The following is a 220,932-nucleotide window of genomic DNA, read 5'->3' as shown; positions in this document are numbered from 1 at the left end:
GCCACGCCATCAATTCAATCAATTTTTTTATATAGCGCCAAATCACAACAAACAGTTGCCCCAAGGCGCCTTATATTGTAAGGCAAGGCCATACAACAATTATGTAAAACCCCAACGGTCAAAACGACCCCCTGTGAGCAAGCACTTGGCTACAGTGGGAAGGAAAAACTCCCTTTTAACAGGAAGAAACCTCCAGCAGAACCAGGCTCAGGGAGGGGCAGTCTTCTGCTGGGACTGGTTGGGGCTGAGGGAGAGAACCAAGGAAAAAGACATGCTGTGGAGGGGAGCAGAGATCGATCACTAATGATTAAATGCAGAGTGGTGCATACAGAGCAAAAAGAGAAAGAAACAGTGCATCATGGGAACCCCCCAGCAGTCTACGTCTATAGCAGCATAACTAAGGATGGTTCAGGGTCACCTGATCCAGCCCTAACTATAAGCTTTAGCAAAAAGGAAAGTTTTAAGCCTAATCTTAAAAGTAGAGAGGGTGTCTGTCTCCCTGATCTGAATTGGGAGCTGGTTCCACAGGAGAGGAGCCTGAAAGCTGAAGGCTCTGCCTCCCATTCTACTCTTACAAACCCTAGGAACTACAAGTAAGCCTGCAGTCTGAGAGCGAAGCGCTCTATTGGGGTGATATGGTACTACGAGGTCCCTAAGATAAGATGGGACCTGATTATTCAAAACCTTATAAGTAAGAAGAAGAATTTTAAATTCTATTCTAGAATTAACAGGAAGCCAATGAAGAGAGGCCAATATGGGTGAGATATGCTCTCTCCTTCTAGTCCCCGTCAGTACTCTAGCTGCAGCATTTTGAATTAACTGAAGGCTTTTTATGGAACTTTTAGGACAACCTGATAATAATGAATTACAATAGTCCAGCCTAGAGGAAATAAATGCATGAATTAGTTTTTCAGCATCACTCTGAGACAAGACCTTTCTGATTTTAGAGATATTGCGTAAATGCAAAAAAGCAGTCCTACATATTTGTTTAATATGCGCTTTGAATGACATATCCTGATCAAAAATGACTCCAAGATTTCTCACAGTATTACTAGAGGTCAGGGTAATGCCATCCAGAGTAAGGATCTGGTTAGACACCATGTTTCTAAGATTTGTGGGGCCAAGTACAATAACTTCAGTTTTATCTGAGTTTAAAAGCAGGAAATTAGAGGTCATCCATGTCTTTATGTCTGTAAGACAATCCTGCAGTTTAGCTCATTGGTGTGTGTCCTCTGGCTTCATGGATAGATAAAGCTGGGTATCATCTGCGTAACAATGAAAATTTAAGCAATACCGTCTAATAATACTGCCTAAGGGAAGCATGTATAAAGTAAATAAAATTGGTCCTAGCACAGAACCTTGTGGAACTCCATAATTAACTTTAGTCTGTGAAGAAGATTCCCCATTTACATGAACAAATTGTAATCTATTAGACAAATATGATTCAAACCACCGCAGCGCAGTGCCTTTAATACCTATGGCATGCTCTAATCTCTGTAATAAAATTTTATGGTCAACAGTATCAAAAGCAGCACTGAGGTCTAACAGAACAAGCACAGAGATGAGTCCACTGTCCGAGGCCATAAGAAGATCATTTGTAACCTTCACTAATGCTGTTTCTGTACTATGATGAATTCTAAAACCTGACTGAAACTCTTCAAATAGACCATTCCTCTGCAGATGATCAGTTAGCTGTTTTACAACTACCCTTTCAAGAATTTTTGAGAGAAAAGGAAGGTTGGAGATTGGCCTATAATTAGCTAAGATAGCTGGGTCAAGTGATGGCTTTTTAAGTAATGGTTTAATTACTGCCACCTTAAAAGCCTGTGGTACATAGCCAACTAACAAAGATAGATTGATCATATTTAAGATCGAAGCATTAAATAATGGTAGGGCTTCCTTGAGCAGCCTGGTAGGAATGGGGTCTAATAAACATGTTGATGGTTTGGATGAAGTAACTAATGAGAATAACTCAGACAGAACAATCGGAGAGAAAGAGTCTAACCAAATACCGGCATCACTGAAAGCAGCCAAAGATATCGATACGTCTTTGGGATGGTTATGAGTAATTTTTTCTCTAATAGTTAAAATTTTGTTAGCAAAGAAAGTCATGAAGTCATTACTAGTTAAAGTTAATGGAATACTCAGCTCAATAGAGCTCTGACTCTTTGTCAGCCTGGCTACAGTGCTGAAAAGAAACCTGGGGTTGTTCTTATTTTCTTCAATTAGTGATGAGTAGAAAGATGTCCTAGCTTTACGGAGGGCTTTTTTATAGAGCAAAAGACTCTTTTTCCAGGCTAAGTGAAGATCTTCTAAATTAGTGAGACGCCATTTCCTCTCCAACTTACGGGTTATCTGCTTTAAGCTACGAGTTTGTGAGTTATACCACGGAGTCAGACACTTCTGATTTAAAGCTCTCTTTTTCAGAGGAGCTACAGCATCCAAAGTTGTCTTCAATGAGGATGTAAAACTATTGACGAGATACTCTATCTCCCTTACAGAGTTTAGGTAGCTACTCTGCACTGTGTTGGTATATGGCATTAGAGAACATAAAGAAGGAATCATATCCTTAAACCTAGTTACAGCGCTTTCTGAAAGACTTCTAGTGTAATGAAACTTATTCCCCACTGCTGGGTAGTCCATCAGAGTAAATGTAAATGTTATTAAGAAATGATCAGACAGAAGGGAGTTTTCAGGGAATACTGTTAAGTCTTCTATTTCCATACCATAAGTCAGAACAAGATCTAAGATATGATTAAAGTGGTGGGTGGACTCATTTACTTTTTGAGCAAAGCCAATAGAGTCTAATAATAGATTAAATGCAGTGTTGAGGCTGTCATTCTCAGCATCTGTGTGGATGTTAAAATCGCCCACTATAATTATCTTATCTGAGCTAAGCACTAAGTCAGACAAAAGGTCTGAAAATTCACAGAGAAACTCACAGTAACGACCAGGTGGACGATAGATAATAACAAATAAAACTGGTTTTTTGGGACTTCCAATTTGGATGGACAAGACTAAGAGACAAGCCTTCAAATGAATTAAAGCTCTGTCTGGGTTTTGGATTAATTAATAAGCTGGAATGGAAGATTGCTGCTAATCCTCCGCCCCGGCCCGTGCTACGAGCATTCTGACAGTTAGTGTGACTCGGGGGTGTTGACTCATTTAAACTAACATATTCATCCTGCTGTAACCAGGTTTCTGTTAGGCAGAATAAATCAATATGTTGATCAATTATTATATCATTTACCAACAGGGACTTAGAAGAGAGAGACCTAATGTTTAATAGACCACATTTAACTGTTTTAGTCTGTGGTGCAGTTGAAGGTGCTATATTATTTTTTCTTTTTGAATTTTTATGCTTAAATAGATTTTTGCTGGTTATTGGTAGTCTGGGAGCAGGCACCGTCTCTACGGGGATGGGGTAATGAGGGGATGGCAGGGGGAGAGAAGCTGCAGAGAGGTGTGTAAGACTACAACTCTGCTTCCTGGTCCCAACCCTGGATAGTCACGGTTTGGAGCATTTAAGAAAATTGGCCAGATTTCTAGAAATGAGAGCTGCTCCATCCAAAGTGGGATGGATGCCGTCTCTCCTAACAAGACCAGGTTTTCCCCAGAAGCTTTGCCAATTATCTATGAAGCCCACCTCATTTTTTGGACACCACTCAGACAGCCAGCAATTCAAGGAGAACATGCGGCTAAACATGTCACTCCCGGTCCGATTGGGGAGGGGCCCAGAGAAAACTACAGAGTCCGACATTGTTTTTGCAAAGTTACACACCGATTTAATGTTAATTTTAGTGACCTCCGATTGGCGTAACCGGGTGTCATTACTGCCGACGTGAATTACAATCTTACCAAATTTACGCTTAGCCTTAGCCAGCAGTTTCAAATTTCCTTCAATGTCGCCTGCTCTGGCCCCCGGAAGACAATTGACTATGGTTGCTGGTGTCGCTAACTTCACATTTCTCAAAACAGAGTCGCAATAACCAGAGTTTGATCCTCGGCGGGTGTGTCGTCGAGTGGGAAAAAACGGTTAGAGATGTGAACGGGTTGGCGGTGTACACGGGGCTTCTGTTTAGGGCTACGCTTCCTCCTCACAGTCACCCAGTCAGCCTGCTTTCCCGGCTGCTCGGGATCTGCCAGGGGGGAACTAACGGCGGCTAAGCTACCTTGGTCCGCACCGACTACAGGGGCCTTGCTAGCTGTAGAATTTTCCACGGTGCGGAGCCGAGTCTCCAATTCGCCCAGCCTGGCCTCCAAAGCTACGAATAAGCTACACTTATTACAAGTACCATTACTGCTAAAGGAGGCCGAGGAATAACTAAACATTTCACACCCAGAGCAGAAAAGTGCGGGAGAGACAGGAGAAGCCGCCATGCTAAATCGGCTAAGAGCTAGTAGCTACGCTAAGCTAGCGGATTCCTAAAAACACGCAAAGTGAATAATGTGTAAATAATTTAGAGGTGATTCAGCAGAAGGAGTGCTTTAGTTAAGGCACGTAAAGATTACACTGGGAAACAAATCGTAATCTAGATAACTAGATCAATCTAACTGCGCAGATTAAACAGCTAACAGATACAGAAAAACACCGCTGTGCTCCGGAACAGGAAGTGATACAATACCGCAGTGAGAGCCAACCACCAGTAGAGGCAAGCCAAGAATACACATACATTAGATCCAACCGAGCCGTAAAGGCGGTGAGGATTCGCTGCAACTCACCGATCATTCCTCCTGCAGACGCCTGTGCGCCCTGCTCTTCCATTGGCCGTTCAACAGCCGGTTGACGCCCCTCGGGGTCCATGACGTTGGCCGAGATATCCTGTTGTGAAAGTGTAGGAACACGGACCCACAACAGGGGGCGCAAATGAACGGACAATGGAGGAAGTCAAATAACAACACTTTACTGTTGTGAATAAGCACAACAAACACAACGGATCACAACAATAGACAGAGAAGTCAATTCATAAGAATGTGTCACGTGGGCAGGCTCGAAGATAAGAGACGTCTGTCCAAAGTAGAACCGGAACCACACGATTTCCTCCGCCACCGAACCCCGGGAATACTGGAGCCGCCAAGTCCCGAACTCCCAGGTGGCCACTGCCTCCGCGTGTCGGATCTGGTACTGCTGGCGAGGAACAAAAACAGTTAAATGTGGGTGCGTTTGCACCCAGTAATCCGTAAGGCGGGAAAACCACCTCCACCTCTCGTTGGAAGAATGTCTGCTAGTTAATGCACAAAAGTAGTAAAGGGTTACTGTCAAAAAACACAGTCAGCTGAGTACGGTACCTTCTAGGTAGAGCGATATCTCGGCAAAGAGGTGGAGATGTCGTCCTGCTGATATACCACTGTTGATCAGATGATTGGTGACAGCTGTTGTAGGTGATAAGTGACAGCTGTCACCCCGGCTGCTCCTGTGAGGCGGCAGCGCCCTCTGGTGCCTGGAGCCCGCACTCCAGACAGGGCGCCCTCTGGTGGTGGTGGGCCAGCAGTACCTCCTCTTCAGCAGCCCACACAACAGTAACCTTGGAAACAGTGGTGCCAGCTCTCTTCAGGTCATTGACCAGCTCCTCCCGTGCAGGTCTGGGCTGATTCCTCACCTTTCTTAAGATCATTGATACCCCACGAGGTGGGATCTTGTATGGAGCCCCAGTCCGAGGGAGATTGACAGTCATGTTTAGCTTCTTCCATTTTCTAATAATAGCTCCAACAGTTGATCTTTTTTCACCAAGCTGCTTGGTAATTGCCCCGTAGCCCTTTCCAGCCTTGTGGAGGTCTACAATTTTGTCTCTGGTGTCTTTGGACAGCTCTGTGGTCTTAGCCATGTTAGTAGTTGGAGTCTTACTGATTGTGTGGGGTGAACAGGTGTCTTTATGCAGCTAACGACCTCAAACAGGTGCTTCTAATTTGGAATAATAAGTGGAGTGGAGGTGGACTTTTTACAGGCGGACTAACAGGTCTTTGAGGGCCAGAATTTTTGTTGATTGGCAGGTGTTGAAATACTTATTTGCACCAGTAACATGCAAATAAATTATTAAAATAATCATACATTGTGATTTCCGTTTTTTTTGTGGTTTTTTTTTGCATTATGTCTCTCACAGTGGACATGCACCTAAGATGAAAATTTCAGACCCCTCCATGATTTCTAAGTGGGAGAACTTGCAAATCGCAGGGTGTTCAAATACTTATTTTCCTCACTGTAAGAAGAGCAGATAAAATCCCCCCATTGACCCTTTATGGGAGTAAGTGGGTATAGAAAATTAATGCATGAATGAATGAATTTCAACTGCCCCTAGTTGCCTGTGGGTTAAGAGTTTGTCTTGAATAAGTTCATGTAATTCAAACAACTCACTCTCTTATCAGGTATGAGCAGGAGCTCAGGGAAAAGCAGGAGATCAATGCCAAGATCCAGGAGCTGACTGCCAAAATAACAACCATAAAAAGGTAAAAAGACGTCTCCATCTTAGTCTCCTTTATCCACCCTCACTCAGGTATGAAGGGCAACCAGCTTGAGGCTGATTTACCTCTTAGTTTCTTGTTTTTGATTGTATCCTTTTCTAAATTTTTATTTAATTACTGTGTAATGGTGCAGCACGGTGGCTTAGTGGGTAGCACTGTTGCCTCACAGTAAGAAGGTCATGGGATCGATTCTCGCCTGTGGCTTTCTATGTGGAGTTTGCATGTTCTCCCCATGTTCGCGTGGGTTTCCTCCGGGGGTTCCGGCAAAATCATGCAGGTTAGGTGGACTGGAAAACTTTAAATTGTCTGTAAGTGTGTGTGCAGGTGTGAATGTGTTTGTTTGTCTGTATGTGGCCCTGCGACAGACTGGCGTTGTGTCCAGGGTGTATCCCGCCTCACACCCCATGACTGCTGGGATAGGCTCCAGTCCCCCATGACCTGATCTTGGATAAGCAGTTTTAAGATGAGTGCATAATGTCATAAAAGAATTTTAACATGTAAAACATGAGTATTTTTTATATTTATATATTTAGAAGCCAAAGGACATTACACATTTTCATTGGTCCTGTAGTCTATCTTTATGTTGTCCAAGACTTACTGTTGTGAAAGTGTAGGTACACGGACCCACAACAGGGGGCGCAATGAACGGACAATAGAGAAAGGTGAATAACAAGTTTTACTGTTGTGAACAGGGCACAACCAATACAACAATTAATACTTTAGAGTTGTAAGTCGAAATCTGCTGGTGTTGTGTGGGCAGGCTCGAAGGTAGGAGACGTCCGTCCCAGTCGAACCGGAACCACCCAGATTTCCTCTGCCACCGAAAACCAGGAGTACTGGAACCGCCAAGTCCCGAATTCCCAGGTGGCCACTGCCTTCGCTCGTCGGATCCGGTACTGCTGGCGGGAAAGAGCACAAACACACAGGTATGGATGCGACAGCACCCAGTAGACGGAGAGGGGAGAAGCCGCCTCCACCTCTTGTAATAATGAAGCAGGAAGGTGAGTACTTATCCAAGCAAGGTGCTTTCTGTAATCAGCTGTCCTGAAATGGTTTAGCAAGGTTTATCAGAGTCCTCAATATATACTAGCAAAGAAGGTTACCTTAATCTCAAGGCGATATCTCGGCACTGAGGTGGAGACGCTGTCCTGCTGATATACTCCGTCCTGAGTGCAGTCAGCTGTGTCTAGTAATGGGTGACAGCTGTCACCCTGACAGCCTTCGTCGGCGGCAGCGCCCTCTGGTGCCTGGAGCCCGCACTCCAGGCAGGGCGCCCTCTGGTGGTGGTGGGCCAGCAGTACCTCCTCTTCAGCGGCCCACACAACAGGACCCCCCCCTCAACGGGCGCCTCCTGGCGCACGGCCGGGCTTGTCCGGATGGCGTCGGTAGAAGTCGGCCAGGAGGGCCGGGTCCAGGATGAAGCCCTTCTTCACCCAGGAGCGCTCCTCGGGGCCGTACCCCTCCCAGTCCACCAGGTACTGAAAACCCCGGCCCATTCGACGGACATCGAGGAGCCGGCGCACGGTCCAAGCCGGTTCCCCGTCGATGATCCGGGCAGGAGGTGGTGCCGGACCCGGGGTGCAGAGGGGTGAGGTGTGATGGGGCTTTATCCGGGAGACGTGGAATACTGGGTGTATCCGCAGTGAGGCCGGAAGCTGAAGCCTCACTGCGGCGGGATTGATGACTTTGACAACCTTGAAGGGACCGATGTACCGTTCTTGGAGCTTGGGGGAGTCCACTTGAAGGGGAATGTCCTTGGTGGACAACCACACTGCCTGCCCAGGACGGTACGTGGGGGCCGGGGCCCGCCGCCGGTCTGCATGTTTCTTCGCCCTCGTCCGGGCCTTCAACAAAGCAGAGCGGGCAGCACGCCACACCCGACGGCACTTCCGTAGGTGGGCCTGGACCGAGGGCACACCGACCTCTCCCTCGACCACCGGAAACAAGGGGGCTGATACCCCAAGCACACCTCAAACGGGGAGAGGCCGGTGGCTGACGACACTTGGCTGTTGTGGGCGTACTCGATCCAGGCCAGGTGGGTACTCCAGGCCGTCGGGTGCGCGGCTGTCACACAGCGTAGTGTCTGCTCCAGTTCTTGGTTGGCCCGCTCTGCTTGCCCGTTGGTCTGGGGGTGGTACCACGGACGAAAGGCTGACCGAGGCCCCCAGTTCCCGGCAGAAGCTCCTCCAGACATGTGAGGTGAACTGGGGACCGCGATCGGAGACGATGTCTGATGGTATGCCATGCAGACGGACGACGTGGTGGACCAGGAGGTCCGCTGTCTCCTGGGCCGTAGGGAGCTTCGGGAGGGCCACGAAGTGGGCCGCCTTGGAGAAACGGTCCACTATCGTGAAGACGACGGTGTTTCCCTGGGACGGCGGGAGACCCGTGACGAAGTCCAGGCCGATATGGGACCAGGGGCGATGAGGCACGGGCAGTGGCTGTAGCTGCCCTGAGGTCTTCTGATGATTGGCCTTGCCCCTGGCACAGGTGGTACAAGCCTGGACGTAGTCCCGGACGTCGGTCTCCAGGGATGCCCACCAGAAGCGTTGCCGGACGACTGCCACGGTCCTTCGCACCCTGGGTGACAGGAGAGCTTAGAACCGTGACAGAAGTCTAGGACTGCGGCCCTGGCCTCTGGTGGGACGTATAGTTTGTTCTTTGGTCCGTCTCCGGGGTCCGGGACACGGGTCAGGGCCTCCCGGACGGTCTTCTCCACGTCCCAGGTGAGGGCGGCCACGATAGCGGACTCCGGGATGATGGGATCCGGGGGATCCGACGGTTCCGTTCTGACCTCCTCTTCGTGCACCCGGGACAATGCATCCGATCGCTGGTTCTTGGTCCCGGGGCGGTAGGTAATCCGGAAGTCAAAACGGCCAAAGAACAATGACCAGCGGGCTTGCCTGGGGTTCAGACGCTTAGCGGTCCTGATGTACTCCAGGTTCCGATGGTCAGTGAAAACCGTGAATGGCACGGCTGTTCCCTCCAACAGATGTCTCCACTCTTCGAGGGCCTCTTTCACAGCAAGGAGTTCCCGATTGCCGACGTCATAATTCCGTTCAGCGGGGGTCAACCTGCGAGAAAAATAGGCACACGGGTGAAGGACCTTATCGGTCTTCCCGCTCTGGGAGAGCACCGCTCCTATCCCTGAGTCCGAGGCATCCACTTCAACCACTAACTGGCGGCTAGGATCGGGCTGCACCAGAACTGGTGCAGACGAGAAGCGCCGTTTCAACTCCTTGAACGCGGCCTCGCACCGGTCCGACCAGGTGAAGGGAACTTTTGGAGAGGTCAGGGCTGTCAGGGGGCTAACTACCTGACTGTAGCCCTTGATGAACCTCCTGTAGAAATTAGCGAAGCCGAGGAACTGTTGCAGCTTCCTACGGCTAGTGGGTTGGGGCCAATCTCTCACCGCCGCAACCTTGGCCGGATCCGGGGCGACGGAGTTAGAGGAGATGATAAACCCCAGGAAGGACAAAGAAGTGCGGTGGAACTCACACTTCTCGCCCTTCACAAACAGACGGTTCTCCAACAACCGCTGCAGGACCTGACGGACATGCCGGACATGAGTCTCAGGATCCGGGGAAAAGATGAGTATATCGTCTAGATATACGAAGACAAACCGGTGCAGGAAGTCCCGCAAGACATCGTTTACCAACGCTTGGAAGGTCGCGGGAGCATTAGTGAGACCGAACGGCATGACCAGGTACTCAAAATGACCTAAGGGGGTGTTGAATGCCGTCTTCCACTCGTCTCCCTTCCGAATCCGAACCAAATGATACGCATTCCTAAGATCCAGCTTGGTGAACATCTTGGCTCCATGCAGGGGGGTGAACACCGAATCTAACAAGGGCAACGGGTATCGATTGCGAACCGTGATCTCGTTCAACCCCCTATAATCAATGCATGGACGAAGCCCGCCATCCTTTTTACCCACAAAAAAGAAACCTGCGCCCATCGGTGAGGTGGAATTCCGGATCAACCCGGCAGCTAAAGAGTCCCGGATGTAGGTCTCCATGGATTCGCGTTCCGGCCGTGAGAGGTTGTACAGCCTACTGGACGGAAACTCACTGCCTGGAACCAAATCAATGGCACAATCATACGGGCGGTGGGGAGGTAGCGTGAGGGCCAGATCCTTGCTGAACACGTCAGCGAGGTCATGGTACTCCGCTGGCACCGCCTTCAGATTGGGCGGGACTCGGACCTCCTCCTTAGCTTGGGAGCCAGGAGGAACCGAGGAACCGAGACACTCCCGATGGCAGGTTTCGCTCCACTGTACCACTACCCCGGACGGCCAATCAATCCGGGGATTGTGCTTCAGCATCCATGGAAACCCTAAAACCACACGGGAGGTGGCCTGAGTCACGAAGAACTCGATCACCTCCCGGTGGTTACCTGACACCACCAGAGTTACTGGAGGTGTCTTGTGCGTGATTGGTGGGAGTAGGGAGCCATCTAGTGCCCGAACCTGCACAGGCGAGGTAAGAGCCACCAGAGGGAGCCCTATCTCCCTGGCCCATCTGCTGTCAAGCAGATTCCCCTCAGAGCCCGTGTCCACCAGTGCTGGGGCTTTCAGGGTTGAATCCTCATATAGGATCGTGACTGGGAGTCGTGTAGCAATGTGGGTGTGTCCCACGTGCATGATTTGGCCCACCCCTGGCCCAGTCTCTAGGGGCGGGCGTCGGTGTTTAACCGCTCGGGGCAATCGTTTGCCATATGCTCACTCGAGCCACAAACATAACAAGCTCCGTGGGCCCGCCTCCTTTGTGCTTCAGGTGCCCTAAATGTTGCCCTGCTCGTGTCCATAGCTTCGTCAGCAGGGGGAGCCGTAAGCGCACGGAGCGCCGGAACAGAGGAGCGTGGGGACGGCGGAACTCGATCGGACCCGGAAGGGAGAGGGACGACCCGTGCCTGGCCACGCCCTTCGCCTCGCTCCCGGCGACGTTCCTCTAACCGGTTGTCAAGCCGTATGACCAGATCAATGAGCCCGTCTAAATCCCGCGGTTCGTCTTTAGCCACCAGGTGCTCTTTTAGGACCAGAGACAATCCATTTACAAAGGCAGCGCGGAGGGCAGTGCTATTCCAGCCGGATCTCGCTGCCGCGATGCGGAAGGCGACTGCATAGGCAGCTGCGCTCCGACGTCCCTGTCGTATGGACAGTAATGCGGTTGAAGCGGACTCTCCTCTGTTGGGATGATCGAACACCGTTCTGAGCTCCCGTACAAACCCGTCGTATGACTGAAGGAGCCGTGAGCTCTGTTCCCAGAGCGCTGTAGCCCAAGCGCGTGCCTCCCCGCGAAGCAGGTTGATTACATAAGCTACCCTGCTAGCATCAGCTGCGTACATCACGGGACGCTGAGCGAAGACGAGCGAACATTGCATAAGGAAGTCCGCGCACGTCTCCACACAGCCGTCGTACGGTTCTGGAGGGCTTATGTATGCTTCAGGGGACGGAGGAAGGGGCCGTTGAACAACCAGTGGAACGTCATTCTCACACGCAGGGTCCTCGGGAGGGAGAGCCGCAGCGGCGCCCGGAGGGCGCGCTTCCATTTGTGCGGCGAGAGCCTCCACCCTGCGGTTTAGGAGAACGTGCTGCTCGGTCATAAAATCGATCCGAGTGGTGAAAGCGGTGAGGATCCGCTGCAACTCACCGATTACCCCTCCCGAAGCCGCCGCTGCGCCCTGTTCTTCCATTGGCCGTTCAACAGCCGGTTGACGCCCCTCGGGATCCATGACGCTGGCCGAGATATCCTGTTGTGAAAGTGTAGGTACACGGACCCACAACAGGGGGCGCAATGAACGGACAATAGAGAAAGGTGAATAACAAGTTTTACTGTTGTGAACAGGGCACAACCAATACAACAATTAATACTTTAGAGTTGTAAGTCGAAATCTGCTGGTGTTGTGTGGGCAGGCTCGAAGGTAGGAGACGTCCGTCCCAGTCGAACCGGAACCACCCAGATTTCCTCTGCCACCGAAAACCAGGAGTACTGGAACCGCCAAGTCCCGAATTCCCAGGTGGCCACTGCCTTCGCTCGTCGGATCCGGTACTGCTGGCGGGAAAGAGCACAAACACACAGGTATGGATGCGACAGCACCCAGTAGACGGAGAGGGGAGAAGCCGCCTCCACCTCTTGTAATAATGAAGCAGGAAGGTGAGTACTTATCCAAGCAAGGTGCTTTCTGTAATCAGCTGTCCTGAAATGGTTTAGCAAGGTTTATCAGAGTCCTCAATATATATACTAGCAAAGAAGGTTACCTTAATCTCAAGGCGATATCTCGGCACTGAGGTGGAGACGCTGTCCTGCTGATATACTCCGTCCTGAGTGCAGTCAGCTGTGTCTAGTAATGGGTGACAGCTGTCACCCTGACAGCCTTCGTCGGCGGCAGCGCCCTCTGGTGCCTGGAGCCCGCACTCCAGGCAGGGCGCCCTCTGGTGGTGGTGGGCCAGCAGTACCTCCTCTTCAGCGGCCCACACAACACTTACAGCTGCTTAAAGTGTTACACAATATGCACACAGATACTGTCATTTTGCACTTATATACTGTATCTCCAACTGTTTTGCAGTGAAATGCAGCAGCAATTTATGTGACTGTCAGTTTCATTTTTCTCATTTTATAGCCAAAACGTCAAAAACGAGGAAAGAATCATTCAAAGTCAGGCTTGCTATGAGTTTCTGTTCAAGCTGGCTCCTGTGGAGTGGCAGGAGGCTCAGAAGGCCAAAGCTCTGAAAACAAAAGTCATGTCTGAAGGACACACTCAAGAGGAGCAGAACGAGGAGCCTGAGGGGTCAGACGCTCGAGAGAGTGAGTGAAGCATTTTTTTTTCTTTGTACAATTTAATACTGGGTGTCAGATCGATGAAAGATGCTTCCAGATGAGTTACTACTTTCACGTTTTTGTTTGTAACATTAAAATAACTCAATTTGAATGGCATCCATACAAAGCGCATTTCTGCACACCACAGCCACATGAATCATTCAGTCCAAATAATTTTTTATGAATAACTGCGATATAGTTATTTTCCAGTTTTCCATGCACTGATCCCCAGTATTCAGATAATGGATTCCACATTACAAACAAACAAAAGCTGTTTGTGCTGTTTGTGCAGCACTTTGTCATTTTTGTCTTGAAAGTGCTTTATGAATAAAATAATAATAATTATTATTATTCAAGATATTCAATTTAGCCTCTGTTTTGGTCCTTCTGGCACCCATTTAAACAGGAGTGTTTTGGAACACTGAGGGCCCTATCTTGCTAATCTACAGCACACAGTCTAAAGTGCTATTGGACCATATCCAAGCCCACATTGCTTATTACACATGAAAAATGGTGAAAAGTGCAGCACAGGATGCAAAGAGGTTGAATTTAGTCACCAAATTAGTCAACGATGTGTTTTGTGCGTAACTTGAAATAAATCAGATAAACCATTTGTATCGTTAACCCTCAGCACTCAACTTCAGACCAGGAGCCTCATTCACAACCAATGTGCATGCACAAAATGGGACCTAAATAATGTGGTTGAGAATTTTAATGCTTATGCTGCGATTTATAAAAATAAACAAATTCAAATGGTGACCCATGCGTAGGAACATTTTGGAGAGTGTTAAAATGTGAGTGGCGGCTTCACACATATAATGATGCTGTGCATGAGTCAATCATAACTTATTTAATTCCACTTAATAAGACACATCACATAAACATATACACAATATTTACTTGATCGTATATATTTTTTAAAATAGTGTTGATCAATGTGAGAGTAAAGCATAATTCTAATCCATTTACATTTGTTCCGCAAATCTGATTGGTTAATCATGTGAGATTTCCAACCATAAAATATCCCGTAACAGTGACAAAATATTCGACCGTTTCACATTTGATGTATCTACCACTTTGCTATGCAGATGTCAATAATGGCGCTGTCAGCTGAGAGTGAGAGAAACTGGTGTTTTGCATGAAGACACTGTTGCTACAGTAAGCTTACTTACTTACTTATGGAAAAATAAACCGTGCAAACAATGGAATTGGATTAGAAAGGGAATAACCCCCTTGTGTCTGATGATTTGCAGACATTAATGCTGGATTATGGTCGCAAATATCTGTTTTACCGGTTCTGCTAATGCATTGCCGGTAACACTTAATTTGCGACCATAAAATCCAGCATTAACGTCCACAAATCATAAGACACAACAGGGTTTTTCCTAATTATTCCAGAGCAGCTGTTCAATGATTGTATTTAAAAATGATAGAAGCCAACTCAAACAAATAATTCCCATCTTGCAATTTTCTCTTAAAAATGTGCCTACATTATTTTTGATGCTTAAATTTTATTAGAACAGATTTTATTTTAATAAAAACAGCAGGTTGATTAGGTCATAGCAGTGCAAAGGTTTCTGAGACAACTGTAATCATAAATAATTGTTTAGTTATTCTGTAATTTGTAAAGTTTCATGCTGGTTGTTGTGGTGAGCTTTTTATGCTAATTAAAGCTTCTCAATGCTTGCTAAAATTATGTCTATCTGTGACTGACATGTCAAAATGAAGACAAAACATGAAGCACCATAAATAAAGCGCTCGTTTCATATGACTGAGTTCAAAATGACTTGTGAGCTCGTATGGAGGCCAAAAGTTTTGTATTCTGAAAATAAAAAAAGACTGAAAAAATAAATTTTGAAACTGAAAATTCAATAGTTGTTCTTGAATTTTATATCATTTAAAAAGTATTATCAAAATAAAAATAAGTGTAAGATATATATTTTTCCATTTAAATAAATTTTTGATTCAGCTCTGTAATTATTTTGATCAAATAATTTATTTTCATTCATATTTCTTTTTTCACCTATCTTACTTTTTCAATTTCAAACTTTTGGCCCCGTTCTGGCGTGGGAGGGCATGGCTTCAATTGAGAGGGGCATGGAATTGTGAGTGACACGAGACAAATCAGTCCTCACATGATGTTGCTTTCAGGAAACGTGGGTACTTGATAGATAATGACTTACACTTTTTCTCCATTGTATTGTCTTGATACCTGGAAATAAAGTGATGCTAAAGATGTCTCTTACAAATAATTCTAGACCACTCTTGGTCAGTTTTGATGTTTAAAAATTGGAAAATATGCAAGATTGTAAAGTTTAACACCTATACCTAAAAAACCGATGTGTCCCAAATCCACCCAAGACCATGAAAGCAGTGCAGCATCGCAGCATGGAAATGAGGCAGGTCGCTCATTTTACAGGCCGCAGTGGAGTGTTACGAGCTTTCTAAGTAACACACAGAGAGACCTGGCTCAGCTGATCTGAAGGAAGCTTTAATATGGCCAGAACCAAGCAAACCACCCATAAATCCAAATCCAAAGCCGCCCAGAAGAGCGCTCCAGCTACCGGCGGTGTGAAGAAGCCTCACTGTTACAGGCCCACTGTGGCACTCCGCCGCTACCAGAAATCGCTCAGGACTTCAAGACCGACCTCCGCTTTCAGAGCTCCGCTGTGATGCTCTGCAGGAGGCCGGCGAGGCTGACCTAGTTGGCAGCTTGTGGATCAGCAGCTCGGTGGATTTCTGGTAGCGGTGGATCTCTCTCAGTGCCTCTGTGACGGGCCTGTAATGGTGAGGCTTCTTCACACCACGGTAGCCGGAGCGCTCTTCCGGCTTTGGCTTTGGATTTACGGGCGGTCTGCTTGGTTCTGGTCACATTAAGTTTACGCTGTGAAACATACAACATACGGATCCACTGAACCAATTGCTACGCATCGATCACAATAAACAGCTTTCTCTCGAGGGTTTAAACCTCGTAATAAACTTTCATTCTATTTTCCTTCACACACCAGCCACGTAGTAATCCACGATGGAGACGGGAACAGAGTCATTATCTATCAAAGTACCCACGTTTCCTGAAAGCAACATCATGTGAGGACTGATTGCTCTCCTGTCACTCACAATTCCACGCCCTCTCAATCGAAGCCACGCCCTCCCACACCAGAACAAGGCCAAAAGTTTGAAACTGAAAAAATAAGATCTGAAAGTGAACAAAAGATCTGAAGGTGAAAAAAGAAATATGAATGAAAATAAATTATTTGATCAAAATAATTATGGAGCTGAATCAAAAATATATTTAAACTGAAAAATATATATCTTACACTTGTTTTTATTTTAATAATACTTTTTAAATGATTAGAAAATAAATTTTTTCAATTTTTTTTATTTTCAGATTACAAAACTTTTGGCCTGGATTTATGAGGTCTGTCCATAAAGTATCGTACCTTTTTATTTTTTTTTAAACTATATGGATTTGATTCATATGTTTTCACGTCAGCCAAGCTTGAACCCTTGTGCGCATGCGTGAGTTTTTCCACGCCTGTCGGTGACGTCATTCGCCTGTGAGCACGCCTTGTGGAAGGAGTGGTCCCGCCCCGTCGTCGGATTTTCATTGTCTGGAAATGGCGGAATGATTTGGGGTTTTTTTCCATCAGAATTTTTTCAGAAGCTGTTAGAGACTGGCACCTGGAAACCATTCGAAAAATTTATGTGGCTTTCGGGGAAAATTTTAAGGGCTTCACAGAGAATAAGGTCTGTTAGTACAGCTTTAAGGACCCCTTTAAGGACGCTCGGCGCGCTGCGCTCCGAACTGCGACGATGCGGCACAAGCCACCGGACCATTTCTAAGCTGATGGCTCTGTGGATACGAGACCGTCGTGTGCTCTTTCTCTAGTTATCACAAGAGCTGGACATCAGCCATTTTCTGGCAAATTTCACTTTTAACAAGAGATTTTGTCATGGAAAGCCGTGCGGATGCTTCGCGCGTCACGACCGATTCGCTTTGGAAGCAAGACAAAGGAACACCTCCTTTTCGGTGTGTCAGAGGACAAGTTTGGACATGTCTATCTCGGCTTTCAATGCTTACCAGTCCAGTAAGTATCAGTGAAATTGTGGAGAGCTGGACATGTCCAAACTTGTCCTCTGACACGCGGAAACGGAGGTGTTCCTTTGTCTCGCTTCCAAAGCGAATCGGTCGTGACGCGCGAAGCCTCCGTGCGGCTTTCCATGACAAAATCTCTTGTTAAAAGTGAAATCTGCCGGAAAATAGCTGATGTCCAGCTCTTGTGATAACCAGAGAAAGAGCACATGACGGTCTCGTATCCACAGAGCCATCAGCTTAGAAATGGTCCGGTGGCTTGTGCCGCGTCGTCGCAGTTCGGAGCGTGGCGCGCCGAGCGTCCTTAAAGGGGTCCTTAAAGCTGTACTAACAGACCTTATTCTCTGTGAAGCCTGTAAAATTTTCACCGAAAGCCAAATAAATTTTTCGAATGGTTTCCAGGTGCCAGTCTCTAACAGCTTTTGAAAAAATTCTGATGGAAAAAAACGCAAATCATTCCGCCATTTCCAGACAATGAAAATCCGACGACCGGGCGGGACCACTCCTTCCACAAGGCGTGCTCACAGGCGAATGACGTCACCGACAGGCGTGAAAAACTCACGCATGCGCACAGGGGTTCAAGCTTGTCTGACGTGAAAACATATGAATCAAATCCATATAGTTTAAAAAAAAATAAAAAGGTACGATACTTTATGGACAGACCTCATAGCTCCATAAGCTCGCTGTTGTCACCTGTTGCATTTACTATTTTTTATCATCCTGCTGCTGTGACCACACAAACGCCTCATTTTCTGTTCCAGATTTTTAATTTGTCATATCTGTTTATTTTTTCGTGCCCTTCCTCTGGGTTGCTGTGATAAATACACATTTCAGGCTTCATTCTTGAATATTCGTGGTCTGTTTCGCATTGACCATTTGTGGTTGAATTTGGCCATGTAGAGGACTTAGGCAAATCAACGTGCGCACACTTCAAATTAGCGTGTGATTTATAAAGAGATTTTGCTTCCAGGTGAGTGTATTAAATATTTTATATTTCTTTGTTTTCGTACATATACTTTTAGTATGAATTTTTCACAAATCATAAATGAGGCCACTGTTTTTTTCTGTTCTATGCCACAGTTGCTTTCTGCTGCCTCATTACAGCACTACGTCTGGCAACACATCATTTTTAGATCCACACACACTGCTTACACAACATGACTGCATCGGTTATGCACTAACAACAACACTTGCACTGTCTTGTGCACAGTTTTGCACTGGACAGAACATAGAGCCCTGAGTGTCGATTGTACCAGCGGTGTAACGGTGTGACGACATGTACACAGGTTTGGAGAACAAAGAATCCAGTCCAGATGGAGAGTTGCCTTCAGTCTCAGAGCTCTGGCTGTCATCCTCACCCAGCAGGGACACGCTGTAAGGAAACACAGATGTGTGTGTGTGTGTGTGTGTGTGTGTGTGTGTGTGTGTGTGTGTGTGTGTGTGTGAGATCTCTGACTCTCATTTGTGTTCTGTGTAAAGCACAGGGAGAAACATTAAAAAAATATTTTATTTATAGATTTATCTTGCACACTTTGCTCTGAGTGTGAGTATACGAGGTCTGTGATAAAAGTAACGGACATTATTTTTTTCAAAAACCATATGGATTTGAATCACGTGTGATTACATCAGACATTCTTGAACCCTCGTGGGCATGCAAGAGTTTTTTCACGCCTGTCGGTTACGTCATTCGCCTGTGGGCAGTCTTTGAGTGAGGAGTCGCCCACCCTCTCGTCGTTTTTTCATTGTTTAGGAATGGCTCAGAGACTGCTGCTTTGTTTGATAAAAATTTTTTCAAAAACTGTAAGGCACAACTGAGTGGACACCATTCGATAAATTCAGCTGGTTTTCGGTAAAAATTTTAACGGCTGATTAGAGATTTTGGTCTGGTAGTGTCGCTTTAAGGACGGCCCACGGTGCCTGACGGCGATCTGCGCTTCGAGGCGGCAGCGTCTCGCCGTTTTAAGTTGAAAACTTCCACATTTCAGGCTCTGTTGACCCAGTAAGTCGTCAGAGAACAGAGAACTTTCAGAAGAAGTTGGCATGAGGAGTTTATTCGGACATTCCATTGTTAACGGACATTTTGTAATGAAAGAACGTGCGGGCAGAGTCGCATGTCAGGCCGGACCCGACCGCGGGGGGTCGCGACAGGAAAAACACCTCCGTTGGAAACCTTAACGGGCAAGTTGGAACATGCCCAAGCTGTTAAACAATTTCTCAGTTACTCACTTGTTGAAAGCCATCAAAAGCCACCTGAATTTTACAATTGGTTTTCAACACGGAGGTGTTTTTCCTGTCGCGGCGCACACAGATTCGCCGAGTCGTCACGGAAATGACTCGGCAAATTTGCGCGCACGTCTTTCATTACAAAATGTCCTTAAACAGGAGGCGCTGTTTGACACCATGGAGTGAAGACATGCCTCATGAGGCTCCGCAATAGTAGGAACAAAACATTAACTTTAAAGCACACTTTTACTTTTAAACCAGCCTCCAACATGTTTTTTTAGTGGTACGCTGTTAATTTTTGGGCCGCTTGATTCATTTGCGGGCGACAAACTTCTTTGGCGACTTCTGGAACAGGCCACGGCCGCCACCTCGAGCCTTGCTAGCTAGCATCAGTAGCAGCTGTAGCCACAACCACGTTCAACCCCGGGCCAGGAAGGGTATTCGTCCTACACCTTTGGGCTGGTTCACTGACACCCGCACTGTGGCACCGGGACTAATTATTGTTGCAGACACGGGTGAGCATAAAGTGACTTTTCCATACTTCTGAAGTGTTAAGGCTAACCATTAGCCCTGTTCGGCTGGCTACAACAGTGACGTCACCGTGTGCACCAGCTTTCTCCTGGTCGGTTCTGTTTTGTTATGGACTACTTTACTCGCTAAAAGCTCCTTTTCGTGGAAAATGGATAAGAGGGAAACGAAGGGTCGATCTAAACGTGTTACTACCGAGCCAGGTGTAGGAGGTGGTGTTCCATGTCAGGATGAGGCTCTGGTAGAGAGGGACGAACAGCGCTCGGATGCACCGCTCAGTGTGGTAACATTTACCAAGGCGCTAGAGGGTTTGAAGCAGGATATTTGTATGACGTTTGACTCCAAGATTAATTCCCTTACCCTCACACTAAGGTCGGAAATATCATCTGTGAAAACTGAGCTTAAGGCCAATGTAAACGCCATCCAGGCCCTTGTTGATGCTCAAGGGACCACCATCAAGGAGTTGGAAATTTCCGCCACCTCTTGCAGTGATGATCTGACCTCTCTTCAGGCCTCTGTGTCCGGTTTGGCAGAGAAGGTCAAATATCTACAGGTCAAATGTGAGGATCTTGAGGGAAGATCGAGACGCAACAACCTTTGCCTTATTGGGCTGGCTGAGGGGGTCGAGCTGCCCAATTCCAGAGAGTTTGTCTCACAACTTCTGCGGGACCTCTTGAGATTGGAGGATGCGCCACTGTTGGATCGAGCTCACAGATCTAACAGGGAAAAGCCTAAAGCAGGGGCTCCACCACGACCGATTATCATCAGAGTGCACTATTTTCATGTAAGGGAGCAAATACTGCGTCGTGCGGGAGCTGCTGCACCTCTTCTCTAACAAGGCAAGGAGATCTCCATTTTTCCTGACTTCACGTCATCAGTAGCCAAAAAACGCTCACAGTTTGCTAATGCTAAACGTCTCTTACACTCATGTCCTGGCGTTAAGTTTGGCTTATTCTACCCTGCGGAGCTAAGGATCACACTGCCGGATGGAGGGGTTCGCAAGTTTTCTGACCCCAAGCCTGCTACAGATTTCATTAGTAAGACACTGGGGACCACGACTTCTTCAGATTTGTAGCTTTAACTTGATTGGAGGCTGATGGGACTCTTGTTCATTATTTTTTAACCCATATTGGTGAAAATTTATTTTATTGAAAATCCTGTGTTAAGTTCCATATCAATGTAGGGGTTTTGTTTTACCCCCCAATTTTTTTTTATTATTTTTATCTTTATTTTAAATTTTATATTATTATTATTATTCTTTTTTAGTGCTACCTAGCTATTTTTAATGCTATATATACTTGGCAAAAAAAAAAAAAATAAATTTGGAGTTTAGTTCAGTTAGTTTTTATTAGGGGGAATGTTGTGTGGGCCGCCAGAAGAGGAGGTACTGCTGGCCCACCACCAGAGGGCGCCCTGCCTGAAGTGCGGGCTTAAGGCACGAGAGGGCGCTGCCGCCACGGACACAGCCGGGAGTGACAGCTGTCACTCATTAATTCCTGACAGCTGTCACTCATTCTTCATCATCTCACTCCATAAAACCCAGACGTCATCTCCACCTCATCGCCGAGATATCGTACTTCTTTGGAGGTAACTTTCTCTGCCTGTATTAATTGATTCTAAGAGCTATTGTTTTGCAGCTGTCAACCAGAGGACCGGCGTGGGTAGCGACTGTTTCGTCCTACGTCCGTCAGATAAGTGGTTAAACAGACGCTGCACGAGTGTGTGTTAGAGGTGGAGGTGGCATTCCCACCGTTGTTGTTACGGGGTGTACACACACCCACACTTGACTGTCTTTGTTCTTCGCCAGCAGTACCAGATCCGACAGTCGGGGACGGTGATCACCTGGGAATTCGGGACTTGGCGGCTCCAGTATTCACCAGGTTCAGTGGCGGCGGAAATCGTGTGGTTCCGGCTCTTCTCAGGACAGATGTCTTCTATCCTCGAGCCTGCCCACACGTCACCTTTGTGGATTGACTGTTATCATATTCTGAGATTGTCTGTGTATTCGTTGTGCACCTTCACAACATTAAATTGTTACTTTTTGGCTCATCTATTGACCGTTCATTTGCGCCCCCTGTTGTGGGTCCGTGTCACTACACTTTCACAACAGGGAAGAGGAGACAAATTTGCATATTTATTGTTTTTTTTCCCCCTTTTTTATTTATCTATTTATCTATCTTTAAAATAATTTTATTTTGTTATTATTAATTATTATTACTATTTTCTAATTTTATTTTACTTTTTTTCCCCCTCTCCCTGTCTGTCTTCAGATTCCCTTTTCTGCCTTGTTTCATTTGTTTTTGGTTATTATTATTCTTTGGTAAATTTCCATATGCTTAACTGTGGAAAAAAAAATGTATATATATTTTGTTCCTGCTGGACAGAAGCCTGAGTTCTGCTGGGTCACTGGATGAGTGGACGGAGGTGCCTAGTGGATAGCAAAAGGGGGTGTGCGCGCATCTTGTTTGGGAAGATGCTTCAGCCGTTAGGGGTATGTTTGATTGTTCTTCTTTTGTTCATTGCACTGTTTTGGCACAGGTTTTTTGGTCTTCACGTGCTTGCAATGGGTCATCCCTCTTTTTTTTTTAATTTACTTTATTTTATTTATTATTATTATTATTTTTTTTTTTTTTTTTTTTGGTGTTTGTTAAATAATGTCACAATCCAATAAGGGTAATGAACTGAAGGGTCAAATTCTCAAGTTTTGTAGCTGGAATTGTAAAGGATTAAATCAACCTATTAAAAGGAGTAAAGTGCTCCATCATTTACAGTATTTAGGCATTCAAATAGCTTTCTTACAGGAAACTCACTTGAAAATTTCAGATCATTCTAGACTTCGGAAGGGCTGGGTGGGTCAGTTGTATCATTCAAATTTTCAAAGTAAGGCTCGGGGCGCTGCCATTCTGATTCACAAATCTGTGCCATTTGTTTGTTCTAACGTCATTGCTGATCCTAATGGTAGATACATTATTGTTAGTGGAAGTATCTTTGTTACTAAATTAATTTTGGCTAATGTGTATGCTCCCAATTGGGACGATTGTAATTTTTTTAGTTCCTTTTTCACAAAAATTCCAGATTTATCCTCGCATTTTTTGGTTTTGGGTGGTGATCTCAACTGTTGGTTGAGTCAGCTGGATCGATCATCAAATAATTCTATCAGAAAATCACACTTTTCCAAAGTTGTAAATAATTTTCTCAAGGAATTCTCAGTTGTTGATGCCTGGCGTTCTCTTAATCCTACTCTGAGAGAATACACTTTTTTCTCCCCAGTTCATCATACATACACACGTATTGATTACTTTCTCCTGGACAGTCGGCTCATACCTCATATCCGTGCCTGTGCTCATAATGCTATTGTCATTTCAGATCATGCCCCAGTGACATTGGACTTGGTAGTGGGCGGTGGCACTTTCTCTTTTGTCCCGTGGCGCATGAATACGCGCCTGTTGTCTAATGATAAGATTGCTGACTTTGTGGTGTCAAAAATTGATCTATTTGTTGCCACAAATGATACACCCGGTGTATCGCCTTCCCTTCGGTGGGAGGCATTTAAGGCTTTTATATGGGGACATATTATTTCCTACAGTAGTTTTGATGTGAAGCAAAGAAAGGCAAAGTTATTAGAACTTACAACTCGAATTCATCAGTTGGATGAATTGTATGCTACCTCTCCTTTACCCGAAGTATATAATGATAGATTGTCTTTGCAGGCAGAATTTGATTGCTTATCGTCAGTCCAGGCTGAGGAGATGTTGTTGAATGCACAACACGCCCAATACGAGCACGGTGACAAGGCCAGTAAACTCCTCTCTCATCAGCTCCGTAGCATGTCGACAGCACATCTTATTCCACAGATCCAAACCCCTGGTGGTGTTTCATCTGACCCTCAAATAATTAACGATCAGTTTCAGAACTTCTATTCATCACTTTATATCTCTGAATGTCCTTTTAGTGTTCCGTCTTTGGACTCATTCATTGACAACCTTGTCTGTCCTGTATTGGATAGAGCACAGAGTCTTAAGTTGGAGGAGCCTATTGGTGTCGGGGAGGTTCTTCGGGCTATTAATAGTATGCAGGGTTCTAAATGTCCTGGGCAGGATGGATTTCCTGTTGAATTTTATAGAAAGTTTATTCTTAAATTGGCCCCTCTCCTTTTGAAGATGTTTAATCAATCATTTGAATCTGGATCTCTTCCTGCTTCTTTATTACAGGCCTCCATATCCCTAATCCTGAAGAAGGATAAGGACCCGCTGTCCTGTGGCTCCTATCACCCGATTTCACTTCTAAACGTAGACTATAAAATTCTTGCAAAAATTTTGGCCCTTCGTCTGGAAACCATATTACCATCAGTAATCAGTCCTGACCAGACTGGATTTATTAAAGGTAGATATGCCTTTTCTAACCTTAGACGCTTGTTTAATATACTTTACAACCCTACAGACTCTGCTGAAGCCGAATTTGCACTTAGTTTGGACGCTGAGAAGGCGTTTGACAGGGTCGAGTGGGGTTACCTCTTCTATGTGCTTGAACGATTCAGATTTGGTCATAAGTTTGTCTCATGGATAAAGCTTTTATACACTACCCCACTTGCCTGTGTCAAAACAAATTCTATTTACTCAAAATTTTTTCCTCTTTTTAGAGGCACTAGACAGGGCTGCCCTATGTCTCCATTACTTTTTGCGATCGCCATAGAACCATTGGCCATCTCACTTAGATCTAATCCACATATCATTGGAGTCACGAGACTTGGCCATGAACAAAAGGTTTCCCTGTACGCTGACGATTTGCTTCTCTACATTTCAAAACCAGCTTCCTCAATTCCCATTGTTCTCTCAATTCTTGACCAGTTTAGACGTATTTCTGGCTATAAATTAAACCTAGGCAAAAGTGAAATTTTTCCCTTGAATTCTGCGGCTCGAAGTTATCCATTGGCTTCCCTTCCGTTTCGGGTTGCACTTGAAGGTTTTACATATTTAGGGGTGAAAGTTAAAAGTAAATTTTGTGACCTGTTCAAGTTTAATTTTGACCCTCTTGTGGATAGGGTTAGGCAGGATCTAGACAGATGGTCCTTACTTCATCTATCTGTTGCTGGAAGAATTAATACAATTAAAATGAATGTGCTTCCAAAGTTTTCTTTTCTCTTCCAATGTGTCCCTGTTTATATCCCTGTCTCTTTCTTTAGTAAACTGGACCAAATTATTACCAGCTTTATTTGGGATCATAAACCATCTAGGATCCGTAAATCATATCTACAGAGACCAAAAAATGTTGGTGGAATGGCGTTACCAAATTTTATGTTTTATTACTGGGCCTCTAATATCCGCATTCTTACATACTGGCTTAAGTCAGATGACTTGGACAACACCCCAGCTTGGCTCAGCTTGGAAACCTCATCGTGTGTGCGATCATCCTTATCAGCTCTGGTTTACGCTCCAAAATCGTTACCAGCCACTGAAATCTCTAATAATAAAATCGTAGGCACAACATTGAAGGTTTGGTTTCAGTTTCGGCGCTACTTTAAATTTAACTTCTTTTCTTTGCAATCCCCTATTGTTAAAAACTCTTTATTTCGGCCCTCCCTGATTGATTCTGCATTCTCCCTCTGGTCTTCTCTTGGTATTAAATCATTCAGTGATCTCTACTTTGAGGGTACTTTTGCATCTTTTGATTAGCTTTCTTTGAAATTTGATCTCCCAAAAAGCCACTTTTTCTGCTATTTACAAGTTCGAAGCTATGTTAAAGAGAAAACTACTTTGTTTCCATCTAAACCTCCTGCCCAGGATTTTGAGAATCTTCTGCTGCCTCCCCCACCACGAAAGGGTCTTATATCATGCCTATATGAGAGATTGTGTTCTTTACGTGAATCTCATATTTTAACTATCAATGTTGTGAAAGTGTAGGAACACGGACCCACAACAGGGGGCGCAATGAACGGACAATGGAGAGAGTAAATAACAAGATTTACTACTGAAACAAGCACGAGTAATACAACAAACACAATTTGGGGTCGAATCCGCTGGTGTCGTGTGGGCAGGCTCGAAGGTAGGAGACGTCTGTCTCAGTCGAACCGGAACCACCCAGATCTCCTCTGCCACCGAACCCTGGAAATACTGGAACCGCCAAGTCCCGAATTCCCAGGTGGCCACTGCCTCCGCTCGTCGGATCCGGTACTGCTGGCAGGAGAGAGCAACAACACACAGGAGTGGATGAACGCACCCAGTAACAGAGAGGGGAGAAGCCGCCTCCACCTCTTGGCAAAGTATAGCAGGAAGGTGAGTACTTATCCAAAGAATGAGGTTTTCAGTAGTCACCAGTCCTGAAAAAGGTTTTAACAGTCTTAGCTGATGATGCAATGTATAACTGCAGAGAATACTACCTTGGTCTTAGGCGATATCTCGGCACTGAGGTGGAGACGCCGTCCTCCTGATATACCTCGGTGCTGAGTAGAACAGCTGTGTCTGGTGATGGGTGACAGCTGTCACCCAGGCTACTCCCATGATGCGGCAGCGCCCTCTGGTGCCTGGAGCCCGCACTCCAGGCAGGGCGCCCTCTGGTGGTGGTGGGCCAGCAGTACCTCCTCTTCAGCGGCCCACACAACAATCAAAGCGGCATGGGAGGAAGACTTGGGCTTTGTTATCCAGGATGATTTATGGGAAACAATCCTCCATCGGGTACATGGTTCTTCTCTGTGTGCCAGGCATGGTTTAATTCAATGTAAGATAGTGCATCGCACTCACTGGACTAAGGCTAGACTCTCTAGGGTATATCCTAATGTTAGTCCAGATTGTGACCGTTGCCACCAAACACCTGCATCACTAATCCATATGTTCTGGTCATGTTCATCACTTCAACAATATTGGACCATAATTTTTGCAACATTGTCAGAAGTTGTCCAGCTGACCATTCAGCCTGATCCGTTAATAGCACTGTTTGGGGTTTTTCCTGACAGTCGCCATACCAAAACTTAAAGCTGATCTTGTCGCATTCCTCACTTTGTTGGCAAGACGTAGGATATTGTTGTGTTGGAAATCAGCCTCTCCTCCATCATTTGGAATTTGGATTAATGACTCTTTATATTTCAGCAAACTCGAAAAAATTAAATTTACCTTATGTGGATCCACCTCAAAATTTATTAAGATCTTGCAACCTTTTTTTGATCATATTCGGACACTGCAGACCCAGAAGGTACCCACGTAACCGTAAAAGAATTTCAGCTATATTCACATATTTTATGCTTGACCCTTGTATTATTGTATGATTGCCCTTTATATTATCTGGATTAACTCAACTTTAATTATTTGGTCATATTTACTTACTGGCCCTTTCATCTCAGTACTTTATCTTTTTGTCTTTGCACAATGAAGACCCCCTCTTTTTATTTATTTATTTTTTCTTTTGTCTCTTTATGTGTATATATATATATATATATATATATATATATATATATATATATATATTATTGCTATTATTTTTTTACGCTGCCTACATTACACATCTTAATACTTTTGTTAAGATTGGTCTTCTTTCTTCAGATTGTACCTTTTGGTAGCTTTTTTTTTTTTTTTCCCTCAATATTTTATTACTCAGGTATGATTGTGCTGTGCACTGTAGAAGGTTGGTTCTGTTCTTCTGTTCTTAAAAAAAAAAATGCATATATATTTTGTATACCCGTATTGTTGTGTGGGCCGCTGAAGAGGAGGTACTGCTGGCCCACCATCACCAGAGGGCGCCCTGCCTGGAGTGCGGGCTCCAGGCACCAGAGGGCGCCGCCGCCTCACGGGAGCAGCCTCGGTGACAGCTGTCACCCATCACCTGAGACAGCTGACGGCAATCATCAGTGGGGTATATCAGCAGGACGGCATCTCCACCTCATTGCCGAGATATCGTTTCTACCAGAGAGGTAACATATCAAAGCCTACTGAGTACACAGTTTTTACTGAGCTAGTTATTGGTTTACTGTTCCAACGAGAGGTGGAGGTACCTTTCCTGCCGTTCGGAGTTCTGGGTGCAAACGCGCCCCCATCTAACTGTTCTTTTTCCCTCGCCAGCAGTACCAGGTCCGACACGCGGAGGCAGTGGCCACCTGGGAGTTCGGGACTTGGCGGCTCCAGTATTCCCGGGGTCCTGTGGCGGAGGAAGCCGTGTGGTTCCGGTCTTACCTTGGAGAGGCGTCTCCTATCTTCCAGCCTGCCCACACGACACCTTTGTGTATTGACTTTTGTCCATTTCTGTAATTGGTTGTATTCGTTGTGCACATTCACAACAGTAAAGCGTTGTTATTTTGACTTACTCCATTGTCCGTTCATTTGCGCCCCCTGTTGTGGGTCCGTGTTCCTACACTTTCCCAACACGTATTCTGTATTATTGGTGTAAAATCCAATAAACATATAAAAAAAACCATCAAAAAAACAAAATGTCCTTAAACAGTGGAATGTCCGCATAAAGTCCTCATGCCGGCCTGTTCTGAATCTTCTCTGTTCTCTCACGACGCCCTGGGTGAATTAAGCCTTAAATTAGAATGCTTTCAGCTCGAAACAGGCCGACGACGGTGCCTGGAAGCGCTGCCTGACGTCCCGCTCTGTGGGAAGTCCTTACAGCGACACCCCATAAACACCCCATAATCTCTCATCAGCCGTTAAACTTTTCACCGAAAACCATCTTAATTTCTCGAATAGTGTCCACTCGGATATCCCTCACAGGTCCAGAAAAAATGTTGATAAAGCAACGCGCGCCGTCCGCAGCGGCTATTCAGACAAAGAGATTCCGACGGGCGGGGTGGAGCACTCCTCACTCAAGGCCTGCCCACAGGCGAATGACGTCACCGACACGCATGAAAAAACTCACGCATGCGCACGAGGGTTCAAGCTTGTCTGACGTAAAAACATATGAATCAAATCCATTTATTTTTTGAAAAAATAAAAAGGACCGCTTTTTTCATCACAGACCTCGTATATGTATATATCTATATATGCACAGCCCCAATTCTTTTTTAATCCTGTTACAGTTTTCTGACATAGATTTACTTCTTTGGAATTTCAGAAATGCAAGATCTAAAGCTGATTTCAGCAGTTCTGAATACAAGGTTAGGTTCTTCTCCTATCTTTTTGCCTTGGCTGTCATTTTTACAGCACTCACATTTTGTGTCACCTTTCTCCACGCCGCTGTCACCTCCATTGTAGGATCCAACAGAAATGTATTTCACAGAGCCACAGCAGATTGTAGATGCAATGATGAACATGAGAGAGCAGATCTTTTCTCTGTTTGAGTACAACCAGCGGAAGGAGGAGGAGATGAAGAAGCGCCACAGTGTCATCAAGGCCACCAAGAACCAGATGTGAGCATCATGTGTTGAGGTTCTGTGAAGAAGCGGGTTCATCAAACAGATTACTTCAAGACGATTTCAGCTTCTTGGGGTTTTATGTGTTTTATTGTTTAATGGCAGTAAATTAAAGAATAAAATCAACTTTGTATTCTTTATGCAAAAAGTAAAAAAAAAAAAAATCTTTAATTTCAAAACTCAACCACATGGGGTGTGCAGCTGGTACATTCTGCGGGGACACCGGTCCCAAGCCCAGAAAAATGAGGAGAATTATCAGGAAGGGCTTCCAGTGTAAACATTTGTCAAATCAAACATAGAGGTCACAAATCCAATTTCTATAACAGACTACCAGAGTCACCAGTGCTGTTGTCCAACTGTTATATGTTTGTGTGTGTATATATATATATATATGTGTGTGTGTGTATGTATATATACATACCATGCATCACTCCATCCTCTGTTCTGTGCCTCAATCATGTGTATTCTTCTCTGCCTGAAGGGAACAGGATGAAGGGCAAGATAACTTGCTGATAAGAGACGTGAACAAGAAAATTAAAAATGAGAAGGCCAAAGCAGCAAAACTTGACAGGATGGTTAAGATTCAGGAGTTACTGAAGTCAGTGGATCAGGTGAGGAAGCAAAATGTAAAATACACTTCATTTTGCCCCAAATGTCAAAGTTAAATTAACCTGTTAACCCAAAAACAGGTTAACATAGACATAGGCCAAATGCCAATCATTTTAATCAAAACAATTGCCCAACATTTGTTTTTGTAATGCTGATGTCTTACAAATGTAATATTTAATGGGCTAAAGTTTGTCCAGCATAAGAGCTGGACTCCCCAAACTACGTGGAAATACTTGCTTAAAAGACAAAACACATTTGAAGTCCTTCATGCAGACTTTGTTTTGCAAGCAAATTTATAACAAAATTCCACACAAAAGGTAGGTAACAGTAAATGTAAATATCAATGAATCAAAATTGAGGTAGTGGTGTATTTCACTGCAATTGCAATTTTACAAACATAAAATGAATGTATTCAGACAGGAAGGCAAACTGGGTTGAACAGGACAGGTTCTTAACAGTTGAGAACATAAAGTAGCTGAAGAAAGGGATTAAATAAACAGAGATGGCCAACACATATACAGGGCTGGAAATTTGAATCTGCCTGGTCATACCCACAGTCGGCTGTTTGGGGGGTAAATTTCAGTTCAACTTTTTAAAAAATGGTACCGGGTTGTTCCCCATGTCATGAGGATTCAGAATATATATAGTTTGGGAGTTTATCCCAGACACACACACATATATATATATATATATATATATATATATAAATCCTGAAATCACAATGTATGATTTTTTACATTTGCAGCAGTAACATACAAATAAATTATTAAAAAAATCATACATTGTGATTTCCGGATTTTTTTTTAGATTATGTCTCTCACAGTGGACATGCACCTAAGATGAAAATTTCAGACCCCTCCATGATCCATGTCCATCTGTCCCATTTGTGTACAGGATGCTATGCTGGACTCTGTGACTAAAAAGCTGCGTGAGGTGTATCACTGCTTTGTGGTTGGCCACCTCAGTATGCCCGACCCTGATAATTTCAAGATGGTGGCTGCTACTGAGCGCTATGTGTCCTTCCTGCTGAAGAAACTCGAGGAGAGCTCTGCAGAAATTGTGGCCCATCATCAAGAGATGAAGGACAGAGAGAGACGCTTTAGGTCTGTTTGAGCTGTTTCCACTGAGCCTGCTGAGTCTCAGCTGGAATTTCAAACTAACGAAGAATGAGGCTTGAAACAGATTTGCAGAAAACAACAGATCTCATGTGTCTTTTGCTGTTCAGACTTGCAGCATGGCACCAGATTCAAGTTGGATATGCACATAAATCAGATTTTTACTGGCAGTCTGAACGATGCCATCATAGAGAGGAGCAGAGAAGAATTTTCATAGAATAAACCAGTTAAATCTAAGATGGCATCTCCCATGTGCCTTCTGGCAAAATGTAGCTAAACTCTGAAGTCTTTTCAAGAAAATCCTGCTCTCGCCCACTTCATCATGGAGCTGAATAATTGCTGATGCAAAATGAAAAACTTGTAGTCTGCACAATTTCTCCAGTAGTTTCTCCTATAGATAGCATGCAGTGACATCACACGTAACCCGCGGTTTAGTGTCTGCAGCCATACTGGACGGCAAGCTCCGTGTACACCACCACAGCACAGCCGATGCTGGATTGTCAGTGGACAGCCAAGCTAATTTTTTCAATATAGCTAAAGCGCTTTATCCTGAACATCAGAACAGGTATTTAGAGAAAATACAGAGAATTAACATGGATTCCAACAATGTTTCTCCCTTAGAAGTTTTATTGATTTTGAGCGGAAGCCACATGTGCAGCATCCAGACATTTTCAACTACTTTATCAACACTCCATCACCTCATCAATCTGACATGCACCTGCTAAATCAGACACCGCAAAAGGCAGTGATGTACTTTTACGGTTTCACTCCTTCCTCTCGTCATGTTTTATTAGTTTTTGCAGTGCCCACGTTGATTACATTTCCATCATGGATCAAATACGTTTGGCAGAAAAGTTCGCAAATATCAACTTCACAACAGAGTCAAAAAACTACAGACACTCACATGACCCGCAGTTCCTGGAGGAAATTATCCACCTTACCTTTCAATCAATCAATTTTTTTATATAGCGCCAAATCACAACAAACAGTTGCCCCAAGGCGCTTTATATTGTAAGGCAAGGCCTTTGGTTTGGAGGTCGACTGATTGTACAAAGAAGAGCTCATTAAGGAACAAATTAATCCCAAAAAGCATAATCCAGAAAAACTGCAAAAGACACAACAGAGAACTTTAAAACTGTCACTTTTCACACTGCTCTTCATCAGCGGGAAAATGATAAAAATGTACTCCGGAGCTCTTCTTTTGATGGCTCGTGCAGTCGTACGCACAGCAATGAAACACAGCGTTGGTATAATTTGTGCAGACAGTTTTGATTAAAGCAAAAGAGCACATTTGCCGTTCGCGCAATGCGAACGTTGCCGTCCAGTATGGCTGCATGACCACATATCACGTGATCCGTAGCGTCACCTGCACACCATCTATAGAAGCCTATAACTTCTTCAGGGTTCTGTGTGTCTTGGTGGCTTTCCACATTAGTCTCCTTCTTGCAAGGTTGCTTAGTTTTTGAGAACTGCCGCCTCCAGATTCACCATCCAGCTTGTATTTCTTGTTAATTGTTGTAAATGATTCATGTATCCGTCCCCTAACTTTTCTGAAGAAAACTGGCTGAAAAAGTGATGATTTATTTGTTACACTACAGGGTGCACTTACTAATGCAACCCATCATTTTGGGTTTTATATTTTTACTTATTTTATGTTATGTTGAAGAGCTTAGTTTTCTGTGTCAGTTCAAAGGGCAATTTTTGGAAATTTTTATGGACAAAAGCCTGAAATTTATTTTTAAATTTGATGTCATTCCAACATTCAGATATATAACACTTCAAGGGCTGACATACTTTTTCGTGCCACTGTGTGTAGGAGGGGTCAGGAACTGCCCAGGTGAGGTCAAATTTGCCAGTCATTGGAGTCAAATTCAGGTCGGTTTGCTGATTTCAAACCTGGATGGCCCTGAAATTGCCATTTAAAGACAAAAAATGATCATTTTGGCAATGGTGAAAGAATTGGACTTTTAATCCAATGTGGACCAATTGTGGAACACACTTAGGTTGAAGGTCAAGATCATTTGGGTCAAATGTCAGAATGTTGTAACCGTTACTGTTATCATGCCCACAAGTACATTTACCTCATAGTCCCTAAAACAGGAATGAGTCAGGTAGAGTTGACGTAGACGTTCCTGTCACTGATGGAACATTTGGGAAGCCACAGGTCTGGGGGCTAACAGGGTCTAATGTGCACTTAAGGTCCTGTAAGGGGTTTTGAACATATTTGCCTAAACATCAGCCCATTTTAAAACCTCTGTTCCTCCATCCTTTGTCATGTGACAGACAACGTGAGGAGCTGCTGAGAGAGCAGGAAGCAAAGCGTCAAGAGAAGATGAAGCAGCACTTGGAGAGCTCTTTGTCTCACATACAGAAAAAAGTGAGTTTTTCCTCTTTGATCATAATTTTAACATTTGTGCTGTTAAACATTAGACCACATTAAAACATGCAATGAGAGTAATCCATAATCCCTTTGGCGTCTGTCTGTGTTTGTTACAAAACTTCAGAATTATTGCATTATTCAACATTAAAAGATATATGTTATATTTTAACTTTGTACAAATGACAGAATTGACATTAATGGAGTTATTGTATTAATTTTATTTATAAACCAAACCATAAGTCAGCACTGCTTTATTTTCCAAGACCTCCACCTCACGGCAACACTGTTATTTAGTAGACAGTTGAGCTTCGCTGCTTCTCTCAACTGCTTTGCTGGTGGAAGCTATGTAATAAACAGGAGCTTCCAGCAGTGGACAGGGCGCACAAAGACAGAAGTGCTGACTCATTGTTTGGGTCTGTAGTCGCCTATAAGATCTTGGGAGAGCTCTTTGCATTTACCCAGGGGTGGCCAAGTTCGGTCCTCGAGAGCCACCTTCCTGACACTCTAGTTGTCTCCCTGCTCCAACACACCTAAATCCAATGAAAGGCTCATTAAAAGTCTGCTAACGAGTCTTTCATTGGATTCAGGTGTGTTGGAGCAGGGAGACAACTAAGAGTGTCAGGATGGTGGCTCTCGAGGACCAAACTTGGCCACCCCTGCATTTACCCATCATGAGATGTTTCTTGTGTGACACCTTGGTAATGAGACACCTTTGTATAGGCCTTCAGTTGGGATGGAACCAGCTGATATTTATTTGCACTGACAAGGGGCAGGATTGCTTTCCATTTACTGATAGATTTCAGCTGGTGTCTTGGCTTTCCATGCCTTTTTGCACCTTCCTTTCTTCAGGTGTTCAGTGCTTTTCCGACTGACAAAGTATCTGGATTTGATCCAGATTACACATTTTGTGACCATTTAAATTTAACATTGAAAACCCCATTTAATGTATATTTTACATTATATCTTAATTAAATGTGCCCCAATCACTCATATTTTAATGTGAGGTGTAGACTGACACTATCACCTGACAAAGTTTGATCTGGATCTGATCCAGATTGCGGATTTTGTGGACATTTGAATTTAATATTGAAAAGCCAATTTGGTGTACATTTTGCGTTATATCTCAATCAAAAGTGCCTCAATTTATGGATTTACCTACATCACCAAAACTGGATGGAGAATTTGATACCTGTTTGTTTGTGTTCCAGTTATCAGTTGGAAACCAAGTGCCAAAAAGCAATGACAAATTGTGCATAGCAGAGATAACCAATGTTCTGTGAAAATTATCAGAAAAAGAATTCAGCAACCAAAAAACTTGGAAAAAAGAAAAAAACCTGACAATGCCACACACACACAAAAAAAACCCTTTGATTCAAGTGCATGAACCAAACACATACTCTTGACATTTGATCACATCTGATTTAGATTATGAAAAGCCACTTCTAACAGGACTTTGAATTTTTTTCCAAGGTAAAACTTTGTGGAATTGTAAACTAGTGTTGGTTGAGGTTTGCGCTCTATGAGAGTGGTGCTCTAGTTTAGTTAATGTCATCCTCCTTCAGTTATTGAGTGTATGGTTAGAAACAATACTCAAGATGAGAGGTTGGTTTTTTTTTGTCTTTCAGAGTGGACGGAAGCTCATGCCCAGAAGCCTTCCTCCTGCCCCAAAGGCCAAATCCACACCTTTGGACAACAAGGAAGATGAGGATGAAATTAATGCCTACCTCTTCGGCCCTGATGATGAGGACTAAAACATTTTATAGTTGCACTTTAGTTGTTTACTCTTGGCTTGTTCTGCAAGAGTGTTCTGCAATACTCCACATTAATGTGTTTTTTTCTTTTATTTATAAAAGAAAATAAAATTATATGTGTTATTCTGGCTGTCGTAACACTCACTAGTGCATGATGTCTCCTTTACCTGCTGATTCCACGTGCACGCTCTAATCCCTTTCCTCGCCGGCGCATCCTGTCCATAGCAATGTGCACATACTTAGCATGTGTTCCTTAGAGGAAGTGACAGGTGCCACTCTCATGAGGGGAATTCATGGTTTTGTCCACAACATACCCATGAATAATGCAGATTTTACCCAGCCCCTTTGTGCCCTGCTTTGCACTGACATTTAAAGCTATGCATGTACCACATCACCCAAAAGCATCTGCACCACACATTATGTGCCCACTGTCGAGAACAACCCCAAGATCAAACATGAAACAGATGTGAGAACATGAAAAGGAATGAAAGGAAGCTGCAGACTGTGATCGATAAGCAGGTCGAGTGAGTTTCACTGACTTACACTGAAGAGGTTTTGGAAAAAATCAGTTGAAAAACTTTGTTAAATGAATAAATAAATGTTGCAAATTCCAGACAAGAAACTCTGCAGCTCAAACACGAGATTTCAATGTGAACCAAAAAAAGACAAGCTGCTGGTGATCGTCATGTTCATCCGCTCATGCGGGAATCAAACATCTGGTCACAACTCCGCTTATCTCATGTTCAGTGTTTAATTCCCATTTCAAAGTGATGAATAGGTGTGAGGTGTCTGAGGAGAGCAGCAGCCAAGCAGTGTGATGCAGGTATGAGTCAACAATCACGGGTGTTGGACATATCTGTTAGTCTTGCTACTTCCCATCATTATGTCTTTGTTGGTTTGTTTTTATTTGCCGCTGAGAAGAGCGTCTGCAGGTCGTTATTTCCAACAAGGACCCTGATAACATTCTCCACAAGCTAACAAGCTTCCTATGAGGCAGCATTTCTCTGCATGATCACCTTCAGGCTCGCTCCACTCAGGCATGACAACACAGATGAGGAAGTTGTTTTAGTCCTGCATGTCCATCGCTCTGCATGTGTGTGTGTGTGTGTCCAAGGCAGCATCTCTACATCTGGAGTTGGTCCAGGGTGCTGGACTGTGGCTGTCCACTGCTCCTAGTGCTTGGATTGTGTCCAACTGTAATTAGGACGGGTTAAATGCTGAGAACACGTACAATGACAATAAAGGCCCTTCTTCTAAGTGCTTTGATACTTTGCATGCAGAACCCTTTAATCACCATAAATCCTCTAACTTCTGAGTTTGTCATCTGAATACCAACAGTGAGCCACTCTGTGAGAGCCAATGACAGATAGCAGTGGTAAATAACTGACTGTATTTCTGCAGCACTTTTCCATCTGAAGCAAATGAACAAAGCATGTATCATGATGCCCCCCACCACACCCACACACACACACACCAAGACACTCAACTTGCACAGTGGGGGCAACTGTGGGACTAATGACCTGGCTCAAAGGATTTACCTGTCTGACAGGGAGTTGATCTGAGGGTCATCTCTTCACAATCCACTTGTCTAATCCCCAGGTCACCACCTGGCAATCTCATCATCTTCATGTTACGGCCAAAACATGCCCAGGATGAACAAGTTGACTAAATACAATCCTGTCTGCGCTGTGTGTCTTAGTTTGCACTCAGATAATGCTAACTGCAAATAGCAAAGTGGTGCCAGACACACTCAAAATACACTAACATTATGCGCTTTAGACCATATTCCACACATTGTCAAGATAGGGCCCATGTAGTTTTAATCTCATGGAAATTTTGGCAAAAACTGGATAAAAGTCACAGGCTCAGGTTAAAACAGAGAGAAGGTTGTGGGTTCGCTTCTGACCCGGTCCTTTCTGTGTGGAGTTTGCGTGTCCTCCTCATAGACACTCTCATGTCCTTGCAAAGACATACAGGTTACTGTGCCCAGGCTGCACCCTGCCTCTCACCCCATCACTGCTGGGACGGTCTCCAGCCCCTGTCATCCTGAACTGGAATAAAGACAAGAATCTGAACGTGTATCAGATTTAAGCATTCACAGTTCATATGCATTTGTGTAATAGGGGTGAAGTCTAAAGTTATTATTTGGCAGCTTCTTCAACTCAGGCAAAATTGGCCAAAGAAAAAACAAACAAATATACAACAACAAAAAACAAACAGATTTAACAGAAATTGTAAAATGCCTTTCAGAGAGATGTAACACTTTTGAAATATCAAACCTGTTGAGGTCTGATCGCTGAGGAACATCCATACATTTGGTTATAAATAGTCAACAGGATCACAACAAATGTGGAGCAGAGAATACCAAATGTACTGCAAAAGACTTGAGAAGATTTAAATGCAATGCAACACTACCAGGTACCTGTTATCCTCCAGAGTAATTGTATTCCAGAACTGACACTCACCAGGAGAGTCCAGAAGTCCAAGATATTCAGTGGTCAGAGACACGTCCAAGGTAAGGAACATGACCACCACTGAACAAGACTCACAGGTAGAAACATCAAGACTGGGCCAAGAACTATCTGAAGACAGATTTGTCAAAGGTTTTATGGACAAAATGATGATGAAATGAGAGTGACTCTTAATGGACCAGATGGACAGACCTCTGAGTGGCTCACTAACAGACACACAGATGCCAAGAAGGTGCCGGAGGGTTACTGCTGTGGGCTGCTGCTATCCAGGAAGACACTGCTGGGCCTTTCTTTGCAGATGGACTCAAAATCAATTCTCAAACCTAATTTCCATGTTTAAAAGACACTTTCTTCAAGCTGTGTTATGGGAAAAAGTCTGCATCATTCAAGAAGGTCATAATTTTTAACCAGCACAAAGTTCCATCACATGCATCTGACTAGACTACTTGGTGAGTCAGCAAAGGCCTCAAATCAATCAATCAATCAATTTTTTTTATATAGCGCCAAATCACAACAAACAGTTGCCCCAAGGCGCTTTATACTGTAAGGCAAGGCCATACAATAATTATGTAAAACCCCAACGGTCAAAACGACCCCCTGTGAGCAAGCACTTGGCTACAGTGGGAAGGAAAAACTCCCTTTTAACAGGAAGAAACCTCCAGCAGAACCAGGCTCAGGGAGGGGCTTCTGCTGGGACTGGTTGGGGCTGAGGGAGAGAACCAGGAAAAAGACATGCTGTGGAGGGGAGCAGAGATCGATCACTAATGATTAAATGCAGAGTGGTGCATACAGAGCAAAAAGAGAAAGAAACACTCAGTGCATCATGGGAACCCCCCAGCAGTCTAAGTCTATAGCAGCATAACTAAGGGATGGTTCAGGGTCACCTGATCCAGCCCTAACTATAAGCTTTAGCAAAAAGGAAAGTTTTAAGCCTAATCTTAAAAGTAGAGAGGGTGTCTGTCCTCCCTGATCTGAATTGGGAGCTGGTTCCACAGGAGAGGAGCCTGAAAGCTGAAGGCTCTGCCTCCCATTCTACTCTTACAAACCCTAGGAACTACAAGTAAGCCTGCAGTCTGAGAGCAAAGCGCTCTATTGGGGTGATATGGTACTATGAGGTCCCTAAGATAAGATGGGACCTGATTATTCAAAACCTTATAAGTAAGAAGAAGAATTTTAAATTCTATTCTAGAATTAACAGGAAGCCAATGAAGAGAGGCCAATATGGGTGAGATATGCTCTCTCCTTCTAGTCCCCGTCAGTACTCTAGCTGCAGCATTTTGAATTAACTGAAGGCTTTTCAGGGAACTTTTAGGACAACCTGATAATAATGAATTACATTAGTCCAGCCTAGAGGAAATAAATGCATGAATTAGTTTTTCAGCATCACTCTGAGACAAGACCTTTCTAATTTTAGAGATATTGCGCAAATGCAAAAAAGCAGTCCTACATATTTGTTTAATATGCGCATTGAATGACATATCCTGATCAAAAATGACTCCAAGATTTCTCACAGTATTATTAGAGGTCAGGGTAATGGATCAGAGTAAGGATCTGGTTAGACACCATGTTTCTAAGATTTGTGGGGCCAAGTACAATAACTTCAGTTTTATCTGAGTTTAAAAGCAGGAAATTAGTGGTCATCCATGTCTTTATGTCTGTAAGACAATCCTGCAGTTTAGCTAATTGGTGTGTGTCCTCTGGCTTCATGGATAGATAAAGCTGGGTATCATCTGCGTAACAATGAAAATTTAAGTAATGCCGTCTAATAATACTGCCTAAGGGAAGCATGTATAAAGTGAATAAAATTGGTCCTAGCACAGAACCGTGTGGAACTCCATAATTAACCTTAGTCTGTGAAGAAGATTCCCCATTTACATGAACAAATTGTAATCTATTAGATAAATATGATTCAAACCACCGCAGCGCAGTGCCTTTAATACCTATGGCATGCTCTAATCTCTGTAATAAAATTTTATGGTCAACAGTATCAAAAGCAGCACTGAGGTCTAACAGAACAAGCACAGAGATGAGTCCACTGTCTGAGGCCGTAAGAAGATCATTTGTAACCTTCACTAATGCTGTTTCTGTACTATGATGAATTCTAAAACCTGACTGAAACTCTTCAAATAGACCATTCCTCTGCAGATGATCAGTTAGCTGTTTTACAACTACCCTTTCAAGAATTTTTGAGAGAAAAGGAAGGTTGGAGATTGGCCTATAATTAGCTAAGATAGCTGGGTCAAGTGATGGCTTTTTAAGTAATGGTTTAATTACTGCCACCTTAAAAGCCTGTGGTACATAGCCAACTAATAAAGATAGATTGATCATATTTAAGATCGAAGCATTAATTAATGGTAGGGCTTCCTTGAGCAGCCTGATAGGAATGGGGTCTAATAGACATGTTGAGGGTTTGGAGGAAGTAACTAATGAAAATAACTCAGACAGAACAATCGGAGAGAAAGAGTCTAACCAAATACCGGCATCACTGAAAGCAGCCAAAGATAACGATACGTCTTTGGGATGGTTATGAGTAATTTTTTCTCTAATAGTTAAAATTTTATTAGCAAAGAAAGTCATGAAGTCATTACTAGTTAAAGTTAAAGGACTACTCAGCTCAATAGAGCTCTGACTCTTTGTCAGCCTGGCTACAGTGCTGAAAAGAAACCTGGGGTTGTTCTTATTTTCTTCAATTAGTGATGAGTAGTAAGATGTCCTAGCTTTACGGAGGGCTTTTTTATAGAGCAACAGACTCTTTTTCCAGGCTAAGTGAAGATCTTCTAAATTAGTGAGATGCCATTTCCTCTCCAACTTACGGGTTATCTGCTTTAAGCTGCGAGTTTGTGAGTTATACCACAGAGTCAGGCACTTCTGATTTAAAGCTCTCTTTTCAGAGGAGCTACAGCATCCAAAGTTGTCTTCAATGAGGACATGTAATACTATTGACGAGATACTCTATCTCACTTACAGAGTTTAGGTACCTACTCTGCACTGTGTTGGTATATGGCATTGGAGAACATAAAGAAGGAATCATATCTTAAACCTAGTTACAGTGCTTTCTGAAAGACTTCTAGTGTAATGAAACTTATTCCCCACTGCTGGGTAGTCCATCAGAGTAAATGTAAATGTTATTAAGAAAGGATCAGACAGAAGGGAGTTTTCAGGGAATACTGTTAAGTCTTCAATTTCCATACCATAAGTCAGAACAAGATCTAAGATATGATTAAAGTGGTGGGTGGACTCATTTACATTTTGAGCAAAGCCAATTGAGTCTAATAATAGATTAAATGCAGTGTTGAGGCTGTCATTCTCAGCATCTGTGTGGATGTTAAAATTGCCCACTATAATTATCTTATCTGAGCTAAGCACTAAGTCAGACAAAAGGTCTGAAAATTCACAGAGAAACTCACAGTAATGACCAGGTGGACGATAGATAATAACAAATAAAACTGGTTTTTGGGACTTCCAATTTGGATGGACAAGACCAAGAGTCAAGCTTTCAAATGAAAAGCTCTGTCTGGGTTTTTGATTAATTAATAAGCTGGAATGGAAGATTGCTGCTAATCCTCCGCCTCAGCCCGTGCTACGAGCATTCTGGCAGTTAGTGTGACTCGGGGGTGTTGACTCATTTAAACTAACATATTCATCCTGCTGTAACCAGGTTTCTGTAAGGCAGAATAAATCAATATGTTGATCAATTATTATATCATTTACTAACAGGGACTTAGTGTTGTGTGGGCCACCAGAAGAGGAGGTACTGCTGGCCCACCACCAGAGGGCGCCCTGCCTGAAGTGCGGGCTTCAGGCACGAGAGGGCTCTGCCGCCTCCAGGAACTGCCGAGGTGACAGCTGTCACCCATCAACCATGACAGCTGTCACTGATCATCTACATCACATCTGGAATAAAAGCAGGAAGACACCTCCACCACATCGCCGAGATATCATCTTCATCGAGAGGTAATATCCTCAGCCTTTGTGGTAATCTACTAATCTATCTATTGTGAGTGTTTGCAGGAGTACTGGTCCTTAGTTTGTGGAGGCTGAGTGAGTGCAGACGGCACTTTTTTCCTCTGAGGGATCACTGCTTACACGTATTGAGTGAGAGGTGGAGGTGGAATTCCCACCATAATTGTTACTGGGTGTACACACACCCACACACTTGACTGTTTTTGTTTTCCGCCAGCAGTACCAGATCCGACACGCCGAGACGGTGGCCACCTGGGGACTTCGGGACTTGACAGCTCCAGTATCCCTCGGGTTCGGTGGCGGTGGAAATCGTGTGGTTCCAGATCGTCTCCAGACGGGTGTCTCCTATCGTCGAGCCTGCCCACACGACACCTTTATTGATTGACTTGTATACATTCTGTAATCTGCTGTGTATGGTTGTGGCATTCACAACAATTCCCGGCTGCTCGGGATCTGCTGGAAGGGAACTAACGGCGGCTAAGCTACCTTGGTCCGCACTGACTACAGGGGCCTGGCTAGCTGTAGAATTTTCCACGGTGCGGAGCCGAGTCTCCAATTCGCCCAACCTGGCCTCCAAAGCTACGAATAAGCTACACTTATTACAAGTACCATTACTGCTAAAGGAGGCCGAGGAATAACTAAACATTTCACACCCAGCGCAGAAAAGTGCAGGAGAGACAGGAGAAGCCACCATGCTAAATCGGCTAAGAGCTAGTAGCTGCGCTAAGCTAGCGGATTCCTAAAAACACACAAAGTGAATAATGTGTAAATAATTTAGAGGTGATTCAGCAGAGGGAGTGCTTTAGTTAAGGCACGTGAAGATTACGCTGTGAAACAAATTGTTATCTAGGTAACTAGATCAATCTAACTGTGCAGATTTAACAGATACAGCAAAACACCGCTGTGCTCCGGAACAGGAAGTGATACAATACCGCAGTGAGAGCCAACCACCAGTAGAGGCAAGCCAAGGTCCACATTTATTCCATAGACGGGAGGCTGCATTAGTCACTGAATATTTTAGAAATATAAAAGTATTTATCTGTTCCTTTGTGTTATTTGTTATACTGTAATAAATGAAAATAAGTGAGGTGTGAAAATTTTGTTTTTTCATTTAGTTGCATAATAACCGAGTGTCAGTCCGTGTGGACATTTGCTCCACGTCCACTGCCTGTAAGCCCCCCCCCCCCGCAGGTTTTGAGCCCACGTGGAGGTAACTCTGTGTTGTGTTTTCAGGCTGAGCCTGACCAAGTCCCACAGTTGTAGACCCAACCACCAGCCAATCCCCCGAGTCCTGGCACTAGCAGGCCCTGGTTTCCTTAATCCAGGTGAGATGACTATGTCCCAATGTGTACCCATCATAAAGTGTCTATAGTATCGCTCTTTGTCTGTCACCTCACCTGGGACCAGTGTGCCAAGGGTGGCCCTGTCAGGAACTGTCCAGACAACACAGCTCCCAGGATCACTGGAGCTCACAAACGCCTCCACCACCAGGAGGAGGTGATCCAGGAAGGGGAAGACCCAAGACACACTGGAGGGAACGCATTGGGATCCTCTGGGAAGAGTTACAAGACAGGGCAGAGGATAGGAAAGTGTGGGATGAGCTGCTTGGTGTGCTGCCACTGCGACCTGGACCTGAATGAGCAACTGATAATAAATGAATGAGTGAATGACATTAGTTGCATAATAACTGTGCAACGGGCAGCATGGTGGCTTAGTGGTCAACACTGTTGCCTCACAGGGACAAAGTACGAGGTTCACGTCCAAGCTGGTCCTCCCCGTGTTTGGGTGGGGTCCCTCTGGGCGCGTGCTCCTGTTTCCTCCCACTTCCAAAGACATGTGAATTCTAATCGACTGAGTGTGTGTGTGTGTCTGTCTATTCCGGCCCCATGACAGACTGAAGTCCTGTCCGGGGTGAACCCCGCCTCTTGCCCACTGATCACTGGGAGAGCCCCCCCCCGCCGTGAGAATAAGTAGATATACAATGAATGAATACATTTGCATGACTTGGTGTAAAACATAAAGGTGCCACACCTGCTCTTTGATGCAGGTGACTCATGCAGTCACAAAAAAGTCTTCTGTTTGCTTTTCTAATGAAAGGAGTTTGATTTTGTTGGTCTGTTTCTGCAGTGTTGGGTGACTATAATGATTTTCATCTTGGCAGAGTCCTCGACCGAGTGTCTGAACAGCAGCGCTAACAATGTAACGGCACGTCCGCTGCACCTTAAACTCAAAGAGGCTTTGATCCAAATGGGGATGGGTGTGCACGTCAGTCAGCCCTGGGGGGGTGTAAGTTTATAAGGTGAGGAGCTGCTGTGATCCAGCCACAATAAATCTCCAAACACACACCGTCTCAACAAAAAGCGCAGGCTAAAAAATGACTGAAAATATTCCTTTTGATATACTTATCAAAGTATAAATATACTTTTTGTTCTGAGAAAAGTAGCTTACGTGAGAAGATTCATTACACTTAATTTCTCACTTTACTAATTTGTGACTGTTGACCTTTTAACCTCTGAGTGCCTGTTCCATCCCGAAACAGGGGAAGACATCCAGCTGATGAACAGGTAAGAAACTGGACAAAAGAGAGTAATTTAGTGACTATAAAATGTTGTATGCAGTCATTTTGTATTTAACTAATTCCCTAAAATGTAACGTGCACACAAACTATTTTTATTATATATATCACTAAAATATTAAGTTTTATGAAGCAGTTAATATTTTTAAGGATTAATTATTGCCTAAAATGTTGGAATGTAAAATTAAAAACGTGTTACTTTTATGTTTATTAATGTTGTATGTACATTTCTCTGAAAGACAAAAAAATCTTTGTTTTTTAAAATTTACATAAACCCACTGGATTACGTTTTAACATATTAATTAAATAGTAAGTCTTCAGTGGCTCCCTTGTTTTTCACTGAGGGGTCACCACAGCAGATCCAAAGTGGATCTGCATGATGATTTGCCACAAGTTTTACACCAGATATCCTTCCTTGATGCAACTCCACATTACATAGAGAAATGAGGCAGGGGTGGAGTTTGAACCTGGAACTGAAAACCAAGTGCACTAACCACTTGGCCACCTCCGCTGCTTAACATCTTAAATAAATAATTACATATTAACTTTAAAGTTTAATCCAGTCATCTGCTTCATATCAGGACTGACATTCTTTAGTGTATGATTGTAACATTATTTAAATATTAGAAAGAATAGTTATTTAGCTTTGAGACACCAGCATAAAAGTTAAATATTAAAATAATAATATTTATAAATAGAGAAAAAATCTGCTTTAACAAAAAAAAAAAAAAAAAAAAAAAAAAACCCCACCATCATGCTTTTGTTCAGTGTTGTTAGCTGATATCTGTAGCTTCTCCAAAAATACTTGTCCTATCAACTTTCTGTGTTGGTGGCGTTCATCCTTGACCCAAAATACATAAACTTACCAAACGGCAAATGTCAGCTCTCCCCTGTTTCTCCGTGATTGAAGCCAAACACTGAAACAAACATTCTGTGGTCCGGCATGAGTGTGTGTTGTTCAAAATTTGTTCAGTGCTTGTTTATGTCTCCAAGTTTGTTGTAAAAACATACAAATATTTAGTTCAATTAATATTAGTTCCTGCTTTATGAACCCAGCATTAAGAAATTACAAAACGCACCAACTTAAATAAGCAAAGAAAGGAAATGATTGTTTCTAAACCTGGTGGACTTTAATCATGATGGAGGTCTCTGTTCACAGAATGTCTGAGCTGAATGCGTCTCCTCGGAACTGTCTCCTGTTGCTTTGCCTGCTGGGTATCAGCAGGGGGACATCTGGTTTCCCGCAGCTACGTCTCAGGTGATTATAAAAAAACAAAGAAAAGATAAAGCTGTGCAGGTGCTCAACAGCAAAATAACTCTGATCCACAGGTTACGGTACCGAACTGACAAACTGACCAGTTATCAAGCCAACGGCACATAAAGACAGAACTCAAAGATCACGACAAGACTCTGGTCTTCTTAAGTTTATTAAATATTAATACAAATGCAAACAAAACAACAATTAGACTAATTGCTGGTGTAGATTGTGTTACAAGGAGGGCCGCCTTCACCAAGAGCCAAACATCAACAGCCGACACACAACATACAAACCAACCACAATCAAATCAAATAGTCTCAGGTGTGCAAGAAGAATGGGGTCATGACCACGTGACCTCTGCATGGAAGAGCCCAACAGATCTGTTCACGCAACACGTCAGAAAACGGGATGGTACGGTGAATGCAAACAAATAAACAAACAGCAATCTTTAAATAAATACCTAATCAAATAAATGGAACAGTTTTGACTGTGTTGAATGTCTCCAACAGTCTCCAAAGTAAAGGTCAAATAAGGTCAATGTCCACTGGATTCTATGACATGCGACATAGTTACATGACAACTAAGCATGGCACATGATGCAAACTATTCCTTTTTAAAACCCCATTTACAACACTTTTTTTTACCAAAATTGGAGAAACTTTAACTTCTGACCCCTGTACAAACTGAAATTGATGTTATGTGCAGACGCGAGTTGAGGAGCGGACCAGCGTCTGACTGAACCCAGCGCTAAATAACCAGAAAGCGGTTCCAAAAACAAAACAAATTTATTTCCCTTCTGTGCAATAATTTGTGTACAACATAAATGTGCGGTTGTCTGGCGAGGTGAAGGACGGCGCGCTCTCCAGCGCCCAAATGGATCGAAGCCCGACGCTTCTGGACCCAGACTCACCGCCGAACACCCCCCAGGTGGATATGAGCATCATCCACAGGTGCTGCAAGTCATCAGGCCTGCACGTGAACATCCTCCACAAGTGCAGCCAATAATGCTGATGAGGGTGAAGGACTCTTCTGCCAGCACCTTCTCCACAGACAAAAACCAGTTTGCATACCACCTGGAGAGCACCTGGAGAGCAAAGAAAAGAAAAACAACAGAAAACAACACCAAAATATCCAGCCAAACCCCCCAACACACAACAGTACCCCCCCCATCAACGGGAAGCCTCCCGGCGACCGAACAGACCAGGCCCGAGAACAGCACCTCCCTCCGGGGACGGTGTAACGTTCCCATGGTCCACAGCAGACAGCAGGACAGGGCACCGCGGCTGGAAGGCCGGCTGGCATCAACAAAAACCCCAAAAGAGTCCCATAAACAACCCAACATACAAGAAAAACACAAAACCCACCCAAACCCTCCCCAGGGGACCGTCCCATCCAACCCCGGGGAGAAAAGAAAAACACCCAAATCCAACAACCCAACATAGCCCCAACAACACAATACAAACATAAATTCACAAAGAAAAATAACAAACAACCCCCCCAGAACGACTTGCAGAGCCCAACACCCCCCAGAAGACCTTTACCGCCAGTTCCAGGAGAAACAGCCAAAGCCGGAATCCCACAGAGGTCCCCAGGTACACATGGAGCAACAGCGCCCCCCAGAGGACCGTACCATCAACCCCAGGAAGCGCCCTCCCCACAACCCAGGAACCCCAGACCCGGCCACACTTGGCTAGTCGGCCCCACAATCAATTCCCCCCCCAGAGGACCATCCCATCAACCCTGGAGGTGGAACCTGGAAGGAAACATAAAAAACACAAAAAGCCAACCCCCGGCGGACTTCATTAAACCACCCCGGGGGCAAATAAAACAACCGACAAACCCTGTTACCCCCCCCCAGCACCCCGAAAGACCCCAGATTACTCCCAGAGCCTATCGTCAGCTCAATTGTGGCGAACGGCACAAAACTACCAAGCTGGGGAAGGAAACAGGAAAAACTAACCCAGTCCCATCCCCTAAGCGCAGCGGAAAACCGGAAATACGTCCGGTGCCCCAAACCGACCATACCACCAGCCCATCGGGAGGGGTGGAACTACCGAAATGGTGAATGGCACAGATTGGCCCACCACTCCGACTGAGGTACGTTCCCGCTGCACCGCACCACACCCCGGTAACACTAATGACAAACGGTCAAAGGCCCACCGGGGCTGGAGTGGAACCGGGCATCAACCAAACCCAAAAAAACACCCCTGACAATCCCCCCCCCCCCTAGGTGCAGAGGTTTTCTGAGAAACGCTCAGCGTAACCAACCTGCACCACTCCACAACCCAAAAGACAAACGGTCTTAGAGCATGTGAGGTTGGGGTTAGGGAAACAGGGAAATAAAAGCAACAAAACAAAACGACCCAATCCTCAAACAGAAATTACCTAAGTCCAAAAAATGAAAACCTATGATTACCTGAGTCCAGCCGAGCTCCGAACTGCCAGTCGTTCACTCCACCAGAACCGCCTCTAAGTCCCCAAACAATTTATAACCCCTTACATGAAAACAAAAACAGCCCAAATAACTAAACAACCAAAGATCTGCCCCTTTTTTTTTTTGTGTCCATTATTATGCCTGTCTAAGAACACCTGGAGATACGTCATCGTTATCTTTCTTGACGCTTATGTGACCGGGGCAATATGGTGGCTTCAGCTTGTCCGAGCTGCATGGGCTCATCCGCAAGAGGAGCCAGAGGTCCCGTCGGAGGAGTCTCAGTGGGGCGAAGAAGAGGCAGCCCTGATCTGTGTCGGGGAAAACCCCGAGATGAAAAGACCCGCTCTGATGTCCGCCCTCTCTCGCGTCCACGCTCCTTTATCCGATCATCTAGACGAATAGCCAAAGATATTAGCTCATCTAAATTTTTTGGCTCGTCACGGACTGCTAGCTCATCTTTTAATGAATCGTTCAAACCATCCACAAACACTCCTCTCAAAGCTGCGGCATTCCAACCGGACTGAGCAGAAAAAATTCGGAAATCCACGGAATAATCCGCCGCACTCCGCCTCCCCTTGGGTGACGGAGTTATCTGCACCGGAATCGATAGTGCCGCAGCTGGAGCAGCAGGAAGCAGAACGGCTTGCGCTGCAAGCTCCGTAATGCGAGCATCTGTTTGTTTAATTTGATTTGCGAGAGGCCGTAATTGCTCCCATATCTTCTCCAAGTATTCATGAACTCTTTCAGCAAATGGAACCGCTTCTGCTGCTGGGTCGATTTTGGAATGGCCGGGAACTACTGTGATGTGCAGACGCGAGTTGAGGAGCGGACCAGCGTCTGACTGAACCCAGCGCTAAAATAACCAGAAAGCGGTTCCAAAAACAAAACAAATTTATTTCCCTTCTGTGCAATAATTTGTGTACAACATAAATGTGCGGTTGTCTGGCGAGGTGAAGGACGGCGCGCTCTCCAGCGCCCAAATGGATCGAAGCCCGACGCTTCTGGACCCAGACTCACCGCCGAACACCCCCCAGGTGGATACGACAAACTGACTCTGTGAAGGATGAAAAGGTGAGGTAAGTCAACAGCTACAACAAATATCCTTCAAAGGCACACACTATCAGCAACACATTCAGGTCTGAATTTAAGCTTTATGTAAATGAGCAGCTTCTCAAAACAGGTGGAGGATCATTATTCCGTACGCCATGGCAGTGAGAAGCGAGCTGCACAATTCTCATCAATGTTCAAATATACTGCGTAACAAAATACCAAATTACTATTAACACTTATTCAGACAATCATCACCTTTGATGTGTGCTGACAGCATGTGTCCCTCACCCGTCCTCCTTCACGGGCACGATGTGTCAAACCCAGGCGCGGTCGAACGTCACAAGGTCGAGTTCCCGGCAATTCTGCTCGAATCACTCATGGCTTAAATGCAGAACGCCATCTCATTATCTGCTTCAGCTGAAAGTCTAAGTTTGTATGTGAGCATCATCCACAGGTGCTGCAAGTCATTAGACCTGCACGTGAACATCCTCCACAAGTGCAGCCAATAATGCTGATGAGGGTGAAGGACTCTTCTGCCAGCACCTTCTCCACAGACAAAAAACAGTTTGCATACCACCTGGAGAGCAAAGAAAAGAAAACAACACCAAAATATCCAGCCAAACCCCCCAACACACAACAATTGACCTTTGTCATTTTTGCTGTTTTTACCCCATAAGTCTGTAGAATTCAGTCACAGATAGTCAAAACTATACCTTATTGGAATCTTTATGATCATAAAAAAACTATAGTTTTCAAATTGATTAGAGCATTTTTAAATTTTGACCCCAGTGTAATTCTTCACTGACCCTTCCCTGGCTGCCTATTGAAAAGCACCCATCTGCTTTTTCAAAGAGTAAAGTCTCAGGAGTATTTATGCTAAATTTGGTGCTTGTGTCACCATTTGAAAGATTCCTTTGTGAATATTCTGTTATCTGCTGCGTGACTGACTGTGTACCAAATCGTGATTACAATCACCTGCTGACATCAGCCGTGTGAGAAATCAATTTTCAATCAATCAATTTTATTTATATAGCGCCAAATCACAACAAACAGCTGCCCCAAGGTGCTTTATATTGTAAGGCAAGGCCATACAATAATTACGTAAAAACCCCAACGGTCAAAACGACCCCCTGTGAGCAAGCACTTGGCGACAGTGGGAAGGAAAAACTCCCTTTTAACAGGAAGAAACCTCCAGCAGAACCAGGCTCAGGGAGGGGCAGTCCTCTGCCAGGACTGGTTGGGGCTGAGGGAGAGAACCAGGAAAAAAGACATGCTGTAGAGGGGAGCAGAGATCAATCACTAATGATTAAATGCAGAGTGGTGCATACAGAGCAAAAAGAGAAAGAAACACAAATGCAAAAAAGCAGTCCTAGATATTTGTTTAATATGCGCATTGAATGACATATCCTGATCAAAAATGACTCCAAGATTTCTCACAGTATTACTAGAGGTCAGGGTAATGCCATCCAGAGTAAGGATCTGGTTAGACACCATGTTGCTAAGATTTGTGGGGCCAAGTATAATAACTTCAGTTATATCTGAGTTTAAAAGCAGGAAATTAGAGGTCATCCATGTCTTTATGTCTGTAAGACAATCCTGCAGTTTAGCTAATTGGTGTGTGTCCTCTGGCTTCATGGATAGATAAAGCTGGGTATCATCTGCGTAACAATGAAAATTTAAGCAATGCCGTCTAATAATACTGCCTAAGGGAAGCATGTATAAAGTGAATAAAATTGGTCCTAGCACAGAACCTTGTGGAACTCCATAATTAACCTTAGAACTGTGAAGAAGACTCCCCATTTACATGAACAAATTGTAATCTATTAGATAAATATGATTCAAACCACCGCAGCGCAGTGCCTTTAATACCTATGGCATGCTCTAATCTCTGTAATAAAATTTTATGGTCAACAGTATCAAAAGCAGCACTGAGGTCTAACAGAACAAGCACAGAGATGAGTCCACTGTCTGAGGCCATAAGAAGATCATTTGTAACCTTCACTAATGCTGTTTCTGTACTATGATGAATTCTAAAACCTGACTGAAACTCTTCAAATAGACCATTCCTCTGCAGATGATCAGTTACCTGTTTTACAACTACCTTTTCAAGAATTTCTGAGAGAAAAAGAAGGTTGGAGATTGGCCTATAATTAGCTAAGATAGCTGGGTCAAGTGATGGCTTTTTAAGTAATGGTTTAATTACTGCCACCTTAAAAGCCTGTGGTACATAGCCAACTAATAAAGATAGACGATAGATTGATCATATTTAAGATCGAAGCATTAAATAATGGTAGGGCTTCCTTGAGCAGCCTGGTAGGAATGGGGTCTAATAGACATGTTGATGGTTTGGATGAAGTAACTAATGAAAATAACTCAGACAGAACAATCAGACAGAAAGACTCTAACCAAATATCGGCATCACTGAAAGCAGCCAAAGATAACGATATGTCCTTGGGATGGTTATGAGTAATTTTTTCTCTAATAGTTAAAATTTTATTAGCAAAGAAAGTCATGAAGTCATTACTAGTTAAAGTTAAAGGAATACTCAGCTCAATAGAGCTCTGACTCTTTGTCAGCCTGGCTACAGTGCTGAAAAGAAAGTTGAAGAAAGTTGAGTCACATGACTGACTTATTTACTTTCATTTATAAATATTAACCAGCTTGCAGAGGAAAAACATTGTATTTTTTAAAGAATATACAAAAAAGATATAAAATTAATAATGTAAAATTAGAAAATATAACATAAAATAAAAAAAAATATCTTTTTTAAATTGTGTACTACTGTTGCACAAACATCTTGTCAAAGAGCTTAGACCAGCAAACCAGACAATAGAGGACACAGCAGCTGTACCAGGAAAAGACATCACCACACCCACTAAATACAGAAGACCCCATCCAGCCCAAACAGAACCCAGTCACCTCCCCTTTGCCACCATCAGTGACATCACCATCCACAGCTGGAAGGACACATCAAGTATCAAAATATCACTAACCAAACAACTGCCAACACTCGACCTCAACGGCAAACCCTTGTGTGTTTGAGTTATTGTTTTCAATGTAAGTGCACGTGGCCTGTTCTTCTGGACTCAGATCTTCATTCTTCACTTACTTCAGCCCTGATGACACTTCAGAGGCACGAGATGACTGTGACACTTGCTTCCCTTTGATTTCTCTCCGCGACGGGAGCATCCAAATGATGTCAACCCCCAGTCTGAGAGCGACGCCCTTGTGTCAGGACGGACTGATGGAGGAGGCGTGGCTCTTTGACCCGGACACGGCTGAAGAAAGGTAACTACAGTACAATTATCCATAAACCCAGTTTTCTTCCCAAAAGGCTCATTGTGTTCTAGCTTTCAATAATGTGTTCATATAATTCAATTTGGTCTTTAAACTTCGAGTTCGAGGGATAATCTGGAAAAAGCTTCCAGCAGTGTCTCCAAATCCTGGTCCTCTGGACCCACAAATACTCCACAGTTTCCATTTTGTCTCTGAACCAATCAGAGCAAAGCAACTCAGTCAGGTGGTCTCAGCTAATCAACAGCTCCCTGATCAGTGGAACATTGATCCACCTGAGCTGATCTACTCAGATTAGAAAACGTGCAGTGCGTGTCCCGAGTACCAGGATTGGGAAACGCTGTCTGATGGAGCCACTAACATCACTTTGAGCAGATGGAATGAGCTAATCAGTTAAGTCACCTGGTGGAGTGGATGGTTGGAAAGAACACCTGCATTCCCTCTCTGGAATGCGTTGAAGAGCTCTGGTCTAGCGGTTTGTGCTGAGAGTGGGACACTGTGAAGTACGTCACACCATGACTGCGGTGAAGCACGACACTATCGTATGCTCCAGAGTTGGGTTTAATGAAAATTGCAAATATTTTAATAAAACTGATATACTGACTGCAGAACAAAATAATGATGATGACTTTTAATGAGAACGAAGTGACATAAACTGGAAACAGTTTGTCATAATTTGCTTTTATCAAATAAAAAAACATCTCCAGGTATTTTTGTACCAAGAACTGACGTGGTTCTGAAAGATCTGTTTCAAACCTGATGTCTGCTGTTGAATTCAAGAGTTCCTTTGCTGTATTGCAGTGTGGAGCAGACGTGGCCGGCTGAGTGTTTGCCTCAGGGAGCCGGGACGGTGAAGAGGAACATGGTCGTGGCAGATGATGCAGCGTTCAGGGAGAAGAGTAAACTCCTCACCTCCATGGAGAGGCAGAAGTGGCTCAACTCCTACATGCAGAAACTGCTGGTGGTTAATTCTTCCTGATATCTTTGGATTTTTAAACCACTTTTAGCAGGAGGTCCGGCCAGCGTTTAAGTGAACAGGTCGTTCTAGCTGCCCTCTTGTGTTACATTATCTCCATCAGCTGCAAGTTAACTTTCTGAATGGTGACTGAAGGACTGTTTTTGATCCTTTTAAAGATATTTTCATGTTATTCAACTTGATGTTAAAATAAAGCTGCAGATGAGATTTTTCTGTGCTGAAGTCTCTGGATGTTGTTGGTCATGGATGATGTCTGTACAATGTTGTGGAAGTCTGGGACAGTCCCTTTGGATTGGCACAGAGTGCGTTCCAATTATAAGAGGACCGCAGCACTTCTGAGCCTGTCCTGGAAAGGCTGTGTCAGGTTGGTTACAAGAAACCAGCAAAGGACCTGGGAGGAGCAGGTCAACAGACAGACATGACCTTAACCTCCAGGTGAAAACCAAAACATTGACCCCAATGATGTTGACCACAATATTTCAGCTCTGATAAATTTGACTATGCCTGGACAATTCCACAACCCACCTACATACGTGTAGGACGTTTGGTGGATGTCCTCTGACTGCAATTACTTGACCTGCACCAAAAGAAATTCTTCAATTCTTTACAAATCAAATTATTTGGAAAACGGTCAAAGGGCCTGTGAGGAGGAATGGAACAAACAGACAGACCAGCCAAAAGCTTGACCTTTGACTACTATGACCTTGACTTATGCCAAAATAAACCTCTCAAAGGCAACTGGTCCAAATACCTCAGAGGAGCAGGTGAAAAAAACAACAAAAAAACAAAACCAAAAACAAGCATTTCTCAAATCACATGATCACAGGAGCACTAAGAGCTCATATCGTCAGCGACGCACATCATCTCACATTCTTAAGTCATGAATGAAACGGAAAATAGTAAAAAGGTATCAAATGTGCTGCCATGACGTGTGTCACCTTTATTAGACTGGACCCACATCCAGAAACGCACAGCGCTGCAAACACCTCATCACATAAAGACAGAGAGAAACTCCTGCATCCGCATCTGGATTTAGTGAGACCTTCATCACACATCTTCAAACATCCTGCTGACAGGCAAACGTGTAATAAAGTAAAATCCTAATTAAGTAGTTTATTACATTCATAAATCTACAAGTGTTCCATAAAAGGAGAAACATCGATTTTGCTCACAACGCGTTGACTGACGTTCACCAACCGTCTGATGATGTTTCATCTGGCTGATGACATCACAACATCTTCAGTTTGATGTCATCGTGCAGCTCCAGTTCTACGGCGGGATGAGCACCAGCTGATCCAGCCTGCCAATCAGCTCCTGCAGCTGGATGCGATTGGCCAGCCTCTTCCTGTTCCTCCTCTCCAGCAGCCACGCCTCAGTCTGAGCCAGCTCCGGTATGGCGCGAGACGCCGGCAGCTCCTCCTGGAGCTCGGGCTCTGCCGTGTGTCTGCTGTGTGTGACCCGCCCCTCAGCCTGCAGCCTGACGCGGTACGACTGGGAGAGGAGACGCATGGACAACGAGGACGTGTCCAATTCACCCTCTAACCTCACTCCTCCTCCTCTTTCTCTTCTCTCCTCAGCAGCACCTCCACTGGCCCCTCGTCCTCCCTGAGAGACCAGATGATTTAAGTTGTAACGGCGTGTGAACAGAATGGAATTATTTGGAGGTGGACAGAATCATCACCTTATCTGGACACTTTCTCTGGAATAAGAACTGATCCGTTTTCTGTTCAACAATAAAACACAATTTCAATCAATGTAGCAAATAATGCACACGCCTTCAAAACTCGCTTCTGTTTGCAGCGTGTGTGCGTGCGACATTACCACAAAAATATCAAACAGATGCACAAAGCACATTTTAGTGCCCACGAAATGCAAAGTGGCCTCAGTGGTCGATGTTTCTCTACAAAAACAAGAATCTATCTCACATCGACAAAAAGCAAAACTTGTTTGAACACACTGTTTTTGGAGGTCACATACACTGAAATATGGGGATAGAGTTAAATTTAAAACAGCACAGATCAAGCAAAAAATAAATTTGCTTCCATGGCTACATTAAAAAAAATGTTTTATGACACATGAGGGTGATAATTTAAGAAAAAAAAAAATCGTGTTTGCGCATGAACAGTTTGTGTATTTCAGGTTGTGGGCTTGATTTTTTTTTAAATGGTCTGAATGAAGAATTACAGAAAAGCACTGATAGAGAGCACATAAAAAAATGTACAGAAGTAACTTTAAGGATGCATGCAGACGAGCAGGTTTTATGAGGAGTTTATATGTTTAGTTTTTTAGGTGCTGAGTGGATTTTGGAATGTAAATATCCTGGATTTATGCTGTGATCCAATTAAGTTGTCATTTATTCTAATATATAAATAGTCAGAAGGGTGTACAAACTTATAAGTGTTTATTTCTTCCTACTCCCTTTCAAGTTTTTTTTTGGTTGACATTTTTCTTGTGGATTTTTTTCCTTTTTGTGGTTTCTTTGTTCAAAATAAATTCATTCAGTCATTCATATAGTAAGTCCCTTTGGCTGCTGCCTTGCTTTCATTCGGGGTGACCACAGCAGATCCATGTTTTACACCGGATGCCCTTCCTGACGCAGCTCCACATTACATGGAGCAATGTGGCAAGGGTGGGGTTTGAACCAGGAACCTTCCACACTGAAACCAAGCGCACCAACCACTTGGCCACCACCCCTGTGTTCATTCATACAACATATTAAAATCATTTTCATTCCAATTACATGCTATTATCAAGTTTAAAGAAATGTCAATCAGTATCATTGTAAGCACCCCCCCAAAACACTAAACTCCATGCAAAAAGTCTTAAACCCAGTGAACACACTGTAATGTTTGATGTGTGAATATCAAAATCACATCTCACAAACACAAAAGGAAGAGGATGATAACAGCTACTCGGGCTGGATGGTATGACCCCGAAATTTAAATCGCTTTGTGATTTGAGGCATGCATTCTTGTTAAAATTTCAATATAAACTGTTTCTAAAGTGGTAAAGCAGTGGTACTGGAACTACACAGCAACTGTGACTTTACTCTTAAAGGGGCCGACAGAAGGAGGTTTCAACGACATCTAGTGGTTTGAAAATTGCAGCCAATCTGATAACCTGTAATTATGCTTTCAAAAATAAGATAAGGTCAAATTATTTTGCCAGCGTACAGAAACAGTAAACTTTTTTGTTGTTTTTTTTACAAAAAGTACAACAAATTTACTCTGAATAACTCTGTTCATTATGTATTCATCCTGCAGAAGGGGGAGGAGTTATACAGTCTGATTGCCACTGGTAGGAAAGATCTCCTGTGGTGTTCTGTGGTGCACCTCGGTGGTCTCTGTCTGTGGCTGAAGGTGCTCTGACAGGACGTCAGTGTGGCACGCAGGGGGTGGGAGGTGTTGTCCAGGATGCTGAGCAGTTTCCTCAGCATCCTCTTCTCTGACACCTCCACCACAGACTCAAGCTCAGCCTCAAGGACAAAACCAGCTCTCCTGATGAGCTTGAATGTGGGTTGCTGTATGTTTATGTGCGCTGCAGGATTCCCGACTGCATCTTCCCGTACAGCAAAGAAAACACGGTTTGTAGTTGTGGCGGGATAACATCTGCCCTGGCCGAGTTATCGTCAGAATGAGAAATTTTATTTTCATTCATGTTTTATGTATTTTACAAAAAAAATAGTTCCAATCATTTATTTATTTATAACAATAAAATGATTTTGCTTCTCATCTCTCTGCTGGGTGAGAACTTAAAAAAAAAAAAAAAAAAAAAAAAAAAAAAAAAAAAAAAAAAAAAAATCTAACCTAAGTGATTCCTGCTGCTGTTACAACCCCCAAAAAATCTGTAAATCCTGGGAGGGAATGGAAAATGTTTCTGTTGCACTCACCTGCACCTGTGGGAAGTCTTGACAACATGTCCTCCAATTTCTCTAACCCTTGGTTTCCATGGTGACAACGTGTGGTCCTGCTGCATGCATTTGTAGGATTCTGAATGGGGGCTTCTGTCAGATGGCAGGTCACCACACTGTCCTATATTTCCAGAGCAGAGGGCGTCATCATAGAGCAGTCCAAAGGTCTCCTCAAACAGGGTCGTGTCACTCCTTCGATATGCTCTGACATACCAAATGGATTTATTTTTTCTTTTCCTCTCTCCATCCCCACATTTGTAGACAAATCAAACATTCCTGCAGTTTAACTGCAACAACACTCCAGAGTGCAAACAATAATCTGTCAGGTGCTACGAAACACTTACTGGCTGCACCAGTGTGTGTGTGTGTTGGTTTTTAATCCACTGTCATCATATGAAGGCTCACTCTTCGCTGCCTCTGATTGGCTCTGGCTGTGATATTCTTCTTGTTTGAAACCAAGTGCTGTATTGAAAACCTGCCAGTAATTAAAAATCCAGATCATTACAGATTTTTATTCATTTTTTGGCAAAGCAAATGCTGTGATGTCCATTACACCCATCCCAGGTCCTGAAAGGTCCAGCCAAGACCTGCTCCTGCACCGGTCTCCTCTGTGACCAGCTTCAACAGCGATGGTCTCTTCAGACTCCAAACCAGGGTTGAACGTCAAAGTGGTCAAAACATACAGGTTCTACAAAGACTGGCCCACCTACTTTCCATTGGCCATCATAATGCATGCTAGTGCTTGTACAGATCTTTGCCTGACTGTGTCCAGCAGGTGGCACACAAGTCTGTGGGGGTTTACATAAGCAAAATCATGTTTCTTGACTGATCTCATGGATCAAAGTCAACCAGTGTCCAATAATTCACTTATTTTCTGAACCGTTAGTCCTGTCAAAGGGTTGTGTTGAGCGAGCGGTACTCACTGGACAGGGATACAACGAACTATGCAGTGGTCACAGAAGGGGAAAACTATCTACAGAGACCAAAACCTGCTTATGTCTGCTCTAACACTGGGCATTTTAACATTGGCTTCTCTGAGAATTTCCTCACTCTTGGAGCCAGTCATGGAACTACAACTTTTCTTCTTCATGGTGCACCCTATTTGGGACCACTGAAGCTCACCGTTTGACTACAACCGTATATTGATGGCAGCAGACAGCTGCTTCAATGGACCAAGAATCAAAAGTAATTTTATTTTAAGTACTAAAGTCGCTGCTCAGTTATGTTCTTGTTTTCTGTAACGAGTGTTTATCTCACCATCCACAACCAGAAGTCTTGTTCCACCTGCTTCCAGTTCAGATACGCTTCCAGCAGGACACAAAGCTCCCGGATTTGAACACAATCCTAAAACACAAGCACAGTTTTAAAAACCATACAAAAGCACATTTGCCCAGGATGGAGTTTAGTTCACCAAGTTACCATTAAAGTGCTGCAGTGGGCACAGTTCAGCTAATCAGCTAACAGCTAGTGACACGGATTAGCGTCTCAGCTCATTTTAAACACCAACAGGGGATCAATTAGCTTCCCACTTAACTTCAAGTCAGTTATGATTTTTCTGAATAAAGTTTAACATTGAAAAACATCTGTAAAATGAAACGTCACATTGCACATTTGTTCTCATTGGAGCTTATAAACTAATCCAATAACTGAAACTGACACATCGCGCGAACACAATAACCATACCCTGAAGACACGAAGGAGCAGGAGATGCATTAGATTATTAAAATTATATGGACTTCTGTGTACTTTTATTTCTTAAGATTTCTTATTTGTTCAAAACTTTCTGTACTGTGAATAAACTGTATGCTGAAAAGAAACTAGTGTTTAATGGCAGCTCTTCATTTAATTACAACTGCATTTATGTAGATCTTGATCAACATCTGACCTTGAACATAAACCACTGTTTCATGTTTACACTTCAACACATTAAGACTTCAGCTCTATTTTTCACAACTATAAGTTGTGATAGCCAAGAAAAATTGCTGTGCTTCCATCCATTTGTCAAAACCGTCTGCGACCTGTAAAACTGTCAAAATTCAAATTTTTATACATTAATACTGGGAGGTCAAACATCTGTCTGCCACAAAATCATGCATTTCTGACATTTATAAAAGCCTTTTTTAAATGAATTTTGTGTTCAAGCAGGAAATGTACAGAAACCTTAACATGCTCACATCACCCACTAGATGGCGACTAAAGCTGCTCAAATGTGTGAAAAGGTCTCAAGCGTTTATTCATTGGAGAAGTCAACTTTTGGCAAAAATAAGATGGCTTGACGGCCAAAAACCAACTTACAGCTGTGTCCCAAAAGTTCTCGGCCGTATGAGCATAAAAATGGGAAACAGAATGTGACCTTTTGACCCATTAGAATAGGTCAAGGTTACCCATCTTTGAACTTGTCCAGGGTCTGTGTCCCAAGAATGTTCCCTGTAAATTTGAAAACCCTGGCAGTAACAGGACTGGACTTATCCTGAGCCCGGACAGATGGACGAATGCAAAGTCTTAGGCCATATTTTGGCCTTGGACAAAAATATAATTTACATTAGGTTATAAAGTTCTGTTTTCACTTTGAGATTAAAAGGCATAGTTTTAACAGCTTGTAGAAACATTTTTTTTATTTTAATGTCATACAAATAAAAATAATTGTAGTAATTTGTTTGGCACAAACCTTTACATCATAACTATGACCATAAAACAGCAGTTGCAAACAGATGAATCAGCAAACACACTGACCTGCTGCAGCACAGTGGAGCTTTGATTACAGGGACCAGAGGACACAGAAGAGGGAAGACTGAAAGAAACAAGCTGAGAAAACACGGATTTCTCAATTACATTTAAATATAAATTAGTTTAATGCAATTTTCAACTAAGCATCGCAGCTGTTGTTACTGTGACAATATCCTGGAGTGATCCAGGCCAAAGAAATGTACAAAAGCCTGAATTCACCACTTACCAAAAATGGGTTTGCATATGTGCACACTGGTGCATTTCAATGTTGAATTAATCAATCTGTAAAGCCAGTCTCCCATTGACGATTTACAACACCTGATTGTGGACTTTTTTTTGTGTATAAAACAATGGAATTAGTCAGGGAATGAAAATGTGTGTAATCTGTGACAACTGTAGTGTTGTACAAAATTGTGTCCAACTGGGAGGGCTTTGAACATGTTCAAAACGTAAATAAATCAGATGCAATTTGTGCAGATGGAGGGTCATATTTGTCTTTTACTGTCATTTTTACTGTCATTTTAAAGATGGCTTTGGTTCTTACTTCATTAGCGTATCTTGAAATAAATTATCACTGCTTGAATGTGGATTTGACTGCTCAGTTATTCTGATGCCAGACTACAATGTAAGATAAAACTAAAATACAATGCAGATTGTATTATTATTTGTGGAGATTTCTTTGCAGCAGGATGAAAATGACCGGACCAGGCAGTAGAGCACAGTGGTCAATGTGTGTGCAGGGCGGTGCGTTCAAAGACCCACTGTTCACTCACCTCTTTAAATCTCTTCTGGAAACATAAACAATTCCATGAAAAGAATGCTACACTCTTCAATGGAAGACAATTTTCAGGTGTGAACACCGTAAGTATGTTTTAGCTTTGTACTAACCACAAACAGACTGTGTCTCAGTACTGTTGTGAGCATCCCCAGGAGATCCTCTGTCAAGGGGCTGTTGCATGTGCTCAAGAATAACCTGGTGTATAATATGACACACAACTTTAGACTGTTATTGTGATGAATCAGAACTGATTTCCTTATTTTTGGAACCTGGAAGGCAATCGGGCCACAAATCAATAATGGGATACCGGCTTAACGTTCTTGAAATTTAATATACCGGTATTTTTGAGCCCTAGTTTGAATGTTTAATTCTGCGTTCATCAATTTTCAGATTTGTAAGCCACTCTAAACTTTCACGTTATCGTGGACTTACTGCATGAAGCAAGCAGGCGCGCTCTGCCTGCATGGACAACAGGGTGCGCCCGTGGAATCGAACACAGCCAACAAGCCACTGATGTTTCCTAAGGGAGGTGGAATCTAACTGGAACTGGACATCTGCAGAAATCTCAGGGTCCACCTATGACACAGAGATTACAGATAGACAGGAGTGAACAGTGAACCAGGATCACAGCATACTGATGTACTGTGGAACCCATGTTCACCAGGAGGAAATGCCAACATCCACAGGATCGGTGTTAAAGTTTCATAACCAAAAAGACATTACAACTTATTAACCGTATAAATATTTAATCAGATTACAAGAAAGACTATTACATCACATCAATCTTTAAGGCCCAAATCTGTGTTTCTGTTCATCTCTCCACAAAAACCTCAAACGCCACATAGCGTTACATCATCATTTTTTTTTAAATTACCTGGAGTTGTGCAATAACTTTTTTAAGCAAAATTGTAACCAAGTATGTTTTTAAGCACATTATAAATCCATTTGCTCACAATGGAGGCACTCAACTCATTGCTAACTTTAGCTTGTTAGCAAATGGCTATTGAGTTTTCATAACCCATAAATGAATAAGAATAAGAAAGAACTTTATTAATCCCAAAGGAAATTATTTTGCCAGAGTGCATGTCCTGCCAAGCCAATTATCTACGATGTATATACATAAAAATACATTTTTAACCTACTTGCACTGGTGCTAGTAACAAAAAATTACTTGCACCAAAAAAAGGTGAGAACGCAGCCTGCAGGTTCTTCTTCTTCTCTTTTTTTTTTAATTAAGAAGAAATTGAATTACAATATCTCATAGAGGAGACAAATACATCAAACAAAAACAGACAAAAATAAAAACAAACAAACAAGAACAAAATCAAAAGGGGCATTACCCAGTGTCAGATAAGGAGCAAGGTCATTTCATAAAAGTAACAGAGTTTATATCCTGTGGATTTTACACGCCACCTTAGATTTCACCTTTTGGAGAGAAAAGAAAAATAATTTAAAGTCATTAACAAAACCTACAAAGGAGGGCTTATTGTTTCTCCATTTACAACAGTGAATACAACATGACGGTGTTGTGGTCTGGGGAATTGGCCTGGTCCCTGTTTTGTTTTTCTCTCCTCCTTCCTGTGTTTCCCTGCCAGTGGAGCTGATCCGCACCAACACCTGCGGCACACCTGCATCAAATCAGCGGCACCTACGTAAGCCTCGTCAAGACAGAAGGACGCCGCAAGATAATTCTACTCCATGGGGTGTACGCAGCCACCACCAGTTCCACTGGCCCACCTAGTTTCCCCGCACCTGCAGCCCGGCCTCCAGCGTCTCCATCTCCTGGTCTCAGTCATTTGCAGTTTCACTATTTGGTTGTCCAGCATTATTGTACTAAACCATTTTTCTTTACTCCTGCCTTGCATTATCTTCAGTCCACTTCTAGTTCCCGGTACTACAGTACCACAACAGACAGAACACCTGGACCAAAGGTAGTGTATCAAATTTTGCCAAAAGCTTGGCGATTCCCAGTTGGAAACCCTTCACAGGATTCTGCAGGCTTTTAGCGATGATGCTTCCAACAATGGCAGAACTGCTGGGAGAAGTGTGTGCAGCCCCAAGAAGACTACTTGATTCCAGGATTCCAAACCCCAGGTAAGTAATTGTAATTTTCACAGCCAATGATTGGGCACTTTTTGAATGCACCTAATATATTTTAAATAGTTTATTATTTTGTGGAATTCAGTCAAGATTACAGCCGTTTTATCCACATCATGTGTGCTTGCATGAGCCAACCTTGAACCTTCGTGCACATGCTTGAGTTTTTTCACGCCTGTCAGTTGCGTCATTCGCCTGTGAGTAGGCTTTGAGTGAGCACTGGTCCTCCCCCATCTTTGGATTTTCATTGCAAGGAAAATGTCTGAACGATTGGAGCAGCGCTGAATCAAATTTTTCAAGAAACTGTGAGAGACAGCCAGGTGGAAACCATTCGGAAGATTCAGACGGCTTTCAGTGGCTTTTCAGTCGAGTGAGTATCCGAGGAATTGTGTAAGAGCTGGACATGTCACATGTCCTGTGAGACTTCCAACTTCTGCATGTCTTTCATTACAAAATCTCCTGTAACAGTGGAATGTGCTGAAAAAGTGCTGATGTCCACCTGTTCTGCAATTTCTCTGGTAGTCAGACGACGTCCCGGATCAACACAGCGTTCACTTTGGAAATGATCTGGTCGTTTCAGCCTGTTGATGGCCGCTCGGAGCGCGGCGCACCCTCCGCCATTGTGCGCCATCTTTAAACCGTTTGTAACACTCCTTAATCTGTGTGATGCCCACAGGATCGTCACCGAAAGCCGTCTGAATCTTCCGAATGGTTTCCACCTGGCTGTCTCTCACAGTTTCTGGAAAAATTTGATGCAGCAAAGCTCCAAATCATTCAGACATTTTCCTCGCAATGAAAATCCAACGATGGGGGAGGACCAGTGCTCACACGAAGCCTGCTCACAGGCGAATGATGCAACCGACGGGCGTGAAAAAACTCACGCATATGCGCATGAAGGCTCAAGGTTGGCTCATGCAAGCACACATGATTCAAATCCATATGGTTTTTGAAAAAAATAAAAAGGTCTGATACTTTTTGGACAGACCTCGTAAACACTGTACAATGTAGCTTGTGTCAGTACACATATGTACTGGTGATTTGATGATCTCATGCCTAGTAGCAAGGCGTAATAGGAACCGTAATGCTTCTGCATCGCCGTAGGACTCACCACCGGTGTGGATGTGAGTAACATTCTGTCCAGGTGTTTTGCCCGCAGAGTGACCATCTTCTCCAGTGTTCCTGCAGCGAGCAGCCAGCCCAACGCTAAGAGGAGATCTCTGCTGGAGACCGTCCCCGTCTCACCTCCTTCGCCCCCCTCCCTCCCACAAATCCAGTCAGCGTAGTATCCAGTCTGCCAGAGGCCTGCAACCACCAGCTTCCTGCGCTCCGAGACTGTACACAGAAGGAGGAAAAACCAGTCATGCACTCACGTGTCCAATTAAAACAGCCCTTCAAGACACTTTAGTAGAGGTAAGTGAAACAAGCATTTATTTTACTTCCTCTGCTTTGCTATAATAAGTATGACAAACACTTGAGAAAACTGAGATGGCAATCAGTGGAATGAAGTAAAGCCAATACAGCAGAGACTGAACACTGAGGAGATATTTTGATGAGAAGACAGACACACTGACAGGACACTCAACAGAAACTTTAAACACAACACACAGCATCAGTAAAGTAAATCAGTCACAGATCGAGGACAAATCCCACTACTGACCTTTTAGCTGTGAGCCAGATTCACACAGAATGACGCCAGTCATCTGAAGGATGTTGCTCAGCAGCTGCCACAACTGGCCCTCCTGAAAAACAGTGATTACACACAATCTCAGTAAGTTACCACATAAATTGTATCTCTTTGGATGGTCCGCAGCCTACGTTAATGACAGAATCAGGACTGTTGCTGTCAGTATTTCTTTTAACTGATGCATATTTATTTATTTCTAACATATTGCCTGTGATACATGACCACACAAGTTGTTTGGGCAATCCAAGTACCCAAAATAAATATGCATGCATAAGACTGTAAATAAATATAGTTCACATCATGTTGGGAGGGTGTATTACTTATTATTATTGTTTTCCCTTTTGGGTAGATGTTACTCCTGTGGGAAAAAAGCAGAAACAAACAGTTGACTGTATACAATGCTTCTATAACATGTAAAATGTAAAAAAATATGTAACATGTAAAACTATCTAGTCAGTTTGACACAAATAAGCTATTTGTGTAGAAACATAAAAGGTGTTTAAACTGCAGAGAATTAGTGGTTTATAAGCTCTGCAGAAAGAAAGAAACTATTTGAACCTTTTCACATCCCGTAGATCCAGCTGTGCTTCTCACAGTAGATCTGCCTTTATATAAAATAACTTTGCAATTACATAAGAATTATAACGTAGTGAAGTGATGGAGAAAACGAAGAAATGATATATGGTGACATCTGCTGGCCAATCTTCAACATAGCACTTGCAAAAAATAGAGCAAGATGTCATGAAACAGTAAGGACCTGCTATGCATGTTTAATAATAAAGGTTCTATGTGCATCTTAAAATCTTTACTATATTTTCATTTAAAGACATTAATAATATACTTGTGTTATAATGTGATTGTACCATCATAAAATATTGTATGTAAGAGAGCTATAAATGGAGAAAAGCTTGTGCAACTAGGGACTGTTATGACTATAGTTGTTACAAAATCAAGGGGATCTGGAGCTTCTAGAGTCTGTTCCTCTTCTTTGTTACTACATCTCCAGTTTTGGAGATGACCCTCCCACACGGCACAGACATTAGTGGCACATGAAGATAGATTTTGTGCATCTTGTAGAGTGTTGGATAAACAGCTGCCTCCCAATGTCTCCTTTCCTCACACTCTCAATCTCAAACACTCTCTTCACAGATGATCACACAAACAGTTTCTAATGTTCTCACACTTATTCTGCCTGTGGATGTGCACTTAATATGTGCAAGTATGTAAATCAGTGTGTATAGTTTCGCTGTGAATTTTCAGACCTTTTGTCTGACTTAGTGCTTTGCTCAGATAAGATAATTATAGTGGGCGATTTTAACATCCACATAGATGCTGAGAATGACAGCCTCAACACTGCATTTAATCTATTATTAGACTCAATTGGCTTCACTCAAAATGTAAATGAGTCCACCCACCACTTTAACCATACCTTAGATCTTGTTCTGACTTATGGTATGGAAATTGAAGACTTAACAGTATTCCCTGAAAACACCCTTCTGTCTGATCATTTCTTAATAACATTTACATTTACTTTAATGGACTACCCAGCAGTGGGGAATAAGTTTCATTACAGTAGAAGTCTTTCGGAAAGCGCTGTAACTAGGTTTAAGGATATGATTCCTTCTTTGTTATGTTCTCCAATGCCATATACCAACACAGTGCAGAGTAGCTACCTAATCTCTGTGAGTGAGATAGATTATTAGAGCCTTAAATCAGAAGTGCCTGACTCCGTGGTATAACTCACAAACTCGCAGCTTAAAGCAGATAACCCGTAAGTTGGAGAGGAAATGGCGTCTCACTAATTTAGAAGATCTTCACTTAGCCTGGAAAAAGAGTCTGTTGCTCTATAAAAAAAAGCCCTCCGTAAAGCTAGGACATCTTACTACTCATCACTAATTGAAGAAAATAAGAACAACCCCAGGTTTCTTTTCAGCACTGTAGCCAGGCTGACAGAGTCAGAGCTCTATTGAGCCGAGTATACCTTTAACTACTAATGACTTCATGACTTTCTTTGCTAATAAAATTTTAACTATTAGAGAAAAAATTACTCATAACCATCCCAAAGACATATCGTTATCTTTGGCTGCTTTCAGTAATGCTGGTATTTAGTTAGACTCTTTCTCTCCGATTGTTCTGTCTGAGTTATTTTCATTAGTTACTTCCTTCAAACCAACAACATGTCTATTAGACCCCATTCCTACCAGGCTGCTCAAGGAAGCCCTACCATTAATTAATGCTTCGATCTTAAATATGATCAATCTATCTTTATTAGTTGGCTATGTACCACAAGCTTTTAAGGTGGCAGTAATTAAACCATTACTTAAAAAGCCATCACTTGACCCAGGTATCTTAGCTAATTATAGGCCAATCTCCAACCTTCCTTTTCTCTCAAAAATTCTGAAAGGGTAGTTGTAAAGCAGCTAACTGATCATGTGCAGAGGAATGGTCTATTTGAAGAGTTTCAGTCAGGTTTTAGAATTCATCATAGTACAGAAACAGCATTAGTGAAGGTTACAAATGATCTTCTTATGGCCTCAGACAGTGGACTCATCTCTGTGCTTGTCCGGTTAGACCTCAGTGCTGCTTTTGATACTGTTGACCATAAAATTTTATTACAGAGATTAGAGCATGCCATAGGTATTAAGGCACTGCGCTGCGGTGGTTTGAATCATATTTATCTTATAGATTACAATTTGTTCATGTAAATGGGGAGTCTTCTTCACAGACTAAGGTTAATTATGGAGTTCCACAAGGTTCTGTGCTAGGACCAATTTTATTCACTTTATACATGCTTCCCTTAGGCAGTATTATTAGAAAGCATTGCTTAAATTTTCATTGTTATGCAGATGATACCCAGCTTTATCTATCCATGAAGCCAGAGGACACACACCAATTAGTTAAACTGCAGGAATGTCTTACAGACATAAAGACATGGATGACCTCTAATTTCCTGCTTTTAAACTCAGATAAAACTGAAGTTATTGTATTTGGCCCCACAAATCTTAGAAACATGGTGTCTAACCAGATCCTTACTCTGGATGGCATTACCCTGACCTCCAGTAATACTGTGAGAAATCTTGGAGTCATTTTTGATCAGGATATGTCCTTCAACGTGTCCTTCTGGGCACGTCCCACCGGGAGGAGGCCCCGGGGAAGATCCAGGACACGCTGGAGGGATTACATCTCTCGGCTGGCTTGGGAACGCCTTGGGGTTCCCCCGGAGGAGTTGGGGGAGGTGTGTGTGGATCGGGAGGTCTGGGCGGCTTTGCTTGAGCTGCTGCCCCCGCGACCCGACTCCGGATAAAGCGGAAGAAAATGGATGGATGGATATGTCCTGCAATGCGCATATTAAGCAAATATGTAGGACTGCTTTTTTGCATTTGTGCAATATCTCTAAAATTAGAAAGGTCTTGTCTCAGAGTGATGCTGAAAAACTAATTCATGCATTTATTTCCTCTAGGCTGGACTATTGTAATTCATTATTATCAGGTTGTCCTAAAAGTTCCCTGAAAAGCCTTCAGTTAATTCAAAATGCTGCAGCTTCTTCATTGGCTTCCTGTTAATTCTAGAATAGAATTTAAAATTCTTCTTCTTACCTATAAGGTTTTGAATAATCAGGTCCCATCTTATCTTAGGGACCTCATAGTACGATATCACCCCAATAGAGCGCTTCGCTCTCAGACTGCAGGCTTACTTGTAGTTCCTAGGGTTTGTAAGAGTAGAATGGGAGGCAGAGCCTTCAGCTTTCAGGCTCCTCTCCTGTGGAACCAGCTCCCAATTTGGATCAGGGAGACAGACACCCTCTCTACTTTTAAGATTAGGCTTAAAACTTTCCTTTTTGCTAAAGCTTATAGTTAGGGCTGGATCAGGTGACCCTGAACCATCCCTTAGTTATGCTGCTATAGACTTAGACTGCTGGGGGGTTCCCATGATGCACTGAGTGTTTCTTTCTCTTTTTGCTCTGTATGCACCACTCTGCATTTAATCATTAGTGATCGATCTCTGCTCCCCTCCACAGCATGTCTTTTTCCTGGTTCTCTCCCTCAGCCCCAACCAGTCCCAGCAGAAGACTGCCCCTCCCTGAGCCTGGTTCTGCTGGAGGTTTCTTCCTGTTAAAAGGGAGTTTTTCCTTCCCACTGTCGCCAAGTGCTTGCTCACAGGGGGTCGTTTTGACCGTTGGGGTTTTTCTGTAATTATTGTATGGCTTTTGCCTTACAATATAAAGCGCCTTGGGGCAACTGTTTGTTGTGATTTGGCGCTATATAAATAAAATTGATTTGATTTATAGTGTCTGAATGTCTATCTGCCAATGTGAGCATATAAAATGCATGATGGTTTATCTCTCATGCTAATCTGATCTAAATCTCTCTCTCTAGTTGTCAGTCGTTGAAGCTATAGTAATAACACGCGCCAAAACGCTCCCCCTCCCAAAAAAACCCCACGCAATCTCTTATATGAACTCCAATCAGGGTTTAGATCTAACTATTCAACTGATACATGTTTGATGTACTTGTGTGACTATATCAGGAAGGAATGTGATAAAGGTCACTACACGGGGATAGTGATGCTTGATTTACAGAAGGCATTTGATACAGTAGACCATGGTGTCTTGGGAACAGGAGTACATACTGTAGAATGGTTTAAATCATATTTAATTGGCTGACAAGTTGTGGACGTGAATGGTGTTATTTCATCCCAGAAAGTGGTATGTGGTGTACCGCAGGGCTCGATTCTGGGACCGTTGTTTCTTGTTTATGTGAATGATTTGTCTGGTGCGGTCAGTTGTAAACTCGTGCTTTACGCTGATGATACAGCACTCCTTGTCTCTGATAAAGATGTGTCTTTAATACAGGAAACCCTCTGTTCAGAGCTCTCGGTTGTACGAGATTGGTTGGTGGATAACAAACTCTTGTTACATTTGGGAAAAACAGAGTTGATACTGTTTGCTTCCAAGCATAAGCTGCCAAGCATAAGCTGCGTAGTAAAAGTTCTGTACAGGTCAAATAGGGTGGGTGTGACTTTGAATCAAAGCAACAAGTAAGTGTAAGTAGGTGTAGTTTTGGAGCAATCACTATCAGGGGAAAGCACAGTAAATAAAGTAATATCAAAATCCACAAACTCAAATTCTTATATCGAAAGGCACAAAATTTTGATTTAGATATTAAAAAACTTCTTGTTTTTGCTTTGATTCAGTGTCACTTTGGCTATGCTTGTGCCTCTTGGTACAGTGGCCTTATTAAACATTTGAAGTCCCAACTACAACTGGTACAGAACAAGGTGATTCATTTCCTGCTGGACCTCCCACCTCAAAGTCATCTTGGAGTGCAGGAGTTTGTGAAGGTTGATCTTCTACCGGTTGAGTATCGTGTACATCAACTCAAACTAGGCCATATGTATAACATATTACTGTGAGTTTCTCTGTGAATTTTCAGACCTTTTGTCTGACTTAGTGCTTAGCTCAGATAAGATAATTATAGTGGGCGATTTTAACATCCACACAGATGCTGAGAATGACAGCCTCAACACTGCATTTAATCTATTATTAGACTCTATCGGCTTTGCTCAAAAAGTAAATGAGTCCACCCACCACTTTAATCATATTTTAGATCTTGTTCTGACTGATGGTATGGAAATAGAAGACTTAACAGTATTCCCTGAAAACTCCCTTTTGTCTGATCATTTTTTAATAACATTTACATTTACCCTGATGGACTACCCTGCAGTGGGGAATAAGTTTCATTACACTAGAAGTCTTTCAGAAAGCGCTGTAACTAGGTTTAAGGATATGATTCCTTCTTTATGTTCTCTAATGTCATATACCAACACAGAGCAGAGTAGCTACCTAAACTCTGTAAGGGAGTTAGAGTATCTTGTCAATAGTTTTACATCCTCATTGAAGACAACTTTGGATGCTGTAGCTCCTCTGAAAAAGAGAGCTTTAAATCAGAAGTGTCTGACTCCGTGGTATAACTCACAAACTCGTAGCTTAAAGCAGATAACCCGTAAGTTGGAGAGGAAATGGCGTCTCACTAATTTAGAAGATCTTCACTTAGCCTGGAAAAAGAGTTTGTTGCTCTATAAGAAAGCCCTTCGTGAAGCTAGGACATCTTTCTACTCATCACTAATTGAAGAAAATAAGAACAACCCCAGGTTTCTTTTCAGCACTGTAGCCAGGCTGACAAAGAGTCAGAGCTCTATTGAGCTGAGTATTCCATTAACTTTAACTAGTAATGACTTCATGACTTTCTTTGCTAACAAAATTTTGACTATTAGAGAAAAAATTACTCATAACCATCCCAAAGATGTATCGTTATCTTTGGCTGCTTTCAGTGATGCCGGTATTTGGTTAGACTCTTTCTCTCCGATTGTTCTGTCTGAGTTATTTTCATTAGTTACTTCATCCAAACCATCAACATGCTTATTAGACCCCATTCCTGCCAGGCTGCTCAAGGAAGTCTTACCATTATTTAATGCTTCAATCTTAAATATGATCAATCTATCTTTGTTAGTTGGTTATGTACCACAGGCCTTTAAGGTGGCAGTAATTAAACCATTACTTAAAAAGCCATCACTTGACCCAGCTATCTTAGCTAATTATAGGCCAATCTCCAACCTTCCTTTTCTCTCAAAGATTCTTGAGAGGGTAGTTGTAAAACAGCTAACTGATCACCTGCAGAGGAATGGTCTATTTGAAGAGTTTCAGTCAGGTTTTAGAATTCATCATAGTACAGAAACAGCATTAGTGAAGGTTACAAATGATCTTCTTATGGCTTCGGACAGTGGACTTATCTCTGTGCTTGTTCTGTTGGACCTCAGTGCTGCTTTTGATACTGTTGACCATAAAATTTTATTACAGAGATTAGAGCATGTCATAGGTATTAAAGGCATTGCGCTGCGGTGGTTTGAATCATATTTGTCTAATAGATTACAGTTTGTTCATGTAAATGGGGAATCTTCTTCACAGACTAAAGTTAATTATGGAGTTCCACAAGGTTCTGTGCTAGGACCAATTTTATTCACTTTATACATGCTTCCCTTGGGCAGTATTATTAGACGGTATTGCTTAAATTTTCATTGTTACGCAGATGATACCCAGCTTTATCTATCCATGAAGCCAGAGGATACGCACCAATTAGCTAAACTGCAGGATTGTCTTACAGACATAAAGACATGGATGACCTCTAATTTCCTGCTTTTAAACTCAGATAAAACTGAAGTTATTGTACTTGGCCCCACAAATCTTAGAAGCATGGTGTCTAACCAGATCGTTACTCTGGATGGCATTTCCCTGATCTCTAGTAATACTGTGAGAAATCTTGGAGTTATTTTTGATCAGGATATGTCATTCAAAGCGCATATTAAACAAATATGTAGGACTGCCTTTTTGCATTTACGCAATATCTCTAAAATCAGAAAGGTCTTGTCTCAGAGTGATGCTGAAAAACTAATTCATGCATTTATTTCCTCTAGGCTGGACTATTGTAATTCATTATTATCAGGTTGTCCTAAAAGTTCCCTAAAAAGCCTTCAGTTGGTTCAGAATGCTGCAGCTAGAGTACTGACGGGGACTAGCAGGAGAGAGCATATCTCACCCGTGTTGGCCTCCCTTCATTGGCTTCCTGTTAATGCTAGAATAGAATTTAAAATTCTTCTTCTTACTTATAAGGTTTTGAATAATCAGGTCCCATCTTATCTTAGGGACCTCGTAGTACCATATTACCCCATTAGAGCGCTTCGCTCTCAGACTGCGGGCTTACTTGTAGTTCCTAGGGTTTGTAAGAGTAGAATGGGAGGCAGAGCCTTCAGCTTTCAGGCTCCTCTCCTGTGGAACCAGCTCCCAATTCAGATCAGGGAGACAGATACCCTCTCTACTTTTAAGATTAGGCTTAAAACTTTCCTTTTCGCTAAGGCTTATAGTTAGGGCTGGATCGGGTGACCCTGGACCATCCCTTGGTTATGTTGCTTTAGACGTAGACTGTGTTTCATAATTATTGTATGGCCTTGCCTTGCAATGTGGAGCGCCTTGGGGCAACTGTTTGTTGTGATTTGGCGCTATACAAGAAAAAAGTTGATTGATTGATTGATTGATATTTAATGATCGTGCTCCATTGTATTTAATGTCCAATGTTCAATTATGTTCTCAATCTAGAACAAGAAACAACCAATCATCTTTTACTGTAAACAGGGAAGGAACTTTTAGCTCTTGGTCCTTTTATCACACCGGTAAAAAGTTGTGGAATGAATTACCACTCTCAATTCAGCTCTCGAGTCCAAAGAATCTTTTCAAAAAGAGTGAAAAGTCACTTCTTGACGGTTATGGCAAACGATAGCCACAGTGATTTCTTTTATTATTAGTATTTTATTTCATGTATTTATGTTTTTTATGTTTGTTTTTTATTATTATTGTGTTTTATCATGTACCATGTTTGCCAGCTGTGCCGGGTCTCAATTTTGGTTTTAGAGGACCGCAATGGAAATAAGCCTTCTGGATTTATTGCACTATCCTTGGCAATAATAATGAAATTTTGAATTATGTAATGTAACAATATGTTACTGCTGAATCAATCAATTAATCAGGTAATACAGATGGATTCTGTCCGTTTAGTACCGAGTTAAACTCCCGCCCTGAATTCAAATCAGTGTTACACGTCACCGATATGCGTGACGTAAGCTTCACTTGGGGGTGAAGCAAGGCATCGAAACATCTCGCACACTTCTGCTTTGAAAGCTCGACACGGTGAACCAGCTGCTTCACCGGTTACCGGCATCTTCCAAAAATATTCTTCTATTTACTGTTTAAGCTACTATTATTCTACTATTTATTGGCCGCCAGTGTGAGTTACCAGCTCGGCTCCTCCGCTGACTTTAGCCCGTCTGAAGGACTCTGGGTTGGGGACGGAATCCAGACCAGCGGCTGCTAGCAGCCTGCAGAGAGCTCCGACCGCCTGCTTCACTCCTACACGGACGGCCGCTTCCCCACGCTGCATTACTCACACACACTGTCCTCTAACACGTGACTGGGGGAAAATAAACCCAAACACTCACAAAGACGTTTGGTGCGGGAGCACAGGTTTAACATTTCGCGGCGAACACAAACACTTCCGGGAGGGCAAATCACGTGACTTATGCCTTGGATGCGTCTAGTCTGCTAAGTAAGAGAAGAAGAAGAAATCACGTGACTGGAGAAGCGGAAGAATCGTTGCGGTAAAACAAACCGAGCTTCGATACATTTGTTCCAACACGTTGCTTCAGTTTGTTTTGTTTTTTTTTTTGGTAGCATGGAGAATGTAAGCCTCATTTTTGTCCAAGTTGATTAAGAAATAGCCGGTTTCCTCAGTTTGTTTCGTTTCTCCCTCTCCCCATCGTCTCTTCATGCTGCTGCGGCGCGTTTGTTCACTAAACCACAAGCTAGCGAGACGGGGACTGAGGTCACAGCCGGGATGCGGCCTCCTCCACCGCGCTGTTTCCTTCAGCAGCAGCCGCTATCGAGGCGTCAGTTCTGGCGGAGACAGCGCGCAGCAGCACGCAGAGAACGGGGCTCCTCAGGAGCAGTACCGACACACGGTGCTGCTTCCTCACACGGAGTTTGCGATGAAACTGAGCGGACAAAAGCTGCTGGACCGAGAACTACAAATCCAAAAGGTTGGTACCTTCATGGTAGGGGTGCATTTATGACGACATTCCTTGACACCAAAAATAAGCTTTACCTGTGGAATCCACAGGGCTGCAAAACCAGTTACTTTTTGTCCACAAGTAAATGGTCTGGAACGCAACTTTAAGTTGATTTTTTTTTTTTTTTTTGGGGGGGGGGGCTGTTAGACCACCTAAAAGTTAACTTCTCAAATGAATAAAACTTTTCCCACTATGGGAATGCGCATGCGCAACCAGGTTCAGAGTTCAAGAGGTGTAAAAACGTAAACACGGTCGGTCAGTGACAGCGTCAAACTGTCAAAATCTATAATAAGCATAATTGTACAGATGCTTATAAGAAGGAGTGAAAATGCAAATGTTTTGCCAAGCCAGTACAATATAAATATTATAAATAATTACCTTTGAGATTATCCCAAACGCTTTCTCCACTGTAAAAGCTGTGTACGCCACTGGCGCATAAATTAAGACTTAGTGCACTCCTATTTGCACCACCCTCAAATTTAATGTATAATATTAAATGCAATATGGCTTCCTCTGCTCTTCCCAGGTCAAACTCGAAAAAGCTTTCTGATAGTCTGATTTCACAGCTAAATATTTGATCCAAACTCGCAGTATTTTTAAGTTTCCTACTCCATAAACTGCCAACACCATCCCAAAATGCAATATGGCTGCCTCACAGTATGCACAACTTGTGGTGTATATAGCCAGTCCATTATCCAGAAAATTTGAGATGGTTTTCGCAGCCAATGATTAATTCGCTACAAAAAAATGATTTTATATAACGCAGCGTCCAGCAGCACATTAAATGCTAGCACCCTCCTAATGACAGGGTAGCTGTCCCTCCTAACGATGGGACTGATCAGTTCCACCTATTGTGCTAACTAGAACACAATAGGTGCTAATTAAAGCGATTGTTTAGTCACTAGCCAATAGCAGTCTGCCTCTCAGTAGGAGGCATCTGGTTAGGTTTAAAACTCCAGCTTTTGTGGCTTTTGTTTGTTCTCGACAAGTTCAGACAGAAGTCAGACTACCAGAGCAAGAGTTTTAGCTGAGGAAGCTTCTGTGATTTGAAGTGAAACGTCCTCATGTCAAGCAACCCAGTCCAGTCAAACATTCAAGCTTCTCTACTATGGAAACCACCTGGACAACTGAGAGCCCACACAGAAATATCCCAGCAGTCATAGAATGCGAGGCAGGGTATGCCCAGGACAGGATGCCAGTCTGTTCCAGGGCCACAAACAGACAAACAAACACATTCACACCCACTCGCACAGTGGACAATTTAAAGATTCCAGTCCACCTAACCCGCATGTCTTTGGATGTAGGAGTAAACCGGAACACACGGAGGAAACCCACACAAACACAGGGAGAACATGCAAACTCCACACAGAAAGGCCACAGGCGGGAATTGAACCCATGACCTTCTCGCTGTGAGGCAACAGTGCTAACCTCTAAGCCACCGGGCTGCCTATGGGAAAAACAGTAATTATGTATTGTTGCCATATCACCCAGCCCCACTTCAGCACAGTAACATAGATTTTCAGTTTATGTATTTAAGGTCTTGGTCTCTCTTCTTTAATTTTGGTGTATATAAAAAAAGACATTTAACAAAGTCTCTAATGTTAGATGCTTAATGGAAGCATGATGTGTTGTTGGCATAGATGAAATGTGATACCAGCATGAAACCACTTGCCATGATAAAACAAGTATGTTGGTGGTGGTGTGTGTGTGTTTTGTTTTTTGTTTTTGTTTGTTTGTTTTGTAACCTTACAAAATGCAAACTCCAGAATCATGTTGATTTGTCATCTCATCCAAGAAAATGAAGCTGTTCATAGTGGTGTAATGGGTAGCTCCTGGGCATTCCAAAGTTATTTTCTTCAGAAATTAGCACTTCATTCTCAAAACTTTCACACCAGGCTGTGTCTAGGCCCTGTCCAGAAATGCTCTTTTCTGCACAGCTGGTGACGCCTCTCATCTCTCTGGGGTCTGCTGGACAGAAGCATTCTGTGCAGTATGTGATACCTTGTCCATAAAAATGCTTCTTTTAAGTTCTAAAAACTGTTTTACTGTGAACACAGAAAAGTAAACCAGCAGCTGTTGTCAACCACTGTGTCTGTTCAAATTTTTCTTATCGTTTGTGCGATTGACACTGCCATCAGTGCTAAATGGTAAATGGCAAATGGGCTGCATTTATTTTCCATATGCATAAGATGCTCAAAGCACTTTACACATCAATGCCTGACATTCACCTCGATGTGAGGCTGCTGCCATGCAAGGCGCCAACTAAACACTGAGAGCAACGAAGGGATTAAGGACCTTTCCCAAGGGTCATTAGTGATTTTTCTTTCCCAGTCAGGCTGGGATTTGAACTGAGGATCCTCTGGTCTCAAGCCCAATGCTTTAACCACTAGACCTTCACCAGTGCTATTGCACTGTTAAACTAGAGCTGCGCTCAGAGAGCACAAGTACCTCCACCAACAGAGTAGTTACTTTTGATGTCACACTATGAAATAAAAGTTGACTGAAGTGGAACTTCAAAATGGTAAAATTCAAATCTGATCAAACATTTCTGAAGTAGTTCTGACATGAAGTCAACCATCTCCTGCAAGTGGTTTAACTTGAAAATTCCCAGTAAACATTGACCACACATCTGATTTAAATACAGAATATTAATTTATCAGGTCAACTTTGACCTTGACCAAACTTTTGCAGGTCAACATCGAAGGCCAAGGTCAATCAGAAAGCGTCTCCCTAAGAAGAACAATATGAGCCAAATTGGAATTTTCTGTGGTGAACAGTTCCCAAGCTATGGCTGATTATGTGATATTCACTTTTTGTGTGACCTTGACTTAAAACTTGATCTATGACCTTGAAAAATGAGCTCACTCTATTCTAGGGTTAACTGAACCATATATCCAATTTTTTTGATGATGATGATAGATGCAGAACAGCGCCCATGAGACTGTTAACTAACCAACAAACAAACACAGGCGATCACATAAAAAAATACTTACCTCTCCACACGCACACAGAAGGTGCTGGCTTTTTCAGATTTAACCACTCTGGAAGTCATCTACAAAAAGCGGTGGATTTGGGTGTGAACTGTGTAGATTAGCATGGCTGCACGGCTAAAACTGAGCGCTTATGTTCCCTTTTGGAAATAAACGGTGTAATGGTGCAAGAGGTTATTGTTCTTGCTTGCTTCTCAAACACATGGTTCTCAGTTCCTGTTCCCCATTCTTGGTCTACATCTCGATGCATCAGGGTGGTCATCTGGCAAAAACGAGCAGAATATCCTGAGTGCCTGCATGTAAAAACAAGACAGATCAGAGATCTGTGTTAGTGATACGCCTCTTGATCCGAGTCAAATATCTGAGTCAAAGAACTGGACAATCATTCCCCACCATGAAAGTTCATGTTTTTTTTTTTGTTTTTTTTTTTGGATGCACAAATATTATGGGCTGTCTTTTCTAGGAGTGTGGATTTGCAGAGTTGTACTCCTGGCAGAGAGAGAGGAAGGCCAAGAAAGAGTTTTGTCTTCATGATGGCCCACCGTACGCCAATGGAGATCCTCATGTTGGACATGCACTCAATAAGGTGATTGCTTTATTATTTTTAACCACATGCTTCTACAACCGCTGGCAAAAATTATGGAATCACCGGCCTCAGAGGATGTTCATTCAGTTGTTTAATTTTGTAGAAAAAAAGCAGATCACACATGACACAAAACTAAAGTCATTTCAAATGGCAACTTTCTGGCTTTAAGAAACACTATAAGAAATCAAGAAAAAAAGATTGTGGCAGTCAGTAACGGTTACTTTTTTAGACCAAGCAGAGGAAAAAAATATGGAATCACTCAATTCTGAGGAAAAAATTATGGAATCACCCTGTAAATTTTCATTCCCAAAACTAACACCTGCATCATATCAGATCTGCTCATTAGTCTGCATCTATAAAGGAGTGATCACACCTTGGAGAGCTGTTGCACCAAGTGGACTGACATGAATCATGGCTCCAACACGAGAGATGTCAGTTGAAACAAAGGAGAGGATTATCAAACTCTTAAAAGAGAGTAAATCATCATGCAATGTTGCAAAAGATGTTGGTTGTTCACAGTCAGCTGTGTCTAAACTCAGGACCAAATACAAAAAACATGGGAAGGTTGTTAAAGGCAAACATACTGGTAGACCAAGGAAGACATCACAGCGTCAAGACAGAAAACTTAAAGCAATATGTCTCAAAAATCCAAAAATGCACAACAAAACAAATGAGGAACGAATGGGAGGAAACTGGAGTCAACGTCTATGACTGAACTGTAAGAAACCGCCTAAAGGAAATGGGATTTACATACAGAAAAGCTAAACGAAAGCCATCATTAACACCTAAACAGAATAAACAAGGTTACAATGGGTTAAGGAAAAGCAATCGTGGACTGTGGATGACTGGATGAAAGTGATATTCAGTGATGAATCTCAAATCTGCATTGGGCAAGGTGATGATGCTGGCACTTTTGTTTGGTGCCGTTCCAATGAGATTTATAAAGATGACTGCCTGAAGAGAACATCTAAATTTCTACAGTCATTGATGATATGGGGCTGCATGTCAGGTAAAGGCACTGGGGAGATGGCTGTCATTACATCATCAATAAATGCACACGTTTATGTTGATATTTTGGACAATTGAAAGGATGTTTGGGGATGATGAAATCATTTTTCAAGATGATAATGCATCTTGCCATAGAGCAAAAACTGTGAAAACGTTCCTTGCAAAAAGACACATAGGATCAATGTCATGGCATAGGGTCAATGTAAACCAGCAGATCTGATTTGATGCAGGTTTTAGTTTGGGGGATGGAAATTTACAGGGTGATTCCATAATTTATTCCTCAGAATTGAGTGATTCCATATTTTTTTCCTCTGCTTGGTCTAAAAAAGTAACCGTTACTGACTGTCACAATCTTTTTTCTTGATTTCTTATAGTGTTTCTTAAAGCCAGAAAGTTGCCATTTGAAATGACTTTAGTTTTGTGTCATGTCTGTGATCTGCTTTTTTTTTTTCCACAAAATTAAACAACTGAATGAACATCCTCCGAGGCCGGTGATTCCATAATTTTTGCCAGGGGTTGTATTATTGCCAGCTTTTGTTTTTTATGACGTGTTGATTATTTAGGGTTGGCATGTTGCTTTCACTCACCCTCAGTTTGATGGGGTTTGTCAGTTTTTTTTTTTTTTAGACATAACCCACAAAGTGTTGATCTGATTACCATCGAAATTGTACACAAAGTGTTAAGTTGTCACCTGAGTCTTCCCAGATCCAGATCTGGGTCTTGTTTCCTGCTACTGCTAACACTACTACTAATAATAAAAAAGTCAAATTTTGCAAACAATGTTAGAAATATTTGGTACAGTTGAATAGCTTAACAGTTTTTCAGGAAAATGGTTTTATGTTCAGTCTGTACTTGGAGCAGATCAAGTAGTTTAGTGGACTATAGACAATCTATAGACCTGGGTTTGAATGCTTGTGCTACCCATCTGTCTTGGACAAGATGCATGCAGCATGGTGGATTAGTGGTTAGCACTGTTGCCTCGCAGCAAGAAGGTCACTGGCTCAATTCCCACCTGTGGCCTTTCTGTGTGAAGTTTGTATGTTCTCCCTGTGTTTTTGTGGGTTTTCTCCAGGTTCTCCGGTTTCCTCCCACATTTAAAGACATTCAGATGAGGTGAATTGGAAACTTTATATTTGTCCAGGTCTCCTTTGCAAAAGAGGTCTCAATCTCAAAGAGACTAACTTGGTTAAATCAAGGTTAAATAACTAAAAAAGAATGAAGACACTTAGGCACAGTGCCCATACTCTTCCTTTGCCCTGTTCTGCCAAATCCAGAGATAATTGCAAACACCACCAAGCCTCGGGGCCTACATAGGACTTACGTCTTTTACAGCGTGAGACAATGGCTGTAATTAGGTATGGACAGAGCCTTACAGTACCTTCTAGTTGATATTTTCTTAACTTCCATGTCAACGTAAACGAAGTATGAATGTGTGAGCAATGACTGTTACATTATGAAGTCACTGATAGATTTATGTCTATAAATGGTGCAAAAGTAAGAGGGGAGTGAAAAATGAAAACAGAGTAGCAGATATCAAACACATTCTCAGAATGTCAGTGGTCACGATGAATGTACAAAGCCAAGACAGCCAAGGTGAACTGGAATTTTTGGCTCTTCCTGCAGGTTCCACATCATTTTTGTCCCCTGACACTCTGGAAATTAACCACTAGGGGGCAACCCACTACTCCAGTTGGGTTGTATGTAAATGTAATTAGGATGGGTTAAATGCAGAGGACAGATTTCTTTGTATATATGTACAATGACAATAAAGGCTCTTGGTCTTCTTAAAATGGGTAATGTCTGTCCGTCACTCCCATTGTTGCTACAGTGACTTATCAGTGCTTCCGGTGTTTTCAGTTTCATGTCGGATACACATGGTCTGTGGACTAAAATCTTGGACGGGTTCACACGTGAGTGCTCTCTTTCTCTTGTAACCAAGCTAAAAGTAGGTCACTGTTAAATCCTTGTTGGTGCCGTAACTCATACGTGTGAACCAAACTGAGGTATACTTTTCTGTATTAATAACACCGTACACAGGTGGGGGATGCAGAAATATGCCTCTTTTTAGCACCAAATCACAACAAAGCTTCCTCAAGCTGCTTCACATGGGTAAGGTCTAACCTTACCAATGACCTTGAGCAAGCACATAGGTAACAGTGGTAAGGAAAACTCCCTCTGGTGTTTTTGATGGGGAAAAAAAAAAAAAAACTCAAGCAGACCAGATTAAGAGGGGTGACCTACTGCCTAGGCCATTCTAAAAGTTAGAAGTACCCAACAAAATAAACAGAATGTAGAAAACAGTCATATGGAGTCCATCTCAGAGCTGAGCCCACACTGTCTCAAGGTCTTGAGTCCTGTTGGATGTTGTTGATGTCATCGGCAGACTAAAAAACTTTTCAGCATGCAGCATCAGCCCCCCAGGTCCTTGCATCCAGCAGTCGCACCTCAGAAAGAGAGCAGAATCTAAGAGAACAGCATGTTCAGCAGTAAATCAGCAGAGAAGCACAGAGGTTACTAAAGCGATCACCAGCAGCTACCCTTACATTTCACTAACACACCCGGAATTTAGATATAGTGAGGCTGAGATCTGTTCCATTGTTCATAAGGCAAGTATAAAATATATGTAGTTTAAGAATGCTCATAAAAAAGATTCTACGGTCATCTTTCATTCATCATAGTACAGAAACAGCATTAGTGAAAGTTACAAAAGATCTTCTTATGGCCTCAGACAGTGGACTCATCCCCTTGCTTGTTCTGTTAGACCTCAGTGCTGCTTTTGATACTGTTGACCATAAAATTTTATTACAGAGATTAGAGCATGCCATAGGCATTAAAGGCACTGCGCTGCGGTGGTTTGAATCATATTTATCTAATAGATTACAATTTGTTCATGTAAATGGGGAATCTTCACAGACTAAGGTTAATTATGGAGTTCCACAAGGTTCTGTGCTAGGACCAATTTTATTCACTTTATACATGCTTCCCTTAGGCAGTATTATTAGACGGCATTGCTTAAATTTTCATTGTTACACAGATGATACCCAGCTTTATCTATCCATGAAGCCAGAGGACACACACCAATTAGCTAAACTGCAGGATTGTCTTACAGACATAAAGACATGGATGACCTCTAATTTCCTGCTTTTAAACTCAGATATAACTGAAGTTATTATACTTGGCCCCACAAATCTTAGCAACATGGTGTCTAACCAGATCCTTACTCTGGATGGCATTACCCTGATGTCTAGTAATACTGTGAGAAATCTTGGAGTCATTTTTGATCAGGATATGTCATTCAGTGCTCATATTAAACAAATATGTAGGACTGCTTTTTTGCATTTACGCAATATCTCTAAAATTAGAAAGGTCTTGTCTCAGAGTGATGCTGAAAAACTAATTCATGCATTTATTTCCTCTAGGCTGGACTATTGTAATTCATTATTATCAGGTTGTCCTAAAAGTTCCCTGAAAAGCCTTCAGTTAATTCAAAATGCTGCAGCTAGAGTACTAACGGGGACTAGAAGGAGAGAGCATATCTCACCCATATTGACCTCTCTTCATTGGCTTCCTGTTAATTCTAGAATATAATTTAAAATTCTTCTTCTTACTTATAAGGTTTTGAATAATCAGGTCCCATCTTATCTTAGGGACCTCATAGTACCATATCACCCCAATAGAGCGCTTCGCTCTCAGACTGCAGGCTTACTTGTAGTTCCTAGGGTTTGTAAGAGTAGAATGGGAAGCAGAGCCTACAGCTTTCAGGCTCCTCTCCTGTGGAACCAGCTCCCAATTCAGATCAGGGAGACAGACACCCTCTCTACTTTTAAGATTAGGCTTAAAACTTTCCTTTTTGCTAAAGCTTATAGTTAGGGCTGGATCAGGTGACCCTGAACCATCCCTTAGTTATGCTGCTATAGACTTAGACTGCTGGGGGGTTCCCATGATGCACTGAGTGTTTCTTTCTCTTTTTGCTCTGTATGCACCACTCTGCATTTAATCATTAGTGATTGATCTCTGCTCCCCTCCACAGCATGTCTTTTTCCTGGTTCTCTCCCTCAGCCCCAACCAGTCCCAGCAGAGGACTGCCCCTCCCTGAGCCTGGTTCTGCTGGAGGTTTCTTCCTGTTAAAAGGGAGTTTTGACCGTTGGGGTTTTTACGTAATTATTGTATGGCCTTGCCTTACAGTATAAAGCACCTTGGGGCAACTGTTTGTTGTGATTTGGCGCTATATAAATAAAATTGATTTGATTTGATCTTACCCTTAAGGTACCTCTGGGAATTGCACAGTTCTTCGGGGTGTTTTAATTTTGTTTTTAGATATTTGTACCCTTTTGACTTTCTCCAGTGTTGTATAAATAATGAGGCGGTTGTGTCACTAGTGTCTTCCAGTATGCTATGTTCACTATTGACACTTGGCAGTTGCAGGTGATCAAATTGACTGTGTGAGTTTGTTTTGTGGTGGTAGTGTCAGCTCACATCAGCACACATTTTGTTTTAATTCAACATCTCCTTCAATTCAGATCCTGAAAGATATCCGTAACCGTTTTGAGATGCTCAGAGGACGGCTGGTCCACTACGTTCCAGGCTGGGACTGCCATGGGCTGCCCATTGAGCTGAAGGCTCTTGGAGAGCTTGGGACTAGTGGCCTCAGTCCTCTACAAATCAGACAGAAAGGTAAAGACTGTAAGATGATTCTTTAAGATGTACATAGATTTACAGCTGCTGTAACGGGTGTTTTTTCAATTCCACCCAGCTCGGCAGTTTGCAGAGGGGGCCATAGCTCGTCAGAAGGCTGCTTTCCAACGCTGGGGGGTAATGGCTGACTGGGACCAGTGTTACTACACATTCAGTGGGGAATACGAGGCGACACAATTGAAAGTCTTCCAGGAGATGCACAGCAAGGTGGGCAATGATGATTTAAATATTGTCAATATTGACATTGTCTTCTGGAGTGTGTCCTGATCGGTGGAGAGACGGCAATTGTCAGTTTAAGTGGTAGCATTAGTGCTGCAGAAAGCACAAGAATGAGACCAATAATATTGATTCTTTCTCTTACTTGATGTCAAATCAAATACATTGTGTACATTATAAATTTTAATATGGTAATACTGCTGTTGTTCGTCTTCAGGGTCTTATCTACCAGGACTACAAGCCAGTCTTCTGGTCTCCTTCATCAAGGTACTGATAAGTCCATTTGGAGATAACTGCAGTAATTTATTTTATATTAACTCATGCCTGTTTTTGTTTTGCATTCCCATTTTGTGCTCTGTAGAACGGCTCTAGCCGAGGCAGAGTTGGAATATAATCCTGAGCATGTGAGCAAAGCCATTTATGTCAAGTTCCCTCTGGTCACCGTGCCACCTGCGATCACCTCTGAAGCAGGTAAAGTGAATACACGCGGTTATAATGTATAGGTCAACCAGAAGATGCTCCTGACAGAGTGAGAAATCTCTGAACTGTTGTCCTGATTTGTGTACTTAACAGATCTAGGCAATATTTCTGTGTTAGTGTGGACCACCCAGCCCTGGACCATTCCAGCTAACCAGGCTGTCTGCTACATGTCCAACACCCAGTAAGTACCAGCACCAGAAAATTGTAATAAGTTGGCATTTAAATTGATCTATCTGGAATTTGAATTACTCCAGTAAATTTCCAATAAAAAAAGCATTTCATGATAGCAAACTGATTAAAATCTGATGAACATTCATGCACCAGATCAATTCATAAAAACATTTTTTTTCCTATGAGGTATACCATGAGCTTACCTGTGAGCGCTGTCACCTGCTGGATGGTTAGTTGGTACTGGATTGTTGATGAAAATGGAGCAGGTGTAGTTATCAGTGACAGAGACAGACCGTTTCTGCCTAGAAAAATGCTAAAAGTAGTAAACAGTTGTTCTCTGATTGTTTCACTCCAGTTACATTCTAAAATTCAATAACGTGATCGTATCTCTCCACACATCCCTACAGAAAGGAACCCTGCCCATAACTCTAACATTCAGTTACAGTCCAAACTATACCTTTTTGGAATCTTTATGTTCAAGCAAATAATGTGGTGTAGTTTTCAATATGATTGGAGCATCTGTTAATTTTGACCCCTGTGTAATTCTTCAGTTGACCCCTACCTGGGTGCCCATTGAAAATTCAAATGGCCAGTCGTTTTTTTTTTTTTTTCAAAAGAGTAATGTCTAAGTAATATTTGTCCTGAATTTGTTGCTTCTATCACCATTTGCAGGATTGTTTCAGTTATCTGCTGCACTATCAAGCAGATGGTACAGGGTCATTAAAGCAAGTACAAATTGATTGAAAAACAGTTTCTACCCAACTGCTGTTAGAGGTTTGAATGCCACTGGAACCAAATAGTCCGGTCACATGATACACTTAAAATGAGTGCAATATTTGTTGATGTGCAATATCCACTGCCACTGACATATCCAGTTTTGTATATACTTTTCTCTTTTTTGCTAGTACATACTTATATATTTTTTCTTTTTAATTTGCCAGACTTACATTCTAACATTTGAGGTAGAAATAATATAAATTTTGATCCAATACAAACATTCACAAGCCACTTGGCACAAATTAAAGATATTTGATTCACATGTGGAGTTGAAAATAAGCACTTTTTTGTCATGTGGGTCTGTGTTTTGATTGATATGTTACAGTATATTATTATTTGAATGTAGTATTTCATATTGTTTTCAAAAATCTGTTTTATTATCAAGTATATGAAAATAAAAGGATTCCTATTAAACAGGAGACTCAGACAAAATTAAACAGAACATTTAGAATATTTAAATCTCAGTACTCAACCTTCTCAACACAGTTTATTTAAATAAAACTTGAACTCACAGCAAATATAAGGTTTTATTCGGCATATACTGAAATGTTGTACAAACAGTGAGAAATTTTTTTGGTGTTAGCAAAAATGGATTTTAGTTAACGTCTCCTCAGTGTTAAGTTAAACTCGGTCACAGGGAACACTGACAGCATGCGTTTCACAGTAAAACTGTTTGCTGGGATGCTGGCATTAAACATTTTATTGTGAAATGGTGCAAGCAGCATGAACTATCTGATGATGTTGTTTAACTTTGCTACCAGTAACATCAGCGAGCCACGCCATCTTGGAATTACAAATGTTACAATGTTAATCAAAATAAAGGTTTTGAAAATGAATTCCCCAAATTTTCATAATAAAGGATGCACAGGATCTGACAAATAGGGAGATATGGGAGCCACATAGCCACACACAGACGCTTCTTGCTTTTTACAGATGGATATGACGTCACTGAAGGTTGGCACCTTTGAATTTGTTTAGCAGCGGTTACATTGTAAAACTCGCATAACATGGTTCACAAAACCCTGAGGGAAGGATTTTGTTTGACTGGAGCTGAAGCAGGCGCGTCTTCTTTCTCTATCAACATAGGTGGAGTTTTGATGTTGCGTGTAGCTGATAAGCTTGTCAGTTTCATTTCCAAATCCATCTGCAGTTGACATGGAACTTGCATGTGATATGACCGTTTACTGTCGATGGAGGTTTCACAGTGACACTGTTGTTTGTGGCCTGCAGATACTCGCTGCTGAAGCAGTCGGACAGCTCTCAGCTGCTCATAGTGGCCACTGAGCGCACAGCCAGCACGGCAGCACTGCTGGGAACAGAGCTGGAGACCGTGGGCACCTTCACAGGTGACACACACAGACAGAACAGTCGTTACCAGACAACCTTTGAGTTGTGTCTCTCAGATACAAACCTAATGTGCTCATGTCCTGTGTTCTTGGTTTCCCAGGGACTCAACTCGAGGGCGGGTTCTGTAAACATCCCACTATTTCTGACAAGGAAGTTCCTCTGTTGCCAGCCAATCATGTGACAATGGCGAAAGGAACAGGATTGGTTCACACAGCGCCAGCTCATGGCATGGATGACTACAGTGTGGCACTGCAGTTTAAACTGTCAGTGGTATGTTCTGTGATTTATTTATTTTTAACATATCTAATCCTGCTGTATGTTGATGCACCAAAAACAAATGAAAGGTTATTGATTCTCTGTGACACAATACAGTCATTAGAAGTGTGTGTGTGTGTGTGTGTGTGTGTGTGTGTGTGTGTGTGTGTGTGTGTGTGTGTGTGTGTGTGTGTGTGTGTGTGTGTGTGTGTGTGTCAGTAAAATAGTTAAGACGTTTATGGATTGTGTTGGTATTTTATAGGGAGAAGGTCCTTAGCTCAGGTGGGGAAGCAGATCTTCCTGTATGTTGATTTTCCAGTCATCTACCCTGTAAAATGCAGCAAACGGATGGATCAGTGAATGAGTCCAAACTCTCCAGTTTAACACAATAACTCAAAAATCATAAATGCAATAATTTTGTATCTCAAAAATAAAAAGGCCATATTAGGCAAAACTGATTAAAATCTGGTGAATTGTGATGCACCTGCTCAATTGAAAAATCATCTTTGTTTTGTTGATGTAATATCCCATAGACTTTTCTGCCACCTGCGGCATCATTAGTGGATGTTGCATAATTGATTGAAATTAGGAGCAGGTGTGTCTGTTTGTGAGAAATATGCACACAGGAATGTATTAAAGCAGAAACTGTATTGTCACACTTTTTTGGCGGAGTGGGGCTTGGGCAGATGGCAGCATGTCATGCCTTGTGACCGCTGCGTGTGCATGCTGTTCAGTGGCGGTCATCGCCGTCCGCGGCTTCCTGACCATTGTTTTTATCAACTTTTTCTTCCATTTTATCATGAATTTGTAATTTCTGAACATCAGTGGCGCTTTCCACTCTGTCAGACAGACGTGTGCGTGGCGAGTTAGTGGTGTTTACAGGGTGACCGCGCGATGAGTGAAGCTGAGTTGTGAGTGTTTTGAACATGATCAAAAGACTTTCCACATCCTGGAGAGCGCCAGCAACTGCCTGGCGCTGTGTGACATGTTGGTGGCAAGTTGTGACTGGGTTGTTGTGGATAGTGGTGAGTGCTACGTGCACCTCTAAGCGCCATGCACACGTTTTCTGTGTGAGAAGAACTTTACTCATATAAAGATGGTCACAAGTCCACGCAACCCTGCAGAAAGGATTTCATATGAATGTGTCTGAAGCGGTTACTTTTCCTTCTTTGTCTGTTTCAACGTTAAATCAGTTGATAATCAATGGAAATGTAAACGCACATTTTGTGTGTGTGGTTTGCTTGTTCTTCAGGAGTGTATGATGGATGAGGACGGCAGGTTCACTGAGCTGGCCGGCCCTGAGCTGGAGAATCTGTCTGTTATGGAGCAAGGCACTGATAAAGGTACCAAATCAAACGTGTGTGTGTGAAATACAGTGCTGTGAAAAGCTTTGTACCACCTTCAGCTTTTATAGATTTAATTAGTTCTTTGACATTGGGGGTGGGGGTTATTCTAAAATGCAGTGAGTGAATAAATGAGTCCATGAGTGATCCCCTCTAGTTTTTGAGTATGACAGCTCAAAAAAACAATAAATGGTTGCTTCATGTAGGTCAGCAGAATAAAGGGCATGTAATGACAACAAACCCATTAACGTTTGATGAACTTTGACGTAGAGAGCTGCGTTGAGATTGGGACCCATGGGACCCAACACAAATCTGGCGGGAGCGAGCGGCTAAAAAAAACAAAACAAAACACTGAAGCGACAGGATGACAGTAAACAAAGGAGAATAGTGTGCCACACGCTACTTTCATAGAACGTCTTTTAATTTAACAGGAGCAGCGGGCATAACAGGAGCAAACAGGTACACATACAGAAACACAGTGCGGTGAGTTACCATGACAACACTGCATGCCCATATATGGTACATACAGGAAACTGTCAAACTAAATGAAAACAACCAAATAGTAGCACTATTCCTGACATACAGGCCAGGAAATCAAAACAAAGAACCCCCTTTAATAGCCTAAATGATGTGTTTTCTCCCGGGGGACGGGATGAGACACAAAATGAATGCATCGCTATTACTGTGTGGGCAAAAGTTCTCAGTGTTTCACGGGTGCGGGCGGGACTGGACAGACACATTGAGGGAACAGGCAGGACTGTAACATACATGTTGCTGGTGCAGGCGGTAACGGTTCAAAATTCAGTGGGAGCGGGCGGGAACGGGACAAAAAAGAATTAGTCCAGTGCAGGGCTTTACTTTGATGCATCAGATCGGTCGAAAAAGCACATTTTGTTTTGCCTGTATAACATGCATTATGTGTGTTCTCCGCCGGAAAGATTAGATGCAGCTGCGTTTGCAGTCAGCAGGACAGACCATTTCTGCACAGAAATCATAGAGTAATTTCAGAACCTTTTGTTTGTTCCACTCCTCTAAAATAATCAAGCCAGTTTCAAACAAATTTGCTCTTTACCTGCAGGTTGACCCCAGAATTGTCCTCAACAGGGTTTGTTTTGGAAAATTTCTAGTCAAAGGTCAAAATTTAGATTTTTCAGTCATTGGGGTCTGAGGTCAACATGCAATGGATTGATCTCAGAAACTATCCGGTTGTTAAGCTCTGATGTAACGCATCACGTGATAAATCTGTTTCCAGGTTCAAAGACCTGCAAGTTTACAATTAAAGTTACGTCTGTATGATCCTTTTAACTCATTGAGTGCCATTGACGCTTAAACACGTTTTTTCAGATAGTAACGCTCAGCACCAAAGATGCATTATTGCGCCAATGACACTTTTTTATGGGGGGGGGTAAATCAGCTGATCTAGCTTGTGTAAAAAAAAAATTAGAGTTGTAATCACAAGGGAACCCATTCTGTGGGTGGTAGCAGTGTGAGTGTGGACCGGAGCGCGGCTCGCTCTCCACCGTTGTGCGGACGGTATGTTTGGTATGTTTGTTGTTGACATGGACATAGAACTCAATTTTCTATGGGTCTTGAAAAAACACTCAAATGCTGAAAAATCCTGGCACTGGGATGTTCTGAACTTATAATAATATAATATTATACAGATAATATACAGTACTTACATAACACCAGAAATGTGTCACTAATTGCACTGCTGCTTGAGTTTTTATTTTTTATTTTTTTACTAAATGTCCTCATGGCTGCTTCACTCCTTGCCTTTGGATAACAGTGATCTCCATGCTGAAGGAGTGCGGTGCTCTGGTGAAGGAGGAGCGCTGCGTCCACAGCTACCCATATGACTGGAGGACGAAGCAGCCTGTTGTCATTAGACCCAGTAAACAGTGGTTCATTAACACCACGTCACTCAAAGACAAAGCCAAGGTAAACTTGTGCCAACACGTCGTGGTCGTGTCTGTTTTTTTGCACTAGACATGATTAGAAAAGGTCGTTGGTTTTTGGTTCCGTTAAGCGTTCTGGTTTAAATGTCAGTCTTTGTAAATTAACAGTGTTTTTATTGATCAGGTTTTGAATTTTCAGTAGTACGTGTTCTATTGTTAAGTTCTCAAAGTGGACTCAATTTTTGTGATTTAAAAACAAACAGAATGTCCCTGAAGATAAACTATTGGTGACGTGTGTTTGGGTGAGTTTGTTGTTATAAAGTACTCGCAGATTACTCACCCTGAGGCAGGTTTGATTCAGAGACTGAAATAAACACTTAAACTTCACCAAAAAACCAAACAAACAAAACAGCTATGACCTCCCACTGATTCCAGAGAACGACTAACGCTGCTTCAAGAAGAGACAGCTGCTATTATACTACTACTACTACTACTACTATATGATGCTGCTGGTTAAAAAAATGAAGAGGTAAAAAGTTCAAAGGCAAAAGAAGAGAATAGAAAAGTATGACACCATCCCTTTACAGGGATGAGATATTTCCGCGGATTTGACAGTCCCGGGGGTCGATTTTGTGAAACGTCCAAATCCGTTGAGAAAATTTTAGGGGGGGGGGTAAGAATGCAAAAAAAATTAAAGCCAGGAGTACCTTTGTTTAAAATTGTCGTCTATTCAGAACACTGAGTGGTCTTTATCGCCGACGCAGCAAGTTCCATCAGTCCGTCAGTCAGCCGAACGTGGAAGTAACAATACCCCTAGATTAAAGGTCCAGTTTTGAAGCCTTTTTTTACTACAACTACTAATACTATTTAAAATAATAATAATTTCGACAAGTAAAATGTTTAGAGAAAATTTAAATGTTAGAAATGTTAGAATAATTTAATAGTTACATTATTAACAATGTAGGTTAGAAATAACAGGTTTTAACTGTACAGTGCTGTCAGCAGTTAAATATGAGGTCAAGAAAGAGGTCTTTATTTTACTTTTTATAAAACAAGTACATATTTTCATTGAAGTCAAGAAAGGGTGACTATAAAGTGAGGCGGGGACCACTACGGCCATGACGGTAAGTGAAGGTTAACTTCAGCTATTAATTGATGAACAGCCAACCTAACTTGTTCATAAATCAGATCAATCTGTGTGTGAGAGAGACATTCTGATCTTCTGGTCCGAAGTAAAGTGCTGTCTAACTGGGTCACTCAGATATGAATTAAGGTCGGATATTATGTTCGTTCGTGCTAACTCTGCCAGTCACGTTACATAGCCTAGCAATGTAACCTGTGCAAATGGTGTGCATGGCTAGCTACCATGCTGTCGCCGCCAGGTTGTTTCTTTATTCTATTTGTGTGACGGTCATGCGTCGGTCATACGAAGTATGCTGTTTTGCACAGTCTGCGGTGCAGTGGTGTGGTATAACGGTGTCCCTGTCTTAAATGTATTTTCCCAAGTCCTGGCATAATTTCACATACCTAACATTTTATTTTAAATTGGGAGTCATTCTCTAAGTTGATTAGCAACACAAATTGGTAATAAAAGAAATCCTTGATGTTACTTGTAGCTTATAGTGAGATAGACAACTGTCTCCATCTTGTGGCCTTTTTGTGTATTGCAGTTTCAAAAGTTCAACCTTTGTATCCAGTCATTGGTCCAGTCATCCATCATTGCTTGCTTTATATGATGAATTGTATCACACAAGTAATGATATATTATTTATAGTATAGCCTACAGTATTTCTATAACAAATGTTTTTTATATAATTTCTATTTCTAATTTATTAACAGGCTGAATGAAATGACGCTTATTATGTTAAAAAGTAATGTGACCTTACTGTCAATAGATCGTACTTTTGATAAGCCTATGATAACTGTATTCGGGAGAATGTTTTCATAATGCTTCTTATAGTGTTAAAATGTATGTGTCTCCTGGTGCACATTGATCAGTTAAGGGACCAAAAAAAAAAAAACCCACACTGTCACAGCAGGCTTAATTTTTTTCCCCTTCGATACCTGGTGGTGGCCTGGTCTTGGTTAAAAATGCCCGGCCTGAAAAATTTCCCCAGTCCAGCCCTGCCTGCGGCCCCTTGACCCTGGCTTATTTTCCTCTGAAAATCGAATTTGCCAATCTCATCCCTGCCTTTAGAACACTTGCTGCTGCTGCTGATGATGATGGATGCAAGCAGCAGCACAAAAGTGATTCCCTCCCTTTACTACTACGAGTACTACTAAAAGTGATCAATAGCCTGTGTCACTCCTTGCATGTCATAGTATATGTGTGCCATGTTCAGATCAATTCAGAGGTGCCGTTTGGACAGGACAGGGACATACACACAGGTACAGTTGTCTCTTAGTATATAGAGATGTCTTGAAGTTTAGTTTGCACAAGTCATTTAAATTGAGTAAACATGTAGATTCTCTGACATGAACAGTGCTAACGAGTGTGTGTATGTGCACACGTTTCTACAGGAGGCGTTGAAGAAGGTACGTGTTTTGCCGGAGTCGGCGAGGGGCAGCCTGCTGGCCATGTTGGACAGAAGAAGCTACTGGGCTGCATCCAGACAGCGAAGCTGGGCGTCCCCATCCCAGTCTTCTACCACAAGAAACCGGAGAGGCTCTCATCAACAAGTAAGAATGCACGCGTCTCACACACTGTGCAGACGCGTTCAGAGGTTTTATATAGTTTCACGACAGGCTTCACCACACGGATAGTTGCATGGTCACTGAAATTTTTTGACATTTCACACTCATGCTTTAATCATATAATATTGTCACGCAGAGATGATGGAGAGTTACATCAGAACAAGTCACAGTGACTAAGGTTTCCTGGTATTGAATACCATGTTTTGTCTGGCGGTGTTTACCCCAAAATGGAGCGTTTGGTGAACACACCGCAAATCTTATGATTAAAGCTGTACGGCCTCTCAAATTTCACAAAACTGACCAAATTTAGTACCTGCTGAAATCCAAACATTATTGTATTTGTTTATTTTTGTAACATGTTGCAAAATTACAGCTCATTTTATTGAAGAGAACATGTTTATCTGAGGGAAATTCCATGGTGAATATTGTCTTTTTCTTTTACGCCATCGTGCAAACAGACTTCAGGAGGAAGGGCATGTGCATACTTGTTTGATGCATGTTCCCGGGGCGTGCACACTAACATTCGTAAAATGTGTTGTAAACCACTTCAGAGGTTTTATATAGTTTCAAAACAGTTTTTTTGGCGGGGGGGTTGGTTACCAGCCGATAGGCTGTTAACCCTAGGTCATGGCGCGGTGTCCATTGTAGTCTTTGCTGTCAGCATCCATTTATTGCGATATCTCAAAAACTGTCTGATAACTTTTTTCTCATTTGGCAAGGGCGTAATATGGGTCATTGACATTGTTCCTGTCTAAAAATCATATTTGTTCATTTGGAAGTGGTGGCAGTTTTTATGCTGAAAATAGCCATTTTGAACACTTAAAACAACTTTCTCAAAAACTGTCTAACTTTTTTCTAATTTGTCAAGGGCGTAATATGGGTTGTTGACGTATTATAGTCATAGATCCATTAGTTTGGAAATGATGGCCATTTTTATGCCGTAAACAGATCTTTTGGGTATTTGGACCCAGTTTTCTTTAAAACTGTCCAATAACTTTTCTTTTAATTTAACAAGGGCACAATATTGGTCATTGACATTGTTCCCATTGCAAAATTATCAGCGTAGATTTGTTTGGAAATGCCAGTTATTTATATGCTGAAAATGGCCATTTTGCCTTGGGCTTTAATTGAACTGGTAACCTACAGGTCCCTTGGCACTCTAATCAGACTTAGAAGTGTTTATTACTCACCAACATTTCCAAAATAGATGAGAAACATATTAGATTTATACAGAAAAAAAGTTGTTTTGGAACATTTTCCACTCTTGGTTTATTTTGTTCAAGTGAGCAGCCGGCTGACATCATGATGAATTATTTACTCTAATTGGCAGTTGCTGTGTCCTTCCCAGCATCCCTCACACAGATTGGGGGAAGCCCCACATGATCTATGACATTGCTGCCAAATATATGTTATGGTGTCTGATCGCTTGAATTTCTCCCCTTCAGGGGTTGAAATTCTAAATTGTTTCCAGACGGTATGAATTTTGATATTTGCGATATCATATTATGAATCTCTTACTTAAATACTAAGGAATCAAATTATAGTTGTGCCAAAGAAAATTCTTTTTATGACTTGCATCTTAAAAAACCCAAAGGCTGTACAGCTTTAAGATTAGCAGTAAACAGCTACTTAGCTTTTTAAGATTTCAGGCATAAAAATAATTTTCTTTGGCACCACTGTAATTTTATTTATTTGCCTTTAAATAGGGGATTCATAATATGACTTTACAAATACAGTCAAAATATGCGTTGTCTAGAAAAAATTAAATGTTCCCCTTGATGGCCTTGAACTACTTATGGCAGCGGCGGAGACCAGCACAGTCAATGACAGTGTCTCTGGCTCCTAAGCCAACATGATTAAAATGAGCTGTTATTTTACAAAACATTTCTAAAATAAACTGACATTACAATGCTTGGATTTCAAGAGAAGCTAAACTTTGTCAGTTTGGTGAAATTTGGGCAGCACGATAGCTTTAATGTAACTTTGGCTTTGGATAAAACCTGACTGCTGCATCCAACAGCCATTACAGGAAAACATTAAATGCATTCAACAGTATTTACATAAAACCCACATTAAACAGGCACACATTTACAGGCATTACCCTGACCATTAGCTCATAGCTACAGACATGTAGACACATGTAGGCTGTTCACCCTGCTGGAGCTGCCATTGATAAGTTTATAAGTTAGGGGTACAGCTGAATGTTACAGTGATGCACAGAGGGACCCCGATGTCAGTAGTATGTTCTCTGAGTTCAGCACATGAGGACCAGATGCAATTCTGTTGTCCAGAGTGCTTAAAGCTGTCTTGAACACTGAGAGGTGTGGACAGCCTCAGTTGTAGGTCCATCAAAAATCTCTGATATTCCTGTAGACAGCAGAAGTTCCAAGGAAGAGGAGGTACTCCTGAATTTTTGTACACACACTAGCGTGCACTTGAAGCTCTCATTCAAAGTGGTCCTATAAATGTATTCTGACTAATGTCATAGCCATATTTAGCAACAGAACTTTTATTCTCCAATTAATCTGAGATTCCTGTGTTCACATTTTTTTATTATTATTATTTCTTGTATAAAATGTCTTTTGGCAGCATTATAAATGTCTCTGTGAGATCTGCCGTCTGTCCAGTAATGCAGATGTTCCTCTCTCTGGCCTTTGCAGACACACAATGCTGCACATAATAAACCTCTTCAAAGAAAAAGGCAGCGACTGTTGGTGGGAGCTTCCCATCAAGGCACTGCTGCCAGCAGAGGTCCTCAACAAGGTGAGATTATAAATGGGTATCAGAAAGAATGATGACACCGTATCCCCTCGTATGTTAGCATTAGCTAGGTCACGTCCATAAACTCCAATATACAATTAATCTTAAAAATTAGCAAAAACTTTTGATGCCCTAATGTGGTTTGTGCTGCGCTCTGAGTTCCATTATTTGTAGTGGTGTGCACGCCGCATGCTGTAGTGTACTACAGACTCCACCTGCACATGGACACAAAAAAATAAATCACCTGCTGTAAAGACTGGTCGTATTTAATGAAGTAACAGTTTATTTTCTGCTCATTTCGAGACGTGTCACACTTGGGGGAGGAAAGTGAAATGTACTTCTGTCTTGCAGGACTCACAAATAGCAAGTGTGGAGTACTTTTGTGTAGTACTTCTGAAGCACGTCACCCGTACAATGACCATGCATTACTCGCATGTCTTACTGTCCTCACAAAGCCCTTATTAGCTGCATGCTCATGACTTGCTTCAGCTGTACAACGGGGGTACGGGCCCCTGTAGCCCACCATGGCAACACGTACGACCGGATGTGAGTGAGGTCTGAGCTGTTGTACTGTTCAGTGTGGGGTTTTTTGTAATAGCGGTTTATTATTTCTGAATGTGTACGAGTATGTTTTTTTCTTCTTCTTTTTTAAGTCAATATGTGGCTAATAAACTTCTCATGTGGCTCCTTGTGACGGCCTCAAATTATTCACAGTAGTTTAAATTGTCCCTGTGTTTAACAGAGTAAAGGAGGTCCAGTGACTGACTACATGCGTGGACAGGACGTGCTGGACATCTGGTTTGACAGCGGATCATCATGGGCTGCCGTCCTAGAAGGTACACTTTGTGGGTGGTGTTTTTTTGTTTGTTTGTTTTGTTTTTTATTCCACAAACTGAGAATGGAAACATTTGTCCTAAATTCGGTTCTGTTTTCTGAACCAATGTTATTTTTCAGTCTGGATTGTTGTCAAGGTTTTTGTCAGATTTCAGCTGGATAATCCACCAGCTTCCTTTGTCCAAAGTGACAGTTTTTCTTGATTTGTTCATAATTTGATTTGATCATGGATCATTTTGCAGAGGGTAAAAGGTGCCAAAATATTTACTGGCAGTGTACAGTGACAGGAGTCTTGGTGTGTATTTCCAGCATGTGCAGAATACTCTGACTGATTTTCACTCTGTGCCACATCAGCAACAGATATGTTTTTCAAGGACAATCAAGTGAATGTGGCTGAAATGTAGCCTAACAAGAGTCTGCAAATTGTGCATGAGGAAAAATTAAGTTTTAAAAATGCTCACATACCAGAAAATCTGCCCACTCAGCCAAGACATGCAGATGTAAAAGAACAAAAGAAATCAGATAACGGTACACACGTGTCAGAGGAAATGAAATAATGTACATCTGGAAAGTATTCACAGCGCTTCACTGTATCTGCATTTTATGTCACAGCCTTATTCTAAAATGGATGGAATTAATTTTTTTTCCTCAAAATTCTACACACAATACCCCATAATACCAATGTGAAAATGTTTTTTGATTTCTGCATATTCATTAAAAAACAAACAAGTCACATGTACATAAGTATTCACAATCTTTGCCATGAAGTATAAAATTGAGCTTAGGTGCCTCCTGTTTCCACTGATCATCCTTGAGATGTTTCTACAGCTTAATTGGAGTCCACCTGGGGTAAATTCAGCTGATGGGGCATGATTTGGAAAGACACACACCTGTCTACATATAAGGTCTTACAGTTGACAGTCAGAGCACAGACCAAGCATGAAGTCAAAGGAATTGTCTGTAGAACTCAGAGACAGGATTGTCTTGAGGCACAAATCTGGAGAAGGGTACAAAAACATTTCTGCTGCTTTGAAGGTCTCAATGAGGACAGTGGACTCCATCATCTATAAATGGAAGAAGTTTGGATCCACCAGGACTCTTCTTAGAGCTGGTCACCTGTCTAAACTGAGCAATTGGGGGAGAAGGGCCTTAGTCAGGGAGGTGACCAAGAACCTGATGGTCACTCTGTCAGAGCACCAGCATTCCTCTTTGGAGAGAGGAGAACCTTCCAGAAGGACAGCCATCTCTGCAGCAACCCAACAACCAGGCCTGTATGGTAGAGTTGCCAGAAGGAAGCCACTCCTTAGTAAAAGGCACATGGCAGCCCACCTGGAGTTTGACAAAAGGCACCTGAAGGACTCTCAGACTATGAGAAAGAAAATTCTCTGGTCTGATGACACAAAGATTGAACTGTTTGGTGTGAATGTCAGGCATCATGTTTGGAGGAAACCAGGCACCATCCCTATAGTGAAGCATGGTGGTGGCAGCATCATGCTGTGTGGATATTTTTCAGCAGCAGGAACTGGGAGACTACAAGGTCTGTGAGAAAAGTATCCGACCTTTTTATTTTTTTCAAAAACTATATGGATTTGAATCATGTGCGTTTGCATCAGACAAGCTTGAACCTTCGTGTGCATGCGTGAGTTTTTTCACACCTGTCGTTGCATCATTCGCCTGTGGGCAGGCTTTGAGTGAGCACTGGTCCACCCCACTCGTCGGATTTTTATTGTCAGGGAAATGGCTGAGAGGCTGCCGCTTTGCTCCATGAATTTTTTTTTCAGAAACTTTTAGAGACAGCCAGTTGGAAACCATTCGAAAGATTCAGATGGATTTCGGTGAAGATTCTGTCAGTATCACACGGATTAAGAACCATTAAAACTGGATTAAAAACGGCTCACGGCGGCGGAGGGCGCACCGCGCCCCGAGCAGCCATCGACAGGCTGGAACGAGCAGATCACTTCCAGATTTAAGGCTCTGTTGATGGGAGACATCGTGTGACTAGCAGAGAAGTTTCAGAAGAGGTCGGGATCTGCACTTTATCGGCACATTCCACTGTTAAAGGAGATTTTGTAATGAAAGACGTGCGGACGGATTCGCGCCTCGGGACACAGCCGCTGGACAAACAACACCTCCATGTTGGAAGTCTCACAAGACAAGTTGGAACATGCCCAGCTGTTAAACAATTTCTCGGATACTCACTCGACTGAAAAGCCACCGAAAGCCGCCTGAATCTTACGAATGGTTTCCAACACGGAGGTGTTTTTTTTTTTTTTGCGCGCAATGAGCGGCTCTGTGCCGACGCGCGAAATCCTCTGCACATCTTTCATTACAAAATCTCCTGTAACAGTGGAATGTGCCACAAAAGTGCTATGTCCAGCTCTCTTGCCATTTCTGTGGTAGTCACACGATGTCTCGGATCAACACAGCGTTCAGTTTAGAAATGATCTGGTCGTTCCAGCCTGTCGATGACCGCTCGGTGCGCCGCACACCCTCCGCCGCTGTGGGCCGTCTTTAAAAAGGTTTTAACACTCCTTAATCCGTGTGATGCCGACAGAATCTTCACCGAAATCCATCTGAATCTTTCGAATGGTTTCCAACTGGCTGTTTCTGAAAAAAAATTCATGGAGCAAAGTGGCAGCCTCTCAGCCATTTCCCTGACAATAAAAATCCAACGAGGGGGGTGGACCAGTGCTCACTCAAAGCCTGCCCACAGGCGAATGACGCAACCGACAGGCGTGAAAAAACTCACGCATGTGCACGAAGGTTCAAGCTTGTCTGATGCAAGTGCACATGATTCAAATCCATATAATTTTTTGAAAAAAATAAAAAGGTTGGATAGTTTTCTCACAGACCTCGTAGTCAGGATTGAGTGAAAGATGAATGCAGCAATGCAGAGAGACATCCTGGATGAACACCTGCTCCAGAGCACTCTTGACCTTTCAGCAGTGCAATGACCCAAAGGAGTGGCTTCAGGACGACTCTGTGAATGTCCTTGAGTGGCCCAGCCAGAGCCCCGACCTGAATCTGATTGAACATCTCTGGAGAGATCTGAAAATGGCTGTGCATCAACGCTTCCCATCCAACCTGATGGAGCTTGAGAGATGCTGCAAAGAGGAATGTGCAAAACCCCCCCAAAGATAGGTGCACCAAGCTTGTGGCATCATATTCAAGAAGACTTGAGGCTGTAATTTCTGGCAAAGGTGCATCAACAGAGTATTGAGCAAAGGGTGTGAATACTTATTTATGCGTGATTTCTTAAGAGTTTTATTTTGATTAAATTTGCACAAGTTTCAGAAAAACAAAACTTTTTACCTGTTGTCATTATGGGGTTTTGTGAGTAGAATTTTCAGGGAAATAATTTACTTTATTTTGGAATAAGGCTGTAACATAAAATGTTTAAAACTGAAGCCCTCTGAATACTTTATGGATGCACTGTTGTGATCAAAAACCAAGGTGTGGCTATCAATTTCTCATAATCCAGTAACAGCCTTACTCTGATAAATCTTATTACTCTATGGCGTTTACGTGAACACATTAATAATCCGGTAACTGCAATAATCAGATAATGATCTTTTTTATGTTTTGTGTCGTAACTCCCTCGCCTCTGCAAAAAGAACTTGGTCAGCGCTTTTATTTATTTATTTTTTTCAACACAAATGCTGCTGCTGTGGCGGCACATAGTTCTGAATGTGTCCTGCTGTGCACGTTGAGGTTCCAGGACGGTGGATGATTTACACTGTTGCTGTTGTTTCCAGAGTGGAATGAGGACGACTCGGAGGAGCCTGAGTCTCGTCTCAGCTGGCTTCCCGCTCCGCTCCGTAAACCTCTCGTCACAGGTTGTTTAGCCAACTGTCTGTGGGCTTTTTTTTTTTTTTGCTAACATCGCTGTCTCGTACTTTATTGGTTCTTCCTTCTGGCTCGCGCTGATGCTACTTTTTCTTGCTGCCTTTAATTGCTCTTTGGAAATGTAATTTCAGCCTGAGTTGATTTTTAAACACAAGGGTTGACTCTGTTTAACTGGTTACTACCAGATGAGGATTCATCACACTCCTTCTTCTTCTTTACACCTGCTGGGTGTTAATCCGGAGTTCGTGGTGAACGGTGTCCCATGGCATGGCTCTGGCTCTGGCTCTGGGCTTCTTGTTCTTGGCAGAACCCTGTCACACTTTCTTCTTTTCTCAGGATTTGTCCAAACTGCACATTTTTTCCTGTTGGCTTGTTTTATCTGTGCATGGACTCGGGATGACAGTGGGCGTGGCTGATAACTGTTCCTTTGATGTTTGTCTGATTATTAAAACAACTACCCATTTACTGGGGGGGGGCTTTAACTCCACTTTGTCTGCCTGCTGGAATTAATTAGATTTTGATTCCTTGGATTTGGTAGAAGTCCCCGGCATGCACCCTATACAATCAGAATCGCCTTTATTGTCATTGTAATTTGCATTGCAACGAGATTTGAGTGCAACTCCAAAAGGTGCTTTTCCGAGGTGCGAGTAATTGTTAGCCAAATAAAAGATGTAAGTAAAATGAGAATTATGTACAACTGTAGAATAATATTGCACGGGAAATATTGCACATGGGTACAGATATTGCACAAGAAACTTGAAAATGCAGATCGCTCTAGAGAGAAAGCTGTCCCTGAGTCTGTTTGTCCTAATTTTGAATGACCTATACCGTCGGCCGGAGGGTAGTAGGTCAAACAGGTGGTTGCTGGAGTGGGATGTGTCTTTGCTGAGGTAGCGAGAGCTGGCAATGTCTTCCAGGCTGGGCAGAGAGCAACCAGTGATCCCCTGGGCTGTTTTGATCACCCTCTGCAGCGCTCTCCTGTCTGCTGCTGAGCACCCCCTGTACCACGCTGTGATGCAGTACGTCAGGATGCTCTCGATGGTGGCTCTGTAGAACAACACCAGTAGCTTCTCCTCCAGATTGTTTCTGGAGGAGACCATCAGGAAGTGGAGTTACTGCTGGGCTTTCTTCACCACCACTGTGGTGTTGGCAGTCCAGGAGAGGCTGTCAGAGAGCTGCACTCCCAGGAACCTGATGGAGCTGACCCTTTCCACACAGTCCCCTTGGACGTAGAGCGGAGCTCGGTCAGCCCTGCCTATCCTGAAGTCCAGGATTATTTCTTTTGTTTTTGTAGTGTTCAGCAGCAGGTTGTTAGCTGAACACCACACTGTCAGTCGATTTACCTCGTCTCTGTAGTCGGTCTCATCCCCCCCTGAGATAAGCCCAATCATGGTGGTATCATCCGCAGACTTTCTGATGGTGTTTGTGGGATGGGTCGGAGAACAGTCGTGCATGTAAAAGTTGAACAGGAGGGGGCTCAGTGCACAGCCTTGAGGGGAACCGGTGCTGAGTGTGATGGTGGAGGAAAGGTGGGGGCTAAGTTTCACAGACTGTGGGTGGTTTGTGAGGAAGTCCTTGATCCACTGGCAGATGGTGGTGGAGATGCCCAGATGTGTCAGTTTCTGGACCAGGATCTCTGGGATAATGTGGTTGAAGGCTGAGCTGAAGTCCAGGAAGAGCATCCTCACATAGCTCCCCTGGTACTCCAGGTGGCTCAGCACGGTGTGGAGCGCTGTGGTGATAGCATTCTCTGTGGAGCGGTTTGCCCTGTAGGCAAACTGGTGGGGGTCCAGAATGGGAGGCAGACAGGCCCTGATGTGCTGAGAGACCAGTCTTTCAAAGCACTTCATGATCACAGGCGTAAGTGCAACAGGCCTGTAGTCATTTATACTCTCTACTGCTGACTGGAATGATGGTGGAGGATTTGAGGCAGAGTGGAATGGTGGTCTGCGACAGGGACAGGCTAAAGATGCAGGTGAAAACTCCAGCCAGCTGGTCAGCACACGCTTTGAGTACCTTTCCAGGTACACCATCGGGGCCGGCCGCCATCCTGGGGTTCACCGCCTACAGCACACGTCTCACTTCGTGTTCCTGAAGTGTTAGCGTGCTAGTGCTGGAGGGTGGTAGGTGTGGAGTTGCTGCTGGTCTGTCTGCTTCGAAGCGGGCAAAGACGCGTTTCAGCTCCTCTGCCAGCGAGGCGTCAGACCTAGCATTTCCTGGGTTGCTGCTTCTGTAGTTGGTTATATGATTTATTCCCTGCCACATCATTCTGGGGTCATTCACAGTGAAGTGGTCCTCTATCTTTTTCTTGTAGGCAGCCTTGGTCTCCCTGATGCCTCTTTTCAGATCAGACCTGGCCGTGCTGTACAGGGCCCTGTCCCCTGATTTAAAGGTGGTGTTGCAGCTTTTTAATAGGGACTGGACTACACTGTTCATCCAGGGCTTCTGGTTCGGAAAAACCCTGACCCTTTTGTTGACGGTGACAGTGTCAACACAGTTCTTAATGTAAGAGAGTACAGTGTCAGTGTCCTCCTGCAGGTTGTGGCTAGAAAATAAATCCAATACAAATCAAGTGAGTGACTGAATGAGTCCGTCCCTCCAACTTAAAGACGATAACCTCAAAAACAAACAAAAATGCTATTGTTGTTTAACTCATTTTATTAAACTACATATAAGGAGGACAAACTGATTAAAATGCAGTGAATGTTCATGATCAACACAAATGAAGGTCTTAGTGGTTAACCAGTGTTTCCTCACAGTGAGATGGTGCTGGGATCGCTTCCCAGCTGCTCCTTTCTGTGTGGAGTTTGCATATTCTCCTCGTGTTTGCATGGGTTCCCTCTGGGTGCTCCGGTTTCTTCCCACTTCCAAAGACATGCCGGTTAGGTGAATTAGGGGCTTTAAATTGGCCTTAGGTGTTAGTGGGAGTTTAAACAAATTTTTTGGTCTCTTTGTTTGTGTTGGCCCTGCAGTATGTCCAGGGTGGACCCCGTCTCTTGCCCAATGACCAGTGGGATGAACCTTTAATTGGAATAAGCAGGTTTAGGAAATGCACAGATGGAGTCAGTGTATGAATGAATAATCTTGCCTCCCCCCCCCCCCCCTTTTTTTTTTTGGTCGCCTTTGTAATCTGCTCCTCGGCTCCTCTTGCAGAGATGGACTCCAGGGCCGATGTGTATGTGGAGGGGAAGGACCAGGTTGGAGGATGGTTTCAGTCCTCCCTGCTCACCAGTGTCGCCACCAGAAACAAAGCACCGTACAAGTCAGTGTCCCACCTCACATCATGTGAAGCTTTCTTCATGAACTGCTGTAAAATACACATCCAGAAGAAGAAGAAAAGAAAATTTTAACTGCACGATGAAATGATAAAAGTTTAAAGAGGTGCATTTGTTGAAACTTCATCATTTGAAATGGTCAAAACAAAAGTCTGTTCTTGATGAACCCATAAATGGCTTTTCATTGGCTACTGGTGGAATTGGTTATTAGTCAACTTCTCAGAATCCATCACTGTATAATACACTGGACAAACCCACCGTGACCTGACCCACAGGTTTGAAGAAGTTTGAATCTCATCTGGGGAGGATCCACATTTTGCCATCTGTAACTGCAGCAATAATTTGATTTAAGACATTTTATTTTGATTTAAGAGTGTCCCTGTAAGTTTCTGTGATCTAAGTAGATATTCTACCAGAACGACACTCCTGATCTCGTCCTAAATCCTACAGTTTGTTGTGATTCATGGTATCAAAAGGTAGACCCAGAACATTATACTTACTGTATTTGGACAGTGTGTAAATAATTTCAAGTTGTACACTGGACAGTCCCTCTGTGACGTCCACCCGTAGGGTTTTCTGAAGAGCAGGTTTGAAGCTGGACTGAGATGGTTTTGCATGTCCCTGTTTTGGCATTGCCTGATTTCTCCTGCTTCCCAAGAGGTGGATCATGGGGAAAGACCAGCCTGTCTCACGGCTACTAAGATAGCTGAGACTGAGACATATTTTTGCTGACTGTTCTTATAGTGGGTGTCTTATATGCTGGTGTTAAAGAATAAGATCAGCTTATTGCCCCAGTAACTGTAGAGTAACCATGGAGTTAATATTTCCATGGTATTAGTACCCCCTGATTAGGGTTCATGGTGCTAACATAGTAATTAAATAATTACTAAAATTTCACTCATACCAGAGCACCAACTTCTTGGATGGTCCCTTAGTACAATTAGCTGCACAACAAGCCATGTTATCTCAGATTTTTATAATAAAATGCTCAGAAAGGGCAGATGTGGTTGACTCCATGGGAGCTAGCAGCTATTGCTAGTGGGTGGCTGCCTGGACCCAAAGCGACCGCGCCCCTAAACTATTTTTTTGTACCAAGCTGAAAACATGTTTATTTCTCCTGTGAAGTTGAACATTTAACATGGGGGTCTGTGGGGACTGAGTTACTTTTGGAGCCAGTGTCAAGTTGCCAGTCAAGGAACTGTAGGTTTTGGCTCTTCCACGATGGCTTCATTTTTCACAACTGGATGTTGGGGCTTGGTTGAAATCATATCTTAGTGTAACATGGGGGGCAAAAAATGCGAAACCTGATGCAAATAGTTTTGTTGTTTGGATTTCACTGTATTCTGCTGTTGGTGGCGTTGACTCTAATTATGGTTTTTGTTCGCCTGCAGGTCTCTGGTGGTTCATGGCTTTGCTGTCAGTGAGAAGGGAGAGAAGATGTCAAAGTCTCTGGGAAACGTTGTTGATCCTGATACGGTCATCAACGGGGAGAAGGTGAAATGTTTGACACATGCTATGTACTTGGTCACGTATGACCAACAGGTTTCATTTAGTGGGGCGGTGTAGCAAAACAGTTGTGCATTTTATGATAAAAACATCAAATTTGGCACACATATTCTAAATTAACTAATGTTTATTTTCAGCTGTAGGGCCATCCTGGAGTTGACCTCTAATGAGCTACTGGGGTCACAGAATTACACGGGTCAAAATTTAAAAATGCTCCAATCATGTTGAAAACATAATTCCAAAAAGGTATAGTTTGGACTATCTATGACTGAACATTCTGGAGTAAAAACAACAAAAATGGTGACAAAGGTCAGTTTCAGTTTGTACAGGGGTCAAAAGTTAAAGTTGCTCCAATTTTGGTAAAAAGTGACGCAAATCATTGGTTGAAATAAAAGGATTAATAAATGGAATAGTTTTGACTGTGGTAAATGTTTGGTCTCCAAAGTAAAGGTCAAACAAGTTCGACGTCCATTGGATTCTATGACATGTGACATATGAGGTCTGTTAGAAAAGTATCGGACCTTTTTATTTTTTTCAAAAACCATATGGATTTGAATCACGTGTGATTGCATCAGCCAAGCTTGAACCTTCGTGCGCATGCATGAGTTTTTTCACGCCTGTCGGTTGCGTCATTTGCCTGTGAGCAGGTTTTGTGTGAGCAGTGGTCTACCCCTCTTGTCGGATTTTTATTGTGAATAAATATCTGAACGATTTGGAGCTTTGCTGCATCAATTTTTTCCAGAAACTGTGAGAGACCTCCAGGTGGACACCATTCAGAAAATTCAGATGGCTTTCAGGGACCATTTTATGGGGATTACACAGATTAAGGAGTGCTCCAGCCGGTTTAAAGACCGCCCACAGCATCTGAGAGCGCGGCGCACTCCGAGCGCCGATCGACAGGCTGAAACCCCGCTGAAAACTTCCACAAAAAAGGCATAAGGCGTGGACATCAGCACTTTTTCGGCACATTCCACTGTTACAGTTTTTTTTTTTTCATGGAAAAAGAAGCGGAGGGATGCACCACCGTGCCGTTCATGGCGCGGAAAAAACCACCTCCGTGTTGGTCTCACAGGACGGCTTTGAGATGGATTTCAGACGGCTGTCGGTGGCTTTTTAGTCGTGTGACTATCCGAGAAATTGTGCATGAGCTGGACATGCCCCAACATGTCCTGTGAGGCTTCATCACGGCGTTGCTTTGCGCCATGCGTCTCCGCCGCGACGCGCAGAATTCCTCTGCATGTCTCTCTCAATGTGCCGAAAAAGTGATGTCCACGTCTTCCACAATTCCTGTGCTAGTCAGATGATATCCCGGATAAAACACAGCGTCCAGTTTAGAAATGAACGGCACATTCCACTGTTACAGGAGTTTTTGTCATGGAAAGAGGAGCGGAGGAATTCCGCGCGTCGCGGCGGAGCTGCATGGCGCAAAGCAACGCCTTGATGAAGCCTCACAGGACATGTTGGGGCATGTCCAGCTCATGCACAATTTCTCGGATAGTCACACGACTAAAAAGCCACCGACAGCCGTCTGAAATCCATCTCAAAGCCGTCCTGTGAGACCAGCACGGAAGTGGTTTTGTTTTTCCATGAAAAAAAACTCCTGTAACAGTGGAATGTGCAGAAAAAGTGCTGATGTCCACGCCTTATGCCTTTTTTGTGGAAGTCAGACGACATCCCGGATCAACAAAGCCTTCACTTTGGAAATGATCTGGTTGTGTCAGCCTGTCGATCGGCGCTCGGAGTGCGCCGCGCTCTCAGATGCTGTGGGTGGTCTTTAAACCGGCTGGAGCACTCCTTAATCTGTGTAATCCCCATAAAATGGTCCCTGAAAGCCATCTGAATTTTCCGAATGGTGTCCAGCTGGAGGTCTCTCACAGTTTCTGGAAAAAATTGATGCAGCAAAGCTCCAAATCGTTCAGACATTTATTCGCAATAAAAATCCGACGAGAGGGGTAGACCACTGCTCACACAAAGCCTGCTCACAGGCAAAGGACGCAACCGACAGGCGTGAAAAAAACTCACGAATGCGCACGAAGGTTCAAGCTTGGCTGATGCAATCACACGTGATTCAAATCCATATGGTTTTTGCAAAAAATAAAAAGGTCGGATACTTTTCTAACAGACCTCATATGTTACCCTATAACATGATAACGAAGCATGACAGATGGTGCAAACTATTCGTTTTTAAAATGCTATTAACCAATAAATTGCATCATTTTTACCAAAATTGAAGCAACTTTAATTTTTGACTCCTGTACAAACTGAAACTGACCTTTGTCACCATTTTTGCAGTTTTTACCTCATAACTCCAGAACATTCAGTCATAGATGGTCCAAACTATACCTTTTTGGAATAATTATGATCAGACAAATAATGTGGTGTAGTATTCAACATGATTGGAGAATTTTAAATTCTTGACCCCTGTGTAATTCTTTATGGAATTCCCTGTAGCTCATTAGAGGTCAGCTCCAGGATGGCTCAATACATGAAAATAAACACTAGTTAATTTAGAATGTGTGTGCCAAATTTGATGTTTTTATCACAAAATGAACAATTGTTATGGAAATTTTAGTTAAGCTGCTCCACTAATTAACATCAGCGTCTAAAGCATTTCAGATCAGCTCGTGTTTTACCTGCTTAGAAATCCTCCAAGCTGCTGCTATTTATTTATTTCATCATGTACTAGCCCAAAGCTTTTTTTTTATTATTTGTTAATGTGTCTGGTGTTTGTCAGGATGGCAGTCTGCCAGCGTACGGGGCAGATGTGCTACGTTGGTGGGTTGCAGAGTCAAACATCTTCACTGAGATTCAGATTGGTCCCACTGCCCTCAACTCTGCCAGAGACCGTATCAACAAGGTACCTGTGTGGCCCCTCGGGGCCTCCATCCCAGTCACTGGGACCTGTTTAGCTCCCAGTGACTGGTTCCTGCTGGACCAGGCTCGACGGACCCTGGTCATTATGTTAAAGTGTGGACTTGAAACAGATTCATGATTCTGAGCCTTGTTTTCTAACAGCATTTTAATATGACAGCAGTGATTAAAAAAGTGAGACGTTTGTTCTCTGTTGTTTTATTTAAATTGTCTTTTAAAGCACCTTTTGCTTTTTGGACTGAACTGTTCTAAATCTGCCACTTAAATGGAGACAGACAGTGAAGGAGTCCGGCTTGAACTGTGTCAGACTGCCTCATTTTTAGCCCATAGATTTGTCTGTCTTTGACTCTCTGTATTTCTAATTCTGTTTTGTTGTGTTTGTCTCTTTTGTTCTTCTCCAGTTGAGGAATACTCTAAAGTTCATGCTTGGTAACCTGCAGGGTTTTGACCCACGTGCTCAGGCTCTTGACCCCAAACAGATGTACTACATTGACCAGTACATGTTACACCTCCTCCGCGAGTACAGCATGAAGGTGAGTTCAGAGTTAGAGACACGCAAAACCCACTGAATCACCGAAGGACTCGTCAGTGTTGCGCTCGTGGAACTAACGCCCCGTGTTGTATGTAAGAAAGGCTCCTGTTGCCATCGTGATTTGTGACAAAATAAGAAATTAACCCTAAAAACAAGATAAATTATCAAACACTTCTAAATCTAAAGTTTTTGGGTTTTCTTTTATCTTGGTAAGAACAAAAAAATTATATAAACAAAAAAACCAAACAAAATCTTTAGGTTCTCTTGTTTTAAGAGTTAACTTCTTATTGTAAGTGTTCGCCATGCTTGTTTCTGGTGAAATTAACTGTCCGTGCAGCCACATGGTTTCCCTCAGATTGAGCTTGGTTTTAGACACCCTTTTTTGCAGTGTATGTTCTCCCTGTGTTTGTGCGGTGTACTGATGATGATTTCACACCAAAATCAGCTGTGACATCAAAACAATGACAGGGTCCTCGGCTGCAGTCAGCAAAATCAGCTTTTTCATCTAGAGGAAAGCTCATGATCCCGGAGGGGGTTGGGCCCGCTATGCCTTACCTGATGCTGTGTGTGTGTGTGTGTGTGTGTGTGTGTGTGTGTGTGTGTGTGTGTGTGTGTGTGTGTGTGTGTGTGTGTGTGTGTGTGTGTGTGTGTGTGTGTGTGTGTGTGTGTGTGTGTGTGTGTGTGTGTGTGTGTGTCCGTGTCCTCAGGTGACGGACGCCTACAGTGATTTTGATGTCAGCAGAGTCATCCGTACCCTCCAAGCTTTCATTACCAGAGACCTCTCTAGCTTTTACTTCAGTATCATTAAAGACAGGTTTGAGTTTGTCGACCTGCAAACAAAAACTGAACACTTTCCACGTGACACTGTGGCTTTACTTTGCCGTCTTCATCTTTTCCTTTAAATTTCCTTCTGCCACTCAGGATGTACTGCGATCCGGTGGACTCGTTGGGTCGACGATCGTGTCAGACAACCTTGGAGGAAATTCTGGACGGCATTACGAGATCCATAGCGCCGATCTTGCCACACCTAGCTGAAGAGGTCTACCTGCATGCACCAGGACACGACAGTACGTGGTGGTAACACGGTCCCTTAAAGCTCCTTGATGCTAACAGCTAACAATTGCTTTGTAATGAGGAACCCAACAAGGTAACTCTTTCTGCAGAAGGGGAGACCTTGTTCAGGAGCGGCTGGATCAAAAGCAGTTCAGGGTGGAACCGTCCAGGACTGCAGGAGGCAGTGGAAGGTGCTTGTGCCATCAGGGACTCCTTCTTTTCCTCCATTGCAAGTACAAATCCTGCCCAGTACGACCTCACCATTGCCATCGAACCGAGTCTACTGTTTGAACTCATGGAGGTAAGTGATGCTGTGCACGTAAGACACTTTCTGCAGTTCCTTTAGTTAAGATGTCGGAACAAACAATCAATCGACTGTGAAGTCTGTTAGTTTGTAAGTCCCAGTCACTGTGCACGCGGCCGTGGGTGGAGCTGTTTGCGTGCTGCACCTCCCTCTTCTGGCAAAATCTGCTTGATGTACAGTCATAAAACTAGAACCAAAGCAGTGGAGCTGCGCCTTCACATATCTCATGATTAAAATTCCATTTTTTAAACTGCTTTTGGAAGCAGATATGTGAGGCTTGTGACCACAACCTGAGGACTTGCTTTCACTACACAGCAAACTGGCACGAAAAAGATAGAACGGTTGACAATTCCATTAAATCTGAATGCTGTAATACAGTGAATGACTGACTGCAAGAAAAAGGGGAACAGCACAAATCTGTTGTTTCTATGTTGCAGAGCTGCAGTGTAGCACAAACAATGCACAAGCGCCAACTATATTTATTTTAATTGATGATATTATTACCACTTGGACAGTACAATCTTTAATTTATTTAGCAACATTTAGGGTAAAACGTGGGTCTGATTTCTCACCATATTTATGAATGTGAATCATGGTCAGCTCACAGAAGCTGCAAAATAATTCATCTTCTGCCTCCATGAAAACCGTGTCATGCATGTAGAACAGCTGATTGATAAATGCCTTATTATTCAGGTGGGGCAGTTATATATGGGAAGGTGGGGTGAAGTCATTATTACCAGAAATCCTCAGTAGTTTGCTCCATAGGAGTGTGCCATGGACTGTGCACATCCACTAACCATCCAGCAGGTGGCAGCTCCATCTGTTGCATGTATTTTGCAGGCTAAACAGTTGCTTTTTGGATTCATCTGGTGCAGTAAAATTAGCCACAAACTAATCAGTTCAACCTCATTATGTACACTTTGGATGCACATTCACCCAGTCATCTGTATTTTTCCTGTACACTCTGCAGCGTAGGGAAAAAAAAACTAATAGCTAGCCAAGATCTTCAGCAGCAACTGCAATCCAAGAGTTGACTCAGTGTTACGCTGTAGATGGATTTAGACCCACTGTGTTCTGCAGAACTGTTTTAAATCAGCCGTCAGTTATGAGCCACCCTGAAGCAGAAACTCAGCTCCAGGGTTGGAAGGGTTACTTTAAAAATGTATTCCGATACAGTTACTAGTTACCTGTTGAAAAATGTAATCAGTAACGTAATCCAAGTACCATAATATTAAAGTAATGTAATTTGATTACTTTCAATTACTTCTGGATTACTCCAATATCAAATATGCTAATACAGACAAAAGAAATTAAATAGAAATAGTCTTGACCACAGTACAGTTTATTAAGCAAAAATAAAACTGTTTCTTTTACATGGCATGCTCTGTTTTACTTCACATTATGAATTAAGAGCACCATAATATTGTTTTAAACACACCCAATCAATCAATTTTTTTTTTATATAGCGCCAAATCACAACAAACAGTTGCCCCAAGGCGCTGTTAGCAGTGTTCACCTGCTAAAGTGTTAGCAGTGTTCACCTGCTAAATTTTCAACAAAAAATGCCAAACAAATGAAGGATAATGAAAACTCAGGCGGTGTGCAGATGAATTTGTAATTAAAAGTGGCAGAACAATATACAAAAAAAAAAAAAAGTCTACTACTTGTTCAGTAAATTCGCACCACGTTTAACATATCAGTCCACTTAGTGAACTTTCAAAATAAGAACAAAAGCATAATGAAAACCACTAAGTAAATCCTGTCAGTAAGGAGGCGTGGTCACCATTTTAATTCCGGGCAAGTTAGTGATTTGCGCGCATAGAAGTTCAAGAAACAGGTGGAATATGCCGGAAAGCTGCGCATGTTGTCAAAGCCACAAACGGAGGAACAAGGGAGACAATATTTCCTTCCATAAGTAAGCGGTTTTGGTTCTTCTTGTCACTTTGGCCGTGATATTTGGATGATAAATAGCTGTATGTTTCCTGCCGTGTCGCCCGATGACACGGACCATTAACTCATTCACTTATGTCTAGTTGATATTTTCCACTGCTAGACCAATGTCTAGTAAAAATACTTGTCGTTAGTGATTAAAATTGTTCGACAAGACTGGGGATTTTTTTTTTTTTATTTGCACCTTAAAATAATGAGATTATAATGACCCGCGCTGTGCCGCTCACAGTCACACCCACACAGAGAGATGTGTGCCCACACCACTGACTTCATGAGTGAAACTCGGTCAATAAAGGATAATTGTGTAAAAATATAATATATATAAATGTATTGTAATGGTTTTAGGAGCTGCGCTGAACAGCAGCTGCAGGACGCCTCAGCTCAGCAGCTTGAACAGCGCAGATCCGTGTAACTTTCAACACTAATATTTGGGAATGTGTGTCCGAGTAACTTTAATACTTTCCTGACATAATTTAATGTAATTTAATTTTACTGGCTCGATATCCAGGTCAAAATGGCATTTTTTACACGTATTTTGCAAGCATTTTTCTGAGTGTGTTCAGTCACGAGTCTCCATTGAAAATGCATTAACATTCAGGTACTTCATCAATATTTTGCCCGGTTAGGAGACGTCATGCTGTCCACGTTTTCGTTTCAAAGAAAAAAAATATATACAGATATCAGGGTTCTAGCTAGGATAAAATTTTAGCGTAGTGGTAATGTCGAGGGAGCAAAGTGAAGGGGGGAAGCTTTTGAAAATTCAAGCTAAAAATTGGCCATTCTGGGGGTACCCAAAGGGGAAAACCAGGTACGACAGCCCAAGTCCCTTCATCATGTGCAGAAGGCTGGGGAAGTTTGTTGAGTGGGCAATCTCATTCTGGGTTAGCCAGTACATGGCCCTCAGTGAGGCAGTCGGAGTCCGTGGACATTTTTAAGTAAAGACTTAAAACCTATTTTTATTCTGTTTCTTATGAGTAGTTTTTATTCTTTTACTTCTGTTTTTAATTAGGTATTTGAATTTTTTTTTATTATTATTTATTTATTTTAATTTTTTATGTTGAACTGTTCTGTGTGAGGCACCTTGAGACGGCTTTTGTTGTAATTTGGCACTTTATAAGATGATTAAATTGAAATTGAGCAACATTTTGAGTCTTAAAGTAAATAAATATGAAATTGGTTACTGGATCCTTAAAATCTGGACATAATAAACTCTACATGGTGGATCCTTGATCTCTGGACATAAACAGAAATAAAATCTGTTAGTTTTTGTCAAAAGCATTTCCTTTCAGACATTATTATTGACATGAATGTCTTTCCATACCTATGAGCTGAGCTCTTGAAGATGTGCTGCAGGTCATGTTTATAAAGAATGCAAGACGTGTCATTTTTGGAGGAAAAACGTTTTAGTCGATTGTAATTTATTGTTTGTATTGCAACGTTTGTAAGAGGTGTCATTTTATTTAAAGCGGCGATTCGTTTTGAAGTTATTAATTCCGAGCTTTATTAATTCAGAGAGCCGCGCAGCGTTTGAAGCTGTGACAAAACGGAGGACGATTCTCGTTTCTCGACTGCAACAAGACCAGAGTCCCAGTTAGTGACTTTAATCCACACAAATGTGACACGTGATATTTTAATGGCTTTCAGAGGGGTTAAAAAGCGGACTTACCACTTCTGAAGAGCAGCGAATCAAAGAGCCACGGGCCATTGAATCGAAGCATTGCTTCACGCTTCGAGTCGCGCTGCAGAAATGGTTGATTACAGACGCTGTATTGAAAATAAGCGTAACGGTCCAAAATTATAGCGTAACGGGCCGTAACGCAAGTTTGCGCTAGCTAGAACCCTGGATAATATCATAAAATGCATTAAAATTGTAATCCTGCGAAGTAATCCCCATTTTTGCTAAATATACCTGTAATCTGAATACATCTTTTTTCTGTAACTGTAGTGGAATACAGTTACCTTTTTTTTTTTTTTTTATCCTAATTACGTAACGCCGTTACATGTATTCCGTTACTCCCCAAGCCTGCTCAGCTCCACTTTATCACATTTCACTCTTACTGGGATCTGTTGATGCGGGTTTTCACTGCAGCCGTGGACTCCACCAAGTGTTTTCACTAAGCAAAGGAGAACTCAACCTGGGGTCTGTTTTTGTAGATATTTTTCATTCAAAAATGATTTTAATTTCTCCAGTATATAGTTTCACCACTGACACCACTGCGTGCTAAACAGCTACACGGTGGGATTTTATGACCTGTTCCTTGATGTGGTTTTGCTACTGGTTTGTTTTCAGTGTCGTTCCAAACTAAAGCTCCTCCTCCTCCTCACTCCCAGTCCCTCCAGGAGGAGCCCTCCTCCACCTCGTCCCAGCTGGCTGAGTTGATGATGGCTGCACGAGTCAACCTGACCACTGCGCTACCCCGTGACCTGCCCTCAGACGCCCTGATGAACTACGGCACCTTCCTCATCAATCTGGAAGGTAAGGAACATGCTGGCATTAAGCTCTGACATGCATCCGGCGGACTGGACATTCTCAGGCTGTGTCCAAAATGTCCCTCACTGAGAGTGAGATGATACAATCGATTAGCCCATCCAAATGCACACTTTAGGAAATGCCGCAAATGGTCCTTTTGAACTGGAAATATGCAAAAAACTTTTTACGGTTCATACTATAATATATTCATCCCTAATCCTGTCCGTCCTCATCACTCCCAAAGAAAATCACAGTATCTTCACCTCTGTGGTGGCCACGCCCACTTTCTGTCTTTTACGTAGTGCTGCTGTCTCTAAGCCGTACAACATAGCTGGTCTCACTAATGTCTTGTCTTTCCCCTTTACTTTTCAATCAGTTCAATCAATTTTATTTATATAGCGCCAAATCACAACAAACAGTTGCCCCAAGGCGCCTTATATTGTAAGGCAAGGCCATACAATAATTATGTAAAAACCCCAACGGTCAAAACGACCCCCTGTGAGCAAGCACTTGGCAAGGGGAAAAACTCCCTTTTAACAGGAAGAAACCTCCAGCAGAACCAGGCTCTGCTGGGACTGGTTGGGGCTGAGGGAGAGAACCAGGAAAAAGACATGCTGTGGAGGGGAGCAGAGATCAATCACTAATGGTTAAATGCAGAGTGGTGCATACAGAGCAAAAAGAGAAAGAAACACTCAGTGCATCATGGGAACCCCCCAGCAGTCTAAGTCTATAGCAGCATAACTAAGGGATGGTTCAGGGTCACCTGATCCAGCCCTAACTATAAGCTTTAGCAAAAAGGAAAGTTTTAAGCCTAATCTTAAAAGTAGAGAGGGTGTCTGTCTCCCTGATCTGAATTGGGAGCTGGTTCCACAGGAGAGGAGCCTGAAAGCTGAAGGCTCTGCCTCCCATTCTACTCTTACAAACCCTAGGAACTACAAGTAAGCCTGCAGTCTGAGAGCGAAGCGCTCTATTGGGGTGATATGGTACTACGAGGTCCCTAAGATAAGATGGGACCTGATTATTCAAAACCTTATAAGTAAGAAGAAGAATTTTAAATTATATTCTAGAATTAACAGGAAGCCAATGAAGAGAGGCCAATATGGGTGAGATATGCTCTCTCCTTCTAGTCCCCGTCAGTACTCTAGCTGCAGCATTTTGAATTAACTGAAGGCTTTTTAGGGAACTTTTAGGACAACCTGATAATAATGAATTACAATAGTCCAGCCTAGAGGAAATAAATGCATGAACTAGTTTTTCAGCATCACTCTGAGACAAGACCTTTCTAATTTTAGAGATATTGCGTAAATGCAAAAAAGCAGTCCTACATATTTGTTTAATATGCACATTGAATGACATATCCTGATCAAAAATGACTCCAAGATTTCTCACAGTATTACTAGAGGTCAGGGTAATGCCATCCAGAGTAAGGATCTGGTTAGACACCTTGTTTCTAAGATTTGTGGGGCCAAGTACAATAACTTCAGTTTTATCTGAGTTTAAAAGCAGGAAATTAGAGGTCATCCATGTCTTTATGTCTGTAAGACAATCCTGCAGTTTAGCTAATTGGTGTGTGTCCTCTGGCTTCATGGATAGATAAAGCTGGGTATCATCTGCGTAACAATGAAAATTTAAGCAATGCCGTCTAATAATACTGCCTAAGGGAAGCATGTATAAAGTGAATAAAATTGGTCCTAGCACAGAACCGTGTGGAACTCCATAATTAACCTTAGTCTGTGAAGAAGATTCCCCATTTACATGAACAAATTGTAATCTATTAGATAAATATGATTCAAACCACCGCAGCGCAGTGCCTTTAATACCTATGGCATGCTCTAATCTCTGTAATAAAATTTTATGGTCAACAGTATCAAAAGCAGCACTGAGGTCTAACAGAACAAGCACAGAGATGAGTCCACTGTCTGAGGCCATAAGAAGATCATTTGTAACCTTCACTAATGCTGTTTCTGTACTATGATGAATTCTAAAACCTGACTGAAACTCTTCAAATAGACCATTCCTCTGCAGATGATCAGTTAGCTGTTTTACAACTACCCTTTCAAGAATTTTTGAGAGAAAAGGAAGGTTGGACATTGGCCTATAATTAGCTAAGATCGCTGGGTCAAGTGATGGCTTTTTAAGTAATGGTTTAATTACTGCCACCTTAAAAGCCTGTGGTACATAGCCAACTAATAAAGATAGATTGATCATATTTAAGATCGAAGCATTAAATAATGGTAGGGCTTCCTTGAGCAGCCTGGTAGGAATGGGGTCTAATAGACATGTTGATGGTTTGGATGAAGTAACTAATGAAAATAACTCAGACAGAACAATCGGAGAGAAAGAGTCTAACCAAATACCGGCATCACTGAAAGCAGGCTAAGTGAAGATCTTCTAAATTAGTGAGACGCCATTTCCTCTCCAACTTACGGGTTATCTGCTTTAAGCTGCGAGTTTGTGAGTTATACCACGAAGTGCTTCTGATTTAAAGCTCTGTTTTTCAGAGGAGCTACAGCATCCAAAGTTGTCTTCAATGAGGATGTAAAACTATTGACGAGATACTCTATCTCACAGAGTTTAGGTCGCTACTCTGCACTGTGTTGGTATATGGCATTAGAGAACATAAAGAAGGAATCATATCCTTAAACCTAGTTACAGCGCTTTCTGAAAGACTTCTAGTGTAATGAAACTTATTCCCCACTGCTGGGTAGTCCATCAGAGTAAATGTAAATGTTATTAAGAAATGATCAGACAGAAGGGAGTTTTCAGGGAATACTGTTAAGTCTTCAATTTCCATACCATAAGTCAGAACAAGATCTAAGATATGATTAAAGTGGTGGGTGGACTCATTTACATTTTGAGCAAAGCCAATTGAGTCTAATAATAGATTAAATGCAGTGTTGAGGCTGTCATTCTCAGCATCTGTGTGGATGTTAAAATCGCTCACTATAATTATCTTATCTGAGCTAAGCACTAAGTCAGACAAAAGGTCTGAAAATTCACAGAGAAACTCACAGTAACGACCAGGTGGACGATAGATAATAACAAATAAAACTGGTTTTTGGGACTTCCAATTTGGATGGACAAGACTAAGAGTCAAGCTTTCAAATGAATTAAAGCTCTGTCTGGGTTTTTGATTAATTAATAAGCTGGAATGGAAGATTGCTGCTAATCCTCCGCCTCGGCCCGTGCTACGAGCATTCTGACAGTTAGTGTGACTCGGGGGTGTTGACTCATTTAAACTAACATATTCATCCTGCTGTAACCAGGTTTCTGTAAGGCAGAATAAATCAATATGTTGATCAATTATTATATCATTTACCAACTGGGACTTAGAAGAGAGAGACCTAATGTTTAATAGACCACATTTAACTGTTTTAGTCTGTGGTGCAGTTGAAGGTGCTATATTTTTTCTTATTGAGTTTTTATGCTTAAATAGATTTTTGCTGGTTATTGGTGGTCTGGGAGCAGGCACCGTCTCTACGGGGATGGGGTAATGAGGGGATGGTAGGGGGAGAGAAGCTGCAGAGAGTTGTGTAAGACTACAACTCTGCTTCCTGGTCCCAACCCTGGATAGTCACGGTTTGGAGGATTTAAGAAAATTGGCCAGATTTCTAGAAATGAGAGCTGCTCCATCCAAAGTGGGATGGATGCCGTCTCTCCTAACAAGACCAGGTTTTCCCCAGAAGCTTTGCCAATTATCTATGAAGCCCACCTCATTTTTTGGACACCACTCAGCCAGCCAGCAATTCAAGGAGAACATGCGGCTAAACATGTCACTCCCGGTCCGATTGGGGAGGGGCCCAGAGAAAACTATAGAGTCCGACATTGTTTTTGCAAAGTTACACACCGATTCAATGTTAATTTTAGTGACCTCCGATTGGCGTAACCGGGTGTCATTACTGCCGACGTGAATTACAATCTTACCAAATTTACGCTTAGCCTTAGCCAGCAGTTTCAAATTTCCTTCAATGTCGCCTGCTCTGGCCCCCGGAAGACATTTGACTATGGTTGCTGGTGTCGCTAACTTCACATTTCTCAAAACAGAGTCGCCAATAACCAGAGTTTGATCCTCGGCGGGTGTGTCATTGAGTGGGGAAAAACTGTTAGAAATGTGAATGGGTTGGCGGTGTACACGGGGCTTCTGTTTAGAACTACGCTTCCTCCTCACAGTCACCCAGTCGGCCTGCTTTCCCGGCTGCTCGGGATCTGCCAGAGGGAAACTAACGGCGGCTAAGCTACCTTGGTCCGCACCGACTACAGGGGCCTGGCTAGCTGTAGAATTTTCCAAGGTGCGGAGCTGAGTCTCCAATTCACCCAGCCTGGCCTCCAAAGCTACGAATAAGCTACACTTATTACAAGTACCATTACTGCTAAAGGAGGCCGAGGAATAACTAAACATTTCACACCCAGAGCAGAAAAGTGCATGAGAGACAGGAGAAGCCGCCATGCTAAACCGGCTAAGAGCTAGTAGCTGCGCTAGCTAGCGGATTCCTAAAAACACACAAAGTGAATAATGTGTAAATAATTTAGAGGGTGATTCGCAGAGGGAGTGGACTTTAGTTAAGGCACGTGAAGATTACACTGTGAAACAATCGTTATCTAGGCAAGCTAGATCAATCTAACTGCGCAGATTAAACAGTTAACAGATACAGCAAAACACCACTGTGCTCTGGAACAGGAAGTGATACAATACCGCAGTGAGAGCCAACCACCAGTAGAGGCCAGAAGGATACTTTTGCAAATATCCTTCTGTAACAAATCACTCCTGCCACCTTTCTCCACCCACTCCACCCTGCCTGCACTCTCTTCTTCACCTCTCTACCACACTCTACATTACTTTAGATACCTGATCCCAAGTATTTAAACTCATCTACCTTTAACTATCTCCACTCCTTGCAACTGCATGATTCCACCGGATCTCTCTCATTCACCAAATGTACTCAGTCTTGCTCTGATTGAGTTTCATTCCCCTTCTCTCCAGAGCATATCCTCACCTCTGCATTTGCATCTTATCCTGCTCTCACCACAGTTCACACTGTCATCTGCAAACTTCATTGTCCATGGAGACTCCTGTCTGATCTCATCGGTCAACCTGTCCATCACCATTGCAAACAAGAAAGAACTTAGAGTTGATCCTTGGTGTAATCCCACCGCCACCTTGAATGTATCTGGGTCATTCCATGTCAATCACGAATATTTGAGGGGCCTCACTCACTTTGTTTCAGATTTTCTTTAAATTTTAATCAAATATTCCCAGAGTATTCAGAACAACAAATCTGAAGTTTGAGGCCTGTGGGCCAAGTAGTTTCTGAGATATGGCCAATTTAGTGTGCATGGGGTCTGCCGTTTTTTTAGGCAAAAATTATGGTCATCATTTCTGGAGCCATGTTCAAGGTAGAATATCTCAGCAAATAATGGACTTAGAGGCCTGAAATTGTCTGTGGCAGTTGTCATGGACACCCAGACTTTGACTATAGTCAAACATGCTCAAACTATATAACTGTATGCTCAAACTATGGAAAATATTACATTGACCATTGCGAGCATCCACAGGGGTCAAAATACATTTCTTTAACCTACTTGCACTGGTGCTAGTAACAAAAAATTTACTTGCACAAAAAAAAAAGTTACTTGCACAACCAAAGGTCAGTCTTATATCAACCTTAAAACTCCTCTGATGTGTCAGACTCTTAATTCCTCTGTGGGGAGAGTTTGCCACTGCTGCTGCTCTCCCATCAGTTTGTTTTTTTTTTTTCACATGCTCGCTAGCGAACGAATTGTCCGTGAAGATTATTTTATTTATTAACTACCAGAGTGATAATAAAATAAATGGTGACTGGTTTATAACACAATTATGACAGAGTTTCAGGGGAGTAGGGGGGGAGTGAGGAACTACGGAGCCCTGGAAGTGTCATCGCAAAATGTTTGCATGTGGAGAGAATGTGCGCACGTTTTATATTTTGCACACGTTTAAGCATCGTTTGAGTAAAACAAGGGCACAATCTACTTAAACGTGGCCACAATTTGTAAAACGTGCACTCAATATTGTCTTGACACATCAATGCTGACTATTAGTCAACAAACCAGGAGACAGTGTAATACATTTCCCCATTAGAAATGGATCTGGTCAGGGTGTATCATCATGGTTTGGGCTAGAGCCTGACCGATATATCGGCTGGCCGATATCATCAATATAAGCCCTTTTCAAAGTACTCACTATCAGCTGAAATTTTGCCGATAGAACCCCGATAATTTCTCATGAACAGAACAGTTACTGAAATAATGTTTGTGTCGGCAATGTAAAATGTCCTTGCACCATTTGTCCAGTAGATGGAGGTCTGACTCCATTCAACTGAGAGCTGCTTATACCCCTGCTTAAATGTGTTCATCACTGGCCCCTGTAGTTCGCTGTCACACTGCACTGATCGGCTGACAAAAGCATACAAGTAAGTTTATAAGGATGTTGTTTGTAATAACTTCACCCCACATTTCTCCAGTTTCAGTTCAACTCAGTTTGATTAACTCAGTTTATGTAGTAATGTGTCAAATGTGCTTCATTGCATCGGTCACGCTTTTTATTAAGCCCACGTTGTGTAGACCTTATTTCTAGTATGAAAAACTTTCGTTTATTGCTAAGAGGTTGAAACATTCAAATTCACTGCTCGTCTGGAAGGGTTCTGGGAATTACTGCCGTTCGCCATTAACCCTCTGGGGCTTACGATGGCTGGGACCAAGGTTTACTAAATTGTAAATAACTTTTTAATGTTATGAGATAGAAACATACTTTTTTTTTTTTTTTGCTGAAAAGTTAACTCCGCTGACTTTTGATCCACCGTCGGCCATCTTGGTACTCCTCATAGAAGATGTGTGATGACGTGCGCAATGTGAGTGTCCAATCAGAATTGGTTCTCCGTCACATGGTTTTCCAAAATCCAATCGTAGGGCAGATTTACCTCACGTGATATGACAAAGATCGTTTTCAGGAGTGATATCTTAATACTTGGCCCGTTTGAATAGCCCCCTAACTGTTACAATTGCATTTTTTGAACTTGAAAAAGTTAATCAATATGAGGACAAAGCTTCAGCTTTTAGCTCATACCATTTTTGTTAAAGGTCCAAAAAAGAACATTTTATTCATTTAAAAAAATATATCGGCTGATTTATTAGCTATCGGCAAATCAGCCGATTTATCGATTATCAGCATTTTTTCATACAAATATCGTTATCGGCATTGGCCTCAAAAAATTCATTATTGGTTGGGCTCCAGCTGCCCAGCATGGCATCATCTGGAGTTTAAGCACATTAAAAAGGATGCTGAGGTCGAAGCGTCTCCCCGTCGTGAGGATGACAATTTAGGTCATATTATGAAGTTAATTTTGGAAAACGTGCGCACGTTTTATTAATTCGAGGGCTCAATTAAGGGTAAACGTGCGCACGTTTTATTAATTTGAGAGCACGTTTATTAATTCGTCTGCTCAGTTAAAGGAAAACGTGTGCACAAATTATCATGGCCAGAAAAAAATATCACTTTGTGTTGTCTCCCGGGTTCCGTAAAGGAACGGCAGCGACAACCATCTTTTTTTTTTTTTTTTTTACGTGCGCGCATGAACTAATCATCCGTGAAGATAATTTTATTAACTACACAGATGTATAATAAAACAAATGGTGACCCGCAGCCAGCCAGTTTTTTTTCCTCTTTTCTTTGTTTACATGTGCACGTGCAAACACAACAAATAGAGCAGAGCAACTCGCTCCGTGTGTCTGAGTCATAAAACGCAGGGAAGACGAAGACAACACACTGGAAATTGTTTTTTCCTTATTTATTCCTTTATTGGTTCATTCTACTGGTGCTTACAGTTGATAAAACTTGGATAACCTTACTTGCACCAGTGCAAGTGCAGTATAAAATTTCGTGCACTGCTCGAATAATATGTGCACAAACTAGCACACATGCACGTACTATTTCGAGCCCTGATCCATGTTTGAGACACTGAAGCATACCATTACATTCAAAGAAGCCTTTCCATTTCTTGGCTCCTTAATGCAGCTATACTGGCTATGAAATATGTAAATTTGGCATATCTGTGGTAAACTGTTATTGTGGGAGAAACCACTGAAATCTGAAAAAAAACTTTGTGGTCGAATTTTATTACAAGAAAAGCTCATGTGGGCAGTAAATAAAATTTTTCAAACTGATTCCATTTTGAAGGTATTAGTATCTACTTTATGTGTTATAAATATGACCTTCTTTATGAAACTCCTTCTTGGTTAATTTAAGCATCCAATTATGGCTAATTTGTGAAGTATTTCTAGTGCTGAAATGACAATTTAATTTTAATTATGTGCACATACTGCATTCATATGATTCATGGCACACCCCAGAATGCTTGCACATAGATCTGCCAGGGGGATTCCCCAAGGTTTCCACGGTTACTAGGCACCAAGCTTGTGACATCATATTCAAGATGACTTGAGGCTGTAATTGCTGCCAAAGGTGCATCAACAAAGTATTGAGCAAAGGGTGTAAATACTTACGTACATGTTTTCTTACTTTTCTATGTTTTAATCAGTTTGCAAAAATTGGAAGTAGAATTTTTAGGGGAAAAAATGAATTCACTCCATTTTGGAATACGACTTAACATAACAAAATGTGGAAAAAGTGAAGTACTGTGAATACTTTCTGGATGCACTGTAACTTAATTAGTGTGTTCTACTTCAGATGTTCTTCTGTTTCAATGAGCAGCTGTATGTTTGTTTGTACAGGCGGTGTGATCCGTGAGGACAGTTCCTACAGTGTCGCCGCGGTTCCCACCGCTGCTGCTCGATGCCCACGCTGCCGCCGCTACACCTCCGAGTCAGCAGACTGTTTGTGCCCGCGCTGCCACGATGTTGTTTCACAGGATCACTGAGAGCGCAACATCGCCATTGCGGTTAACGGCCAATCATGGCTGTTTCAAGAGACCTCAGATTTTGGAGGAACAGAAACACGCTCATGAAGCATTTGTGCATCCTGCAGATGGGTGTGAGACTGAGGCAGAAAAATGTTACTTTCCAGCTCTCATCATTTGTGTCTGCAAAATCACTAAATAAAAGTGAAACTGTCATCAGCGTAAAATCTTTCTAGCAGTCTGGTTTTTCTGTGACAGAATTGTTTTCTTTCTCACCTTTTCTTCTGAATGTTCAGTGGCTCTGCCTAGTTTGAGGGTTCGATTGTTTCCTGTCTACATATAAGGTGACCTTTTGACCTTTACTATCCTGCTGCCAAATGCAACCCTTCTAAAACAGGGAAATGTATTTTCAGTTTGCTGTTTGTTTGTTTTGGGTGTCATTGTTACGCACTTAAACCAGTGTAAAATTCCAAACCACATCTCCATCACGTTATCAGTGTGCAATCGTGCAGACGCTTTACTGTTTATTATACTGAGATCACAGGTTGTCTTTATTCACATTTATGAAGAAAAGCCAGATGTGGAGGCACTTTTCTCCTGGAGGTGTAAATCAACCAGTTAGTGATACTGTGGGCGAGTTCACTTTTTATATGTTTATAAAATCTGTCTCGTTTTGAAAGGAAGTTTGAGAAATGTCTGAAAATAAAGTTGAATCTGTTAAATATGATTGTTGTACTTTCTGCCTCCTACTGGACAAAAGTGAAACAATATAATCTGCAGTGTTTAAAGACGAATCAGTATAAATACAAACTGTTCCTTCACCTACACCGTACAGAGTGACGTAACCACACTGGTGTTTTTAACAGTTAAGCGCTTTATTCTGCACTGGATTAGTCCAGCGGGTGAACATAGGCGTACAGGCACAGCTAGCTGCATATATACAAAATATACTTTATCCACACTCATGCCAAGGGGCGGAGACTGTCAGAGCTGACCGGTGAAGAGGTGGAATTATACCTTGAACAGGTCAACAGACAGAATATAATATAGCATCCATTGAAAATAATCACTGTTATACATGAGAAGAAATGGGAAGGAGCAAGTTGGACAGATGTAATATGGCACAAAATATCACAAAAGACTGGTCATAAAGACAAAATCAGAAGCAGCACACAGAGCGCGTCCCTCAGCCAGTGCAGTAACCACCAGCTGAAAGAGGAGCGCGCTGTAGGTCCTTGCGACATCATAAGGCAGGAAGTCCAAACATACAGGTCTTTGTGATGTCATATGGCAGGTTTCTAACATACTGAAGAGATTAAAAGATATTTCGGAGCAGGGTGACTTAAAAATTAAATTCATGTTCCTAAACGGACAAAATCCTATTTAGCAGACAAATGAACATGAAATTGTCCTCGATCAGTTGTCAAAGAACATTTTATTATCACATGTTCTGTATAATTCATCTTCCATGTTCAGTAAATGTGATGAGGTTAAACGATGTTCTGCGAGGATGAATTCAACGTATTTAACGTAAGGTGAAGAGCAGAGTGTCTATGATATCTGAGAGGACCTCGAGCATCTTCTCCTGCGTGCACACAAATGCACTCTGTTGGCTTCACATCGAGCTCTCTGTGTCCCCTCACGCTGCCCCCTGCTGGTCAGTCCTCGGTGCTGACGACCTCCGTGGCCTCCAGGAGGTGCAGAGCCAGGCTGTACTGGCCGTGGTTCTCCGGGAGCATTTCAATCAGACGACTGACCAGCCGGCTGCTCCGGCTCAGGGGCACCAGGGGGCATCTCAGCTCACTGGGGTCCTACGGCACAGGAAACGCATCACAGACGCTGTTCAGCACACGTCAATCAATAAAAAAAAAAAACACTTTTAAAGTACAACTACAGTGAAAGTTTGAAGCAACGTCACAGAAATCTGCCTCATGCTGTTCTTCAGCAGTGCAGACTATGTTTAATTCAAACTGGGGCTCAACTGTCACCTGACAGACCAGAAGAAAAGACTTGCTGTGCTGGGAAAAGGATTATTGTGAACAGGACTTGGTCCCAGTTACCTGTGACTCAGCAACTGGGACCGGTCTGGCTTCAACCATCAAACATACCACACAAGCACCAATGTGCACGTTTGCAACACGTTAATTTTTGAAAAGTTTTAAAATTTGCTTGACCAGGCTGCTCTGGGGAGATCCTCAGAATTACACACACATACATACACACACATATATATATATATATATATATATGGAGTGTAAGTCACAGCTTTATTTCTGTACGTGGAAGTCACTTTGTACCAGTGTTTCCCTGGTGGGTGAGTTTAACAACAGACAGGAACTCAGTGTAGCACATGTGCACACCACAGCCTGTGCTGTTTCTAAAAACCCCCTTCACACTGATGTTGGCAATCTGTCTTAAGGAGGATACAGCCATATCCTGCTTAAGAAAGACAGGTTTTGTCTGAGTCTGAACAGCACAAATTCAACTTAAGACAGATTTTTTTCAACACGAAAACCGCTTTTGCACAATATGAAAGCTGGATAAAATAAAAAAAATCTGCACCTGCATGATATGACATGACCTCAAAAATCCGTTGTCTGTACCTACACATTGACGCCCCCACAGCGTTGGAAACACTACAAGAAAAACCAGAGTCCAATTTGATTTTTTTTAAATCAGCTCTTTAATTTCTGAGTTTTGTGTATTGGTATAGTGAACTTTTATTATTGGTGTTTATTCCGTTTAGGGATTTGATTCCTGGGAAAGCACGATGTAGTTATTATTATTATTACTACTATTATTATCATTAATGAATGTGTCATTTTTCTTTATATAAGTTGCAGAACCTCCCAAACCAAAAAGAAGAGGAAAAAAGTGACATATTCCAAAAAATATAACAAATACGAGGTCTATTAGAAAAGTATTCGACCTATTATTATAATATTACCTTATTATTTAAAAAACCATATGGATTTGAATCACGTGTGATTCAAATATTGGCCTCTCTTCATTGGCTTCCTGTTAATTCTAGAATAGAATTTAAAATTCTTCTTCTTACTTATAAGGTTTTGAATAATCAGGTCCCATCTTATCTTAGGGACCTCATAGTACCATATCACCCCAATAGAGCGCTTCGCTCTCAGACTGCAGGCTTACTTGTAGTTCCTAGGGTTTGTAAGAGTAGAATGAGAGGCAGAGCCTTCAGCTTTCAGGCTCCTCTCCTGTGGAACCAGCTCCCAATTCAGATCAGGGAGACAGACACCCTCTCTACTTTTAAGATTAGGCTTAAAACTTTCCTTTTTGCTAAAGCTTATAGTTAGGGCTGGATCAGGTGACCCTGAACCATCCCTTAGTTATGCTGCTATAGACTTAGACTGCTGGGGGGTTCCCATGATGCACTGAGTGTTTCTTTCTCTTTTTGCTCTGTATGCACCACTCTGCATTTAATCATTAGTGATCGATCTCTGCTCCCCTCCACAGCATGTCTTTTTCCTGGTTCTCTCCCTCAGCCCCAACCAGTCCCAGTAGAAGACTGCCCCTCCCTGAGCCTGGTTCTGCTGGAGGTTTCTTCCTGTTAAAAGGGAGTTTTTCCTTCCCACTGTCGCCAAGTGCTTGCTCACAGGGGGTCGTTTTGACCGTTGGGGTTTTTCCGTAATTATTGTATGGCCTTGCCTTACAATATAAAGCGCCTTGGGGCAACTGTTTGTTGTGATTTGGCGCTATATAAATAAAATTGATTTGATTTGATTACTTCAGCCAAGCTTGAACCCTTGTGGGCATGCAAGAGTTTTTCCATGCCTGTTGGTGACGTAATTCACCTGTGAGCACGCCTTGTGGAAGGAGTGGTCCAGCCCCCTCGTCGGAATTCCTTTGTCTGAGAAGTTGCTGAGAGACTGGCGCTGTGCTTCATCAAAATTTTTTCCAAAACTGTGAGGCACATCCGAGTGGACACCATTTGACAAATTAAGCTGGTTTTCGGTGAAAATTTTAACGGCTGATGAGAGATTTTGGATTGTTTCTATCGCTGTAAGGACTTCCCACGGAGCGGGACGTCGTGCAGCGCTCCGAGGCGACGTCGTCATCCTGTTTCAAGCTGAAAACCTCCATATTTAAGCCTCTGTTTGACCCAGGATGTCGTGAGAGAACAGAGAACTTTCAGAAGAGGTCGGAATCAGCAGTTTATCCGGACATTCCACTGTTAAAGGAGATTTTTTTAATGAAAGACGTGTGGACGGATTGGCGAGTCGGCAAGTTGGAACATGTCCCGCTGTTAAACAATTTCTCAGATACTCACTCAACTGAAAGCCACCAAAAGCCGCCTGGATTTTACAAATGGTTATCAACACGGAGGTGTTTTCCCTGTGGCGGGCGCGATGCGCCGGCTGCGACCCGACGCACCAATCCATCCGCACGTCTTTCATTAAAAAAATCTTTAACAGTGGAATGTCCGGATAAACTGCTGATTCCGACCTCTTCTGAAAGTTCTCTGTTCTCTCACAACGTCCTGGTTCAACAGAGGCTTAAATTTGGAGGTTTTCAGCTTGAAACAGGATGACGACGTCACCTCGGAGCGCTGCGCGACGTCCCGCTCCGTGGGAAGTCCTTACAGCGATAGAAACAATCCAAAATCTCTCATCAGCCGTTAAAAGTTTGACCGAAAACCAGCTTAATTTGTTGAATGGTATCCATTTGGATGTGCCTCACAGTTTTGGAAAAAAGTTTGATGAAGCACAGCACCAGTATCTCAGCAACTTCTCAGACAATGAAAATCCGACGAGGGGGCTGGACCACTCCTCCCACAAGGCGTGCTCACAGGCGAATGACGTCACCGACAGGCGTGGAAAACTCACGCATGCGCACGAAGGTTCAAGTTTGGGTGACGTAAAAACATATGAATCAAATCCATATAGTTTTTTTTTTAAATAAAAAGGTAGGATACTTTTCTAATAGACCTCGTATTTCTCTCAGTCTCTTTCTTTGGAATTAGTAACGTTTAGTTTTTTCCTGATGCTGTGTTTGACAGTGGGGCTCACCATGGCTTTGAGCCACGTGCACAGCATCGGGGGCAGGCGGGCCAGCAGCTCCATGGCGGCCTGCGTTTGACTCTGACTGTGCAGCAGCAGGTAGCTGAGTCTCTGTCCGGACAGCACCAGCAGCTGGGAGCCCAACACGTCTTTATCTTCAACCTCCAACATGGCCTGAGAGACGACACACAAACACAACAACGTCACATCAGGATACTGTGGAGCTGCAGCTCACAGGTTACCATGGATACAGGACTCTGATACGACACCGGAGAAACCACTTCACCTCCTCGGCCCGGAGGTCCAGGCCCTGGCTGTAGAGCTCACAGACGAGGTGACGTCGCAGGACGTCGGGGTCGACCTGCAGCAGGGACGCCAGCTCCAGACACAGTGACGGCCACCAGTCAGCCTTCGGGCCACTAGAGGGCAGAGGGGAGCAATCTAGGCCAGAGGCTGAGCTGGATGGATCATCGATGGCCTGCACCCAACTGGTCAGCACCTGCAGCAGGAACTGAAAATACACCACAACGGACAGCGAGCACGTGACAAGATGTTCCACCATGAAGCCCTGTGACTTCTCCAAACAAGTCGACCTCTAACCTGCTGTCGTAGTGAGACCAGGGCTGGATCCATGTCCCTGCTGGGCATCAGCTGGATAGTGGTCAGATCTCTGAAGAAAGCGTTCTTGCCCTGAAACACACACTGAGTTACGACCACACAAACACCACGTCGGTTCTCCTGGGCGGCACATTAAAGTCACAAGAACACGATCAGTCCAGAGGTGACTCGCGACTCAAACACCACAACACTGATTAAAGAATCTCCGCATATACCAACAACTTTATACAACAAAGTGCTACTGAAAATTTAAAATAGTCTGTGAGCATGCAGCCATTTACCTTGCTATCAAACAGGCTGAGAGGTTTGACCCTCAGACCAAAGGTCACGGCCGCGTGCAGCAGGGAGGCCAGCAGGCAGTGATGCTGGACCAGCGGGTAGTGGATGCCCCTCTGCTCCAGGGCCAGTTCTGCTATGGAGGCGCGACCCTCTGCCCCACACCACACCTCCTCCACAGACAGCTCCGGAGGAGGAACCTCCTCCACCGCAGAGTCTGCCTGAAGAGACACAACGGAGAGACGTTATTACGTAGCATTCGTGCAGCGCTGTGGGGAGACACTCGTTCTAATTCAGCACTATATGAATAAATACATAAAGTGAACTGAATTGTAGTGATGGTTTTTGGTGTTAGAGAGTGATGTTCTCACTTTACTGCACAACGTACGTTCAAACTGCTCATGTTTATGAAGCAGGACGTTCCTTTTACTAACAAGGAGCTGAAGACTCAACCAACACTTAAATCCTTTTTATGCTTCTACTACTCTGTAAGTTCATGGCTACGCAATCGCTTTGACGCAGTCTTGAACCTTTCAATGTTCTCCGTTGAGTTAACGCGTTGGGGGGGTTCCCACACTGCAATACACCACCAGAACAGCAGGGGGTATGACATTTTTTGTGAAGACTATCCCATGACAACTGTGGTAGTGAAAGTCGCTGATTGGGAAACCATAACAGTGAGATTCCGGAACTGATGCGGTTAACGGACCAATCACAGGCCAGTCTCCATCATGTCAACATATAGTTACGATTTTTGGGAGGTGCACGTCAGGCTAAGGAGAGGGGCTTAGAGGAGGCTCACAATGATGCAGAGGGCTCTGCATGGCTACGGAGTTGGGGATACGGTGTAGAATAAACTGGAACAGTGACAGTAATAATAGCATGTGTAATATTCATACAACCAAAACCAAACACTCCATTTTAATACAATAATTAAGTTAATGTAACTCAAACTTTGAAAAAAAAAATTTTTTTCAGCTTGGGACTCCGATGAGGGCGGTCGCATCTCCTCCACTCTCCCTTATCTCTGCTCTCTGCTAACCCTCAAGTCCCTACTTCACCAGACTGTGAATTCCTCAAATTACATTGAATACTGGATCTATTGGCCTACTATTGGATTCACCATGGAATTGATCAGCTGGTCTCTGAACGCTATTGACACCATCTTTTCTACAAGAAGGTCAGGACCGGGGGATCCTACCTGCCCAGATGGAACGTATCCTGCAGGCTATGTTCTCGACTCCTGGGGGTCGTGGCGTGTTGCATGCTTTGCGCCGTTCTCTGTGGAGGACATTGAGGATTTATTCATATTTGGTCTTATGGTAGCAGGGCTGGCACTTTTTGGCTTATGTAATGCCCTGATCTACCGGAAAATTGGCAAGACGGCGGCATCAAGAACCACATCCCCTCACTTGTCCGTCATGATTAACGAGGTGGGTAAGACACTGCATTCTCAGACTGCGATGACTCTTGAACTCAGACGCAAATTGGATGACATCTTAGAGCAGATGTGCACCTTGCAGATGAAGATGAAGATTTCGGAGGCCGGGGAATATTCTTAATTCATAATTGGGATTTGGTTGTTCAAGTGAAGCTGTAAAAAGTGTTTTTTACTGCTCAAACCACAACACGGCAGGTCTATCAGCCTGAAGGACAAATTGCTGTTTTCCTCCTGAGGAATGTCTTTGGCCTTGGTGAACATTCAGCTGTTTCTTATCTCAACTCACAAAGCATGCTCCACTCCCTCCCCCCACCTGCCCCCTACCCCCCATCAAACACCCCCCTACTCCAGCTTCTGCTCACATCATCCCTTCCCTTCTGTGGGGGCGGCGCGGTTTTAGCTGCAGCAAACCCCCCCCCAAGCTGACGGTGGCGCAACTCAGGGTTGCTGCGAGACCTCCACCCACTTGCCTCAATTCGGATAACGGACTTCTTCAAACTTAGTGCACATAAACTATGTCAAATGTGTATGTGCTGTTTTTAATTCTGATGTGTGCCATTATGCTATTTTTTACTAACAGCCCAATTTCATAGCCTTAAGAGTGTCCATATCATGAATGCTTGGTCTTGTTGGAGATCACTGTAGATGAACAAGTAATAATTGTGGACTAATTGCTGTCTGAAGTAACTGGAGTGTAAACATAATTTCTCCACTGTGAGATCAATAAAGTATATCTCATCTCATCAAAAAAGTTACAGTCACTCATTTCCATCAATCAAACTAACTCAAAAATGATTTGTTGTCATAACAACTCAGTTCCTTTAAGTGCATTTAAAGTTTTGGGGCATTTAAGTGTTGGTGATGTATTTCCAGTGCATTCCATTCACTCATTTTAATTGAGTTTATGTAACGGAGGCCAGCAGGTGTTGCTGTGCAGATGTAGTTAGTAAACCTCACTCCCAACAGGTCAAAAGAATTCTCTGGTCACAAGGCCAGAGCCCTGGGTTTTAGGCGTCTGGTTAGAGAGTCCGACTACCATGCCAGAGATCATGAGTTTGTGTCCTGAGGGGAGCGAATGGGCGGAGTCATAACAACACAACAGAGTCAACAAGTAAACCAAAGGATGCATCAAAAATCTAATCTAATCTAATTTTTTAGGCAGAAATTTGTCACTTTTTTGTTCAAAAACATAAACTACATTTAAATAAGTTTAATTAACTATACATTGTTAAGTTACTAAAACTTCAACAATTAAATTTTTGAAAATTATTTTATTTAAGTTGGCAAGCTCAGATGGTTTAAGGCAATCGGTTTCCTCAAATGATTCAAGTTCAACTAACTCATTGAGTTTTACAGTGCAGTGGACCCAAAAGGATTAGTCAATACGGCAGCGCAGTCTCGTTTGAACCCTGGGTGATATCGCGGGATTTAACCACTTATGGGGACATCCACTCCTGTTGCGCAATACAAACACAGGACAACTTCACAGGTTTTGTTTTTGGCTGCGATCACCGAAGCAGTCGCAAAAATTGGAGTTTTTTAGGTTCCCAGTGGAGAAAGGGAAGACGAGGCAAACTGGAGACGTCATGTCGGGAAATGTTAGCCTACAGTGTTAGCTAACCAAAGTAGCTGCTTTCTCTCACCTGCACAACCGCCTCGACATGTTTGAGCTCCGGGTCATAAACAAACTGCAACACATGTCCACTTTCTACCACATCATCACTTTTTTTTTTTGCATTGTCAGTTTGTTTTTGTGTAATTTGCCCAAAAACTCAGAGAGTGCTGTCGTCGGATGCAGGATTATTATGTATATATGTGCTATATTTTAACCCTTTAATGCCCACCCTCAAAGGAGACTGTGCTGCCCAGTTAACTGACAAAATCAATTTAAATTAATTTAGTCATGAATTGAAGGGAATGGGGGGGGGGCATAGTGTCATCTTGTTATCACTCAGACAGCCAGGAGAGAATAAATATTCATATTAGGAAGATTCAGTACTTTTCAGATGTGAACAATTTGTATTTCATGAATAAAACACACTCACGATGTGATACACACAAAGTTAGTGTCGATTACATGGTTGTAAAACCTCTTCAAATATGTTCTGAACTAGTTTAAGTCAGAGATAAGCGGACCTGATTCTTTCTTAACGCTAGTGATTGTTCTTGGGGTATGAGAGTACATAGAATAAAATACAACATAAAGTTCATAAAATAAAACAGAACTACAAAATTAAAGCTATTATTTACAAAATATACATCAACCCAGGAATGGCATTCAACAAGCACCAAAATGCTCATAAATCAAGATTAGGACAATTTACATAATTTATTGCACCAAAAAACATTAAAATAAAAACCTTGAAAGAGCAGATTTCTTTCTCTAGGTATAACATGTTTGAAGATAAGTTGCCAAAATTTTTCAGTGATAATTTGTTACAAATTTACTGAGTCTGTCAAATTTTTTCAGACTTCTTGCATTCTTTAAATTTCTGGGAATTGGGTGCGATATAATAATGACTAAGATGTAAGCCAACACTAAAACTAAGGAAAATGATTTTAGTCTGGCCAATTAGAAGTAATCTGGTTGAACTGAACTACATTAATAACAGAATAATTCACACTTCTTAAGGTTAACTCTTAGCAGTGTTGGGGAAAGTAACTTTGGAAAGTTACTTCATTAGTTAATTTATACAGTTATATTTTACAGTTACTTCATACAGTTAGTTCATTAGCAGCTGCGGACACCTTGTCGGCAGCTGCTGAATGTAATTAATAAAGTTACTCATAATCTAATTTGTTATTTTTAAGATTTAGTACTCAGAAGGTAATTGCATAATGCTGCTAATGAAGTAAGTGCATAAAGCAACTGTATAAAGTAACTAAAAAAGTAACTAAAAAAGTAACTTATCAAAGTTACTTTTCACAACACTGACTCTTAGTGTTATTTGTTCCATAGCCCAAACAGTTAACGGTACAAAACATTCAGGAGATTAAACAACAGTAAAAACAATCATTAGCTGTCATTCTATAATTAGTAGTGGATGCAATTAGATAGTATTTAGTAGTACAGTAACACAAAACATTTGCAGTAGAGGTAGTAGTGGTGGCAACAAATTTATTTCTATCACTTTCAGTCACATAAGAACAATCTCACTTCCTTGACGGGTTCTTAGTAAGGCTGGGACGACCTGTGGAAAACTCAACTAGTCAGACACCATTCACTGTCAACTAACCAGTAATTTAATAATCTCAAATCTGAGCAGTGAAACTACAAACTTAATCAAAAACTAAACTAAATCATGAAAATACCTATAAAACTGCCAGATGAAAATATGGCATTAACACATGGAGCTAAAAGGAAACAATGTTTGTGGTACTACAAGACAGTTACAGACTACAGATTACCTGATTCTTGGAAATAAAAGCCAGGGGACATCACTTAATCAACCACAGCATTAAATTTTCCACCAAAAGTTAGCTTTTCATATGAATAAACAGTGGAGAGCTGCCACGCATTTGAGCAGTGTTTGTTGCCATCTAGCGGGTGATATGAATATTTCAGGGCTTCTGTACATTTCCTACTTGAAACCCAAAATTCAGTAAAACAAACAAACAAAAAAAAACAAACAAACAAAAAAAAAAAGCAGGGCATTTATAAATGTTAGAAATGTATGATTTTTTTCCACAGAGGTTTCTTTGATGTATGAAAATTTTGGTTTTGAGAATTTTACAGTTCTTGAGTTTTAGGAAGCAGGTTTTGCCATACAGACGAACAGACAGAAGGACTGCAATTTCACTTGACAAGCACAAGTTACAGTTGTGAATAAGTAATGTGTTTTTATGATTTTAATGTTAAATGTATAGTTATCACTTTTTTTAGTCCATAATTTACCCTTAAATTGGAAGCAAATCTGAATTATCCGAGAAGTCGTAGTAAAGTAAATTAGTTGACTAGAAGAACAATAGTTGACAAGATGGGTAGTAAGACGTATTCAGCTATTATGGCTAGTCGTCCCAGCCCTAGTTTTTAATGTCAAAATGTCCCCAAAACCTGAAAATTCTAAACAGTCCAGCAGTTTTAAACCAGAGTCACAGCGCTGTGTGCAACAACACAGTATGTCAGTCCACTTAAACTCCACAAAGATCACGCTGTGCTGGAGCTGCCAACACTCATTCACTGCTCATGCTCTGTGATGGGGTCTAAAGCCAAGCTCTGGTCCATGCTTTCCTTTGGAATCTGTTTACTTACATAGTAATTGACAAAAGACAAAGGGCAGTGATTCTTAAACAAAAGTCCAGTCACCTCCATGAGGACCTGGAGCAGCTGGACACAGCAGCCTAAGAAACACGTCATGGCTCTGTCTCCCATCCCAACATCCTGCACACACAAACATTCACATCCTGAGTGTGTGCAGCTTTTCACATTCATCACTTTACTCCATAGATTATACAGGTGGCAGAACAAACAGGGGCATGGTTGTAGGTCCCATGCCCATGTGTGTGGACATAACAGAGTTTTCATCCAATTTGGACCCAATATGGAGGAATGACTGGGGGACAACCAAGGACAAAGTGATTTGATTTTGAGTAAACCTAGTTAAAAGACAAGGTACAGGCCAAGGTCAAAACCTTGGCGCAGTGCTTCAACATATACAGTAGTGTTCAGAATAATAGTAGTGCTATGTGACTAAAAGATTAATCCAGGTTTTGAGTATATTTCTTATTGTTACATGGGAAACAAGGTACCAGTAGATTCAGTAGATTCTCACAAATCCAACAAGACCAAGCATTCATGATATGCACACTCTTAAGGCTATGAAATTGGGCTATTAGTAAAAAATTTATTTTAATTAATTAATCTTTTTAGTCACATAGCACTACTATTATTCTGAACACGACTGTACAAGATATTTAAAATGGTTATTTTGAGGAATTGGTTACAGATCCTCCTATGGTTACTATAGTATTAAACACCAACATGTTATGATTAAGGACTAATATGAAGTCATACGAAGTCAACTCTGGGTGACCACGAAAGCTCAAACTCAAGATCACAACTGTTTAATTCAGATATATAGTAAGATATATATGGATTAAACATGGTTGAAGTGTTGCTCGATGATGATGGTGGTTGCCATCCAGGACCCAAAGGGGTTCCATGGTATAATGGATATGGCGAAGTGCAGCACCAACAAGCACTCCCAAGTGTGAAGTGGAAGTATCATCAACTCAGTAAGAATGAATTTGGATAACTTTTTTCAAACATGGAAGGTGTGAGTTTGCAACCAAAAACATTCTTACCCTTCGACACAAGCGGTCTTTTGGTGCTTTCCCCACCTACAACAACAAAAAAAGAAGCATAAACTCAGCAAAGGAAGAAAGAAGAAACAACATTTCAGATGTACAATCTGTTAAATTTGACTTGATAGCCAATGCCGTAGGTTGTTTTGTTGACGTTATCTGCAGAAATTACGAGTGAATGACACCGAGTGACATGTGACAAAATTAACTAACTCAATGTTCCCGTACAACTTCCTGACAAAAAGTTAAGTATCAGTTTTAATGATAACTCATCCCTGTAGGTCAACTGGCAGCCTGGTGCTACAGTTTTACAATAAAAGGTTCTTACTGTGTTCTAACATTAAATTTTTGTTATTGTGAACAATATTCTCAAGAGAAATGTTGGTTTCTTGAAAGTGTATGAAATTTTGGTTCAATGGGTGTAAAGCTGCAGACACAAAATTTCAGTGAAGTGAGTCGGGGGGTGTCAGATTAGCAAAATGGACCAAGCTGGTGGGTGTGCTGTGAGTCAGTATCTGAATGAATGGATGCTCTTCGAGGGCCCAGCCAGGCTTAAAACTAGTGGTGACCAATATTATTGGTGCTTGCGCCCCCTGGTCGTGTGAAGCTGTATATCCAGGGAGGCACAGACAAGTCAAATCGCTGCACGCATTTGCAGATCTTCCGCAGCAGGAGTGTTGCAAAAGTCACATATAAGAACAAATCCAATACACACACAGATTGTTGTTTTATTTTTTTACACATTTGTGGATCTGGGTACACACACACACAGATCGAAATACACATTTGCAAATACTTTTGCTACAACGATATAAGGATAAAGTCGTGTGTATGGTGTGTGTGTCTGGACGTACCTTTTCGATGAGGAAGGCTGCCGCTGAGAAATGTTTGACAATGAACGTGCTCCACATCATAGCCGAAATACCTGTCAGGAAAATCCACCACAAACGCTCATTTCAGCTAACGTGCAGACGACAAACACACGTGTCATCACGTTAATTACGTTCTGCGGCACACATGAATTTTGAATGTCATTCTATCTGTTGCTACAGCGTGAACAGAATCACAGCAGATCTTCAGTAAATCTCAAAATCTTTCAAAGTTTATGAAACTATTTTCAACACAATATACAGTGGTCCCTCGTTTATCACGGGAGTTACGTTCTAAAAATAGCCCGCAATAGGCGAAATCCGGGAAGTAGACAGCATTATTTTTTACAATTATTATAGACGTTTTAAGGCTGTAAAACCCCTCACTACACACTTTATACACTTTTCTCAAACAGGCATTAACATTTTCTCACTTTTCTCTCGTGTGTAAACACTCTCAAAGTTCAAACCTTAGTAGAAAAATAAGACCAACCTGTTTTCAGGCCCAAACATTTTTTTGAGAAATAAAAATAGAACATTTTCCTATAAATAATTATGATGGCTTTTAGAACTAACGAATTTAATTTTAACGATCAACCTACAAGGTTGGACACATAAGAAATTATTAATAGTGACTGACCAGTATTTCACAGTTCCTCTGATCGCGCCTCTTCATCGTAGCGCCGCTCCACTGTCGCGTCTTTTTCCACTAAGTGACACCTCGGTGCAGGTGTCTTTTTCCGAGTGAAGAACACAGTTATGGGTAGTTGTTAGCGCGCTTTTTTCTTCTGGGTGAGAAGATTATAAACAGACATGCAGAACACAATGCGCGTACTCTCCCTTCGCGGTGCCGCGACCAGCCTGCTTGATGAGGACTCAGAACACAATGCGCTGTAAAAAAAAAAAAAAAAAAAGGAAAAAAGGCATGCAAAATTGGACTAAAAAATCTGCGAAACTGCGAGGCCGCGAAAGGTGAACCACGTTATAGCGAGGGACCACTGTACATTCACTGGCCACTTCATTAGGTGCATCTGCTCAACTGCTCATTAAACCAAATATCAGCCAATCGTGTGGCAGAAAATGCACAGCACAACTTGGCGTGTCCAAGAAGGTCTGCCCAAGATGAAACCATGCATCAGTATGGTAAATCAGTAAATCGGACCGGGAGTGACATGTTTAGCCGCATGTTCTCCTTGAATTGCTGGCTGTCTGAGTGGTGTCCAAAAAATGAGGTGGGCTTCATAGATAATTGGCAAAGCTTCTGGGGAAAACCTGGTCTTGTTAGGAGAGACGGCATCCATCCCACTTTGGATGGAGCAGCTCTCATTTCTAGAAATCTGGCCAATTTTCTTAAATCCTCCAAACCGTGACTATCCAGGGTTGGGACCAGGAAGCAGAGTTGTAGTCTTACACACCTCTCTGCAGCTTCTCTCCCCCTGCCATCCCCTCATTACCCCATCCCCGTAGAGACGGTGCCTGCTCCCAGACTACCAATAACCAGCAAAAATCTATTTAAGCATAAAAATTCAAAAAGAAAAAATAATATAGCACCTTCAACTGCACCACAGACTAAAACAGTTAAATGTGGTCTATTAAACATTAGATCTCTCTCTTCTAAGTCCCTGTTGGTAAATGATATAATAATTGATCAACATATTGATTTATTCTGCCTTACAGAAACCTGGTTACAGCAGGATGAATATGTTAGTTTAAATGAGTCAACACCCCCAAGTCACACTAACTGCCAGAATGCTCGTAGCACGGGCCGGGGCGGAGGATTAGCAGCAATCTTCCACTCCAGCTTATTAATTAATCAAAAACCCAGACAGAGCTTTAATTCATTTGAAAGCTTGTCTCTTAGTCTTGTCCATCCAAATTGGAAGTCCCAAAAACCAGTTTAATTTGTTATTATCTATCGTCCACCTGGCCGTTACTGTGAGTTTCTCTGTGAATTTTCAGACCTTTTATCTGACTTGGTGCTTAGCTCAGATAAGATAATTATAGTGGGCGATTTTAACATCCACACAGATGCTGAGAATGACAGCCTCAACACTGCATTTAATCTATTATTAGACTCGACTGGCTTTGCTCAAAATGTAAATGAGTCCACCCACCACTTTAAATCATATCTTAGATCTTGTTCTGACTTATGGTATGGAAATTGAAGACTTAACAGTATTCCCTGAAAACTCCCTTCTGTCTGATCATTTCTTAATAACATTTACATTTACTCTGATGGACTACCCAGCAGTGGGGAATAAGTTTCATTACACTAGAAGTCTTTCAGAAAGCGCTGTAACTAGCGCCATATACCAACACAGTGCAGAGTAGCTACCTAAACTCTGTAAGTGAGATAGAGTATCTCGTCAATAGTTTTACATCCTCATTGAAGACAACTTTGGATGCTGTAGCTCCTCTGAAAAAGAGATCTTTAAATCAGAAGTGCCTGACTCTGTGGTATAACTCACAAACTCGCAGCTTAAAGCAGATAACCCGTAAGCTGGAGAGGAAATGGCGTCTCACTAATTTAGAAGATCTTCACTTAGCCTGGAAAAAGAGTCTGTTGCTCTATAAAAAAAGCCCTCCGTAAAGCTAGGACATCTTACTACTCATCACTAATTGAAGAAAATAAGAACAACCCCAGGTTTCTTTTCAGCACTGTAGCCAGGCTGACAAAGAGTCAGAGCTCTATTGAGCCGAGTATTCCTTTAACTTTAACTAGTAATGACTTCATTACTTTCTTTGCTAATAAAATTTTAACTATTAGAGAAAAAATTACTCATAACCATCCCAAAGACGTATCATTATCTTTGGCTGCTTTCAGTGATGCCGGTATTTGGTTAGACTCTTTCTCGCCGATTGTTCTGTCTGAGTTATTTTCATTAGTTACTTCATCCAAACCATCAACATGTCTATTAGACCCCATTCCTACCAGGCTGCTCAAGGAAGCCCTACCATTATTTAATGCTTCGATCTTAAATATGATCAATCTATCTTTATTAGTTGGCTATGTACCACAGGCTTTTAAGGTGGCAGTAATTAAACCATTACTTAAAAAGCCATCACTTGACCCAGCTATCTTAGCTAATTATAGGCCAATCTCCAACCATCCTTTTCTCTCAAAAATTCTTGAAAGGGTAGTTGTAAAACAGCTAACTGATCATCTGCAGAGGAATGGTCTATTTGAAGAGTTTCAGTCAGGTTTTAGAATTCATCATAGTACAGAAACAGCATTAGTGAAGGTTACAAATGATCTTCTTATGGCCTCGGACAGTGGACTCATCTCTGTGCTTGTTCTGTTAGACCTCAGTGCTGCTTTTGATACTGTTGACCATAAAATTTTATTACAGAGATTAGAGCATGCCATAGGTATTAAAGGCACTGCGCTGCGGTGGTTTGAATCATATTTATCTAATAGATTACAATTTGTTCATGTAAATGGGGAATATTCTTCACAGACTAAGGTTAATTATGGAGTTCCACAAGGTTCTGTGCTAGGACCAATTTTATTCACTTTATACATGCTTCCCTTAGGCAGTATTATTAGACGGCATTGCTTAAATTTTCATTGTTACGCAGATGATACCCAGCTTTATCTATCCATGAGGCCAGAGGACACACACCAATTAGCTAAACTGCAGGATTGTCTTACAGACATAAAGACATGGATGACCTCTAATTTCCTGCTTTTAAACTCAGATAAAACTGAAGTTATTGTACTTGGCCCCACAAATCTTAGAAACATGGTGTCTAACCAGATCCTTACTCTGGATGGCATTACCCTGACCTCTAGTAATACTGTGAGAAATGTTGGAGTCATTTTTGATCAGGATATGTCATTCAATGCGCATATTAAACAAATATGTAGGATTGCTTTTTTGCATTTGTGCAATATCTCTAAAATTAGAAAGGTCTTGTCTCAGAGTGATGCTGAAAAACTAATTCATGCATTTATTTCCTCTAGGCTGGACTATTGTAATTCATTATTATCAGGTTGTCCTAAAAGTTCCCCGAAAAGCCTTCAGTTAATTCAAAATGCTGCAGCTAGAGTACTAACGGGGACTAGAAGGAGAGAGCATATCTCACCCATATTGGCCTCTCTTCATTGGCTTCCTGTTAATTCTAGAATAGAATTTAAAATTCTTCTTCTTACTTATAAGGTTTTGAATAATCAGGTCCCATCTTATCTTAGGGACCTCATAGTACCATATCATCCCAATAGAGCCCTTCGCTCTCAGACTGCAGGCTTACTTGTAGTTCCTAGGGTTTGTAAGAGTAGAATGGGAGGCAGAGCCTTCAGCTTTCAGGCTCCTCTCCTGTGGAACCAGCTCCCAATTCAGATCAGGGAGACAGACACCCTCTCTACTTTTAAGATTAGGCTTAAAACTTTCCTTTTTGCTCAAGCTTATAGTTAGGGCTGGATCAGGTGACCCTGAACCATCCTTTAGTTATGCTGCTATAGACTTAGACTGCTGGGGGGTTCCCATGATGCACTGAGTGTTTCTTTCTCTTTTTGCTCTGTATGCACCACTCTGCATTTAATCATTAGTGATTGATCTCTGCTCTCTTCCACAGCATGTCTTTTTCCTGATTCTCTCCCCTCAGCCCCAACCAGTCCCAGCAGAAGACTGCCCCTCCCTGAGCCTGGTTCTGCTGGAGGTTTCTTCCTGTTAAAAGGGAGTTTTTCCTTCCCACTGTCACCAAGTGCTTGCTCACAGGGGGTCGTTTTGACCGTTGGGGTTTTTCCGTAATTATTGTATGGCCTTGCCTTACAATATAAAGCGCCTTGGGGCAACTGTTTGTTGTGATTTGGCGCTATATAAATAAAATTGACTGAATTGATTGATTGATCAGTATGGAGAAGAAAGGTGACTTCAGTCACTTTGGATCATTACATGTGTTGAGTGTCGGTGCCAAACACAAACTGTTGATCTACTTTGATTTTCAGACATAACCATCTTGAAAGGATCAAACTTGAATCACAGAATATGTCTGTCAGACATCAGTGCTGCTGCACAGCCCCATTCCACTATGTTATATTTATTTGACAGTGAACATAGTTTTGCCCATTTTGTCCATCGACTCCTTCATTTCTTACAGAAGTATTATTTCCTGTTATTTTTATTGTTGTTTATGCACCAACTGTTTCTTCAGGAAGTATTCTTTTCCTTTTGTTTTTATTGCTGTTTATGCATCAACGAACCAGATCACATTCCTTGTATGTGAGAACTTACTTGGTAATAAATTCGATTCTGATACGACTTACCAAGTTGGATATGTGGACTGGAGACCAGCTTCAAATGTTCCACCGCCAAACACAAGTACTGACCCTCCTAGGAACAGAACAAACTACGTCTTATGATTTAAATGTAAAATGTGATTGTAAGTCCTATATGAAGAAGAAGTAAGTCTTATATGGACCCTGAGGCCTGTTGGTACTGGTGCGTATCTCCAGATTCCGTAGCTTCAAGCGGATGAGAATCTATGACTCCCTCTGGATGGGACACTTCCCCAGCCAAAGCTGATACCCATTTACAGCCGGGTTAACTAAGACAATGTCCAGACCAAGGACCCAGACAGGCAGTGTGAGCGGGATTCAAAACCAGGTTCATATACTGTACTGGTCGACCAGCTCCTTATCCACTCAGTGACCTGCTCTCCACCTGCAATCAGCTCTTATTCTTTCATCTCACTTTATAAAGTCACAATTCTTGAGACATGGAATGTTTCCCAAGAATATATTGAAAAGAAAATTAAATATAAAGTTATTCAACATAACAAACTCTGGAGAAATGTGAACAATTTATTGCACCGAACAAATTAAGCAAAGAAAGGCCCAGGTGTAAAATGTACCGCGATGGCCTCGATTAGACCTGATTAAATAAAATATATTAATCCTCTCTCAACTACAAAAACCCACTGGAGACACAGACTGCGTTTCCACCCCAATTGAGAAATTCCTAAGTCATCTGGAGATCTTCAGATAAGTTTTGGAGACATCACCCCATGGTCCAACACTGCTTTCCAGAGAAAAACAAGGTTGTAATTCGTGAATTACATGACATGATAATGGCTTAACGTCAGAATCTGAGGTTTTCCAGGACAGGAGGACACCTAAAGTATGAGCCAACTAAGTGCGAAACTTCCCCCACAACCCGATGGGCCATAAATCGTTGATTCTTCACCACTAACTTTTATCTCGAGTAAAGCAAAGAAAATACCTTTGGTTTGAAATTTGTATTTACATCAGTATGTCTCTCATTTATATCTAAAGACTTATAATGTTGTTGCATTTATTATTCAAACGAAATGCTTTGCATGTAGTCATTCCATTTATTGATGTGTTCATGTTAACTGATGTGTGTGTGTGTGTGTGAGTGAGACCTTTCTGCAGCATCTAAAATGCTGATGTTGAAGTACTCTGTTTATCCAAAGGATGTGTTTAAGTGGCGAGTAATAATACGTGTCCATGTGAGTGTTTTTGAACAAACAGTATTTCAAATTAATTAATGTGTCTAGATAGTTGAATAATTTGAGTCTGACATGAAGTTTCTGAGATTACACACACCCTAAATGGGCGGAGTTTAGTGACGTACGTCTCCCTTTAAAAGTTAGAACAGAGTCTTCTCTCTGCTCTCACTCTTCCTCTCCGCTCCTCTCTTTCTTCTCTCTTCTCCAGCCTCTCTTCTCTCTTCTTTGTAAACGCTTAATTTTATTTTGGGCCAAGAGCCATTGCTAAGCTAAGCTACCACGTGGCATTCATTCATTCTACCTTTGGGACAAACTCAAAGTTTAACCTGATGCTTTTAAGGTGCGTCAAGCTTTTGAATTTTTAAGAGAACTTCCAAGCTGAGCTTTTCAAATTAAGAGCGAATTTACAGAAAAAGCGACTTTTCCTTTTTCATTCAATGTTCAACGCTCTTATTAAAGTTTTACTTTTTCTAAAGTCACAAGGACTTTAATTTGGCTCCAACCATTTTTGAAAGCTACTAAGAACCCTTTTTCAACAAACACCTTCCACCTCTGGGTCACTGCACACTGACACGCAGCTGAATCCAAACCTGACTGCAGCAGCAATGGTAAAACCAGCAGACACCAGCCCTGGGATCACCCTGAGACACCTCTGAGTGAACCCCTCTGACCCAGGTGAGCTCACGCTGCCCAATATTGACGACGGACGGACGGAACCAGCCCTCCAATAGCAGCTAATCAACCCAGTCCAGGCTCCATGAAGGTGGTTTGTTGTTAATGGATACAGGTGGCTCATCTCCTTTTACTTTAAAGACATTCATGTAATATTTTTTCTTCATTATTGGCTTCAAAATTCATCACTAAATTCCAATCAGATTTATTTACTTAAAGTTTTAAGCTTCACCTCTTCCTTCCAACGTCTCATGAGTGAGTAAGAAAATTGTTTCCCTGAATGAATGCATTTTTCATCACTGTCTATAAAATGCCAGTCAAATGTTCATTTCTTGTATAAATTGTAAATAAATTGTAAATATTTTCTGCTCTGGTTTATTTTGTGTACAGAAGGAAACTCTTGGTCAACCGTATTGTGAAGTCATGACTTTCAGATCAGAGATTAAATTAAATTGAGACTAATTAATTAATTTGAGACATAAATTTGAATACCTATGCTCTTAACAATAAATAGGTGGTGCCCCATTAATGCTTAAATAATAAGTATTAAACCCTAAATCAATTATTTTGGTGACCTGTTATTTTGGGGCCTAATCCAGTCTAATTCAATTTGGGAGTTTAATTACTTATTCACTACAACTAAATGCTACATATAATTGGTCCCCGTAGTGAGGCCTGAATATGTGTAAAGCAAAGTGTCTCCATTCAAATCACCAATAATCACTACTTTTTACATTTTATTGGTGCTCTGTGTGAGCGTGATTCAGTAAATTATTAATAAATTTATTCTAATAAATTTATTAATATTCGTTACAAAAATGATCCTTGATATGGTTAGTTATCCTTTGGACAGTATTTAATTATGAATATTTGGAGAGTATATTTCAGAATTTGTATCTGGCCAACACTGATGTTTTTAGCTGGAATGTGACCTTACTTTTAAAAGGTCCTGTATCTGACTCTCAGCTCAGAGGTCATTAAAAATAAGTGCTATATTTATCATGGTTACACGCCGTGTGTGTGTGTGTGTGTGTGTTTCTTTGCACCTCAGGGTCTTTGTTCCACTGCACCACATATTCCCAGCAGCAGTGGGCGAAGAGGAAGTCATGTGAGAGGGAATGTGGAAACCGCTGACACACCGCCACCAACAGCGCTGTAAAAACAGACAGCAATTCTTAGTGATACAGTAAATAAGGCCTTACAATGACACTATGCTGCTGCACGCTGCGCTGCATCAAAGCATCTGCAGCGGTAATTCAACACAAAGCGCCGACTGTTGTTGTTAAATCATCAAATTCCAAAGCATATTAACAAGATGAGCAGTTAACGTCTTCCATCCATTTTCTAAAATGGATTATTCTAGTTAAGGGTCACAGAGGGTTGGAGCACATCCCAGCGCTCTGGGCGAGAGGCCGGGTGCACCTTGGACAGGGCCGCTGGCCCAACACATGTGGACAGATACACCTACTCACACCTACGGCCAATTTAGAGTCACCACACGCAGCTTCACTGAACCACTTTGGAAGTGGGAGGAAGATGAAGCACTCAAACACGTGAAGAACATGGAAACCCCACACAGAAAGGACCAGGTGGGAGGGGAACCTGGAATCTTCTCACTTTTTGGCAACAGTGCTAACCACTAACCTGCCGTGCTAAATTTTCAGCTCAGGTAGCGTGTCTATAAAATGTCAAAGCCTAGATATGCTATTGTCCCGTCTTCATTGCTGACCTGCCGTCCTTTCTGCATCCTCTTGACTGTTGTCCTCTGCCGCTGATCCTGCACCTCCTCCTTCTTCCATGCTGCCAGTTCCCTTTTTATCTTCTGCCGTTTGGAGAATCTGCTTCAGCCGCTGAGGAGCCAAACCGTGTCTGAACACCCACTTGGAGACACTGTCAGCGACGCCACCTTCATACATATATTTCAGAGATGCAGTCAGAAGATTAAATACACCCACTGTGGACATGAAAGTCATGGCAATATTGGATTTTCAGTGTTTTCTTTGAACTCTTCTTTTTCTTTAAAGAAAAATGGTAATAATTCTGTGAAAAAGTTCAAGGAGTTCTGTGCTGATCTGTTAATGAAATTCTGAGATGACCTCCACAGAGTAGGGAAAGTATTAAACCCCAGCTCAATGGTAGAAACAGGATCTAAGCCATCAGCATGTCTGCCCTTCCAGACATTAAATACCCCACTGGAACAATAAGATGGACAAAGGAAGAGATCGATGCTACAGATGTCAAGGTACGTAAAGTCCTGACCAGGCATAGAAGATTCCACCCAAAGCCTAGTGCCCTAAAGTCAGTGAAAAGAGGGGAGTTGGGGCAAAGTCACTATCCAGAGACAGACACCCTCTCTACTTTTAAGATTAAGCTTAAAACTTTCCTTTTTTGCTAAAGCTTATAGTTAGGGTTGGATCAGGTGACGCTGAACCATCCCTTAGTTATGCTGCTATAGACTTAGACTGCTGGGGGGTTCCCATGATGCACTGAGTGTTTCTTTCTCTTTTTGCTCTGTATGCACCACTCTGCATTTAATCATTAGTGACTGATCTCTGCTCTCTTCCACAGCATGTCTTTTTCCTGATTCTCTCCCCTCAGCCCCAACCAGTCCCAGCAGAAGACTGCCCCTCCCTGAGCCTGGTTCTGCTGGAGGTTTCTTCCTGTTAAAAGGGAGTTTTTCCTTCCCACTGTCACCAAGTGCTTGCTCACAGTGGGTCGTTCTGACCGTTGGGGTTTTTACGTAATTATTGTATGGCCTTGCCTTACAATATAAAGCACCTTGGGGCAGCTGTTTGTTGTGATTTGGCGCTATATAAATAAAATTGATTTGATTTGATATCCAAGATGAAACAAGTAACATCCAACAGTACATTAAAAAGCTGGTCTCCAGGGACAACTCACTAAGTGAGTACCTAAGACAGCTGAAGACAGAGTGGTAAAGAAGACGAGCAAACATAATGGAAGACCACACCCTTGCATGTGATGGACTACCTGTAGAAAGAGAGGTTGGTTGACATCAAGAAAACCAACCAATGGTGACCAAAGACCGGACTGAAAGATGGTACAGAGGCTCTGATCGTGGCAGCAAAAGCACAGATGACATGCACCTGGTCCACAGAGGCAGGGGTCAACCACAGCAGACAGGGAGCGAGGTGCAAAGATGCCCCTGAGAAAGTCCAGCACATAATGAGTGCAACCAAGAACTTAGGACACTGTACAGAAACATCTGTGCCAAATATGGGCTGGAAGGACCAACACCCAAGTGAGAAACATCACCAGAAGTGGTTGAGAACAACAAAGCTGCTGTGCTGTGGGACTTCAGGTTAAAAACACAGGCAAACAGATGCTGTGCAGTCAACCAGAAACAGTGGTGACTGACAAGGATCAGAGAAGTGTAGCTGTAGATGAAGCAAATCCAAGTGACGGCATCAGAAAGAAAGACAGCGAGAAGCCACAACTAAAATATGAGTAGTCAGGTACAGGATACATTTAAAATAAATAAATAAGAGAGAAATCAACATGCTGGGGAAGCAGAACTGCTCCTCATTATTCTGGTTTACCTCTTCCTCCCTCCAGCAGTGCTTTGATGGAGCACTGTGCTACAGCGCCTCCTGCTGGTCCCTGTTCCGGCGGTGTTAACAGCAGAGTCTGCAGTACCAGTACATCCTCCAGCTGGCGAACACACACCACCCACTGCTCGATCTCCAGAGACACCGCCTCCCACTCCGACTGCAGCTGTCAGTCACAAACAGACCAAAGCTGTGACAGCCGTTTCAGCGGGTCATGATGTTCAAACCCACAATAATTATTACTGTTTAGCTGCAGTCATGACGTCAGAGAACAGCGCAGAACGAATTCATTTAACGGTGGAATTTGTTGAAGCACTGAGCTACTGGCTTTAGGGATCAATACTGGAGATGGTATTGTGGTAAATACTAGTGTGATGGGCGTGTCCAGAAATAGGAACATAAACTACTGGATCCTCTACTGGCTAATACAGAACATTCAAGGATTGAATCGGGCTCAAAAACTCATGTTGGAAACAAAAAACTCATGTTGGAAACACTGAAAAATGACTATTATTTTTAAGTCTCTTCAATGACGCACCTATGTGTGAATCCACGTCCTACCTTCTCCACACGCCTGGAAATGCTGGAGGTAGCGGCGCTATAAGCTACAAATGCAGCCAGCAGAGCAGCGGCAGAATTGTGGGACTGGATGCACGTACAGCGGACCTGCTGCCACCAGGGAGAGATGGACTGGGGGTCCCACGAGTCCTCTACCGCACCTGAGGACAGGAGGAGGAGGAGACACATTTTGACATATTCAACTTCAACCAATAACACCAATGTCACATGAGGGAAAGTCAAATGCCAATGATCCCTAAACACAGGGGGAAAAGGAAAACATAGGCCTGGACTATGAAACCAGGAACAAAACACATCATTTTCAAAAATACCATTCACAATTCAGAAAGAACAAAGTAGGCATTCTTTAAAAACAGTGTTGTGTCCTATTTGCACATCATGTATTTGTTATTTATAAAAATAATGATCATATTTATATAGAACTTTCTCAGGAAGTAAAACACTAAACAAAATAAAATTCAATATTAAAACAATCAATGCCAAAAATAAAAAGTACACTACATCAACACTCAAAAATCCCAAAATTACTGAGCTGATAAAACAGAAAAAAAAGAGTGAGTTATACTTCGGTGTGAATTATATATATGGATTTTTTTCAAGAGGCCTTTTTTTTTTAACACATGGAAAGTATTCTCTGGAAAATATGATACATGTGAAGACATCTGGGGGCATTATCGCTGTCACTCATACAGCTAATCACAGCTGAATAACTTACCGCCAGGTCCACACCTATTTGAACCGTCACAATTTTTGTAATTTTGCTTCTCTGTGCCAGTACAGTGGAGTTCAAGCAATCAATCAATCAATTTTATTTATATAGCGCCAAATCACAACAAACAGTTGCCCCAAGGCGCTTTATATTGTAAGGCAAGGCCATACAATAATTACGTAAAAACCCCAACGGTCAAAACGACCCCCTGTGAGCAAGCACTTGGCGACAGTGGGAAGGAAAAACTCCCTTTTAACAGGAAGAAACCTCCAGCAGAACCAGGCTCAGGGAGGGGCAGTCTTCTGCTGGGACTGGTTGGGGCTGAGGGGAAAGAATCAGGAAAAAGACATGCTGTGGAAGAGAGCAGAGATCAATCACTAATGATTAAATGCAGAGTGGTGCATACAGAGCAAAAAGAGAAAGAAACACTCAGTGCATCATGGGAACCCCCCAGCAGTCTAAGTCTATAGCAGCATAACTAAGGGATGGTTCAGGGTCACCTGATCCAGCCCTAACTATAAGCTTTAGCAAAAAGGAAAGTTTTAAGCCTAATCTTAAAAGTAGAGAGGGTGTCTGTCTACCTGATCTGAATTGGGAGCTGGTTCCACAGGAGAGGAGCCTGAAAGCTGAAGGCTCTGTCTCCCATTCTACTCTTACAAACCCTAGGAACTACAAGTAACCCTGTAGTCTGAGAGCGAAGTGCTCTATTGGGGTGATATGGTACTATGAGGTCCCTAAGATAAGATGGGACCTGATTATTCAAAACCTTATAAGTAAGAAGAAGAATTTTAAATTCTATTCTAGAATTAACAGGAAGCCAATGAAGAGAGGCCAATATGGGTGAGATATGCTCTCTCCTTCTAGTCCCTGTTAGTACCTTAGCTGCAGCATTTTGAATTAACTGAAGGCTTTTCGGGGAACTTTTAGGACAACCTGATAATAATGAATTACAATAGTCCAGCCTAGAGGAAATAAATGCATGAATTAGTTTTTCAGCATCACTCTGAGACAAGACCTTTCTAATTTTAGAGATATTGCACAAATGCAAAAAAGCAGTCCTACATATTTGTTTAATATGCGCATTGAATGACATATCCTGATCAAAAATGACTCCAAGATTTCTCACAGTATTACTAGAGGTCAGGGTAATGCCATCCAGAGTAAGGATCTGGTTAGACACCATGTTTCTAAGATTTGTGGGGCCAAGTACAATAACTTCAGTTTTATCTGAGTTTAAAAGCAAGAAATTAGAGGTCATCCATGTCTTTATGTCTGTAAGACAATCCTGCCGTTTAGCTAATTGGTGTGTGTCCTCTGGCTTCATGGATAGATAAAGCTGGGTATCATCTGCGTAACAATGAAAATTTAAGCAATGCCGTCTAATAATACTGCCTAAGGGAAGCATGTATAAAGTGAATAAAATTGGTCCTAGCACAGAACCTTGTGGAACTCCATAATTAACCTTAGTCTGTGAAGAAGATTCCCCATTTACATGAACAATTTGTAATCTATTAGATAAATATGATTCAAACCACCGCAGCACAGTGCCTTTAATACCTATGGCATGCTCTAATCTCTGTAATAAAATTTTATGGTCAACAGTATCAAAAGCAGCACTGAGGTCTAACAGAACAAGCACAGAGATGAGTCCACTGTCTGAGGCCATAAGAAGATCATTTGTAACCTTCACTAATGCTGTTTCTGTACTATGATGAATTCTAAAACCTGACTGAAACTCTTCAAATAGGCCATTCCTCTGCAGATGATCAGTTAGCTGTTTTACAACTACCCTTTCAAGAATTTTTGAGAGAAAAGGAAGGTTGGAGATTGGCCTATAATTAGCTAAGATAGCTGGGTCAAGTGATGGCTTTTTAAGTAATGGTTTAATTACTGCCACCTTAAAAGCCTGTGGTACATAGCCAACTAATAAAGATAGATTGATCATACTTAAGATCGAAGCATTAAATAATGGTAGGGCTTCCTTGAGCAGCCTGGTAGGAATGGGGTCTAATAGACATGTTGATGGTTTGGAGGAAGTAACTAATGAAAATAACTCAGACAGAACAATCAGAGAGAAAGAGTCTAACCAAATACCGGCATCACTGAAAGCAGCCAAAGATAACGATACGTCCTTGGGATGGTTATGAGTAATTTATTCTCTAATAGTTAAAATTTTATTAGCAAAGAAAGTCATGAAGTCATTACTAGTTAAAGTTAAAGGAATACTCGGCTCAATAGAGCTCTGACTCTTTGTCAGCCTGGCTACAGTGCTGAAAAGAAACCTGGGGTTGTTCTTATTTTCTTCAATTAGTGATGAGTAGTAAGATGTCCTAGCTTTACGGAGGGCTTTTTTATAGAGCAACAGACTCTTTTTCCAGGCTAAGTGAAGATCTTCTAAATTAGTGAGACGCCATTTCCTCTCCAACTTACGGGTTATCTGCTTTAAGCTTAAGTCAGGCACTTCTGATTTAAAGCTCTCTTTTTCAGAGGAGCTACAGCATCCAAAGTTGTCTTCAATGAGGATGTAAAACTATTGACGAGATACTCTATCTCACTTACAGAGTTTAGGTAGCTACTCTGCACTGTGTTGGTATATGGCATTAGAGAACATAAAGAAGGAATCATATCCTTAAACCTAGTTACAGCGCTTTCTGAAAGACTTCTAGTGTAATGAAACTTATTCCCCACTGCTGGGTAGTCCATCAGAGTAAATGTAAATGTTAGAGAGAAATGATCAGACAGAAGGGAGTTTTCAGGGAATACTGTTAAGTCTTCAATTTCCATACCATAAGTCAGAACAAGATCTAAGATATGATTAAAGTGGTGGGTGGACTCATTTACATTTTGAGCAAAGCCAATTGAGTCTAATAATAGATTAAATGCAGTGTTGAGGCTGTCATTCTCAGCATCTGTGTGGATGTTAAAATCACCCACTATAATTATCTTATCTGAGCTAAGCACTAAGTCAGACAAAAGGTCTGAAAATTCACAGAGAAACTCACAGTAACGACCAGGTGGACGATAGATAATAACAAATAAAACTGTTTTTTGGGATTTCCAATTTGGATGGACAAGACTAAGAGTCAAGCTTTCAAATGAATTAAAGCTCTGTCTGGGTTTTTGATTAATTAATAAGCTGGAATGGAAGATTGCTGCTAATCCTCCGCCTCGGCCCATGCTACGAGCATTCTGGCAGTTAGTGTGACTCGGGGGTGTTGACTCATTTAAACTAACATATTCATCCTGCTGTAACCAGGTTTCTGTAAGGCAGAATAAATCAGTATGTTGATCAATTATTATATCATTTACTAACAGGGACTTAGAAGAGAGAGACCTAATGTTTAATAGACCACATTTAACTGTTTTAGTCTGTGGTGCAGTTGAAGGTGCTATATTATTTTTTCTTTTTGAATTTTTATGCTTAAATAGATTTTTGCTGGTTATTGGTGGTCTGGGAGCAGGCACCGTCTCTACGGGGATGGGGTAATGAGGGGATGGCAGGGGGAGAGTTGAAATGAAACAACTAGAAGGTTCTTGTAGTGACGACTTTCAGCTTTAAATCAAGAAGTTTGATGAATCTGAACTGCATTAAACACAAATTAACCACATCAACCATTTAAAAATTACAGTCATTTGAAAACACTGTGGGCAGCACTGGTGCCTCACAAGGAGGTTGAGGGATCGCTTCCCACCCAGTCCCTTCTGTGTGGAGTTTGCATGTTCTCCCCATGTTCTGGTGGGTTCCCTCCAGGTGCTCTGGCCGCGAAGTGGCCATTGGTGTGTGTGTGTGTGTGCGTACGCACAAGTCTGCCTGCGATAGAGTGGTGTCCTGTCCAGGATCCTCTCAAGGCAGAACATCTGCCCCAGTTATTTTTGTTCCTCAGTAAGACCAGTTTTTTAAGTTGTCCATTCAGTGTGAGTTGTAACCAGTGGTGGGCACAGATAACCAAAAAATTAACTTCGATAACAGAATCAGATAACTGAAAAGTTATCTTTGATAAAGATAAACCGATAAACCACCCAAAAATGTATCGGAAGTTACAGATAACCGATAACTGATAAATTCCAGGATTGTCTCTGATACATTTGCAACTACTAACAAGCTGAATTTGAGTTTTAACACTATGATCGCTTTTGGTAGCATCAAAAGCGACAACACCCAAACAATGAGCCAGCACTTCTATGTTTGAACATTCTGCCCCCTGCTGGAAGCTCTTGTTTACTACACAGCTCCCAGCAGGCGGAGGTCTGGGAAAATAAAGTCATACTGACTATTGGTTTGGTGTGAATACTGATAGAATAACTCCATTAATGTCAATTCTGTCATTTGTACAAAGTTAAAATATAACATATATCTTTGAATGTTGAATAATGCACTAATTCTGAGGTTTTGTAGCAAACACAGACAGATTGCAAAGGATTCTGGGTAAAAGTGCCTCTGCTAAACATTGATTGGTTCAGTCATTCATTATGTAAACCAACACGTTAATGTGATGTGTGTCATGTGTTGGTGTTTACAGATAAATGTGCTTTTGTAAAATATTCCATTTTTTATTTGTAAAAACAGGCACTGCTGGGCACAGGGTTCACTAAAACCTTAAAAATTAGCACATTACTTTAAAACTAAAACATATCTGATATTTTCACTTTATAAAACTTCAGACATGACATTAATTTAAATAACTTGTTCAAAATTAGTTTGGTTAAAATTTGAACCATAAGTTAAAAATGTATGCCTCTGGATGACTTGGGTGATATTGCCAGCGTATCAGTATGGTGTTAAAGGAAATGATTTTTTTTTTTTGTGTGTGTGACCAGTTCTCCTTTGCCTGCAGAGGATAGAGTGGTTTCTCCTGGAGGTAGCTCTCTTCTGTTTGCAGAGGGTGGAACTATACATCTGTAAGGAAACTTTTAACAGGTAGGTGCTCAACTGATTTTAAATTTTAAAAATGTCTGCCATTGTTCAGCTTTTTTTTACTACGTTATCGGTCTAAAAGTTATCGGACAAAAATGTATCGAAGATATAATGGTTTTTAAAGTTATCTAAAAAGATAATCCGATAATGAAAACATTATCTTTGATAATTATCTGTTATCGGATTATCAGAACTGTGCCCACCACTGGTTGTAACACTGATCAAGTCTGAAGAAGCATATATTAAAGTTAACACTGTGGAGAGAATTTATGAGAACAGAGCAAAGAAAATGTTCATTTTCACAACGTCTGTGTGTAAAGTAGCTCCAGGGACAAATACCAAATTATGTCTTCCTGTTGTTAAGCACAGTATTTATGCAAGAACACATACCTTTCATGTTGCTGAGGGTGACGAGGAGTGTGTGTAGGTTTCTAACAAATTCCTCTGGATATTGAAGCACCTCCTTCTCCCTTTGCAGCCACACACCAAGTAATAAAGACTGAAAGGCAACGGGACAGAGACAAAACTAAATATGAAATGTTCAGGTAAACTCAGGAAAGAGAGAAAATGAAGCTCAACGTCCTCCACTGCTGCCTCGACACTCTTCTCATCTGTCGTTGTTTGGTTTTGTATTTGACATGTCTGCACAAAAGACAAAATTCTGTGCAAACAGGCCGTGTTGTAATGCTTTTAAAATGTTCTTTTAATTAAAGCTGTGTTTGCTCTGTATTTTGTGTGCATGAAGATATTCTGCACTCAGGGACTGATGATCAAGGCCCGAGAGGTGACACACCTACTGGTCATCCATCCATTTTCTATAGCCGTTGACTCCAATCAAGGGTCACGGGGGCGGAGCCTATCCCAGCAGTCATAGGGCACGAGGTGCGGTACACCTTGGATAGTTCGCCAGTCTGTTGCAGGGCCACATACAGACAGACAAGCATTCACACTCACACACACAATGGCACCAACAAGACTGAATACGAGGACTGCACCAGTACTCACAAATCCAGTAACCTTGGAGAAAATGGTTGAATACATCTCAATTTTGCAAAGAGTCGGTGATGAGTTGCTGGATCCTGATTCAATATCCAGAACTGCACATGGTCTTCTAAAACCAAAGGTGATACTAAGGAGAATGATTTCTGCAGTACTGTCTATAGTAGTACGGCTGATGAGAGATTTTGAGGTGATACTGTCGCTTTAAGGACTTCCCACGCAGTGGGACGTCGCGCAGCGCTCCCAGGTGCCGTCATCAGCCTGTTTCAAGCTGAAAACCTCCACATTTCAGGCTCTATTGATCCAGGACGTTGTGAGAGAACAGAGAAGTTTCAGAAGAAGTCGGTTTCAGCATTTTATCCGGATATTCCACTGTTAAAGGAGATTTTTTTAATGAAAGATGTGCGGACGGGTTCGAGCGTCGGGACGCAGCCGGCGCGGTGCGGCGGCACAGGAAAAACACCTCCGTGTTGATAACCATTTGTAAAATCCAGGCGGCTTTTGATGGCTTTCAGTGGAGTGAGTATCTGAGAAATTGTTTAACAGTTGGGCATGTTCCAACTTGTCCTTAAGGCTTCCAACAGGGGTGTTTTTCCTGTGGCGGAGCGTCGCAGCGGCTGCGAGCCGACGCTGCAATCCGTCGGCACGTCTTTCATTAAAAAAATCTCCTTTAACAGTGGAATATCCGGATAAAATGCTGAAACCAACTTCTTCTGAAACTTCTCTGTTCTCTCACGATGTCCTGGATCAATAGAGCCTGAAATGTGGAGGTTTTCAGCTTGAACAGGCTGATGACGCCGCCTGAGAGCGCTGCGCGACGTCTCGCACCGTGAAAAGTCCTTAAAGCGACAGAATCACCTCAAAATCTCTCATCAGCCGTTAAAATTTTCACCGAAAACCAGCTTAATTTTTCAAACCGTGTCCACTTCGATGTGCCTCACAGGTTTAGAAAAAATTTTGATCAAACAAAGTGCCAGTCTCTCAGCAACTTCTCAGACAAAGGAATTCTGACGAGGGGCTGGACGACTCCTCCCACAAGGAATGCTCACAGGCGAATGACGTCACCGACAGGCGTGGAAAAACTCACGCATGCGCACAAGGGTTCAAGCATGTCTGACGTAAAAACATATGAATGAAATCCATATAGTTTTTGAAAAAAATTAAAAGGACCTATACTTTATTGACAGACCTCGTAGTGTAGCACAACTCAACCACCAATTTTACAGATAGGAATGGTTTTTACTGGGTTTAAAAGGCATAATCTTGTAGGCCCTATGTTCACATAGCACATGATCGGCACCATCTTTTTTCAGTTGCTCTAAATAAGAATGGAATGTATGCAGCCACATGCAGCTGTCTCCAAACCGCCACACCCAGCGTCCTTTTTCAGGGCTCCACCTTTTTTAAGCAGTTTAATTTAAATCCCTGAACTTTTCAGAAAGGCAACATGTCACCACTGTACCAGCTTTTCAGGCAACCAACCAGGTGAAGCTAAACCTGTCAGCCTCACGGAAGGAGTTTATTTTTGTCGTTTTATTCAAAATTTATCACAATACAGACAAAAACCTCATGTGCCTGCTGACAGTGAGTACTTTTAAGTACAATAGAAGTTAGATGTTAGCTGTTTACTGTTCCACTTCCACAGGAAGTGTTTTTTTTTTTCCTTTTAAGAAAATGCTGCAATGAGGCACTGGGATGAATCATTTCTGGGCACCCTCCAAGTTATTTTCTGCCAGGAAAAAAAAAAAGTGATATGGTCTTCGCCATTCTGTTGATCCATCTTACCAACAGCTGCTGTGGACTGATGCCAGCTTGCTGTAGTGTATCACAGACTTTATGGACAGGACGTTCTCCACACAGGCAACCCCAGAACATGAAGCTCCCTGAACACAATACAACAGATCCTGACATACGACACAGACATTAACAGTTCTAACTTAACCATATCTCTTTATTTTATGTGGATGTGTCTGTGACATCAAAACAGAAGTAGAATTAAGACACACACTTTGCCAGAGAGCGTCACAGCCCCACAAGTCCAATTATCTTCCGCTGAACACATCAGATCAGAATCATTTTCCTTAATTTACAGTAGTGTTCAGAATTATAGTAGTGCTATGTGACTAAAAAGATTAATCCAGGTTTTGAGTATATTTCTTATTGTTACATGGGAAACAAGGTACCAGTAGATTCAGTAGATTCTCACAAATCCAACAAAACCAAGCATTCATGATATGCACACTCTTAAGGCTATGAAATTGGGCTATTATAAAAAAAAGTAGAAAAGGGGGTGTTCACAATAATAGTAGCATCTGCTGTTGACGCTACAAACTCAAAACTATTACGTTCAAACTGCTTTTTTAGCAATCCTGTGAATCACTAAACTAGTATTTAGTTGTATAACCACAGTTTTTCATGATTTCTTCACATCTGCGAGGCATTAATTTTGTTGGTTTGGAACTAAGATTTTGCTGGTTTACTAGTGTGCTTGGGGTCATTGTCTTGTTGAAACACCCATTTCAAGGGCATGTCCTCTTCAGCATAAGGCAACATGACCTTTTCAAGTATTATGACATATCCAAATTGATCCATGATACCTGGTATGCGATATATAGGCCTAACACCATAGTAGAAGAAACATGCCCATATCATGATGCTTGCACCACCATGCTTCACTGTCTTCACTGTGAACTGTGGCTTGAATTCAGAGTTTGGGGGTCATCTCACAAACTGTCTGCGGCCCTTGGACCCAAAAAGAACAATTTTACTCTCATCAGTCCACAAAATATTCCTCCATTTCTCTTTAGGCCAGTTGATGTGTTCTTTGGCAAATTGTAACCTCTTCTGGACATGTCTTTTATTTAACAGAGGGACTTTGTGGGGGATTATAATAAATTAGCTTCACACAGGCGTCTTCTAACTGTCACAGCACTTACAGGTAACTCCAGACTGTCTTTGATCATCCTGGAGCTGATCAATGGGTGAGCCTTGCCATTCTGGTTATTCTTCTATCCATTTTGATGGTTGTTTTCTGTTTTCTTCCACGCGTCTCTGTTTTTTTTGTCCATCTTAAAGCATTGGAGATCATTGTAGATGAACAGCCTATAATTTTTTGCACCTGTGTATAAGTTTTCCCCTCTCCAATCAACTTTTTAATTAAACTACGCTGTTCTTCTGAACAATGTCTTGAACGTCCCATTTTACTCAGGCTTTCAAAGAGAAAAGCATGTTCAACAGGTGCTGGCTTCATCCTTAAATAGGGGACACCTGATTCACACCTGTTTGTTCCACAAAATTGATGAACTCACTGACTGAATGCCACACTACTATTATTGTGAACACCCCCTTTTCTACTTTTTTTTTTTACTAATAGCCCAATTTCATAGCTTTAAGAGTGTGCATATCATGAATGCTTGGTCTTGTTGGATTTGTGAGAATCTACTGGTACCTTGTTTCCCATGTAACAATAAGAAATATACTCAAAACCTGGATTAATCTTTTTAGTCACATAGCACTACTATTATTCTGAACACTACTGTACATATTCACATGGTATGCTACCACTGTGTGAAGGTTCACTGAAGTTCACCAACTGATTTAGGAGGAGTTGTGCTTACGAGACTGACGGGTAGACGGACCCCCACCCCACCGTACTTTTGATTACAGGGGGACAAAAAGCTTCTCTGACAGGTTACTTCTTAATACTCACAAATACTAAGTTGTCAGTGACATAAACGATACACGTAGGACTGCTCATTATAAATGTGTTGTGCATCGTTTCACTTAAGCATTTGCCTAAAGCTTGTTATGTGACAGTACTGATGCCCCTGTTGCATTTACCAAGATGGTTCCATTCAGCTTCAGTTTTTTGGGTTACCCTCAACTTCCCATCCTCAGAGTATTCCATCTGGGAGAGAAAAGCCTGGACAGGAAAGGGCGAGTCGGGCGAGTCCTGGACAAAAGAAACGGTGGGCCTCGAGGTGAGCTGGGTGTAACGCTTCAATGTGGGACCAAGGCGGACCAACTCATCCTCAACGCTAACAAGACAGTCCAGCTGCGTGGGGGAATATTACAAAAAAAAAAACAAAAAAAAAAACACTGAGATTCTGAAAAATTATATGAAGTCAATTAAGCAAGAAAGAATACTAACATGCGCGATAACAACACAACACACTGAGCTGGAGTCCACTATACAGTGCCCTCCAAAAGTTTTGGACCACTTGGTATGTCACACATTTTAATTTGTTTATGCCATTTCAAATACAAAAAATAAAAAATAAAAAAATCTAAAATTATCTTTCTTGAACTCAAACTGAAAGCAAACCTCTACAACTTTACATAAAATTAATTAAAAATATAAAAGCCAAGATGATGGGTTGCATAAATAATTGGCCCCTTTGGTATAATACCTGTAAATAAATCAGTTTTATTGTCAGTTTTCTGCAAACAAATCAGGGGATGGATACATGAACATTTCCAAGTCACTGAATATGTCTTGGACTTTATTTAAATCAATTATAGAGAAATACAAACAATATGGCACTCTATGATGAATCTGTGTGGAGTAGACAGTTCTCAAAAACTGAGTGACTGTGCCAGAAGGAGAAGAGTAAGGAAAGCCACCAAGACACCCAGACAACCCAGAAGAAGTTATGGGCTTCTGTGGCTGTGACTGGAGAAATTGTGCACAGTGCATGTTTTGCATTTTGTATTCCCAGTTATACAGCTTCATGATGAAGTGGTACAGAGGAGGATTTTCTTTCACCAAAACTTCAAATCGAGGCTTGCATCTCAGATATACCTTCTGGGAAATGGTAGCTGAACTTTCAAGTCATCTTTTTAAGAACATCCTCCTCTATACCACTTCATCATCAAACTGGATATTTCTCCAATCACAGCCACAGAAGCTTACAACTTCTTCTGGGATGTCTGGGTGTCTTGGTGGCTTCCCTCACTCATCTCCTTCTTGCACAGTCACTCAGTTTTTGAGAACTGTCTACTCCACACTGATTCCCCATAGAGTGCCATACTGTTTGTATTTCTTCATAACTGATGTGAATAAAGTCCAAGACACATTCAGTGACTTGGAAATGCTCATGTATCCATCCCCTGACTTATCTGAAGAAAACTGACTATAAAACTGATTTATTTACAGGTATTATACCAAAGGGGCTAACTATTTATGCAATCCATCATCTTGGCTTTTATATTTTTAATTAATTGATATAAAGTTGTAGAGGTTTGTTTTCAGTTTGAGTTTAAGAAAGATCATTTTAGAATGTTTTTTATGTTTTGTATTTTAAATGGCATAAACAAGTTAAAATGTGTGAAATACCAAGTGTTCCAATACTTTTGGAGGGCACTGTATATTGTACATTAGCACTATTTATGTTGCAAACATCTGTGTATACAATTCTCTCACAGCTTCAGAGCACGCATCAATATCCTCAGAACAATGAAGCTGCTGGATGTCACTGTAGAGCTGAAGCAACTTCAGCTGAGAAGAGCAGAGCTGAACTAATGCTGGATCCACTGAGTCAGGATCTGTAATGCAAATTAGCACAACCACAAATTTAAAAAAAAAATCATTAACCACAGCATGCATAACAAGATTTTTCCTTAAAAAAGCTGTGAGACCATCACACTATATAATTTTCTTTGTAATTAAATCTATATTGGATGAAAAGCAAAGGAATTACACCATTTCTTTTCCAAACAATTTGAGTGGAGTGCCTTTGGAAATAAGGGTTAAACATAGATCTTTGTTTTCATACAGATAATATTTAAAGTGTATTCAGCTCATACAAATGTTCCTTCATCATGAAAAGCAACAAAATGGACAAAGAATGTATAAAAAGAAAGTTACAGTGAAATAATCAAGAGGTGAGACTGAGATGGTTTGGAGATGTGCAGAGGACGGATAACCAGGGTATATATGGAGAAGGATGCTGAGGATGGAGCCACCAGGCAGGAGGAGAAGAGGGAGGCCAAAGAGAAGGTTTACAGATGTGGTGTGGGGGGGACATGCAGGCAGTTGGTGCAACAGAGGAAGATGTTGAGGACAATGTGGGATTTTAATGGTTGACCTGCTGTGGCGACCCCTAACGGGAGCAGCCAACAGAAGAACACAACCGTATTTTCTGGAGTATAAATCACTTTTTTACTCGTTTGGGAGCTCCTGCAACTTATACGCTGGAAAATATGGTATATGAATCCAAAAGTTTGCATCCACCTTTATGAAATGCTCTGTAATATACAGTGAGGAAAATAAGTATTTGAACACCCTGTGATTTTGCAGGTTCTCTCACTTAGAAATCATGGAGTGGTCTGAAATTTTCATCTTAAGTTCATGTCCACTGTGAGAGACATCCATCCATCCATCCATCCATCTTCTTCCGCTTTATCTGGAGTCGGGTCGCGGAGGCAGCAGCTCCAGCAAAGCCGCCCAGACCTCACGATCCACACACACCTCCCCCAGCTCCTCCGAGGGAACCCCAAGGCGTTCCCAAGCCAGCCGAGAGATGTAATCACGCCAGTGTGTCCTGGGTCTTCCCCGGGGCCTCCTCCCAATGGGACGTGCCCGGAACACCTCTCCAGCAAGGTGTCCAGGGGGCATCCGGAAAAATGCCCAAGCCACCTCAACTGACTCCTTTCGACGCGGAGGAGCCGCGGCTCGACTCCGAGCTCCTCCCTAGTTACCGAGCTCCTCACCCTATCTCTAAGGGAGCGCCCAGCCACCCTGCGGAGGAAACTCATCTCGGCCGCTTGTACTCGCGATCTCGTTCTTTCGGCCATGAGCCAAATCTCATGACCATAGGTGAGGATGGGAACGTAGATCGATCGGTAAATCGAGAGCTTTGCCCCCCTACTCAGCTCTCTCTTCACCACGATGGTCCGATACAGCGATCACATCACTGCAGATGCTGCACCGATCCGTCTATCGATCTCACGTTCCATCCGTCCCTCACTCGTGAACAAGAACCCGAGATACTTAAACTCCTCCACTTGAGGCAAGGACACTCCACCGACCTGAAGAGGGCAAAGCACCTTTTTCCGGGCGAGAACCATGGCCTCGGATTTGGAGGTGCTGATTTTCATCCCGGACGCTTCACACTCGGCTGCAAACCGCCCCAGTTCACGCTGAAGGTCCTGATTTGACGAAGCCAACAGAACCACATCGTCTGCAAACAGCAGAGATGAGATTCTGTGGTTCCCAAACCAGACCCCCTCTACACCCTGGCTGCGCCTAGAAATTCTGTCCATAAAAATAATGAACAGAACCGGTGACAAAGGGCAGCCCTGGCGGAGGCCAACATGCAATGGAAAGAGGTTTGACTTACTACCGGCAATGCGAACCAAGCTCCTGCTGCGGTCGTACAGGGCCTGGATAGCCCTTAGCAAAGGACCCCGGACCCTGTACTCCCGGAGCACCCCCCACAGGGTGCCCCGAGGGACACGGTCGAATGCCTTCTCCAGATCCACAAAACACATGTGCGTAACAATTTTCATTGTTACGCAGATGATACCCAGCTTTATCTATCCATGAAGCCAGAGGGGACACACCAATTAGTTAAACTGCAGGAATGTCTTACAGACATAAAGACATGGATGACTTCTAATTTCCTGCTTTTAAATTCAGATAAACCTGAAGTTATTGTACTTGGCCCCACAAATCTTAGAAAGATGGTGTCTAACCAGATCCTTACTCTGGATGGCATTACCCTGACCTCTAGTAATACTGTGAGAAATCTTGGAGTCATTTTTGATCAGGATATGTCCTTCAATGCGCATATTAAGCAAATATGTAGGACTGCTTTTTTTTGCATTTGCGCAATATCTCTAAAATTAGAAAGGTCTTGTCTCAGAGTGATGCTGAAAAACTAATTCATGCATTTATTTCCTCTAGGCTGGACTACTGTAATTCATTATTATCAGGTTGTCTTAAAAGTTCCCTGAAAAGCCTTCAGTTGATTCAAAATGCTGCAGCTAGAGTACTGATGGGGACTAGAAGGAGAGAGCATATCTCACCCATATTGGCTTCTCTTCATTGGCTTCCTGTTAATTCTAGAATAGAATTTAAAATTCTTCTTCTTACTTATAAGGTTTTGAATAATCAGGTCCCATCTTATCTTAGGGACCTCATAGTACCATGTCACCCCAATAGAGTGCTTCACTCTCAGACTGCAGGCTTACTTGTAGTTCCTAGAGTTTTTAAGAGTAGAATGGGAGGCAGAGCCTTCAGCTTTCAGGCTCCTCTCCTGTGGAACCAGCTCCCAATTCGGATCAGGGAGACAGACACCCTCTCTATTTTTAAGATTAGGCTTAAAACTTTCCTTTTTGCTAAAGCTTATAGTTAGGGCTGGATCAGGTGACCCTGAACCATCCCTTAGTTATGCTGCTATAGACTTAGACTGCTGGGGGGTTCCCATGATGCACTGAGTGTTTCTTTCTCTTTTTGCTCTGTATGCACCACTCTGCATTTAATCATTAGTGATTGATCTCTGCTCTCTTCCACAGCATGTCTTTTTCCTGATTCTTTCCCCTCAGCCCCAACCAGTCCCAGCAGAAGACTGCCCCTCCCTGAGCCTGGTTCTGCTGGAGGTTTCTTCCTGTTAAAAGGGAGTTTTTCCCTTCCCACTGTCGCCAAGTGCTTGCTCACAGGGGGTCGTTTTGACCGTTGGGGTTTTTCTGTAATTATTGTATGGCTTTTGCCTTACAATATAATGCGCCTTGGGGCAACTGTTTGTTGTGATTTGGCGCTATATAAATAAAATTGTTTTGATTTGATTTGACTGGTTGGGCGAACTCCCATGAACCCTCGAGCACCCGATGGAGCGTGTAGAGCTGGTCCAGTGTGCTGCAACCAGGACAAAAACCACACTGCTCCTCCTGAATCCGAGGTTCGACCATCGGTCGAATTCTCCTCTCCAGTACTCTGGAATAGACCTTACCGGGGAGGCTGAGGAGTGTGATCCCCCTATAGTTGGAACACACCCTCCGGTCCCCCTTCTTAAACAGAGGGACCATCACCCCGGTCTGCCAATCCAGAGGCACTGTCCCCGATTGCCATGCGATGTTGCAGAGGCGTGTCAGCCAAGACAGTCCCACAACATCCAGAGACTTAAGGTACTCAGGACGGATTTCATCCTCCCCAGGAGCCTTGTCACCGAGGAGCTTTCTAACCACCTCTGTGACTTCGGCCGGGGTAATGGATGAGTCCGCCTCCGAGTCCCCAGTCTCTGCTTCCTCTTCGGAAGACGTGAGGATGGGATTGAAGGGATTGACATGAGTCAATCCCATCAGATTATGTGAGAGACATAATCTAAAAAAAAGAATCCGGAAATCACAATGTATGATTTTTTTTAATAATTTATTTGTATGTTACTGCTGCAAATAAGTATTTGAACGCCTGTGAAAATCAGTGTTAATATTTGGTTCAGTAGTCTTTGTTTGCAATTACAGAGGTCAGACGTTTAATGTAGTTTTTCACCAGGTTTGCACACACTGCAGCAGGGATTTTGGTCCACTCCTCCATACAGATCTTCTCCAAATATTTCAGCATTGGAGTTTCAGCTCCCTCCAAAGATTTTCTATTGAGTTCAGGTCTGGAGACTGGCCAGGCCACTCCAGAACCTTGATATGCTTCTTACGGAGCCCCTCCTTAGTTGCCCTGGCTGTGTGTTTGGGGTCATTTTCATGCTGGAAGACCCAGCCATGACCCATCTTCAATGCTCTTACTGAGGGAAGGAGGTTGTTTGCCAAAATCTCGCAATACATGACCCCATCCATCCTCCCTTCAATACGGTGCAGTTGTCCTGTCCCCTTTGGAGAAGAGCACCCCCAGAGTATGATGTTTCCACCCCCATGCTTCATGGTTGGGATGGTTTTCTTGGGGTTGTTCTCATCCTCTAAGCATGGTAAGTGGAGTTGATTCCAAAAAGCTCTATTCTGGTCTCATCTGACCACATGACCTTCTCCCATGCCTCCTCGGGAACATCCAGATGTTCACTGGTGAACTTCAAACGGGCCTGGACATGTGCTGGCAGGGGGACCTTGCTGCCCTGCAGGATTTTAAACCATGACAGCATCATGTGTTAGTACTGTAATCTTTGTGACTGTGGTCCCAGCTCTCTTCAGGTCACTGACCAGGTCCTCCTGTGTAGTTCTGAGCTTTCTCAGAATCATCCTGAAGAGCAAGATTACATACACACACACACACACATATATATATATATATATATATATATATATATATATATATATATATATATATATACATACATACATACTCAACAAAAATGTAAACGCAACACTTTTGGTTTTGCTCCCATTTTGTATGAGATGAACTCAAAGATCTAAAACTTTTTCCACATACACAATATCACCATTTCCCTCAAATATTGTTCACAAACCAGTCTAAATCTGTGATAGTGAGCACTTCTCCTTTGCTGAGATAATCCATCCCACCTCACAGGTGTGCCATACCAAGATGCTGATTAGAGACCATGATTAGTGCACAGGTGTGCCTTAGACTGTCCACAATAAAAGGCCACTCTGAAAGGTGCAGTTTTGTTTTATTGGGGGGGATACCAGTCAGTATCTGGTGTGACCACCATTTGCCTCATGCAGTGCAACACATCTCCTTCGCATAGAGTTGACCAGGTTGTCAATTGTGGCCTGTGGAATGTTGGTCCACTCCTCTTCAATGGCTGTGCAAAGTTGCTGGATACTGGCAGGAACTGGTACACGCTGTCGTATACGCCGGTCCAGAGCATCCCAAACATGCTCAATGGGTGACATGTCCGGTGAGTATGCCGGCCACGCAAGAACTGGGACATTTTCAGCTTCCAAGAATTGTGTACAGATCCTTGCAACATGGGGCCGTGCATTATCCTGCTGCAACATGAGGTGATGTTCTTGGATGTATGGCACAACAATGGGCCTGAGGATCTCATCACGGTATCTCTGTGCATTCAAAATGCCATCAATAAAATGCACCTGTGTTCTTCGTCCATAACAGACGCCTGCCCAGACCATAACCCCACCGCCACCATGGGCCACTCGATCCACAACATTGACATCAGAAAACCGCTCACCCACACAACGCCACACACGCTGTCTGCCATCTGCCCTGAACAGTGTGAACCAGGATTCATCCGTGAAGAGAACACCTCTCCTACGTGCCAAACGCCAGCGAATGTGAGCATTTGCTCACTCAAGTCGGTTACGACGACGAACTGGAGTCAGGTCGAGACCCCGATGAGGACGACGAGCATGCAGATGGCTTCCCTGAGACGGTTTCTGACAGTTTGTGCAGAAATTCTTTGGTTATGCAAACCGATTGTTTCAGCAGCTGTCCGAGTGGCTGGCCTCAGACGATCTTGGAGGTGAACATGTTGGATGTGGAGGTCCTGGGCTGGTGTGGTTACACGTGGTCTGCGGTTGTGAGGCTGGTTGGATGTACTGCCAAATTCTCTGAAACGCCTTTGGAGATGGCTTATGGTAGAGAAATGAACATTCAATACACAAGCAACAGCTCTGGTTGACATTCCTGCTGTCAGCATGCCAATTGCACGCTCCCTCAAATCTTGCGACATCTTTGGCATTGTGCTGTGTGATAAAACTGCACCTTTCAGAGTGGCCTTTTATTGTGGGCAGTCTAGGGCACACCTGTGCACTAATCATGGTGTCTAATCAGCATCTTGATATGGCACACCTGTGAGGTGGGATGGATTATCTCAGCAAAGGAGAAGTGCTCACTATCACAGATTTAGACTGGTTTGTGACCAATATTTGAGGGAAATGGTGATATTGTGTATGTGGAAAAAGTTTTAGATCTTTGAGTTCATCTCATACAAAATGGGAGCAAAACCAAAAGTGTTGCGTTTATATTTTTGTTGAGTGTATATATATATATATATATATATATATATATATATATATATATATATATATATATAATCCAGAAAATCACACTGTCTGATTTTTAAATAATTAATTTGCATTTTATTGCATGAAATAATATTTCTAATATTTGATCACCTACTAACCAGCAAGAATTCTGTCTCTCACAGAGCTGTTAGTTTTTCTTTAAGAAGTCCTCCTGTTCTGCACTCTTTACTTGTATTAACTGCACCTGTTTGTACTCGTATTAAAGACATCTGTCCACACATTTAATCAATCACAGTCCAACCTATCCACTATGGCCAACACCACAAACCTGTCTAAGGATACCAGGGACAAAATTGTAGACCTGCACAAGGTCTGTTTAAATTCTCTTATAGTGGATCAAATCCTTATTTGATCCACTGTATGTGCAATTAAAATCTGACACCTGTGTAATCATGAGGAGGGATCGTGTGATCAAACTCTCTAAAAAGATTTTCACTTTTCAGGAAAGCAGCATGTTTCACTTAAACTGTAAAATTCCTTTTTGTTCTTGAATCAACCAAGTGCTCTTAAAAACAAACCTAAAAACATCTTAATACTATAACTGCTGTGCCGTTAATCTTGCTTAGCATACATATCTTAGAAAAAAAAACGGACTACACTTACAAAGTAACTGGTACTCTACCTTGTTCCTTGAGAGTGTCATATAAGGCACATGTGACATTCGTAAGACAAGACAGAGGAGCACGACTATGAGACAGCAGAGACTCCAAAGCCTAAACACATAAAATAAAAGCAAAGACTGGTGTTAGGAATGCGTTACTGCTGTAGACTCTGTAAATGTGCAGACGTTTGTGTTGATCCTCGATTACCTGCTTTTTAATTGCCGTGTGTCTGATATCAAGCAGCAGACTTTTGGCTTCACTCTCTAAGATATCTGCGGGAAAGAAAGAAAAAAAATAGTTTGAGTACCAACGCAGAAGATAAAAATACAAAAACTTCAAACATCCTCACACGGGCGCCCCCTTACATCTCTTACCAGGTTCTATCTGTCTACTCCTTAGTATATTCATCAGTCTCTTTAACAGGTGCATGTCTTTTGCTCGTTCACTTTTCTTATCACTGTAAAAGAGAAGATAGAACAAGGAGACTTGGATCAAATTCTTGCACCCAGTTGTTCTTCGCCTAAAAGTCTTTGCAATGAGTACTGGGTACAGTTGTCTGCTTTGTTGCTGTTGTTGTTTTGAAGAATTTTGATGTTGGGATTTGTGTGTGTCAGGAAATGACACAGTGGTGCGATGCCAACTACATGAGTTTGTACATCTACCACATGTAGACAAGCACAGAAGGTGATGGCAAATACACCCCGAGGACATGTTTGGACTAAATAAGGTCACCTACAAGGGTATCCAGGGAGTGGCCATCGACTGAGCTGCAGACATTACTGATGGATGAAAATGGTCAGAATTAACATTTTCCCAAATCACAACAACATGTAAATGCAAACAGCATGTGGACTATCCCACCATGCACTAGGAATTCCTCTTGGGCCACATCTATACACTGTTTAACTTGTCTAGACATTGCCCAGATAATCTGTATGTGATATCACAAACGTCCAAGCGTTTTGGACATTAAAGGGACTGTAATCTGCCATGACCCTAATACAAAATCCACGTATTGTCTGACTGAGCTCATGTGTGAAAGGTGCAGGTCCTAACATGCGAATGCTGTAAAACTGAAAGAACACAATCATCCAACAGTAACCCCACCAGTGGTCTAACTGAAGAAAGGACGAGACGGAGGAATTTCTGTCGGTAAGGGCTCATACTGACATCAGACAGAACTTATTTCTGCAGTGTAGCACTTGTGTGCTAAGTCCTGCTTCTTGCACACTCCATCCCTCATCAAACCAAAGGTATTTCCAGTAAATGGTATGCAGATGACACAGATAATTTGTATTATTCAGGTGTGAAATGTAAAATATCTCAACCTGATTCTTTTGCCACTGCCTGAAAGTCATAGGATAAAAGAACCATCCTGGGTCTTGGATGGCAACCTTCCAGGCAAACATCCAGTCCATCCCCACTTTCAGAAAGTACCAATTTATCTGCCGCAATCAGGAGATATGTGGGTGTTGCCCAGAGAAGCACACCAGCATGGCCAAAATGTTGTTGCCAACATTCCCAACAATTTAAATAGTACGACCGATCCGAGTCTCCCTAAGATGAGAGTAGATTGATTGTCATTGTCATTACACGAGTGCAACAACAACAAAATTATGTTTACAATTCAATTACCTCAGACAAGATACAGCAATTTATCCACAATTATTACTTGTTTACCGTAATAATGGCACACATCAGAATTAAAGACAACACATATACATTTGACATTGTTTATGTGCATTAAACTTGAAGCAGTCCGTCATCCGAATTGAGGTAAAGTGGGTGAAGGGTGCAGCAGGAGGGGCCCGTGCTGCCCAGCTTGGGGAGTTGAAGGCTGCAGCAGTAAAAACCACGCTGCCTTCGAGGTGGCAGGAAGGAAGCCAGGGTGAGGGGAGTGGAGAGACACGGGGGGAAGGGGGGTTAATAGGGACGGAGGGAAGGAGACATGCGTCGTGTGCAGATGAGTTAAGTTTCTGTCAGTTTCTGTCCGTGCGTGTGTAAAGTCTGATGCTGCTAGGCAACAGCAGGCTGGGGAGGGGGGGTAGATAGATAAGAAGAGGGAGCCAAGTTCCTTCACCAAGGCAGTAGATCCTTATGGGGGAAGAGCAGGGAATTTGACCTTCAGGAGCCGATAAGGCTGCCATGTTGATGTTAGGCAGAGAGATACAGAATTCCATTTACTGCACCTCTGACCGTCTAGACTCCAAATTTATGAAGAATACTCTCCGGTCCTCAGCGGCACATTCCTTTGCAATGCAGCATATATTCTCCAAGATGGTGTCCATTTTGCGTTTGAGTTCAAGAGTTCATGCAGTCTGAGATTGCACAGCATTGCCCAACTCATTAATCATGACAGACAGATGAGGGGACGAGATTCTGGAAGCAGCCATCTTGCTAATATTCCTGTGGGTCAGGGCAGCGCACAAACCAATCGGCACCAATCCTCCCACCATAAAAGCAAATAGAAATAAATCCTCAACGTCTTCCGCAGAGAGTGGAGCCACATGTCACACTCCATTGTCTCAGGCGTCAAGAGCATGCAGGGTCCCCCAACCCTGATTTCCTTGTCGAAAAAAAAAATCAATGGCGTCAATAGTGTTGAGAGACCAGCTGATCAATTCCATGGTTAATCCAAATCTTAATTTGAAGAATTCACAGTCTGGTGAAGCTGGGAGTTTGAAGGTCGGAGCAGAGACAGAGAACAGAAAGGAGGAGAGGAGAGAGGAGGAATGTGACCATCCTTGCCGGAGTCCCAAGCTGAATAAGTAGCAGTTTGTTTGACACAAAGGTATTCCAACAGTACCCAAGGATTCTCTGAAGCAACCTAGTACCAAAGACACCCAACTGTCACCTTAGGTCACTGGGTAAAGTCCAGTTCTCACAACCACACAATAAGACAGGCCAGCAAGGGCGAGGAACCAAAAGAACTGGACCCCCAATCTCCTGCAAAGGTGTCAACATCGCCAAACACCTCTGTCCAGAGACCTCATGAATGCATAAACTCTCTCCAGGTGTCTCTCCATCTCAAAGGCTGCGATTTCATGATAAAACAATTATAGATGCATCTTGATGGACAGCGTGCTGTAACGTCAAAGCGGCAGTAGCAAAGCCATACGGCAAATGTACTGAAATTAAAAGGACATTTCTGGATCATGAATGACTTCAGTACAAGTAGAAACACAGGGTTACATCGGGAACGTGAAAAGTGCTTGTTAACAGTGGCCAGCACCCACGGTTCAATCCCGTAATGAATGTTTACACATATCCTTGTACAGATCCTGCACCGCCCTCACATACGTCTCTGCCATTCCAGACTTGCTCATACAACAGCACAACTCTTATCTTGGCATCCTGTCATAAGCTTTCTTTAAATCCATAAACACACAATGCAACTCCTTGTGGTCTTCTCTATACTTCTCCATCGGCACTCTTATGACCAAACATTGCATCTGTGGTGCTCTTTCTCTACATGATTGCTGCTCACAGATCTTCAACTCTTTTCTAAACATAGCTTCCACTCCTGTTTCTCATAACTTCATGCTGTGGCTGATTAAATTTATACTTCTGTAGTTACTGCAGCTCTGCACATCACCCTTATTCTCAAAATTTAGGCCGGGTGTCCTTCCTGAGTCTTGGGACTGGCAATCCGAAAGCTGGCCTGTGCACTCATTTGTATTTTCTGATCTTTCATTTTTGACAGTGTACCAACCTCAGGGCCAGGTGGAAGGGGACACCTACAGTCCGCAGTGTTCCTGTGGTGGGATCCAGGAGACACACCTGGTGGGTGTGGAGCTGCCAGCCATGACTGGTCATACTGTTTACTCCCATCAGGTGGTAGCCAGCATACAGCAACCTAAAAGTCAAATCACACACCAGAAGACTGTATATGGAATGACATGCTCATTATTATGTGACACAGTGGCACATGCTTTATAAACAAATATGAAGAAGCACAAATGTCATTTTATCTTTGCTTCTACAAATTAGCACTTGGAAAAAATCAATCAATCAATCAATTTTTTTATATAGCGCCAAATCACAACAAACAGTTGCCCCAAGGCGCTTTATATTGTAAGGCAAGGCCATACAATAATTATGTAAAACCCCAACGGTCAAAACGACCCCCTGTGAGCAAGCACTTGGCTACAGTGGGAAGGAAAAACTCCCTTTTAACAGGAAGAAACCTCCAGCAGAACCAGGCTCAGGAAGGGGCAGTCTTCTGCTGGGACTGGTTGGGGCTGAGGGAGAGAACCAGGAAAAAGACATGCTGTGGAGGGGAGCAGAGATCGATCACTAATGATTAAATGCAGAGTGGTGCATACAGAGCAAAAAGAGAAAGAAACACTCAGTGCATCATGGGAACCCCCCAGCAGTCTATAGCAGCATAACTAAGGGATGGTTCAGGGTCACCTGATCCAGCCCTAACTATAAGCTTTAGCAAAAAGGAAAGTTTTAAGCCTAATCTTAAAAGTAGAGAGGGTGTCTGTCTCCCTGATCTGAATTGGGAGCTGGGTTCCACAGGAGAGGAGCCTGAAAGCTGAAGGCTCTGCCTCCCATTCTACTCTTACAACCCTAGGAACTACAAGTAGCCTGCAGTCTGAGAGCGAAGCGCTCTATTGGGGTGATATGGCTACTACGAGGTCCCTAAGATAAGATGGGACCTGATTATTCAAAACCTTATAAGTAAGAAGAAGAATTTTAAATTATATTCTAGAATTACAGGAAGCCAATGAAGAGAGGCCAATATGGGTGAGATATGCTCTCTCCTTCTAGTCCCCGTCAGTACTCTAGCTGCAGCATTTTGAATTAACTGAAGGCTTTTTAGGGAACTTTTAGCACAACCTGACAATAATGAATTACAATAGTCCAGCCTAGAGGAAATAATGCATGAATTAGTTTTCAGCATCACTCTGAGACAAGACCTTTCTGATTTTAGAGATACTGCGTAAATGCAAAAAAGCAGTCCTAATATTGTTTAATATGCGCTTTGAATGACATATCCTGATCAAAATGACTCCAAGATTTCTCACAGTATTACTAGAGGTCAGGGTAATGCCATCCAGAGTAAGGATCTGGTTAGACACCATGTTTCTAAGATTTGTGGGGCCAAGTACAATAACTTCAGTTTATCTGAGTTTAAAAGCAGGAATTAGAGGTCATCCATGTCTTTATGTCTGTAAGACAATCCTGCAGTTTAGCTAATTGGTGTGTGTCCTCTGGCTTCATGGATAGATAAAGCTGGGTATCATCTGCGTAACAATGAAAATTTAGCAATACCGTCTAATAATACTGCCTAAGGGAAGCATGTATAAAGTGAATAAAATTGGTCCTAGCACAGAACCTTGTGGAACTCCATAATTAACTTTAGTCTGTGAAGAAGATTCCCCATTTACATGAACAAATTGTAATCTATTAGACAAATATGATTCAAACCACCGCAGCGCAGTGCCTTTAATACCTATGGCATGCTCTAATCTCTGTAATAAAATTTTATGGTCAACAGTATCAAAAGCAGCACTGAGGTCCAACAGAACAAGCACAGAGACGAGTTCACTGTCCGAGGCCATAAGAAGATCATTTGTAACCTTCACTAATGCTGTTTCTGTACTATGATGAATTCTAAAACCTGACTGAAACTCTTCAAATAGACCATTCCTCTGCGATGATCAGTTAGCTGTTTTACAACTACCCTTTCAAGAATTTTTGAGAGAAAAGGAAGGTTGGAGATTGGCCTATAATTAGCTAAGATAGCTGGGTCAAGTGATGGCTTTTTAAGTAATGGTTTAATTACTGCCACCTTAAAAGCCTGTGGTACATAGCCAACTAACAAGATAGATTGATCATATTTAAGATCGAAGCATTAAATAATGGTAGGGCTTCCTTGAGCAGCCTGGTAGGAATGGGGTCTAATAAACAGTTGATGGTTTGGATGAAGTAACTAATGAAAATAACTCAGACAGAACAAATCGGAGAGAAAGAGTCTAACCAAATACGGCATCACTGAAAGCAGCCAAAGATAACGATACGTCTTTGGATGGTTATGAGTAATTTTTTCTCTAATAGTTAAAATTTTGTTAGCAAAGAAAGTCATGAAGTCATTACTAGTTAATTAATGGAATACTCAGCTCAATAGAGCTCTGACTCTTTGTCAGCCTGGCTACAGTGCTGAAAAGAAACCTGGGGTTGTTCTTATTTTCTTCAATTAGTGATGAGTAGAAAGATGTCCTAGCTTTACGGAGGGCTTTTTTTATAGAGCAACAGACTCTTTTTCCAGGCTAAGTGAAGATCTTCTAAATTAGTGAGACGCCATTTCCTCTCCAACTTACGGGTTATCTGCTTTAAGCTGCGAGTTTGTGAGTTATACCACGGAGTCAGGCACTTCTGATTTAAAGCTCTCTTTTCAGAGGAGCTACAGCATCCAAGGTTGTCTTCAATGAGGATGTAAAACTATGACGAGATACTCTATCTCCCTTACAGAGTTTAGGTAGCTACTCTGCACTGTGTTGGTATATGGCATTAGAGAACATAAAGAAGGAATCATATCCTTAAACCTAGTTACAGCGCTTTCTGAAAGACTTCTAGTGTAATGAAACTTATTCCCCACTGCTGGGTAGTCCATCAGAGTAAATGTAAATGTTATTAAGAAATGATCAGACAGAAGGGAGTTTTCAGGGAATACTGTTAAGTCTTCTATTTCCATACCATAAGTCAGAACAAGATCTAAGATATGATAAACTGTGATAAACTATGATAAAATAAACTGTATTTTGTAGTGCAGGCTGCCTGCTAAACTAAAAGAATACTTCATAGACTGAACAAAATCTGCAGTAAAAGTTAATCAACATAATACAGTAGAATTGTCTTTTTTCCTTCAAACTACTGGGACTCATTTAAAAGTCAGACAATATCACAGAGAAACACTGTGGCATATACGTATAGCGTAATAGAAGAAGGCGCAGTTTGAAGGATATATAACACTGGTCAACATGATTTTTCTTGCATGGAGTTTTTCCAATGGAGTTTGTTTAAGTTGGGGGCAATGAATCCAAATCTGGTGTTAGTTTTTGCAAATCACATCATGTTTTTGAGATATGAAAATGATATAAACAATATTACAGCTCTTGTTCACATTTCACAATCCTGGTTTAAAAACTATGTGAATGAATGAGCAGCTTTTGCGTAATCCATCAATACGGAACATGCAGATTGCATAAATCAATTCTCCAAGTCCACGCAAGAAAATTTTACTTTTTTTTTTTTTTTTTGTAGACCAGTGTAATACAGACTAACAAACCTGCTGGTAGCAAAATGGTACAGATGCAAAAAGTATGTGAATAATTTCCTCGGCTACAAAAATGCTTTCTAGTGCAACAGATGTGGTGTTAGTATGTCACAGCGGTAAACAGAAAACATCCCAGTGTGGGAGACACCGGCTGCAGCAAAAACATAAGTGTGGTTCAGACGGCGTTTGCTAGCATTATGGTAGCAAGTTACGAGCGAGGTAGCATTATATATATATATATATATATATATATATATATATATATATATAATATAAAAAAGTGGCTAGAGTTCAAAAAGTTACTTTGGCATACTGTGAAATTGTTAAGGCGTGACCATGCTTTGAATGCGACGTATGAATTCCATGACAGACTGTGTAACTTAGCAGTTAGCAGAGCTGCATTCACATGAAGGTGCAGCAGACTGTAAACTGAATGTTTTTTTGGTTTGTCTGACAGGGAACTCTTACATTTGTTAAAGTGGCACCCTGACAGTAGAAGTGGGAAAAATATATGTTTTTAAAACTTGTTTTAAAACTTGTACTTGTTCCCGCAGAAAAACTGCACATGATTTATCTTCCAAGATGGTCAAACAACAGGGAGAGATTTCTCTTTTTTGCTGCAGACACACCTCATTTTATATTAGATATACAAAAAGTACTTGCATAACTGACACAGTTGTAAGATCATGAAAATTATATTCTTTCAGCAAAAAAAAAAAAAAAAAAAAACCCAAAACATTTTACTATAATATGCAAAACACAATTTATTCTCTTTTTGCTGCTGCTTCTTTCTTTTTTAAAACTATTATCATTATTTATGACCTCAACACAACTCTACAACTGTTTATTCTTTACGTCTGGCAGAAGTCGTTGTTTCGTGTTGTGTGGTCTGTGTTGTGTGGTTGTCATGTGGTGTATTCCTGCTGCACACAAATGTCTCTTTTGGGACACAAAGAATAAAATGAACTGGAACATATTTAAGTAAATTACTGTGTAATTAATACTCCAAAATTATTGCATATCTCGGCATAATTTAATAAATAAGGAACTGAATAAAACTAACTACGAATAAAAATGTGAGTGAGAGCAGGCCTACTTCATTTTTTGCTGAATAATAAGTTTAAGTTTTTTTGCTGGCAGGTTTCATTCAGTAGAAGCATTTTTTTTTTTTTTGAAAATGAGGAAACAAGGCAAAAGCTGAATATTCATTAAAGTACAGTTGATTAATCATTACACTAACTGACTGATCAGTCAACCGATGGTTGTGATAATCGCTCGGTTAATAAATGATCAGAACAACTATTAGTGTCAGGCCTTGTGTCTACCTGCAGTGTTTGCCCACGGTGAAGGCTCCTACTCGGGGCCCCTGTTGCATTGCCCACACCTCCAGGATCCCCCTGCGGGGTGCGTAGATAACCAGGAATAGGGCGTGGCGTCTGGGAAGACAAGAAGATGGGGAGAACTCTCGATCACCCCGCTCCTCTGGAACCTGCAGCCAACCCAGCTGTGCATCTCGATAACCTGGAAGAATTTTTAATGAATCAACACTTGAGCAATATACCCACAATTAAGGCTCATTGCACAAATGATTTTGAAGGATCAGACACGCCTTACAGGCACCTGAGGCAGTTGCTGAATGTAGCACAAATGATGTTGCTGCATGTTTATATGATGTTGCTGATCTCAAATGATGCAGCAGGTTAAGTAGTTTGATTTAACAATTCTGGGTTGGATCTCCTGCCACAAGATCTAAATCAACACTGGAGGTGGCCAGTGGTACAGAAACAAACATTTTCGAGTAGCCATCCCTGCAGCAAACATGGAAATAACACTGCAAAGGAAAAACATGCACTGGTACATTTTAGAGTGGCTTTTTATGTCTCCATAATAAGGAATGCTGCTGTGGTGAAAATGTTGCCCAATCTGCCTGTTACAATGATACACATTTACTGTAGACAAACTGTCAAATGAACATGTGTTGTGATTATTTTTAAGATTATTTAAAGATATACATACATTCATCACTTACCAATAAAAGTGCTGGAATATTTTATTAAAATGCTACAAAATGTGAGCAAACAGCAAAGTACAGAATTAATATTATTAAGTATAAACTTTGCATGAACTGTTGTTTAATAATAAAAAACATTCAGTCTGTCCCAAATAAAATTACATATCAATTGAAACTACTTTATCAGTCAATTAATCGTTTTAATTTTTCTGTAAGAAAGAGGATTGCCATGCAATTATTACTCCCCATTCTTGATTATAGTGATATAGTTTATCACAATACTTCATCTTCTCATCTTAAACCACTTAATGTAGTTTACCACAGTTTGTGTAGATTTATTCTCCGCTGTCCCTTTATGACTCACCATTGTGACCTTTATAACCAGCTGTCCCGGTTCACTCCATCCTCCAGACGACAATTTCACTGGCTGATATTTATTTTTAAATGCATTAATCTCAGTTATCCAGAATATTTAAAACAACATTTGACTCCTTTTGGTTCTTCTTATAGTCTGAGACATGCATCTCAATCTTTTTTTTGTTGTCCCACGAATTAATAAGGAAATTGGAAAATTTTCACTTAAACATAAAGCGCCCTATGACTGGAAGAGCCTTCCTTCCTCTATCCGCTCTATGACCTCTTTGTCTGTATTTAAAAGTGTCCTTGTACAACATCTTAAAAAAATATGTAACTGTTTTTGATTCTGCTTGTCCATAACAATTCATTTTGTATGGTAGTACTAACGGGAGAGTGTTAGAGAACTTTGGGTGTTTGGGTGTGTGGTGTGATTGGTTGTGTGTGTGTGTAATTAAGTGTTTGTAACTGTATTGTTGCCTCTGTTTGTATTTTTGTTATGTATGTACTGCTGCATCTCTCTTGCCTATTGGATGTTTTTGTTGGTATTATTGAGGACCCCCTTGAAAACAAGATTATAAATCTCAGGTTTATCCTTTCAAGCTAAATAAATTAATAAATAAATAAATAAATTAGGTATGTGTAATACTTCATATATGTCAATGCTCCATGTCCATGTATATTGTGGCCTCACCTTTCCACATGCGGATTGCGATTCCCCTAGCCAGGTCCAGCAGAGTGACTCGACCAAAGTCATCTGTCACTCCAGCCAGTGTGTTACATGGGGAAAGACAGATGGTCTCACCGTGGCGACGTGAGTCTGGGAGACCAAATCTGAAACAAGAGGGGGACAGCTACTTTAAGAGAGTAGACTTGGTGCAAACACTGATGACTGGCCCAGCTGGTGACAACCACAGACTGCATATACCTATGAGTGACATCACCCACAGGTTTCTTTAGAGACCAGCCGCACGGCCGATATGAAGCCCATGTCTGGGCGTCACCATGTTAGCAGCAGTGACCAGCATGGTGACACTACGATTAACTCATTAATGCGTAAAGGGGTGGAGTATGGGTGGCTCTGTGTGTGATGAAAGAAGCCTGATCACATCCCCAATGTCGGACTCTGTAGTTTTCTCTGGGCCCCTCCCCAATCAGACCGGGAGTGACATGTTTAGCCGCATGTTCTCCTTGAATTGCTGGCTGTCTGAGTGGTGTCCAAAAAATGAGGTGGGCTTCATAGATAATTGGCAAAGCTTCTGGGGAAAACCTGGTCTTGTTAGGAGAGACGGCATCCATCCCACTTTGGATGGAGCAGCTCTCATTTCTAGAAATCTGGCCAATTTTCTTAAATCCTCCAAACCGTGACTATCCAGGGTTGGGACCAGGAAGCAGAGTTGTAGTCTTACACACCTCTCTGCAGCTTCTCTCCCCCTGCCATCCCCTCATTACCCCATCCCCGTAGAGACGGTGCCTGCTCCCAGACTACCAATAACCAGCAAAAATCTATTTAAGCATAAAAATTCAAAAAGAAAAAATAATATAGCACCTTCAACTGCACCACAGACTAAAACAGTTAAATGTGGTCTATTAAACATTAGGTCTCTCTCTTCTAAGTCCCTGTTGGTAAATGATATAATAATTGATCAACATATTGATTTATTCTGCCTAACAGAAACCTGGTTACAGCAGGATGAATATGTTAGTTTAAATGAGTCAACACCCCCGAGTCACACTAACTGTCAGAATGCTCGTAGCACGGGCCGGGGCGGAGGATTAGCAGCAATCTTCCATTCCAGCTTATTAATTAATCAAAAACCCAGACAGAGCTTTAATTCATTTGAAAGCTTGTCTCTTAGTCTTGTCCATCCAAATTGGAAGTCCCAAAAACCAGTTTTATTTGTTATTATCTATCGTCCACCTGGTCGTTACTGTGAGTTTCTCTGTGAATTTCAGACCTTTTGTCTGACTTAGTGCTTAGCTCAGATAAGATAATTATAGTGGGCGATTTTAACATCCACACAGATGCTGAGAATGACAGCCTCAACACTGCATTTAATCTATTATTAGACTCTATTGGCTTTGCTCAAAAAGTAAATGAGTCCACCCACCACTTTAATCATATCTTAGATCTTGTTCTGACTTATGGTATGGAAATAGAAGACTTAACAGTATTCCCTGAAAACTCCCTTCTGTCTGATCATTTCTTAATAACATTTACATTTACTCTGATGGACTACCCAGCAGTAGGGAATAAGTTTCATTACACTAGAAGTCTTTCAGAAAGCGCTGTAACTAGGTTTAAGGATATGATTCCTTCTTTATGTTCTCTAATGCCATATAACAACACAGTGCAGAGTAGCTACCTAAACTCTGTAAGGGAGATAGAGTATCTCGTCAATAGTTTTACATCCTCATTGAAGACAACTTTGGATGCTGTAGCTCCTCTGAAAAAGAGAGCTTTAAATCAGAAGTGTCTGACTCCGGGGTATAACTCACAAACTCGTAGCTTAAAGCAGATAACCCGTAAGTTGGAGAGGAAATGGCGTCTCACTAATTTAGAAGATCTTCACTTAGCCTGGAAAAAGAGTCTGTTGCTCTATAAAAAAGCCCTCCGTAAAGCTAGGACATCTTTCTACTCATCACTAATTGAAAAAATAAGAACAACCCCAGGTTTCTTTTCAGCACTGTAGCCAGGCTGACAAAGAGTCAGAGCTCTATTGAGCTGAGTATTCCATTAACTTTAACTAGTAATGACTTCATGACTTTCTTTGCTAACAAAATTTTAACTATTAGAGAAAAAATTACTCATAACCATCCAAAGACGTATCGTTATCTTTGGCTGCTTTCAGTGATGCCGGTATTTGGTTAGACTCTTTCTCTCCGATTGTTCTGTCTGAGTTATTTTCATTAGTTACTTCATCCAAACCATCAACATGTTTATTAGACCCCATTCCTACCAGGCTGCTCAAGGAAGCCCTACCATTATTTAATGCTTCGATCTTAAATATGATCAATCTATCTTTGTTAGTTGGCTATGTACCACAGGCTTTTAAGGTGGCAGTAATTAAACCATTACTTAAAAGCCATCACTTGACCCAGCTATCTTAGCTAATTATAGGCCAATCTCCAACCTTCCTTTTCTCTCAAAAATTCTTGAAAGGGTAGTTGTAAAACAGCTAACTGATCATCTGCAGAGGAATGGTCTATTTGAAGAGTTTCAGTCAGGTTTTAGAATTCATCATAGTACAGAAACAGCATTAGTGAAGGTTACAAATGATCTTCTTATGGCCTCGGACAGTGGACTCATCTCTGTGCTTGTTCTGTTAGACCTCAGTGCTGCTTTTGATACTGTTGACCATAAAATTTTATTACAGAGATTAGAGCATGCCATAGGTATTAAAGGCACTGCGCTGCGGTGGTTTGAATCATATTTGTCTAATAGATTACAATTTGTTCATGTAAATGGGGAATCTTCTTCACAGACTAAAGTTAATTATGGAGTTCCACAAGGTTCTGTGCTAGGACCAATTTTATTCACTTTATATATGCTTCCCTTAGGCAGTATTATTAGACGGTATTGCTTAAATTTTCATTGTTACGCAGATGATACCCAGCTTTATCTATCCATGAAGCCAGAGGACACACACCAATTAGCTAAACTGCAGGATTGTCTTACAGACATAAAGACATGGATGACCTCTAATTTCCTGCTTTTAAACTCAGATAAAACTGAAGTTATTGTACTTGGCCCCACAAATCTTAGAAACATGGTGTCTAACCAGATCCTTACTCTGGATGGCATTACCCTGACCTCTAGTAATACTGTGAGAAATCTTGGAGTCATTTTTGATCAGGATATGTCATTCAAAGCGCATATTAAACAAATATGTAGGACTGCTTTTTTGCATTTACGCAATATCTCTAAAATCAGAAAGGTCTTGTCTCAGAGTGATGCTGAAAAACTAATTCATGCATTTATTTCCTCTAGGCTGGACTATTGTAATTCATTATTATCAGGTTGTCCTAAAAGTTCCCTAAAAAGCCTTCAGTTAATTCAAAATGCTGCAGCTAGAGTACTGACGGGGACTAGAAGGAGAGAGCATATCTCACCTATATTGGCCTCTCTTCATTGGCTTCCTGTTAATTCTAGAATAGAATTTAAAATTCTTCTTCTTACTTATAAGGTTTTGAATAATCAGGTCCCATCTTATCTTAGGGACCTCGTAGTACCATATCACCCCAATAGAGCGCTTCGCTCTCAGACTGCAGGCTTACTTGTAGTTCCTAGGGTTTGTAAGAGTAGAATGGGAGGCAGAGCCTTCAGCTTTCAGGCTCCTCTCCTGTGGAACCAGCTCCCAATTCAGATCAGGGAGACAGACACCCTCTCTACTTTTAAGATTAGGCTTAAAACTTTCCTTTTTGCTAAAGCTTATAGTTAGGGCTGGATCAGGTGACCCTGAACCATCCCTTAGTTATGCTGCTATAGACGTAGACTGCTGGGGGGTTCCCATGATGCACTGTTTCTTTCTCTTTTTGCTCTGTATGCACCACTCTGCATTTAATCATTAGTGATCGATCTCTGCTCCCCTCCACAGCATGTCTTTTTCCTGGTTCTCTCCCTCAGCCCCAACCAGTCCCAGCAGAAGACTGCCCCTCCCTGAGCCTGGTTCTGCTGGAGGTTTCTTCCTGTTAAAAGGGAGTTTTTCCTTCCCACTGTAGCCAAGTGCTTGCTCACAGGGGGTCGTTTTGACCGTTGGGGTTTTACATAATTATTGTATGGCCTTGCCTTACAATATAAAGCGCCTTGGGGCAACTGTTTGTTGTGATTTGGCGCTATATAAAAAAAATTGATTGATTGAATTGATTGATCCCCCTCTTCAAGTCCAAACCACCAAAGCTAACAGGTTGACCTCCATTCTGGTATATAAAAAGTTATAGGCCCCTTACTTTCTCAGAAATCGTGCATCAATTGGGCTTAATGGATCAGGCTACCAGCAGCTGGCAAAAGTGTTAATGCCGTTAGTATACAACATTACATATGACACAAGAGTTTCACTCAGCGCAAATACAGCAGCAGAGACGTGTTAGATGAACCGTTAGGACATTTCAACAGACAACAAGCTTGTTAGTGATAAAATACTCTAAATGAAACAGACAACGCCTACACACCAGCTAGCAGTTGCATTAAGCGGAGACTGACTTACCAACACAGTTGGAGCTCGGCTCAGCCGCTGTCAGTCAAAGCGACCACACCTCCAATTATAGATAACTTTACGACTGAAAACGTCTTAAAGTAAACTTTTTCTCACGCCGCCATGGAGGAGGAAACTATCTATGGAGACCAAAGCCGTGGTTTTGTAGGAGGCTGGAAACATGTTTATTTCTGCTCTAAAGTTGGACATTTTAACGTGGAGGTGAATAGGAAGTTGCTGGCTGTTGGAGCCAGCTTCAAGCTGCCAGTCAAAGAACTGTAACTTTTTCTTCTTCTGGTAGGGCGTCACCTGAGGCCAGCCATGTTTACCACTTGGTGAAAAGTCATTTCTTCCAGACTTTAAACTGAACCAAGTGTTTTTGTAGTTAATGTTATGTTTCATTTTTACTAATGCCAATAAATAGAAAACAAATGAGGATGAATGTTTTTGTGTTCAAGTGTCACAGTTGATACCTGATCCCCAGTGGTGTTGCAGGCTCCACTTTGGGCTTTTGCTTCTGAGCAGACTCTTCTTCATTCTTTTGTCTCCATCCTAACCAGCCACTGAGACAAAACACAAGCATGAAAAGACAGGCTAAAAGGCTAAAAATAGAAGATGAATTCATCTTAAAAAATGAAAGTAGATTAGATTAATAAAAGGGCACAGACTGACAGAGACATTACAACAGTAGACTGACAAAACTGCATTCAGTTGCCAAATGTTGGCTGTTATAGGTTTGTGCTAAGCACAGACACTATATTTTATATTTTAGTTAATTATGTCAAGTCTGAAGGGGGGTTGGTTGCAATGGTTATTTTTACTTTGACAAATGCACAAGTTCCTTTGAGCAAAATGGAAGCTTGGTTAAACAGGCACACACCTTGCAGCATTGAAGAGGGCTGAGGTGAGTTTACTGGCTACAGCCAGAGCCACATGAGAGAGGAGAGGCTGGGAGCTTCCCTGCGGACAGAGAAAGACACGAACAGCTGCAAATAATCATCAAATATTGAAACTGTATTCCTTCAGGTATGTACTGTTTGTGTGTTTGCACAAGGCACAATTCCACCTCAGGAAACAGATCCAGAGTGTCAAATTAACCAGCCTCTGAGAACTAGTCCCAGCTACAGGCTGGTTATTGTTACCTCAGAGCTGGAGAGACCAGAATTCCTGTGTAGATGTGTAGTAACACATGATCTCTCATGTCCATATATTGCTTATTTTTTTCTAGCAGAAAAGCGCTGACAGGGCACCCAGAAAAGCTTCATCTGAGCGCCACCTTAAAGTGTAGGTGACACAATATCTAATGTTTGTTTGAGCATTTAAGACTAAAATTAAACAACAATTTGAAATTAATGCTTTCTCACTGTGTAGTTAATGAAGAGATAAATATTCGGCTTTTGAACTGTGCGCCACTAAAAACCAGGAACTTCTGGGGGAGTCACAACACTGGAGAAAAAGGAGGAAGTGATCACAGTGGGAGAACAATTTACTTAACAGCCCCATTTGTTTGGTTAGCAAGCGGATGGATTTCTGTGTTTAAGTGCTTCATTTCTGGAGTTATGCTGACTGGATGAGTTTGCTGCAAGTTTTGATGAAAACACTATTGCAGGTGGAGTCCGCTGGTTTCAGTTTCCTCAGGATCACGTGCGTTGGAATGAGTGGATTGTGGGGACTCTATTGTGGACAAGCAGCACTTTTTTTTTTTTTTTTTTTACACTCTTTGAACACTGCGGTTTCAACAATGATGCGGCAAATTTAGGGATTTTTACAGACTACTGACAGCATCGCTTCCACCGTGTGGTTCGGGTCTGGTAGGCAGTACCTTTTTGATTGGCAGGTGGAAAGACACCATTGGCGGGTGGCACGACACCGCGTGTGCACGGTGTTGTGCATCATCTCCACTCCACATGGAGGCAAAACGGAGTATTTTCACATTATTTTATTTTTTTTTTTTTTGGGATCATGGAATAATTTAATCTCGTGCAGATGAGGTGCTGCAAACCTTTCAACTTGCACTGCAAAGCGGCTGGTGGAGGAAGGGGATGCGCCATTCACAGCAAAAACTTGAACTATCAGCCGCAGACGCAATCAACGGATTAGACCTGTGCTGGCGCCGTAACCTGGCACCAAATTGCTGGTGTCATAGGGGGACTTTTCTTCAGCCGGGACAAGGAATTAAATTATTTTCAGACATCATTTTCCAAATTCAGGCTTCATGTGGTTAAGTTTTCATCAGACTGTAAAGATGAGCTCACTGAAATGAACAGGTAAGACTTTATCTTTACTCCTTGTGTGAATGGTTTCAATATTTAATGATAACATGTTACACTACTAATTTACAGTACACTAACTGTATTCAAGAAAGAAACAAGATTTATTTTAAAAATAGCTGATATTTTCAGTCCCTCGTGTCATTTTTTAGATTTGAAATGTATGTACTTCTAAGAAAAAAAAAATCCACACTTCCTCATCACTTTTCTGATGTCAAGGATAGCAAAACAAACTTTTTAAAAAATGTAATCACTTGATTGTAACCAACGAGCTGGGAAAAAAATGTATTTCTTCTCCACCCGCATGCCGAAATCACCTGCAGTATTTATTGTTTTATTTTTTATAATCACCATTCTGTGTTCTGAACTCTGCCAATATCGTCACTGTTGTCAGACTGAAGGTTTTGTCTCCCTCATTGTGGTCTAAATAAGGCTCAAAACCATAAGGCTGTCCCTCAACAGCTTCTTCAGAATCACCTTCAGACTGGACTTTAAAGAAAAAGCTCCACACTAGAAAAAAATCCACTGAAAACAGTTCGACCTCTGCCATATTTGCAATTGATTTGTGCTTGAATCAGCAGGTCCTGTTCTCCCAATGATGTAGCAACAATATGGCCGTGGCTAGGGCTGTCACGATTAGGAATTTCTGGAGACGATTAACTGTCAGACAAATAATTGCGAATGATGAATATATTGTCTATTTTTTTCCCCTTTTTTTCCCATTCTTTATATTCTACTATCGTAGTATAATTACACAACTCTGGAAGAATGTTTGGCTTCTGTGAGTGGAGAAACTGTGAATAGTGCAACATTTTATCTTCATTTTACTTACAGTCCCAACTTTTTCTGATTTGTGGTTGTTTCTGTTAATAAATACCTTTGGAAAATAACAGCTGTTAAAGTTTTTTGTGATCTGTGCTTCTGAACATCACCACAGCTTCTCCACATCAGGGTTTTTTTAACTCGTGTATGCGTATTTTTTTCTCAGTTCATTCATATATTCTCATTTTTTAAATAAGTTTTTAAAGATATTTGACCATTTATTTCATCTCATGATCTCATAAATTCAGTATACGACATGCACATGGTGTGAACAGGACGGTAATGGCAGAATCACACCGGGAGAGAAAGTTCAGAGAGAAGTAAAGGCAGCTCCACGGTTTGTTTTTTTTTGTTCACTCGGGTTAAAATCCTCTCTGCGTGCACTGATGGTTCTCAGGAGACTGTAACGTGTCATGCCTCCATTCAGGAATCTTTCTCCCCCACCCCTCCCTCGCAGCCTTTTCACTCCGCGCGCACACACTGACACACACAGACAGCTCCTTTGGTAAACTCCGCATTTTAGACGGCTTTGAAGAAGATGGCCACTGTTTTAATCGGCCGTCTTATCCAAACGGCAGGACGGATCGTTCCTCAGCCTCCATGTTATTGTCCTGTCTTGAGACGAGAGCGAAACAGAGTGAGCGAGGCTGCAGCACAATGACGTCAGATTCTGAGTCGTTTTATGCTTTGTGGATAAAATAAATAATTCACGGTAATTGCAAATATGAAAAATAATCGTGAATATTAAAAATAATCGCGATTGGCGAATATTGTAATAATTGTGACTGCCCTAGCCGTGGCTGAGGGTTGAAATAGGGTGCAGGCTTCAGACAGCTATTGTTTATCCTTCACCCGCACACTTATCATTGACTTTTATTGATCAGGATTTTTTTTTTTAAATATCAACATTTCATCATTTTTAGTGGTTTGTGCACATTTTTTGGTGTCACCTACACTCCAAATTGAAAAAAATGCTCCTTGGTGGATCTGTTGCTATGACAACAATAAACAGCTAGCAACTACCTCATAATGAACAGCAATTAAAAAGCACTCACTCTCAGCAGGAACATAGCACTTGATTCTCCTATTACAGATTTTTTTTTGTCTCGTGATAGATTTTGTGTAACAACTGAGCTGACTGTAGACAGAAATGGCAAAAACAAACTTCTCCTGCCATGAAGCTGATAGGTTTTGTTCCATGTGATTGGGTGACTAAAAAGGCACCTTTCTGAAAATTTCATGCATTTTCACCTTAAAGTACTCAGTGTGGCTGCACAAAAAAAGGTGGAGTGCTTTAAAAAAGATGCTGTGTGCTGCACTTTTCCTGAAGGCAGTGGCAAACAGTCGCAGACTAGGCATGTAGAGATTAATCAATATGAATCGGTATCTATATACAAATGTGCGTGATGTGCGTGCATCGATTCATTCAGTGTGCATCGATGCATTTGATGGGTTGAAACGTGTTGCATCGCTCGCTGCCTGCTTGCATCCATTTTTTTCCGATGCACACTGAATGCACCACAGATGGAAGCTAGAAAGTACATTTCTACCACAACAAAAATGATGACATCAAAAGCCTTTTTGCTTAATGATTCCTTTATTGGTCCTTCAGTTCTGGACACCAAAGCGGCCGTTGTTTTTGAGGGTGTTTACTGGGAAATAATTATTTCTCTATGTTGACTGCAGACTGCAGTGGGTCTACTTGAAGCAACAAAGCAGTGCTTCAACCCGCTGTTCGCTGGTTCTCTGCTTCGCTTCCAGCGGCAGGTCTGCAATGTCTTCATTAACCCCTCTCAAAGCCATTTAAAGATGTCAACTGTGAGTCAGCTTTGGGTGGATTAAAGTCACGAACTGGGACTCTTGTTTTGTTGCGGGCAAGAAACAAGAATCATCCACTGTTCCACACTGGAGTTTAAGGTGATGGTTCTCTAGATTGACCAACAGCTGGTGTGAGGAGCTCAGCCCAAAGTTGTCCATCGGGTAAAGGAAATAATAATAATAATAATAATAATATCCTCTGTTTTGTGAGACTAAGTGCGCAGCTCCAAAGAGCCACGCAGATTTCGGTCTGAATTAATAACTTCAGAGCCTATGACACTGTTGCCTATGACAGAAACAGTATAGGCACAGTCCACATCAGACTCTGAGATGGTCGAAAAAACTTAATCATCTAATTAATTAAAAACAACGCTGCTTTATTAGTAAAAAATAATGGCAGTAATGTGGCAAATAAAGTTTAATTAGTGACAGCAACTGACCAATCCCACTCAAGTCCACCTTTTTACAATATCTAAGGTGGCTTCTAAAAAAATCCCCCATTACTTTGAAACTCAACTCAGTTCCCACTGGTGGATACATTTATCATTCTTCTTCCACAAATCAGATACTAGTTCCTGAGTACAGTTGTAGTCCCTGCTGTTGGTTATCGTAGAGGTTATAATATGTGACAATGAACGTCACAGTGGGAACTAAGTCTCTCAGTTGACTCGGTAATAACTGTCCTGAGTGGGTCACACTCACCTCAGTTGCGTAGTAAAAGCCTGCGTAAGGCCCACCTCCTACAGCGACATACTGGCTCATGGCGGGAGGGCTTCCTTTAACTGATGCGCTGAACCCCCCCAGGATAGAGGCGTTTTTCAGCTGGTCAAACACACACAGTGTCATAACGCCTGGAGGGAGATGCATGAAGTGAGAGGTACAGCATGGTTGGACAGATAGATGAAGACACAGGTGAAGATAAAATTAAGAAAATGAAAAACAGATTTCAGTGACAGCCAGGCTTGCAAACGTAGTCCAAACTTCACCTATTGACTATCCACTCACCGCTATACATTATATACATACATATACAGGGTTCTAGCTTGCACAAACTTACGTTACAGCCCGTTACGCTATAATTTTGGACCGTTACGCTTATTTTCAATACAGCCTAACGGGTCTGTAATCAACCGTTTCTGCAGCACGACTCCAGTTTGAAGCGTGAATCAATGAAGCAATGCTTTGATTCGCTGCTCTTCAGAAGCGGTAAGTACGCTTCTTTACCCCTCCCAGACACACTTTTGTGTGTATTAAAGTCACTAACTGGAACTCTTGTCTTGTTGCAGTCAACAAACGAGAATCGTCCTCCATTCCGTTGGCACAGCTCCAAACGCTGCGCGGCTCTCTGCTGAGACCAGAGTCCGCTCGGAATTAATACCTTCAAAACAAATTTCCACTTTAAATAAAATGACACCTCTTAAAAACGTTACAATACAGACAAACTACAATCGACTAAAATGTTTTTTCCTCCCAAAATGAGACGTCCTGCATTCTTTATGAACCTGACGTGCAGCACAGCTGCAAGAGCTCAGCTCGGATGTATGGAAAGACATTCATGCCAATAATAATGTCTGAAAGGAAATGCTTTTGACAAAAACTAACAGATTTTATTTCTGTTTATGTCCAGAGATCAAGGATCCACCATGTGGAGTTTATTATGTCCAGAGTTTAAAGATCCAGTAAATTTCCTATTTATTTACTTTAAGACTCAATAAAATGTTCAATTTCAATTTAATCAGCTTATAAAGCGCCAAATTACAACAAAAGCCATCTCAAGGTACCACACACAGAACAGTTCAACATAAAAAATTAAAATAAATAAATAAATAAATTAAAATACCTAATTAAAAACAGAAGTAAAAGAATAAAACATAAAAACTACTCAAAAGAAAGAGAATAAAAATAGGTTTTATGTCTTGACTTAAAAATGTCCACGGACTCTGACTGCCTCACTGAGGGCCATGTACTGGCTAACCCAGAATGAGATTACCCACTCAACAACCTTCCTCAGCCTTCTGGACATGATGAAGGGACTTGGGCTGTCGTACCTGGCTTTTCCCCTTTGGGTACCCCCAGAATGGCCAATTTTTAGCTTAAATTTTCAAAAGCTGCCCCTTTACACGCACCCCCCCCCCACCCCCAGTCGCTACCCTCCCTTGACATTACCACTACGCTAAAATTTTTATCCTAGCTAAAACCCTGCATATATATATATATATATATATATATATATATATATATATATATATATATTTATTTATTATTATTAACCAAGCAAGCGAGGTCAAAAATTTTTTATTATATGGCTATTATATATAAACAGGCAAACTTCCAGTATCGCTTGAAAGTCATTTTTAGATGTGCAAAATCAATTCCTTGTCAGCTGATGACTGCAAAGTTCGACAAAGTTTTGTGTGTTTTCAAAACTTTGAGCGGAACTGAGGTGGAGGGTGCACCTGTGTTTGCTGGTTTGTGCTCTACTGGTTACGTCCTCCAAGGACGTATTAAAATCATTGGCGTTTATTCTGGATCACTGAACCTGGCTCACAACATACAGTATACTGTATTTTCCAGAGTATGTAATTTTTTTTTTCTTTCTGAAAATTATAGTCAGGCGTGACTTATATAAAGAAAATCATGTGTTTATTACTCATAATAATTGCAATAATAATTATAATTTATATAGGTTGGACTTTCACAGGAATCAGAGAAATAAACAAAATAAACTCCAATACTAAAAGAATAAATGCCAGTAATAATAAGATGTACACAACAACAATGTACAATAATCTCAAATTAATGAGCTGATGATACAGAAAAAAGGTGCAACTTATCCTGTAGAAAATACAATACGAGCTGTCATTTAAAGAAACCACACCCCTAATTATGCCTCATTTTATGGCTTAAAATGAGTTAAACTAATGAGCTATTTAAATAAATAAATATCTCACCATATAGTTGTCATGGAAGCGGAAACTAGAAGCTACAGAGACCAAATCCATTTTTTTTTTAGCAGACTGTAAACATGTTTACTTCTGCTCTAAAGTTGAACACAGGGCCAGTCAAGGAGCTGGAACATTTTCTTCTTGCAGATGAGCGTAACTGTGGATGGCCCCAGCTTGCCTCTTGATTTTAGACAACAGTAAACGATCCCGGTACAGTATGACCTTACTTCAGCTCAAAGAGCTTCCATGTCATATCCATTACAAATCCAAATTGAATTTGAAGGTAAATTTGATTCTACTGCTCTCAAAGCTGCTTGGAATGGAATGAAGTCAATGAGAGAACAACAAAGGGACAAAAAGAATCATTGTTTTATGCAGCTGGTCAATGATCTGAAAAGCTTTTAAAAGCACTGTCACTGGGTTACTCTTCAAGAACAAGCTAACGATTCATCTTACTCTGTTGGGGACACGATTGTTTTCTAATCAAAGCTTACAGTATTAGTGAGCTTTTTAAACAGACAAAAGCCAGAAAGAGCACTGCTTCGATAGCGGCTGGCCGCTGAAGTCACGCACGCTGTGGTCGAGTCAGACCTTTAACCTCTTCAGATGAAAACTGCAAAAATTCAAAATCCTAAATAGATTTTAAATAATTTTAGATAAGTAGCTCTCACCTCTTTTTTCAGGGAACCTGGAGGTTACAAAGACGTACGACTTTTATTCACTGACTTTCCATCTGCTGGTAATAACCATCCAGCCGTATTTACTCACACATTAACTTATTTAACACGGTTATCCAAATTCAACTGGACAGTGAATCTTTTAAAATAAAAGCTCAAAATATGTAAGAGTCAGTGTGTCAAGCAGATTATTCCTATCCACAGGTTCTCATCAGGGGTGTGTCCCATCAACCCTGCTTTATATTTTATATACAAATGTTGGCAGATGTTCTTACAAAAGACATATTTTAAAGTTTGTTGATGATTCAGTCATTGTGAGCTTTCTAAAGAATGAAGACGTGGTTCTAATCCTGTGGTTGAAAACTATTTTTCCTAGTAAGACAAATAATATTTATCAATAAGTGTGTCAAAAACTCTTGGAAAAAATTGATTTCAGAAAGTCACAGCTTTTCGTGACTCCTCCTGTCACTCACGGTGAGGCTCTTCAGACTCTAACTGAATAGAAATACACCGAGCATTATTAATGAGAATACGAGTCTTCATTCTAAGTTTGAATGCCGTCCGTTTTAATGTTGATATTTTTATGACTTAGTTTTATCAGCGTCTTTCCTACTTGTCTGTCTTGACCACCCGCTGTATGAAGAGTTTGACCTTCTTTCTTCTCATTTTGAATGACTAATACAAGTCACTCTTATTCTTGCTGCCGTTAACACTAATTCTGTCGGCAAAGAAGGTTATGTTTGTAGCATGATGAAAGGGATAAGGTAAGGAGGAAACCACAAACCTTTGGAGCAGATCTGATTCAGTGAAATCCAGGAATTAAATAAATTTAAAAAAATAAAAATCTTTAATATTGCGTGATATGATGATTTAGCAGATTTCCGCCAATTTCTGTTAAATTATTACAAAACCATCATGACAACAAAAATCAATTAAAAACATCAGGCATTCATATTATGAGTCATTTCAACAATATATTAATTTGGTGCAGGTCCATATAAAGAGCTAGATGGTATGGATTAACATATGAATTTTAAAAGAGTCTATTTATATTGGATGAGTGTTTGTTAACAAATTTTTCCCAAAAAGCTGGCTGTCTGCCCAGGTGGTTGCCATCCAGGACTCAAGGTGGTTCCATGGTGTTGTGGATGTGGTGAAGCGCGGCTCTAGCGCATGCTCTCAGACTGAGCAAGGAAGTGGGCTCTAAGAAAAAATGTTCTCAATACACCATCACCGCAAGACCTCTCAAACTACTATAAAAAAAAAAAACACAATTATACTCCGGAAAATACGGGATACATAGTTTAGAAGGACCTTGGACCACGTTTCTCAGTAAAAGTAAGTCCCTTCGGTTTCTCCCTTGTTTTCACTCAGCGTCCACTGAGGTGGATCTGCATGTTGATGTGGCACAAGTCCTACACCTGATGCCCTTGCTGACACAACTCCATATAACATGGATGATGGGCAGGGGTGGCCTTGAACCAGGAACCTTCTGGAAACAAGCACACTGACCGCTTGGCCACCACCTGCCATGTTTCTCACTGGAACATGTTTCTCAGTATTTTTCAAATAACTGCTCCAAGGAAAGACTAATGATTCAACATATTCTAGTCACATTTAGTGGGCGTGATTACGGATGAGCAATGATAAGATTTTATCGACATCGATGCCATTATTGCCAGCTAACGAGCTTCCAGGATTGTTTCGAGGATTGTTTTCCACCGGCGCGGCTTTACCGAGGCCCGAGGCGCCAGCGCGGAGTTATCTGACCATGGGTCCGAAGAAGGCACTGACGGCGGAGGAGGGAGACGATATCAAAAAGTCCCTGGACTTTTTGTCTGAGGAAATCTCTGTTGTTAAAATGCAGCAGAAATCCATTATGGAGCTGGTGGAAGAAGTGAAGGCTCTCCGGATCCAGAATGCCGAGAAAGACCGGCATCTGGTGTACCTGGAGAACCGTGTTGCGGAGTTGGAACAGTACACAAGGATGAACGACATTATCATTACAGGAATTCATATTAAACCTCGATCCTACGCACGGGCAGTGTCAGAAGACAGCGGAGGGGAGGCCAGTGAGCAGGAGGCCAGCTCAGTGGAACAACAGGTGGCTGACTTCCTGCAATCTAAAGGTATTCAAATGGACTGTAATAACATTGAAGCATGCCACCCCCTGCCCAGGAGAGAGGATGGAGACAAGCGAGCAGTTATAATGAGGTTTGTCAACAGAAAACATAAAATGGCATTGTTAAAACAGGGACGAAAACTTAAAGGAACAAACGTATTCATCAATGAACATCTGACCAAAAGAAACGCAGACATCGCCAGGAAAGCTCATTTCTTAAAAAAGCAGGGAAAAATTCAACAGACATGGACATCCAACTGCAAAACATTTATCAAATTGAATGGAACACCAGAACAAGCGAAGGTTATGGTAATCAGGAACATCGAGGATCTGGACAAATACGACCAATAAGGTATGAGGACACAAACACATCACAACACCATGACACAGACCAGAGGAACCTATTCATCTACTACATCATCTACATCTGGAGACAAGAAGGATATAACTCAAAGGATTGTTGATCATGGAAAAGTAGAACTGAGAACATTTAAATACACAGACCACAATGTACTGGACTTGGAGCACGATATAGACCCGGACAATAATTTCTTCTCAAATATCAATGACAGCTGTTGCTATTATACAGATGAACAGTTTAATCGGATCATTAAAACAGATAACAAATTATCAATAATCCATTTCAACAGCAGAAGTCTATATGCAAACTTTAACAACATTAAAGAATATTTAAGTCAATTTAAAAAAATATTTAACATAATTGCTATATCAGAAACATGGATCAATGAAGATAAAGGAATGGATTTTGAACTGGATGGATATGAATTTAATTGTGTAAACAGAAAGAATAAGAGTGGAGGAGGAGTGGCTGTGTATGTGGATAAGAACATGGATTATAAAATAGTAGACAATATGACAACTGTGATTGATAACTTATTAGAATGAATAACTATTGAAATATGTGAAGAAAAAAGCAAAAATGTATTAGTCAGCTGTATATATAGAGCACCAGGATCTAGTATTGAAACATTCACAGACTGTATGGGAAAAATGTTCTCAAAAACTAATCAAAAAACTGTGTTCATTTGTGGTGACTTAAATATTGATCTGCTCAATCCAAATAATAATAAATAACAGATGAATTTATCAGTATAATGTACAGTATGAGTTTATATCCAAAAATCACCAGGCCAAGCAGAATTACATCCCATAGTGCCACCTTAATTGATAATATATTCAGCAATGATATTGAGAATAACACTGTGAGTGGATTATTAATCAATGACATTAGTGATCATCTACCAGTTTTCATCGTTTATAATAGAAACCATCGGCGGAATCAGCCAGAGGAGAAAATAAAATACAGGCGAGTGCGGACAGAGGAAAACGTGAACACACTAAAGAAGGATTTACAGGAGCAAAACTGGGAAAAGGTATACAGTGAAAGTGATGTTGATAAGGCATATTAAACTTTTTTACAAATATTTACATCATTATATGATAAAAATTGTCCAATTAAACAAGACTACAGAAAACAAAAAATCCAAGCTCGACCATGGATGACGAAAGGGTTACGAAATGCATGTAATAAGAAAAATACACTGTATAGAGAATTCATAAAACTAAAGACTAAAGAGGCAGAAAATAGATATAAGAAATACAAAAATAGATTAACTAATATTATACGGGTATGTAGGAAGGAATATTATAGTAACATATTATATAATAACAAAAACAATATTAAAGGAATATGGGATATATTAAATAGCATTATCAAAAATGGTAATAAAAAACAGAGTTACCCTCAGTATTTCATTGATAATAATGTCAAGAAGGAAAATAAGGATGAGGTAGTCAACGGTTTTAATAATTTTTTTGTAAATATTGGACCAAGCTTGGCAGAAAAAATTCCCAATTCCCAACCTGAGGATTGGGATAATAATCTCATAGAAAGAAATCCCTGTTCAATGTTCCTCACAGCAGTGGATGGAAAAGAAATTACAGACATTGTGAATAATTGTAAATATAAAACATCTACCGATTTAAATGAAATTGATATGGTGGTGGTAAAACAGGTCATTGAATGGATTGTAGAACCATTAACATACATCTGTAACTTATCATTTCAAACCGGTAAATTTCCCAATCAAATGAAAATAGCTAAGGTTGTGCCGCTGTATAAGACTGGGGATAGACACCACTTCACAAATTATAGACCTGTTTCTTTGCTTCCACAATTCTCCAAATTATTAGAAAAGTTATTCAATAATAGATTAGACAAATTCGTAAATAAACATAAATTACTTACTGATAGTCAATATGGATTCAGAGCACATAGTTCAACATCACTTGCATTAATAGAATCAGTTGAGGAGATTACAAACGCCATAGACCACAAATTACATTCAGTTGGAATATTTATAGACCTTAAAAAGGCTTTTGATACAATCAATCATGACATATTAATCACTAAACTTGAACAGTATGGGATTAGGGGGTTGGTGTTGCACTGGGTAGCTACTTAAGTAACAGAAAACAGTTTGTGAAGTTGGGGGAATATATATCATCATGCCTGGACAATGCTTGTGGCGTCCCACAGGGGTCAGTATTGGGTCCAAAACTGTTTCTAATTTATATAAATGATATTGTCAATGTTTCCAAAATATTAAAATTAGTATTATTTGCAGATGACACAAGCATTTTTTGTTCAGGGGGGGATTTGCAGGAGTTACTGAGGAGGATCAGTATAGAAATGGGAAAATTGAAAATATGGTTTGACAGAAACAAATTATCATTAAACTTAAGTAAAACAAAATACATGTTATTTGGCTATTGTAATACAGACATACAGGTTCAGTTACAAGTCGAGGGGGTAGATATTGAAAAGGTACATTAAAATAAGTTTCTGGGGGTGATAATAGATGATAAGATAAACTGGAAGACTCATATAAAACATATACAAAGTAAACTGTCAAGAAGCATTTCAGTTCTAAACAAAGCGAAACATATTCTGGACCACAACTCACTCCGCATTCTTTACTGCTCACTGGTTTTACCATATTTACAGTACTGTGCAGAGGTATGGGGTAATACTTATAAAGGTACAACACAATCACTATCAGTAATGCAGAAAAGAGCTATAAGAATTATTCATAATACTGGCTATAGAGATCATACAAATCCACTATTTTTACAATCCAAATTCTTAAAATTCACAGACTTGGTTCATTTCCAAACAGTACAAATCGTGTATAAAGCAATAAACAATTTACTTCCAGCAAATATTAAAAATATGTTTTTTAACAGATCAGGGGATTGCAGTCTGAGGGGGAAATTTAATTTAAAGCATCAATCAATCAATCAATCAATCAATTTTTTTATATAGCGCCAAATCACAACAAACAGTTGCCCCAAGGCGCTTTATATTGTAAGGCAAGGCCATACAATAATTATGTAAAACCCCAACGGTCAAAACGACCCCCTGTGAGCAAGCACTTGGCTACAGTGGGAAGGAAAAACTCCCTTTTAACAGGAAGAAACCTCCAGCAGAACCAGGCTCAGGGAGGGGCAGTCTTCTGCTGGGACTGGTTGGGGCTGAGGGAGAGAACCAGGAAAAAGACATGCTGTGGAGGGGAGCAGAGATCGATCACTAATGATTAAATGCAGAGTGGTGCATACAGAGCAAAAAGAGAAAGAAACAGTGCATCATGGGAACCCCCCAGCAGTCTACGTCTATAGCAGCATAACTAAGGGATGGTTCAGGGTCACCTGATCCAGCCCTAACTATAAGCTTTAGCAAAAAGGAAAGTTTTAAGCCTAATCTTAAAAGTAGAGAGGGTGTCTGTCTCCCTGATCTGAATTGGGAGCTGGTTCCACAGGAGAGGAGCCTGAAAGCTGAAGGCTCTGCCTCCCATTCTACTCTTACAAACCCTAGGAACTACAAGTAAGCCTGCAGTCTGAGAGCGAAGCGCTCTATTGGGGTGATATGGTACTACGAGGTCCCTAAGATAAGATGGGACCTGATTATTCAAAACCTTATAAGTAAGAAGAAGAATTTTAAATTCTATTCTAGAATTAACAGGAAGCCAATGAAGAGAGGCCAATATGGGTGAGATATGCTCTCTCCTTCTAGTCCCCGTCAGTACTCTAGCTGCAGCATTTTGAATTAACTGAAGGCTTTTTAGGGAACTTTTAGGACAACCTGATAATAATGAATTACAATAGTCCAGCCTAGAGGAAATAAATGCATGAATTAGTTTTTCAGCATCACTCTGAGACAAGACCTTTCTGATTTTAGAGATATTGCGTAAATGCAAAAAAGCAGTCCTACATATTTGTTTAATATGCGCTTTGAATGACATATCCTGATCAAAAATGACTCCAAGATTTCTCACAGTATTACTAGAGGTCAGGGTAATGCCATCCAGAGTAAGGATCTGGTTAGACACCATGTTTCTAAGATTTGTGGGGCCAAGTACAATAACTTCAGTTTTATCTGAGTTTAAAAGCAGGAAATTAGAGGTCATCCATGTCTTTATGTCTGTAAGACAATCCTGCAGTTTAGCTAATTGGTGTGTGTCCTCTGGCTTCATGGATAGATAAAGCTGGGTATCATCTGCGTAACAATGAAAATTTAAGCAATACCGTCTAATAATACTGCCTAAGGGAAGCATGTATAAAGTGAATAAAACTGGTCCTAGCACAGAACCTTGTGGAACTCCATAATTAACTTTAGTCTGTGAAGAAGATTCCCCATTTACATGAACAAATTGTAATCTATTAGACAAATATGATTCAAACCACCGCAGCGCAGTGCCTTTAATACCTATGGCATGCTCTAATCTCTGTAATAAAATTTTATGGTCAACAGTATCAAAAGCAGCACTGAGGTCTAACAGAACAAGCACAGAGATGAGTCCACTGTCCAAGGCCATAAGAAGATCATTTGTAACCTTCACTAATGCTGTTTCTGTACTATGATGAATTCTAAAACCTGACTGAAACTCTTCAAATAGACCATTCCTCTGCAGATGATCAGTTAGCTGTTTTACAACTACCCTTTCAAGAATTTTTGAGAGAAAAGGAAGGTTGGAGATTGGCCTATAATTAGCTAAGATAGCTGGGTCAAGTGATGGCTTTTTAAGTAATGGTTTAATTACTGCCACCTTAAAAGCCTGTGGTACATAGCCAACTAACAAAGATAGATTGATCATATTTAAGATCGAAGCATTAAATAATGGTAGGGCTTCCTTGAGCAGCCTGGTAGGAATGGGGTCTAATAAACATGTTGATGGTTTGGATGAAGTAACTAATGAAAATAACTCAGACAGAACAATCGGAGAGAAAGAGTCTAAACAAATACCGGCATCACTGAAAGCAACCAAAGATAACGATACGTCTTTGGGATGGTTATGAGTAATTTTTTCTCTAATAGTTAAAATTTTGTTAGCAAAGAAAGTCATGAAGTCATTACTAGTTAAAGTTAATGGAATACTCAGCTCAATAGAGCTCTGACTCTTTGTCAGCCTGGCTACAGTGCTGAAAAGAAACCTGGGGTTGTTCTTATTTTCTTCAATTAGTGATGAGTAGAAAGATGTCCTAGCTTTATGGAGGGCTTTTTTATAGAGCAACAGACTCTTTTTCCAGGCTAAGTGAAGATCTTCTAAATTAGTGAGACGCCATTTCCTCTCCAACTTACGGGTTATCTGCTTTAAGCTACGAGTTTGTGAGTTATACCACGGAGTCAGACACTTCTGATTTAAAGCTCTCTTTTTCAGAGGAGCTACAGCATCCAAAGTTGTCTTCAATGAGGATGTAAAACTATTGACGAGATACTCTATCTCCCTTACAGAGTTTAGGTAGCTACTCTGCACTGTGTTGGTATATGGCATTAGAGAACATAAAGAAGGAATCATATCCTTAAACCTAGTTACAGCGCTTTCTGAAAGACTTCTAGTGTAATGAAACTTATTCCCCACTGCTGGGTAGTCCATCAGAGTAAATGTAAATGTTATTAAGAAATGATCAGACAGAAGGGAGTTTTCAGGGAATACTGTTAAGTCTTCTATTTCCATACCATAAGTCAGAACAAGATCTAAGATATGATTAAAGTGGTGGGTGGACTCATTTACTTTTTGAGCAAAGCCAATAGAGTCTAATAATAGATTAAATGCAGTGTTGAGGCTGTCATTCTCAGCATCTGTGTGGATGTTAAAATCGCCCACTATAATTATCTTATCTGAGCTAAGCACTAAGTCAGACAAAAGGTCTGAAAATTCACAGAGAAACTCACAGTAACGACCAGGTGGACGATAGATAATAACAAATAAAACTGGTTTTTGGGACTTCCAATTTGGATGGACAAGACTAAGAGACAAGCTTTCAAATGAATTAAAGCTCTGTCTGGGTTTTTGATTAATTAATAAGCTGGGATGGAAGATTGCTGCTAATCCTCCGCCCCGGCCCGTGCTACGAGCATTCTGACAGTTAGTGTGACTCGGGGGTGTTGACTCATTTAAACTAACATATTCATCCTGCTGTAACCAGGTTTCTGTTAGGCAGAATAAATCAATATGTTGATCAATTATTATATCATTTACCAACAGGGACTTAGAAGAGAGAGACCTAATGTTTAATAGACCACATTTAACTGTTTTAGTCTGTGGTGCAATTGAAGGTGCTATATTATTTTTTCTTTTTTAATTTTTATGCTTAAATAGATTTTTGCTGGTTATTGGTAGTCTGGGAGCAGGCACCGTCTCTACGGGGATGGGGTAATGAGGGGATGGCAGGGGGAGAGAAGCTGCAGAGAGGTGTGTAAGACTACAACTCTGCTTCCTGGTCCCAACCCTGGATAGTCACGGTTTGGAGGATTTAAGAAAATTGGCCAGATTTCTAGAAATGAGAGCTGCTCCATCCAAAGTGGGATGGATGCCGCCTCTCCTAACAAGACCAGGTTTTCCCCAGAAGCTTTGCCAATTATCTATGAAGCCCACCTCATTTTTTGGACACCACTCAGATAGCCAGCAATTCAAGGAGAACATGCGGCTAAACATGTCACTCCCGGTCTGATTGGGGAGGGGCCCAGAGAAAACTACAGAGTCCGACATTGTTTTTGCAAAGTTACACACCGATTTAATGTGGGCACGAACAACATTAAAAGGTTTCTGTATTTCTGTCTGTGGGGTGAGGATGTGGAACAGATTGGGAGTGGGGCTCAAGCAATGTCCAAGCATGAACCAGTTCAAACAGCGGTACAAAAATATGTTTTTTTCTAGGTATAGGGAGGAGGAAGGGTAATGAGGGTTAGGGTGTTTTTGTTTTTTGCTTCGGCTTGTAAATATATAGTATTTTGTATGTAAGTAGGTATGTGTATGTATATATGTATATATATGTTGATATATATATATTGATATCAGTTTAGGTGTGTAGGAATCTATGTGTATATGTGGCAAAGGGTATTACTGGTTGTGGGGAAGAAGGGGTAGGGATAAATAAGCTGATGCTTCACCCTACCCCTTTTCGGACATGTTGGGTACACAGTAGGAACTTTTTTGTTGTTGTCTTTACTGATCTATCTTGTAATTGTTGTTGTATCAAATGTTGTTGTATCATTCATTCATTCATTCATTAGCAATTCCCCGTATCGATCAGATTCCTTTATCAATACCTCCTGTGAATTTTCTGTGTACTAAAAGAAGCTTCACAGGTTTTCAATGTCAACAACATTTTATTGAGTCTTAAAGTAAATAAATATGAGATTGGTCATTGGATGCTCCATAGCCACTGTGCTGCACATCAGGATGTAATTCATAAAACCTTTCCTTCCCACTGTCGCCAAGTGCTTGCTCATAGGGGGTCGTTTTGACCGTTGGGGTTTTTCTGTAATTATTGTATGGCTTTTGCCTTACAATATAAAGCGCCTTGGGGCAACTGTTTGTTGTGATTTGGTGCTATATAAATAAAATTGTTTGATTTGATTTGATAAAACACAAACGACGTCTCATTTTGGGAGAAAAAAATTTTTGGTTAGTTGTCTGTGTTACAACGTTTGGAAAGAGGTGCCACTTGATTTTAAACGGCGATTTACTTTGAAATTACACTATGTAACACAATTTTTGTTCCTGGCTTCTAAGTGTTATATTTCAACTGCTTATGTCTAAAGTCTATGGAAAAATGACTACATTCAGCACAAACTTTGATTTTATTTTATTTTTTTTACGTTCTAGAAAGTTCTAAAAGTTTCTTGAAATTTCTAGATAATTCTGGAAACTTCTAGAAAATTCTGGACAGTTCTAGCAGTTAAAGAATATTCTAGAAGACTACTCAGTAGTAGTGAAGGCCAATCGAGAATATTCTTGAAAACAGACAAATGTTAAAATATCATTGTCCTGATCAAAGAAGCAAAGTTTCTGTGGAATAACAGCTATTTTCTATTTATTTAAGGCATAACAGGTTAGAAAAACACACTGTGTACCCAGGAACAAAACAAAAATAAAAATTTGTTACATAGTGTTATTCATTCCGAATGGACTCGAACTTTTTAACTTGACTCGGCAGAGAGCGGCGCAGAGTTTGGAGCGATACAAACAGCATGGAGGACCATTCTCGTTTCTTGCCCGCAAGAAGACAAGACTTAGTTAGTTAATGACTTTAATCCACACAAAAGTAACTCACGATTGACATCTTTTAATGGCTTTGAGAGGGGTGAAGAAGCGGAGTTGCTGCTTCTGAAAAGCTGTGAAGCAGAGAACCAATGAAGCAGCGTGTCGAAGCACTGCTTCGTTGCTTCTAGCTTCAAGCACAGCTCCTGCAGAAGCGGCTGATCACAGACCCTGCAGTGGGTCTGTGATCAATGTAGAGAAATGATCATTTTCCCGACAAACACCCTCAAAAACAACAGCCACTCTGAAGGACCAATAAGGGAATCGCTAAGCAAAAAGGCTATCGATGTCAGTGGATCGAATCATTTCTTAAAGATTCTTGAAAAGAACCGATTATCAATACCCAACCCAAAATAAAGTATATTTTATTTCACAAGTTATATTTCATAAATATGATGGCTGAAGAACTCTACTAAAATAGTTAGCTATTGTTAATTGGGACGTTTTATATACTTCACTAATTTAATAAATTTCGTAAAATATATTCTCGTTATTTTTATTTTGGAAAATCTGAGCTAGATTCCAGTGGATTTCGCCACATAGATTGTGCTATTCTCACCATAACTCACCCACACTGCAGTGGTCCACAGTGGTGTCCATCTCCTGCAGACCCCATTTCTTATAGGCCAGTGGAGGCGGCTGGATCATGTCACTGCCTGCTGCTGTCGCTGGATGCACACAACAAAGAGAGAGGTCGATGTCGTGTAGTGAAATACTACAACTGGATGATCATGAAATAAAAGGAAGAACTGGATTTTCCGATGTCCAGTTTTGTAATTGACTGGTTGCTTGTAACTACTGGAATGGCGCTGCTTTTGATAACAACACAAACAGTGTCACTGCCCGAAGAAGAAGAAAAAACTAGGAACAGTGGACAGACGGGGAACCCACGCTGACATGGGGAGAACATACAAACTCCAAATAGAAAGGGTGGGAAGCAAACCAACAACCTTGTTGCTGTGAGGCACCAGTGCAAACCACTATGCTGACAATGACTGACTTTTAATGACATTTTCTGTCAACAGGCTAAATGTTACAACTATGTAACTGAAATATAACCCCTGTCAAAAATGATGGAATCACCGGCCTCGGAGGATGTTCATTCAGTTGTTTAATTTTGTAGAAAAAAAGCAGATCACAGACATGACACAACACTAAAGTCATTTCAAATGGCAACTTTCTGGCTTTAAGAAATACTATAAGAAATCAGGAAAAAAAATTGTGGCAGTCAGTAACAGTTACTTTTTTAGACCAAGCAGAGGGAAAAAATATGGAATCACTCAATTCTGAGGAAAAAATTATGGAATCATGAAAAACAAAAGAATGCTCCAACACATCACTAGTATTGTGTTGCACCACCTCTGGCTTTTATAACAGCTTGCAGTCTCTGAGGCATGGACTTAATGAGTGACAAACAGTACTCTTCATCAATCTGGCTCCAACTTTCTCTGATTGCTGTTGCCAGATCAACTTTGCAGGTTGGAGCCTTGTCATGGACCATTTTCTTCAACTTCCACCAACGATTTTCAATTGGATTAAGATCCGGTCTATTTGCAGGCCATGACACTGACCCTATGTGTCTTTTTGCAAGGAATGTTTTCACAGTTTTTGCTCTATGGCAAGATGTATTATCATCTTGAGAAATGATTTCTTCATCCCCAAACATCCTTTCAATTGATGGGATAAGTAATGTGACCAAAATATCAATGTAAACTTGTGCATTTATTGATGATGTAATGACAGCCATCTCCCCAGTGCCTTTACCTGACATGCAGCCCCATATCATCAATAACTGTGGAAATTTACATGTTCTCTTCAGGCAGTCATATTTATAAATCTCATTGGAACGGCACCAAACAAAAGTTCCAGCATCATCACCTTGCCCAATGCAGATTCGAGATTCATCACTGAATATGACTTTCATCCAGTCATCCACAGTCCACGATTGCTTTTCCTTAGCCCATTGTAACCTTGTTTTTTTCTGTTTAGGTGTTAATGATGGCTTTCATTTAGCTTTTCTGTATGTAAATCCCATTTCCTTTAGGCGGTTTCTTACAGTTCGGTCACAGACGTTGACTCCAGTTTCCTCCCATTCATTCCTCATTTGTTTTGTTGTGCATTTTCGATTTTTGAGACATATTGCTTTAAGTTTTCTGTCTTGACACTTTGATGTCTTCCTTGGTCTACCAGTATGTTTGCCTTTAACAACTTTCCCATGTTGTTTGTATTTGGTCCAGAGTTTAGACACAGCTGACTGTGAACAACCAACATCTTTTGCAACATTGCGTGATGATTTACCCTCTTTTAAGAGTTTGATAATCCTCTCCTTTGTTTCAATTGACATCTCTCGTGTTGGAGCCATGATTCATGTCAGATCACTTGGTGCAACAGCTCTCCAAGGTGTGATCACTCCTTTTTAGATGCAGACTAACGAGCAGATCTGATTTGATGCAGGTGTTAGTTTTGTGGATGAAAATTTACAGGGTGATTCCATAATTTATTCCTCAGAATTGAGTGAGTCCATATTTTTTTCCCTCTGCTTGGTCTAAATAAGTAACCGTTACTGACTGCCACAATTTTTTTCTTGATTTCTTATAGTGTTTCTTAAAGCCAGAAAGTTGCCATTTGAAATGACTTTAGTTTTGTGTCAATGTCTGTGATCTGCTTTTTTTCTACAAAATTAAACAACTGAATGAACATCCTCCGGGGCCGGTGATTCCATAATTTTTGCCAGGGGTTGTAGAAGCATAAGCATGTACATGTGACTAGTCCTCTGTGCACTCGTCACCAACACTGCTCTTGGAGATCATGGTCCTGCCTAATATCTTCCTGACCTGCTCTACATACTGTGAATTAACTATATCAGGTGTATTCAGCCAGTCAAGTGCTGGCAGACAGCAGACTCGGCTCATCAGATGCAAGCTGAGCAGGGACAGATGGAAAACATGAAGACCACTGCCTCACACACACACACAGTCGCAGACGTAGCTCTACCTCTTGCCACCTGATTCCTGCAGGCACGCAGAGACTGAAAGAGGCTGAAGCCATCGATGGTGACCAGAGCAGCAGGATAGAGGATACTCAGCTCCTCGTGCTGATGACACATAGACCAAAAATCCTTTGTTAAATGGTGAACATAAATGCCATTAATGGTTTTGACAGGAGTGGAGGTTGTGCCCATTACTTGCTCAGTTACTCCTGGATGGCGGGGGATCTCATACGTGCGGCACTTGAGCCTCAGTACCGGGTCCTCATGCAGCAGCTGGGCCAGGAGCAGAACGCCGTTCTGACAACATACAAGGATTCAGATTTATATTTCTGCCATCTGAATGACACAAAGGATTTGACCCATGTCCTTGGTTTTCAACAGAATTGTTTTTGGAGCTAAGGACACAATAGGATGAACTGGAGTTTGCTTTACTGAGACTCTGCTCTTTACTTCTTGTCTTTTGAGCCTTTGGTTATTCTGACAACTGGACTCTGTACAGTGTCCATCACATTTAGTTTTTTATTTTTAATAAATTTGTAAAAATTTGCCATTATGGGGTGTTGTGAGTAGAATTTTGAGGGGAAAAATTAATTTACTCCATTTTGGAATAAGGCTGTAACATAACAAAATGTGGAAAAAGTAAAGCGCTGCAAATACTTTCGGGACGCTCTCTCTATATATAAAAATGCCTCTTTACCACTGTTGTCAATATGCTTGCACATGGGGTGGGTGAAGGTTAAACCTTACTCATGTGTCGTGCATTGGAGTGACTTACATTGTGGTTTGAAGCTGTAAAAGCAAATTCAACTGATTCTGAATCAATGAAATTACAGAAGAAAAAAAATCCAGATTCAGTCTGTGTTCAAGATAAAATATGAGTGTTGTAATGTCTGTGAGAAATGAGACAGTACTGTAGGCTGGTTAGTGCAGTACCTCTGTGTAGAAGCGCACATAACCAGAGGTGAAACCCACAACCACACATGTCCAATCAGGCCGCCCTGTGGAACTCCTACGGAAACATTCAGACATGTGAAAACAGCTGTCATCATTCTTATACATGCACAAAAACACTCTACACTTTAAAACCACAAATAATTCTTACCTCTTTTGGCTTGCCAAAGGTATACAGATGGAGCTGGTAACACACTCCCTGGACAGTCAAGCAGAATGACATAATTAATTTTACATGTTTCAGTCCCTCATCAATAATGTGCTCATGTACCATACAATCACCATCAACCATTCCTTTACCCAGTGAAGGGGCGCCAATCCATAATCTTGTGCAGTTATCTTTGCTAGTATGTGTATTTATGACAGGACACAATGGCCTAAAATTTATATCTATCCATCCATCCATCCATCCATCCATTTTCTTCCGCTTTATCCGGAGTTGGGTCGCGGGGGCAGCAGCTCAAGCAGAGTCGCCCAGACTTCCCAATCCACACACCTCCCCCAGCTCCTCCGGGGGAACCCCAAGGCGTTCCCAAGCCAGCCGAGAGATGTAATCCTTCCAGCGTGTCCTGGGTCTTCCCTGGGGCCTCATCCCAATGGGACGTGCCCAGAACACCTCTCCAGCGAGGCGTCCAGGGGGCATCCGGAAAAGATGCCCGAGCCACCTCAACTGACTCCTTTCGACGTGGAGGAGCAGCGGCTCGACTCCGAGCTCCTCCCGAGTGACCGAGCTCCTCACCCTATCTCTAAGGGAGTGCCCAGCCACCCTGCGGAGGAAACTCATCTCAGCTGCTTGTACCCGCGATCTCGTTCTTTCGGTCATGAGCCAAATCTCATGACCATAGGTGAGGATCGGAACGTAGATCTATCGGTAAATCGAGAGCTTTGCACCCCTACTCAGCTCTCTCTTCACCACGACGGCCCGACACAGTGACTGCATCACTGCAGACGCTGCCCCAATCCGTCTATCGATCTCACGCTCCATCCATCCCTCACTCGTGAACAAGACCCCGAGATACTTAAACTCCTCCACTTGAGGCAAGGACACTCCACCGACCTGAAGAGGGCAAAGCACCTTTTTCCGGTCGAGAAATCAAATCAAATCAAATCAATTTTATTTATATAGCGCCAAATCACAACAAACAGTTGCCCCAAGGCGCTTTATATTGTAAGGCAAAGCCATACAATAATTACGGAAAAACCCCAACGGTCAAAACGACCCCCTGTGAGCAAGCACTTGGCAACAGTGGGAAGGAAAAACTCCCTTTTAACAGGAAGAAACCTCCAGCAGAACCAGGCTCAGGGAGGGGCAGTCTTCTGCTGGGACTGGTTGGGGCTGAGGGAGAGAACCAGGAAAAAGACATGCTGTGGAGGGGAGCAGAGATCAATCACTAATGATTAAATGCAGAGTGGTGCATACAGAGCAAAAAGAGAAAGAAACACTCATAGCATCATGGGAACCCCCCAGCAGTCTAAGTCTATAGCAGCATAACTAAGGTTCAGGGTGGTTCAGGGTCACCTGATCCAGCCCTAACTATAAGCTTTAGCAAAAAGGAAAGTTTTAAGCCTAATCTTAAAAGTAGAGAGGGTGTCTGTCTCCCTGATCCGAATTGGGAGCTGGTTCCACAGGAGAGGAGCCTGAAAGCTGAAGGCTCTGCCTCCCATTCTACTCTTACAAACCCTAGGAACTACAAGTAAGCCTGCAGTCTGAGAGCGAAGCGCTCTATTGGGGTGATATGGTACTATGAGGTCCCTAAGATAAGATGGGATCTGATTATTCAAAACCTTATAAGTAAGAAGAAGAATTTTAAATTCTATTCTAGAATTAAGAGAACCATGGCCTCGGATTTGGAGGTGCTGATTTTCATCCCGGACGCCTCACACTCGGCTGCAAATCGCCCCAGTGCACGCTGAAGGTCCTGATTTGACGAAGCCAACAGAACCACATCGTCCGCAAACAGCAGAGACGAGATTCTGTGGTTCCCAAACCAGACCCCCTCTACACCCTGGCTGCGCCTAGAAATTCTGTCCATAAAAATAATGAACAGAACCGGTGACAAAGGGCAGCCCTGGCGGAGGCCAACGTGCACTGGAAACAGGTTTGACTTACTACCGGCAATGCGAACCAAGCTCCTGCTGTGGTCGTACAGGGACCGGATAGCCCTTAGCAAAGGACCCCGTACTCCCGGAGCACTCCCCACAGGGTGCCCCGAGGGACACGGTCGAACGCCTTCTCCAGATCCACAAAACACATATGGACTGGTTGGGCGAACTCCCATGAACCCTCGAGCACCCGATGGAGTGTGTAGAGCTGGTCCAGTGTGCTGCGACCAGGACGAAAACCACACTGCTCCTCCTGAATCCGAGGTTCGACCATCGGTCGAATTCTCCTCTCCAGTACTCTGGAATAGACCTTACCGGGGAGGCTGAGGAGTGTGATCCCCCTATAGTTGGAACACACCCTCCAGTCCCCCTTCTTAAACAGAAGGACCACCACCCCGGAATGCCAATCCAGAGGCACTGTCCCCGATCGCCACGCGATGTTGCAGAGGTGTGTCAGCCAAGACAGTCCCACAACATCCAGAGACTTAAGGTACTCAGGGCGGCCTTGCCACCGAGGAGCTTTCTAACCACCTCGGTGACTTCTGCCTGGGTAATGGATGAGTCCGCCTCTGGGTCCCCAGTCTCTGCTTCCTCTTCGGAAGACGTGACGATGGGATTAAGGAGATCCTCGAAGTACTCCTTCCACCGCCCAACAACCTCCCCAGTCAGGGTCAACAGCTCCCCACCTGCACCATAAACAGTGCCGGTGGAGAGCTGCTTCCGCCTCCTGAGGCGTCGGACGGTTTGCCAGAATCTCTTCGAGGCCAACTGATAGTCCTCCTCCATAGCCTCCCCGAACTCCTCCCAGACCTGAGTTTTTGCCTCTGCGACCGCACGGGCTGCGGCTCACTTGGCCTGCCGGTACCTGTCAGCTGCCTCTGGGGTCCCACCTACCAACAAAGATAAGTAGGACTACTCCTTCAGCTTGACGGCATCCCTTACTTCCGGTGTCCACCACCGGGTTCGGGGATTGCCGCCGCGACAGGCACCAGAGACCTTGCAACCACAGCTACGAGCGGCCGCATCAACAATGGAGGTGGAGAACATGATCCACTTGGACTCCATGTCTCCAACGTCTCCCGGGATCTGGGAGAAGCTCTCCCGGAGGTGGGAGTTGAAGACCTCCCTGACAGAGAGTTCCGCCAGTCGTTCCCAGCAGACCCTCACGATACGTTTGGGCCTGCCAGGTCTGACCGGCTTCCTCCCCTCCCAGCGTATCCAACTCACCACCAGGTGGTGATCGGTCGACAGCTCTGCCCCTCTCTTCACTCGAGTGTCCGAGACACGTGGCCGAAGGTCAGATGATACGACTACAAAGTCGATCATCGACCTCCGGCTCAGGGAGTCCTGGTGCCACGTGCACTTATGGACACCCTTGTGCTCGAACATGTTGTTTGTGATGGACAAACTGTGACTAGCACAGAAGTCCAACAACTGAACACCACTCGGGTTCAGATCGGGGAGGCTGTGCTTCCCAATCACCCCCCTCCAGGTCTCACTGTTGCCGCCCACGTGGGCGTTGAAATCCCCCAGGAGAACAATGGAGTCCCCAGTTGGAGCGCTATCTAGTACCCCTCCCAGGGACTCCAGGAAAGTCGGGTACTCTGCACAGCCGCTCGGCCCATAGGCCAAGACAACAGTGAGAGACCTGTCCCCGACCTGAAGGCGTAGGGACACGACCCTCTCGTTCACCGGAGTGAACTCCAACACACGGCGACTGAGCTGGGGAGCAATAAGCAATGCAACCCCAGCTCTCCGCCTCTCCCTCCTATAATTTGCAGCATGTACAGCAGCAATATGCATTGACAATACATTCATTTTTCTTAAAATTTGCATATAGGTACTTCTGAAGTGGTAAAGCACTGATGTGAGAACTGAATGACTGCTATGACTGCACACAGTAAATTTTGCAGAGTTAAATTTACTCTGCTGGATAACATTTGGTCCCAGTCCAAACAGAGTTAAATATACTGTAGCACAGTGAAAAACAACTCTTATTGGAGTAGAAACACTTGATTTCACAAGACTGTAGAGCTGATTTCACTCTATAATAGAGTGTATTTTACTCTCCTTAGAGTGGGACCAAATGTTATCCCAGCAGAGTAAATTTTACTCAGCAAAATTTACTGTGCACTCTTTGTTGTATTACTACAATATTTCACACAGTACGGAGATATTTTAAGAACATTTTTTTGTGAAAAATAAATAGAAAAACCTACAAAAACATTTCTCAAGGGCCATAAAACTTTGAAAACACTTTCATGACATATAACAAAAATAAAGTTGCGCAAAGTGAAAACAAAAATGATGTGATTTGCAGAGAATGTTTTTCTATTCTCATCTCGACTCGACAGATTATCTGACATTTGTGGTGGATGTATTCTTCTGCATTCCTCACACTCCACGTGTTGTGATTTGAGGTGATAGAAAACATTATATCTATGGCCACCCAACAGTTTACAAATAATCATTTTCTGCTCGCTGTCTGACTTCTTAAATCTGACCCATATCATACAATGCACGTTCCATCTGTCTTTTTGACCAACTTAGGTTACTCGTGTGCACAGCCTGAACCAGCCGACTCGCTGCTGCTGTTGACATCGATGCCCGCTCTACCGGTTAGTGCAGAATAAACAAAATCCATACCACAGAGCAAGTTTATACCCACTGTGACTATATACTGTGTATACTGTCCAACCCTTATGTGAAATGCATTTTCATTCCTACAATTCAATTTCAATTTATTTTCATTTATATAGCACCAAATCACAACAAAGTTGCCTCAAAGCGCTTCACACAAGTAAGGTCTAACCTTACCAACCCCCATGCAACCAACCTAACCAACTCCCATGCAACCTTTCCCTTTATATTTTCTCTTTCCTCAATAAATTCTTCTATTGACAAAGACTGTTCCATCACTTTCTTCAAGATCTCGTGGTTTTTCACTTACCCATCATCTGTACAGAGAGTTCCGGTCCAAGACACAGCCAGGGTCATTTCCTCTCTGCCACTGTCATCTGTTCGCCACTTTGCTGTAAGACGAACAAATATTAGCAACGGTACGGCGCATCCGGAAAGTATTCACAACGCTTCACTTGTTCCACATTTTGTTATGTTACAGCCCTATTCCAAAATGGATGAAATTCAATTTTTTTTCCCCTCAAAATTCTACACATAATACCCTATAATGACAATGTGGAAAAATGTTTTTTTTTTTTTAGATTTTGATAAATTTATCAAAAAAAAAAAAAAAAAAATCTAAGAAATCACATATATACATACATATTCACAGCCTTTGCCTTGAGCAAAAGGTGTGAATACTTTAAGTACATGTGATTTCTTAGTTTTTTATTTTTAATAAATTTACAAAAAAAAATGTCATTAACATGTTGTCATTATGCGGTCTTGTGAGAATTTACTCCATTTTTGAATAGGGTTGTAACATAATAAAATGTGGAAAAAAGTGAAGCGCCGTGAATACTTTCCGGATGCACTGTACATACCTCCCCTGTGGAGAGACGAATGCGTGCATGTTTGAATATGTGACCTGAGAGGAAGACAGCTTTGTGTTCACGGGCCACCACCAGGAGGTCTGCGCAGGAGGACATGGACACCACGCAGTCCTGCAGCCAGGGTGCAGTCTGGGCAGTACTGTCATCTTCTTCCTATACAACAACAACAACAAAAAGCAGTGAGTCAGAAGAGAATTAAACTATGACTATTGACGTGTTGCAAAACCATAAGGGTTGTAAAGCTGACCTCTTTTCAATTTTACACAATGTTTCGGGCATGAAATTTTAAATCCAAATTAAATTTTAATTGGTGTTCGCTCTCTAATTTTGCCCTCTGACTTATTAATCTTTTCAGGAAAAATGTAGTTGAACTTGAATTTGATAGGAATTGAGTAGATTTCTTGATTGCTTTTACCTATGCAAGTGTCTCAGAAAGGGAGTCAGGGCCTATGTTTGATGACATCATAATGATATCATAAGGGGCTTGGGGACCTTTCTCAACCACCCTACTACACATGGTAAACAATTATCTTTCAGATGTGGGGCTGCAAAATGCTGTATCTGTTATGGTTCCTGAGTATTAATCATTACAATATGGGTCATTTTGCTATCATCCTCCCCTCTTACATATGTATCAATCACTGTATCTAGAGTACACAAAGCCATGTGCCTAACCATATATAAATGAATTACCACCTATTTGTGGTCACTCACTTCCTCCCATGTCTTTCCTCTGTGCAGCCAACATAAACAGTAAGTATTCAATAACACAACAACAAAACACACAATGAAAATTCTTTCCAGACATGAACAATCATTTATGCTTAATGGAAAAACAGGGTGTCTTCTGGCTGGAACTGAAAACGAGTCTTTATTGAAAGACTTCATAGGTTTACTAGAACACCTTGTCTATAAGATACAATTCATACAACACAGCAGAAAAGTTGGCACATTCCAGATGTTACTATATCACCTGAAAGAACTTGAAACATTATAAGAACACACTTGTGTGCCAAATATCCACGACACCTTGTCTGACTTTTCTTAAAGGTACACAGCCACTAAGCTTTTTTAACATTTCAGGCATTAAAAGAATTTTCTTTGACACCACTATAATTTTGTTTATTTACCTTTAAATAGGAGATTCAAAATATGACATTGTCAGTACAATCAAAATTTACGTCTAGGAAAAAATTAATAAAAACTTCCCCTGAAGGGTAAATTTTAAAAAGAACAGAAGGCCTTGAACTATTTACAGCAGTGACGGTTGAGACCATAACAGTTCACGACAGTGTCACATGGGTGCCTTCCCCACATGTGTGCAAGGGATTCTGGGAAGGACATGCTGACAGCTAGTCCGAGCAGAGAGGCACCACCTGGTCTCTCTGGCTCCTCATCCAACATGGTGGAAAACGTTCCAGAACAGCTGTGTTTGTGTAAATCTAACATGTTTCTCATATACTATGTAAAAGTTAGTGAGAAATAAGTACTTCTAAAACTAAAAATGCTGTTTTTTAAAAAAGATAACACCTCTGAAGTGATTTACAAAACATCTCACGGTTGTCAGCGTGTATGCTACATGTGCGCGCATCACCTGCGGGCAAAGTTAACATCAGGTCTTTTCAAAAGCTCATGCATGTGCACACGCACGTCCTCCTGCAGACGGTGTTAAAAAGAAAAGAAAATATTGGTTATGGAAGTCCTCCTAGATAATTATGTTCTCATCATTACAATAAGCTGTAATTTACAAGACATTTTAAAAATAAACCCATATTATAATGCTTGGATTTCAGTAGAAACAAAATTTTGTCAGTGTAGTGAAATTTGCGTGGACCTATAGCTTTAAATTACCATTTGCCTCTCAAACAGTTATGTCCATTTCATTTCATATGAAGTCCACTACACATACTGTTAAAAAATGATGAGAACACAATCTGGGATAATTATGGGACACTTGCCTCTTATTTCTGTGGTTGAAAAATGCTAAACCAGAAGAACCCTGTGGTTGAATACTGTATCAGAAATACATATTTTAGAGAATTAGTGAAATAGAAAAGGACAGACTGTGGTTGGAGAAGCGCCATCCTCCTCTTTGTTGGCATCATTGTCCCATGCTGACTCCCAGTCAGAGGTGTCCCAAGACAGCTCGTTTTCTGCTAGAAATAAAATAGGAGAGCAAAGGAAATCATTGTCATAGTGACAAAACTGCAATAAATCAAACATGTTACACAACAATAGCATTCATTCATCGACATACAAAAATGTCGATGAATGAATGCTATTGTGTTAAATCTACATCCTGACAGCTCAGTTCCTGTCCCACTGAGCTACAGTATTTGCTTTACAACACAGGAGGAAAACAATCACAAACTAAATTCTTGTCCGTTCTTTACAGTCAATGACTGCTTGAAGTCCAGAACCTACAGAATTCAGCAGACACTGAGTTTCTTCCCTGCTGAGGGTCTGCTTGGCTTCTATTGCACCTTTGATCAGTTCCTCTTTGGTTTTGTGGAATTGGAATGAGGATTTGAATTCAGCACTTTTAACTATATATTCAAGTGGACTGAGGTGGTTTTGTCTGCAGTGCCATTATTAAAAATAAATAAATAAAATTTAAGGATTCTGTTCAGCTGGCATCCAGCCTGAGATGGCTCATGCTGAGAAACGCACCCGGAGCAGACAAACACTGAGGGACTTCTTTAAAAACACTGTGCTTATTCACAAACAATTTCTCCAATAAGGAATTAAAGTATTTCCAGGTGTCATCGTCCAAAGCAAGGGCATCTCATGTGGATAACAGTTTTCATCAGGCTGTGACGATGAATCCGGCTGAAAGGACATGCACCAGCTCAGATTAAAATACTTTATTTTACTCAGTGTGCCGCTGTGTAAAGGTCTAGCTTTACAATAGCTATGTCCATGCTTCTTCTTCTACCAGATTTATTGGTGCTTTGCAAGCTGACACAGTGCATTACCACCAACAACTGTTTTGGTGTGGAGCTTACGTCTCCATTTCTTGTCGGAGCATTACAGTGCCACAAACAGTCCTGGCATATGTATTACACCATTTTCATTGGAAACTGTGCTATGTTGTTGGAACACTTTTTCAAAAAGACAAATAAGAAGATTGTAAATGTTTCTGTGTGGACAACGCCTTAGTTTGTAATTTTAGATAAGATGTAAAGCTGAAGTTGCAGGAAATGGCTTCATTTGGTATTCAAAAAAAGCCAAAAGGCTGGAGCTTCCCCCCAACGTGGGGAAGTAACCATCCCTCCACCCCGACCTGACCTCTAGCACCATCATGCTATAAATTTCTGAGGAGAGCCTGTAGGGATTTGAACAGAGGATCCGCTGGTCTCAAGCCCACCAATTTAACCCTCTACCATCACCTTTTTACTCCTGAACATAACGGCCATTTCTGGCAACTCTTTTGGTATTGGAATGAGGCTATAAACCAGAATCAGCTGCTTAGTAACTTTGCAAATAATTTTACCTTAAAGGAAATCGGTTAGGGGCAGCAGAGTAGATTAGTGGTTAACACTGCTGCTTCACAGCACGAAGGTCACAGGATCAATTCCCACGTGACCTTTCTGTGTGGAGTTTGCATGTTCTCCACGTATTTGTGTGGGTTCTCTTCGGGTGCTCCAGCTTCCTCCCACATCCAAAGACATGCAGGTTAGTGGATTGGAAACTTGAAATTGTCTGTAGCTGTGTGTGCAGGTGTGAATGTGTTTGTTTGTCTATATGTGGCCCTGTGACAGACTGGCTTCCTGTCCAGGGTGTACCCTGCCTCACGCCCAATGGGTTAGGCTCCAGCCCCCCATGACCCTTAATTGGAGTAAGTGGTTGAAGATGAGTGAGTGGTTTCAAGTTAAGAATAGAATAAGGTTACAGTTTGAGTTTTTAAAGACATCAAATGTTTGGAAATCATGTCACTACAGCAGACTTCCAGGAGTTTTGCCCTATCGCACAATTCTGATATGGTCCAGGTCCTGGTTCCATTCTGGAACAGCTCACATTTGCAAAAACTGCGTAGCATATAGGTAGTCTCTCAATTTTTAAATCATCACTTTTACAGCCAGGGTTTTTTTTTTTTAAGACAAGTCAGAGGATGGACATATAAACATTTCCAAGTCACTTAATATCTTATATGTCATGACATGATTCATTAAGAAATATAAACAGTATGGTGAATTTGTCTGGGGGTCAACAGCTCTCAAAAACTCAGCAGCTGTGCACGAAGGAGACAAGTGAAGGAAGCTATCAAAACACCCATGACAGCTCCGAAACATTTTTAGCTTTCTGTGGCCGCGAAACTACATATTGCAACTTTTGTCTGACATCAGCACGTATACAGCTTCATGTTGACGTGGAGCAGAGAAAAACACATCAAATGTAGGCTCGAGTCTCATGTTGTTTTGTTTTTGGCGAACAGTCCCTGGTATTTCATCTGTTCTTTTCATGAAACTCCTCCGTTTCACTCCACAATAATGTTGCGTAACTAGTGATGCGACAGAACAAAAGTACCAACGTCGATGTCCAAATATTGACCGTAGAGTAACAATAACTGGGGCTAACTCTAACTAGCCCAAGAGCTAGTTCAACACTGCAGGCTGCAGACGTGTCCAACCTGTTTGGTCTTTCTCTTGTGGGTCGGTTTTCTGGCTCTGGAACAAGTAATCTCTGACCGTTTTCAGCTCTTGAACCCGAGAAAACTCCAACAAGCTGCAGGACATCTTTATTCCGTCCCGTTAGGACCGGAGCAAATAGCCAGTTAGCCCGCTGGCTAACAGTCCTGTTTATAAGATTGTAAATCCTACTGCACCGTAAAAAGCTGATGACAAGCTGCTCACAAACTCGTTTTTCTTATTTTTATTAAACTATACAGTAAATAATGACAATACCAGCCCGTAACTGTTATTTTAACATTTGCTGCTTCCTCTGTTGTTAATGACACATAGTTCACTCTACTTCCGGGTTAGAAACCGGACATGTTTTCAAAATAAAACACCGTTTATGGGTGATTTTATATATATATATATATATATATATATATATATATATATATATATATATATATATATATATATATATATATATATATATATATCCACAAACAGAATCCTGAGGTAGGTTCCTGGGGAGTTCAGATGCTGGAGGATGAAGTGAAGGGCCGTGTTGGCAGCATCATTTACACACCTGTTGGCTCTGTAGGTGAACTGCAGGGAATCCAGGAGTGGGTCAGCAATGGCCTTGAGGTATTCGAGGACAAGGCACTCAAAAGCCTTCAGCACCACAGAGGTCAGGGCAACGGATCTGTAGTCATTAAGTCCTGTAGTTCTTTGTTTTTTGGGGATGGGGATAATGGTGGAGGCCTTGAAGCATGCTGGCACCTGGCATGTCTTCAGTGAGGTGTTAAAGGTGCCTGAAGATCCTCCACAGCCTCACTGTTCCACTGTTTAGATGTCCTCACTACAAGTTTGCAGAGCTTAGTTTGTACCTGTAGGTAGGAATCAGGTAGGCCATGGCATGGTTATAGTGGCCCAGAGCGGCATGTGGGAAGGCATGATAAGCATTGTTGATCGTTGTATAACAGTGATCCAGAGTTCTGTCCTCTCTAGTCAAACATTTGATTGGCTGTCTGTATTTGGAAAGTTTGTGGGAGAGATTACCTTTGCCGCTGAGGACAACAACTATAGAGTCCTGATTAGTCCACTCTACACACAGTATCTGTGTGAAGCGAGGAGCACACACAGTATGTACCTGGTTAAATACAGGATATACAAAACATCTCAGGTTTGTTAGTTTCCGAGCATGGACAGCCCACTTAAAATCACACTTCAATAATATTCAGGTCTGGGGACTGAGATGGTCATTCCAGAACATTGTACTCGTTCCTCTGCATGAATACCTTAGTAGATTTTGTAGTGTTTAGGTTCGGTGTCTTGTTGAAAGATCCAGCCCCGGCACAACTTCAACTTTGTCACTGATTCATGACCATTGTTTTCAAGAAGCTGCTAATATTGACTGGAATCCATGTAATCCTCAACTTTAACAAGATTCCTAGTACCTGCACTGGCCACACAACCCCACAGCATGATGGAACCACCTCCAAATTTTACTGTAGGTAGCAAGTGTTTTGCTTGGAATGCTGTGTTCTTTTTCAGCCATGCATACCACCCCTTGTTATGTCCAAATAACTCAATTTTAGTTTCATCAGTCCACAACACCTTATTCAAAATTAAGCTGGGTTGTCCAAATGTTCTTTAGCATACCTAAAGCAACTCTGTTTGTGGTATGTATGCAGAAAAGTCTTCCTCTGCATTACTCTCCCATACAGCATCTCCTTGTGCAAAGTGCGCTGTATAGTTGAAAAGTTGAGACACTATATGCAGCAAGATCATGTTGTAGGTCTTTGGAGCAGGTCTGTTGGTTGACTATGACTGTTCTCACCATCCTTCGCTTCAGGTTATCTGAGATTTTTCTTGGCCTGCCACTTCAGGCCTTAACTAGTACTGTGCCTGTGGTCTTCTATTTCCTCACAGTGGAAACTGACAGCTGAAATCTCTGAGATAGCTTTTTGTATCCTTCCCCTAAACCATGATGTTGAACAATCTTTGTTTTCAGGTCATTTGAGAGTTGTTTAGAGGCTCCCATGTTGCCACTCATTAGAAGAGATGCAAAGAGGGGACACATTTGCAAATGGCCACCTTAAATACCCTTTCTCATGGTTGGACTCACCTGTGTAAGGAGGTCAAGGTTCAGTGAGCTTACCAAACCAATTTTGTGTTTCACTTATCAAATATCAGTGTGTTCCTCTGCTATATGATATATTTAACTGAAATTTCTGATCCAGACAGCTAATGATTTATAAAGGAAAATCCTGAAAATTATCAGGGGTGCCCAAACCTTTGCATACAACTGTATTTGTTCCATTTTCTTCCAATGTATTCCTTATTGTTGGCCACCAGATGGCGGTGTTATACCCGTCTGTTTTTTGTTGCTGTGGTAAATTAAGTTGGAATCACTATAATATACACTGAACAAAAATATGAACGCAGCACTTTACATTTTGCTCCCATTCTTCATGAGCTGGACTCAAAGATCTAAAACATTTTCTATATACACAAAAGACCTATTTCTCTCAAATATTGTTCACAAATCTGTCTAAATCTGACAGTACATCCAGCCGGCCTCACAACCGCAGACCACGTGTCACCACACCAGCCTAGGACCTCTACATCCACCATCTTCACCTCCAAGATCATCTAAGACCAGTCACCCAGACAGCTGCCTGCAACAATCGGTATGGAGAACCAAAGAATTTTTGCACAAACTGTCAGAAACCATCTCAGGGACGTTCATCTGCATGCTCGTCATCCTCATTGGGGTCTTGACCTGATTGCAGTTTGTGCAAATGCTCACATCTGATGGTGTCTGGCTGCTGATCAACTCTATGCAAAGGAGATGTGTTGCACTGCCTGAGGCAAATGGTGGTCACACCAGATACTGACTGGTTGTCTGACTCCCCCCCCGCCCCGATAAAGCAAGACTGCACATTTCAGAGTGCCCTTTTATTATAGCCAGCCTAAGGCACATCTGTGCAATAATCATTCTGTCTAATCAGCATCTTGATATGCAAACCTGTGAGGTGGGAGAAATAGGTCTTTTTCGTATATATAAAATATTTTAGATCTTTGAGTTCAGCTCTTGAAAAACAGGAGCAAAAGCAAAAGTGTTCAGTGTATTTGCACCAAATCATTATGGTCATACGTTTGCTTGCAAATTAATCATGAGAAGGTCTCATATTGTTCTTGACTTTGTCCATGCACACCTGAGGTACTGGAGAAGAAGCGATTTAACTATCAATCTATTTAATGATTTGCAAGCATATTGGAATTTACTGTGGTAAATCACCAGTTCATAAAAAAAATCACACAAGTAGAACACCAGTGACATGCTCTTGTTCTATTACCGTGTGTTTCTTTTTCATTTTATTGAGCGTTCAGAAAGGTAAGCTGGTGGACTCAGTGGACCTCTGTGATCCTGCAGTAATATTCCATGTAATCCATAATTACAGGCATTTGTGCCCACAACAGTTCAAAGTACAGAAGCACAGGAGCAAAACGATCATTGTTTACTACCTTAAAGATATTCTGTTGCTGTAGTCCATGCTACAGGTCAAACCATATTAAACTAGTGGTGATTATATCACCCAAGATAGTTTACAACATCAAAGTTCCAGTGTTGCAAAGTGGATACCTGCATTAATGAATGACGATGGTGATTTTTCTGAAGTTTGGAGTTCTGTTCAATTTAGCTTTTGGTCTGTTTGGTTTATTTACAGGGGACACTCATGTTCCTCCTGCATTGCACCAAAAATGTGAAATTCACCCAAAGATCATTGTTTCTTAATGTCTTTTCATAGGTTTTGCAGCTTACACAGGGGAATTTGGTCAGGTATCCCTGAGTCCTGACCTCTAATGGTCTAGGCCTCCCCCTCATCCAGAAAACTAAATGTTCAAAATGGCAACTTGTCAGAAGTCAGGTATGCAAGAAAGGAAAGCGAACAGTGCAAAGTGCAAACAGAAAATTATGGCAAAGTAGCAAGCAGAGCATCTGAGCAGAGGGGAATTTCCATTCCTCGATCCTGAAGATGGACTGATTATTGCTCCCCGTTCCGGTTAATTTTCATCCCACACCAATGAAGCCGATCACTGCTCATTCAACAAACAAACAAAAAAATCTGCATTGTATTTGAATTTTAGCTTAAACTGTAGCTTCACATCAAAATAACTGAGCAGCTACGTAAATATGGGTTTGGCTCTGGTTAATTGATGTGTGGCGTGAGCAGCACACAGCTAAAAGTCAGAGAAATGATGGATAGACCATCATACTGGCAACATGAAGCAATTAACACGTTTTACTGGACTCTGCATTACTTACCAGAAGTTACTTTCTGCTGTTCAGTTTCCCAAACATTCCTCCACCACACAGAGCTCCAAGGCCAAACATGTGAATCTTCTTACCGACCACCATGGAGCACTTTACACAGAAATAAACAAGTTTTTCTCCTCATCAATGTTGGTTTTCTTCCTGGCAGCAGAAACAACACAGGTGCGTAGGCAGAGGACCTAGCAGGATGAAAGTCCCCCCACCCCCACAAACATATAATAAAGGTCCACTTTCGAAGACATTTTCACACATTGTCATTATCATTGTCACAATAATAATAATAATGACAATATTAATGATAATTTTTCCTGTCATTGCAGATTCAGTAAAGTACTGCAGATGTGGTGAGGGAGACGGCTCGTAAGGTACTAGGTGTGACATCTGGACAGTGGAAGGAAGACAAGGAAAGAGGCACGCTCGGAATCTTGGTGTGATTATTGATGATGCGTTTAAATTCAGTAAACAAGTTAGCTCAGTGGTCAAGTCTGGCTTTTTTTCAGCTGAGGTTTTTATCCAAAGTTAAATCTCATCGAAGCTCGAGATCTTGAAAAAAGAGATTGATGCTTTATTACGTCTCACTTAGAATACTGTAACTCCTTGTATGTTGGCATTGACCAGTCACAACTTAACCGACTGCAGCTTGTGCAGTATGCAGCAGCTCGTCTCCTAACTGGGACCAAGAAGCGTGAGCACATAATTCCGGTGCTCTCTTCCCTTTACTGGCTTCTGGTTAGGTACAGGACTGATTTTAAGATTCTATTATTTGTTTTTAAGTCTCTGAATGGGCTGTTTGGCTGACCTTATTTAATTGCACCAGCCCTCCCGAGCCCTTAGGTCGGTGAATCAGATGGTTCTGGACTTTCCTCGATCCTTCTTAAAAACTAGAGGAGATTGAGCCTTTGCAGTCCCAGTTCCCACTCTGTGGAACTCACTAACTTTCACTGTGCGGACTGCAAATAGCCATTCCAATTTTTAAATGCTTCTCAAGTCTCACTTGTTCACCTTGGCCATTGCCTGAGTAAAACCACTTTTGCTGGGTTTTTTATCTGTTTTGTTCCACCATATTGTTGTTTTTATTATTTTTTATTGCTGTGCCTATTTTACTGTAAAGCATTTTGGGAGGACATTGGCTGTGTAAATGTGCTATGTAAATAAAGCCAACACTGACAAAAGAGGTTGGCATAAAGAATTTGGATAGTAGACAGATGATGAAAGCAGACGGGAGAAGAAGGTTATGGGCAGTAAGGCAAAAAGAAAAGTTGCAAAGGCTAAGGAAATTACATATAGCAAGCTGTACATGAAGTTAAACACTAAGGACGGAGAAAAGATCTTGTACCGATTAGCCAGA

The 220,932-nt window shown here is 41.9% G+C and overlaps 4 protein-coding genes across 5 annotated transcripts in view; 2 read left to right on the top strand and 2 right to left on the bottom strand.

The window, feature by feature from the left end:
• cfap100 (cilia and flagella associated protein 100) overlaps positions 1-35,354 on the top strand; it is a 61,955-nt gene extending 26,601 nt beyond the window's left edge. The window contains exons 5-13 of the mRNA XM_034195174.1: positions 6,364-6,444; positions 13,081-13,265; positions 18,657-18,744; positions 29,161-29,203; positions 29,301-29,455; positions 29,940-30,069; positions 30,962-31,170; positions 33,466-33,559; positions 35,188-35,354. Of these exons, the coding sequence (XP_034051065.1) occupies positions 6,364-6,444; positions 13,081-13,265; positions 18,657-18,744; positions 29,161-29,203; positions 29,301-29,455; positions 29,940-30,069; positions 30,962-31,170; positions 33,466-33,559; positions 35,188-35,313 (1,111 nt within the window). The 3' untranslated portion in view covers positions 35,314-35,354. The remainder of the gene's footprint in view (positions 1-6,363; positions 6,445-13,080; positions 13,266-18,656; positions 18,745-29,160; positions 29,204-29,300; positions 29,456-29,939; positions 30,070-30,961; positions 31,171-33,465; positions 33,560-35,187) is intronic.
• A 19,149-nt stretch (positions 35,355-54,503) lies between these two features.
• Positions 54,504-73,647, bottom strand: tedc1 (tubulin epsilon and delta complex 1). The gene is made up of 10 exons (XM_034159859.1): positions 73,374-73,647; positions 64,504-64,585; positions 64,283-64,285; positions 63,955-64,178; positions 61,182-61,325; positions 59,978-60,049; positions 58,502-58,588; positions 57,168-57,365; positions 55,016-55,057; positions 54,504-54,939 (listed from the first exon to the last, which is right to left on the bottom strand). Exons 1-10 carry the CDS (start codon positions 73,515-73,517, stop codon positions 54,604-54,606), a joined length of 1,332 nt encoding a protein of 443 aa, XP_034015750.1. The 5' UTR covers positions 73,518-73,647; the 3' UTR covers positions 54,504-54,603.
• Positions 73,648-73,698: 51 nt separating this feature from the next.
• On the top strand, positions 73,699-123,675 carry iars2 (isoleucyl-tRNA synthetase 2, mitochondrial). The gene is given in 25 exon segments (XM_034195172.1): positions 73,699-74,172; positions 77,656-77,778; positions 83,307-83,460; positions 83,540-83,688; positions 83,915-83,964; positions 84,059-84,168; positions 84,271-84,358; positions 86,356-86,471; positions 86,573-86,742; positions 87,980-88,070; positions 89,860-90,011; positions 92,489-92,591; positions 92,594-92,620; positions 92,623-92,647; positions 95,323-95,425; positions 96,165-96,258; positions 103,256-103,364; positions 104,769-104,871; positions 107,618-107,740; positions 108,156-108,287; positions 108,994-109,100; positions 109,208-109,353; positions 109,450-109,640; positions 113,925-114,069; positions 122,827-123,675. Coding segments are annotated over 25 exon segments (3,027 nt in total). The 5' UTR covers positions 73,699-73,902; the 3' UTR covers positions 122,973-123,675.
• Positions 123,676-123,882: 207 nt separating this feature from the next.
• On the bottom strand, positions 123,883-215,608 carry rab3gap2 (RAB3 GTPase activating protein subunit 2 (non-catalytic)). Of its 2 annotated transcripts, none has more exons than XM_034195353.1 (35): positions 215,260-215,608; positions 212,694-212,785; positions 210,665-210,782; positions 210,068-210,149; positions 205,166-205,213; positions 204,997-205,072; positions 204,259-204,360; positions 204,069-204,168; positions 201,644-201,742; positions 187,409-187,557; positions 182,677-182,756; positions 182,270-182,359; positions 177,296-177,435; positions 175,562-175,757; positions 170,664-170,807; positions 167,326-167,408; positions 167,159-167,223; positions 166,972-167,062; positions 159,820-159,941; positions 158,238-158,451; positions 156,183-156,280; positions 153,789-153,897; positions 147,757-147,914; positions 147,187-147,361; positions 145,356-145,532; positions 144,673-144,779; positions 141,750-141,816; positions 136,469-136,539; positions 135,615-135,650; positions 134,617-134,691; positions 128,875-129,090; positions 128,576-128,665; positions 128,262-128,486; positions 127,985-128,149; positions 123,883-124,762 (listed from the first exon to the last, which is right to left on the bottom strand). In XM_034195353.1, exons 1-35 carry the CDS (start codon positions 215,363-215,365, stop codon positions 124,610-124,612), a joined length of 4,119 nt encoding a protein of 1,372 aa, XP_034051244.1. In that variant the 5' UTR covers positions 215,366-215,608; the 3' UTR covers positions 123,883-124,609. The 2 variants fall into 2 exon arrangements, with proteins under 2 accessions (XP_034051244.1, XP_034051245.1); XM_034195354.1 differs by having other exon boundaries at positions 124,610-124,762; positions 212,694-212,782.
• Positions 215,609-220,932: the final 5,324 nt, after the last annotated feature.

The sequence above is a fragment of the Thalassophryne amazonica genome, chromosome 19 (genome assembly GCF_902500255.1).
Source record: "Thalassophryne amazonica chromosome 19, fThaAma1.1, whole genome shotgun sequence".
NCBI classification, from domain to species: Eukaryota; Metazoa; Chordata; class Actinopteri; order Batrachoidiformes; family Batrachoididae; genus Thalassophryne; species Thalassophryne amazonica.
Note: the sequence above shows the minus strand (reverse complement) of the source record. Positions and strands in the feature narration are given on the sequence as shown.

What these genes read in the sequence shown, in the direction of transcription:
- tedc1 (XM_034159859.1), bottom strand. Translation starts at nt 73,517, where the DNA reads ATGCAGCGTGGGGAAGCGGCCGTCCGTGTAGGAGTGAAGCAGGCGGTC. An exon ending in AAGACTTCTGGTTGTGGATG is followed by an intron (nt 57,366 to 58,501) that starts GTGAGATAAACA and finishes CTGGAAATATAG; the next exon opens with GACAGTGTGGTGACCTGCCA. An exon ending in GATTTACAGATTTTTTGGGG is followed by an intron (nt 55,058 to 57,167) that starts GTTGTAACAGCA and finishes ATTGTTGAACAG; the next exon opens with AAAACGGATCAGTTCTTATT.
- rab3gap2 (XM_034195353.1), bottom strand. Translation starts at nt 215,365, where the DNA reads ATGTCCTGCAGCTTGTTGGAGTTTTCTCGGGTTCAAGAGCTGAAAACG. An exon ending in GCCCTCTTCAATGCTGCAAG is followed by an intron (nt 182,360 to 182,676) that starts GTGTGTGCCTGT and finishes GTTTTGTCTCAG; the next exon opens with TGGCTGGTTAGGATGGAGAC. An exon ending in TCAGCCTGTTTGATAGCAAG is followed by an intron (nt 128,666 to 128,874) that starts GTAAATGGCTGC and finishes TGTGTGTTTCAG; the next exon opens with GGCAAGAACGCTTTCTTCAG.